The sequence below is a fragment of the Bufo gargarizans genome, chromosome 2, assembly GCF_014858855.1.
Source record: "Bufo gargarizans isolate SCDJY-AF-19 chromosome 2, ASM1485885v1, whole genome shotgun sequence".
Classification (NCBI taxonomy): domain Eukaryota; kingdom Metazoa; phylum Chordata; class Amphibia; order Anura; family Bufonidae; genus Bufo; species Bufo gargarizans.
In genome coordinates, this window is record NC_058081.1 from 353,990,144 (window position 1) to 354,278,501 (window position 288,358).

Consider the following 288,358-nt stretch of genomic DNA (forward strand, 5'->3'; position numbering starts at 1 on the left):
ATATTAGGGGCATGGGCCTGCTGGTGATCTCACCATCTAAAAAATTATGGTTGAGCGTCTGCTGGTGAGCTGTCTAAAACATTAGGAACGAGGGCCTGCTGCTGATCTGACCATCTAAAACATTAGGGGTGAGGATCTGCTGCTGATCTGACCATCTAAAATATTAGGGGCGAGGGCCTGCTGCTGATCTGACCATCTAAAACATTAGGAGTGAGGGTCTGCAGCTGATCTAACCATCTAAAACATTAGGGGCGAGGGCCTGCTGCTGATCTGACCATATAAAACATTACGGGCGAGAGACTGCTGGTGAGCCTCTAAAACATTAGCGGTGAGGGTGTGCTGCTGAGCTGACCCTCTAAAACATTATGAGCAAGGGCAGCCTAATAAGCATGTTGATATGATGGAGGAGGAGGAGAAGGACGAGAAAAGGAAGATTGAACCATATACCGTTTTTTGGAGTGTATTCAATATACCATATTGTATTCAATATACCATATATATACCATATACAATATACCATATACAATATACCAGTGTATTCAATATACCATAAAAGCCAGCCACATTTAAAGTGCCTTTATGTTCAGCCGCTTTCCTCTGGTGGAGTAGACAGGTCAGGGGCAATTCAGGCCTTGTTCATTTTTAGTTAACAGTCAGATGCGCTTATCAGTTATTATGCCCCCAGCAGCACTAAATACCCGCCCTGAAAAAATGCTGGCGACAGGGCAGGCCAGCACCTCCAAGGTGTAGAGCGCCAGTTCATGCCATGTGTCCAGCTTGGACACCCAATAGTTGTAAGGCACAGAGGGATCAATAAGGACACTGAAATGGTCTGCTACGTACTCCTTCACCATCTTCCAAAACGTTTCCCTCCTTGTGACACTAGGCTGCGCATCAGGGTGAGGGTGCTGGTGGGGTGTCATGAAACTGTCCCAGGCCTTGGAGAGTGTTGCCCTGCCTCTGTTGGAACTGCTGTGTGTTCCCCTTTGTCTCCCCTCCTCAATTGTCCAAGGAACTACGTACTCTGCCGCCAGTGTTGTCAGCTGGAAAATTTTGGAGCAATTTTTCCACAAAGACCTACTGGTATTGCACCATTTAGCTAGTCCTCTCCACCACAGGAATGAGAGATGAGACGTTCTCTTTGCGGGTCGAGAAGGGTGAACAACCAGTTATCAGTGTTAGCCGAAATACATATAATGCGAGGGTCACGGGAAAGGCAGCATAACATAAAGTCAGCCATGTGTGCCAGAGTCCCAACAGACAAAACTTTGCTGTCCTCATCAGGAGGATGACTCTCAATCTCCTCATCCTCTACGGCCCATCCACGCTGAACAGATGGAATAAACCTGCTATGGGTACTACCCTCTGTAGCGGAGACAACCGTCTCCTGCTCCTCCTCCTCCTCATCACCCAATTTGCGCTGAGAAGACGAACTGAGGGTGGTCTGGCTATCAGCCTGTGTACTGTCTTCCCCCAATTGCGCCTCTTCCACATGCAAAGCGTCCGCCTTCATTGTGAGTAGTGAGCGTTTCTGTAGATACAGAAGTGGGACGGTTACGCTGATAATAGCGGCATCACCGCTCACCATCTGTGTTGATTCCTCAAAGTTGTGTAAAACCTCACAGAGGTCAGACATCCATACCCACTTGTCGCTTGTGAAGAGCGGAAGCTGACTGGAAAGGCGAAGACCATGTTAATGCTGGTATTCCACTACTGCCCTCTGCTGCTCACAAACCCTGGCCAACATGTGGAACAAGGAGTTCCAGCCCATGCTCACATAAGACAAAGGTCTGTGAGCTGGAAATTGCAAGCGCTGCTGCAGCATTGCCAGACCGGCGGCAACTGTAGATTACTTTTAGGAATGGGCACACATGCAGTGCACCTTCACCAGTAGCTCAGGCAAATTGGGGTAGGTATTGAGAAACCGCTGAACCACTAAGTTGAACACGTGGGCTAGGCATGGTATGTGTGTGAGCTTGTCAAGCTCCAAATCCGCCACCAAGTTATGGCCATTATCATACACAACCATGCCTGGTACTAGGTTGAGTGGCGAGAAACACAGCTCAGTCTGGTCTCTTATACGCTGCCATAGCTCTGCGGCGGTGTGCTGTTTGTCACCTAAGTAAATAAGTTTCAGCACGGCCTGTTGCCGCTTCCCCACTGCAATGCTACACTGCTTTCAGCTACTGACTAATGGCTGAATGGTGATGCAAGATGAAAATTCAGAGGTGGAAGTGGAGGAGGAGAAGGGGGGTTGTAGCCACTAATGTACGTGGTGGCGGAAATCCCGATGGAAGTAGGGCCCACAAGCCTTGGCGTCGGTAGCACCTGTGCCATCCCAGGGTTACGACTCGCTCCTGGCCTCCATAACGTTTACTCAGTGTGCCGTCAGGGAAATGTAGCATCCCTGGCCACAAGCACTTGTCCATGTGTCAGTCGTTAAGTGGACCTTCCCAATAACTAGGTTGGTCAGGGCACGGGTGATGTTACGGAACACATGCTGGTGTAAGGCGGGGACAGCACATCGGGAAAAATAGTGGTGGCTGGGGACTGAGTAATGAGGGGCAGCCGCCATCAGGCTGCGGAAACCCTCAGTGTCCACAAGCCTAAATGGCAACATTTCCAGGGCCAGCCATTTGGAAAGGTGTGCATTTAGTGCTATGGCCTGTGGGTGGGTGGCTGGGTATTTGCGCTTTCGTTCAAAGGCCTGGGGTATGGACATCTGTACGCTGCGCTGGAACACAGAAGTGGATATGGCAGCTGATTGCTTGCGAAGGTCTAGGTGCAGGACGGGAGGCATCCAGGCCTGCGTCTTGGACAGGGGATTGTCCAGCACACAACACAGGGGAAGAGGAGGCAGGGGTGTGACCCGCAGACACTGATTGTGGACCCAGGCGTTCGGCCCACATATTAGGGTGTTTTGATGCCATGTGCCGGATCATGCTGGTGGTGGTGAAGTTGCTAGTGTTCAAGCCCCTGCTCATTTTGGTACGGTACAGGTTACAAATGATAATTCTTTTATCAAAAAAGCATCAGACTCCGGAACACCTACCCCTTCGCAAGGGAGATTGCCACAAGGGGGTGCCCCGGGGAACAGTTGCGGGCCTGTTGGTGTGGTCCCCCTTCTCCCTTTTGCCACCCCTCTGCCTCTTTCAGCCTGTTGCGGTGCTGCAGATCCCTCCCCCTCTGTACTGCTGTCCTCGCTCGACCTTCAGAGGTTGGGTCAGTGATTTTATCGTCCACCACCTCTTCTTCCACTTCCTCACTCTGGTCATCCTCCTGACTTCTTGACCTAACAAGAACCTCACTTATTGACAACCGTGTCTCATCCTCATCATCAACCTGTTGAGACACTAATTGCCATTGACTTATTGGAAACTGTGTCTAATCATCATCATTATCCACCTCGTGAAACACTAATTGCCGTTCCCCACCGTCATCTTCTTCTGACTGTGGATGCTCAAGAGTTTGGGAATTAGTGCACAAGATCTCCTCATGTCCCTCTTCAAGCAGGCTTGGCAAGAGGCCCAAATCAAGGAATAGCGCTGAAAAGAGCTCCTCGGAATATCCGAGTGTGGGATCACTTGTTTGCCCAGACTCCCCATGGTGGGTGGAAGGAGGATCAGGGTGAGGATTCTGTTGACCAGACTTTTGGTTACTGAGACTGGACTTTGTGGAAGACAGGGTGGTGCTTAAACGACTGGAATCATTATCTGCTGCAATCCAACCGACCACCTGGTCGCACTGGTGTGACTTCGAGAGTGGTGTCCTGCGCCGGCCTGCAAACTGGGACATGAAGACATAAAGCTAGGTATCGTGGATGAGTGTGTTTCTTGTGCTCTGGCAGCAGGCACAGTTTCACTGTGCCCAGGGCCACAGCCTCTGTGTGCACCATCAGCAGCACGCCCACTTCCCCATCCCTTACTGCTTACCTTGAGCATATTAAATGGTATATATGCTTGCAAGTATGTCACATGTACAGTAGCGCAGGTTTTGTAAGTGTATGTGCAAATAAATTACACTGAATGTCACTGATATTTAGGATGTGCAAACGTTATACAGGAGATGTAGCGCGGGTAATGTTGCTGTCATCAGCGGCTAAGAAAAAGTGACACTAAATGTCACAGATATTTAGGATGCGCAAAATTTATACATGAGATGTAGCGCAGGTCATGTCGCTGTCATCTGCGGCGAAAAAATGACACTGAATGTCACAGATATTTAGGATGTGCAAACGTTATACAGGAGATATTGCGCAGGTAATGTTGCTGTCAGCAGCAGCCAAACAATTGCGCTGAATGTCACAGATATTTAGGATGCGCAAATGTAACACAACAGATGTAGCAGAGGTTGAGTCACTGTCAGCAGCGGCCAAACAATTGCACGCAATTAAGCGCAGGTTGCACTAATAATATATATTGCAGTAAGATAAAACAATAGTCCTTAAAAGGACTTTTAGGTCTCTAACATCTTTCAACACTAAACCCTGGCTAAATTTTTTTTAATATTCCTGTCCAATCCCTTCTGCTGCAGCTCGCCCTAAGACTTAGCCGAACCACGTGTCATAGGGTGCTATATAGCACCTGATGACGCGTTCCAGCCATCCATTCAGTGTAATGCCAGTAACCGACATGGCTATGGCATTAAAGTGAGTGCCAGTACTTACCCACGTGTTTATTGGCTGGCACATTGCGGTGTTCGGCCAAAGTCAAAATGGTGTTTGGCAGAGGATGCTCGCCCAACACTAATATTTACTGCTACCTCCACCTAAGGCACAAGTTGAGGGCGAGTAAGTAAGGGGGAATGCAATGACCCAGAGTGCCATTACCACTTCTTTTGGCACCTTGCTACCATTTTCTATGTGCTAATATATAACATCTAATGTATTTTATATCATCGCCTGATAATGTGCATATTTATTCCTTAAACTGTTATGTTTAAGTGTAATTACCTGGTCCACCAGCAGATGGCAGCCACATTGGCAGTATTAGTTTCTCTGGAGAGGAACCTTCTGCTTCCTTCTAGCCCTCAGTAGCTAGAGGGAGGAGTTCTGTGTTAGGGAGAAGTAAGTGGCAGTTCAGCCTTCCCCCTCCTTGGGGACAGGTTGTGTAGTCTACCCTCCTTAGGGAAAGGTTGTGTGCTGGCTAGCAGAGCACTGCCGACTCTGCTAGGCCTGCATGCCCTGCGTGGCGATATCCACATGGTTGCTTTAGCCCTCCTGGGCTTGCATTGAATTCACTCAAGCTAAGCCAAAGCTTAAGGTACTCTAAAGGGGTGCTGACAGGCTTCGCCTAAGGGGTGCTGACAGGCTTGGCCGGGCAAAAGGAGTGTGGGAGACTGTGAGGCCTTTTTTCTCCAAGCTGCTCAGGGAAAAAAAATTTTTATTACACCTCAGGTCAGACCAGCAATCAATCCCCCAATGTTAATCAGACCTCAGCTGACAGCCCCAATAAGATCCCCAATGTTAATAAGACCCCAATAAGACCTCAGATAACACCACAGCTCAGACCCCAATATGAATGACCCCCAATCAGACCTCAGATTAGAGCCCATTGCCTCATAGCAGCCCCCAGTAGCCTCTCCATCAGCTCTCAGTGCCTCTCACCAGCCCCCAGTACCCTCTCCATCAGCCCCCAGTGCCTCTCACCAGCCCCCGGTACCATCTCCATCAGATGGAGTAACTGGCCATGGCAGACAGGACTTCAGTAGTGTCCTGGCTGCCATGGTTACCGATCGGAGCCCCAGCATTACACTGCTGTGACTCCGATCGGAACTGCCGCTGCCACCAATGAGGGGGGATATGGCTTTACTGTGGCTTTCCTGGCTTAGGGGCCCGGTCGCAATTGCGACCGCTGCGACCCCTATAGCTACGCCAGTGGTTGTAGCCCTACACTGTCATTAGTGATTGGCCAGGGTGAGAATGTGCAAAAAACACCCACAACCAGTAATACCCAGTTGGCAATTTCTTCATAAATTTCTAGAAGCAATAACACAGGAAAGGTATAATACAGAGTTACAAGAAAAGATGCTGCAGAATTGTTATTTCATGGGTAATATAATTACTTACTATACCAGACAAGTCTGGATTGATGAAGACCTTGGGTACTACAAAATGTTTATTTTTATGTGATATTGTTTGCTTCTGGCTATTACTACCAGCAAGGAAAAGATGTCAGAGATTTGCAGGAACAGGGTTAACCACCCTGTCTCACAGGAGACAGTTGACACACAGCCACTGAAGACCACAGCCAGAACGCACGACACCAGCAACTAGCATACTGTACATGGAAAGAGGACGTGTACTGCCACACCAAACAAATGGCCCTATCCACACAACTCTGCAGCCAGTACGCAATAGCACTGACAGCCAGCCTATATAGCAACACAGTATATCACAGTTGTTTTGTGTTGAGTGAAATTTGTGAATAACTGTAATGACCTTCAGTTTTTCAAGTACACAATGGAAACAATATAATGCTGGGTTGTACTAGTTTTAATATTTGCAAATATAACAGAAAGGAGACTCACTGAACTTATATGTTTTCCATGAACTGATCAGCTTGTAAGAATACTTACTATGCACAACAATCAGTGTTGAAGGTTGCTGAATCATGGTGTATAAGGTAAACGTGGAACCACCAAATATACCACCAAACAACTTAAAACTAGTACAAATGAAGACAACTATAATGCATATATGATTCAAAGTCCAAATGAACTGTACACATATTTGTAGATGGATCTAAATCTATGGCTATCATACATACATTATATCGACAAAAGTATTGGGACAGACCCAGGGCCGGACTGGGACTGAAATTCAGCCCTGGCATTTTAAAATAGGCAGGTCCACTTGTGTGGTGAATGTGAAATATGTTTATCTTTGATGGATGCATCTACCACCAGCTCAGGGGTGGGCAATCTGGATCCCCTGTGCTCCGACCTTTGCCAATTTGTTTCTGGGCTGGTGGGAATACACATATATTTTTTTCTGAAAACATGCAACATTAGCAAACATACATAGTTTTTTGGCTAAGATACGCTGATGATATTTTCATCCTCTGGAATGGTTCAAAAACAGAGTTTCACACATTTGTCCGAGAGATCAATGGCAATAAGATTGGACTAAAGTTTATGGCAGAAATCCATATGGATCAGTTGGCATTCCTTGATGTGTTGAAATGTGGTACAGGAGGCAATACTGAGACTGAAGTGTACCGCAAAAAAAGCTGCTACCAATAATCTCTTGAACTGGGAGAGTGCACACCCATATGCTCTCGAAAAAGGAAATCCAAAAGACCAATATCTATGTATACGTAGAAATTCAAGAATTTCAAGAGGTTTAAACAACAGACTGATGATTTAAGGCAACATTTTAGCAATTGAGGCTACCTAGATCATATTCTAAGAGGTACCTTCTCAGAGGCTCTTTGCTGAGATTAGATTGAACTTTTAATCTCCAATAGAGGGGAGGAGAAATCTTAAAAGAAAATCCATGTGATAGTCAATTATGATAGAGCACATGTAAAAAGAAAATATTCCTGAAACATTGAGATATCCTAAGTTCAAACAAAGACTTTTGGGGGAACAACCAGATATTACATAAAGAACGTTATGCAGTATTAAGGAACATTTAGTCAAGAGCCACTTTGCTCCTATACCCAAAATAAAAACATGGCTTGAAAGGAAACCATGTTGGACATTTTGATGTAGAGATTGCATGACATGTGATCAGATATGTCAAACTAAACACTTTCCCCACATTCTTCCCATAAGGGTAAAGAATACCAAATCAAGAATTTGATTAACTGTAAATCAAGTGGAGTAATTTATCTGGCACAATGCAGTTACCTCATGGACTATATTGGAAAAACTTAAATGTGAATTTCGGGGATGCATGAGGGAACATGTCAATGATATTCAGAATAAAAAAGATACTGTTATATCTATCATGCACATGCCATGCATCATGGAGACACGAATGTGATACAGTTCAGAATCCCCCCTAATGATAGATGAGTGGATTGGAATAGCAGACTGCACTTACAGCCAATGCATTTTAGTAGAGAAGTATAGTAATGCATTGTAAAGGGGATCAGACCTCCAAGAGTGTGACAAAAAAATTAAGTGAATAAAGAAGTGAAAAAAAGAAAGTTTTACAAAAACATTTAAAGTCTCAAGTAAAACAAAAGTGTCCTTTTGCCAAAATAAAGACAAAAATAGGGGGGGGGGAAGAAAAGTAGAGAATACAGTTGCAAGAATAAGTATGTGAACTATTTGGAATGATATGGATTTCTGCACAAATTGGTCATAAAATGTGATCTGATCTTCATCTAATTCACAACAATAAACAATCACAGTCTGCTTAAACTAATAACACACAAAGAATTAAATGTTACCATGTTTTTATTGAACACACCATGTAAACATTCACAGTGCAGGTGGAAAAAGTATGTGAACCCTTGGATTTAATAACTGGTCAAACCTCCTTTGGCAGCAATAATTTCAACCAAACGTTTCCTGTAGTTGCAGATCAGACGTGCACAACGCTCTGGAGTAATTCTTGACCATTCCTCTTTACAGAAAAGTTTCAGTTCAGCAATATTCTTGGGATGTCTGGTGTGAATCGCTTTCTTGAGGTCATGCCACAGCATCTCAATTGGGTTGAGGTCAGGACTTCTTCTGTTTAAGCCATTCTGTTGTTGATTTACTTCTATGCTTTGGGTCATTGTCCTGTTGCAACATCCATCTTCTGTTGAGCTTCAGCTGGTGGACAAATGGCCTTAAGTTCTCCTGCAAAATGTCTTGATAAACTTGGGAATTCATTTTTCCTTCGATGATAACAATCCGTCCAGGCCCTGACGCAGCAAAGCAGCCCCAAACCATAATGCCCCCACCACCATACTTCACAGTTGGGATGAGGTTTTGATATTGGTGTGCTGTGCCTATTTTTCTCCACACATAGCGTTGTGTGTTTCTTCCAAACAACTCAACTTTGGTTTCATCTGTCCACAGAATATTTTGCCAGTACTGCTGTGGAACATCCAGGTGCTCTTGTGCAAACTGTAAACGTGCAGCAATGTTTTCTTTGGACAGCAGTGGCTTCCTCTGTGGTATCCTCCCATGAAATCCATTCTTGTTTAGTGTTTTACGTATGTAGATTCCCTAACAGGGATGTTAGCATATGCCAGAGATTTTTGAAAGTCTTTAACTGACACTCTAGGATTCTTCTTAACCTCATTGAGCAGTCTGCGCTGTGCTCTTGCAGTCATCTTTACAGGACAGCCACTCCTAGGGAGAGCAGCAGCAGTGCTGAACTTTCTCCATTTATAGACAATTTGTCTTACCGTGGACTGATGAACAGCAAGGCTTTTGGAGATACTTTTATAACCCTTTCCAGCTTTATGCAAGTCAACAATTCTTAACCGTAGGTCTTCTGAGAGCTCTTTTGTGCAAGGCATCATTCACATGAGGCAATGCTTCTTGTGAAAAGCAAACCCAGAACTGGTGTGTGTTTTTTATAGGGCAGGGCAGCTGTAACCAACACCTCCAATCTCATCTCATTGATTGAACTCCAGTTGGCTGACACCTCACTCCAATTAGCTCTTGGAGATGTCATTAGTCTAGGGGTCCACATACTATTTCCACCTGCACTGTAAATGCTTACATGGTGTGTTCAATAAAAACATGGCAACATTTAATTCTTTGTGTGTTATTAGTTTAAGCAGACTGTGATTGTCTGTTGTTGTTACTTAGATGAAGATCAGATCACATTTTATGACCAATTTGTGCAGAAATCCATATCATTCCAAAGGGTTCATATACTTTTTCTTGCAACTGTATTAGGTATTGCCGCGTTCGTATCGACCGGCTCTATAAAAATATCACATGACCTAACATGAACTAAACTATGGGTCTCAGACTATGGAGACACTAAAATATGTTGGTTTTTTTTGTTTCAAAGATGCTGTTATTGTGTAAAATGTTAATAAAAAAAGTATACATATTGGGTATTGCCGAGTCCGTAAGAACCTGCTGTATAAAAACATCACATGACCTAACCCCTCAGGTGAACACCGTAAAATAATAAAATAAAAAGTGTGTCAAAAAACCTATTTTTGGTCACCTTATATCACAAAAAGTGTAATATCAAGCTATCAAAAAGTCATATGTACCCTAAAATAGTACAAAAAAACTGCTACCTTGTCCTGTAGTTTCCAAAATGGGGTAATTTTTTCGAGTTTCTACTCTAGGTTTCTACTCTAGGGGAGCATCAGGAGGTCTTCAAATGTGACATGGCAACTGTGAGGGATTGCAACTTAATTTTGTATCCTGGGTTCCATTTTACTTTTAGGTCAGAATTAAGAATTGCTGAGCCGTGTGTATTTGAGACAAACAAAGTTAATTGCTTATTAGTTCTCAGAAGTATGTGTGCCTGATGTTCTGGAAGTACAAGTGGTACTAGGTACTTTTCAAGGACGAATAACTGAGGGCTAAGATAAAGTTTTTTGTAATCAAATGTGCTTGACTTGCAAACATCAAAAAGAAGTTATTATTATTAATCATGTGATGCTTACGTAAAATGACGATATCTGTGTTTGGCTTCAGTTCTAGATAAAGGGTATAAATATTTTGTATCCGCCCAATAAAGATGAGAGAGATCATTCTGATACAACCTTGAGTCTGTGTCATTTATCTCTCCCGAGTATACTCATACTTTTATCTGATTTGGACCTCAGCAGATCATAGAAGTAGGGGTTTTGCCCTAATAATTCTTGGCACTATCAACATGGGGCTTGACCAGTGGACTCTTCCCAACAACTCCGACTGATTAAGGATAGGGACCAGGACGCACAGATGATCTAAAAACAGCGCTGTTAAGGTAAGAAGCTTATTCTTACAAATCTATCTGTGTCTCCTTTGCCTTTCTACCTGGGATCGGGACTGTGGGGAAGTATAAAAAGGTCTAGTTAAGGTCAAGCCAAGGTCAGAGGCAAGAACCCCAACCACGTCATTCCTATGATCGCTGGGTATGGATATCGTTTTTTTTGGAACACCTTTGGGTTTGCACTTGGTATTGTGATATATGTCTTAGTAGTCCTCTGGATTTTGTATAGAATCACAGTGAATGCAGCACAGGGCAATCAGGAGCCCTAGAACCCCATAAGGTGCTGCTTAAAGCAGGTAGGGGTTGGTATTCTGCTGTCCTACGTAGTGTACACTAGAGGAAGGAAGTCTAGTGGGGACGCACCACGAGGAAGGGACAAGCAGGGAATTAAAAATACAGACATCTGGAGATCATTAGTGCATTCAGTTAAGGGATTGGAATGTAAAATGAAAATCCCTGAGGGCTACAAACTGAGGAAGTGTTAGGAAAGGCTGGGAATTGCTTGGGATTGTTCTGGAAGCAACTGTCTACCTATTTGTAATTATTTATTGTGTGTGTAGAATCTGTCAGGAAGCTAGGGGAAGGGTCCAAAAGCCCAAAGAGGCTTTGGCTTTAACACAGTAGGTACACCTGGAAGGACAGGGTGGGGAAGCCGCTGTGGGAGAAAATAGACATTTGAGGTTCCCCCTAGTAAGCACAGATTCAGGAATAGACAATGGTAATCAGAACAGTGTTCCCGAAGATTATGAGACAGCTAAACAACTGTTAGAAAAGAGAGGTGGCAAAAATTGATTAAAGAAAGTTGACAAAGTGTTGGAAAAAGCAGGTAGGAAGCATGGAAACCTTGATTTAGAGGTTTGGGAAAGGTTCAAGCACACCCACAGTGGGTGGTTAAGGATCATGCATGTGAAGATGTAGTTAGCATCTGGATTAAGGTAGCAAGAAAGATAGAAACGGAAGCCACAAGTTTTTAGAGGACAAATAGTGAGAGAGAGAGTAGAAAAGAGACAGTAGAGATGTATGCAGCTGGACTGCGGACGATTACAGGATGTGATTCAAATGGAGAATTGAGTGTGGAAACTTGCTCGGTGTATGTCTTGCCTGTCCGTGTATCTGTGTGACCTGGTGAATATGTTGCAGAACCCGTAGGAACTCCATTTGCTGAGATAGAGAACATATGGAGACGGAAAGCTGAGTATGAGGGGAGAGACAGGGGGGCACAGCTGTAAGGGGGAGTGAGAAAATAACAAGGCAATGTATGTGAGGTACTTAGTGTGAGTGTATGGAGATCCAGAAAATGTTATTTGTTAATAAGTTCAAAGACTTGTATGTGTGTTAATGTATAAGAAATATTTATTTATGTCTGTGTGAGCGAAATCAGCTTTACTGATGGAATCATTACAAAAACACAGGGAGGTGTGTGCTCTGGTTTTAGGTAAAAAAAAGGAGTGAAATTATTCTATTATGGATAAAAAAAAAAAAAAACAATGATGAACAGACATAGGGAAACTTACTATGTCTCCAGTTACTGTGTACCTTAAGTCAGGATGTCAGCCCCCTAGAATAAAGCAGTACCCCCTCCGTACACCCCCTCCCCCTCAGTCATGCCCAGGAGAAAGCAGTGGCCAGTCAAATTTATGCTTTTCTCCAGCCCTGGGTATTCCAAAGTGTGATGAGGAATTTAACCTGTTCTGTTCAGAAATGCAGGGTCACAGTACTGCTGTGCTTACTTAGAAGCATGGTGAACGTCAACGCCCACTGGCATACTTATCAGCTAGATTAGATCCTGTTGCTCGAGCGCTCCCTCCTGCATCAGGGCAGTCATGGCAGTGCAACCAAAACATTTCTGTGGCTAGACAAATTAGACTCCAATGTGCCCTCCTCATGCCAGACAATATTTCTTTCAAAAGGTGTACTACTCTGAATCCTGCTACTTTGTTACCAATTACAGATTCAGAAATGGGGGGGGGGGGGTAGAACAGGTAGCCTTTTGTCTGATTTAGCTGAAAATGATCCTCATGATCGTATACAGTTGATGCAACAAGAAACGTCTGGATTTTTCATGTGAAGAAAAGCCTCTTGATAATCCTGATGTTGAGTGTTTTGTAGATGGAAGCAGGTTTATGGGAGAGGACGGCCGGTTCCATACTGGATATGCAGTGGTCACAAGGCATGAGGTAGCCGTTGCTGAACCACTCAGGAGGCAGAGTTGAAGGCACTCACTGAGGTGTATAAAATGGCCGAAGGTAAGAAGGTAAACATTTACATGGACTCCAGGTATGATTTTGGTATTTCACATGACTATGGACCCATATGGTGGGCTAGAGACTTTTTGACTTCTGCAGGTCAGCCCATTAAAAACAAAGGTGTTCCTGAAGTTATTGAGTCAGACAGAGGTTCCCACTTTACAGGTGAAGTGATGAGAGAGGTTATGCAAGCTTTAGGGGTGACCTAAGCCTTCCATACATCGTACCACCCACAAAGCAGCAGCCGTGTTGAATGCTTGAACAGGACAATAAAACTGAAAATTCAGAAAGCCATGCAGGAAACAGGTAGATCATGGACAGAGTGTTTGCCTCTAGCCTTGTACTCAACAAGAACCACACCAAACAAGAAGACAGGGTTGTCCCCCTTTGAGGAATTGTTTGGTAGTGCCCCAAGGCTAGGATTGTATTTCCCTCAACAGTTGCAAGCTGACAGTATGGTCAGTTACACGAAGGCCCTTGTTATGGATGTTATGTTGGTGTACAACTTCCTGTTTACTGTTTTCCGTTTGTGGCAGTTGCTCCTGTCTTTATGTTATGTTACCAACATGGCTCCTGTGCAGTAATCCTGCGTGCTGTGTTTATTTACATCACATGAAACAGGGTGTCAGAAGTATCTGGATCTGCGTTGCTTCTGCACATTTGCCATTGAGCCTGCCAGCCTTGCAGCGTGATCGTGTCTCCTGTCCGTGGATTTGAGCATTTGACGCAAGCAATAGCAGCATCATTGCGGCTAACAGCATTCCGCTGCCTGAGCCAATGAGGGTAGGCGGCAACGTTTGTGATAACTGGGACACCTTCAAAACTGAGTTTGATGACTACTGCCTCGCCACAGGGTTAATGTAGAAGCCTGCAGCAGTTCAGGCAGCCACTCTGAGGAGGGTGATGGGCAGTGAATGCCTCCATGTTTACAAGCATAATCTAAACCTTACAGAGGAGCAAAAGAATGACACCAAAGCCATCCTGGATGCATTAGAAACTTTTTTCAGGCCTTCTAAAAATGTCATATGTGAAAGATATATATTTGGCTGATGCAAGCAAGAAGACGGTGAATCGATAGACCATTTTGTCACACAGCTTAGAGACAAATCTGCAAGCTGTGAGTATGGCTCTTTGAGAGATGAACTTATATGTGATAAACTGGTTCTGGGTATCATGAATGAAAACACACGCCGCCACTTGTTGAGGAAATGAGATTTAGATTTGCAAACAGCGCTTGAGATATGTCACACCGCAGAACTTACTGACAAGCATATGAAAGCTATGGAGCAGGATAAAATGACTGACCATATCAATATAGCCGCTTCACAGCAGCACATGTTTCAACACAAGAGTCGCTCACACAACTCACCTGAGCAGAAGCCTGCATCATGCAAGTATTGTGGCAGTTTGCATTTACGTGTGAAAGAAAAGTGCCCTGCATATGGGAAATTCTGTACTGCATGTGGTGTGTCTCTCCCGTGACATGAAAGTAAGGAAGCTACACACAATTCAGCAATGCCTGATTCTGAGGATGCAGAACTGTTTAGCACTGATAAAACAAAAGGCAAGAAATGATTTGTAAACCTCAATTTAAATAATATAATCCAACCTTGTCAGCTGGATTCAGGTGCAACATGTGATGTAATGAGTTTAAAGGACAAAATGAAACTGGCGCCCAAAACACCCCTTCAGCCTAGCAGCACTATACTAATACTGTATTCCGGGGAAATAATGGAATCATTGGGACTTTTCCAAACAAAATGCAGCATACGAGATTGTGTGCACCAATTGCACTTTGAGATTGTGGAAGCTGATCAGAAACCGCTATTATCTGGTTCAACATGTGAGCGCCTGTGACTGCTACAGTTCACTATTCCTGCTGAACTGTACTATGTTGATAATCAGCCAGCGAAATCTCTGACGAGGCCGCTGACAAAACAGCAAATTCTCCATGCCTACAGTGATGTATTTGAGGGCCCGGTAGTATCTGTTCCAGGAGAGGTGCGCTTTGAACTTGACCCTGCTATTCAAACAGTTCAATGTGCCCCATGGAATGTACCAATAGCTATTAAGCCACAGGTCAAAGCACAACTGGAAGTATGAAGCTGAGGGACATCTAACCTCAGTATCAGAACCCATGGATTGGATAAGCAACATGGTGGTTATCAGAAAGCCTGAAAAGATCAGAATCTGTATCGATCCCAAGTTACTGAATATGGCACTGAAGCAGTCATACTACCTAATGCCTACACTCAATGACATTCTGTACAAACTTCCAAAAGCGAGTATTTTCACACTAGTTGATGCAAGAGATGCCTTTTTACAGTGCAAACTAGATGAAAAAAAGCTGTTACATGACCACTTTCTGGACTCCTTGGGGCAGAAAGAGATGGCTTAAACTTCCATTTGGGGTTTCTGTGGCACCAGAGGTCTACCAGCGTAAACAACATGAACTATTGAGTGGGCTTTGGGGAATTGAGCCAATAGCTGATTACATTCTTATAGTTGGTTGTGGTAACACTGATGAAGAAGCTGAGCGGGACCATGACGAAAAGTTAATAGCGCTACTAGATCGTTGCAGACAGGTGATGCTGAGGCTTAGCGTGAAGAAATTCCAGTTCAAGGTGTAAGAAGTCCATTTCCATAGGCATATCCTGTCTTCACAAGGCTTAAAAGCTGACCCAGACAAGATTAAAGCAATTGTGGACATGCCACAGCCTGCTGATGCCAAAGCAGTACAGAGATTTCTTGGCTTTGTTACATATCTAGCAAAATTCCTGCCACATTTATCTGAGGTGTGTGAGCCGTTAAGACGACTTGTGGACAGAGATGCGGTTTGGCACTGTCTTCCCAAAAATGACCAGGTAGTAGAGGATATCAAACGCTTGGTCACCTCTGCACCAGTGTTGAAAATATTATGATGTCACTAAGCCTGTTGCCATACAAAGTGACGCTAGCCAAAATGACCTGAGTTGTCTTTTGCAGGAAGGTCAACCGGTTGAATATGCATCCAGAGCTCTTTCACCAGCTGAGCGAAACTATGCTCAGATGCTGAGAAGGAATGTCTAAGTATTGTATTTGCATGCCAACGCTTCCATCATTATCTCTATGGGCGGGACTCCATTACAGCTGAGACTGACCACAAACCTCTGATAGCCATATTCAAGAAGCCCCTTTTATGTGCTCCCACGCGTTTTGCAGAGCATGATGCTTAAATTTTCTTTGCTGACATCAATCAAGCCGACTATCTTAATGTCACTGCTCAGCATCTGCAGCAACTCATACAACACACTGATGGTGACGCAACATTACAAGCTCTGAAATCTGTTGTCTTGAGTGGATGGCCAGATGATAAAGTAGCAATTCCTGCAACTCTACGGGAATATTGGTCCTTCAGAAATGAGATCAGCGTACAAAATGGTATCTTGTACAAAGGCCCAAGGATCATAGTGCCTAAATCGCTGAGAGCAGAGATGTTATCACGTATACACTCTAGCCACATTGTAGGTGAAGCATGCTAAAGACAAGCTTGTTATACTCTTTACTGGCCTAACATGAAAGGTGAAATCAAAGATTTTGTCAGTAATTGTAACATCTGCAATGAATATGCCCAATTACAGCAAAAAGAAACTATGATGTCGCATGAGATACCGACACGTCCATGACAGATCATCAGTATGGACTTATTCAACTACGCAGGCAAAGAATACCTGATATTAGTTGACCACTATTCGGACTTTTGGGAAATCAACCTTCTTCCTGATTTGACCACTGAAACCACAATTAAACGGTGCAAGGCTCAGTTTGCCTGTTATGGCCAACCAGATAAAGTGATCTCTGATAATGGCCCTCAGTTTTCAAGCTTGCAATTTAGAAGATTTGCAATGGAATGGGAGTTTGAGCACGTTACTTTCTCACCACGTCATCCACAGGCAAATGGCAAAGCTGAAGCAGCTGTAAAGACTGTTAAGAACTTATGCAAGAGAGCACACAGTTATGGTAAAGACTCGTGGAAGGCCATTTTGCATTGGAGAAACACTCCAACCCAAGGCATGGATAGTAGTCCGGCACAAAGACTGATGTCAAGGAGGCTGAAGACTTCCTTACCGGCAGCGAATAAGCTCTGGAACCTTGTGTGGTACAAGGTGTTACAGAAAAGTTAAAGTATAAGAGACAAATGTCAAAGGCTCAATATGATACATCGGCCAGAGATCTGCCAGAGTTGATTACTGGAGAACAAATCCGTATGAAACCCTTACCTGGGGATCGAACAGGTCGTTGGAGAATGGGTACTTGTTTGAAAAAAGTTCCACCACGCTCGTATCTAGTGGACGTTGATGGAACTCTCTTTCGTCCCAATCGTGTGAATTTACGAGTGGCAGAAAAACCTACGTCACAATATCTCATTGATAAGCCAGTCTCGCTTGGTATAACAGGGACACATGTGCCCATTGACTGTGAGGAATGCACAGAGGTGGGGCCACAGACCAATGGTACTGGCAATCCTGAGCAAGCTAGTACATCTACCAGCAGCCACGCGCAAGACATGCAAGTAGAAGGTGATAAGAGCCCAGTAACTACCGAGAGGGCTAATAGACTACAAGGACCAGTCGTCACCCGTAATGGCAGATGTTCAAAACCACCTATGAGACTTAACCTATAGAGTATCAAATGCATTATTGTTATCTCTCTTCAAAACTTACAATGTTCATTCATTAACACTAAAAAAGGGGAAGATGTTATGGATGTTATGTTGGTGCACGACTTCCTGTTTACTGTTTTTCCGTTTGTGGCAGTTGCTCCTGTCTTTATGTTATGTTACCAACATGGCTCCTGTGCAGTAATCCCGTGTGCTGTGTTTATTTACATCACATAAAACAGCCCTCACTGAAAGGTTAGATCACACTCATAAACAAGTGTTTGCTTCCATTCCAGATCCCGACTCAGTAGAAGGTATATACAGTCTTGAGCCTGGAGATTGGGTGGTGATAAAGAGGCACGTGAGGAAAACCAATGAGCCCAAATTTGATGGTCCCTTCCAAGTCTTGTTGAAAACTGCAATCTCTATAAAGGTGAAAGGAAAGCCTAACTGGATTCACGCCTCACATTGCAAGAAAGTGCCAAACCCTGAGGATGGAGATCCTTGCACTGCTACTCCTGGCTCTGAGCATCCAAGCTCTACATGTTAACCTAAAAGATGACTGGGACAATGCCCCTATTAGGCATCATCGGGTCATGTTAAAGAATATGACAGATGCAGACAGTTATAAAAACTGTTGGATCTGTACTCACAGTCCTGTGAGTTCAAAGACTATGCCTTATTCAGCGATCCCGGTACCGAGCTTACTAACATAAACTGTAAAAACTTTTTATCCATTCAAAGATCTGAGAATGAAAGTGTAACCATTACTGCAGTTGCTTATATACTCCTTTATGATGTAACCTATAATTATACTCTTCCTGGTGATCTATGTTTTGCTTGTGGAGTGGCAGCATATAAGTGGATTCCACCTGGAGCTTCCAGAACCTGTTCTCTTGTCCGACTGACTCCAGCCACATTTATACTGTCACATGATAAGCTAAATATAAATGCTGTGCCTAAACGTACATTATATAAAAGAGCTGCAGACAACAAACCCAGACCAAATGGGAGACCTCATGTAGTAGAGATGAGTATTGCAAATAAGTTCTTTAGTACTGTGTTTATTAACCCAATGATTATGCAGATGTGGGATAAGCTAGTAGTAGCAACAGATTATCTACATAACCAAATAAGGGATGTGTTAGGCCTAAATCAAACTAACGATGTACAATTACATGATTTTCCTAGTTTATGATGTAAAGTCATGATTTTATGAACGACACGGAGGCGAGTATTGCATTTCTCAATCTTTACTGAATCCATAGCAGCAAAGAGAAAAAATACACCAAATCCAGTAAACCATCCCACAAGGATAACCCCTCCCATAGTCCAGTCCATAAATAGAACCTCCCACCCGAAATCTTCCTCTTTCTTTGTCATGAAGAACTCCCAAACAGAATAACCGGACCGGAACAACCTTTAACTCTGGTCCAACAGGAAACTCAACCGAGCCGGGCAGGAACGAAACAGGATCCATCCGGAACACCGCCAGAATCGACAATCATCGGAGGCTGCAGAAAAAACCGCCACAGGAAAAACACTTGGCAACAGCAAGGCAGGACCTCAACCTAAAAGGGAGAAATATAAAGGCACATGGTAATCCTCCAGAAACCAAAAAGACACCGGTATCATAGAATGACTGTAACAAATAAATATACAATAAATGAGTGAACATAAATCAGAGCACGTAACAGAACCCAGAATAATGCTAAAACATAAAAACAACAAACAATAAAATGATAATAATAATAATAATAACCACCGAACACCATCAGGGGAGGAACAAACTTTATTAATGGAAGCAGTAATAAAAGTAAGCCAAATCGGGAGGGGCAATACTCGCCTCCGTGTCGTTCATAAAATCATGACTTTACGTCATAAACTAGGAAAATCATGTAATTTTATGTCACGACCCGGAGGCTCCTATTGCAAGTTTAACGTGTAGAGATAACAGACTCAAAAGCGTGAGGAGCTGGCCGAAAATAAAACTCCTGGAATGTGGAAGATCTAGACCAGTCCGCCAACCTCATGATATCCTCTAAGCGAACCCCCGCCACCGCCATAGAAGTAGCAGAGGCTCCTCGGACCGAATGGGCAGAGAACACAGCAGTGTCCACCCCGGATAAGGTAAGGATCCATTTCACCCAACGGGACAGGGTGACACTAGTTACCGGGCGGAACGGTTTACGAAAAGAAATGAATGAATTGCGGAGAAGAAGAAGAACGGAGGGACGAAGTGCGAGATAAGTATTCCTTCAGGCAACCCACCGGGCAAAGGGCCGGAGAATTGGGGAACTCCGGATAAGAAACCGACTTTATGTTAGTTTTAGTACGGCGGGAAATGTTGAAGGAAACTCCATGCGGGGAAAAAGAGAGAGCATTAAAGTCTAGTGCCCTGACGTCCGAAACTCTCTTGCAAGAAACAAGACAGAGTAACGACACTAGCTTGGCAGATAGCTGTCTGAGAGAAAGATCCGAATTGGTAGGCCACTGCGAAAAGAAATCCAGAACCAAGCGGACATCCCAAGAAGAGGAGAAACGGGGCTGAGGAGGATGAGAAAGGCAAGAGCCCTTGAGGAGACGACAAACCAGAGGATGCTGGCCAATTGGACAACCAGAAATACCCTGGTGACGGGAAGAGATCGCCGACCTGAAGACATTCATTGTCCTGTAAGCTTTACCCTCGTCAAAGAGAGAGGACAAGAACAGAAGAACCTCGGTCACAGGGGCCGAAACGGGATCCAAACTCTGTCCAGTGCACCAACGAGACCAGATGGCCCAACCTGATCGATATGCTCTCCTGGTACCGGGGGCCCAAGCACTCTCCAAGAGGAACTTAGCCGTTCCCGATACTCCAGCGACCTCCCATTGCATCCCGATACTCTGCATCCCAGGAGGCGGAGGGAGCCGTCCAACAGGAGAGGATGATGCTGGCCAGTCGGGCCGAGGAGAAGACTCAGAGAAAACGGGAGGAGGCGAGGATCCTCTGTCAGGAGTTCCAGGAGCTGAGGAAACCATACCTGAGCCCGCCAGAAGGGAACTATCAGGACCACCTCCGCTGACTGGCGACGAATCTGTGACAGCACCCGAGGGATCAGCATGAAAGGAGGAAAGGCATACGAAAGGCTCCCCGACCAGTCCTGAAATAGGGCGTCCACGGCCTCCGACAACGGGTCCGGAATCCAGCTGTAGAACCTGGGGAGCTGGGAATTCCAACGCGACGCGATGAGGTCTAGGGTAAACGGGCCCCAAAGAGAAACGATAGAGGCAAACACCGCCGGATCCGACCTCCAATCGCTGAAGTCCGAGGTGTACCGAGAACTCCAATCCGCGAAGGTATTGTGAAGACCTGGGATATATTCCGCGACCACCTTGAATCCATTGTCCAGGCAATACGGCCAGAACTCTTTTGCCAAATGAGTCAAAACCGCCGAGTGAGTACCTCCCATGGCGTTGACGTATCGGACCGCCGACACGTTGTCCATCCTGAGCTTGATGCAAGCCGAGATCTTGTTGCTGGCAAAGCTGCGAATGGCAAACGACCCTGCCAAGAGTACCAGAGCATTTATGTGAAGAAGGGACTCGTCCGCCGCCCACGGGCCCCCAGTGGAGACTCTCTCGCAATGGGCACCCCAGCCGAGAAGGCTGGCATCCGCTTCTATGATGAGATCCGGTTGAGGGCCCACGATGGCTCTGCCGTTCCATGCATCGAGGTTGGAAATCCACCACACCAGCTCGTCTCTCGTTTCCTGATCCAGGGTCACCAAGTCCGCATACGCCGCTCCTGACTGAAGGTGAGCGATCTTCAGCCGTTGAAGGGCCCGATAGTGCAACGGAGCCGGGAAAATCGCCTGGATGGAGGAAGACAAAAGGCCTATAACTCGAGCCAAATGACGGAGTGAGACCTGGGGAAGCCGCAGAGTATGACGTAACTCTTTGCGGATAGACCTGACTTTGGAACCCGGAAGACAAAGACTCTGAGTGGACGAATCCACCACAAACCCCAAAAATTCCATGGACCTGGAAGGCTGAAGGGATGACTTCTCGGTGTTGATGATAAACCCCAGGTCCGTGAGCAAGGATACTGACATCCGCAAGTGAGTCCGGAGGATGTCGGGGGATTGGGCCAGGATCAGGATGTCGTCCAAGTAAATTATCAGACGAATCCCCTGGAGGTGGAGCCAAGCCACCACCGGTTTCATCAGCTTGGTGAAGCACCAAGGGGCCGATGACAGACCAAAGGGAAGGCAGGCGAACCGCCAAACCTGACCGTCCCACAGGAATCGAAGGAGGTCCCTGGAAGCCGGAGCAATGGGGACCGTCAGGTACGTGTCCTTCAAGTCCAACTTTACCATCCAATCGTCCGGAAACAGAAGGTCCCTGAGCAGGTGGATACCCTCCATTTTGAAATGGCGGTATCGTACAAAGCGGTTGAGACGCTTCAGGTTTATGACCGGTCGAAACTGACCTCCTTTTTTCTGCACTAAGAAAGCGTCGCTGATGATTCCTCCATCTGGATGAGGGGCACGCTCTATCGCCCCCTTCAAATGGAGAGAAAACAACTCCGTGTTCAGACAACTTAGGGATTGACTTGAAAGTACCCTCGGATGCGGATAGGGGAGGAACAGAGGAGAAACAGTCAGTTCGATATGAAACCCTCGGATCGTGGATAGGATCCATGGGTCGGACGTGATGTGAGACCAAGCATCCAAAAAATGCTTGAGTCTGCCCCCTATGTAATGGTCGGAAAAAGAAATTAGATTCTGGTAACTTACCGAGGGGACGTCTTGATCCTGAGAATCCTCTGAAGGACCGGGATCTACCGGATGAACCTCTGGAAGGGAAAAAGGAGGATTGTGGCCTCTGGTCCTGGAACATCTGCCGCTGATTGAAGGAGCCTCGACCGCTACCACGGGTCTGGAAATGGGCACGGCCGGACAGACGGCCCCCAAAGCTGCCGGCCGTGGAAGAGACTCGTCCGTGAAAAACCTTCCGCATGGAGCTTTGGGCCTTATCCAATGCGGTGAAGGCCCCGACAAACTTGCCCAGATCTTTGATGAAAGGATCACCAAATAAGAGCCCCTGTGCCTCCTTGCCCGATTCCGTAAGAGCCATGTTAGACAACTTTGGCTCAATTTTGATGAGGATCGCTTTCCTCCGCTCCATGGAAAGTGAAGCATTCACATTTCCAACCATACAGATGGCGCGCTGAGCCCAGCGGCGCAGTTCATCTGGGTCAATGGGGGTGCCGTCGGATCTGGCAGATTCCGCCAACTCGAAAATTTTTGTTAACGGGCCTAAGCTATCCAGCAATTTATCTTGGCAGGCACGAAGTGCCGAGTCAAGCCCTCTGCGAGGATTAAAGCCAGTCTTGGCTAAGAATTGGATCATTTTCGGATCCACATTGGGGGTTTCACAAACCTTATTAGGGACTAAGGGGCACGGGCACTCGGCCTTTAGTTTACTGCGCGTCTCCCTAGAGACGGGTTTTCTAACTCTGTCCTCCAAATACTGGGCCACATGTAGTGAGGGCAACCACTCAGCTGACCGCGGATGATGTAAAGTATCCGGGTCGAACAAAGGTTCGCCTAGAGGGTCCGTAAGGGTTGTAGATGACCCTTGGACCTCAGGGGCCGAACTAGTCGATGGGCGCGACAAAGGAATTTCAGGATCAAAATCCTCATCCTCTACCAGTACCTCCTCCAGGTCTGGGTCAGAAGCACTATGGCCATCACTATAAGCCTCCTCCTCGGACTCCAACTCTGAGTCTGAACTAGGGACGGGCTGAGCCCGTGCTGACTTCCTGGGGCGCGCTTTTTCTGCCTGGCGCGTGCAGGCTCGTTTGCGTGAACCAAGCACGCGGTCTTGTGATAGAACTAGGCTATCCGATTCAATAATTCTGGAGGCATTAGCAGCAGAGGGATTAGGGGAGGGTTCTGAACCCTTAGCGCCTGGGCAATAGACTGTGAAATAACTGAGGACATAGAGCCCATAGCATTATTAATGGCCTCTGTAATAGACTGCTGTAAATTGGCCTGTGGCAAAGCAGGTGAGGGGCACGGTAGTGAAGCAGTAGGGGCAGGAGTAGGTAGTATGGAGGGGGTGGGGGCATCAGAAGCTGGCTGTGTAGGCAGGGACATGATGGGAGTTAGTCACTCCAGTAAGCAGCAAACCTGTAGAGCAGAAGAAGCTGACCGATGGCGCCGGCCAGAACAAGGAAACTCCGCCCCCAAAATCACGCGTGCGGCAGTAGAACACGCCCCCGATCCGGCCCCAAGTGAAGTCGGCCGGAGGGAGGCACAAGATGGCGCCCGAGAATCTCGGGGACGCCGGAACAAGTAACAGACGCCGAGATCTCATTATCGCGAGATCTCAGGAGAAAAAGCGCACAGCCCAGGAAATGGCGCCGGCGCGAACAAGGTATGAGAGAAAGGGGGGGGGAAAGGTGGGGGAGAGAGAAAGGGCGCAGCAGACCGCACAGACGTAGCGGCGCACAGCCCAGGCAACACCAGAGTCACTCCAGCACAAAAAGAAGGAGGACAGGCAGTGGAATCAGATACACGTAGGGAATAAAGAGGGGGAACCGCAAGAATTATCACAATAACCCCCCCAAACGGCAGTAGCCGAAAAGCAGTAACTAAATATATATATATATATATAACCCAGAATACCTCAGAAACCAGGAAAATAAAATACAAGGGGAGAAAATCCTAAAACATAAGCTATGAAAAACTAATAATATCAGTCACAAAAAATACACTTATCTTGCCATGGAAGCAGCAAAGAAAGAGGAAGATTTCCGGTGGGAGGTTCTATTTATGAACTGGACTATGGGAGGGGTTATCCTTGTGGGATGGTTTACTGGATTTGGTGTATTTTTTCTCTTTGCTGCTATGGATTCAGTAAAGATTGAGAAATGCAATAGGAGCCTCCGGGTTGTGACATAAAATCTCAGTTAATCATAGTCACTAACCAGCATACTTTAGTTCTGGATTATCTCACTGCCAGAGAAGAAGGAATGTGTCAAGTGATAGGACCAACCTGCTGTCATTATATAGATCCACAAGGTAACCTCCAGATAAGGGCAGGTATTGAAAAGATGAAGGAAATGAGAGATAAGTGGTTGGATGAACATAGTGCGGATAAAGATTCTTGGTGGTCAGACACTTTCTTTTTCTTGAACCCAGCAAATTGATTCAAAAATATTGGTGGATGGCTTGTGGATATAGTGCAGGGGATAATACAGATTCTGTTGATTATTGCATTATTTACATTGTGATTAATCTAGCATTAATGTGCTTGAGTAAAGTGTGTAACAAAACCAGTAGTAGGAGAGATTATTAGAATGTATTGAGATTATCTCTCATGCAGGTACGGATATGCAGAATCTGGGAAACCAGCGCAAAGTGAAATTTCCGGCTGAAGTATGTGTACCTGTTGCCTGCAATGAGTGAATATGTAAAAATGGGGGAATTGTGAGGGATTGCACCTTCATTTTGTATCCTGGGTTCCATTTTACTTTGGTTTATTTTAGGTCAGAAGTGAGAATTGCTGAGCCGTGTGTATTTGAGACAAAGTTAATTGCTTATTAGTTCTCAGAAGTATGTGTGCCTGATGTTCTGGGAGTACAAGTGGTACTAGGTACTTTTCAAGGACGAATAACTGACGGCTAAGATAAGCTTTTTTGTAATAAAATGTGCTTGACTTGCAAGCATCAAAAAGAAGTTATTATTAATCATGTGATGCTTATGTAAAATGACGATATCCGTGTTTGGCTTCAGTTCAAGAAAAAGGGTATAAATAATTTGTATCCGCCCAATAAATATGAGCGAGATCATTCTGATACAACCTTGAGCCTGTATCATTTATCTCTCCCAAGTATACTCTGATTTGGACCCCAGCAGATCATAGAAGTAGAGATTTTGCTCTAACACAACTTAAAATTATCCCAGTGAAATCTGCCCTCCAAAAACCATATGGCGTTCCTTTACTTCTGTCCCCTGCCGTATGCCCGCAAAGCAGTTTACGACTACATATGGGGGGTTTCTATAAACTACAGAATCAGGGTAATGAATATTGAGTTTTTGTTTGGCTTTTAACCCTTGCTTTGTTACTGGAAAAAAATGGATTAAAATGGAAAACCTGCAAAAAAAGTGAAACTCTGAAATTTCATCTACATTTTCCTTTAATTTTTGTGGAACACCTAAAAGGTTACCAAAGTTTGTAAAATTCGCTTTTAATACATTGAGGGGTGTATTTTCCAAAATGCGGTCGCTTGTTTGGAGTTTCTACTCGAGGGGTGCATCAGGGGGTCTTCAAATGTGACATGGCATATTAAAATTATCCCAGTGAAATCTGCTCTCCAAAAACCATATGGCGTTCCTTTCCTTCTGCCCCCTGCCATATGCCCGTACAGCAGTTTATGACCACATCTGGTATCGCCGAACTCAGAAGAAGTAGGGCAATGTGTTTTGGGGTGTGCTGGGTGAGAGAAATTTCTCTGTAAAAGTCAACTTTTCCAATTTTTTTATACAAAGTTGTGATTTTAGAGAGATATTTCTCTCACCCAGCATGGGTATATGTAAAAAGACACCCCAAAACACATTGCCCAACGTCTCCTGAGTATGGCGATACCACATGTGTGACACTTTTTTGCAGCCTAGGTGCGCAAAGGGGCCCAGATTCCTTTTAGGAGGGCATTTTTAGACATTTGGATTCCAGACTTCTTCTCACACTTTAGGGCCCCTAAAATGCCAGGGCAGTATAAATACCCCACATGTGTCCCCATTTTGGAAAGAAGACACCCCAAGGTATTTCGTGATGGGCATAGTGAGTTCATGGAAGTTTTTTTTTTTGTCACAAGTTAGTGGAATATGAGACTTTGTAAGAAAAAAAAAAACATCATTTTCCGCTAACTTGTGACAAAAAATAAAAACTTCTATGAACTCACTATGCCCATCAGCGAATACCTTAGGGTGTCTTCTTTCCAAAATGGGGTCATTTGTGGGGTGTTTGTACTGCCCTGGCATTTGAGGGTCTCCGCAATCATTACATGTATGGCCAGCATTAGGAGTTTCTGCCATTCTCCTTATATTGAGCATACAGGTAATTACATTTTTTTTTTCCGTTCAGCCTCTGGACTGAAAGAAAAAATGAACGGCACAGATTTCTTCATTCGCATCGATCAATGTGGATGAAAAAATCTCTGCCCCAAAAAAAAAAAAGAGGGGAAAGGCATCTGCCAGGACATAGGAGCGCCGCCCAACATCCAAACCCACTCAGCCCGTATGCCCAGGCAAACCCGATTTCTCCATTCACATCAATTGATGTGGATGAATAAATCATTCCCGTTTTTTTTTTGTTTGTTTTTTGGATACAAAGTGTTTGCCAAAGCATATGAACACCGCCCCTCAGCTCATAAGCCTCGGCAAACGTATCTTTTTTACTGCAGAGGAGAAATCTCGTCTTGCAGCGCCGCATACACCGACTTTTGCGTAATCTGACAGCAGCGCAATGCTTCTGTCAGAATGCACATCAGTGCTGCAGCTGGCTGATCGGTTGGTCCACCTAGAAGGTAAAAAAAATAAAATGAAAAAACCAGGCCGCAACGCAATAAATTTATTAACATGAACTTTATAATAACAATTGAACAGAACATTAACTTTTATAAACTTTATTGAACTTTTGGAACAGAACATTAACTTTTTTGCTTACCGGTGATTTTTTTTTTGTTTTGCTTTTTTTATCTTTTTATAGGACAAACCTCTCCTTCCCCATGGGACAATGTGCAAAGCGCAAATCGCCCAGAGATGTGGCGAAGTACATTATGCACTTTGTCCCAGGTGAAAGGAGAGGTTTGCAGCAGCTCTGTGTGAAAGGGCCCTAAGAGCCCTGTGTGCCTGTCCTGTGTGATGCAATCCCTATGCTAATAGTGTACCTGTGTGTGGTACTTCCGGAAACACTCCCCTAAGCATAGGGCAGGGTGGTCAGGGCAGTCAGGACAGAAATAGCGGGTGTCACACCTTATTCCACTCCTGCTACAGACACAACTTCTTTTTCGGGGTGGTGCTTGGGTTGAGGTACTAGAAACGACATTGGGGAAATGTCGCTCGTGTAGACGGCTCACTACACTGGTGGATGGGGTCACAGAACCTCCAGGATACAGGAGGTTCTCGATGATCTCTTCCTGAAATTTGAGGAAGGATCCTGTTCTTCCAGCCTTACTGTAGAGAACAAAACTATTATACAGAGCCAATTGAATTAAATATACAGACACCTTCTTATACCAGCGTCTGGTGCGGTGGGACACTAATTAAGGAGCCAACATCTGGTCATTGAAGTCCACCCCTCCCATGAGCAAATTATAGTCGTGAACCGAGAGGGGCTTTTCAATGACACTGGTTGCTCGTTCAATTTGTATTGTCATGTCTGCGTGAATGGAGGAGAGCATGTAAACGTCACGCTTGTCTCTCTATTTCACCGCGAGCAGTTCTTCGTTACACAAGGCAGCCCTCTCCCCCCTTGCAAGACTGGTGGTAACGAGCCGTTGGGGGAAGCCCCGGCAACTAGGTCGCGCGGTGCCACAGCAGCCAATCTGTTCTAAAAACAAATGCCTGAAGAGGGGCACACTTGTGTGAAAATTGTCCACATAAAGATGGTACCCCTTGCCAAATAAGGGTGACATCAAGTCCCAGACTGTCTTCCCACTGCTCCCTAGGTAGTCAGGGCAACCGACCGGCTCCAGGGTCTGATCTTTACCCTCATAGACACAAAATTTGTGCATATAGCCTGTGGCCCTTTCACAGAGCTTATACAATTTGACCCCATACCGGGCACGCTTGCTTGGGATGTATTGTTTGAAGCCTAGGCACCCGGTAAAATGTATAAGGGACTCGTCTATGCAGATGTTTTGCTCAGGGGTATACAAATCTGCAAATTTGGTGTTAAGGTGGTCTATGAGGGGCCAAATTTTGTGGAGCCAGTCAAAAGTTGGGTGGCCTCTGGGACGAGAGGTGCTGTTGTCACTAAAGTGCAGGAAACGCAGGATGGTCTCAAATCGTGTCCTGGACATGGCAGCAGAGAACATGGGCATGTGATGAATTGGGTTTGTGGACCAATATGACTGCAATTCATGCTTTTTTGTTAGGCCCATGTTGAGGAGAAGGCCCAGAAAAGTTTTAAATTCGGAAACTTGGACGGGTTTCCACCGGAAAGACCGGGCATAAAAGCGTCCCGAGTTGGCGGCTATAAATTGAGTGGCATACCAATATGTTTCTGCCACGACTAAGTCCAAGAGCTCCGCAGTCAAGAACAGCAAAAAAAAAACAGTGCCGATCCGATCTGTCTCAACCTGAACTCCAGACTGGGCGGTGAAAGGGGGAACTACTGGTGTGGCTGAAGTTGGGGGCTGCCAATCAGGGTTTGCCAGCACCTCAGGGGCTCTATGGGCCTGTCTGTGCGGTGGCTACGATGGGGGAACTACTGCACGTGCCACCGTACCAGCTTCAACTGCCCTTCTGGTGCTCGCCACTTCACCATGTTGTACGGCAGTGCTGGTACTAGGTCCAGGATGGGCTGCGCTGCTGGTGTATGCCTCACCACGTAATCCGACAGCGCCAGCCCCACTCTGCTGCCCTTGAAGCGGATCCTGCGCAACCTGTGGTCTAGCAACACAGGGCCAGGTACGCCTGGTGGTATCAGGGACCTCAACTTCATCGTCCAAAACTTTGGGTCAGACTGCCACTGCTTTCTACAGGTTCGTATTCTGACCCGCTGGATTTGTCAGATGAGGGTTCCCATTCCTCATCCGACTGGGTCAGAAGCCTGTAGGCCTCTTCAGAAGAATACCCCTTATTTGCCATTTGGTCAACTAAATTTAGGGGGTATTCCCTGAGACTAACAAAGAAAAAAGCAATCCTGTCTTACAAATGGGAGGCTAGCGAAGTACCAGAAGCCGCTGCGATTGATAAAAAATATAAAAACGGATTTTTTTTTATCGCCGCAGCGCTTGTAAAGTGATTGTGCAGTGATAAAAAGAAAAAATAATTTTTTGTCCCTGCGGCGGGGCGGGCGTGGGTGAACGCACGTGTGGGCGACCGATCAGGCCTGATCAGGCAAACACTGCGTTTTGGGTGGAGGGCGAGCTAAGGTGACACTATTACTATTATAGATCTGACTGTGATCCGTTCTGATCACTTACAGATACTATGAAAGTAGCAATGCTGATTAGCGATACGCTAATCAGCGAATCAGTGACTGCAGTGCGGTGGGCTGGGCGCTAACCGACGCTAACTATCTAACAAAGGGGCCTAAACTATCCTAAAACCTAACCGTCAATACTAGTGGAAAAAAAATGTGACAGTTTACACTGATCACTTTTTTCCCTTTCACTGGTGATTGACAGGGATGATCAAGGGGTTAATTGGGGTGATGGGGAGTGATCTGGGGTTAAGTGTGTGGTGTCTTGTGTACTCACAGTGATCTGTGCTCCTCTGCTGGGACCAACTGACAAAAAGGACCAGCAGAGGGGCACAGAAGCCATTTAACACCTTATATTTATAAATATAAAGTGTTAAATGGCTTTTGATTCGTTTTTTTGAAAATCACCAGCCTGCCAGCGATGATCATTGGCTGGCTGGCAGGCTGGTGACGAAATACTCCTTGAACATTTGCCGGCCCGCAATGCGCATGCGCGGTCCGGCTGTGTGCGTAATCTCGCGTCTTGCGATCCTGCGTTAGGCGGTCCGGAGGCGGTTAAAAAGTGGGTTTTGGAAATTTTCTGAAAAATTTCAAGATTTGCTTCTAAACTTCTAAGCCTTCTAACGTACCCAAAAAATAAAATGGCATTCACAAAATTATCCAAACATAAAGTAGACATATGGGAAATGTAAAGTAATAACTATTATATGAGGTATCACTGTTTTAAAAGCAGACAAAATGGAAATTTGGAAATTTACTAATTTTTCAACAATTTTTGTAAATTAGTTTTTTTTTTATAAATAAAAATGAAATATTTGGACTCAATTTTACCACTGTCGTGAAGTACAATATGTGACGAGAAAACAATCTCAGAATGGCTTAGATAAGTAAAAGCGTGGGATTTAAGGTGAAAAGTGGCTCGGTAGTGAAGGGGTTAATGGTTGCTCATGGCATTTATTTCAAACTGGTTTTGTAGCTCTTTTATTCTGTATCCGACATTTGGATAAAAGTAGGGGGTGATAGAAATACATATGCTCACTTTTTACATACTCTGTCTTCTGTCACAATACTTAGGCCTCCTTTACACAACCGTATGGCTTTTCCAGTAATTTGCGGATCCGTTTTTTGATTCAGTAGCGTTTCTGCTTCCGTTCCGTTTTTCCATTCCATTTTTCCTTTTGGTTTCTGTTTGTGATCCGTTTTTTGCGGATTGCAAACGGAAACGGAAGCATACAATAATGTTTTAACAGTAAGTACATAAAAAAATTGCACAGGGCATAACATTTTCAATAGATGGTTTCAAGAAAAGGGAACGGATATGGAAGACATACGGATGCATTCTGTTTTTTTACGGACCCATTGACTTGAATGGAGCCACAGATTGTTATTTGCGGGAAATAATATGACATTTTTTATGTTTGAACGGAAACGGAAGGCATACAGAGTACCTTTTTTTTTGCAGATCCATTGAAATTAATAGTTCCGTATACGGAACGCAAAAAATGGAACGGAAACGGGAAAAAAACATTCGTGTGCAGGAGGCCTTAGGGCTCATGCACACGAACGTATTTTCTTTCTATGTCCGTTTAGTTTTTTTGTGGACCGTATGCCGAACCATTCACTTCAATGGTTCGGCAAAAAAAAAAGGAAGTTACTCCATGTGCATTCAGTTTCCGTATGTCTGTATGTCCGCATTACGGACAAGGATAGTACTGTTCTATGAAGGGACAGCTGTTCCATTCCACAAAATACGGAATGCACACAGACGTCATCCGTACTTTTTGCGGATCCATTTTTTCCGGACCACAAAATACATACAGTCGTGTGAATGAGCCCTTAGGCCTCTTGCACACAACCATATGTATTTTGCAGTCCGCAGAAAATGGATCAGCAAAAAATACGGATGACATCCGTGTGCGTTCCGTATTCTGCGGAACGGAACAGCTGGCCCCTAATAGAACAGTACTATCCTTGCCTGTAATGCGGACAAAAATAGGACATGTTCTATCTTTTTGCGGAATGGAAATACAGAAACGGAATGAATGGTTCCGTATACGGTCTGCAAAAAAAACTGAATGGAAATGGAATGAAAATGCGTTTGTGTGCAAGAGGCCTTACTCAGTGATAATTAACTATCTAGACTACACAGGAACCTAGCTAGAGGAGATGCACAAAAGGTCTCCATAGTAACAAGCACTCCCACAACCGGAGGCTTGCCCCTCTTAATCCAATCAGAAAGCAGATGCTATGAGGGTTGGTGCTCCACTCCGATTGGTTGATGGGTGTGAGTAGCCACAGAAAGAGGTGGAGCTCTGCACATCTACCGCCTGTATACAGCGGTGATCCATGCCACAGCATTTACTCTCTGTCTGGAACGCCATGCTGTCAATGCCCCCTGATGAGCTAGTATAAGACTATATATATATATATATATATATATATAGTGACACAGTGAGGGGTTGTGTCTGGCAAGGCAGGTATTTTCCTCCCAGCATGTGCGGCTGGGCTGGTGAGGTCAAATATCGGATCAGAGTTTAAGTGCTGTTCCGGGTTTTGGCAGTACCTGGCTGTCATTAAATTGGTGGAGGATGCGGGCAAGAGCAGTGAGGCTGGCGTGAATGCTGATATTTTTGGTTTCTGCATTTTTTGGACACGGTTGTATGTCATACATTAAACCAGCTGTATTACAACCAGTGCCCCACGACAAAATGGAGGCTGTTGTGAGGGCCCTCATGGAGGCTAATCTCTGATGCATGAGAGGAGGCTGCCACAGTAATGATTGCTGACAGCCTCTCCTCTAAACAGATTCAGGAGGCTAGGAAGTTTGTTAGTCGGAACACGGATGTGTTCTCGGACCTCCCTGAATGCACTTCCATAATCCAGCATAACATTGTCACTGAGCCTCAGGCAAAAGTCTGATTAAAACCATATCGGGTACCTAAGGCTCGGCGACAAGCCATATCGGAGGAGGTGCAGCTAATGTTGCAGCTAGACATCATTGAGGAGTCAAAAAGTGAATGGGCCAGTCCTATAGTATTGATACCCAAGCCGGACGGATGCGGTTTTGTAATGACTTTCGAAAACTTAATGAGGTTTCCAAATTCGATGCGTATCCCATGCCACGGGTGGATGAGCTCATCGAGAGGTTAGGACAAGCCTGGTATTTTTCTGTTTTGGACCTCACAAAAGGGTACTGGCAGGTGCCCTTAACGGAGGCTGCCAAAGAGAAAACTGCCTTCATCACGCCTGAGGGGCTATATCAATATAAGGTCTTACCCTTTGGTCTGCATGGCGCCCCCGACACTTTTCAGCGACTAATGTACATTGTGCTTCGTCCACATCGTGGGTATGCTTCGGCTTACCTAGACGATATTGTCATCCACAGTACCTACTGGGAAAGTCTCCTACCCAAAGTGCAGGCTGTATTGGACTCCCTTCGGAAAGCTGTCCGGGTTTTGGCAGCACCTGGCTGTCCTTAAATAGGCAGCTGGCTCAGCAGAGATGTCTCTGTTTTTGGGATCTGAGGCTTTGCGCCGTGGTGGTGGGCTGAGAGCCGCACGCTGGGGAAACAGGCCCCCTAAAGCTTGCTGTGGACTACTGGAGGCAGAACTACCAGCAAGGTAACTTGTGTTATATTAACTTTCCATTGTGTGTGAATTAACACCAAGACTGCAAAGTTATGTGCTGTTTTGTGCAATTGCCTGACGTTTTGAAATATCTGTAAATAATAAATCAAGGCAACTGGACTTACTGTAGATTTCTTGAAAACGTTTCACTCGTTCTTCCAACGAGTTTTGTCAATTCTGAGTGACTGTACAAGAATTCTCTGGGAATAAATATGTAACTGAATCAACATCTGGTAATTATACCCAGCATGGGGTCAGAGGACATTATGCCCATCATGGGGTCAAAGGTGTTGATTCCATTATCCTAATTGGAGTCAGTAGGTGATAATGACCTCCCAGAAAAAGGTGTCAAGACAGCATTGTATGTGGCAGACAATAGATGTCTAACCCCCCTGCCTCTATTCAAGCTTGGCTTCTCCATTTTTTGTACCAATCGGCCTCCTTATCCAAAACACGTACTTGACTGTCTTCAAAGGTGTGACCTGTTTCTTTTAGATGTAAGTACATGGCTGAATCTTGACCAGAGGTTTTGGCTCTTCTATGCTGAGCCATACGCTGATGTAGTTGTTTTGTTTCGCCGATATACAGTTCTTAGCATTCCTCATTACACTGGACTGCATACACAATGTTGTCCATCTTGCGTTTAGGCGTTGGGTCTTTTGGGTGAACCAGTTGTTGCCTCAGTGTGTTGCTAGGTTTAAAGCAGACAAGATGTTTAATATCACATCCCTGTCTGCTTTAAACCCAGCAACACACTGAGGCAACAACTGGTTGACCCAAAATACCCAACGCCTAAACACAAGATGGACAACATTGTCTACACAGTAACCAAATGCACCTACATTTTCAAGAACGACCCCTGACAATAAAAATAATTTATTAGATGATTCTTCCTGTGGCAAATGGCATTTATAGACATACATATTCCTGCATGGTTGATTTCTAGTAAATAGGTTTTATTATCTTAACATTTAATAAAAGTTAAGGTTTAAAACATATGATTACACAATTCTCTCTCTGATATTCTATGCAGAGAGAGAGATATCATATACTGTTTAGGTGGGCCAGATATATGTCGCACGTCTCCACCTTTATTGAAGTTGGTTTCTTCATTTTAACATAGCCTCTTTAACACCTCTTTTGAATCAGTCCTCCTCTGTGTCTAACCTCATTGTCATGAAACACATCTTACCACATATCTGTAAAGAATAAATCAAGGCAACTGGACGTACTTTAGATTTCTTTAAAACATTTCACTCGTTCTTCCAATGAGCTTTCTCAATTCTGAGTGATTGTACAAAAATTCTGGGAATAAAAATGTAACTGAATCCACATCTGGTAATTATACCCAGCATTGGGTCAAAGGTGTTGATTCCATTATCCTTCAGTTACATATTTATTCCCAGAATTTTTTCTTTACAGATATATAACATGACCTGGATAAATGAGAACCTTCACAGACACATCTTACCACAGGTGTTGGGTTTTCTGTGCTGGGCCATATGTTGGTGTGGCTGCTGTTTTGTTTAATCAATGAACAAGTCTTGGCACTCTGCACTGCACTGAACTCCATATACAATGTTGCTCTTCTTGTGTTTCAGCATTCAGTGGGAATCAAATAGCAAGTACTGGTCCGTATGAGTAGGTTTACTGTACACTCCTCTTTCCAGCCTTCCTCCCTGGCTGCCTTAGCAAGCAGTCCAAGAAAGCCAATAATGATCACAAAAAACTGATTATGATGACTAAAGAATGAATCACCAGTATTTAATGCCAGAGATTCTTTGTATAAGTTATTCTAATTCACAAAGCCAATTTTCTGACTAGCAAATCCTCTTCAAGAAAAAATACAGTTGTTTTGACTGATTACTACTGATATACCATTACCTGGATGAATAAGAACCTTCACAAACAACTGTAAGTTGTAATTTTGCAAAATGGGAGCATTTAGGAAACACAGCAACTCAGTTACAAAGTGGCAGACCAAGTCAAGTCATAGAGTGGGGTGGAAGATTGCTGAAGCACCTAGTGCATAAAAGTGACTTGATAAATGCAGAGTTCAAAATGTTCTTTGGCATTAATATCAGCACAACAAACTGTGGTTCATAGCGTGGGTTTCCATGGCCATAAATCAAGTACAATGCCAAGTGTCAGATGGAGTGGTGTAAAGCAAGCTGCCATAGGACTATGAAGTAGTGGAAACATGATCTGTGGAGTGATGAATCACGCTTCTCTTTCTGACAGTCTGATGTCCAGGGCTGGGTTTGGTGAATTCTTGAATGTTTCCTGCCTGACTACAATGTGCAAACTGTAAAGCTTGGTGGAGGGGAATAATGCTATGAGGTTCTTTTTTTTCAGTGGTTTGCCTAAAGGCTTCACAGCAGTGGCGTACCAAGGAGGGGGCGGGGGGGGGGGGGGGGCGGCCCCCCCCGGGTGCCACTCACAAGGGGGGTGCCATGACGGAGTCACCCCTCCATCCACTGCTGCACCGCGACGCGAGTGGATCCCGTCCTCGTCCGCCATCTTTACACAGACCGGGAGGAGCTAAGCTAGCGGGAGTCACGGGCAGTATCCAGTCTCCGCCTTCAGCCCCTGGGGTGAGTGACGCTACAGACAGGGCCGGCAGCATGGGCGCCCCGCAAACTTTCTAGTTGTGAAGTGAAAGGGAGCCTGGAGCAGGTGTGTCCCCAGCAGGTAAGTGCGCAGCGTGCACCCCTCTGACTGCAATGAGTGGGAGCTGAAGCGGAGCTGAGTGGGAACGGAGTGAGTGCTGAAGTTGGGGTTCACCTTGCAGCCAGGCTGTTCTTATAGTCTGGAGGGTAGTCATGTGGAGATGGTGACTTGCTGAAGTGGGTGACCCCGACCCTCTGATAAAGTGGCAGTGATAGAGGGGCTTTGTGGGGATCTGCACCCTCTGATAGAGACTATTTGTGGGGACCCCTACCCCCTGATTGAGGGGCTTTGTGGGGACCTGCACCCCATGATAGAGGGGCATTGTGGGGACATGCACCCCATGATAGAGGGGCATTGTGGGGACCTGCACCTCATGATAGAGGGGCATTGTGGGGACCTGAGGGGGTGTAATTAAGGGGGGGTGTTATTAAGGGAGGGGGTGTAATTAAGGTGGGGAGGGAGGGGGTGTAATTTGTAATAAATATTATTGAAAACATTGAAAAAAGTTTGTGCATGTTTTCTTAACTTTCTTGGGCGGGCGGGCGGCGGTGCCATACAAAGGGTTCGCCCTGGGTGCCAAATGCTGTAGGTACGCCCCTGCTTCACAGAGCCTTGATCTCAAACCCAATGAATGGAATAAATTAGAACAATGATTGCATGATAAGTAGAGAAAGAGGAATTTTCTGACCAAAAGTAAGACTGTCCAAAGTAAGTGGATCCTTATTCTGATGACCCCCTGCCTATTACTTACATGTAAGTATGTGTAATAGTATTATAATTAGGCATATACAGAGAAGTTATATCATATAAAAGCATATAAAAGAAAGTCACTTAGCTGTGCCATATCTTGGTGAGATCTTGGCAACGCCCAAGATGGTGTGTGATATACAGGCAGAGTAGTGTGTTAAAAAGACATCTTGGTTAGAGCATATGCTCTGTGAAAAGTATTTATATCCTCATTTCCGCTGCTAGGATGAGCACAGAATACAAAACTTTAGGAATATGATATAGCTCAGATCTATGCCAGGTACCACTTTTGGTATCTGCTAGCTGTTGTGAATACTCTTAAAGTTGAAGAACCGCTAAATTAATTTTTCCATGCACACATAAGGGGGAATTTATTATGATAAGAAAAGTCAGTTTTGCTTCAGTCTGCGTTAGAGTACTTTATGCCACATTTTTCAAATGTCTCATGTTACTTGATAAATTTATCTTATCTTAGACCTAACACTTTTATCTAGAGAAGCTACTCCATTTTTCCTACTCAATCCTCCTCCTGGAGTGAGATTGCAACTTTTTTGTAACTTAAAGTATAACTGTCATATTTTTTTTTTTGGGAGTATTGGATTGTGATGATTAATATCTCCTTGGTGGCCCTATTTCAACTTTTCACTGTGTACTCAATTACCCCTTAATTCCACAGTTTTGTTCCCTGTACTTCCTACTTTTACCTGTGCTTAAAATAAGGTTGCTAGGCATGGTCTGTCTATGTGTTGAAGGACGGAGGACGCAGAATCACGCAGCGTGCAAGGTCAGATTACAGACAGACAGGGACTGTAAGTAAATGATTAAAGCCAGGTCCTCCCCAGGAGCTGATAACAGTGCCTGGGCTGTGTGCACTTTTTCCTGTCCCTGCACTTGGCAGACGCTCCCTCATTAAGCAGAGCTGGGACAATGCAGAGTCGAAGCAGCGCAGAGCAGGGAAGGGAGATCTGCCATCTGCTCAGTGTATAAATGAAAGCAACATGTGGTAAGAGAACCCCTGTGTGCTGCAGGAGATTAACCCTTTAGGGGGAGGGCTCTGGTTACTGAGACTTTTGGCGGGCTATTGTTACTGGCTAGTGAGGGCAGGCAGGATTAGCCTCAGGGTGAGGGCAGTGGCGGCCATCTTAACTGAATAGTGAGATTGCAGTATTATGCAGACTGGTTGCTAAGGGCTGAATCTTATTAAATATGGGGTAAGTCAGTCTAATAGTAACTGTTTCTGGAATATCATGTTATTAGTAACTACATATATGAAAATTGAAATTAGGGTCTAAGTGTGACAGTTATCCTTTAAAAAAAAGTCTCAATGATAAATCTGGAGTGGAACTCATAAACATAGCTAACCACAGCTACTTTTCCACTCACATTACATAACTGGAGTGAGTGCTGTAAAAATGCAAAAAGGCGCACATTTTTTCACAATTGATTAAATTTTGCACAAGCAAGTGCAAAAAGTCACAAAAGCTACATTTTTGCGATTTTTGGATGCCAGAATTATGAAGTAATATATCAGGGCCATCTTTTCCCAGATAAGGATCCTCCTGGACTGAAGAATGACCTGTGGAATTAATTGCGAGAAAGCACTTTCAAAATAAAATTGGCTGGCTCACATTAATTTATTTGCGACTTTTATTATATCCCCCCAATACCTACAAAAGTCTGATAAATAGTCTATAAATTCTAAAAATTTCTACACAAATATCACTATACAATTCAGATATTATTAAAACCTGTATGTATAAAATTCAATACATTCAATGATCCAAGTCCCTAAATGTGGAGCTTTCGCATTACTAGTAAAAAAAAAAGGAGCAAAAATATATTTTTTAAAATAAAAAAATAAAAATAAAACTACAGATGGCTGTGAAGTTAATGGAATATTCCTTGTGAACAGAGTTCTGCTTATATAATTCAAGTATATGCCTGTCACGGATGAAGTTTGCAGATAGCTGGACTTATAAATAAACAAGCGACTAGCTTGATCCCCTACTAACGAGCTTATAGGTGAGCCCTATAAAACCCTAAGAGCTCTCCCTGACTGCTATGCACATGCAAGAGTCTTGATGGTAGACGATTGCATGCCCACATACCTAAGTCTGTGTGACACCTGAAAACCCTATAATAGTGAGGCGACACGACCACCGGCTTCCTGCACTTAATACGGACGGAGTCAGGGTCACCTAGAATCAAACCAGCAAGGAAACACAATAAAGTAAAGGACTTATCTGACCAAACAGCAGAAGCAGCCTCAAGCAGTGAACACTTCATCCAGGAAGTAGTATAAACCGCAAAGTGAGGCAGTATGGGAGGGAATATAAAGGAAGACGATTAGTCTAAATAAGTGACACCTGGCAGAAGGAAAGGAGATGAGAAAGTGAAACCAAAACAAAGAACATCATACAAGAGGTAGAGAAGAAAGTCTGCCAGACCTTCTCACAGAACTGGCGGTGACAATGCCTTTTCAGATATGCTGGATAGAGTCCCGTTATTATAAGTGACTCAAAACTTGTATATTCAACACGGCTACACCTATGCCTCAGCGTGCTTTGTGCAGACTACAACATCTATCCACATATATTGAAATGGTAGATGCTAGGTTGGAAACACACTGGATTAGTGTTATTGACTGCCGTATTATTCTCTCAGCCACTGCTGTCCATGAGAGCGATATCTGACCGTCGTGCCTCCAGCAAAGTTCATGCACTTCTACAGATGTATTGTAATCAAGGTGTGGATGGTAGTTCGTCCACATATACTGAAGTATTAGTGCCAAATGCGATCCTTTTATTATTACTCACGGCCGGGCAGTATAGCTGGTAAGCATCCTCGAGTCCAATATTTTAGTAAGGCCTCATGCACACGACCGTGCCGTTTTTTGCAGTCCGAAAATTGCGGATCTGCAAAACACAGAGGCCGCTCGTGTGCCTTCCGCAATTTGCGGAACGGAACAGGCGGCCCATTGTAGACGGCCCATTGTAGAAATGCATATTCTTGACCGCAAAACGTTATTTTTGCGGGGCCACGGAACGGAGCAATGGATGCGGACAGCACACAGAGTGCTGTCCGCATCTTTTGCGGCCCTATTGAAGTGAATAGGTCCGCACCCGAGCCACAAAAACTGCGGCTCGGATGCGGACCAGAACATCGGTCGAGTGCATGAGGCCTAATTGTGAGAAAGCCCTATATGCTGACTCCACTTGCCAGATTCTAGTTGCCTTTGCATCTCCGTTTATCAGAGGCTGTCCACTTCACAGAACTCACAAGATGTATGAGGCTGCTGATTGGTTCCACCACTAGCCGCTGCTGCTGGCATCTAATAACACCCTGTGTAAAAAGGAACTGACCACGACTCTCTCCATCTACGACTGATCATACATGGGTGTCCTACTCAAAGGGTACAACATGAATGTACAATCCTTGAAAACTTCTTTAATATACTTACAACTTTACCTCCTTCCTGGACTGTGCCTTAATAGTATGTGATGGCAGGAAGGTAGTTCAATGTACTACAATTTTGCAGTGATGGTGCTAATGATGCGTGCACGTTCCATCATTTGAGGGTGCTCTTATACAGCTGGCACCCTGCTCTAATCCCAGCAGCTTAACCCCTAAGATTCCGCAGTTAATCCTGAGTAAAAAATGTATATGGAGGAAGGGAGAGGACTCTCACACCACTGGCCCCACATAACACGTCTGTGGGGTGCTGAGCGGTTGCCATGGACCTGGCTTGCAAGGTATATGCCTATTGTGGATCCCAAAATGTAGTTAAAAGTGTTGTCCTCTTCATTTCAAGTGTTAATATGTTAATAGAGATTATATGCCCCTTACAAATATACCTTCATTTCTGGGCCTGTTTTCTCAAAGCTCTGACACTTTCTGCTTGGCTAGTCTTCTGTCCTATTTGGATGGCACTCCTGTTCAAAAATAGCTGCAGATGGAGGGGTATTTGAACAAACACATCATCATGCCCAACATCTGCACATGCTCATGCCTGGATTTGAGCGCACCGCATTTCAATGGAGGATGCATGGTGACATTTCATATACAGTCAATTCATGGATAGGAGCTCCGTTTGAACAGGGCAGGCAGCTGGCTGAGAGGGAGTGTGTTTAGTGTGGTGTTAGTTGGTTTAATGACCCACGAAAAATAAAACAAAGATGAATTAGTAGGTGCCATAACATAACGTGGCCAACCCCTTTAAGACTTGCAAAAGAGAAACATAAGACACAAAGATTAAAGGATAACTGTCATATATATTTTTTTATTTGCTAGTTTATTAGAGCTAGGCATGTATACCTGAGTTAGTCTGTCAATGATTGCCAAAAGAACTGTAATTACCTTACAAAAACAGCTTTCATTAAAGGGGTTGTCCGAGTAATATCAATAAGGTGGCTTATAACAGTATTAAAAACACATTTGTAATTTACTCACAATATTTATTCTGCCAAGTTGCACCACGGCTGATGCGGGTCACGTGACCCCTGACATCATCCACCAGGCTCCGGCGGTGACGTCTCATGTACAGGCTTCTCCCTGCCTTAGAGAGTGGCCCATCTCTGTACACGAAACATCAGAGCCTTGTGTGCCCGCCCCCAATCTCTCCTCTGGCTGCCTCGGCTGCTGTGAGGGATAGCGCATGTGCGATCCTTACCAGTGCCGGCAGCCGTCCAGAAAGACTCAATGTTGTGCCGGCTCCCTCCCTGTGATCCACCAGTGTGCCCGTTCCCCTGCAATGGCTCACCTGTCTCTGGCTAGGAAGATAGAGGGGCGGTCCTTCACACTGCATGCCTGCATTAGGCTTCAGAGTGAGGAGGCGTGTCTCCCAGTAATCCAATCTGATTGGGTGGCAGGAAGCTGCTAGCTACAGCAAGTTTGTATGTGACCTGAGGGAATGCAGTTTTGGCCTCAGAGAACTGGCAGAGGAACCATCTTGAGAAGATCCTCATAATGTAGGATTCAAAACAGTCGTAACTAAGGTGAAAACGCAAATAAATGAATAAAGTGAATAAACTAAAGAATGCTTTATGCATAATGCTTCTGCAGCAGCAGTAACATATGCTAAAATATATATTTTTATAATGAAAATATGACAGCTATCCTTTAAATAACACAAGAAAACAAATGAAAGTATCTTGTAAGAATATGAATTTTATTATTTTCAAAGGCACCAGTGAAAGTAAAACAGACACCATCTACTATTGCTATATGTTTTCTATAAAGCATTTGTAAAGCAATCATTTCATGTAACAATTATTTTATAAAGTGCGTATCTTTATTATGCTTTTGGGAAAGATATACTGACCTTCTCATTTGCCATACTTTTGTATCTGATGTTCTGTACCTAAGGATACTTTCACACTAGCGTTTTTCTTTTCCGGCATAGAGTTCCGTCACAGGGGCTCTATGGATAAGAACTGATCAGTTTTATCCCCATGTATTCTGAATGGAGAGAAATCTGTTCAGGATGCATCAGGATGTCTTCAGTTCAGTCACTGAGCGGCGTTTTGGACGGAGGAAATACCACAGCATGCTGCGGTATTCTCTCTGTCCAAAATTCCGGATCAGTTGCCGAAAGCATTAATTTACATTGAAATGTATTAGTGCCGGATCCGGCATAAAAAATACGGAATTCCGGATCCGTCCTTCCGGTCTGCGCATGCGTAGACCTGTAAAAATGTGAGAAAAAAAAAAAAAGAAACTGATCCTTTTGTCCGTATGACAAACGGTGAGACGGATCCGTTCTTGCAACGGAACTGCTTGCCGGATCACTCTGCCGCAAGTGTGAAAGTAGCCTTATGTAACTACAAGCTTACAATACAAGCAACAAATCAGAAAATCAGCAGCGACTAGGAGGATAAGCATATGCACTGCTGCTCCCAAGTCCTAAGACATTACAAATAAACTGAGCACTCTCTCCCCCGAGTTTTAATGAGCAGCATGACACATGCCTGACCACCTTTGGTGGTGAGGAGGAATGGTGGACTGGGTACCTTCTTACTAATGACCTGTGAAGTTCCCAGTTGTTAAACTCCAATGACCTATATTTTTATCTTTTGAATACGTGATGTTCTTTAAAATTGCTAATGCCTGTGTATAAATATAATTTACATTTCATCTTTCATTGTAACTATAGCAAATAAAAAAAATAGTGCATTTCAATTAATTTATGTTATATAAATGTAATATCTATACATATATTAAAATATAGTATTTCTAGAATGTAAAGATTTAGAAGAATCTGTCAGTAGAAAACCCCACATAATATGTCATATGCATTAATTTTCTTTGTCATTCCTCTTGTATACTGTACATTTTTCCAGTTTTTTACCTATAAACAATGCGTTTATACAGTCTGTACTGTAATAGTATTCAAAAAAAGATGAACAAAACATAAGTTTAATTTTCACTTGCAGAATGCAAAATATATTAGACTCTGGCATGACTGAGTTAACCGTGCCTTGTACCAGGAATAGACTCCGGCTGGGACTACACATAAACTTTTTGTAGACTTTCAATTGATTTCAATTATAGAATGCCAGTTGTAGTGTACTTGATTGCATACAAGTCCATTTATTGCTTTGGACTTCAGTTGTAGCCCAATAATTAAACAATCAATCAAAGGGATGTAAATTAAAGTGAAATGGGCTGGTTTGCAGCAGTGACTCCTTGCATCGGACAGTGAAAGAAGACACCCCAATGACCCACATTTACATAAAGATATAATGTCGTGACTAACATTTAGCAGACTGACAGTCAGGAAGGAATTCACAATATCATAAATCATTCTTTTCAGATAAGCAGTATCCATAACAGGAAATACAGCTCCCACACTGAGCTTGTTTCCCGCAATGAACACACTCGTCTGAAAATGCCTTAGGATGGGATTACACCTACACTTTTTATAGCACTTTTAAATGATTTCAACTATTAATCTCCAACTGGATCCTAAAGCAATAAATAAATGACTTGTATGTAATTATGTGAACTGCAGCTGTCACTCAATAGTTAAAGGCTATGGACACCTTTAGGGGCATTTTTTTAATTGCATTATACTCATGTTTTTTTTTTTTTGACAGTTTTCCCCGTACAGCTTTCAGTTTCTATGTATTTGCAGACTGGAAGGCTGTCACTGCACAGAGAATCCCATCGGACAGCAGCAATTTTTTTCTAAAAACCAATTGAAAAATTACTTTTAGCCCAAAATTACTTGAATGTAATAATAAAAAATTGCTCCCCAAAGGTGTCTATATTAGCCTTTAAAATTAATCAAAAGTGCTACAAAATAACAATTGAATCAATAAAAGATGGCTGGTTCACAGTATCTACTAAAATTATATATGGTCACAGTCCCTTTAAAACATTTTACGTGCGGAGCTCACGCACGTAATAATGGAACAATAATCTTGCGAATCTATATCTCCTTCTTGGATGTTATTACACTCTTGTTCTATTATTACTGTTTAAGCCACTATATTTCTGTGGCCACCTCTTTGAATATATATATACTGATATTATAAAAATAGTAAAAGTTAGTTTGGGTAATATCTCCTGCTATCGGAGGCGCGCTGTTGGCATAGATATGCTGGTTGCCTTGGATATACCTGTTAGCTTAGATATATCGCTCACCACTCAGTAAGTCAATCTTACCAAATGCGTTGTTTAAATCACAGGACTATTCCTTCATATTGTAATGTTGTTACATAGTTAGATTCCTCTTACCGCGCTTCTGCTGATAGAGGTGGCCAGAGCCTGGAGATGATATTGTCTTACCACACTTCCACACTGTGTTCCGGCATTTGCAGCATTCGATGTACCGGCTGTGAATTCTTCGCACATGCGCTCTGTATAGTTGGCCACGCCGGACCTCCGAATAAGATAGCGCTTCACCCTTACTGTTAGGAGAATATCAAGAGTGTTTCTCAAGGATATAGAATTGCTGTGAATGTCCACGCCAGACGCGTTTGGGAAAACTTTCCTTCCTCAGTGGCATATAATATATTTTTTCATTTGGGACCTTCATTTTATTTATAACCTCTCGGGTCTCTAATAAAACATGGACCGGACCATTATACTCCTGGTATTTATATATGTATATATATATATATATATATATATTTTTTTTTTTTTTTTATTCTCACTGGATGCGTTTAACAAATTTTTAGTTTACCCCATATGAGACATTAATACTATAACATGTTACATTATAACATGAAGGAATACCCATGTGATTTAAACAACGCAATTGGGAAGATTGACTATACAAACTGAGTGGCGAGCGATATACAGTCAGGTCCATAAATATTGGGACATTGACACAATTCTAACATTTTTGGGCTCTATACACCACCACAATGGATTTGAAATAAAACAAACAAGATGTGCTTTAACTGCAGACTGTCATCTTTAATTTGAGGGTATTTACATCCAAATCAGGTGAACGGTGTAGGAATTACAACAGTTTGCATATGTGCCTCCCACTTGTTAAGGGACCAAAAGTTATGGGACGATTGGCTTCTCAGCTGTTCCATGGCCAGGTGTGTGTTATTACCTCATTATCCCAATTACAATGAGCAGATAAAAGGTCCAGAGTTTATTTCAAGTGTGCTATTTGCATTTGGAATTTGTTGCTGTCAATTCTCAAGATGAGATCCAAAGAGCTGTCACTATTAGTGAAGCAAGCCATCATTAGGCTGAAAAAAACAAAACAAACCCATCAGAGAGAAAAACATTAGGCATGGTCAAAACAACTGTTTGGAACATTCTTAAAAAGAAGGAACACATCGGTGAGCTCAGCAACACCAAAAGACCCAGTAGACCATGGAAAACAACTGTGGTGGATGACCGAAGAATTATTTCCCTGGTGAAGAAAACACCCTTCACAACAGTTGGCCAGATCAAGAACACTCTCCAGGAGGTAGATGTATGTGTGTCAAAGTCAACAATCAAGAGAAGACTTCACTAGAGTGAATACAGAGGGTTCACCACAAGATGTAAACCATTGGTGAGCCTCAAAAACAGGAAGGCCAGATTAGAGTTTGCCAAACGACAACTAAAAAAGCCTTCACAGTTCTGGAACAACATCCTATGGACAGATGAGACCAAGATCAACTTGTACCAGAGTGATGGGAAGAGAAGAGTATGGGGAAGGAAATGAACTTCTCATGATCCTAAGCATACCACCTTATCAGTGATGCATGGTGGTGGTAGTGTCATGGCGTGGGCATGTATGGCTGCCAATGGGACTGGTTCTCTTGTATTTATTGATGATTTGACTGCTGACAAAAGCAGCAGGATGAATTCTGAAGAGTTTCGGGCAATATTATCTGCTCATATTCACCCAAATGCTTCAGAACTCATTGGATGGCGCTTCACAGTGCAGATGGACAATGACCCGAAGCATACTGCAAAAGCAACCAAAGAGTTTTTTAAGGGAAAAAAGTGGAATATTATGCAATGGCCAAGTCAATCACCTGACCTGAATCTGATTAAGCATGCATTTTACTTGCTGAAGACAAAACTGAAAGGGAAATGCCCCAAGAACAAACAGGAACTGAAGACAGTTGCAGTAGAGGCCTGGCAGAGCATCACCAGGGATGAAACCCAGCGTCTGCAAAGGATTTGCAACCAAGTATTAAAAAGTGAAAGTTTGATTTATGATTATTATTCTGTCCCATTACTTTTGGTTCCTTAACAAGTGGGAGGCACATATGCAAACTGTTGTAATTCCTACACCGTTCACCTGATTTGGATGTAAAAACCCTCAAATTAAAAGCACATCTTGTTTGGTTCATTTCAAATCCATTGTGGTGGTGTATAGAGCCACAAATGTTACAATTGGGTCGATGTCCCAATATTTATGGACCTGACTGTATCTAAGCTAACTGGTATATCCAAGCCAACCAGCATATCTATGCCAACAGCGCTCCTCTGATAGCAGGAGATAATGGTGGTCACAGACATATAGTGGCATAAACAGTAATAATAGAACAAGAGTGTAATAACATCCAAGAAGGATATATAGATTCAAGAGATTATTGTTCCATTATTATGTGCATGAGCTCTGCACGTAAAATGTTTTAAAGGGACCGTGACCATATATAATTTTATGTATATGTGATTGTTTGTATTGCATTCATTTTCTGATAATTTTTATTGCATTTATTAAATAATAGTAGATACTGTAAATACTGTATTGATTACAATGTAAACCCTTCCTGAAACTATAAGATTGAGGCCACACCTAGACTTTTTGTAGCACTATTAATTTATTTTAAAGGGAGTCTGTTAGCAGTTCTGACCATGATCAACTGCTGCCAGCAATAGGTAGGGTTTGAGTAGAGCATTACAGGCATACTGGAGTAGTGTGTATATGAACTTTTATTCTGCCAAAATGTTGCTCTTCTTTGGAGAAAATGAAACTAGATAGCTAATTATATCAAAAGTGTTAAAAAAGGTAGGTATAGCCCCCACCTTACACAATGATGCACGGCTGATGAGGAATATAAAGGGTTGGTTCAGTTAAGATGAGGCTTGCTGTGACTTACAACTTGGCAACCGACTATAAACTGCAACACTGTCAAGATGTTGCAAGACTGAACATACGCTTTAAAATTCGTTCCACTGCCCTACTGTCATGTATGAGTAGAGATGTTAACTTTTATAAAATATCACAATTTTCATTTACACTCATTCATTTACACTCAATCAGAAAAGAAGCACAGCCAGGGAATGACACAATGGACATGTGTCACCCCTAGTTTCTCATAGATTATAAGCTCTTGCGATCAGCGCCCTCACTTCTCCAGTTTGAATTGTTAATGTCTTACTATGTAACATGTGAATTTGTTTGTACATGGTCCCTCTGAATTGTAAAGTGACGCATAATATTTTGGCGCCGCACAAATAAAGATTATTATTGTTTAGTGCAGTTATCTTAAAGTTGCTTCCAGTTTTCCCTCTAAACTGTGCACCCTCGAAAGGAAAGAATTAAAACACCATTCTAAACAGGTCAACTAGATAACTAATCGCTTAAGCTGACTGTAGGATTTGGAATTTTTAACTCTTTCATTTGTAGAGCACAAGGCTTAAGGCGGCAAAAAATTCTAATGTGTATGGGGAGCTCCAGACTCCCTCCTGACACATGATACGTTGGGAGAGACAAGGTTTGGGCAAAATGAATACTTTCGCCTGAACCTTTTGTTCTCCAGTGAAATAGGACGGCACCAGAAGTGTCTGGCAGTAGCTTTGTCCGCTCTCTCTCTCGAGCCGAACATGTATGTGTATAGGGAATGCGGGAGAGAATCAGGAGAGACAGCTATCGGACGAAAAGTCGGTCAGCCAACAGCCATTCCATGTGTATGGGCAGCTTTAGAGTAAACCGATTCCCATACCAACTAGTCACAAGTATTTTCTAAAATAAGAAAATAAATCAAGGACCCTGGTTGCAATAAGGGCAATAAGGCACTTTTGGGGTTATTTATTAAGACTGACATTTTAGGCGCTGATCTTAACACCCTTTGCACCGGCGTCTACATAACTAAGGTGCATCCACCGCCAGCATAAATCTACGCCAGCTCCTATGCTGAAGTAGATTTAGATCATTTTCTACGCCTACGCTACTTTGTTGCCCAGACCATGCTCCCGGTTTTTTTAAACCTGGCGTGAGCACGGACAAGTCGAAGATTCAGCCGCAAATCCCCTTTGCGACCGAATCTGCGACAGACATATGCCAAAAATGTGCTTATGAAAACCAAATAAAAATAAGCACAGTACCTTAAACAAATCTCAAGGAGTACCGAAGTTTATTTTCTTAATTGATTACTACGGGGTTAGGACCCAATAACTCAAGCAGCCAAACAGCAGGACATAATTGCCGCATCTCTCTAAGGCTGAATGCACACGGGCGTGTTCCGCGGCCGAGAGCGGTCCGTGGTATGCCGGGCTGGATTCCTGTTCAGAGCAGGAGCGCACGGCGTCATTGGTTGCTATGACGCCATGCGCTTCATGCCGCCGCGGCTGTACAGTAATACTCTATAGGAGTATATTACTGTACAGCACCAGCGGCATGAAGCGCACGGCGTCATAGCAACCAATAACGCCGTGTGCTCCTGCTCTGAACAGGAATCCAGCCCGGAATACCACGGACCGCTCTCGGTCGCGGAACACGGCCGCGTGCATTCGGCCTAAGAGTACTAAGTCTCTAGTGGTTCATATTTACTTAGACTGGTCTAGTTACTATGTGCATGAAAATGTGGCGAAAGTGAGCTGAAAATTGGCGCACATTTCCATGAAAATAGGCATAATGTGGTACAACTTGCCACTCAAAACATAGGCAAAAAGGTGTAACTGCCCTGGAATGGAGTAGAAATTAGACTAGATCATAAAACAGGCACACAAGTTTGAAAACTTCTGAATTAGTCTTAAAACTAAAAATAGGCGCAAATGCCTCCAGAACAAGAGCAAAATCAGAGACTTAAAAAATAAGACAGTCAGAAACAAGCTTTTTACTTGAAAAAACACTATAGTAAATGTGCCCCACAGTCTATTTTAGGTCTATTTTTATGCAAAAAACAACATCTTCAGATGTTTCATGGAAGCCTATGAGAATCATTAAACACATTACAAACAAGCATTTTTCATATCAGTGGCTTTTTTCAATCCCAGCATGTCCTGGGTGTTGCATTTTTTTTCCTCGTATATTGGTATTTTTGTTCAACAGACATCTATTGTTTTTTTTTTGCCCCAGCTAGTAAAAACACATGACAAAGTATGTCACATTTTTTTATGGCATTTTTTATCAATGCATTTTTGCTGTACAGAGGAAGCCTGGATGGTGAATATATTCCTACATAAATGACCCATAAAAATTTGCTGAAAAGCTGTTCCATGTCAAATCCCCACAAAAGACAAGGGAGTACTGCCTCCGTCAGGCGAAGAAAAAGTTCAGTCTCCAGAGGGAACAAAGCTTCTTCACTAGGGATGAGCCAACTTCTGTTTTCAAGTTCGGCATACAAGGTTTGGGTTATCTAAGAAAACCGTTATGGATTCTGCTAGCACGGGCCATAACTCATGGTCTGTGGTAGCGGAATCCATAACAGAATTCTTAGATAACCCGAACCCTGTACACCGAACTTGAAAATAGAAGTTGGCTCAGCCCTATCCTTCAGTATAAGTGCTGTGAATCTATGTAACATGCCAAAAACACCATTAAAAACGACCCACCCGGTGTGTTTACGTGTGTGTTTTTACAGCATTTTTTGTAAACTATGTGTTATTCTTCAGGAAGGTACGAAGCCCCCCTATAATGTCACTTTCTATGTAGAGCAATATAAAAAAGGCCATTTTTTTTATTGGAAAAAACACCATTTAAAAACTTCATAAAAATGCAACATTACATTGACACATTTTCTCAAGCTGCCCCCCCCCCCCCCAAAAAAAAAAAAAAAACTATGGATGCCTATAGGGAAAAAAATACCAGAAAACGAGAGCATCAGAGCATGCTGTGATTTAAAAAAGATGCCACTAACTAAAAATGCAATACAAGTGAAGAAAAGCACCACTTAAAAGTGCATATTTGTTCTGCATCTAACTATTGCCCCAGACTTCAAGCCAACATATGGAAGTGGCATTTATGACATAAAAAAATATGCAACTCCTAAGACTGTGTGAAATATTACCTAAGCAATTTTTTACACACTCTGGATTTGTAAGCCAAAGCCAGGAGTGGAACCTGCAGAGAAAAACTAAAATGGAATGCAATTTGTACTTCTGTATTCTTTACCCAATTCTATTTTTTGCGAAAGGGTCCTTTACACGGGCCGATTCTCAGTCAGCTGATCGGCAGGGGTGCTGGGTGTTAGACCCCCGCAAATCAGATATTGATGACCTATCCTGAGGATAGGTCATCAATACAAACTGACTGTAAAAAGTTATGCCATATGTGCATCATAATTTGCGACTTTTTAGGCTAAGTGGCAAGAAGAGGGAGGGGAGGCTTCACACAGCCCGCCGGATTTACTATAACTTTTTCCAGAAACTAGTGGAAGTTATAGCGGAAGTTACTAAGAAGTATCTGCCTCTTAATAAATTAGGTGCATCTCACGCCAGCACAGGAAGATCAAGACCGGTATATATATCTCCCCCACTGTATTACACTATGTATATGAGTAATAATAGTATGAGTAGTACATGTTAGGCTACTTTCACACTTGCGCTTTCCCTTTTCCGCTATTAGGATCCGTCATAGGATCAGAATGCCTTCTGTTCAGTTTGATTGAGTCCCCCAACACGGGAATGCGGGAAGCAGCGTTTTTCTGCCCGCGATGTGTGGAGCAAGACTGATCCGTCATGACTCACAATGTAAGTCAATGGGGACATATACGTTTTCTCAGACACAATAAAAATGGATCCGTCCCCAATTGACTTTCAATGGTATTCATGACGGATCCGTCATTCCTGTGTTAAAGATAATACAACCGCATCCGGATGCATTTTATCTGATCCATGATGGATCCAGCAACAAAGCTGGTGTGAAAGTAGCCTTACTAGATTCACTAACTGATAACAGCACAATGATATCTGGTTGAAAACCAATTCTATAGAGCATCTATATGAACTGTAAAATGAACCAATAGCATCATCTAGTGTCTACTTCTCCATGTGGCTACTTTTATTGCTCTTTTCATTTGGTGGCTGCACATGCTGTGACTTTAGGCCTCTTTCACACAAGCAAGATTTACATCCGGATGCGATGCGTGTAGTGAACACATAGCATCTGGACTCTGCATTCAGGTAAAATCGCAGCATGTCCTATTGTGCATTTTTAATGCAGCCCTGGCCCCATAGAAATAAATGGAGCTTGCGTGAAAACAGAAAGCATCCGGATGAAATGCATTTTTCACTGATGGTTGCTAGGAGATGCTGACTGTTAGGCCTCTTTCACACGAACCATACGGATTGGCTCAGGTGCGTTCAGTGAAACTCGCACCATTTTTGAAAAGTTCAGTCAGTTTTGCCTGCGATTGCGTTCAGTTTTTTCCGCGTGGGTGCAATGGATTATGATGCGTTTTTCACATTTAAAAAACATAAAGTTCACAAACAACAATCTCCTAGCAACCATCAGTGAAAAAACACATTGCATCTGCACTTGCTTGCGGATGCAATGCATTTTTCACTGAAGCCCCATTCACTTCTATGGGGCCAGGGCTGCATGAAAAACGCAGACTATAGAACATGCTGCATTTTTCACGCAACGCAGAAGTGATGCGTGAAAAAAACCGCTCATGTACACAGACACATTGAAATGAATGGGTCAGGATTCAGTACAGGTGCTATGCGTTCACGTCACGCATTGCACCCGCGCGGAAAACTTGCTCATGTGAAAGGGGCCTTAGGCCTCTTTCACACGAGCGTGTCCGGATATAGGTCCGGATGCGTTGCGGCAAACCCGTGTGAGTAGGTACCCAATTGCAGTCAGTTTTGACTGCGATTGCGTTCCATTGTTCAGTTTTTATCGCGCGGGTGCAATGCGTTTTGCAATCGCGTGATAAAAAACTGAATGTGGTACCCAGACCCGAACTTCTTCACAGAAGTTCAGGTTTGGATTCAAGGTTGTGTAGATTGTATTATTTCCCCTTATAACATGGTTATAAGGGAAAATAATAGCATTCTGAATACAGAATGCGTAGTACAATAGGGCTGGAGGGGTTACAAAATATACAGAATGCATAGTACAATAGGGCTGGAGGGGTTACAAAATAAATAAAAATAATTTAATATTTTTTAATAATTTTTGTCTCCTAGCAACAGTGCGTGAAAATCGCACCGCATCCGCACTTGCTTGCGGATGCTTGCGATTTTCACACAGTCCCATTCACTTCTATGGGGCCTGCACTGCGTGAAAAACACACAAAATAGAGCTTGCTGAGATTTTCACGCAACGCACAAGAGGCATGAAAATCACCGGATTCAGTGCGGGTGCAATGCGTTCACCTCACGCATTGCGCCCGCGTGGAAGGGGCCTTATACTTCACACTTTAAAGATGTAAAATTGCATTGGCATGGAAAAAGCAGAAACACAATACGATTGTGGACAAACCATCAGTTTTACCCTGAGCTCATTCCATAACGCCCATGTTACAATAAACCTTAATCTCTGCAATTCGTATTTGTAGGCATTGGTAGAACCCAGTACCACGTTCATGCCTTTTAATCTTTGTATTAAAATAATCTCCCAACAAATACAACATAATCTCCTACAAAAAAAATAGTCTATATGGAATATCTTGTAGAAAAATAGTCCCTCTATATCAAAATAGTAAGAGAAAGCTCTGCAATTCATATAACATTTGAATAAAAATAGTATTTTTTTGCAGAAATAATCTGATCATTTCTTGTCCTGAGTGATGAGCTACAGATATGACCATTTGCTACTATACAGAGGAAGAATTATGTCATAATAAAAATGTAAAAATAAAATGTTAAAATGTCCTCCTGTATTTGGTTATAGACAGGTAGTTATGTGATCTGGCAGTATGACATATTGCTTTATTGTATATTCTTCAGAAAATTAATATGTGCAATTCCAGATTGCACACTTCGGTAGTGCACACTTCGGTATTTAAGAATATGCCACCTATGGCATGGTAACGTTGGAGTATCTTTCGCCTCTACCTCTTTTAAACTGCTGACCCATTAACAAAAGCATCTTTTTGTTCCTGCTCATACAGTGCAAACTGCACAGCTTGATGAACGCTGTGAAATACCATAGTCCCTTCCTCCCTTTTTAAATAGTCCCCATTCCTAAGCGAATTTCTCACACAAATGCTGCACTGAGCCAGCAGAACACGAATACCAATGTCATCATAATCTTTCAAGACTTCTTTCAAAGTGTTTAACCCTGCTGTATCAATGAACTGGATGGCACTACAGTCAATGATTACAGAGTGAAGAGGCATCTGCTCCTGGTAGAGTCTCTGTACAACTTCCGTTGTAGTAAGACTGGAATCTGCGATGCCCTCTTTCTTCTGCCACTTCTCTTTCTTCTTTGCAGCTTTCTTCTCTGCTAATGCCACCAATACTGGATCTACACCAACATATTTATACAAGGTTGATTTAAAGCACTGCTTATTCACATAATAGAGTGGGGCTTCAAATCGAAAGACCTTAACTCCTTTTGTGGTGTTTAGGTCCTTATAGACAGTCATAGATTCATATACATCTGAGGCCTCCACTCTGCCTAGCAGTGTTACCCCAGGTTTCTGAGATCTTACAATGACACACAGCATTGAAAAGGCAATGCCAGTCAATAGTCCCAATTCTGTACTAACAAATGCTGATGAAAACATGGTGATCAACCAAATAGAGGTGTCCACTTTATTGACTTTCCACATCTTGGGAAGATCTAAACATTTTCTAAGGGCATCTCTTAAGTTCACTATGGTGATAACTCCAAGAACACATTTTTGGAGAGAGTAAAAAAGAGGAGCAATTACCAGTAGGACTAAGAGAAGGACTAAAGAGGTCATGAATCCTGAGACTTGAGTTTTGCAACCGGTGGACTCTTTAACTAGCGTTTTTGCAAGAGCAGCACTTGTGGTAAAGCAATGAAAAAATGAAGGAATGATGTTGCAAAATCCAATGGCATACATCTCCTGATTAGCCTTCACTTCATACCCATGTTTCTTTGCAAACATCTCTGAAAGAGAGACGGTGATTGCAAACCCTATAATTGCAATGGACAATGCCCCCAATGCTATATTGGGAATTAGGCCCCATTCTGGAGGCTTCGGCATTAGGAATCCTGTAGGAATTTCACCTGCTATACTGGAACTATATTTTTCTTTGAGATGACCAAAGTGAGAGGCAAGAGTAGCACCAACTACCAAAAAAAGTTCAATAGGGATGGGAGCTTTAAGCTTAGATTTGAAACATTCATTCAGTTCTTTGGCTGGAACCAGAACTAAGAGGCAGATAATGCTGGTAACAAGGTCACAAATGTTGGTCTTGTGAATATTCTGGAAGATATAAATCCATGTGTAAATGGAAGAGCCAATTCCATTAGCCTGTGGTATACTCAATCCTAAAAGGTATTTCACTTGAGATGTGAGGATTGTGAAAGAGGCACCTGTTGCAAATCCACTGAGAACTGCGCCAGAGAGGTACACAGAAACAAAGCCAACTTGTAGGACTCCCATTACTACCTGTAGAGTAAAAAGAAAGATAACGTTACCACAGACAACTACATTTAAACACATTTTTCTTTGCATCACAAAGGAATTGCATTTAGTTTATTCCCAAATTTGAAGTTATCCCATAATCACAAGATAGTGGATAAATATTAGATTGGAGGGGGTCCTACCACTGGAACCTCCTCCGATTACAAGAATGGGATCCCATACCCAGCAACTTTCCAACCCCCCTGCTCCGAAATGAACAGAGCAGTAGGTTGAGCATGCACACTGCCACACTATTCATCTCTATAGAACCTGCTAAAAATATGGTAGCTGAACGCTGTACTTGGCTATCTTATAGACAAAAATGTAGAGGTAGTGCGCATGCTCAACATGCTACTCTGTTCATAGTAAAGAACCTTGTGGCATTGATGGATTAAACAGATCTCATTTTTCATTTCACCTGAACCCTTATCATATCCACATACAATAGAGGTAGCCATAAGTGTTCATGGTCCTCTTAACAGGTCTACTGGAGTTACTTAGACAGTCAAGCAAGTGACTCCCTTAGATTCCAGTGGACAGAGCAACAAACGTGGCACCTATTCTTAAAGGGATTATCCAGGAATTTATATTGCTGACCTATCCTCTGGAGGTGTTGGACCCCTGCCGATCAGCTGTTGGAAGAGGCTTGCGCTCTGTGAGCCCTGTGGCCTCTTCCTAGGTCATGTGACATCATTGTACATCAGTCACATGGTCTAGTAGCAGCTCAGCCTCATTCAAGTCAATGGGGCTGAGCTACAATGCCAAGCACAGCCGCTATACAATGTATGGCACTGAGCTTGGAAAGCATCTCCTGCTCTATAACATGCTTTGATTGCAACAGATTTCACTTATTTCGTGATGACAGCTTCTATTTAAAAAGATCCATCGTAGTATGCTGCAAATATGAGCAAATAATTACAACACTGCTCATCATTCATAAAATTAGAAAAGTTGGCATCTCCTCCAAAAATGTATTTCAGGCTATGCTTATTAAGTGGATAATGTTATTGTTAATGTGATTAAGTGGAAATGGAAGATTTTGGATTTTGCCTTTCAGAAAGGTCAAAATACACAATATGTGAATCAGCATCTGTATTTTACTTAAAGTGTATATATTTTTTCTTCTAATGAGTAGGGACAGTGATAGGGAACATTTTTCTAATAACTAACCAGCCACCGGGAGATGCAGGGCAGATCATGCAGTCAGCTATTGACTATTCTGCTGTAGAGACAGGGAGTAGCTGATTTACAATATACAGGGACAGTATATACTATAAATCAAGAACTCCCTGTCTCTCTCTCCATAATAGCCAGTGCTGACTGCATGATCTGCCCTGCATCTCCCGGCAGCTGGTTAGTTACTCAGCGCACCAGGGATACAGAAGAATTATTCACTCTTAGCGCTGGCCATGCTGATGATCAGTGTCAATATAGCAGGAAGATAGAGCAAATACAGTATATATGTACCTTAATTTCTAGACATATATAGATGCCAGCAGGGAGAGAAAAAGAATTAACCCAAGCTGTCTTCACAGTGAACACTGCTCTGTACTGTGTAGATAAACATGGATAAACATACTTTAGCAATGCTCATTTAGAGAGCACTGCTAAGGGACATTTCAGGGTAAGTTTTCTCATATAAAAGTACAAGTTCTTTAAAAAAAGTGTATTAGAAAAATGTTCTCTATTACTGTCCCTACACATTAGAAGAAAAAAAAAATGTCAGTTATACTTTAATATGTCTAGAGTCCCCTGTACACAGGCTAAGGATTTGAGAACTGTCAGGGGTGAGTGTTCGTACAAATGTTCATTTTTTATAATTATCCCTGTAAATGTACCGACAATTGTCCAACAGAATATCAAATTTTTCACACACCTACTAAAATCACTGTTCATCAGAAGCACATTGTCCTGTGTGAACTTGAATTTTCTGCTGCCAGATGAGTAGACTGTATTGCATGAAGGCATGCCGAAATGCCGTTGGGATAGGCACCATCTTGGAGTGTGGGACTTAGTATGGGTAATGGATCTTTTTTTAACTGTATTTCATTGCAGATTAGGCTTGTGATTTTCTTTGCACTTTGCTCTTTATGATTAGCCTTTTATTTGCATAGTTGAATTTCTTGCTAACATACATGCACAAAGCTAATATTGACAGTCCTGTGCGTATTCCTCTTCCTCCAATAATGTCACATTTCTTGCAAGCTCTCTATTTAACTGTTTTTAACATATGAACTAATAAAGTATATGAACTATTGTTATTGCATGTGGTCTGGTAATTTTTATAGGTTTGTGTACTGAACTGTTACCCATGTAAATGCAGCTACCGAGTGAGAGATAATCTGGAGTAAACTACCTATGAACCTTCAATCATTGTCCGCTCTATTGGCTTAAGTCTTAGTTAATGTGAGTTTTTCATTTTTGACTAGATTAACCATTTAAACCCATTCATTCTCTTTAGATTAGAGGGAACTTTATTAATGGATTTATAATGAAGTGGCTCACTGTGTATTCGTACTGAATGTTCCTCCTACTAATTTGATCCATTACAAATCTATAAAACATTTATAATAGCAGTTCAACTATAAATTTCTGACTATAATTATTCTATTAAAAATAATTATCAGTAAATATGCTTTTCCCTACTTGCGAAGCATTGATAAGAATGAGCTTTTAATGAACACACTGAGAAAGTTAATTATCTTTGCATTCCTAAATGAATTATAAGCAAAGCATTTGCTGTTTTTTAAAGCATAATCTTCTTACTGTGGAGGTGTCTATCACTGTCCAGGTAATAGCAAAAGTCTATACAGAATTCCATCTATCGCTTTTGTCGGCTTCCTATTTAAATTGCTATTTCCACACAAAAGCAGTGGGATGTTTTTTAATTAAAATTTAATTGGAACAGCAATTTCCACGCAAAGAAATGAGAGAGTTCACAAGAAATCATTTCACTGTGCCCTGCGGCTTCAGCCAAGCACTCGACATACACACAAGGTATTCCACGGCTGTCGCCGGGAAGTGCGGTGTTGATTAACTGATTTGGATGCTATATATAGAAGACAAAAGCAACTTAGCCAGATTACTGTATTAGGAGGCACAGTTCTCTTGTTCTTTACCTTATCCTCCAATGAAGAACAGCTTTGTATAAAAGTTTTCCATGTACTGATAACGTATATCTTAAAAGCATTAAAGCAGAGCAGAAACTAATCCAATGTGGCCAAGTGGTCACCAACATGTCTAAAGCTGGTCCACATGCTTGGAAAACAGGTTTAATCCAAATTAAGTTATAAAATAGGGCCATAAATTAGCAAAATGTAATATTCTGACATCTTTATCCCAGCAATGACTCCTCTCTGCATAGTTTGAGAGCCATAAGTCTTTAGCTTCTCACTTTACCAACACATCTGCACCCTACACATTAACACAATATGTTCTTGGTGCCACATGCTGTGCCCTGAATATAATAGCAACATTATTAGTAGTTCCCCTGAATACAGTCATGTCACGTGCAATGCCCGCTAAAAATAAAACTCCCCAAAGCTCCCAATACTGTGCCTCATCTCTGTGCTCCACATACGGTGCCTCATCTCTGTGCCCCCTATACTATGCCTCACCTCTGTTCCCCATAGTGTGTCCCATCTATGTGCTCCAATTACTGTGCCTCATCTCTTTGCCGCTATACTATGCCTTACCTCTGTGTCACCCATACTGTAACTTGTATCTGTGTTCCCCATACTATGCCTCATCTCTCTGCCCCACATACTGTGCCTCATCTCTGTGCCCCCATGCTGTGCCCCATCTCTGTGCTCCCCATACGGTGCCCCATATTGTACTTCTTATCTGTATGCAGTGCATACACTGTGCAATATGTTCGTTTCCCTGGTACCAAGACATCATCCAGCTATGTAGTCCTAACCGGTTCTGGCCAGGCTTGCATCTGTGGAACATTGCAGGTGGTGCAATGAAGTCATTGCACAGCGTGCATCACAACAAATGGTTGAGTGGCATTGCAGAGAACCACAAGCACTGAGGCAAATGGCCAATTATATCTGCGTCCTCTGGATAGGTCATCAATATCAGCTGTTAGAAGAGGTCAGTGCTCTGTGAGCTCTGCGGCCTCTTCCTAGGCCATTGGACCACACTGTACATCGTTCACATGGCCTACTGTAGTTGCAGCTCATCCCCATTGACGTGAATGGGACTGAGCTGCAATACCAAGCACAGCTGCTATACAATGTATTGCGGGTGAGCCTGAAACAGCTGAGTGCCGGTACTCAGACCCCCGCCGATGTGATAATGATGACCTATCCTGAGGACTGGTCATCATTACCTTTAACTGGATTAACCCCTTTAAGATGCATTCTAGCTTGACCCATTTTTTATCTACACTAAAAAGCCATAACTTTTTTTAATCTTCCAGTTGATCTAGCCATATGAGGTTGTTTTTTTGTGCAATTAGTGTTTTTAATGGCTCTATTTTCAGTACATACAGTAGCTCACAAAAGTGAGTACACCCCTCACATTTTTGTAAATATTTTATTATATCTTTTCATGGGACAACACTGAAGATATTACACTTTGATACAATGTTTAAGTAGTCAGAGTACAGCTTGTATAACAGTGTATTTGGTGAGCCCTCAAATAACTCCATATCTTAGAGTACACTCCTAAATGGCCAAATTGTGACCAAACTATCAATATTTTGTGTGGCCACCATTATTTTCCAGCACTGACTTAACTCTTTTGGGCATGGAGTTCACTAGAGAGTCACAGGTTAACACTGTAATCCTCTTCCACTCCTCCATGAAGACATCATAGTGCTGATGGATGTTAGAGACCTTACGCTCCACCACCTTCCGTTTGAGGATGCCCCACAGATTATCAATAGAGTTTAGGTCTAGAGACATGCTTGTCCAGTCCAGCACCTTTACCCTTAGTTTCTTTAACAAGGCAGTGGTAGTATTGGAGGTGTGTTTGGGGTCGTTATCATGTTGGAATAATGCCCTGCGGCCCAGTTTCTGAAGGATGGGGAACATGCTCTGCGTCAGTATGTCACAATATATGTTGGCATTCATGGTTCCGTCAATGAACTGTAGCTGCCCACAGCCGGAAGCACTCATGCAGCCCCAAACCATGACACTACCACCACAATGCTTAAATGTAGCCAACACTTGTCTTTGCTTTCCTCACCTTGTCGCCGCCACATATGCTTGACACCATCCGAACAAAATAAGTTTATCTTGGTCTCATCAGACCACATGATGTGGTTCCAGTAATACAAGTCCTTAGGCTACTTTCACAGTTGCGGCAAAGGATTCCAGCAGGCAGGTCCGTCGCCGGAACTGCCTGCCGGATTCATCAAAACGTATGCAAACTGATGGCATATGTCAGACGGATCAGGATCCTGATCCGTCTGACAAATGCATTGAAGTACCAGATCCGTCTCTCCGGTGTCATCAGTAAAAAGGGATCCAGTATTTATTTTCACAGATATAAAGGTCTGTGCATGTGCGGACCGGAAGAACGGATCCGTCAATGCGGCAATTTTAATGTAAGAGGGACTGAACTGATGCAACGGAATTCAGAATGCATTAGGATAAAACTGATCAGTTTTTTTCAGGTATCGAGCCCCTAGGACGGAACTCAATACCGAAAAAGAAAAACGCTAGTGTGAAACTACCCTAAGTCTGCTTGTCTGCAGCAAACTGTATGCAGGCTTTCTTGTTCATCATCTTTAGAAGATGTTTCCTTCTGTTACGACAGCCATGCAGACCAATTGTCACAGATGTAGTATGGGAGAATACCAAAAGACAATCAAGAAGGAAGGGGAAAGACACTAGGCCTCACCGCTAGGGAAGGAAAGGGGTCACCACCTATAAAACCCTGCTCCTGGCCCTAACTCCTATCCATATGGGTACCTCTCAATGGTAGAGATACCCATACACAGGAACCTAGAAAACCCTGGACCCTCAGATGCCCTAAAGAGACAATGACAGGGCAGAGACCACCTGTTCCTTCCCTGGTGAAGGAACTAGTGTTTCACTGAGGCCTAGTAAACAACCAAGGGGGGGGGGGGATACAAAACACAACAAGCGGAACACTTAACTTCAGAGGATGATGGATGAACAGGGCTTCAACACGAACCACACTCCAGCTCTTCCAAGGCCAAATGAAGCTATCCCAAGCAAGGAGTGTTGGAAAAAGTCAGACTAAATAGGGTGAGGTAAAGGTCACATGATCCACACCTGAACTGGACAACAACACACAGACAAAGTTAAACCAAAAGAGGCTGTCAGATCACTAATGCGTAGATAATCTCTCAGACCTTCTGAGACCTGTCACAGATGTGAGAGTGCCCCCTATTCTACGGGTGACCTCCAGGCACCCAGGACCAACCTTATCAGGATGAGCTCTGTGGAATGCTCTCACCAGACGACTAGCATTAACATCGGTCGCTGGAACCCACATCCTCTCCTCTGGTCCGTACCCTCTCCAATGAACGAGATACTGGAGGGATCGCCGGAGAACTCGGGAGTCCACAATCCTGCTGATATGAAATTCTAAATTGCCGTCCACCATGACAGGAGCAGGAGGCAAGGAGGACGGCTCAACAGGTTCGACACATTTCTTTAGCAACGATTTATGAAATACGTTATGGATTTTCAATGCCTGAGGAAGTTCAAGACGGAAGGCTACAGGGTTAACACCTTCACGACTGCAATACGCTGCAAAGCGCTTGGATTAAAGCTTCTGCCCCTGCACTGCTGCTGTCACGAACAGCATACAGTGCAGTAATGATGGCAAGGGACCAATCAGAGTGGTCCCTTGCCGGCAATCAATCCAATTGGTTAGTCTGTGCAGGCTAACCAATCGGATCGCGGCATTGAAAAAATGCCGGTTTTAGGCTCTGATCTGCGCTCTGCAGATCAGAGCCTGAAATCAGATAGTGTCCTCGTGCCTCCCCACGATCTGTGCCCCTCCAAGTCCCCCTTGTGTCCGCTTGTCGCCTGCAGCTCATCTCCTGCTCTCCTGCTCCTGCGCTCATCTCCTGATGCGGTCCTCCGCCCCCTCCCCGCCCCATTCATTCTCTCCGCCCCTCCTGCCCCAGCCTCCCTCAATGTTGCCGGCCGTACATCCCCCGCCCCCCCTTTCCAGCGCTGCCTCCGGTCCCCCTGCTGTGTGTGATGGCGGCGGCTCCATTCCTGAGTTGCCGCCATCAGCAGAGTGTCAGCTCTATGTAAAGTTAAGTTAAAGGGGTGCATTCTGCGTTATTCAGTTATGTGTCGGATACAGCACCTCCATTATTTTCATTGTCCTTGTATGACAGAGAACAAATAGTAATGTGAAAGAGCCTTCACAAGGCCAAATTTGAAGCTTCTCTGATAGTTCCCAATTATTTAGTAGTGACCCTCTCTAGCTGAACTCTGAACAATGTATAGGATAGAGTGTTCACACTTCATGTGCTGACACTTTGTAACATAAATTAACAGCAGTACAACCCTTTTCAAAGGCTATGTATCAGAAGTTTGCTGTATACAATTGAATGATTTTCCTAAAATATGACGTAAAGTCATGATTTTATGAAAGACACGGAGGCGAGTATTGCTTAACCCTTTCTTTACTTCACAAAATAGCAGCAAAGAATTAGACAACAAAATCCACCAATGGGCACACAGCCCTCCCCCTAGCCCCAGTATAAAGGGACCACCCCTCAAGTCCTTCCTCCTCTTTCTTTGTCTTCAGAACGTCCTTAACGAATCAAACAGGAACAGCCGGAACCAGGAGAAACGCCACCCGGAAGACCAACATGGCTTGAACCACCGACTTGAAGAAACGGCAAACAGAAAATGCAGCAAATCCGTTCAACTCTCCACCGAACAGGATGAGATCAACCTTGAAAAGAGAGAGAAAAAACAACAGATAATCTCCAGCACTGCAATGCGGAATTCCTATAGAAGCGACTTAGCGGCATACAAGGCAAGAAAAACGCAATAACCGTTGACACAGCCTTAACAGTTGGAATACCAAAAATGACAAAATACATGCATACAATATAGAAACATAAATAACAGCACCTCTGGGAGGGATAAAACACGGGCGGGGCAATACTCGCCTCCGTGTCTTTCATAAAATCATGACTTTACGTCATATTTTAGGAAAATCATTCAATTTTATTTCAAGACACGGAGGCTCATATTGCTAGTTCAAAGTCTATCCACTATAGAAGCAAACACATGCGGATCCGGCCTAAAATAAAATTCCCGAAACGTGGAGACACGAGACCAGTCCGCCAACCTCATGACGTCTTCTAGGCGCGCACCGGAAAGAGCCAAGGAAGTCGCGGAAGCGCCGCGAACAGAATGTGCCGTAAAAATGGAAGTATCTATACCCGCGAGAGACAAGATCCACTTCACCCAACGCGACAGAGTAACCGCGGCAACCGGAGCAAAAGGTCTACGGAAAGAAATAAACAACTGAGCAGCAGAGGGTGACCGCAAGGATCGCGTTCTGGACTCGTACTCCTTCAGACACGCGACCGGACAGAGCGCCGCTGAAGAAGGAAACACAGGATAAGAGACCGAAGTGATACCAGTCTTGGTACACCGGGAAATGTTGAACGTAACACCCTCAGGAGTAAAGGACCGGGCGTCAAAATCTAATGCCCGGACGTCCGAGACCCTTTTGCAAGAAATCAAGCAAAAAAGCGTCACCAATTTAGCCGATAACTGGCGAAGGGACAAACCCTCGTTGGAATGCCAAGACGACAGGAAAGACAGCACGGACGAAACGTCCCAAGAACTAGAAAAACGAGGCCTGGGAGGGCGTGCAAAGCGAGACCCTTTAAGCAACCGGCATACCAACGGATGACGGCCGGCCGAACAGCCATCAAATCCCCTATGACCGGAGGAAATGGCTGATCGAAACACGTTTATAGTCCGATAGGCCTTACCCTCGTCATACAGAGTACTGAGGAACTGAACCACATCGCCTACAGAGGCTGTAGTGGGATCCAAGTTCCGAAGGCCGCACCAACCAGCCCAGGATCGCCAAGCTGACTTATAGGCTCTCCTGGTCCCTGGAGCCCATGCGTTCTCCAAAAGGAAGATAGCCGTCTCCGAAAGTCCCTCGGTCTGCCAGGATAACCCGACACCCTGCAGGCCAGAAGACGTAGGGATCCCTCCAGAATCAGCGGATGAGGATGGCTCAGCGGATCCAGCAGCAGCGATGTCCGGACAGGAAGTAACCTGGGAATCTCCACCAGAAGTTCCAACAGCTGTGGAAACCACGACTGCGCGCTCCAGAAGGGAAGTACCAGTACTAGTTCCGAGACCTGAAGACGAATCTTGGCCAAGGTCCGGGGAATCATCGAGAACGGTGGGAATGCATACATCACATCCGTCGACCAACTCTGGAGAAAAGCATCCACCGCCTCCGCGGACGGGTCCGGCCTCCAACTGAAGTACCTGGGCAGCTGGGCGTTCCAGCGGGACGCGAAAAGGTCTATCGAAAACGGGCCCCAAAGAGATCCGATGGTAGAAAATATCTCCCCGTCTAATCTCCAGTCGCTGGTGTCTGAGATGTAGCGAGAACTCCAATCGGCCAGGGTATTGTGCAATCCCGGAAGATATTCCGCCACAACCGAAACTCCATTGGACAGGCAATAATCCCAGAAGTCTTTGGCTAGGTGCGTCAACATCCTCGAACGGGTACCTCCCATGGAATTGATGTAACGGACGGCCGAGACATTGTCCATGCGAAGGCGAATGCAGGCCGTGGCCCTCCCACTGGTGAAGCTGCGGACAGCAAAGGAACCCGCCAGGAGTTCCAGAGCATTGATGTGTAAGTGAGACTCCACCGTGGACCACGGACCTCCCGTGGAGACACCCTCGCAATGCGCGCCCCAACCGTGAAGGCTGGCGTCCGACTCTATCACAACATCTGGGCGCGGGCCGAACAGAGCCCTGCCATTCCAGGCAGAGAGGTTGGCAATCCACCATGTCAACTCGTCCCTCGTCTCGTGATCCAAAGAGATAAGGTCCGCATAAGAGGCCCCGGCATGCAGGTGAGCGATTTTGAGGCGCTGCAGGGCCCGATAATGAAGGGGAGCCGGGAAGATAGCCTGAATGGAGGATGACAAGAGACCTATCACCCTGGCCAAATGACGAAGAGAAATCTGCGGAAGGATCAGAGTGCGACGCAACTCCTTGCGGATCGACCGCACCTTCGAGGGGGGAAGACTGAGAGTCAAGGACAGAGAATCCAACCGGAATCCGAGAAATTCCATGGACTGAGAAGGGATCAGACAGGACTTCTCCCGATTGACAATGAAGCCCAGAGCTGAGAGGAGATGAATAGACATCTTCAAGTGGGACAGCAGAGAGGGGCGGTCCTCCGCCATAATCAGGATATCGTCCAGATAGATTATGAGTCTCACCCCCCGATAGCGTAGCCATGCCACTACCGGACGCATCAGTTTGGTGAAACACCAGGGGGCGGACGAGAGACCGAAGGGGAGGCAAGAGAAACGCCAAACCGTTCCCTGCCAATGGAAGCACAGCAGATCCCTGGAAGAAGGAGCAATCGGAACCGTCAAGTAGGCATCCTTGAGGTCCAGTTTGACCATCCAGTCTCCCGGCAAGAGCATGTCCCTCAGGAGATGGATGCCCTCCATCTTGAAATGCCTGTATCTGACGAATACATTCAGTGCTTTGAGGTTGATAACGGGTCGGAACTGGCCTCCCTTTTTCTCCACCAAGAACATACCGCTCACAACCCTTTCGTGATCGAGCGGGGCCGGTTCTATAGCTCCCTTGAGATACAAGGCCCGTAGCTCTACATCTATGAGGCTCCGGGACTCCTGAGAACGGAACATGGGAGGAGGCGGGGCTGGAAGCCTCGGGGGGGCAATAAGCTCTATGCTGAACCCCCGAACCGTGGACAACACCCATGGGTCGTTGGTAATGAACGCCCAAGCATGAATAAAATGTTGGAGTCTGCCCCCTACACAGCTTTCCGAAAAATGGCGAAGGGGAGGTAGACTTACCAAATGGGCGTCTGAGGTTTGGGTTTCCTCTGTAAGGTCTCCCCCTTCCGGAAGCACCACGGGTAGGAAAGAATGACGGTTGGTGTCTTTGCTCGTGGGTAGGCGGGCGGTATGATGAATAGGAGCCTCGACCCGCACCGCGGGTCTGGCACGAAGCACGGCCGGACAGAACTGCCCCTTGAACTGCCGGCCCTGGTGGAAACCCTACCGCTAAAAACCCGACGCATCGACGTCTGGGCTTTATCCAATGCGGTAAAGGTCCCTACAAACTTCCCTAACTCCTTAATGAATGGATCCCCGAAGAGGAAACCTTGGGCATCCTTGCCGGCCTCTGACAGGGCCATGTTGGTCAATTTCGGTTCAATTTTTAACAAAATGGCTTTATGCCGTTCAATATTGAGGGAGGTATTTGCATTACCTGCCATGCAAATGGCTCTTTGGGCCCAACCACGGAGGTCAGCCGGGTCGACCATCCGGCCTTCAGCCTTGGCGGATTCTGCCAACTCAAAAATCTTAGTCAGGGGTCCCATAATATCAAGTAACTTGTCCTGACAAGCTTTCAGGGCCGAGTCTAGGCCTCTCTTGGGGCTAAACCCCGTTTTAGACAGGAATTGGACCATCTTCGGGTCCACGACCGGCGTTTCGCATACCTTATTAGGTACCACCGGGCGAGGGCATTCCGCCCGGAGTTTGTTCCGCGCCTCCTTGCTAAGGGGCTTACGGATCATGGACTCCAAGTAAGCAGCAATATGGGGAGCCGGAAGCCATTCCGCGGACCTGGGGTGATGTAAGGAGTCCGGGTCAAAGAGAGCCTCCCCGGCCGGGTCCAAAAGGGAAACGGATTGGGAGGGGTCCGCCGGGTCGACCTCTAACGGTCGCTGAGGCAACGATGAGAAGGAGACAGACGTCCCCTGGGCAGGTGACATATCCTCATCATCAAATTCCTCTGGATTCTCATAAGAATCAATCAACGCCTCCTCATCAGATTCACCATTAGAATCAGAAACTAGCTCGGGGTGGGACCGAGCAGATTTCCAATGCCGTGCCTTTTCTGCCTGGCGCGGACAGGCTCTTTTGCGCGACCGAGGCGCGCTGTCATTGGATGGAACAATGCCATCAATCATATCACTTCTGGAGGCAACAGGGGCTGGTAAAGGCATGGGATTAGGGGCCACCGTAGATGAAGTATTGGCAATCAAGACCTGGGATATGGAGTGCGTCAGTACTGAGGACATAGAGCCCATAGCCGAAATAATGGCCTCAGAGATAGATCTTTGCAGGGTCAGTGCCTGCGGATCTGCTGGTACAGAAGCAGGGCCCCTAGTAGCAGGGGTAATAACCACACTCTGTGGGGGACAAGGGGAGGCCCCAGGAGAGGGGGTCCCAAGTGCCGCCGGTGGAGCCTTCTGGGCAGACATAATTATGCACTGACAGAAATATATATATATAACCCACGATATGCCCCTGAATCCTACTAACTGATCCTAACTAAGGCTGGGCAGGAAGACAGCAGAGTTAGTCACTCTGAGTCTGCAGGAGGAGCCGCCGTACCGGACTGTGCAGGAGATCACACGCTGGATGCGCACAGCGATGCGCTCACATGCAGGAGACGTCCGAAATCCCGCCCACTATCGCGAGATTTCGGACTCAGCAGCCGGAACGGCGCGAACGAGCGCCGAGAGGAGGCGGAAAATGGCGGCCGAGATCTCGCGAGACGCGAGACCTCGGACGCGACGGAGCGGAGAAGAAAAAGGTAATCGCCGCTCCCCAGTACAAACAGGGAAAAAAACAAACCCCGATCCCAGCAAGGGGACGGAGGAGAGTCAAGGGGGAATTGAAAGAAGCATCAGTAAGGGAAAACAAAACGGCACCAAAACTCTATGGCACCCAAGTCCTATAAGGCAAACTGGTTACTCAACAACAGGGGGACAAGAAATAATCCACTTAAAATTGAATAAAACAGCCACAAATGATATAAAATATTAATACCACCACCCCTGCAAGCAGGAGGGTGGGATACTTAACTTGTGCAGCAGCAAAGAAAGAGGAGGAAGGACTTGAGGGGTGGTCCCTTTATACTGGGGCTAGGGGGAGGGCTGTGTGCCCATTGGTGGATTTTGTTGTCTAATTCTTTGCTGCTATTTTGTGAAGTAAAGAAAGGGTTAAGCAATATGAGCCTCCGTGTCTTGAAATAAAATTGTCAATTGCTGCCAATGCAAATTATTAGCTAACACTGCAAAAAAACTTTTTCATTATAACTAAAAAGTGGTAGCAGGGTTTTCAGCAACAATGGCTTAATGGAAATGTCCATCTTTGTACATTACCCTGATATTTTTTAAATAGGTCATTATTTCCAAATTCATTTCTCACTATACTTTTAGGGTGGAGCTATTTCTTGTTAGGCCTCCTTTCAACTTCTCCATATAGAAAAAAAATAAAAATATGAAAGCGCTTATTAATACACGGTAGGACCAGGAAGCAGTGGATATAGCACTCCGGGTTCTGGCCGTACTCACCACTCCCTGGTGCTCTGCTGTGTACACACTGTGCTGTGTCCTGACTGTGTACAATGTGAGGACCTAGCATACTATGACATGACGCATTACATAACAAAAAGTGCAACACCAAGTGATCAAAAAGGTGTATGTCCCACAAAATGGTACCAATAAAACCGTCACCTCATCCCGCAAGAAATGAGCCCCTACATAAGAAAATCGCTAAAAAAAATTAAAAAACTATAGCTCTCAGAACATGGAGACACTAAAACATTGTTTTATTTTTTTTGTTTAAAAAATGCTTTTAATGTGTTAAAGTGAAATAAATAAAAAAAAGGTATACATATTAGGCATCGCCACGTCCAGAACAACCACTCCTATAAAAATATTACATGACCTAACCCCTCGGGTGAACATCGTAAAAAAAATTATAATAATTGTCAAAAAAAGCAATTTTTGTCACCTTACATTACAAAAAGTGCAACACCAAGAGATCAAAAAGGCCTATGTCCCACAAAATGGTACCAATTAAACCGTCATCTCATCTCACAAAAAAATGAGCCCCTACATAAGAAAATCGCTCAAAAAATTTAAAAACTATAGCTCTCAGAACATGGACACAGAACATATTTTTTTGCTTCAAAAATGCTATTAAAATAAGACAAAGTATACATATTAGGTATCGCCACGTCTGTAACGTTCTGCTCTAAAAAAATGTCACTTGACCGAACCCCTCAGATTAATGCTGCAAAAATAAATAAATAAATAAAATAAAAACTGTGCTAAAACAACAAATTTTTTGGTCACCTTGCCCCATTAAGTGTTATAATGAATGATCAAAAAATCATATGTATCCAAAAATAGTGCCAATAAAACTGGCACCTTATCCCCTAGTTTCCAAAATGGGGTCACTTCTTGGGAGTTTCTACTGGAAGGGTGCATCAGGGGGGCTTCAAATAGGACATGGCATCTAAAAACCACGTGCCGCTCATTTTCTTCTGAACCCTGCCATGTGTGCTTATACAGCAGTTTAATAAAACATGTGGGGTGTTTCTGTAAACGGCAGAATCTGAGTAATAAATATTGAGTTTCGTTTGGCTGTTAACCATCGATGTGTTAAAGAAAAAAATTGAATAAAATGGAAAATCTGCCCAAAAAGTGAAATTTTTAAATTTGATCTCCATTTTCCTTTAATTCTAAAGCCTAAAGGGTTAAAAATGTTAGTTAAATCGGTTTTAAGTAACTTAAGGGGTGTACTTTCTACAGTAGGGTCATTTATGTGGTATCCACTATGTAGGCCCCACAAAGTGACTTCAGACCTGAACTGGTCCTTAAAAAGTGGGTTTTGGCAATTTTCTTAAAAATTTTAAGAATTGCTTCTAAACTTCTAAGCCTTCTAACGTCCCCAAAAAATAAAATTACATTTCCAAAATGATGCCAACATAAAGTAGACATATGGGGAATGTTAAGTAATACATATTTTATGAGGTATCACTTTCTGTTTTAAAGGCAGAGAAATTGAAATTTAGAAAATTGTGAATTTTTAGACATTTTTGGTCAATTTGGGATTTTTTCATAAATAAAGGTGAAATATATTGACTCAAATTTATGACTAGCATTAAGTACAATGTGTCACGAGAAAACAATCTCTGAATGACTTGGATAAGTAAAAGCCTTCCAAAGTTATTACCACATAAAGTGAGATATGTCAGATTTGCAAAATTAGGCCTGGTCGGGAAGGGGGAAAATGGTCCAGATGTGAAGTGGTTAAAGACTTTGTTATTGCCTCTATACTGCGTCCGCTAACCTGCCTACCAGAGCGAATCCCCACATAGGGTATCCGAAAATGCTAAATCTACACCAAAAATTCAAAAAAATAAAAATAAAAATTGAAGTTGAAGTCTATGGGAAAACCACTCTACAGAAAGTGTGAAATCGCACAAACAATTGACATCTGCACAACAGGTCAATTTCTGCACAGAAGAAAAAAATCAAGGCATACATACTGTAAGATTTGTCAAATCTCATTCACTTTGCTGGTAGTATATGACACTGCGGGGGACCCATGCAGTGGTTAGACTGAGCTGCAGTAAAAAGCTAAGGCCCTTAGTGAGGCGCATTGGTTGTTACAAAGGGGTTAAATAATCAAAATTAATGATAAAGAAAAAAATAAAACATCTGAGCAGAGCAGAGAACAGCCTAATGGAGCTCACCACACCCTAGAGCGGCCTTATACTATTCCGGCCTTATACTACCATTCATCGCCGGACCCTTTTGACTATAATGGGATCTGGCGGGGATCCGGCAGCGTTTCAGTGCCGTTTTTAGTCGGACTAAAACCGTTACATGCACTGTGTTTGTCTGGCCCAAAGCAGACGGATCCTATTACAGTCAATGGGTTCCGGCGGTGAATGGCAGTATCCGTCTAGACCGGGTCCAATAAGCTCTGGCAGGCTGATCTCTGCCGGAACAGACTGCTAGATCAGTTAAACAGAGGTGTGAACTTACCCTTATCCCCACTTGCAGTGTTTTCCAAGGAGATAGCTGACAGGGAGCTCTTTTATAAGAAGCTCATACAGTACTGTATATCAGCTGCCAACTCTACTGTTCATGTCTGAGGCCTTAAGCCCACAGGCAGCATTGTTTAAAGGGAATCTATCAGCGGTTTATGTAATGCAAAACTGCTTACAGCACTATGTAGGGATTGATGCAGTACAAACATACCTTCTGTGGAGCTTGTATTATTAGGAGCAGTGAGAATATGAACTTTTATTCTGTCAGATTCTGCTCCTTAAGTCCATTAGAGGTGGAGCTTCAATGTGAATTCTATTCTGCTCTTCGCATTTAAGGTGTTGTCCGAGTTAACAAAATATCTTAGACAGGCCCTTAGAATGGTCTAAAATAAGAAATAAGGGTATACTTATTTTTTTCCAGTGAGGTTCTCTGCATTGACAGTTCAGCCCTTCTGCCATTATACAGCATGTGACTTCTGCAGCCAATCACTGTCCTTGGTGGTCAACACTGCAATTTGTAAACAAGTAGCAGCAGGAGGACTGGATTGGCGGTGCACAGAATGGCACTGGAGACAGGGGGAAGCTATTTTTTTTAGACCATTCGGGAACTTGTCCTATATTTTTTATTATCTAGGACAATTCCTTTAAGGAGCTTCAACTCCGCATTCCTCTGCTCTGAGTGACAGCTCTGGATGACAGCTGTAATGTTCTACTGGTTAAATGCTACAGGTGACACTCCGAACAGTGTGGAGATGTGGTGAAGCAGCTTACTGCAGAGAGGAAAACTAATGACAGGTTCCCTTTAGCCATTAAATACCTCTGAAACCATAGGACAGGATTATCATGTCCTATCATGTTGCAAACTCAGTGCAATTCCTTGGCTACTGTCCTGTACATGCTTACTTTACGCTCTGTGCACACAGGGAACTTGGGGACCCCCATGCTCATCATCAGTGGGGTCATAGCAATCATACATGTATCCTGTATTCTTCATGAATGTGGTCAATCAGTACCTATGTATTATTTCTGAATATAATTATGTATTTTATTAGATGTCGGTACAGGGGAATAAGATTTACTCAGACATGTTATGTCTGTGGCATTTCCCTCCCTCGGAGTGTTAATGTAAGCAGCAGATAACATGTAGAAGCAGCAGCAACGCTCAGAGCTTGTGACGCAGCAGTGATTCCCTTCAGCCTCTATCCTTTACTATATATATACACTATATTTGTTCTCAGCGGATTATACAGATTAAAGTCTTGTTAGAATAAAAAAAGCAAAGGATTTATGTCTGCTTGTACGTAAGGGGATGCTGGGCTGGACCTGGGCAGCTTTCATTGGAAGGTCACTCTGGGGCTATACAGAGATTACAATATGATCAGGTGCTTCTATCATGTGCCACCCAGTATACAGTCTCATTACCATCCCTATTGCATCTACACAAAACACCCAACCAGCTCTGTCCGCAAATTTAGTCCCAGAAACCATAACAATCAAGTTTCCCAAACATCATTATTCAGTAATTGGTATTTAATACTGTCACGTCCTGCTTTCCTTAACTCTTGTACTTCATTATTACACATAACCAAAAGTCCAAATGAAGGAAGAAGCAAGAATAGGGAGGCTTATGGCAACCCCCCCCCCCCTTCCTTCCCCCACTTGGCTGCTCCTTCTTCTCCTGGCCTGCAATGCTCCACTAGGCTCTCTAAATGTCAACATCCGGCTTGACATTGCGGCAGCCAATCACTGACGGAGGTGGATACCAGATCCCCTTGCGTGATTTGACCGTTTATCATGAGGTAAGGGGACCTGGTCACCTCCACAGTGGCGATGTGAAGCCGGATGTTGACATTGAGGGAGCCCAATGGAGCATCACAGGCCTGGGCCTGGAGAAGAAGGAGCAGGGATCCAGTGGCGGGAAGCAGGTAAGTAAGCTTCCTCTTACAGGTCCAGCCCCGTGGGGGGGGGGGGGGGGGGGGGGATTTGCCAAAAAACTTCTTATTTTTATACAACCTCTTTAAGAGCCAGGATAGGAAGTACAATGCATAGAAATGATATTCTTCTGTTATTTTTTATTTTTTTTAAGTATAACATAATGACATACAGGTTGTGATAAAAAATGTAAGTTAGCAAAGCTAATGAGGACTCTTGACTTGAGCAAGGCTAAGGCTACACACTACTAAGCAAGAGGTGTATAGCTGGGTGGCAGTCTCTCCAGTTTTTTGTCATTTTTGGATATTTTTTATGTAGGCAGCAGCAGACTCAACCAAATGTCTTGTTCAACCTTTAGTTTAAAGATAAATTTCCATAAGAAAACTCAACTGAAACTCAATATTCATATAAAACGTTTCATCAGTATTATGCCATTGAAAATTATACACAAAATACAGGCCCTTCTGCAACGGTCAGCACAGAAAGATAAAACTATATATATAACAGGCAATATGCTTTCATTTTACTGCTGTTGTGAGGAGAACATGTCTGCAGGGTAATCTTCGTGATAATAGTAGGTGTAGAATTGGGAGATAGTAGTTTGACAAATCTATTATTCTCTTGATAGACCTAGATACAGATGGTGACAGAAAAGAACTGCACTTAGTAGTTAAATCTGTGAGTCTCTTATTGATCACTACAGGGGGCTCTCTGGCTGGAGTAATGGTCTGACTGAGAAAGTTAAAGAATCACTGTACTTTCACACAATTTAACTTCCTTTAATACACAATGTTGTAACTAACAAATTTTTAAGTCCCATCATTTAAAAAATATGCCTGCATCCACTTGAAAAAAGTCATGGCCACTGGAGGTCTCACTTCCACCTAACTTGCAGTCTACTGGCAGTTGTCAGGCAAGATCCATCCCTAGCAACAGAGACACAACAGATAACTCACAGGAAATGGGGGCGTGTCATAGGTAACGGAGATCCTGAGCCTGATAAAATAAATGCTTCTGCACAGCTTTTGAAGATTATAGAAGCCTCCTATGTGTCTGTAAATGTGATTTCCACCTACTTATCTGTTCTGTGAGCTCTGAAGCTGAAAACAAGCATGGTTGGAAGTAAGGGAAAGGATATCACAGCAGCACAATGCTGGCAGATTCCACAGAAAGGAGACACTCCCAGCTTCTGAGAGAAATGCATCTAGCTATGCAGCTGAAGATGTAAATAAAGGCATTCTGTCACATAGTTTGAGCCTATAGAGCTAAAGACATGTGCTACTAGATTGCCACTTGCATGTCCACAATATACATTTCCCATAGCTCTGAGTGCTTTTATTAAATAAAATAAAAACAATGTTATATATATGCAAATGAGACAAGTAAGGCGCCCAAGAGGCTGTTACCAACGTTTAATGAGCCCAGCCACGCCCACTAAAAGGAGCACAGCACGCCCCTGCATCCTTCGAATCTCCTCCTTGGTCCCCCGAAGTCACAGATTTGAAGCGCTGTAATCTTGTGCATGCACAAGTATGCTGCATGTGACTGCCGGCATGGTGTTCCTTCCCTGTGCTGGCATCAGCTTCAGGGTATGAACTGCGCATGCGCTAGCTGGCATGCGCGAGATTACGGCTCTTCAACTATGTGACATCAGGGGAGCAAGGAGGAGATTCGGAGGATGCGGGCGATGCTGGGCTCCTTCACAGTGGGCATGGCTGGGCTCCAGAAACGTTAGTAACGGCCCCTTGGGCTCCTTACAGGCCTAATTTGCATATATATATATATATATATATGTATATAAATAAAATAATTTTTTGTATTTAATAAAAGCACTTTAATTAGCTGACTAGAGTGTGACACTTTGAGCCTAGAATATTGAACCTTTCACAAAATTCTAATTTTAAGCTGCATTAATGCAATTCCTTTTAATTTGCATTACTGAAATAAATGGACTTTTGCACGATGTTCAAATTTTTCGAGTTTCAACTGTATATTGTGGATGTGCTAGTGGCGATCTAACAGCACATGTCCTCAGCTCTATAGGCTCAAACTAACTGACAGAATCCCTTTAAGCTAAAATGCTTGCTGTGCTAAAAGCGCAACAAAGAAGTTAAATATACAGGAAAAAAAGCAAACTTCAGAAAACGACATCCCAAAAAATAACCACACATTTTTTATAAAAAAACAAACAATTTTTTTTTTAATATTTACATTACATTTTGATGGGAGGGTCCCTTTAATGGTGCATGGCCTTCATCACTGTTAATATTAGATTTTATTTCAAGACACGGAGGCTCATATTGCTTAACCCTTTATTTACTGACACACAACAGCAGCAAAGAATCCAATAACAAAATCAACCAATGGGCACACAGCCCTCCCCTTAGCCCCAGTATAAAGGGACCACCCCTTCAGTTCCTCTTCCTCTTTCTTTGCTGCTGCACTCAAGTTAAGTATTCCACCCTCCTGCTTGCAGGGGTTGGTGGTTGTTATATTTGTATAAGATATTGTTTTTCTCGTTTGTTTTCTCTCCCCATATATTTAGGGGGTATTATAGATAGGTATTTTATTCCCTACTGGTCGTTTTGGCCGTTTCTTGCGGTCCTCACCTTTGTTATCTTCCCCCCTTTGTTTCCACCCCCCTTTTTGGCTCTGCTCTATTCCCCGTTCTTTGCCCGGTTCTGCTTGGGGCTGTTATTTGTTTGGCTGCGCTGCGCTCTTACCCTGAGGTCCCGCTTCTCTCCGCTCCTCCGTGCGTCCGAGATCTCGCGATTTTTCCCGGGATCTCGGGCGGCTTCGCTCCTGTTCCTGCCGCTGGCTCCCGCCGTCTCTGCTGGTGCGCCCGAGATCTCGCGAGATTTCGGGCGCCATCTTAATAAACCTTCTTCGTTTCCACTGGCAGGGGTCGATATGGCGCTTTACGTGTCTCCCCTTCGGACTATCGTCCGCCCCCTGGTGCTTCACCAAGCTGTTACGCCCGGTGGTGGCGTGGCTTCGTTCTCGGGGGGTGAGACTTATAATCTATCTGGACGATATCCTGATCATGGCCGTGGACCGGACCTCCCTCCTGTCCCACCTTCAGTTGGCGGTACGCCTTCTCTCCTCCCTGGGTTTCATAATCAACCAGGAGAAGTCTTGTCTGATTCCTGCTCAGACCATGGAGTTTCTCGGTTTCCAAGTGGACTCCCTCTCTTTGACTCTGAGTCTTCCTCCTTTGAAAGTGCGGTCGATCCGCAAGGAGTTGCGTCGCACCCTCTCTCTTCCGCAGGTCTCCCTGCGTCATTTGGCCAGGGTGATAGGTCTCTTATCATCGTCCATTCAGGCTATCTTTCCGGCTCCCCTTCATTATCGGGCCCTCCAGCGTCTCAAAATCGCACACCTACAGGCTGGTGCGTCTTATGCGGATCTAATCGCTTTGGATCCGGAGACGAGGGACGAATTGGAGTGGTGGATTGCCAACCTCTCTGCCTGGAATGGCAGGGCTCTGTTTGGTCCCCACCCGGATGTGGTGATCGAATCGGACGCAAGCCTTCACGGTTGGGGCGCCCATTGCGAGGGGGTTTCCACGGGAGGCCCTTGGTCCACAGAGGAGTCTCACTTACACATCAATGCCCTGGAACTTCTGGCGGGTTCCTTTGCCATTCGCAGCTTCACCTGCGGGAGGGCCAGGGCATGTATTCGCCTTCGCATGGACAACATCTCAGCTGTCCGTTACATCAATTCCATGGGAGGTACCCGATCGTCGGACGTCACTGCTGCTGGATCCTCTGAACCATCCTCATCCTCTAGTGCTGGTCTTGGCAGACCGAGGGACTTTCGGAGACAGCTGTTTTCCTATTGGAAAGTGCGTGGGCCCCGGGGACCAGAAGAGCCTATAGGGCAGCTTGGCGATCTTGGGCTGGTTGGTGCCTCCTTCGGAACGTGGATCCCTCTACGGCTGCTGTAGGTGAGTTGGTTCAATTCCTCAGTTCCCTTTATGATGACGGAAAGGCCTATCGCGCTATTAATGTGTTTCGGTCGGCTATTTCTTCCGGCCATAGGGGTTTCGATGGTTGTCCGGCTGGACGCCATCCGCTGGTGTGCCAGTTGCTCAAGGGCTCCCGGTTCGCGCGGCCCCCAGGCCTCGTTTTTCTAGTTCTTGGGATGTTTCTTCCGTTCTCTCTTTTCTTTCCTCCTGGCACGCCAATGAGGACTTATCCCTGCGCCAACTTTCGGCCAAGTTGGTTACCCTCTTTTGCCTCATTTCTTGCAAGAGGGTTTCGGATGTCCGGGCCTTGGATCATGACGCCCGGTCTTTCTCTCCGGAGGGCGTGACGTTTAACATTTCTCGGCGTACCAAGACTCATATCAGGTCGGTTTCTTACCCTGCTTTTCCTTCATTGGTGGCGCTTTGTCCGGTCACTTGTCTGAGGGAGTACGAGTCTAGGACTCGGTCTGTGCGGTCCTCTTCTGCTTCTCAGTTGTTCATATCTTTCCGGAGACCCTTTGCTCCGGTGACCACTGTGACTCTCTCGCGTTGGGTGAAATGGATATTGTCCCTGTCTGGCATTGACACTACCATTTTTACGGCGCATTCCGTTCGTGGTGCCTCAGCGACCTCCTTGACTCTCTCCGGGGCTCGTCTGGAAGATGTCATGAGGTTGGCGGATTGGTCCCGTGCCTCCACGTTTAGGGAGTTTTACTTTAGGCCGGATCCTCATCTTTTCACCCCTATTGTAGGAAGGCTTTAAACTAGCAATATGAGCCTCCGTGTCTTGAAATAAAATTGTATGATTTTCCTAAAATATGACGTAAAGTCATGATTTTATGAAAGACACGGAGGCGAGTATTGCCCCGTTGATACGTTTATGGGGTTTTCCGTTGTTGTTTACAGTTGCTATTTATGATTACCGAATGTTAATTTATTGCTGCTTTATTGCCGCGTCTGGTGTTCCGGTTATGTGTGTACGATATGCGCGTCTTCGACGCCCTTGCTGTCGTTATTATTATTATTCTTTATTTCTTTAAGGTTGATTCGTCGCTGCTGCGGACCTGCTGTGGATTTCTTCTGTGGTTTCTGTTGACACCGTGCCTCCAAGTCGTTCGTTCGAGGATGTGGTGATCATTTCGTTGGAGTTTCTCCTGGTTCCGGTTGTTCCAGTTTTTTCAGTTGGTGGACTTGTGGAGACAAAGAAAGAGGAAGAGGAACTGAAGGGGTGGTCCCTTTATACTGGGGCTAAGGGGAGGGCTGTGTGCCCATTGGTTGATTTTGTTATTGGATTCTTTGCTGCTGTTGTGTGTCAGTAAAGAAAGGGTTAAGCAATACTCGCCTCCGTGTCTTTCATAAAATCATGACTTTACGTCATATTTTAGGAAAATCATACAATTTCAATGCAATCACATTCTAATTATGCTGACACCAAACTAAAACTGTAGAAATGCATCCAGAAATTAGGTTTTGCAAAAAAAAATCTGCTAAAATGTATAATCTCTAGTAGTAACCTGACACATTGCCAGTTTTTTTTTTTTTTTTTTATGGTTCCAGTGTAATTTGCACTAATAATACGGGGATCATTTGCAAACAGATATACACTACTTTTTGTTGTATACCGGTCACAGATTGCGGTACAAAGGTTATATGCGCCACAATCTGCAACTTTTTCCCCTCACGCCAGGGCTAAAAAAAGGGGGCGTGACGTGGGTATGGCAAAGGGCGGGCCGGTAGACCCATCTCATTTGTCACTTTCTACTCCTGTTTTAGGAGTAGAAAATGGTCTAAATCTACGCCAGTAAGGGAGCTGCCGTAGATGTTGACAAGTGTACAGTCTGCCTAAGTTATCTAGAAGCCGGCGCCACTACATAAGGGTAATTTTACACTAGCGTTGTTTGAATCCGGCGGGCAATTCCGTCACCAAAACTGCCCGCCGGATCCAGAAAAACGTGTGAAAACGGATTACATTCGAATCCTGATCAGGATAACATGTAAAAGCCGGATCCGGTTTGACAAAACACACGGCACCGGATCCGGCATTAATGCAAGTCAATGGGAAAAATGCCGGATGCGTTTAGTCAAAGTGTTCTGGATTTTTGGTCGGAGGTAAAAATATAACATGCTATGGTTTTCTGAAAAGCCTGATCAGTAAAAAAGACTGAACTGGATGCATCCTGAACGGATTTCTCTCCATTCAGAATGCATGGGGATAAAACTGATCAGTTATTTTCTGGAATTGAGCCCCTAGGACGGAACTCAGCGCCGGAAAAGAAAAAACGCTAGTGTGAAAGTACCCTAACTTAGGGTCCATTCACACATCCGTGTGTGTTTTGCGGATCCACGGCTCTGCGGATCCACAAAACACGGACAGCGGCAATGTGCGTTCCGCACATTGCCGGCACTAATAGAATATGCCAATTCTTATCCACAATTGCAGACAAGAATAGGACATGTTCTATTTTTTTCGGGAACGGAATTGCGGACCCGGAAGTCCGGATCCGCAATTCCGGATCTGGGCAGCACATCATGCTGCCCCATAGAAATGAATGGGATGTGTGAATGGAGCCTTAGGCAGATAAACCGCCAGCACAGGAGGGACGAAGAACAGCGTCTAAATCGCCGGTCTTAATAAATGTCCCCCTATATATTAGGATGAGACTACATGGCGATATGTGTTGCATGACAGCAAGTCTCAGAAAAGGCCCGCAATTAAAAATATTTGTGTGAACTGTCTTCAATTAGTACTATTCACCTATTTTAGAGCTGTGATTTGACTGCAGAAAATTCACAGGCAAGCCACAGCATTGTTGGATTTATTGTTGTGTGCTGCATTGTAACCCCACTGATAATCATTAGATGACACATCACGTTGTGTAGCCCAGCCTAATAGTCAACATTATGAAAATATTAAGGCAATAAAATTCAGGATTTATATTGCATTAATGATTGTTATGAAAACTGATGAAGCTTCTGATGACTGACTTTTCCCTTGCTCACTGCTTTATTATTGCACTGCTACTGTGTATTTATCATTATCAGTGTAAGTTTGTATACTGTACATAACTGTGTTTCTATTCTTTTTTCTAGGCGCCATCTTGTGGTTTAAAAAAGTACTGAGCAGAAGTAACCTCATAAATAACTCATTGATTGCTCACATTCTAGTTGAAGCTTATACAGTAAGCTTATACAGTATGTTGCCTAATAGCTGCACTGGGGTGACCAATCCTTACAGGTCTGTTTTACTAACTACTTGCCTTTCCCATGCAATAAAAATTCTGGGGTATATTGTATAACTCTATGTTGTGCCATTCTTCTATTATTCCTACTAGAAGTTATGGATGAATTGCTAGCAGTCTGCATTAAGGCAAGGGCTATACGGTGACACTGGTCACGTGACACCTGTCGCGGCCAGGATCACTGAGCAGCGGTGATCTCATAGAAATTAATGGGATCACTGTGGCAGTCGCAATAAATCCAGCCGTGTTGGATCTCTTGCGACTGCCAAGGCAATCCCATTAATTTTATATGGGATGAGCGCTGCTCAGTGATCCTGGTCGCGACAGGTGTCACGTGACCAGTGTCACCGTGTAGCCCTTGCCTAAAGGTCAAACTGGGTGTTACCAGTTGGTGGAAGGGTTTGTCCCTGCACAGTCTGACAATGGCAGCACTGATGGATAGTGTCAGACTGTTCAGGGACACAGGAGGTCATTTATTAAACAGAAATACACTAAAATTAGGTGTATTTCTGGTGCAGATTGCGGCGCAAAGGTCCTTTGCGATACAATCCTCGACTTCTCCCTGTTCATGCCAGGTCTAAGAAAATGGGTATGGTGTGGGCAGGGACAGGCCGGCAGGCCCATCTCATTTACCATTTTCTACGCCTGTTATAGGAAGCTGTCTTCCATTTAGAACTCTGCCAAGTATAGGGGGTTATTAAGACCGGCGTCTAAAACGCTGGTCTTCATAAATGTGCCCCACAGTCTTTTATTGCCAACTGCTTTCAATACATTCATAACTTCTAATATAAATAATTGAGGAATAGCACAACATAGTGCTATCAGAATAAATGCTCCAGCATTGCTATCACGAAGAGTGATTCTTCTCATATGTTTGTGGATCCAGTACCATCTCTATGCTTATGACTTCATCCTGTGACATCACCCCTGCTGTACTATAGAACAGTGGCTTCTCAGTGTGTGGCACTACTATGACGATGTCTTGGAGTCATGTGACACTGATCTTTCCTTCAGCCCTATATTCATTCACTTGCCCGTTCATGCTGCCTGCACCAAAAAAACTAAAAATAAACATCTCTAGCATCTGACCCTTTCTTACTGTGGAAAAAACAAAAACCCTCATTGTTGCCCTGATCCATTCCCGTCTCAATTATTGTAACTCATCAATTGGTCTCTCCCCTCTTCAATCTATCCTGAACATAGTAGCCAGGGTCACCTATCTGTCTAACCGCTACTCTGATGCCTCCGCCCTGTGCCAGTCATTGCACTAGTTGCCCATCCAGTACAGGATTCAATTTAAAGTCCTAATTCTCACCCACAAAGCTTTACACAGTGCTGCCCCTCGCACATCTCCTCCCTCATCTCTGTCTACCATTCTCTCAGTTCAGCTAGTGACTTACGACAGACCTCTGCCATAATCCGAACCTCTTACTCCCATCTGAAAGACTTCTCCCGAGCTGCATCAGTTCTCTGGAATGCCCTACCCCAAGAAATTAGGTTAATTCCTAAACATACACAGTTGTAGGTGCTCTCTAAAAATACACCTTTTTAGGTCAGCCTATAACAGTGATGGCAAACCTATGGAACGGTTGGACCCCAGACACCCGATCCGGCTGCTACACCACAGTAAAAAAACTTTTTTTCCCCCCTAACTCTCCCTCACTATCCCTGCCTAATCGACCTCTACCTACCTCTCCCTCACTGTCCCTAACATGCTGTTTTGTTCCTGATCGCACAAAAACGTACTCTGCAGCCGGAGGCTCCTCTCTCTCCCCGCTCCACGGACGTGTATAAGCGGGGAGAGGAGCTCCGGCAATTCAAATCTGCTGCTCCGCCTGCCCACCTGCCCAGCCAGCAAATCAAAAGCGATCCTGAGAGATGGCGTGACCGCCACCTCTCAGGATCGCAGGACGATGATTGGTGGTGCATTTTCACACCACTGATCACCGTCCTATTCCGGGTTATCGGGTCACCAGAGACCCGAATAACCCGGAAATGCAGCAAACCACAGGTCTGAATTGACCTGCGGTTTGCTGCGATCGCCGACACGGAGGGGTCACAGGACCGCCCTAGGCATTGTACCAAGGTGCCTGCTGAATGATTTGAGCAGGCACTTTGTTCCGATTACCGCCCGCCGCACGGCGTGATCGGAACTACACAGGGCGTGATTTTTTTTCTCCCAAACATTGTCATCTCATCTCGTCAATCAAAATAGAGAGAGGGGCTGGCAGTGGAAGGCGCAGGAAAAAGACTGCACTGAGTGGCTAAGACCCACCTTCGGGTCTTAGCCTCATAAGATCATATTCGTGTGGGACAATAATCTTCAATCATTGTAATCTATGATACTGTCTGCTCCCGTGCACACAATCAATGCCGCTCCAGGACATATGGCCTGCTCACAGACTGTATGTATTGGAGGGCATACAGTCGTGTGCAAGGGACCTTAGTCTACATCTACGTCTTTTGGCCTTGTTGAAGTTGAGGGGAGCTAATAGCTCTCGCAGCGTTCCTGTGCTGAGAACCAGCTGTTCACTGCAAGAAAACTCAGATTCTGGCTGGTAACCCTTTAGTTGCTGAGGGCCATACCACATCATGATCATAGGGAACTTTCCCCCTGCGATCGAGTCACTTTCCCCAAGCCGATCGGAGACTAGAGGAGCCATCTGCAATCAGCCCTGAGGACCTATGAAGGACTGTTTTTTAACCCTACTGTTAGGGCATACTAGTGTTGCCCTAGAAGCAGGCTGCGTCATACTGGCACACAGCATAATGTATTAGCATATAGTAGTATATTAAGGCTACTTTCACACTAGCGTTTTTTGCGGATCCGTCATGGATCTGCAAAAATGCTTCTATTAAAATAATACAACCGCATGCATCCGTCATGAACGGATCCAGTTGTATAACGTCTTCTATAGCCATGATGGATCCCTCATAAATAGCATTGAAAGTCAATGGGGGACGGATGCGTTTTCTATTGTGCCAAATTGTGTCAGAGAAAATGCATCCATCCCCATTGACTTACATTGTGTGCCAGGACGGATCCGTGTGGGTCCGCTTCGTCAGGCGGACAGCAAAACGCAGCAGGCAGCATTTTGGTGTCCACCTCCAAAGCGGAATGGAGGCGGAACGTAGCCAAACTGATGCATTCTGGGCGGATCCTTTTTTATTCAGAATGCATTAGGGCAAAACTGATCTGTTTTGGACCACTTGTGAGAGCCCTGAACGGATCTCACAAACGGAAAGCCAAAACGCTAGTGAGAATGTTCTAAAATAGAAATCCCATAATGGGATTTTAATTTTTTTTTGTAAATGATATAAAATTAATAAAAATAAAATAAAAAATATTGACAATATTTAATATTTAATGTAAAATAAATTTTATTGTGCACACATACCACCATAACAGCCCGAAGAATGCTTTTATCATGTTATTTAGCATGAAACAAATGACGTTAAAAAACACCCAAACATTTTTTTTCTATATTTCCACACCCCAAAATAATTACGTATATCTTAAAAATACCCAAAAATAACTTTACCCCCCCCCAAAAAAAAAAAAAAAAGGCCTCAGACAGTCGCACCAATGAAAAAATAAAAAGTTATGGCTATTGAAATGCAGAGACGAAAAAACTAAAACATTTTGCAGGCCATTAAGGCCTTTCTCAGGCCTGGTTATTAAAGGGTTAACACTGAATTTCCTCCCTTTAAACCTGCACTAATCATTATCAGAACCGGTTTGGGTACTATTTCCTTGGAAACTGCTTCCTGTAATGAAACGTATAGTGTAATTTATGACTGGCTTGGTGACAGATCATTGAAAATTCATACATAAAAAATATCTTTCCCTTTCATATTTTAGCATTGCGTGATTCGAAACGCATTGTAGGATTGCTATATCTCATTGGGCTAGAATTGGGCCAAACCCGTGGACATTTCGTCTGTAGGAACTAATCACATTTCTTTTATATTCTTTCATATTCAAAAGAGTCAACCACTCCACTATAGGGTTGTCACAATACCAGAATTTCCATTCAATTTCGATACCATAAAAACCATTCAATACCACGCGATAAAAATAAAACACCAAAAAAGCCACGTGTATTACGCATTTTAACACCTTAACTCGTCCTCAAATGCCGGCACTTAGCGCTCGAGGACGAGCGCTCTCGTCCTGCAGTCGTTCCTCCCTCCGCGTGCGAGTTTCAAGTAAAAAAAAAAGTTTAAAAAAATAGTAAAAAAAAAATAGGGAAAAGACATATTAGGTATCGTTACGTCCGTAGCTCCGTATCGACCAGCTCTATAAACATATCACATGACCTAACCTCTCAGATGAACACCGTAAAAAAATATAAATAAACTGTGCTAAATAAACAATTTTTTTGTCACCTTACGTCACAAAAAGTACAACAGCAAGCGATCAAAAAGGCGTACCCAAAATAGTATCAATCTAACCGTCACCTCATCCCGCAAAAAATGAGCCCCTACTTGAGACAATCGCCCCAAAAATAAAAAAAACTATGGCTCAGAATATAAAGACACTAAAACATTATTTTTTTTGTTTTAAAAAAGCTGTGTAAAACTTACATAAATAAAAAAAGTATACATATTAGGTATCGCCGCGTCCGTATCGGCCGGCTCTATAAAAATATCACATGACCTAACCCCTCAGATGAACACTGTAAAAAATAAAAACTGTGCTAAATAAACCATTTTTGGTCACCTTGCATCACAAAAAGTGTAATAGCAAGCGATCAAAAAGTCATATGCACCCCAAAATAGTGCCAATAAAACCATCATCTCATCCCGCAAAAATCATACCCTACCCAAGATAATCACCAAAAACCTGAAAAAACTATGGCTCTTAGACTATGGAAACACTAAAACATGATTTTTTTTGTTTCAAAAATGATATTATTGTGTAAAACATAAATAAAAATAGTATACATATTAGGTATTGCCGCGTCCGTATCGACCAGCTCTATAAAAATATCACATGACCTAACCCCTCAGATGAACACCGTAAAAAATAAAAAACTGTGTAAAAAAAAGCCATTTTTTGTCACCTTGATTCACAAAAAGTGTAATAGCAAGCAATGAAAAAGTCATATGCACCCCACAATAGTGCCAGTCAAACCATCATCTCATCCCGCAAAAAATGAGCACCTACCTAAGATAATCGCCCAAAAACTGAAAAAACTATGGCTCTCAGACTATGGAGACACTAAAACATGATTTTTTTGTTTCAAAAATTGTATACATATTAGGTATCGCCGTGTCTGTGACAACCTGCTCTATAAAAATACCACATGATCTAACCTGTCAGATGAATGTTGTAAATAACAAACAAAATAAATGGTGCCAAAAAAGCTATTTCTTGTTACCTTGCCTCACAAAAAGTGTAATATAGAGCAACCAAAAATCCTATGTACCCTAAACTAGTACCAACAAAACTTCCACCCTATTCCATAGTTTCTAAAATAGGGTCACTTTTTGGAGTTTCTACTCTAGGGGTGCATAAGGGGGGCTTCAAATAGGACATGGTGTAAAAAAAAACAGTCTAGCAAAATCTGCCTTCCAAAAACCGTATGGCATTCCTTTCCTTCTGCGCCCTGCCGTGTGCCCGTACAGCAGTTTACGGCCACATATGGGGTGTTTCTGTAAACTACAGAATCAGGGCCATAAATATTGAGTTTTGTTTGGCTGTTAACCCTTGCTTTGTTACTGGACAAAATGGATTAAAATGGAAAATTTGCCCAAAAATTTAAATTCTGAAATGTCATCTCTATTTGCCAATAACTCTTGTGGAACACCTAAAGGGTTAACAACGTTTGTAAAATCAGTTTTGAACACCTTGAGGGGTGTAGTTTCTTAGATGGGGTCACTTTTATGGAGTTTCTACTCTAGGGGTGCATCAGGGGGGCTTCAAATGGGACATGGTGTAAAAAAAAACAGTCTAGCAAAATCTGCCTTTCAAAAACCGTATGGCATTTCTTTCCTTCTGCGCCCTGCCGTGTGCCCATACAGCAGTTTAGGACCACATATGGGGTGTTTCTGTAAACTACAGAATCAGGGCCATAAATATTGAGTTTTGTTTGGCTGGTAACCCTTGCTTTGTTACTGGAAAAAATGGATTAAAATGGGAAATTTTCCCCAGAAATTGAAATTCAGAAATTTCACTTATTTGCCAATAACTCTTGTGGAACACCTAAAGGGTTAACAATGTTTGTAAAATAGGTTTTGAATACCTTCAGCGGTGTAGTTTCTTAGATGGGGTCACTTTTATGGAGGTTCTACTCTAGGGGTGCATCAGGGGGGCTTCAAATGGGACATGGTGTCAAAAAAAAACAGTCTAGCAAAATCTGCCTTCCAAAAACCGTATGGCATTCCTTTCCTTCTGCGCCCTGCCGTGTGCCAGTACAGCAGTTTACAACCACATATGGGGTGTTTCTGTAAACTACAGAATCAGGGCCATAAATAATGAGTTTTGTTTGGCTGTTAACCCTTGCTTTTTAACTGGAAAAAAAATATTAAAATGGAAAATCTGCCAAAAATTTTAAATTTTAAAATTGTATCTCTATTTTCCATTAATTCTTGTGGAACACCTAAAGGGTTAACAACGTTTGTAAAAATCAGTTTTGAACACCTTGAGGGGTGTAGTTTCTTAGATGGGATCACTTTTATGAAGTTTCTACTCTAGGGGGGTCCATCAGGGGGGCTTCAAATAGGACATGGTGTCCAAAAAACCAGTCTAGCAAAATCTGCGCTCCAAAAACCGTATGGCATTTCTTTCCTTCTGCGCCCTGCCATGTGCCAGTACTGCAGTTTACAACCACATATGGGGTGTTTCTGTAAACTACAGAATCAGGGCCATAAATAATGAGTTTTGTTTGGCTGTTAATTCTTGTAGAACTACAGAATCAGGGCCATAAATAATGAGTTTTGTTTGGCTGTTAACCCTTGTATTTTAAATGGAAAAAACATATTAAAATGGCAAATATGCCAAAAAAGTGACATTTTTAAATTGTATCTCTATTTTCCATTAATTCTTGTGGAGCACCTAAAGGGTTAACAACATTTGTAAAAGTTTTGAATACCTTGAGGGTTGTAGTTTCTAGAATGGAGTCATTTTTGGGTGGTTTCTATCATGTAAGCTTCACAAAGTGACTTCAGACCTGAGCTGCTCCTTAAAAAGTTGGCTTTTGAAAATTTCTGAGAAATTTCAAGATTTACTTCTAAACTTCTAAGCCTTGTAACATCCGCAAAAAATAAAATATTATTCCCAAAATGATCCAAACATGAAGTAGACATATGGCAAATGTAAATTAATAACTAATTTTGGAGGTATTACTATTTAATTTAGAAGTAGAGAAATTGAAATTTAAAAATTTGCTAATTTTTCAAAATACTTGGTAAATTTGGTATTTGTTTATAAATAAAAATGATTTTTTTGTCCATTTTAACAGTGTCATGAAGTACAATATGTGACGAAAAAACTATCTCAGAATGGCCTGGATAAGTCAAAGCGTTTTAAAGTTATCAGCACTTAAAGTGACACTGGTCAGATTTGCAAAAAATTGCCTGGTCCTTAAGGTGAAAATGAGCCCGGTCCTTAAGGGGTTAATGGAACTTCCAGCCCATAATAGAACAGTCCTTTCCTAATTTTTTTTGGGGGGATAGCATGTTTTATTTTTATTCTGTAATGGCGTTCACTGCATAGGAGATATTTTTAAATATTTTAATAGTTCTGACTTTGGGGTGGCCATATGCAATTTTTTTTATTGTTTAGACATTTTATATGTAAAATTGGGAAAGGGGGTGATTTAAACTTAATATTTTGGTGTTTTTTTTAACCTTTTTTTAAACTTTTTTATTTAATAACTAATAGCATCTTTAGGGGGATAGAACCCATGTCCTATTCACCCTAATAGAGCTCTATTAGGATGAATAGGATTTCACACAGCAGCAGGGAGCTCACCATGGCAGCCATGGATGGCTTCAGTAGTGTCCTGGCTGCAATGGTAACCGATTTTACTGCTGGATCTCCGATGGGAAGCTGCCTCTGACACCAGTGAAGATACTGAGGAGGAGGGGAGGGGACCCTGTGGCCACTGCCACCAATGACTATAATACTGGGGGGGGGGACAGGCCACTGGCACCAATGAATAGAATACCGGGGAGGTGAGGAGGTGGAAGCACTGTGCCACCAATGATTATAATACAGGGGTGGAGGAGCGCACTGCACCACAAATGAATATATTAAACCTTTAATACAAATGAGGGCAAATGACAGGGATCCGGTCCAACCGTGTCAATTAATCTCTCAGGTGCTGCACCTGAGAGGCTAATTGACGGGATTCGCGGGATTGCTGTCCCCTGTCATTGAGGCCGGGTGTGATAAGGCCGGCACCCGACACCCGCATTTGTATTAATGGGTTAATTATATTCATTGGTGGCGCAGTGGCCACAGCCCCTCTCCTTCTCCTCAGTACCATCTTTTCATTGTTTCTCCTCTGTTCCAGCTGAAAACATGGTGAGTGGTGAGGGCGGTGCACACAATGTTCTGTAAGTGATACTGCGCAGCCTAGTATAGTAAAATAGCAAATCCCGGTATCGGATCGATCCGGGTACAAAAGTATTCATTGGGTTTTAAAAGTTCAATACCCAGTGCAACCCTACTCCATTATGCACTGCTTTTGATTAATCCTTTCCAATTTTTTGCATACTTTTTCACAACATACCTGATAAACTCCCACCATAAATGTAACGGTGGCTCCTACTGTAATTGCATAGCAGCTTCTATCACAAGTCATCCTTGAAGTCTGATTCGCATCAAGCGTTTCATTTGCCAGTAAGCCAGCCATTGATGACATCTGGCTTCTTTGGTCATCCAGTTTATTGTAACCTGCAGCTTGTAGTTCTCGGTTCACAATTTCACCAACCATCAAGCACAAGACCCCAAATATTCCAACATGGATATGTTTAGAGGTTCCCATTAAAAAATATATAATGCAGGCAAAAAATGAGGTGTAAAGGCCATAGATGGGTTCCTGCCCAGCCAAAAGAGAATAAGCAATTGACTGTGGAACTAGCAGAATAGCCACTATTAGGCCCGACATGGCATCACCCAGCAAGTATTCCTTCGGCTTGTATTTAGGGAGCCATTGCAGCACAGGCAGGAAGCTGAGTAGTGCCTCTTTGGCTTTTTTGGAGGAACAGCTACAGGTTTTCCTTATTTTTTCAGTTAAACGTGTGTGTAAGGGGATCGTTTTCTTTTCTTTTTCTTCCAAATATATAGTCCCCGGTGGCCGGGAGCTGCGGTGAATAGCTGTGATGTTGCCATTGTCCTCGGTTTTCATCTTGGTTTCTTTTTCATTTATCTAAAAAAAAGAGTTGAATAGAATCATGAGCTCCAAACAGATCAGATCTATTTTGTGCTTCATATCTGTAACACTGCATATTCAGAATAACTGCATCATATTACAGCTGTATGAATAGGGATGTATTCATTTTATGGGTAGCATAGAATAATGCAGAAACTCTACATTAACTTTAGTATGTTGTCTTTCATTTCTTTCCATTATTTCTTTTTAAATTCTTGCTGTTTTACTGCTTTGGCTTATCCTTAACCCCTTCCTGACCATATCAAATATATGGCAATTTGCAGAGAGCCAGTCTGCATAACTGCTGTATTTACTGCCCCCTTCCCCCAGTGATGAAGGGGTTCTTGCCGCAGGGAGAATACATATATATACTCCAGATACTAGGCACACATACCATTGGCTCTTATTAATCCCATCTGGACCCCAACATGTAAATTAATGGTTAACAGCATGTTACCTGTGCATGAAATAACCCGGCCCTGTCACAATAAACCCCTGAACACACCACTCATATTCTGCATTTAGGCAGCTACTAGGGAACCCTATAATGTCAGTGGTGACATCACAAGGGCCCTTGTGTACATAAGGCTGGAGGCATGCAGATAATTGATTTACATAACTGCAATCTGTATATGGCAACAGCATGGAACACATAGATAATATGTTGACTGCTTTCTTCTGCCGCCATAGCACAAAAAAATAAGTAATGCAGTAAGATGTAAAAAAAATAATAATAATAATAATATATATATATATTATTATTAAAAGTAGAAAGTAGAAAAAAAAAAAAGCCTCAATCCCAAAAAAGAATACATCTCCCCTTTGCCCAAAAAATTCTGTTGTGATGATAGATGGTACGAGTGGGCTATAGTTTTATTTTTACTACTATAAACATCAACATTTTCTTTGCATCGCCTATTTCTGACGGCCATAACTTTTTCATATTTCCTTCCACAGAGCTGCATGAGGGCTTGTTTTTGGCAGGACGAACTGTAGTTTTTATTTGTTCCATTTTTGGGGGGCATACAAATTTTTGATCACTGTTATAAAAAAATTGCAGGGATAAATATGATTCAACTGCGTGTTTTTATTTATTTTTCAATTGTGGTCTGTGGGAAAAGTATTTTTAGATTTTAATAATTGAGACATTTTCGGACGCAGCAATACCTGTTATGTCTATTATTATGTTTTTATATGTAAAATTAGGAAAATGGGGTGATTTAAACATTTAATATTTCATTTTTTGTTTTTTTAACAGCTGCACACTAATCGTGCAGCTGCCGAGCGGAGGGCCCTCTGTCAGTGACAGCAGGGCACCCCAGAGAGAAAGCAGGGACAGTTCCCAGGTGTCCATACCTTGTAGATCCCTGCATACACAGCACTCAACAAGCGCAGTGTATACAGATCAGGAAGCGGTTTGCCGGGAGAGTACAGGAGCTTTCAAAGACCACGATCAGCCCTGCACTGAGGCTGTACAGCGTTGTATTCGCTGTACAGCCTCTCTGGGGGGTGCATTTCCCCTGTAACTGGGGCTACTATGCCAGCCCCAGTTACAGGAGAAATTAATAGTGAAAAAAAAAGAAGTTAAATGTCCCTCAGAGGTCTTGTATGATCCTATGGGGCTGCAAAGTGTTTAAAAAAAAAAGTTTCAGGTGAACATATTTTTTTGCGCCGATTAAGTAATTAAAAAAACCTTACCCCTCAGATGAACACCATAAAAATAAATAAATAAAAACTATGTAAAAAAAGCAATTTTTGTCACCTTACATCACAAAAAGTGCAACTCCAAGTGATCAAAAAGGCTTATGTCCCACAAAATAGTACCAATAAAACCGTCACCTTATTCCGCAAAAAATAAAAGAACTATTGCTCTCAGAACATGGAGACAGTAAAACATACGGTAATTCATTTGTTTCAAAAATGCTATTATTGTGTTAAAGTGAAATAAATTTTAAAAAGTATACATATTAGGTATCGCCACGTCCGTAACAACCAGATCTATAAAAATATCACATGACCTAACCCCTCAGTTGAACACCGTAAAAAAAAAATATAAAATGTGCAAAAAAAAAAAAGCCTGTGAACGCTGTAAAAAAAAAAAAAACTGTGCTAAGACAACCAATGTTTTGGTCACCTTGCCCCATAAAGTGTAATAACGAATGATTAAAGGTACCAATGAAAAACGTCAACTCTTCCTGCAAAAAAACGAGCCTTTGCGCAAGACAATCGGCAGAAAAATAAAAAAATATGGCGTTTAGAAAATGGAGACACAAAAACATAATTTCTTTTTCAAAAATGCTTTATTACGTAAAACTGAAACAAAGAAAGTAGACATTTTATATCAATGCGTCCGTAACAAACCTGATCTACTAAAATAGCACATGATCTACCGTGTCAGATAAATGTTGTAAAAAGTAAAAAATAAAAAAGTGCCTCACAAAAAACTTAATATAGAGCAATTAAAAATCATATGTACCCCCAAATAGTACCAATAAAACTGGCCTCTTATCCTTTAGTTTCCAAAATAGGGTCACTTTTTGGGAGTTTCTACTGTAATGGTGCATCAGGGGGTCTTCAAATAGGACATGGCATCTAAAAATCAGTTTAGCAAAATCTGCATCCAAAAACCATATGGCTCTCCTTTTCTTCTGCGCCCTGCCGTGTGCCCTTACATCAGTTTATGACCACACGTGTAAACGAGAGAATCAGGGTAATAAATATTGAGTTTTGTTTGGCTGTTAACCCTCAATGTGTTAAAGAAAAAAAATGGATTAAAATGGAAAATCTGCCAAAAAAGTGAAATTTAGAAATGTAATCTCCATTTTCCTTTAATTCTTGTGGAACACCAAAAAGGGTTAACAAAGTTTGGAAAATCAGAGTAACTTGAGGGTTGCAGTTTCTACAATGGGGACATTTATGGGGGGTTTCGACTATGCAAGCTCCACAAAGTGACTTCAGACCTGAACTGGTCCTTAAAAAGTGGGTTTTGGAAATTTTCTTAAAAATTTTAAGAATTGCTTCTAAAATTCTAAGCATTCTACAGTCTTAAAAAAATAAAATTACATTTACAAAATCATGCCAACATACAGTAGACATATGGGGAATGTTAAGTACTAAATATTTTATGAGGTATCTCTTTCTGTTTTAAAAGCAGAGAAATGGAAATTTTGAAAATTGCTAATTTTTCTAAATTGTTGGTAAATTTTTGATTATTTTATAAATAAAGGTGAAGTATATTGACTCAAATTTACCACTGTCATGAAGTAAAATTTGTCAACAATCTCAGATTGGCTTGGATAAGTAAAAGCGTTCCAAAGTTTTTACCACATAAAATGACACATGTCAGATTTGCAAAATTAAGCCTGGTCAGGAAGGGGGTAAATGGCCCGGATGTGAAGTGGTTAAAAATTGAATTTTTAAAAACTTTTAAAAATATTTTTAACAGTTTCTGTCTAGCAACAAAGTGGAGAGGACGCAGAACCATCACTAATTTCCTGAAGTAAAGCCTTGAGAGGATAAAGACAGCAGAGTGAACCACTATATTTATCTTCTACAGACTCTGCTGGGAAGTGAGGGAATACAGCTGAAACACCCTTCACCAAACAACCACTAGGCCAGTCTCCTACTGAATTGCCACCAACAAACCTGCCTCAATATCCTTGCTGATTCCAGAGAAGATTTGCACTAAAGCCTGCTGCAACTGTATGTATTTCAAGTTCTTTGTTGCACTTTGTAAAAAGGACTTTGTTACGTTTATCTCTGGCCTGATTCTTGATTCCTATAACTTTTGCTGCAACACCCCAGGGAGCAACAGCCTGAGGTAGGACACCATGACACAACAACACTACATCAGGACCACTCGATGCACAAGGGGACCACAAAGCAAAGTTAAAGTCTTGGCCAACTAGATTTTTTCCCCCCTTTTTGTCTCACTGCATTCTATGAGCCATAACTTTTATTTAAATGCTTGCATGGCTGTTTAAGCCTTGGTTTTTGCAGGACACATTGTAGATTATTATAGGGATTATTTTGGAGTACATGCAAATGAATGTTAAATTATATGAATTAAACCGCCAACTGAAAATGGCAGAATGCTATTTCCACCACACTTTTCTTTTTATGATAAAAAAACATAAATAATAAGGTTATGAGGTTTTTATATCTCTATTTTATTTTTTATTGTAAACAGTATTTTTATTTATTGTTTTTTGTGTTACTAGGGGACTTTTAAACTTGTTTTTAACACTAATGTAATGTTACTGTATATTCCTATATCACACTCCATTATTGCCTCTGCATGTAAAATGGACACATATCTTTTGGGGCATACCAGGGGCTCATGGTACTAAACCATTACGGTGCTAACTAAGCAATAAATCACTATTTCTCATGTACAATGCAGTAAATCTGCAAAAAATATCAAATAAAATCTTAACTAGGCAGGATAATTCTGACCTGAACATACACAAAGCAATATGTTGTCCATATGTTAAAGCAAAGTATTAGTTAGTTAAAAAAACAAACCTGCCTTGTCCCTCTCAAAGCTAGTCAGAAGATTCAATAAATCAATAAAAATGTGAAGCTTCATGGCATAGTTTCAAAAATATTTTTTTTCTTTCCCACATTTCTGTAGGCAACCTCAGAATTTTTCAGCATTTAGTCTTTTAGTCTTCTCATTTCTATACTATTACTACTTTATGATATCATCAATATATAGTTTTATGTTCCTCCTGCATAACTTCCTACCCTTAGTTACTGAAGGGGAAATCCTCTCAAAGAAAACTTTGATAAACTAAGGATAGGATATAAAGGAAGTAAAAATATGTGGTCTAGTTCAGGAAGGGTCTTATACTGCAGTCTTATACTTTCCGTTAGCTTCATCTGTTGGATACTCGTTCAGTTTGCATTTTACGTTTGGAAAACCTAAGAGTTCTCAAATCTATTTGTGCACTGGTTTGTCCTCAATTCCATCTCTTCATGAGTTTTAATCTGAGGTCACTGCACAAGAGTTTTACATGAAATGAAACTCTGTTTCTCTGGCATATAAACAGTAAAGTCTTTTACTGACTGGGCAATGCTCAGTCATACAAATATACTTATGGTCATCCCAGGATAGAAGGAAGTTAGGAACATTAATATTCAAACATTGAAAAAGTAAATGTAGAAAATTCCTAAATGTGTTTTAGAATTCTCCATAATTTACTATATATTTTCTCTGTCAAACAACTTTGTAGAAAAAGTTTAAAACAAGTTTTTTGTGAAATATGCCATTCACAGTAACTTTCTACAGTTAAGTAATTTTATTTTACTCAAAGGTAGCCACATGTTATGTTATAGAGCAGGAGGAGCTAAGCAGATTGATATATAGCAGGGGTCAGCAACCTCCGGCACTCCAGGTGTTGTGAAACTATATCTCCCATCATTCCCCTTTTTTTTGGGCAGTTCTCTGAATTTCCACAGAAGGGAAAGGAGCATGCTGGGAGTTGTAGTTTCACAACAGCTGGAATGCTAAAGATTGCTGACCCGATATATAGTTTTATTAGAAAAAAATCAGTTTAACTTGTAATTTATACATTTAAACCTCAGATAATTTTATTATTGTTGGTCATGTGGGTGGTATCACTGATTGACAGTTAAGCACTAAGCCCACTTTTGTATTTTCCACCCTATGTTCCGATTACCATTCATATAACCATATGAGGGCTTATTTTTTGTTAAGTTGTATTTTTTTATGACACCATTTAATTTACCATGTCTTGTATTGAAAAATGGTAAAACATTTTATGGGGGGTTAAATTGAAAAATCACTGTGTGCTAATTTCTTTTTGCTATTTAAAAAAAAAATAACCTTTGAAAAAAAATATTTTCTTTGCATCGCCATTTTCTGACAGCCATAACTTTTTCCTTCCACAGAGCTGTATGAGGGTTTGCTTTTGCAGGATGAATTTAGTTTTTATTGGTACCATTTTTGGGGGGCATACAAATATTTGATCACTGTTATTAAATTTTTTGGGGGATAAGGTGATCAAAAATGGCAAATCATGTGTTTTTATTTCTTATTCCATTGCAGTGTACACTATGTGGGAAAAGTGTTTTTAAATTTTAATACAGCAATATCTGTTATGTCTATTTTTATTGTTTATATGTTTTTATATGTAAAATTGGAAAAAGGTGGTGATTTAAACTCTTTTGCATATTTTAGCCCCTAAGGGTGCTAGAACCCGCAATCTTTTGATCCCTTGTCCTATTAACCCTAATAGAGATTTATTAGGGTGAATGGGATTCTGACGCGCTCCCTGCTGAGCTGTGCCTTGTGCAGAACTTAGCAAGGAGGTTAATATGACAGCCCTGGGAAGTCTCAGCAGTCCACAGGCTGCCATAGTAACCAATCAGAACCCTTCAATTTTACTGCAGGAACACCGATCGGAAAGTAAATGGAGCAGCATCCCTCTGTCTTACCTCACAGATGCCGAAATCTAAGGTGTTAAATGACAGGGCTCGGTGTGATCGCCATTCTCTATCATTGCAGCGGGTGCCTGCTGTATTATACCGCCGGCAGCAGCTGTGGATGGAGCACAATCACTGCAGCAGCCCTGCGGCTAGGTCATCAACATAAACAGGCTGCCAACCCCTTTAAGGCATGTTTCACACTTGCGTTTACTCGTTTAATAGGTCATCAATAGTGATGGATGAACATCGTCCGGGACGGTTCGTGAACGCGATCAAATGTTCGTGAACCACAAGTTCGTGGTGGAACCCATTCACTTTAATGGCAGGCGAACCTGAAAAACCTTCAGCTCATATTTGCAGACACCAAATACTTAGTAGAAGTGCACAAATAGTCCCACAACATGGACAGTGACATACTAAAGGGGATCAATAACAAAAATTCGAACAAAAAATATGTGTCTTAATCGGGGACATTTTTATGCGTCTTAAAGGAAAATTCTCTGAAATGTGCCCTGTCTGAGTCTAGAAAAATTAAATTTTAGGCCACAGTAGTACGGGCCTTAAAAATTAGGCATTCACCTGACATAAAAGAAATTGTGATTATAAGGCTCGAGGTACAGTATGCAGTCAATGGATAAAAATTTTACTGTAGGTCACTGGACTACAGGCCCCAAACATTAGGCATTCACCGGACAGAAAAGATCAGGTGAGTATGTGGCTGGAGGTAGATTACACGGTCATTGGATATCAATTTTACTGCAGGCCAGTGGACTACAGGCCCCAAAAATTATGCATTCAGAGTACAGAAAAGAACAAGTATGTGGCTGGAGGTAGATAACACAGTCAATGAATATCAATTTTACTGAAGGCCAGTACAAATACAGGTCAAATACATATGTTTAAAAGAACTAAAAATATAAAATTGGATTAAAAACATGGCTAATGATATCCCCCCTCTTGAAAAAAAACTATAATGACAATAGTTGAAACACGTGGTCATCACAGGTGAAGTAGTCCACACTGTCGTGAGCTAGGTGAGTGTGATTATCAGTCACGATCCCCCCTGGTGCTCTGAACGTCCTTTCGGACAGGTTACTGAACGAGGTGCAAGCCAAGAGTTTCATGGCAAATTGTGCCAGCTCTGGCCACAGGTCAAGCCTGCACACCCAGTAGTCCAGGGGTTCCTCGCTTCTCAGAGTGTCCACATCGGCCGTTAACCCAATGTAGTCAGAAACCTGTCTGTCTAGGCGTTCCCTGAGGCTGGATATAGAGGGCGGCTGTCGATGGGTTGGCTGCAAGAATTATCTCATATCCAAAGTGACCAACACATCTTCAAACCGCCCTCTTCTTGCATGCGCTGTTGGATTGGTACCCGCAACTGTTTCTCTGTGAGTGGAAATTCCTCTGCCAGCACCCGCAAAAGCAGAATTCAGCATTTCTCGAAGCAAGGCCTGGAAGTGCTGCATTTTGACAGCCCTCTGTGATGCTGGTAACATGTCTGCCATTTTGTGTTTTTACCGGGGGTCTAAGTAAGTTGCCACCCAGTACTGGTCCTTGCCCTTTATGCTTTTTAGATGGGGGTCCCTCTTCAATCACTCGAGCATGAAGGCCCCGATTTGCACTAAACTGGAAGCGGTGGAGTGGCCTGGCATCGCCCAGGATAATGTCATCCTCGGTCTCCTCCCCCCAGCCATGGACAACAGCAGGGATCCCAGAAAAGTTAAAAGCATACTCTTCTTTTTCCTCCTCCGCTCTACCACCATCCTTTTCTGACTCCTCTTCAGACTCCTGTTGACTTGTCTCATATGGAGTAGCCCCCCCCAGGGAATTCATCCAGCATTGTAACTTCCTCATCTTCTTGCTCCTGCTCCTCAACGGCTTGATCAATGACACAACGCAATACGCGCGCCAGAAAGAAGGCCTAAGGTACGATGTCACTGATGGTGCCCTGAATGCGACTGACCAGTTTGGTGAGCTCATCAAATTGCCGCAGAAGTCTGCATGTGTTGCGCATGAGCAGCTACTGGCGCGGTGAAAAAAAACAAGCTCCCCAGAACCTGTCCTGCCGCAGAGTTCATACAGGTACTCATTAAATGCACGTTTCTGCTGGAGCAGCCTATCAAGCATATACAAGGTGGAGTTCCAGCGCGTCGGGCAGTCACAAATCAGACGTCTGACGGCAGGTGGTGTCGCCACTGAACATCAGCAAGGCGAGCCATGGCCGTTTAAGATCTTCTAAAATGCAGGGCTCCAGACAAAAAAAAAATATTAAGGACACATTGGCTCCTAACCTGAAAAATTTAGGAGCCAAATTTAATTTTTTTGTCGCCAAATTTAAAATACATATAATTACGGTCTAAAAAAAAAAAAACACACATGTCTTACCTAGGGTTGTCACTAGGCCTGCACAATATATCGCCAAAGCAATCGATCGCCATATCGCAATCGCCAATTGGCCGACCCAAAAATGCTGCAATTATATTACCATATTTTTTGCTTTATAAGACAAACTTTTTCCCCCCCAAAAGTGAGGGGAAAATGGCAGTGCACCTTATAAAGCGATGGTTGACTTTTTACGTGGTTGACACGGATGTATCGCCGGCCGCTATGCTGCACAGCGCGGCCGGCGATACATCAGTTACAGTATGGGGAGGGAGGCAAGTCGTTATTTTAATGAATAAATGTTATTTTATTTATTCTATTTTATTTATCTGTTCTGTGCAGTGCTATTAAGAAAATGGCAAGTTTTGTATTTTGTACTTTTGAAGTAATGCAAATATGTTATTTAATTTAGCAAAAGATGTTTTATTTTGAAAAACACTGTGCATTTCAGTTCTTGAGTTAAGCAAAACTACATTGCAGCATTATCAGTAATTTGTGTGTGCTTTTGCTTGAAAATCCAAGCAAATAGCACAATTCCCTTAAAATATCGCATACCGTTATCGCAATTTTTAGGGCCCTAATCGCAATCGCACAAAATTCCCATATTGTGCAGCCCTAGTTGTCACCATAAAAAGTATTGCAATACTCGATACCACGTGAAAAAAATAAAACACCAAAAAAGCGGCGTGCATTCCAGATTTTATGGAACGCCTGGCCCATAATAGAACAGTCCTAACCTAATTTTTGTCGGGACAAGGTGACAAAAAAATGGCAAATTGCATGTTTTATTTTATGTTACGTATTTCACTGCATAGGAGATATTTTTAAATATTTTAATAGTTCGCACTATTTCGAGTGTGGCGATATGTAATTTTTTTATTGTTTATATATTTTATATGTAAAATTGGGCAAGGGGGTGATTTAAACTTAATATTTTGGTGTTTGTTTGTTTTTTTACTTTTTTATTTATTTATTTTTACTTTTTATTTAATAACTATTCACCCCTTAGGGGCTAGAACCTGGGATCTTTCATCCCTTGTCCTATTTACCCTGATAGAGCTCTATCAGGGTGAATAGGACATCACACTCTCCCTGCTGCTCTGTGCTTTGTGCACGCAGCAGCAGGGATCCGACTATTGCAGCCAGGGATTCAGCAGCGTCCTGGCTTCCATGGTAACCGATTGGAGCCCCAGGCTTACCCCAGGCTCCGATCAGAACTGCCACCAATGATTATAATACTTGGGGGGGAGGGGTTTGGGGGCGCACTGCGCCACCAATGACTCTACTTTATAATACTTGGGGGGGAGCACTGCACCACCAATGAATATAGTTTATGCTTAATACAAACGGAGGCTGCAATGCGGGTGCCGGCCATATCCCATACCCTGCACCCAGCCTCTATGACTGTGAGCTGCGATATGCCACTATTAACCCCTCAGTTGCCACACCTGACGGGTTAATAGTGGCAGCTCGCAGTCTTCCGGCAGCCCAGAACAGCCTGCCGGAACGAGTGAACACCAGTGTGAAAATAGTCTAACTCGGCATGACTAAGCAGGAAAGGATATCAATAACATGTTGCCTGCACATTCCTCTGCATTTCCATGGTGACCTTTAAAAGTGCAATTTTAAGAGTTATGAATAATCTGGCAGACTGGATGTTGTTCATTCCCAAGTGGATGTTATAGCATAGTGATAACTGACACGTCATTCTAGTAAAACAAGCTGCTATTATTTGCTTAGTCACATTAGGGTCAGGACATCATTCAGGCTACCAAAAATAGAGGCAGGGCCTTCCACAAAATATACAGTGCCTATATACTCTTATATACAGTTCATGACCCTTTTTCACATTTTTCACGTTACACCCACAAATTGAAATGCATTTTATGTGATCACAAAGTAGCAAGTATGTGTGAAGTGAAAAGTAAATGATACATGGTTTTCAAAAAAATTTATTAATAAAAATATGAAAAGTGAGGTATGCATTTGTATTCAAATCTCTGTACTCTGATCCCCCTAAATAAAATCCAGTGTTACCAACTGCCTTCAGAAGTCACCTAATTAGTAAATACAATCCACCTGTGTGTAATTTATTCTCGGTATAACTACAGCTGTTCTGTGAAGGCCTCAGAGGTTTGTTAGTGAACATTAGTGACCAAATAGCATCGTGAATACCAAGGAACACACCAGATAGGTCAAGGATAAAGTTCTGGAGAAGTGTAAAGCAGGGTTAGGTTATACAAAAAAATTCCAAGCTCTGAACATCTCACGAAGCACTGTTTGATCCGTCATCCAAAAATGGAAGGGGTATAGCAAAACTGCAAATCTACCAAGACATGGCCATCCAGGCAAGCAGACCACTAATTAGAGAAGCAGCTAAGAGGCCCATGGTCACTCTGGAGGAGCTCCAGAGATCCATAGTCCAGGTGGGAGAATCTGTCCACACGACAACTATTAGTCGTGTAAGCCACAAATCTGGGCTTTATGGAAGAGTGGCAAGAAGAAAGCCGTTTTTTAAAGCAAGCCATGAGAAGTCACGTTTTCAGTTTGCCATAAGCCACGTAGGGGCCACAGTAAACATGTGGAAGACAGTGCTCTGGTCAGAGGAGACCAAAGTTGAACATTTTGGTAAAAATGCAAAACGTTACGCGTGGCGGAAAATTAACCCTGCACATCACCCTGGACACAACATCCCCACTGTGAAACATGGTGGTGGTAGCATCATGCCGTGAGGGTGCTCTTTTTCAGGAAGGACAAGAAATCTGGTCAAAGTTGATGGGAAGATGGATGTAGATAAATACAGGGAAATCTTGGAGGAAAAACTGTTGGCTGCAAAAGACTTAAGATTGGTAAGTAGGTTCATCTTCCAGCAGGACAATGTTAGAGACATACCCCAAAAGACTTTCAGCTGTAATTGCAGCAAAAGGTGGTACAAAGTATTAACTCAAGGGAGCTGAGTACCAATGTACGCCACACTTAAATTACACACAGGTGGAGTGTATTTACTAATAGGTGACTTCTGAAGTCAATTGGTCACACTGGCTTTTATTTTGGGGGATCAGAGTACAGAGGTCTGAATACAAATGCACGCCACACTTTTCATATTTTTATTTATTAAAAATTTTAAACAACATGTATCATTTTCTTTTCACTTCACACATACTTGCTACTTTGTGTTGGTATATTACATAAAATCATAATAAAATACATTTATGTTTGTGAAGGTAACATGAAAAAATGTGGAAAAGTTTAAGGGGTATGAATACTTTTTCAAGGCACTGTATCCATCTGCAACTTGGTTTTAATGACTTCACAGGGTATGTTACAAATGTGCCACTGCGGTTCTGTATTCCGCAGATCTGCAGTGTTTCAAAGTACCAGCAATGACGATCAGATTTTAAGAAATTTCACCCACACTGAAAAAAATCCAGTGTAAATTGACCTACAGTAGTGTGGATTTTAAATATGTAGCATTTCAATTATGCTAATGATTTCCTGCAACATTTAAGAGCTACAGGCCACAAAAGCTGGTGAGTGCTGCCCCTGCTTTGTTTAGGTTTTCAAATACACTTTTTCACCAAAGAGGAGTTGTTGGAATTGAGTGAAACGTTCTATATGTAAATGTAATAATGATATATGTAAATATAATGATGATATATGTAAGTGATTTCAATATTAGAGCAAAATGATTATTTGGGAAAATTATTCAACTGAAAGGAGGCTCTAGTACCCTATTGGGCCGCCTCTAGCCTGGATTCAATATGAGATACAGTTGGGTATGAAGCCTTAGGGTTCATTCACACGTTCCCAAATGGTTCCGCATCCGTTCCGCAATATCGGAAACGGGTGCGTACCAATTCATTCTCAATGGGGCAGGAATGGGTGAGGAGAGCACACTATGTTCTCTCCGCATCCTCATTTCCGGAGTGCAGCCCTGAACTTCCGGGCTTCAGCCCCGAACTTCCAGGCCGCGGCTCCGCAAAAAATGTCCTATTGTTGTCTGCAATTGAATAGGCAGTTCTATGGGGGTTGCCAGCCGGGTGTAGTGCAGATCTGCAATACACTACGGACGTGTGAATGGACCCTTAAGGTTACGTATGGTATCCTGCTGCACGTTTGCCCAAAGATGTTACAGCAGATCCTTAACACTTGTAGGCTGCTGAAGCTGGAGTCCAAGCGGGATCCATAAATATTTGATTGTTTAGTTGAAAGAAGAAAATCAGACCAAATTTCAAACGGCGCTGATGCAGAAGAAGGACTCTGTGTTGAGATGTTACCATAAAGGTAATCTTTTATTCAAAAAGTCTACGCGTTTCAGGGGCGGACTGCCCCCTTCATAAGGACAATAAAACTTTTTAGGATAAAACATGTGTTCTGGTGTACTTTCCTATATAAACTCTGTTTGTTTGGGCGCAATGTGCAGTGACATAGGGGGCGTGGGGGGGGGGGCGGGTTTGTGGTCGTGGAGGAGTCTGGTGTTGCTAAGCTACTATGACCTCCCTTCCAGCCGGTGTTCATATTCTAAAAGCATTAAGTAAGTGTGATTAGCATGAGGGACGGGGATAGGGCGGGTTCCAGAGCGGGAGGAGGATGCCTGGGGTGTCGGAGGACTGATCACTCACCGCTGGTTTTAGGCGGGGATGCATGTAAGCGAGATGGGCCGATAGGCGGGAGGTGCCGCTCAAAGGCACTATGGTCCCTCTTAGGATCCGCTGGCCAATCAGGCAGGACTTGGGAGGAGTTCCAGCTAGTGGCAGGGGAGGAGCCAGGTTGCCGGGTGTATGGTACGCTGGCTCTCGTTGCTATGCCTCTACATGACGTGTAAGGGGCGTAGTGGCCGAGAGTGACGTACAGGGGAGGCGGTGTTCATAGCCCCGATCACATGACGGTGTCGTTACATTCCGTTTGTGGCATTGATGACCAGTATGCTTAGCTACGGGGGTAGGGTATGCGGTATCATTGTCGCTGTTGAGGATAAAAATGGAGAGAGATATCTGTGTGCTTATAGAGTATTCGCCAGAAGACTGCGAGCTGCGATCTGCCACTATTAACCCGTCTGGTGTGGCAACTGAGGGGTTAATAGTGGCAGATCGCAGCTCACAGTCATAGAGGCTGGGTGCAGGGTATGGGATATGGCCGGCACCCGCATTACAGCCTCCGTTTGTATTAAGCATAAACTATATTCATTGGTGGTGCAGTGCCCCCCCCAAGTATTATAAAGTAGAGTCATTGGTGGCGCAGTGCGCCCCCAAACCCCTCCCCCCCAAGTATTATAATCATTGGTGGCAGTTCCGATCGGAGCCTGGGGTAAGACTGGGGTAAGCCTGGGGCTCCAATTGGAACTGCCAATCGGACTCCAATCGGAATTAAATAAATTAAAAATATATATACACATACATGTAGGAATAAAAGTATGGGTATATAAAAATGGACAAAGGTATATATACATATGCATAAATGATGGTCATGAATTTGCTGGTGCTGAGGGGCCCAATAGGGCACACACACACTATATAAGCAAATGTATGCATGTCCTTCCAGGTGATGGCGGTATATGCATGTGCAGGACATGCATAGGGGTGCAGGGCGACCGTCACGAGCATGTGTATCCATGGACACACATATGGAATGAATCCCCTCCACCCGCACCCGTTGGGGCTACCGGTCTTGCTTTAGTAGCACATATTAGAGTATTAAAATATAGTTTCGTTATTAGAGTACGGTTTCGCTCATTTCGTTTAATCCATATGGCCTCAAAGTATCTAGTTGATAGATCCAATAGACCTCTCTTCTTTGGAGGATACTGAATCTATTATATGGATTGGGTGGTATATGGTCAATAGGAGTGATTGTTAGTTTATGTCTATTTTCTTCCCGTGTGGTGGCGCAGTGTCGAGAAATGCCGTGTTTGATGCATAGTTTTTGGATGTTGTGTCTATGCTGGTTGACTCTACAGTGTAGTTCCTGTGTTGTGCGACCTACATACTGGAGGCCACATTCACATTCGATTAAGTATATGACGTAACTACTTTTGCAGGTTAGATGGTATTTTATTAGGAAGCTAGTGCCATTTTTTGTGGAACTGAAGGAGGTCTTATTGTGTGTGATCATGTCACAACACAGGCATCGTTTCGTGGCGCATTTGTAGCTACCCACACGTTCCTTTCTAGTTATATTTTTGATTTTTGTATGTTTTTTTCTGTTTGCTTGGGGCTAGGACACTTTTTATTGTAGGTGCTCTTCTGTAGGTGATCATGGGTATTTTGGGGAGATATTTTTCAAGGTAAGGATCCTGCCTCAAAACGTGTCAATGTTTGGACAGTATTGCGCGAATCGTTTTATTGGACGTGTTATATTGCGTGATTAGGTTTAGATGTTTTAAATTTTCTTCCATTTGATCTTTGGCTACACTCAGTAGACATTCTTTCTGCGTATTTTTTAGGCTCTTTTTGTATGCGTCTTTTAGTAATTGGCTTGGGTAGCCTTTATTTGTGAATCTTTTTTGTATAATTTTCGCTTGTTCCTTGAACACCTCATTTTCTGTGCAGTTACGTCTTATGCGTTTATACTGGCTATATGGTCATTATTCTCTGACTTTGTGAGTTCATGCGATGATAAGTTGAAAATTTTCACTGTTGGTATAGGGGTGATTTCAGTGGGCCCTTTTTCTTTTTTACTTATATTCTTTTTGTTCTTCTGGTGTTTGCCTCCCCTACATCCTCAGGTTCGTATTTTCTTTTTACTGGGGTGGGTTTGAAGAATTTTGTTATGTGCTGAGTGTTCATTTTTTGGGGCTCCTCCCTCCTCCCATTGCAAGCATGGTTACATGCTGGAGGTAACTGACCTGCTTTATCTCTGAGCGACGGAAAAAGGGCATAGACCAAGGCAGCAGATGCAGACCCATCCCCCGCAAACTGGACGGGAATATTTCCAGTAAGGCGAAACATAGGTGTTGTGACTCATCACAACCCCGCATGGTAAGCACAATCAGTGTATTTCTGTACTATTGTTTGTAGGCGCTGCCTCCTTTTGGTTTTTCTTTTCTATAAATATTTGATTGGTGATAGACCTGGCGACTGGGCTAAGAAGTTATTGTTGCAATCTGGCAGAGCCATTCCTGGGAAACCTTTTCTGTGGTGGGTGAGAATTATAGTAATGAAAAAAAAAAAGCCAGTTGAATGTCCTGCCATAGGAACCAACCCATGCACATATCCCTGAGCTCTTAGTGTCCTCTGTCTCACTACTAGGGGTGACCAACTTGTGTATGCAATGGCACCCCAGATCATCACACAAGAAGTTGGGGCAGTGTGATGCTACACAGCAAAGGCAGGCCAGTCCATAGTAGGCAAGGTTTCTCAATCGTGACACCACTACAAACGAATGTGATAGTGGCTGGTTGTCAATAGCAGGACACGTAATCGGTGGTCTGGCACCAAATTTCCTTCTGCTCAGTGCCTGGAAATAGTCCATGACGAGAAAGAGGTATGCAAAAAAGGTGCCACCTGTGGCTGGATGGTGGACAACTAAACTATGGGATCTGCTCATGCGTGTCGGCAGATCAAATGAACCTCTACTGATGCTCTGTTTTGGCCATTTGGAGCCTGTTCGCCATGTGTGTGCGCCCTCATGTAACCCCTGCTTCAAACATATCCTAAAACCTAATGTAGAACAGCCTAGATCAGTGATGGCTCACCTCTGGCACTCCAGCTGTGGTGAAACTACGACTCCCAGCATGCTCCATTCATTTCTATAGAGTTTTGAGAACAGCCAAGCAAGTGTACATCTTGGGAGTCGTAGTTTTACCACAGCTGGAGTGCCAGAGGTTAGCCATCACAGGCCTAGATGGTGGCAAATCGTCAAAATGACTATCTGGTTTCTCTCAATCCAATGATACACCTCTGTCAGCTAGGCAAAATGACTTAGAGTGTGTTATAGAGGCATGTCGTAGCAGTGAATGATCACTTTTATGCCCTCTTGTGACAAGACCCAGTGTATAATGAGACCACAACTGTAATCATTTACATATTTGCCTGAGACATAACTACAGGCCGAGTTTTGCAGCACTCTGACATTTCTATCTGGGTGTGTAACATCCTGAAGTAGGTCACTAAAACTACTGTCACCCAGCTACATGATGTTAAGTGTATATGTGTTATCATCCTGTGTAATCTTACATTGCATTTTCCATTATATGGATTTTTTATGGCTGTTTTATATAAATTGCTGTAATTCTCCATGTTCACCAGTAGGTGGCGGAAATGTGTAGGCAGTCTATAGACAGTTTAGTATATCTAGGCTTGAATAGTCTATTCCAGGCTAGCTTCCCCCTTTCTGAGGAGGAGTGGATTGTTCCCACTTCCTACCTCATGGGGAAGAAGGAAAGTTCTAGTCAGTGTACCAGCCACCCCCTGCCATGGTAGGTTGTGTTATTAGGAGCTCCCAGAACCAGGGATCCCAACCCTGGATCCCGCCTCGGCTGAGGCCAGGATACATCTTCCCAGCTTGAGCTATCCGCCTCAGCTGGTCGACAAGAGAAGCAGCCATCTCCAGCCTCCAGGAAGAAGCATACCCTGTGGGCCAAGCTGTGAGCACATTTCCTAAGTCCAGGAGAAGCCAAATTCCTCCTCAGCTAGTCAGATCCATTATAAAGACTACAGACAGAGCAGAAGACAGATACCTGCCAGATCTACTAGGCATATGATAAGAAGCAGAATGCATACAAATTCTTGCCACATATTGCCAATACCTGCTGGGACCTAAAGACTAAAGCTGTAACTTGTACGGATTCCAAGCTGCCATTAAGTAAAGACGAGTTGGCCTATATCTCCTGTCTGGATCTCAATTATTCCATCAAAACTCCTATTAACCACACTCAATTTTATTGCAAGTGAGACAGGATTCAGGAGTCCAGCCGTACCAAGGTCGGAGACACCGTTGACACTACACAGAGACATTGTCCCCCTCTGGCATTCCTCACCTGGTATATGTGCTATTACATCTTAAAGGGCCCTGCTACAGTACCTGCGCAAGCTGCAATTGGCGTCACAAACTTATACACATATAAATTGACCCACTGCATAGCAACCCCACTGACCCAGTGTACTGCTCATTGCAGGTGCGTTATGTTTTTGTCAATGAGTGTAATGTACATTGTTAGTTCAGATGCAGATGAACCCACCATATTGCTGCCTGTATAGTATATATCACAGTCTTGCTTTCTTGGCCCAGTTTGTTCTTTGATGGTTTGATTGGGGGAAGTCGCCATTTTACACTCAACCTAAGGTATGTTACAGATAGTAAGGTCCACTTGTAGTCTAACTATATGATAGCATATCTTTATCATCCATTGTAGACTAAGAAAAGACGGATAACGATTCAGGGGATAGTTTAGAGGTGGTATTGAACTGCCTAGGATGTGTTACGCTAACCCCATAAATTATCACTGGTAGCAATCAACTAAAAAGAGGTAGTCGGCCATATGTACCTTACTTCAATTAGATAGATCATAAGATTACTGGTACCTTTATACTATCAAGTAGTTATGGTTCTGTGATGAAATATGTACGATGACGCTATATGTTTGAATCCCTACTTTAATTATGAAATGGTAACTTTTAATCATCTAATATATAAAGCTGAGTGTATGTGTGTGTAGGTATGTACAGTATGTCCGCTAAAGGAATCCGCACTGTCTCATTTACAATCACGAAATTTGGCAAACAGGTAAATCAGGCGTCCGGGAAGGTTTTAGACCGGGCCTCGGCTCTCCAGGAAGTAAAAAATGCAAATATGGCATATCACATGACCTACATTAGCCAATAGAAGCCTGCAGGTCTTTCTCTTCATATCCCAACTTCATATCCCAATTGCCATACACACGGTCACATCTTCAGCCAATAGAAGCTCGTAGGTCCTTAGTCTCCACATACACTAAGTTTTACACCAGGTTTCCATAACAACCCAGCAATTTTTCTTCACTGCTGCAGGCCAGCTTTAAAGGGGAAGGGCGCTGTGGATAACACTGTTAAGGGAGCGGAGTGCTGTGGAGGTCACAGTTCAGGGAGAAGGTAGGGTGCCCATTCAGGCCATCCTCAAAAGACGGACTTAAAAACCCCGCCCCCAGGCCCTGATAAGCCACTCCCCCTATCCGGTTAGGCCACTCCCACTTCAACTCCTCAGTCAACAAGGATTGAAAAAATATAGGTAAAAATCAACTTCTGTTAGCTGCAGGGGTGGGAGGGACGGTGACTTTCTCTCTGCTGCTCACACTCAGACAGCACAGTGCTGCTGTCTGAGAGTGGGCTGTTCAAAAGGACATCCCTGTGCGAGATATTAAAAAAAAAATGCATTAGCGAATAGAACCCTGGTCACATGACCCTTATCAGCCAATACAAGTTTGCAGGCCCTTAGTCTCCACATACACACAGTTTTACACCAGGTTTCCATAACAACCCAGCCATTTTTCTTTACTGCTGTAGGTCATCTTTAAAGAAGCACGGCGCTGTGGATGACATTGTTAATGGAGCGAAGTGCTGTGGAGGTCACAGATCAAAAGACGGACTTAAAAACCCTGCCCCCTGCCCCCAGCCGCCGCTAAGCCATGGCCCCTCCCACTTTGCAGCTGACGGGGATTGAAAAAATGAAGGTAAAAATCAACTTCTGTCAGCTGCAGGGTTGGAAGGGAAGGTGACTTTCTCCCTGCAGGTCTTGCTCAGACAGCATAGTGCTGCTGTCTGAGAGTGATCTGTTCAAAAGGACATCTCTGTGTCCGTCCAGGCCCTGCGCTGGAAGGAGGACAGGGAGTCTGAAAGCCGGACTGTCCGGCCTAAAACCGGACCTCTGACCACCCAAGATGGATTTTTCTGCAACTGTTGCGTCGCAGTCGCAGCATGTCGCAGTGCAACACCATAGACTATCATTATAAAAATTGTCGCAGTGTAGTTGTGGCCTATGTGTAGTTAGACTTATTGTCGCGCGACACATGTCGTCGTGTAGCCCTAGCCTAAAGCTGACTTGCAGAAGAAAAATGGCTGGGTTGTTATGGAAACCTGGAGTAAAACTGTGTGCATGTGGAGACTAAGGGCCTGCAAGCTTCTATTGGCTGATAAGGGACATGTGACCGTGTGTATCGCAGTTGGGATATGAAGAGAAAGACTTGCAGGCTTGTATTGGCTAATGCAGGTAATTTTTTGGAAATATCTTAGGAACGGTACGTCCTAGAGAGCTGTGACCTCCACAAGATTTCTTTCTAGGTAGCAAGGGATGTGTATACCAAGTTTAGTTGAAATCGATGGTTGCCTTTTCGAGTGATCGCGGAACATACATACATACATCCTTCTTTATATACAGTATATAGATTGGTATGAGCATCATGATGAGAAAATCATCCAACAATTGTAGATCATGCAGCTCATCTTATCTGGAGAACTATATTTAAAAGGGACAGTTATCTTTGCAAAAGATAAGGAAGATGTTTATGGTGTTTTCTAAAAGAAACTGCTAAGTCACCATTGTGTCATGAACTGTATGCACCAACATTAATGTTGTGGAACACTTTAAGGTTGTCAACCAAGGTATAGTTCAGGATATGTGTTTTCTATTGAAACACTGCCTAATGTTATCACAATACGAGGAACCCATTGTGCTGGAACGCTTGGAATGTCATCTGACACCATTACAGTGTACACTAAAGGAATTAATACTGGTCTGTAGTTACTTCTAGGCACTGACCTTTCCCTCAGTTTTGTTTTAGGATACTTTCACACTACCGTTGCTAGAATCCAGCAGGCAGTTCCGTTTTCAGAACTGCCTGCCGGATCTGGAAATCCGTATGCAAAAGGATATCTTTTTTTTCCAGATCCAGTAGACTTATTCATTGAAATACCGGATCCGTCTTTCCAGTATCATACAGAATAACAGATCCAGTATTAAATTTTTTCACATCTAGAAAGAACTGTGCATACACGGACTGGAAAACCGGGTCCGGCGATGCGGCAATTTCCAGAGCACTTGGTACCGGATTTGGCATTAATACATTTCAATGGAAATTAATGCAAGTGCCGTAATGTTCCAGGAATTTGTCCAGAAAAAATATTGCAGCATGCTGCGGTATTTTGTCCGGTCAATTACCGTACAAGGGACGGAACGGTAGACATTCTGATGCATACTGAACGGATTGCTTTCCATTCAGAATGCATTGGGACAAAACTGATGCGTTTTTTTCCGGTATTGAGACCCTTTACCGGATTTCAATACCGGAAAAGAATAACGCTAGTGTGAAAGTACACTTACACTAGCAGAGGAAATAACCCTATCTTTTGTAGAAAACACATACAATGATCAGCCATAACATTAAAGGGCTTGTCTGAGATAATTAGAAATCTTAGACAACCCCTCCAATGACTTTGAATGAGAAAATATTATATACTTAGCTGCTCTCCAGAGGTGTACTCTGCAGCGCATGCCACCTCTGCTGTTTGTAAACAAACAGTGGCAGGAGTACCGGACCAGCGTTGCAGAGAACAGTGCTGGAAAAACAGGTGAATATATAGGGGGAAATTGATCAAACTGGGGTAAAGTACATCTGGATTAGTTGCCCATAGCATATTAGATTCCACCTTAAATTTTTCACAGCTCCTTTGGAAAATGAAAGGTGGAATCTGATTGGTTACTATGGGCAACTAAGCCAGTTCTACTTTACACCAGTTTGATAAATCTCCCCCATAATGATTTTTTATTTTAAAACATTGTAGGGGTCGTCAGAGATTTTCTGTTATCTTAAACAATCCCTCTAAAACCTTGTGAATTTTCAGTCCTTGGAAGTTGGTCTGTGCAATTTTGACAATTAGTAAATTTTGATGGCTATATATCCAATTCAGAGCATCTCTAAAAAGGATAGTTCAGGGCTTTTGGTAGTACCTAATAAAAGTGGTCCAAGGAATGACATCTGGTGAAGAAAGGAATACAGACGCAAGTGAGGAGCGAAACCATCTTGTCTGATGGCACTTAAGAGCCACTGAAACACATATTTTGAAAAAAGTTAAATAGAACCTGTCAGCTACCCTATGCTGCCCTCACCATAGGCAGCATATTTTGTAGTGACAGAACCGTGTTGTCTGTTACTCAGTACTTTTAGAATAATGTCCTACCAAAGCTTGCAGCAAGCGGCAGCGCGGGGAGAGAGATTAGTCTGATGCCGAAAGCTGTCCCTTGTCTTCACATCTGATTAAAAAAACGTCCTCCTCTGAACAACAGAAATGAAAACTGTCAATCATCATCCGAAGGTGGGAGCAGTAGGGAACAGGATGTGGCATTGGAATCATATCCCTCTCAGAGCTGCGAGCTTTGACAGATCAGTACTGAATGCCACCACATGAGTGACAGACCTGTGAAATCAGTGGGTCAGTGACTACACTATACTGCTCTTAGTGAGATGTACAGTGCCTTGCAAAAGTTTTCGCCCCCCTTGACTTTTTTCGCATTTTGTTACATTATAGCCTTAAGTTCAATGTTTTGTTAATCTGAATTTTAAGTGATGGATCAGAACACAATAGTCTAAGTTGGTGAAGTGAAATGAGAAAAATATATAAATAAAACTATTGTTTAGAAATAGAAAACAGAAAATTGGTATGTGTGTATGCATTCACCCCCTTTGTTAAGAAGCCCATAAAAAGCTCTGGTGCAACCAATTACCTTCAGAAGTCACATAATTAGTGAAATGATGTCCACCCGTGTGCAATCTAAGGGTCACATGATGTCATTATATATACACACACCTTTTTTAAAAGGCCCCAGAGGCTGCAACACCTAAGCAAGAGGCATCACTAACCAAACACTGCCATGAAGACCAAGGAACTCTCCAAACAAGTAAGGGACCATGTTGTTTAGAAGTACAAGTCAGGGTTAGGTTATAAAAAATATCCAAATCTTTGAGGATCCCCAGGAGGACCATCAAATCTATCATAACCAAATGGAAAGAACATGGCACAAAGGCAAACCTGCCAAGAGACGGACGTCCACCAAAACTCACGGACCAGGCAAGTAGGGCATTAATCAGAGAGACAGCACAGAGACCTAAGGTAACCCTGGAGAAGCTGCAGAGTTCCACAGCAGAGACTGAAGTATCTGTACATAGGACGACAATAAGCTGTACGCTCTATAGAGTTGGGCTTTATGTCAGAGTGGCCAGAAGAAAGCCATTACTTTCAGCTAAAAACAAAAAGGCACATTGTGAGTTTGCGAAAAGGCATGTGGGAGACTCCCAAAATGTATGGAGGAAGGTGCTCTGGTCTGATGAGACTAAAATTAAACTTTTCGGCCAGCAAAGAAAATGCTATGTCTGGCGCAAACCCAACACATCACATCACCCAAAGAACACCATCCCCACAGTGAAACATTGTGGTGGCAACATCATGCTATGGGGATGTTTTTCATCAGCCGGGACTGGGAAACCGGTCAGAGTTGAGGAAAAGATGGATGGTGCTAAATACAGGGATATTCTTGAGCAAAACCTGTACCACTCTGAGCGTGATTTGAGGCTAGGACGGAGACTCACCTTCCAGCAGGACAATGACCCCAAACACACTGCTAAAGCAGCATTTTAGTGGTCTAAGGGGAAACATGTAAATGTGTTGGAATGGCCTAGTCAAAGCCCAGATCTCAATGCAATAGAAAATTTATGGTCAGACTTAAAGATTGCTGTTCATAAGCGCCTCTGAAATGATGATCTTTCATCAGGAAGCAAACTCTTGCCCTCTCAACTTCTGACTGCCTAAAGGTGGCTATAGAGAAACCAAAAAATGTCCAGATTATCAAGAATGACTGCCCCATTGAACGCTTCTTCCCAATTAACTAGCAATCTAAATGTGCTGCCAATCCTGACGTTTAAGCATGCACCAAAACAGTGATCTGCTGCCCAAAACAATGATTTTATATGGGGACCAGGGATCTCTATAGTGATCCCTCGTCCTCTACTGTAAAGGAAATCGCTGAATATCAATGCATCATTCTCCTTCACTGAGTGAGCAGCCAACTGCCGGGAAAGAATTCTAGGTGAATTGTTTACTAATGACGATAAATGCTATTGTTGTGGAAATTTTATTAGGATGTGTATTTAATATATTGTGTATTGTCATCATGTCTCTCAGTGTCAGGGTAAACGATTGGAGTGGATATCTTCCTGTGTATGTCCTGTAAAGGAACGTGCGTTTGTTGTCTCTAGTGCGCCTGATCAGCCGCTGGAGATAATGACGCTGTACTGTAAATAAACCTGCATGTGGATCATAGTAACTTTATCTGGCATTGATCACTGAGCAAGGCTGGATAAAGTTCGCTCCAGTGGTAATGTTAGATTATTGTATACATGTGTTTGTTAGCTGGCTATGTTATTCTAAATGCTTGTCTTCCTATGTCATCACTTCCTGTATGTCATCACTTCCTGTATCCTTGTCTTGGGCCAGCCCCTTTTACACCTTTTGTTTAGTCAATAAAGGACGGAGACTGGGCAAGGAGGAGGAAGGAGTTGCTCAGGATTTCAATCAAGATGGTAGCACCTGGGTCTTTCTCTAACTGCGGCTGATGGAAGATGGATTTACCTTTTTCCTTACACAAACTTTGATGCGAGCTGATTACAACTATTAATATTTTACCACAACAGATGGCGAGCTCAGGAAGGAAATAATTTTTTTTCCCGGTTATCAGCAGAACTTAAAGGAGACACACAGTTTAATTTTCAAAAAGCAAAAAAGGCCGGCATAAGGTAATATTATTTTCCCTTACTCTCATTTTTTAGAAGGTTTTGCTCTTTGTGAACTGAAATCTGTGTACTCCAATCTGCTGGTATCAGAGAAAAAAAATCTATTCAAAGAACCTATGTAGTTGTTGTCTGCTGCATCAAGGGGTGTGGGGATAAGGTAAACATTTTTCCGTTGTGTTGATTGTACAGAGATTGTATGATGAGCAGTACAGGGAATTGTGTTTTTATTTTAACTTCTTAACTTTTATGTTACTGTGATTTTGTAAGAGGCGATTTTATAGAGGTTTATAGAGGCAGCAATTGTTTTTCGTGTTTGTACATTAGAGACAGCATTTAGAGAATATTTTTTATATTGTTAGCCTGTAAATCACCCACAGAGTGGAGGTTTTGCTCTGGTTTCAGGGGGTAGGGAACATAGGGAAATATAAAAAACAGTTTTTTATTGCTGGATATTGTAGTGTATGTATGACCATGTGCTTGTCGTCCATCTTTACCATGCTTGTCGGCCATATTTACCATGCTTGTTGGCCATCTTTAAGTTTGTCGGCCATCTTAGTTAGTTTGCTATGGAGTCGATTTGATTGTTTTTGCCTGAAATGTGAGTTTTGTCAAATAGTTATCTTGTCTTTTTGTAACCTTTCTATGTACAGTTTGTTTTGTTTTGATAAGTTTTGTGATATCAGTGGAGTGTTCGGTTATGGTATAGCGCAGTGTCCAGTCTGATACAGGAATCATTGTGTGAACATTAGTGGCAGTTTAGTGGTGAAATTGTCCTATGATTCTGCTTAATGTTTGTACAGGTCCTTCTAAAAAAATTAGCATATTGTGATAAAGTTCATTATTTTCTGTAATGTACTGATAAACATTAGACTTTCATATATTTTAGATTCATTACACACCAACTGAAGTAGTTCAAGCCTTTTATTGTTTTAATATTGATGATTTTGGCATACAGCTCATGAAAACCCAAATTTCCTATCTCAAAAAATTAGCATATTTCATCCGACCAATAAAAGAAAAGTGTTTTTAATACAAAAAGTCAACCTTCAAATAATTATGTTCAGTTATGCACTCAATACTTGGTCGGGAATCCTTTTGCAGAAATGACTGCTTTAATGCGGCGTGGCATGGAGGCAATCAGCCTGTGGCACTGCTGAGGTGTTATGGAGGCCCAGGATGCTTCGATAGCGGCCTTAAGCTCATCCAGAGTGTTGGTCTTGCGTCTCTCAACTTTCTCTTCCCAATATCCCACAGATTCTCTATGGGGTTCAGGTCAGGAGAGTTGGCAGGCCAATTGAGCACAGTAATACCATGGTCAGTAAACCATTTACCAGTGTTTTTGGCACTGTGAGCAGGTGCCAGGTCGTGCTGAAAAATGAAATCTTCATCTCCATAAAGCTTTTCAGCAGATGGAAGCATGAAGTGCTCCAAAATCTCCTGATAGCTAGCTGCAGTGACCCTGCCCTTGATAAAACACAGTGGACCAACACCAGCAGCTGACATGGCACCCCAGACCATCACTGACTGTGGGTACTTGACACTGGACTTCAGGCATTTTGGCATTTCCCTCACCCCAGTCTTCCTCCAGACTCTGGCACCTTGATTTCCGAACGACATGCAAAATTTGCTTTCATCCGAAAAAAGTACTTTGGACCACTGAGCAACAGTCCAGTGCTGCTTCTCTGTAGCCCAGGTCAGGCGCTTCTGCCGCTGTTTCTGGTTCAAAAGTGGCTTGACCTGGGGAATGCGGCACCTGTAGCCCATTTCCTGCACACACCTGTACACGGTGGCTCTGGATGTTTCTACTCCAGACTCAGTCCACTGCTTCCGCAGGTCCCCCAAGGTCTGGAATCGGTCCTTCGCCACAATCTTCCTCAGGGTCCGGCCACCTCTTCTCGTTGTGCAGCGTTTTCTGCCACACTTTTTCCTTCCCACAGACTTCCCACTGAGGTGCCTTGATACAGCACTCTGGGAACAGCCTATTCGTTCAGAAATTTCTTTCTGTGTCTTACCCTCTTGCTTGAGGGTGTCAATGATGGCCTTCTGGACAGCATTTAGGTCGGCAGTCTTACCCATGATTGCGGTTTTGAGTAATGAACGAGGCTGGGAGTTTTTGAAAGCCTCAGGAATCTTTTGCAGGTGTTTAGAGTGAATTAGTTGATTCAGATGATTAGGTTAATAGCTCGTTTAGAGAACCTTTTCATGATATGCTAATTTTTTTAGATAGGAATTCTGGGTTTTCATGAGCTGTATGCCAAAATCATCAATATTAAAACAATAAAAGGCTTGAACTACTTCAGTTGGTGTGTAATGAATCTAAAATATATGAAAGTCTAATGTTTATCAGTACATTACAGAAAATAATGAACTTTATCACAATATGCAAATTTTTTTAGAAGGACCTGTATATCTGTGGCTGTTACACTGAATTGTAGACTTGTTTGGCATAATTAATACGGGTACTACAGTATAGAAAGTTTCTGTGCCAAAAGTATTGGGACAACTCCTAGAAATTGGTACTAGTGTTTTGTTTTTGTAGCAACCATTGTGGTGTTTGTTTTCTGGTACAATGGAAAGTATTTTTAAAGAAGTAGCAAAGTTGAAGGACACGGCAGCCATTCTTCAGGCTATGCAGGGATCTACTGATCCATGGCTGCAGGCCCAGAATTGTGTAGCAAACCTGATCAGTACCAAAAAATGGCGCAAAAGGAAAGGCAAGTATGCTCTGATTTTTGCTGCTGGGTGGATAGCGGATAAATATCAGGAGTCTTGTAGGCTGAAGCTGAGTTTGGAAGGAGAAGTGGAAGATTTAAAAGTGGAAATTGTTAAATTGAGAACTCTTGTCCAGCAGGCAGCTGAAGCTAGCGCTAATTATGAATGTACTGTGAGGTGTAATACTGAGCTATGCAAGGAGAATGAAAGTTTATCTGAAAGCCTGATGAAGCAACCGTTGGAGAGTAATGTGTCTGGGATTAGAGGCAATGTATGGGCTGAAAGCATGGAGAAGTCTCTGGACTGTGGGTCGCATGGTGGATCTGACTCAGGGATGGAGATGGACAATGTGTCTGACCCTGGAGTTGGACGCATTAACACAAGGCCAGAAGATTCCTCAGATGAGTCTGTGGTAAGTGGACTCAATACAGATGTAGTGTGAGATCTACTCATGCTAGGATGGTTAATGTTGTGCGCCAAGTCAAATTGCCTTGTGCAGGGAGGCGAGCTATTCTTTGTTTCGCATGCAGGGAATACGGCCACATTGCACAATATTGTGACGTTGCTAATGGCAACAGACACAAGTTTGTTAAGTACCCCAGAACCACACCTAGAAGTGAAGTGGTTTATTCAGCAAGGTGGGGTAATGGTCCCAGACATGCTTCTTTGCAAAGGCAGAGAACCCAGGGACAGCCAAGGTCTTGGATCAATGAAGCGGATTTTAAATCACAATATGAACGGTTAAAATGTGAAAGAAACCTTGTGATGTTAAATCCTGCTTCTCTAGTCAAATGAATCTGAAGCTGTTTGGGGCTGGGCAAATTAACATTTCAATTACTGGGTGGGTCGAATTTCTCTTGTACGGTTTCAGGGGAACCCTCCAGGACATTGATTTGTTAATTCAGTCCTATACAATTGTATGTGTTCCTAAGGTTTTAGATTTGTATGCGTTTTGGGTTAAGGTAAAATTAACTTTTTACTGATCGCTCAATGTATGTAATCAAGTGTTTTTTTCCTTTTTTATTTTCAGTTATATTTGTCTATTTTTGTTTGGGTATTTCTTTGATTAATTTATATTTACATTTTTCTTCTTTTACTCATTTTATTTTTTAGGTTTTTATTGCATATTTGGTGCTTTTCTCTCTCTCCCTCTCTTTTCTCTGTAGATTTGGTTAGGAGTACTTGGGGTCTCATGATATTGTGTGGGAACTACTGTCTGAATTCAAGGGCTGCTGCTGAGTGAGAGGTTTTTGATCAGTCACTGCAAAAAGGGCTTTGTGTGCTGTTCTGCTTGACTATATAGAATCATATTGGCAAAGTAAAGTGAGTTGATGAGCATTTTTTTTAAGGAGACAAGGTGATATATATCACCTGGGCATACCAATAGCTGTGTGAGTAACCCCATTCCCCACAGGAGTACTGTGTGTTTGTTTCCTGTGCACCCCTCGTCCCCACAGAAGGTACTGTGTGTTCTCTGTGCATCCCCCGTCCCCACAGAAGGTACTATGTGTTCTCTGTGCACCCCTTTTTCCACTCCAGGTCAATTGGAAGCCCTATCCTGTTCAGGTCACTATTCAGAGCCAAAACCGAGGCTGGTATATCTCATTAGGAGACTGAGAGGGCAGCCGTGTGTCGGATAGAGCCCTTTTCCTCACACTGATTAATCTTTTTTCTGAGGTCTAACTAGGGTGAACGGAGTCCGTGTGTCGGTGCCAGAAACCCTAGGGCAACTCAGAGGCGAACGAAGGGGATTAACAGCCGTCCGACGTAGGTCGCGGGACAATTCCTTGCGTAGGTCGCAGGAAAATTCCTTGCGTAGGTCGCGGGAAAATTTATGCTCGAGCATGGGTTTAGGGAAAATTAGGGATCAGAAGGGTACCACTTCTGACTATAGGACAGGCAAGCAGTACATGAAATCCATCTATGGAGGAGGAGTTGTTAAGCCCCTCAAAGATTGGCACCAAGGGACTATAGGTTCAGAGTGGTCCATCCCCAAAGAAGGGACCTTTGAGGTCTGGATTGGGAAAAAGTTTGACTATAAATTCCCCACTAGACTTTAAAGCCATGGTTCCCTCCAGAAAGCAGAACTGTGGCTGCACAAATCCATCGATCTCCAGCAACAGGACATTCAAAAGTCCCAGACAGTGCGAACTAAGGCTACTTTCACACTAGCGTTCGATCGGATCCGTTCTGAACGGATCCGCTCATATTAATGCAGACGGTGGCTCCGTTCAGAACGGATCCGTTTGCATTACCATGAACAAAAAAAAAAAATATATTTTTTTTTATTTTTTTTTGTTCATGATAGTGCAAACGGATCCGTTTTGACTTTACATTGAAAGTCAATGGGGGACGGATCCGTTTGAAAATTTAGCCATACTGTGTCAACTTCAAACGGATCCGTCCCCATTGACTTACATTGTAAGTCTGGACGGATCCGTTTGCCTCCGCACGGCCAGGCGGACACCCGAATGCTGCAAGCAGCGTTCAGGTGTCCGCCTGCTGAGCGGAGCGGAGGACAAACGGTGCCAGACTGATGCATTCTGAGCGGATCCGTATCCACTCAGAATGCATTAGGGCTGGACGGATCAGTTCGGGGACGCTTGCGAGAGCCTTCAAACGGAACTCACAAGCGGAGCCCCGAACGCAAGTGTGAAAGTAGCCTTACACTGTCATGTACTCCCATCCCGCTAAGACTGCAGAGTCCAAGAGAAGCACTTTTATTTTTCTCTTTCTCTATCTCTCTCTCTCATCCCTCCGTCATCTCTCCATCTAACCTTGAGACGATGCACCATGTTTAATCCAGCTTCTCTTCGTCCTGGTTTTAAGGACGATGAGAAGGGGGGAAAGTGATGCAGAAAACAATGATCTTCAAACTTTCTAACCTCTCAAATGTCAATCAATCACAACTGCCTTTTCTTTGCTGGTACTTGGGTCAGATTTTTTCAAAGAAGGTAAAAATCACGGCCGATCCATGGCCTGAATGTTCTGCTGTAACCCTTTTATTCCATCAGGTATGCCTCCAGGCAGCCCCACGGGTTATCTTGGGCCATTCCAGGTGCTGCTGATGATGCCAACCTCTCAGAAGTTCAAGGGACGAGACAACTGGATCCACACCGGTCACTGCAAGAAGCTGCTCAACTAAGACAAAGAATGCAGAGTATCACTTTTCTTTATTTGTTACAAGGAGGCATTTGTTGATAGACGATATTAATATTAGCTCTGGCTCCTGCTCCTCGCTTGTTAATCCTGTATGGGTGTCCGGGCAGCTAGGCGACCCGTAGATGTGGGATCCTCCAGTTGTGAGGAAGGTATATTGTTATGCCAGGCTAGCAGACACCATTGACAAGGGTCAGGCCCATACTGACAGGAGCAGGGCAGGGGCGGAGCTATGACTAGTGAGAGTCAGAATCCTTTTTAAAGCTTTGGGAGGTCTTGGGGCTCACTGGTTTTCCATTGGATCCGGCGAAAGGAAGGACATATACTTATGTTTTTTTGTTTCCATTCCTTCTATACGCCGGAGTGAGATGTTCCTGATGTCTAATCGACTGATATACCGAAGCCCGAACAGACAAGACGCCCTGAAGACCAGACCATGGACCAGATGCAGAGGATTCCAAACCAGCCGGCGACCAGCGCGAAACACCACCTCCTGAGTCAGCTCTCGAAGAAAAGAATCTCCGAGTCAAGATTTGTTCTACGTGTCAAGATTGACTTTCTGTTTTCCATCATCCGTTTTGTTTTACTTTTCGTAGACAAGACAGTTTTTTTTCAAAGAAGGAGATCGAGATTCGTCAAGGGACACTGGGGAGCATATGACAAAGAGGAGGGACTGTTGTGGAAATTTTATTAGGATGTGTATTTAATATATTGTGTATTGTCATCATGTCTCTCAGTGTCAGGGTAAATCATTGGAGTGGATATCTTCCCGTGTATGTCCTGTAAAGAAACGTGCGCTGGAGATAATGACTCTGTACTGTAAATAAACCTGCATGTGGATCATAGTAACTTTATCTGGCATTGATCACTGAGCAAGGCTGGATAAAGTTCGCTCCAGTGGTAATGTTAGATTATTGTATACATGTGTTTGTTAGCTGGCTATGTTATTCTAAATGCTTGTCTTTCTATGTCATCACTTCCTGTATGTCATCACCTCCTGTATCCTTGTCTTGGGCCAGCCCCTTTTACACCTTTTGCTTAGTCAATAAAGGACGGAGACTGGGCAAGGAGGAGGAAGGAGTTGCTCAGGATTTCAATCAAGATGGTAGCACCTGGGTCTTTCTCTAACTGCGGCTGATGGAAGATGGATTTACCTTTTTCCTTACACAAACTTTGATGCAAGCTGATTACAACTATTAAGATTTGTCTACAACACTATGTTTCATGCTTGCCTATTGCTTGCATTACCTTTACTAATCTTTACTTAGAGAACACCTGTCATACAAACTTGATTAATTTTAAACATGGGGTCTCTAGACCTGCCATTTCTGTGGTGATGTGTATCGCAAAGTAGGTTCCTGAACTGGGTGAGATAGCTGAAATCCTGAAAGATGCATTTGTTTCAGAAGATCATAGTCTGTTTGTATGGGCTGGATTTCTTTGGACTGGGAGATAGGATCCTTTCCATCACAGATTTTCCTCTAGCCCGAGGTGATCTCAGGTGAGGCCGTGATCATCACTGGGGAATAAATCAGATCTCAGAACGTTAGTCTGGGGGAGAAGGAAGCCTGAGAGGCTTTGTGTGGTCACAGCCGGAAGGACTGTTGAACCATGATCTCCCAATGTGTCATGTTGGTCATAGCCAGGTGGCTGCAGGGCAGTATGGCTGTGTGAAGCCAGATCTCTCCTGGCATTATCAGGACTCTATAGGTGAGACAGAAATCGCTTGTGTATCAGGTAGAGCCCAGACGGGCAGGGCAGATATTTATTTTTTATTTATGTTATGCTGGTGCTGTAATTTCACCTCACCAAGAGATGCTATAACTTGGATGCTAATCTGTTATGCTGAAGTGACCAAATAAAGCACGGTTTGGACTTTGAAACCAGCTGTCTACATCAAAATCTGTCATTGCTAACCCCACCGCGAGTACAGATCCTAACAATTGGTGGAGGATGAGGGTAGCAAGTTGCTAGGGGCAACACGATGACAAAGGAGCATGTGCTGCTGCTACTCTGGTCACTTTTGCTGTGTTGCAAGGAAATCTTGTGGTGATTTAAAGGGCCAGAAGCCTAAGTGAAATATATATTTTTTGAGGGTCACTATGAAATCCTATGTGGGAGTTGCTGCGTCTTGATGGAGCCCAAAGTATTGCTGGGAATGTTGCCAGCTGGAGGACTGTGCAATGAATGATCGTTTAATCAGCAGATCATATAAAGTAAGTGAAAGATCATGCAAGTTGTTGATAGGGGGAATCCCGCTGGGGGTTGCTGTAGATGCTTACCAACAAGTATTTTGGGTTATGCCAGATGTACTGACTTCCTGGAGACGGGGTCAGAGATGGATAACACGGTGTGTCTGAGCTTTGTAATAGATTATGGCTCTGCACAGCGGGAGCTCTTGAAATGTGAGACCCTGGAGGAAGAATTTGTGCTCGGCAGAGACTTCCCATTTTTTTGGGCCAATTATGGAACGGAGAAAGTGCTTCAAAATGTGCGGATGGAGAATCTGAGGAAAAGTCTACAGCAGAGTGTGTTACTCATCGGCCTAAGAAAGAAGACTGGATTCAAGGCCAAGGTGTTTCCCATGGCAACTACTGCACTGAGGAGTCTGTATGTGATCGCGTGACCAGTAACCAAGGGCTGGAGGTGCCTAAGATCCAAGAGAAGGATGATGACTAGGGATGAGCGAACTTGTGTTTTTCAAGTTCGGGTTCAGCGTTCGGGTATTAGTGCAATTCCGTTATGGATTCCAGTATCACTGAATATGATGGGATGCTATGACGGAATGCACCAAGGAAGCCTTTAAGAGGCATTCCGTTTTGCATTCCATCATAACGGAATCCATAACGGAATTGCACTAATAGCCGAATGCCGAACCCAAACTTCAAAAACGTAAGTTCGCTCATCCCTAATCAGATGTTCCTATAGCACCCTCATCTCCTGGGAGTGCCGAATCCATGAAGTCTGTGGGTAAAAGCGTTCCTGTTTTTGCATCTGTTGCAGAAAACTTGATAGAAAGCAAGGTTCTGGAGGTTGGGCATGTTGCTGAACAGTGCCTCAGAAGCCATGAACTGTGGTGTAAGCTGGCAGCAGTCGCTATGTGCTAAGGCGGGAGGTGTGGAGATACCGGGACTAGAGACTGCATAAACGTGCAAAATTGTGGTGAATGGCAATCCAGGCAATGCAATGTTGAATGCAGGGAGCCAGGTGAGCCTGGTACATGTCAGCTTGGTAGCTGGGGAATATGTGTTGGACAAAAAACTGAGTGCGATGGACATTCATAGGGATAGCAAGGTCTATCCTGTGGCTCTCACTAAGGGCTCAATTCAGACGGCCGTATGTTTTGTTCCACAACCGTACCACATTTTTGTGGAACGGGTGCGAACCAATTCATTTCAATGGGGCCGCAAAAGATGCGTACAGCACACCGTGTGCTGTCCGTGTCCGTTGTTCTGTTTCGCGGCCCGCAAAAACTATAGATCATGTCCTATTCTTGTCTGCAATTGAACCAGATCGAGTACTGGAAGGACCGGGAATCATTGGTGGCCGCACATACTGAGATTGAGAATGCGTTGCAACCAATTCCGACTGTGAAAGTGGAAACGGCTGTTCAGGGCCTGAAGTCTGTTCTGGGTAAACAGCCAGTGAGGAACCTGAACAGAAGGCTGACACAGTGATGGAGCAATTATGTTTGGAAATTGAGTAGGCTGTGAAATCCTCCAATACTGCTTGTGGGGTACAAAACTGATTTTGCTGGCCTGGGTGTTGCAGAACCAAGGGAAAAGTGTAACACTGGCCATATCTTCCAGTGTTCCAGGGCCTGGACGGACGAAGGCATGTTCCTTTTAACAGTTCACGCTCAGAAAGCAGCACTGTGCAGTCTGAGCATGAGCAGCAGGGAGAAAGTTACCCACCCAGATCAGGACGTGGCTTAGCGGAGACGGGGTTGTAGTGTCTGGCTTTTGAAGTTGGTCTGATTGGCCACCCTACTTCTAGAGGACATGGTGTGATGTGGGAAAAATGGAGAGGGGGAGGGGGGTGATGTGTATGTTAAAGTAGCGGAGGGAGTTTATATCTCAACCAGGTTGAGGGGATGGTGGCTACAGTTCAAGACCACCAATTCCACACATTAAGAAAATTCATTGCTGTTTTAGAAAACAGCAAAAGCTGTGCTCCGGGGAAGACAAATTGCCAATACGCTAACTGCAGGAAAGCCTTATGAGTTTCCTATCTGGATTATCAAATCAATCCTACTGACAAGAACTTAATGGAAAGAAAAACATGTAGTTTTGACATGCGGTTAGAAAGCAGGAACACTATGGGGCACATTTTAGATGTAGGTCTTAATAAACCCCTAAGCTGCCAGAGGCACCGGCCTCTTCATAGCCTCAGCGGATCCTCTGCCAATTTTAAATGTCAGACCGCTTCCGAGCTGTCTTACATTTAGACCATTTTCTATGCCTAAACCAGGCGTAGAAAATGGTAAATGAGACGGGCTGGTCCCCTTTTCTAGCCAACTTGGGCGAGTGGTCCCAGGTGCACCTTGCCCATTACCAGGCTTAGGGTACTTTCACACTTGCGGCAGGATGGATCTGACAGGCTGTTCACCCTGTCGGATCCGTCCTTCCGCTGTTTCGCAGTGCCGCCGTTACGTCCCCATTGACTATAATGGGGACGGGGGCGGCGCTCCAGCGCAGTACGGCAGTTCGCAGTCAGAGGCCGCCGGACTAAAAAGTCGGACATGCGAGACTTTCAGTCCGGCGGCCTTTCGCCGTGCACTGCCGTACTGCGCCGGAGCGCCGCCCCCATTATAGTCAATGGGGACGGAGCGGCGGCCAGGATGGATCCGACAGGGTGAACAGCTTGTCAGATCCGTCCTGCCGCAAGTGTGAAAGTAGCCTTAAGAATCAGAAAGAAGGGATTAATTCTGAACCCTCTCAGATACTTAATATATTTTGACAATATTACTCTGGTTTATATAGCGACACATGCTCCTTTGACACCTTATTAGAGGTCCAATATCTCCACTCTATCTCTCTATCTGTGTTCAATAAGGAGCAGCTTGGACATGCAGACAAGGGGAACTCACAAAAGCGATTAAGAAAAAAAAAGAAAAAAAATCACAAGGCCTCAAGACTGGATCTACATCCGGCAGAATTCTACAAGTTGCTGAGACCGCAGATCATTCCTCCTCTCTTGTCATATTATAACTCTATTTTGCATGGTCAACATATATCTGACGCAACAAACGTCACTAATATTGGAGTCCTTCCCAAGTCACACAAAGACCCACTCTTAGGCCTCTTGCACACGGCCGTTGCGGCCGTGGCCCGTATTGCGGCCCGAAAACAGCAGGTCCGCAATATGAGGACACTGGCCATGTGCTCCCTACATCACAGATGCGGACCCATTGACGTAAACGTGTTCTATTTTCTTACGGTGCGGACAGATCACAGACCCATTCATGTTGAATGGTTCTGGATCCGTTGCGGCTGCCGCACGGATGGGGCCTGTGCATTGGGGACCGCATACTGAGGTCCCCAAAGCACGGAACAGCCGCAAAACGGGCGTGTGCATGAGGCCTTACTAGAATTTTACTGCTCAATATCACTCAACAATCAAGATCTAAACCGTATTGCCAAAATCTTAGAGACTACTCGGCGAACTTCCTTCCTAATATACTGGGAAGTACTCTTCTATACATATGAGACTATTAGGCATAAATGCAGCTCAATCCAGCTGCAACTTCCCTTAGCTACGTATACTAAGACACTCTGCATCTCTGAAATGACTCTTCATGCTTTAGAGGGCTGGCTACTTGTGCATAAGCATATCAGAGCCCTGTTGCGAGAGTTCGACTTGGCTCCCTTTCCTCAGTGCTTTGTGGCCAGGGGCAGGAAAGCACATTGCATGCGTGTTGCTTGAGGCAAAAATTGAAACGGCACCTCTCATGCTAACGAATCCCCTTCCCTCCAGCCAGAGGTGTAACTTAACCAGCATGCACTTTCTATCATTCTGGTGTCTTCTTATGCGGCACAAGGGACTTTGGGCCCCTCAGGCTCCTGGTCCGATAGCGACTGCCTCTGCACTCCCTATAGCCTCACCCACTTCAAAATGATGCGTTCTGCAATCTATAGGTTCAATGTGCCCCTTCCCCAACTTTACCCAATAGGAAATCTGCCTGCTCAAACTGCGGCCAGCCAAACCAAAGCCATGGCTTATGACTATGCCCTTCTACTCAGGTTTATTGGAAGGAAGTCATTGTCTTTATAGGTAAGATGTGGAGGTAACTTCTTAAGATGGCCCCCATACCACTAATATTTCACTCGGTAAATCTCGTGGAGCAAGGCAGTTGTATGGGACACAGGTTTCCGTCTCTGGTTTATACAGTTGCAAGAAAAAGTATGTGAACCCTTTGGAATGATATGGATTTCTGCACAAATTGGTCATAAAATGTGATCTGATCTTTTTAGACAATCACAGTCTGCTTAAACTAATAACACACAGATAATGAAATGTCACCATGCTTTTATTGAACACACCATGTAAACATTCACAGTGCAGGTGGAAAAAGTATGTGAACCCCTAGACTAATGACATCTCCAAGAGCTAATTGGAGTGAGGTGTCAGCCAACTGGAGTCCAATCAATGAGATGAGATTGGAGGTGTTGGTTACAGCTGCCCTGCCCTTTAAAAAACACACACCAGTTCTGGGTTTGCTTTTCACAAGAAGCATTGCGTGAATGTGAATGATGCCTCATGCAAAAGAGCTCTCAGAAGACCTACGATTAGGAATTGTTGACTTGCATAAAGCTGTAAAGGGTTATAAAAGTATCTCCAAAAGCCTTGCTGTTCATCATTCCACAGTAAGACAAATTGTCTATAAATGGAGAAAGTTCAGCACTGCTGCTACTCTCCCTAGGAGTGGCCGTCCTGTAAAGATAACTGCAAGAGCACAGCACAGACTACTCAATGAGGTGAAGAAGAATCCTAGAGTGTCAGCTAAAGTCTCTGGCATATGCTAACTTCCCTATTAGCGAATCTACGATATGTAAAACACTAAAAAAAAGTACATTTCATGAGAGGATACCACAGAGGAAGCCACTGCTGTCAAAAAAAAACATTGCTGCACGTTTACAGTTTGCACAAGAGCACCTGGATGTTCCACAGCAGTACTGGCAAAATATTCTGTGGACAGATGAAACCAAAGTTGAGTTGTTTGGAAGAAACACACAACACTATGGGGGGGATTTATCAAACTGCTGTAAAGTAGAACTGGCTTAGTTGCCCATAGCAACCAATCAGATTCCACCTTTCATTTTCCAAAGGAGCTGTGAAAAATGAAAGGTGGAATCTGATTGGTTGACATGCGCAACTAAGCCAGTTCTACTTTACACCAGTTTGATAAATCTCCCCCTATGTGTGGAGAAAAAGAGGCACAGCACACCAACATGAAAACCTCATCCCAACTGTGAAGTATGTTGGTGGGGGCATCATGGTTTGGGGCTGCTTTTCTGCGTCAGGGCCTGGACGGATTTCTATCATCGAAGGAAAAATGAATTCCCAAGTTTATCAAGACATTTTGCAGGAGAATTTAAGGCCATCTGTCCACCAGCTGAAGCTCAACAGAAGATGGGTGTTGCAACAGGACAATGGCCCAAAGCATAGAAGTAAATCAACAACAGAATGGCTTAAACAGAAGAAAATACGCCTTCTGGAGTGGTCCAGTCAGAGTCCTGACCTCAACCTGATTGAGATGCTGTGGCATGACCTCAAGAAAGCGATTTACACCAGACATCCCAAGAATATTGCTGAATTGAAACAGTTCTGTAAAGAGGAATGGTCAAGAATTACTCCTGACCGTTGTGTATGTCTGATCTGCAACTACAGGAAATGTTTGGTTGAAGTTATTGGTGCAAAAGGAGGTTCAACCAGTTATTAAATCCAAGGGTTCACATACTTTTTCCACCTGCATTGTGAATGTTTACATGGTGTGTTCAATAAAAAACATGGTAACATTTAATTCTTTTAGTTTAAGCAGACTTTGATTGTCTATTGTTGTGACTTAGATGAAGATCAGATCACATTTTATGACCAATTTGTGCAGAAATCCATATCATTCCAAAGGGTTCACATACTTTTTCGTGCAACTGTATTACCTTGTTAGTAGACCATCGATGTTTCTTAAAGAATTGGTTCCTACTTTATATGCTATCCATATCTGATGTCACCCATCATTTACAAAACTGTTGGAGAGAATTATCAAAACTGGTGGAAAGAAAAAGTGGCTTAGTTGCCCCTAGTAACCAATCAGATTGATCCTTTCATTTTCCAAAGGAGCTCTGAAAAATTAATGGTTGACTCCGATTCGCTGCTATGGACAACGGCGGCAGTTTTTCTTTGCACCAGTTTTGATAAATCTCCCCCTATATGTTTGTTGATAAATTAGACGTTGAGATAATTAAAGCTTCTTTAAAAATTGGAAACCATTTATTGTCTATTTTCTCACTGGACTGAGATGACGCTGTGAAAGACGCCATAATGAGCCGCATAGTTATTTTCTCTTACAGGGGGGACCTGCACCTTTATGACATTAATGGCAAACCATTTATTGACATTAATGACATTAATGTTATTAAGACCGGCGTCTAAAACACCGGTCTTAATAAATGTGCCCCATAGTGTCCTTTTTATAGCCTCTCTATTTGAATACTGTCTTCACATGGTATTCTTGTACAAATATTGCAGCCTATTTATGTTAATATATGCTTGACTTATATTAGCCGAATTTGTCTACAGTAGCCTATGCCTAGCGTTTGTTGTATTTTACATATTTTCAATCTCCCTATTAGTACCACGGTCAAAGTGGTTGGCTGCTGGGATAGATCAGACCAGTGGAAACTTATAATGAAATGTTGCTTCAGTGTGTACTGTTATGATGATAATCATCTCACCTAATTCTGGGTTACAATTGTTTGTTGTGTTATCATTTATTGCCCTTATGTGATGCTTTAGTTTCTTTCTTAATACAATGCAAAATCATGATGGATGTTAAAGAAGTTATCCAATATTATATTTGATGTCACAGAGTGGTCGACCTGCAGTGGTGATCATACATACCTGGTCCCCGCTGATGGGTAACTGACAGCTACCCTTGTGTGCAAACTAAAGCTACTTTCACACTCGTGTTTGGTGCGGATCTGTCATGGATCTGCACAAACGCATCCGTTCAGATATTACAACCGTCTGCATCCGTTCAGAATGGATCCGTTTGTATTTCCTTAACATAGCCAAGACGGATCTGTCTTGAACACCATTGAAAATCAATGGAGGAGTTACATTGTGTGTCAGAACGGATCGGTTTGGCTCAGTTTGCAAGCAGCGTTTTGGTGTCCGCCTCCAGAGCGGAATGGAGACGGAACTGAGGCAAACTGATTCATTCTGAGCAGATCCTTTTCCATTCAGAATGCATTAAGGGTAACACTGATCTGTTTTAGACCTCTTGTGATAGCCCTGAACGGATCTCACAAACGGAAAGCCAAAATGCCAGTGTGAAAGTAGCCTAATACACACACAGCGGTAAATCGCTGATAACACCTCCCTCCTGTACCGATAGTTGTTCACAGGAAGTGAAAAAAGCAAATATATAAATGTATAAATTATAGGTTTTACTGAATCTTTTCCCACAAAACTATATATCAATCTTCTTAGCTCCTCCTGCCCTATAACATGGTGCTTTCAGATTGCATTGCATTTTGTAGTCACAGGTCTTCTTTAATTCTATCCAACTCCACCTCGTACAGATGAAGACAAAATAACCCTTCTCCAGCCTTTCATACAAATTGAGTTATCTAAAGTCCTCACCTCAATACCAAGCGGTAAAAGTCCTGGCCATGATGGTTTGCTTTGTAGTTATTCCTAGCAGAAGGACCCGGCTTCACATGGGTATATTTTATCTGTTTAATTTAAAGTTTGTGTGTGTGTCTTTCAAAGATATCAACAGTTTTCCCCATAACAGTGACCTCTACAGCACCCCGACCCCTTAACACTAACCCCCCCACAGTGCCTTGCCTCCTTAAAATGTTGACCACCACAGCAGCCCACCCCCTTAACTTTGACCTTCACAGCAGCACGCTCCTTTAACAGTGACCTTCACAACAACCCACCCGCCCCCTAACAAAGACCTCCACAGCGGGGCATTATTGTCTTTAATTGATAGTATATAAAGCCACACAGAATTAGTAGACACTTAAGGTCATGTGAGTTACATCAGTCTCTACAACAACGTTGGCTAAGTGTCGCAATCAAAATCATATTACCTCACACATAAGCTGTCTTATACTAAGAATGTCCTTTGTTGCCTAAAGCAACCAATCAGAGCTAATATTAATGACCTGTAGCAAAATAGAAGCTGAGCTGTGATTGGTTGCTATACACAACCTGATGAATAATATCCAGGCTAACTGCCACAACAGCCAACAGACAATGGTTACTGTAGTTCAGTAGTTAGGTTACTAAGCATATTTTTGGGCAAATAATTGGAAAGCGCGGGGTGAAAATTTCCACTCAGAACATAGTCTATGATGTTCCCCGAGTCACAGGAGGCAGCTGTGCAAAATTCTGTGATTGAAAATGTGACGGTGCTGATTCCTTTATCAGACATACACACACACACACATACACTCAGATCTTCTTTTACCTCACTTTCTTCAAATTTGCAACAACCATTTTAAGGGTGCCCAACTACTCCCACAAGCATTAGATTTATATATATCTCTAATACCTAAAAAAGGGAAGGACACTACATGCTGAGGCAATTATCGTCCAATCTTTCTCTTGAACACTGACATCAAATGGTGCGGAAAACTTTTAAAAATTATGATCCAACCTTTATTATTTCAATCTCCCCAGAACAAGTTTGATTCGTACTCTCGAGAGAAAGCAAGCACAACACTAAGCTCATTAAACTGATCCACCCAGCCTCTAGCAGTAACATCCATTAGTTTTATAAGGAACGCATGCAGAAAAAGCTTTTGACAGAGTTGGGTGGTTTATGCACATAGTCTTACTATCATTCGGCTTCTCAGAGTCCCCTTCATAAATAGGACATGCGGATCGGACATGGTAGCATTTGATGCATTTGTGTGCATCAAGTCTCATACAGAAATGAATCCAAACTGATGCTCTTCAATGACTAGTTATGGGCAAATAACCATAACATGGCAGTGTTTGCAAACAACCTTCTATTATTACAAATCCAACACAAGTCTTTCCTCACATACTACAGATGTTTCAATTGTCTGCATGGATCTCAACTTTAAAATTAACTACACAAAATCAAAAGTCCTAAAAATCTCTGCTCGTGCTAGTGATGTGTGTGAACTTTAAAGAGGTTATCCCATGATTTTTGCAAAAAAATTAAAAATCAAATATCATAGTACATGACAACCTTTCTAACAAAGCTAGAACCAGCCGTGGACCTCACATGGGTCCAGAGATCTCCACATTCATTGCTCTGCTAGATTTATACGAAGCTGGCAGCTCAGAAGGAGTGTCTTTTCTGCTGCCGCTCAGAAAGCACGTCTTTTCTGCTGCCGCTCAGGAGGCGCGTCTTTTCTGCTGCCGCTCAGGAGGCGCGTCTTTTCTGCTGCCGCTCAGGAGGCGCGTCTTTTCTGCTGCCGCTCAGGAGGCGCGTCTTTTCTGCTGCCGCTCAGGAGGCGCGTCTTTTCTGCTGCCGCTCAGGAGGCGCGTCTTTTCTGCTGCCGCTCAGGAGGCGTCTTTTCTGCTGGCGCTCAGGAGGCGCGTCTTTTCTGCTGCCGCTCAGGAGGCGCGTCTTTTCTGCTGCCGCTCAGGAGGCGTCTTTTCTGCTGGCGCTCAGGAGGCGTGTCTTTTCTGCTGCCGCTCAGGAGGAGCGCCTTTTCTGCTGCCGCTCAGGAGGCGCGCCTTTTCTGCTGCAGCTCAGGAAGCACGTCTTTTCTGCTGCAGCTCAGGAAGCATGTCTTTTCTGCTGCAACTCAGGAGGCGCGTCTTTTCTGCTGCAGCTCAGGAGGCGCGTCTTTTCTGCTGCAGCTCAGGAGGCGCGTCTTTTCTGCTGCAGCTCAGGAGGCGCGTCTTTTCTGCTGCAGCTCAGGAGGCGCGTCTTTTCTGCTGCAGCTCAGGAAGCACGTCTTTTCTGCTGCAGCTCAGGAAGCACGTCTTTTCTGCTGCAGCGCAGGAAGCACGTCTTTTCTGCTGCAGCTCAGGAGGCTCTTCTTTTTTGCTGCAGCTCAGGAAGCGCGTCTTTTCTGCTGAAGCTCAGGAAGCGCGTATTTTCTGCTGCAGCTCAGGAAGCGCGCCTTTTCTGCTGCAGCTCAGGAAGCGCGTCTTTTCTGCTGCAGCTCAGGAAGCGCGTCTTTTCTGCTGCAGCTCAGGAAGCGCGTCTTTTCTGCTGCAGCTCAGGAAGCGCGTCTTTTCTGCTGCAGCTCAGGAAGCACGCCTTTTCTGATGCAGCTCAGGAAGCGCGTCTTTTCTGCTGCAAACCAGGACTGGAGCCTCCACAGACATAAGGTATATGGGAAAGATCTGCACCTGTTCTGTGTTTAGAGCTGCACCTGGATTTGGCTCAAAATCACTGATGAAAAACACTGACCTAACACTGACGTGTGATTGAGGCATAACCTATATATGAGTTGCCGGGAGGAGGATATGATTTATAGTCACTCTAACCCATTTAGGGCTCAAATTTATTGGTATGGAAGTTACACCGACGACATCACAAGCCGATGAATTTGTGACAAACATCAATAAAAATGGGGGTTAGGGTTGGACGATATCAATAATATTCCCATGATAACGATATTAAGAAATTTATCGCGATAATGATATATATTGCGATAAATGCCCATTTAGAAGAAAAAAATCACTTGGGACCACAAGGAGACATTACACTGTATGGGGGCAGCCACAAGGAGACGTTACACTGTACGGGGGCAGCCACAAGGAGACGTTATACTGTATGGGGACAGCCAGTCAGCCACAAGGAGACATTATACTGTATAGGGACAGCCAGGTAGCCACAAGGAGACGTTAATGGTTATACTTTTATATGTCATTTTTCACCATTTCGGGTATCTGTAACTAGTCGATTGACAAAAACATTACAGGGTTAATTCTGTACCAGAACTAGTGGTTTATAGTAATCTTGTGTATCATCTTCTACTAGAAGGTGTATTGCAGGCTGTAAGCAGAAGTGTTGGTGGCGCTCCTGTCCTGCGCTGCGCAGCCTCGCCTGTCATCTCATTCAGACGTCAGTGGGCGTAGACTGCATTATGGGAGCCTGCATGAAGGAGCTGGGGTAGCCGCTACGGGTAGCAATTGGTATGGAATCATGCTGGGGCGGGCGGACGCAGATTTTGAAGCGGTCAGCGCACATGACCGCTTCTATGACGTCACAAAATACAGCGGTAATTAGGAAACAGCTATATCGTTTCCTAATACCGCGGTATACCGCCAACACCGGTATATGGCCCAACCCTAGTAGGGGTATGGAGTTTAGTGCTTTCTTGGATCTGGAATTAATGGGGAATTGTGACACAGAACGACGACTGGAGACAAGAATTTTTTGAAAACCTATATTTGGTAACTCCCCACTACATGCTAATAGTTGCCATTCTGGACCGGTTATGAAAAACCTTCCGTCTTGAGAATAGCTCCAAACGTAGCTGCAGCAGAAGACATCCAGATTATATTCAGATTATATTCAGGAATGGGATGTCATCACCAAGAAGCTATTCCCTACATGCCATCGGCTAGACAAGAACAAAGGTGGATTTAAAATCCAGATCATATTACTTAGAACCGAGGAAAAGAAAATGAATACATAAACAGGAGGGTATAGTTTTTACAACTAAATATAGCATACTATCGAGTTATAGCTATTATTAAAAAATACCTCCCTATATTGGATAAAGATGAGATACACTTTGTAGAGAGAAAAGCAGCCAAATTAGGGAACCAATTGTCACCAAACACATACTATTATAAAGAAATGAACAAGGACACATTGCTCCATGTCAAAAGGATTGCGTAACTGTGGGAATTCAGGGTCTTCACTGTGTAAAAATATGAAAAAGTCCAAACAGGCAGAGTCTCTCAGAACAGGTGACATTTTTAGAATTCTTATATTAATTGTGGGCATCCAATGTGATGTATTGTATTAACTGCACATTATGTAGGTTACAATACGTGGTATGCACCACGAGACAATTGCATACTACAGGTATTAACATATTTGGGATATTCAAAACCAAGGTACTAGAAATATGTTCTCTGCCTCTCAACATTTCATGAAATGTCACAATGGTAGTGTGAATACTCTCCAAGTTGTGGGAATTGAAAGTTTAGTGATTGGGGCACATAGTTATGAATCGGGAAGCCTGATGGATCGTAAAAGAAAACTGGACTGTAACCATCCCAATGGCTTAAATGCATGCACTGATACTGTATATTTTTATTTATATATGGACATAGGTCTATTGTTGAAATATATAACAGGTAATACTATGTAATCTTTCTGATTGCTTTATATATCTGCAGTTGATTAGTGGTAGTGTTTGATTTGCTGCAGCAGGGGGGTTGTGCCCACCTGCTGACTTAACCTGCAAATTTTTATACTATATATGCCATGAGAAAGGATTATTGGCTTAGCTCTCTCTGCAAAGGGCCATACCTGCTGCACTTTGACTGATAGGGCCAGGTGTGATCATGTTTTCACTTCCTGGCCCTGTCAATAAAAGTGGAGAAGGCAAGCAGCAGTTTTAGAGAGCAGTGCCTCTAAGTGTTAAAGCAACGCCACTGTTGGTCCCAGAGGCTCATTTGCATATATCTAATCATCATTTTTCTCAGCAATGTGGACACACATAAACATAGGACCAACACAGATGCCAAGTGCATATGCAACAAGTCAGCCAGTTTCATAGGAACAGATGCCCTTTATAGAGAGAGCAACCCACCTCAGCAGATACATGTAGGTGATTCTTAATAGGATGATGGACTCTTTGTCACACCTTCAAGCTGAGCGAGGCCTTTTTCCACCTGACCATGCATCTACCCTCTGGCGCTTGACTGTTGAACACTCAAACCTCTCTCAGCTAAGCCCTATTTTTAAATAAACTAGGTTTTTTATACTTATTTAACTTCTGTATCCCCCCACCCTCTGACAAACAATATCTGTGCTAACAACGCTAAAACTACTTTCCTACTTTATAGGTTTGATGTTTAACTTGGCTAATAATATCTTTATGGGTCAAACTGACCAACCATCCAATGATCTACATTTGTAAATATAAGAACATACCAGATCTTCAATCTATCCTAGACAATCATGACTCTTGTCACCTCTCCTTCTTACATACTACCTATTTCCACCATTCCACAATGCTTGTAATTAATTTTTGAAGGACTACCCTGCCCTGGCTGTACCATCCTGGCTAGAAAAATATTTGCTATTGCGGATTCTTCTGACGAGTTTACTTTCCAAAATCTACTGAGGCCTTTTACACAGCAAAACACCATCTAAGCTTAGCTTCATTGTACCCTGGGAAAAAAAAACTTAACACAACCTTCTTTAAAGAAGAGACTGTCATGGAACCATGAACCAGACGTACAACAAGAGATAAGTGGAAATAAGAAGGCTTTATTGAAAATCAAGCTGTGAGGCAAAAGTCCAAACGGATGGCTAAACCGAAGCAGGGTCTTGCGAAGCCAGAGGTCAGGAACCAGAAGGGTAGTCAGACGAAGCCTGGATCAGGAACCAGCAGGGTAGTCAGACGAAGCCTGGATCAGGAACCAGCAGGGTAGTCAGACGAAGCCTGGATCAGGAACCAGCAGGGTAGTCAGACGAAGCCAGGATCAGGAACCAGAAGCAGCAGCAGTCTTAGAAGCATGTGAACACAGGAGGACCAAGCAAGGAACTGAAGCCACAGACCTCCTATATATATGAGCTAGGCATCCAGCTCCTCCCAGTGGGAAGGAGAAGCCGCAGGGTGGGAGGCTACAAGAAACCCAGAAACCAAGATGGCCGCCAGCACATGTCAAACGAAGGAGAACAGCAAGAAGGTAAGACCATGACAGTACCTCCCCCTCAAGGGCCCCTCCTCCGCGGAGTAAAGAACGGTTTCTGAGGGAAGCGTGCGTGGAAGGCTCGGAGCAAGGCAGGAGCATGGACATCTGCGGAGGGAACCCAGGAACGCTCCTCTGGACCATAACCACGCCAATGGACCAAAAACTGCACCCGACCGCGGACCAGGCGTGAGTCCAGGATATTGCTCACCTCATACTCCTCACGATTGCCCACTTGGACCGGACGAGGCCGAGGAACCGAGGAAGTGAAACGATTACACACCAGTGGCTTCAACAGGGAGACATGAAACACGTTGGAGATCCGCATGCCAGGAGGAAGTGCAAGGGCATAGGCTACCGGGTTTACCCTGCGAAGCACTCGGAAGGGACCAACAAAGCGAGGCGCCAGCTTGGGAGTGGGCACTCGAAGGTTGAGGTTGCGGGTGGACAACCATACGCGGTCTCCGACCTGGTAGGAAGGAGCGGGCGCTCGTCTGCGATCAGCCTGGAGTCTCTGGCGCTGCGCAGAGACCTCAAGGGACCTCTGGATCTGTACCCAAGAAGCACGTAGGACGGAAAGGTGATCCTCCACAGCCGGAATATCCTGGGGAGAGAATAGCTCCGGTAACACGGCAGGTTGGAACCCATAATTGGCCATGAAGGGAGACGTCCCAGAGGAAGAGTTCACCGCCGTGTTCCTGGCAAACTCAGCCCAAGGCAGGAGGTCAACCCAATTGTCTTGGTGATCGGAGACATAGCAACAAAGGAATTGCTCCAAGGCCTGATTGGATCGTTCTGCGGCCCCATTGGACTGAGGGTGGTAGGCCGAGGAGAAAGAGAGATGAATCCCCAACTGGGAGCAAAAGGAGCGCCAGAACCTGGACACAAACTGACTCCCCCGATCCGACACAATCTCCTTGGGCAAACCGTGCAACCGGAAGACCTCCCTGGCAAAAATCGTGGCCAACTCTCGTGCAGAGGGTAACTTCTTGAGAGGAACACAGTGGCACATTTTGGAAAACCGATCCACAATCATGAGAATGACCGTATGGCCTCGGGATGCAGGGAGGTCCACAATGAAATCCATCCCCAGGTGTGACCATGGACGCTCCCCGGTGGCTATGGGTTGCAAAAGGCCCAACAGACGGTGCCGAGGGGATTTACTCTGGGCACAAACGGAGCATGCCGCTACATATGCGGCGATGTCGGAACGTAGAGAAGGCCACCAGAACAGACGTGAAACAGCCCAGGACAGCTGATTCTTTCCAGGATGCCCCGCGGCCTTGGAGTTATGGTAGGTTCGCAACAACCGAGTGCGCAACTCCTCAGGCACAAAACATCTGCCGTTGGGTCTCCCAGAGGGAGCACCAGATTGAGCCGCCAAAATCTGCTCACCCAGGGGAGAGGTCAGGCTGGTGCGAATGGCGGCCAGGATCTGATTCGGAGGTATGACCGAAGTCGGAATCAACTCCTCCCCGGACAGCTCGGAGTACTGCCGTGATAAGGCATCCGCTCTGATGTTCTTGGAACCGGGTAGGTAGGAGACCACGTAATTAAAACGTGACAAGAACAGAGCCCATCTGGCCTGACGTGGTGTCAATCTCTTGGCCTCAGAGAGGTAGGTCAGATTCTTGTGGTCCGTCAGGATGAGAACCGGAACCACCGAGCCCTCGAGCAAGTGCCTCCATTCTTTAAGGGCCTGCACGATGGCCAATAACTCCCTGTCACAAATCTGATAGTTGCACTCCGCGGAAGACAGTTTCCGGGAGTAAAACCCACAAGGAAGCAGAGGACCCTCTGGTGTTCTACGCTGAGACAGAAGGGCGCCTACTCCCGTCTCAGACGCGTCCACCTCGAGGACAAAAGGCAACCCAGGGTTGGGATGCGACAGAATCGGAGCCGACACAAAGGCGGACTTTAGAGCCTCAAAAGCTCGGATGGCCTCGAGCGGCCAGACCTGGGGATTACTGCCCTTCCTGGTCAGATCCGTGAGAGGCTTGGCTAGCATGGAAAAGTCCCTGATGAACTTCCGATAATAATTGGCGAAGCCCAAAAAGCGCTGCAGGGCACGAAGACCACTGGGCTGGGGCCACTGTAAGACAGCCGAAACCTTCTCAGGATCCATGGAGAACCCCTCAGCGGAAATGATGTAACCTAAGAAGGTTACCTGGGATCGGTGAAATTCGCATTTCTCAAGCTTACCGAACAGCTTGTTCTCTCGTAACCGTTGCAACACTCGTCTGACATCCAGAATGTGGGCCTCCATGGATTCAGAATATACCAAGATGTCATCCAAATAGACCACCACACACTGCTGCAACAGGTCACAGAAAACATCGTTGATGAATTCCTGGAAGACTGCGGGCGCATTGCACAACCCAAAGGGCATAACCAAGGATTCATAATGACCGGTCCTGGTGTTAAACGCGGTCTACCACTCATCGCCCGCCTTGATCCTTACCAGGTTATATGCCGCCCTCAGGTCGAGTTTGGTAAAGACCGTGGCCCCTTTGAGGCGATCGAACAGCTCGGAAATCAAGGGTATCGGGTAAGCGTTCTTGATCGTGATGCGATTGAGACCCCTGTAATCGATGCAAGGCCTCAACTCACCGCCCTTCTTTTTCACAAAGAAAAATCCAGCCCCTGCCGGGGACGAGGATTTGCGAATGTGTCCGTGTGAAAGCGCCTCCCTCACGTACTCCTCCATGGCCTCATTCTCCGCTACCGACAGTGGATAGACTTTGCCACGAGGAGGAACGGCACCAGATTGTAACTCTATGGCACAATCGTATGGGCGGTGCGGAGGTAGGGCAACCGCACGCACCTTATCGAATACATCCCGGTACTCCTCGTATTCAGGAGGCAACAGAGAGTCCGAGGAAGTACACAGCAACTTGACAGACCCTTGGATGCAACTAGCCCCACACTGCGGTGACCACGAGAGGATCTCGGCCGATCTCCAATCGAAAGTCGGATTATGCTTCTGGAGCCAGGGGTACCCCAAGACCACCGAGTAGTGTGGAGACGAAATAACCTGGAGACAGACCGACTCTCTGTGAACGGCACCAATGGCCATCCCCACTGGAAGGGTCTCATGAGTCACGTGTGGCGGCAGAAGGGGTCTGCCGTCTATCGCCTCAAGAGCCAGTTGGGAACCTCGAGGCTGCAGAGGAATGGAATTGGCGGCAGCGAACACACTATCAATGAACAAACCACCAGCACCAGAGTCTACCAACGCCTGGGTCGTCACCGAGCCCCCGACCCAGGAGAGGACAACAGTAATCAGTGGTTTGGTGCGAGCGTTTCCCGGACAGTTCGGGCATGCCAACCGAAAATGCCCACCGAGACCACAGTACATGCATCGGCCCTCGCGTCTCCGGAGTGCCCTCTCCCCCTCGGACAGGCGAGCAAACCCCAGCTGCATGGGTTCACCCCCAGACAAGTCATCCCCAGGAGGCGTGGGAGGAGAGGGAGGCACGGGTGGGACAGCAAACGTAGGCGCCAATCTGTTAGAAGACCTCCGCAGGCTCTCCTTAAAGGAAGGTCTCTCCCTGAGTCTGGTGTCAATCAAAATCAGGAAAGAAATAAGAGACTCGAGCTCCACTGGTAGGTCCTTAGCTGCAACCTCATCCTTCAAGGCATCCGAGAGACCATGAGAGAAAGCAGCGACCAGAGCCTCATTATTCCAGCCCACCTCTGCTGCCAGGGTACGAAACTCAATGGCGTATTCAGCTACGGATCGTGAACCCTGTCTGATGGACATAAGGAGCTTCGCAGCAGAGGCAGCACGAGCCGGCACATCGAATACCTTCCGAAGAGAAGCAACAAAACCGGAAAACTCGGCAACCACCGGAATGTTGTTCTCCCATAAAGGGCTGGCCCAGGCCAAGGCCTTGTCCGAGAGCAGCGAGATCAAGAAGCCCACCTTTGATCTCTCAGTAGGAAAGGCATGTGGCAGCAACTCGAAATAAATGCCCACCTGGTTAAGGAAACCTCGGCACTGAGTTGGCTCTCCCCCAAAGCGCTGTGGAAGGGGGGCAGAACCGGTCATACCTCGAAACACCGCAGGCGCAGCAACAGGTGTCGGGGTAGACTCTGGCGCAACAACCGGAGCGGCAGTAGGAGCGGGCCCAGGAGCGACAACCGACCCATCGGCAACGGAAGCTAAATGAGCCGTGCGTTCAAGCAGGGTTTGCAACGCCACAGCGAACCGACCCAACAGGTGATCCTGCTGATCAAGTCTGGCAACCAGCGTAGGTAGCGAGGATGGCCCTGTACCGTCAGAATTCATGGCTTGGTCCTAATGTCATGGAACCATGAACCAGACGTACAACAAGAGATAAGTGGAAATAAGAAGGCTTTATTGAAAATCAAGCTGTGAGGCAAAAGTCCAAACGGATGGCTAAACCGAAGCAGGGTCTTGCGAAGCCAGAGGTCAGGAACCAGAAGGGTAGTCAGACGAAGCCTGGATCAGGAACCAGCAGGGTAGTCAGACGAAGCCTGGATCAGGAACCAGCAGGGTAGTCAGACGAAGCCAGGATCAGGAACCAGAAGCAGCAGCAGTCTTAGAAGCATGTGAACACAGGAGGACCAAGCAAGGAACTGAAGCCACAGACCTCCTATATATATGAGCTAGGCATCCAGCTCCTCCCAGTGGGAAGGAGAAGCCGCAGGGTGGGAGGCTACAAGAAACCCAGAAACCAAGATGGCCGCCAGCACATGTCAAACTAAGGAGAACAGCAAGAAGGTAAGACCATGACAGAGACATCATGCATTTTGAGACTCTGGTGATGAGCCAAAGTTAAAGGAATCTCATATAAGACGCTGACTAAGTGGTATAGAACCCTGGACTTTCTGTGTCATACTTACTCAACTTCCCCAGATACCTGTTGGCGTTGCAATATGCACCTAGGAACTATGTCCTACACATGGTGGTTTTGCCCACTTATTCAACCTTACTGGAAAACAGTCAAGTCCACCTGACGTGACAGAAAATTACATGCCATCCCTTTACATTTACCCCCACACTTATTTAGCGTTGGTTGCCTTTATAAACCTTCCAGCCAAAACATTATAATTTACTTAAACAGTTCATCACTGCAGCCAAACTCCTCATCCTCCTCCACTGGAAATCTCAGCACAAAGAATGTCCAAAGTAGAATGAAAGAAATGGACAATCGTAGCTAACCCTAAAAACCCTGGTGCCAATGGCTGACCTTTCGGTCCCAAAACCCTCTTATTCAGGCTAGTCCACCTTTCTCTGCTTTGTGCGCCGCTCCCCTCCCCCCACCACCACCACCAAGTTACCACTTGAAGAATTTGAGTATAGAGATCTTCACTTTGCTCTGCATTGAATTTACACATACCTCAAGCATAAACCTCACCAGGACCCCCTTTTCACCTTTCTATTTCTCAAGATGACCTACAACTAAGCATATTTGGGATAAGCATTGTATATTCTGTCTACACACATTTGGGAATTATGTACAGGCGCATCTAAAAAAAAATGAGTATCGTTGAAAACGTAATTTATTTCAGTAATTAATTATTCTCATTTACTGAGATGCACCTGTACATATAATGTTTTCGGTTTATCTCTATGTATTTTTTTATGTACTCTTTCAGATAAACATTCCAGGTTCAGTGTTTTACTAGTATTATGTTACCTATCATTTATGTAATGGAAAATGGATCTCTGGTTTTAGATACCTTATTTCAATTAGGGTCCATTCACACGTCCGTTGTTTCTTTCCTGATCTGTTCCGTTTTTTGCGGAACAGATCTGGACCAGATCTGTACCCATTCATTTTCAATGGGTCCTGAAAAAAAATCTGACATTGTGCTGTCTGATTTTTTTCAGGACCCATTGAAAATGAATGGGTCCAGATCTGGTCCAGATCTGTTCCGCAAGAAACGGAACAGATCAGGAAAGAAACAACAGACGTGTGAATGGACCCTAAAAGGAAATTTGCAACAAAAAAAAAAGCACTATAGACATCACTTAGTAGGTTATGTGTTTTATTTATTTATCAGGGTTAAGTGTTCCTTTAAAGCATATAATTTATCTGAAATTTTTCCTATAGAGAAGCCTATGAGAAACACTGGAAAAATTAGATCATGCTGAAGTTTGAAAAAAACAACAAAAATGCTTTGCATGTAGGGTGTTTCATAATGCAACGCAGAGTTTTAAAGACACTAATGAAAAATGTGTTAGAAATTCTTTGAAAAACTATGCCAAAATAGTATTTTCAGTTTTTTGGAGCCTTGATGACCAAGCAATTTATTTAATTTTTTCAGTCACATTTTAAGAGCAATTTTTCAGTTGATATAGCTGTATGAGGGTGCTGCAGCCTCTTCAAACAGCTGATTAGCGATGGGTGCTGGGAGTCAGACCCTCATCGATCACAAACTGATCACCTATCTTGAGGATGTCACTCACCGGTATTCGGACAACCACTTTAAATCAGCTCAAGAGGCTAAACATGCCCGCTTTCCCCACTGAAAACCCTGTTTGGAACTTTTTGAAGTCAGAATTGTTAAATGCTGGGCTACAGACATATACCTACAGTATATACAATATAGATCCCTATCACTCTCCAATAGTCTTATTGGCCTGTATACATGAACACAGTACTCTGCAGCATTCTGGACACAGATTAATCAGAGAGGAAATGCGGCCTGGGTTTGCCTTGGTGGTGCCCATAACAACCAGTCACTGCACAGCTTGGGTCATTTTTTCTGTCTAGAGGTCTGTGTTCTAAAGATCTACAAAGAGATTTGTTCTTTTAGTTTTCATAATTTTTCCCCATGTCTTCTTTTTTGTAGCATTTGGATGTTTTTTTTAATTTTTTGGGACAAACGCCGCATATTCTAGATTCTACTTTTCCTGGTGATTTTCAAATAGGCTTCTCAATAGATTTTTCCAAAAATAATGTGTGTTATAAAATGTAAGGCCCCTTTCACACGGGTGAGTATTCCGCGCGGGTGCAATGCGTGATGCGAACGCATTGCGCCCGCACTGAATCCTGACTTATTCATTTCAATGGGTCTGTGTACATGAGCGTTGGTTTTCACACATCACTTGTGCGTTGCGTGAAAATTGCAGCATGTTCTATATTCTGCGACTTTCAGGCAACGCTGGCCCCATAGAAGTGAATGGAGCTGCGTGAAAATCGCATTTCATCCACAAGTAAGTGCTTGGTCAGCAGCAGAGAGGAAGACTTGGGTGGCCCCCAGGGGCATAAGCCCACCAGTAAATTTTCCTGTAGTGTCTATGGCTAATCCGGCCATCATGTTTGCCACCTCACAGAATCAGTGTACACAGCTTGGCTGTACAAATGCATAAATACATACATTTGTGTGTGGGGAAGATGGGGGTGTGTTTCACACCATGTTTTATGGAGTGCCGTTTTTGGGGTGCCACATTCCACAACCCATACTTTTAATTTTTCTGCCACTGTACTCATGAGAACTTGTGGGGTACATATATTTTATTTAAATTTTTATCAGTTTTGGAAGGAACTTGGAATAGGGGGAAGAGGCAAATTTGCGGTTTCTTTTAATTTTATTTACATGCACTGTGAAGCATACAGGGCATACGGGAAAGATAAAGCGGAAACAGAATGTTCGAAATCTTTGCTAATTTACTGAAGAGGAAACAAAATATTGCATTGACATAAGTATTCAGACCCTTTACTCGGTGCCGAAATGAAGCACCTTTGGCAGCGATTACAGCCTCCAAGCTTTTTGAGTATGGTGCCACAAGCTTTACACACCTGGATTTGGGGATGTTCTGCCATTCTTCTCTGAAGATCCACTCAAGCTCTGTCAGGTTGGGTTGGGACGCTGGTGGACAGCCATTTTCAGGTCTTTCCAGCAATGTTTAATTGGGTTTAAGTCAGGGCTGTGGCTAGATCACTCAATGACATTTACAGGTGGTCCCTAAGCCACTAAGAACTCTGGAAAAGGTTTTCATTAAGGCTACTTTCACACTAGCGTTCGATCGGATCCGTTCTGAACGGATCCGATCATATTAATGCAGACGGTGGCTCCGTTCAGAACGGATCCGTCTGCATTATATTGGCAAAAAATAGCTAAGTGTGAAATTAGCCTGAGCGGATCCGTCCAGACTTTTACATTGAAAATCAATGGGGGACGGATCCGTTTGAAGATTGAGCCATATTGTGGCATCTTCAAACGGATCCGTCCCCATTGACTTACATTGTAAGTCTGGACGGATCCGCACGCCTCCGCACGGCCAGGCAGACACCTGAACGCTGCAAGCAGCGTTCAGGTGTCCGCCTGCTGAGGGGAGCGGAGGCTGAACGCCGCCAGACTGATGCAGTCTGAGCGGATCCGCATCCATTCAGACTGCATCAGGGCTGGACGGAAGCGTGCGGGTCCGCTTGTGAGCCCCTTCAAATGGAGCTCACGAGCGGACAGCCGAACGCTAGTGTGAAACTAGCCTTAGAATATCTCTGTACTTTTCTCTATTCAGCTTTCCCTTAACTCTGATCAGTCTCCCTGCTCCAGCCTCTGAAAAACACCCCTATAGAATCATGCTGACACCACAACGTTTCACTGTAGGAATGGTAATATGGACAGGTGAGAATCTAGGCCAAAAGTTCAATCTTGGTTTCATCAGACCAGAGAATCTTGTTTCTCAGAATCTAAGAGTCCTTTAGTTGCTTTTTTGAAAACTCCAGGTGGGCTTTTATGTGTCCTTGCTGAGGAGAGACTTCTTTTTGGCCACTCAGCTACAAAGCTCAGATTGGTGGAGTGGTGCAGTGAAGTTTCTACCATGTGAATACAGGATCATTGGAGCTAAGCCAGAGTGACCATTGGGTTCTTGGTCACTTCTCTTACCAAGTTTCTTCTTCCCTAATTACTTAGTTTGGGAGGGAGAGGGGGACTCCCAGCTCTATGCAGAGACCTGGTTGTTCCAAACTTCTTTCATTTTAAAATTATGGAGGCCACTGTGCATGAGGGAACTTTCAGCAAAGCAGGGGTCTTTTTGTACCCTTTTCCAAATTTGTGCCACCACACAATCCTGCTCCACAGGCAGTTGTTTCCATCTGATGCCATGGTTTTTGGTCAGCTTTGAGACTAGGGCTACAGCTAATGATTATTTGAACAATCACCGGGGGGAAAAACACCAAATAAAAAAAAGGATTTATATGATTTTACGTGAAAAATTATGTTCAAAGGCTATATTAAAACAAATTGTGGATGGTACTGTTATGGGGGGGGGGGGATCTGTGGATGACACACTGTTATGGGTGGGGGATCTGTGGATGACACACTGTTATGGGGGGGGGGAGTCTATGGATCTTGCTATATGTGTCATCCATAGATCCCCTCCCCATAACAGCCCCAGCCCCGCCGCTCACAGCAGTAGACTATTCCTTAACTGGCAGTAACTTTTACTTCAAATTTAACTCAGCGCATCTTTATTACCTTACAATGAAGCTCCACTAACAGGCAGAGCAGGCGGCGGCGTAACGTCACTCACCCACGTGACGCGCCTGCTCCGCCCACTTTATGAATGAAGCAGGCGCGTCACATGAATAATAGTAGGGATGTAGGTCCCGAATGCGATAGGGGAATTTAGGTCCTGAATGCGATTTTTCTGGTTTTATGGTAGAAGGTTTGTAAATCCTGAATACGGTTTATTGGTTTGTCCTCAACATTTCTTATATCCTATTTTTATTTTTCTTTATTTATATTCTTATATCTATTTTTGTAATGTTATTTTTAATATTTTCTTGGCTGACATCTATCTGTGTATAGATGAGGATAGTCTGTATATTATAAAAGAAATTGATGTTCTTTTAAGAGTCCGTAATGACGCTCACTAGGGGAGGTTCCCCTGACCATTTATCTTCAGCTGTATCCACTTAGTAACATACGCCCCAGACGAAGCATTATGGCGAAACCCGGGTCGGGCATTTGAGACTGTTTTTTAACTTGCTCCTATACTTGTAATTTTGTGAGTATATTAAATATTTCTTATCCGAGATTTTGTAACGTACTTCATTTATTGGTGTCACCTCCTTTCTTTGAGACCTTGAGGAGTGGGGAGCCTGGTGTTATCCTGGGACAAGCAGTTTTCCATCTTCTGGATCGTGGATACTTGCAGGTTTTCTGTCCGAGCGGTGAAGCCTTCCATCCGTGCGGTTCTCTTTTGGAGGTGGAAGTTAAGAGAGACGGTACATCTGCATATTACGGCACTGCAAGCTACGGTTCTGACTTGCAATTGTCCAACCCGCTACTCCGGATCCACTTCCATCGCAACCTGTGAAGTCTTTGGGTGGATGGTATCGCTGAATCTCCCTTCCAGGCACGATATCTTTGGAGTCTTGTGAGTATAATTTATTCACAAGGGAACACCTCCTTTGAAAATCTACTACACCATAGTGCGGTTTCTATTTTATTTCAGGTTTCTACACCATAGTTGGGATTGATGTGCATATATGGACCTTTTTGACGGAAGATTTCCTCAGATAAAAGAATATTAATTGACTTAAATACAATAAGACTCTCTCCTGCAGCGCAATCCCTTCTCTACTATTATATTGTACGGACCATTTTTACTCACTTTGTCCTGGGATTTGCAGCGCTAGAGGGAAGAATACCTGAACAGGGATTTTATCTTATTACTTTGAAGCGTCACGTGAATAAGTTACGCTGCGCCCGCTCTGCCTGTTACTGGAACTTTATTGTAAGGTAATAAAGATGCGCTGATTTAAAGTTGAAGTAAAAGTGACTGCCGGTTAAGAACTCGCAGGCACAGCGCCTGTCCGCTCCGCACCCGCCCGCATAGCAACGAATCGGCCGATTATTCAATAACGGAATTCGTTGACAACGAATCCTGTTATCGAATATTATCAGAACTTCGATTAATTGTTGCAGCCCTATTTGAGACCTTATATGGATGGGGTGTACCTTTCTGAACTATGTCTAATCAACTGAATTTACCACAGGTGGACTCTAATCAAGGTGCAGAAACACCTCTATTAAATTCTGTTTTCACTTACTCATTATGGGGCACAGGGTGCAAATTGATGGGGAGAACTTGTTGCAAGGTGGAAGCATAACAAAATGTGAAAAAGTGAAAGGGTCTGAAGACTTTCCAAATGCATTGTAAATAATATTCTAACTTTATTTTTATGTTTGCTGTGTGTTTTCTTTACATTTTACTACTCTAAACAGTGATTTTTTTATTTATTTTTTATACATAAGGCTACTTTCACACTTGCGGCAGGACGGATCCGACAGGCTGCTCACCATGTCGGATCCGTCCTGCGGCTATTTCGCCGTGCCGCCGGACCGCCGCTTCGTCCCCATTGACTATAATGGGGACGGGGGCGGAGCTCCGGCGCAGCACGGCGAGAGGCCACCGGACTAAAATTACTGCATATCAGGCTTTTCAGTCCGGCGGCTTTCGTGCTGCGTCGGAGCTCCGCCCCCGTCCCCATTATAGTCAATGGGGACGGAGCGGCGGCACAGCGAAATAGCCGCAGGACGGATCCGACAGGGTGAACAGCCTGTCGTATCCGTCCTGCCGCAAGTGTGAAAGTAGCCTAACTAGATCTATTTGTTTATAATTCCACTAGGGGACATTAAGCAGCAATAACTTGATCACATACATTAATTTTTGGAACACTTAGTAATTAGTATTCCATAGCAATATGATCTGTCAATGTAATACTTACATACAATTAGGCCACGTCTTTGGCATGACCTAACGGGCTGATACCTGATAGCTGCTACCAGCTGACATACAGGTACAGGAGCAGAAACTGTACATCATAGAACGTTAATGTTTGGCAGTTCATGATGTACAGATACGTCATGATGTCTTTAAGAGCTACAGAATAATTTACATAAAATATTAGGTATTTTTATGAAAAGCAGTTTTCTATTGTACTGTCCTAAAGTAACTGCTCCAGCAAGCAGTGTGGGAAATTCCAATGTACTGTACACAGGTTAGCCTACTTTCTCATAAACAAAAAATCAAATGCGTTATTATGTAAAAACATTAATACAAGTCCAGTGGTAGAATTGAAAAAATAATGAAAAGCATGAAAACAAAGAAATACTGAAAACACAAGCCAAACACAATATCTTCCCACTAAATAAAGTTTATTACACATTGATCACAAAACACCAAATAGTATACACATATTTCAAATATAGCACCACAGAAAAGTACAGCTAGTTCTGTAAAGCTCAATGGCCAGTATAATGTTAAAAGGCAAAAGCTAAGAAAAACTAGCCTAGTTAAACAGCAAAAAATAAAACTAAATGGCCATGTGCTGTATACTGTATGATAAAAAATGTGTAAATCAATTTCTGTCTACTTTGTGACTTGTGTGAAAGCATTGCATATAGGTGAGGTTATACCAGTGACAACATTCGACAACAGAAGGTCAAAATCAAATGCTGTTTAAAATCACTAATCTATGGGTAGCCTGCACAGGGCCGGTGCAAGGATTTTTGCCGCCCTAGGCAAAGATCCATTTTGCCGCCCCCTCATGTCACTCACTCACTGACAGACACACACACTGACAGACAGACACACACTCAGACACTCACTGAATGACGTACACAGAAACTCACTGACAGGCATACTCACTGACAGACACACATACACTCACTGACAGACACACACTCACTCACTGACAGACATACACCTACCCACTGAAACACACACACACACAGAAACTCACTGACAGACACTCACTGGCAGACAAACACACACATATACTCACCGACAAACATACACATACTCACTGACAAACACACAGACACTTACTGACCGACAGACATCCACACTCACTGACATACACTCACTCACTGACATACACACACAAACACTCAATGACAGACACACATACATTTACTGACAGAAAGACAGACATACATACACAGGCAGACACTAGCTCAGTCAAACACTTAAACACTCACCTCCCTGGGGTCCAGTGTGGTGCAGCTCCTCAGTCTTCCAGCGAGCCGTTTCGTATGCCGGGGCCGGAATGACGTCATATTCCGGCCTCACAGAGTGCACACGAGGGAGGAGTGGGGAGCTGCTAGAATAGCATCCCTTGCCGACCGCCTCCTCTCCTCCGGTAATTTACTGGCAGAGCAGGCACCTGCCATCAGGGTAAGCAGATGCCTGCTCTGTCATATTTAAGAAGGACCTCCACCTCCTGGCCCCCCTGTAACGTTGCTGGGGGCGGCTCAAGAGCCGCTCGCCCCGGGCTGCAGCCCTAGTCAGGGGGAGCCCACCAGGGCGCCCCCAGCAGGCCGGTGCCCTGGGCGAACGCCTAGTTCACCTATATGGTTGCACCGGCCCTGAGCCTGCAATAAAGAACGTATTATTACTAACTAAGCAGATCCAGCGCTGGTGCTTCAATTCTCCCAGTCAGGCTCTGTTCACCTGGTTGCAGCAGTGACTTCAAGATGGCAACATGTGACTGCTGTAGCTAAACACTGGCCTCTTTGGTGCACCAAAGATTCCAATAATTGACTGCAGCGGTCATGTGTTGTTGCTGCGATAATCATTGCTGCAGTCAGCTAAACAGTCTGGCATGGAGAACCGGAGCGCCAGCAATGGTCGGTTAGATAAAGTTATTTATTGTAGTCTGATCCCCAGGGTTATCCAGTTCCTCCAACAACCCCCTTTAATTAAAGAGCCCTTTGTTCCTTCTACAATACTTAAAATGTATATTACTGTGGACATGTAATGTAAATTTAGCTGGCAGAGTGGTCTAAGTAACCTCTAAGATGCAAAGTTAGGAATAATCTCTGAAGTTGGTCTAGTAAATTGTCGGAATGCAGAGAGAGCCCGTCACAGGTTGATACTCAAGCAGTAGGTCATGGCAAAGATGGAAGTTGTTTTTTTTTTTTTATATGCAGCTTATATAACGTGGCCACAGACCAGAGACCAAAATTCATTAAAGACATAAAATTAATTAGACCACAGACCAGACCAGACTCCTATATTGATATCAGGCCACAGAACAGACACCTTAATGATATTCAGACTCATTACATTAAAGATACCAAACCAGAATCCTAAGTTAATTCAGACCCCCAAATGAAGAAAAAACACATTCAGACTCCAGACTAGACTATATATAGTATTTATGCTTGTTTAGCTCCATATGCCACTGCCACCTTACATCCATTGCAGCCGAACAAGGGCCAGGAGTGTGGATGGGTGGTATAATGGATTAATCCAATGGTTAATGGCCAAATTATTTATTTTTACATTTAGTACTGGTCATGCTGCATACCCTCAATGTTTTGCAGACTGGCTCAAAACTATGCATCATTCAGCAGCAAAGTGAAGAAGTTAAAATGTTGGTGACTCCTAGTAAAATCGGGTGAACTAACAGGTTTGCAAATATGTGTGGTAGGAGCAGGTACTTCTACATCGCAGAAGGCATTTATCAAATAAAATAGTCCAACCATGACACAATCACTTCCAAATACACTTATATTTAGAAGATATAACAAAACAGGCGGCTCTCCACTGGTTTTCTGGAAATAGGTGCTTTTGCCCAAAATGACTCACCCTTGTCAGTTGTGTACGGTTAATATTAAAATAAAATAATAGCGGGCAGGCACTCCAATAATGGGTTCATGAGAATAAGTGGGAATATTTTATTCAATTAAAAATACAGTTCATATAACATTAATAACAATAATATCAATAGCAATAAAATAAATATCAATAGCAATAAAATATAGCAGCAATTGATGGCAGTATGAAATATAATACGGTATATAAATGGCAGTACGTTATAGCAGAAGATAGTCCCATAATAGCAGCATAAACACCGCAATAGTCGTCCAGTTTTTAACTTAGCAATAGTTCATCATAGAAGACAATGCCAATGTCTCAATAGATTATGTCAATATTCAACAGCGGCAGAGTTAAAGTGCAATGTGCTAATAACAATGTTGCAACACCGTTGATTCTGTTGGTTAAGATAACAGCAACAACGATGTTGATAGCAATGGCTGTAAATGATAATGGCTTGATGTTTCCAAATATAATGTCAATCGGACTTCATTTCTTATATAGTGCAGATGATCGCACCTTTTAATATAGTCAAACCTTTTCAGTGCAAGCGATTCCTCCATTACATGTAGTAAGAGGTAGATGTCTTTACTCACGGTTCGGCTGTCTCTTAGTGCGGCGTCCCACACAGTTTCTGAGAGCAGGCTGACCTTAATCCCATTCTTTTAGGAAACCCTGATCGCAGCTTTCTTCCAGATTCGGCATCCCTCATGTTATGGAGGAGTCTCTGTGTAGTTCAGGTTCGCCCCTCAGGTGTTTGGTTCGGACCACTGAGAAAGGAGCAAGTTTACGCTCCGAAAGATGTTTGGGTGAACAAGCATACTAACACAGCAATCAACATTGCTGGAGCGCTCCAAAAAGAAGAAAAGTAAAGATTCATGGTAAACTGACCTATTCCCATACAAGTGGATCACCGGCAGCTAAATAAAAAGGCGAACCAAACACCTGAGGGGCGAACCTGAACTACACAGAGACGCCTCTATGACACGAGGAACGGCGAATCTGAAAGAAAGCTGCGATCGGAGTTTCCTAAAAGAATGGGATGAGCCTGCTCTCAGAAACTGTGTGGGACGCCGCACTAAGAGACAGCCGAACCGTGAGTAAAGACATCTACCTCTTACTACATGTAACGGAGGAATCGCTTGCACTGAAAAGGTGTAACTATATTAAAAGGTGCGATCATCTGCACTATATAAGAAGTGAAGTCCGATTGACATTATATTTGGAAACATCAAGCCATTATCATTTACAGCCATTGCTATCAACATCGTTGTTGCTGTTATTTTAACCAACAGAATCAACGTTGGTTCAACATTGTTATTAGCACATTGCACTTTAACTCTGCCGCTGCTGAATATGGACATAATCTATTGAGACATTGGCATTGTCTTCTATGATGAACTATTGCTAAGTTAAAAACTGGCAAACTAATGGGGTGTTTATGCTGCTATTACGGGACTATCTTCTGCTATAACGTACTGCTATTTATATATTATATTTCATACTGCCATCAATTGCTGTTATATTTTATTGCTTTTGATATTTATTTTATTGCTATTGATATTATTGTTATTAATGTTATATGAACTGTATTTTTAATTGAATAAAATATTCCCACTTATTCTCATGAACCCATAATTGGAGTGCCTGCCCGCTATTATTTTATTTTAACACTTCTATTTAGGCCGTGCTCGTGTGTTGTGGCTGTGTCTTTGGCCACATGTGTTTTTTACCGTGGTTTTTGGAAAACCAAAGCAAAAAACTCACCGTGCCCAAAAATCTCATGTGCAAACACAGCTATCCAAATACAAATTTGGCCTCATGCACACTAAAGTATTTTTCATTGTGCATAGCACTCAGATGCATTCATTTCTAGGGTCCATGCACACGTCTATACAGATCCATGAGGTCATCATGTCTATTGAGAGCGAGAAAAATGTGGAATACACACAAAAGCTATTCATATTTTTTACAGATCCGTGGTTGCGGACAGAAATGCAGTTACAGTTGTGTGAACGAGGCTTTACTTGCAGCTGCTTGATTTAAACATTCTCTCTTTTCCCATCCTCCACCAATGGAAAGAAACATAAAACATACTATTGAGCAAGTCTAACATTCTGTCACACGTCACACTAAAAGTTCCTGTTTGAACAGATATATCAATTGTCTTTCAGAACAAAGTGCTACCTACAGTATGGATTAGGGATTTGGGACTATACACGTATGACATGAACTACAACCTGAGAAAAGTATGTGGTATCTGTCTGAGAAGTTGAGCACTAGTTTTCTATGTAAACTACATTATATTCTACTTAAATAGCACCTCCCATGTTCTCTTTAGAATAGAATCATCGCTTTTGTTAAGATATTTCCTAAAAAAGGACTCAAGTTCCCAGTATACAGTACTGTATTCCATCCATAATTGTCTGGTATTCCAACATCAAAGGCACCATCAGTTTTTTCTGGTTTCATATATGAATACCTTTAACAGCTACATCAACGGAATACAATTCCACTACTGATTGCTGGATCTTTCTCGAGAAAATGGCATAGGTATTTTATTATTTATATACTGTATTTATGACATATAAAGCCACCACATTGTGTTCTATAAAAGGTTAGGTGAAAAATTAGCGAAGAACGGAACACTACAGAAGCACTAGTATGCTTCCGTGGGGTTCTGTTCCGTACTTCCGTTCTGCAAAAAGATAGAACTTGCTCTATCGTTTTGCGGAACGGACGAATGCAGACCCATTCAAGTTGAATAGGCCTGGATTCATCCCGGCGGCCGTACTAGGTTGCCCGTGAATTGGAGACTGCAAGCTCACCTACGCCCGTGTGAATGAGCCCCAACACTGATAGCCTATCCTCAGGATAGGTTGTCAGTTTCAGATCGGGTTGGCTGATTGAAAGGGATGCAGGAATCACGTGAGCGGTGCGGCCTCCTCACAAAATTCCCAAGCACAGCAATGTACATTGTACAGTCATGGCCAAAAGTTTTGAGAATTACATAAATATTGGAAATTGGAAAAGTTGCTGCTTAAGTTTTTATAATAGCAATTTGCATATACTCCAGAATGTTATGAAGAGTGATCAGATGAATTGCATAGTTCTTCTTTGCCATGAAAATTAACTTAATCCCCCCAAAAACTTTCCACTGCATTTCATTGCTGTCATTAAAGAACCTGCTGAGATCATTTCAGTAATCGTCTTGTTAACTCAGGTGAGAATGTTGACGAGCACAAGGCTGGAGATCATTATGTTAGGCTGATTGGGTTAAAATGGCAGACTTGACCAGTTAAAAGGAGGGTGATGCTTGAAATCATTGTTCTTCCATTGTTAACCATGGTGACCTGCAAAGAAACGCGTGCAGCCATCATTGTGTTGCATAAAAATGGCTTCACAGGCAAGGATATTGTGGCTACTAAGATTGCAACTCAAGCAACAATTTATAGGATCATCAAGAACTTCAAGGAAAGAGGTTCAATTCTTGTTAAGAAGGCTTCAGGGCCTCCAAGAAAGTCCAGCAAGTGCCAGGATCGTCTCCTAAAGAGGATTCAGCTGCGGGATTGGAGTGCCACCAGTGCAGAGCTTGCTCAGGAATGGCAGCAGGCAGGTGTGAGACTTTTGGAAGATGGCCTGGTGCAAGAAGGGCAGCAAAGAAGCCACTTCTCTCCAAAAAAAACATCAGGGACAGATTGACCTTCTGCAGAAAATATGGTGAATGGACTGCTGAGGACTGGGGCAAAGTCATATTCTCCGATGAAGCCTCTTTCTGATTGTTTGGGGCATCAGGAAAAAGGCTTGTCCGGAGAAGAAAAGGTGAGCGCTACCATTAGTCCTGTGTCATGCCAACAGTAAAGCATCCTGAGACCATTCATGTGTGGGGTTGCTTCTCATCCAAGGGAGTGGGCTCACTCACAATTTTCCCCAAAAAAGAATGGTACCATGAATAAAGAATGGTACCAAAACACCCTCCAACAGCAACTTCTTCCAACAATCCAACAACAGTTTGGTGAAGAACAATGCATTTTCCAGCACGATGGAGCACCGTGCCATAAGGCAAAAGTGATAACTAAGTGGCTCGGGGACCAAAACCTTGACATTTTGGGTCCATGTCCTGGAAACTCCCCAGATCTTAATCCCATTGAGAACTTGTGGTCAATCCTCAAGAGGCGGGTGGACAAACAAAACCCACTAATTCTGACAAACTCCAAGAAGTGATTATCAAAGAATGGGTTGCTATCAGTCAGGAATTGGCCCAGAAGTTGATTGAGAGCATGCACAGTCGAATTGCAGAGGTCCTGAAAAAGAAGGGCCAACACTGCAAATACTGACTCTTTGCATAAATGTCATGTAATCGTCGATAAAAGCCTTTGAAACGTATGAAGTGCGTGTAATTATATTTCACTACATCACAGAAACAACTGAAACAAAGTTCTAAAAGCAGTTTAGCAGCAAACTTTGTGAAAACTAATATTTATGTCATTCTCAAAACTTTTGGCCACGACTGTATAGCAGCTGTGCTTAGTATTGCAGCCTAGTTCCATTCATTTGAATAGTACTGAGCTGCATATAGGCCAAATGACTGTTGAACGTGACGTCACTGGCCTAGGAGGAGGCCGCAGGGCTCACCGAAGCACTGTGGCCTCTGCAAAGAGGAGACTGGCGGAGGCACTGGGAGTCAGACTCCCACCGATCAGACATGGATGACCTCTCCTGAGGAGAGGTCATTACCATTTTATTGCCAGAAAACACATTTAACCCTTAGCTTCCCAGCGCCATACATGTACATCGCTGGGAGGATCTTTAAACATGGAGCCCGCTTACGCGTGCCGCAGGCGCCAAAGCCAGTGGGTCTCTGCTGCTTCAAACAGCAGAGGTCCATGGCTCATGTCTGCGACCAGCAATAATGCTGATCACAGGCGTTTAAACTTTTAGATAACGTGATCAAGCGTGACCGCAGCATCTAAATGGTGAAAAACCCGGAAGTGCACAGTTCTGGGTTAAGACCAGCTCCCCCATGCAGCAATCAGGGGTTGCCAGTCATTAATTCTAATACTTTGAGTCTTTCTGAAGAGCTTATACGTAGTTCTTTGGGAATACAGTATAAAAAAATTACAAAATACTAAATTAAAAATTAAAATATATATAAAAAATAAAAAGTACAAAAAATAAACAATAAAAAATATAAACATCATGGGCATTGCTGTGTCTGAAAAAGCCTGTATTATTAAAATATAAAAAGATTTATCCCATACTGCGAATTGTGTAATGGAAAGAAAATATCAAAATGTCCATTTTTTTCCCTTCTCTTACCCCGAAAATGTAATAAAATATAATCTGAAAGTCACACACTCTCTGGGGGTCAGAATATGGGAATGGGTAAAAAAAAATATATATTTTAAGTTTTTATTATTTTTGCAGTATTAAAACACAATAAAACCTACACATGTGTGGCATAATTGTAATCATACTGACTCAGAAAATGAGACACAGGTCAGTTTTTCCACATATAGAAAACCCATGAAACTGTGGCTTAAAGAGGACCTTTCATTATGATAAAAAATCTAAACTAAGACATGGAGAGCGGCAACCAGGGATCTCCCTGCACTTACTATTATCCCTGGGCGCTGCTCCGTTCTCCCGGTATAGGCTCCGGTATCTTCAGATTTTCGGCTCAACCGGGAGGAGCCTGCTCTTGTTCTCCTGGGCGTCTCCTTCTCCCAGGCTGTATCGCTGGCCAATCGCAGCGCTCAGCTCATAGCCTGAGAGTTTTTTTTCTCCCTGGGAGAAGGAGACGCCCAGGAGAACAAGAGCAGGCTCCTCCCAGTTGAGCCGAAAATCTGAAGATACCGGAAAGACGGATCTGGCATTTCAATGCATTTTTTTGATTGATCAGGCATTTTTAAGACTGATAAGGATCCTGATCAGTCTTACTAATGCTATCAGTTGGCATATGTTTTGCCTGATCCGGCAGGCAGTTCCGGCGATGGAACTGCTTGCTGGATCTCTCTGCCGCAAGTACCCTTAGTTTAAAATTTTTATTGTAACGAAAGGTCCTCTTTAATTGTGTTTTTTTCCAATTCCACTCCATTTGGAATTTTTTCCCGCTTCCCAGTAAATTGCATGCTATATTAAATGGTGGCATTAGAAAGTACAACTTTTCCCACAAAAAAAAAAGCCCTCGCATGGCTATGTGAATAGAAAAATAGAAAAGTTATGACACCGAGAAAAAACGCAAAAATTTTAAAGCCTCTGGTATCCAAGGGGTTAGAGGGCTTCTGTCACCCCCCATTTTTCATTTTTTGGGCTAATTAAAATCCTTATAGTGCGATTATTCAATAGTGCTCTTAAATTTTTCTGTGGTTTAGTTTCTTTAAAAACAACACTTTTATAACATGTTAATTACCTGGCTACCAGTGCAACACGCCAGACCTGCAGGGTATAGCGAAGTGAGGTCACGGTTATGGGCAATCGAGGGTTGCTCACTGTATTGGAGAACCCTGGGCAGGCATGTGGCAGTGAAGGAGAGGTAGACACAGTTCCTCTGGGGCACACTCTGTATGTAGGGACCAGGCCTGATGGTGGATGAGGTGCCCTGGATGTTATGGGTATTTTGAATGCCTGGGGCAAGGTCCCTTTAAGGTTTGTGACGCCAGTGCCTTTGACGGTGGCACAACGGTTGATAGTTGGAATAAGTGAGGTACACAGGTGGTATAGTGAACCAAACGTTGCTTTACTAAACAGTCCAACTTTGTACATGCAGATGTTGACACAGTCTCTTAGTTCACAGATTACAAGCAGGCTTATTTCACAAGATGGCAGGTATTGGTTATGCAAGATGCTCAGAGGGTAAATCCACAATGCACTCAGAATCAGGTTGTACCTTTCCTCAGAAATAGCGTACACTGTTCTTTCTAGAACTCCTGTCTGGCTTTCTATCCCAAGGCCCGGATGCCTAAATGGTGGCTTAAATCCTTGGTAAATATCTCTTCCTCTGGTATTAAATCCTTGATTTACTTTCTAATACATCTGCCCATCAGGGTACTTATCTTTGACTGTGATATCCTTTCTTGGCTGGTGAAGGACTGTGGGTTTCTCCCAGGAGGTTCTGTCCTGCAACTGGGGTGACTCAACTGAGCTAATCCTAGCCTCAGGAGCTTCAGGCTGATGAGGTAACTCCTCTAATCCCCTGGAATGAACTAACTCTCCCCTGTCTGGGCCTTCCTATATATAACTAGGGCTCTCCAGCTCCCTCTAGCGTCCGGGAGGCTAAACTACACCCTGACAGGCCTGACACCCAGATAATACAGGGAAAAACATGCACATGACATTCAATGCAATGAAACACATTAACCTGTGCAGTGCCCACCTTTACCTAGCGGGACACTACACCAGCAAGTAGGGCGGTTACTTGCTGGTAGCCGCCGCATCCTCCTTTAAAAAAACGCCCCCTCCTCCTGTTGATTGACAGGGCCAGCGAGCGTTCTGCTCCTTCGGCTGGCCCTGTCTGCGTTCCAAATCTCGCACCTGCGCTGTATCGGTCTTCAGTCGGCACAGGCGCACTGAGAGGGGGACGCTCGTTCAGCCGCTCCTTCCTCAGTGCGCCTGGTGTAGATGCGACGTCATCGGTGCAGGCGCACTGAGGAAAGAGCGGCCGAGTGAGGTCCTCCTGTCAGTGCACCTGTGCTGACTGAAGACCGGTACGGCGCAGGTGCGAGATTTGGAACGCAGACAGGGCCAGCCGAAGGAGCAGAGCGTTCGCTGGCCCTGTCAATCAACAGGAGGAGGGGGCGTTTTTTTAAAGGAGGATGCGGCGGCTACCATCAAGCAACCGCCCTACTTGCTGGCAGAGAGGTAATTTACAGGGCCGGCTCCAGGTTCATGTGGGCCCTTGGGCGATAAAGCCTCAGTGGGCCCCCCTGTGCTAAGGCCCCTTGCAGATGAGCATTTCTCCAGCAGCGAGTCCGCATCGCAGCACTCGGCCTGACCTCCCAGCACTGATGGGATTCACATAGCATTATATTGATTTATGATGCTATTGAATAGCAGCATTATGCCAGTGTTATCCAATACATTCCAGAACTTTAAGGGTTAGATCAATCAATATAATGCTATGTGACCCCCGGCAGCGCTGGGAGGTCAGGCCGGGTGCTGCGATGTGGACTCGCTGCGGGAGGAACGCTAGTCTACAAGGGGCCTAAGGGCTCTTTCATACGAGCGGATGCTGTGCGGGTAATCCGCTGCGTGAATGAGTGCCAAGCCCCATCCCGGACAGCAGAGACACGGAGCATTAAAGGGATTCTGTCACCTCCCCTAACCCAAAATCCGATTTGAAAGCCGCCATGCAGCACAGCTTACCTTGATTAGGCTGTGCTCTTCTATCTTGTAATCCGTCCAGTAGTTTCTGTAAAAAACGAACGAACTGAATGAGAGAGAAGAGCGAGCATCGGACATCACTGGGCTCGGCGCATGCCCAGTGACGAGGATGAAGCTCCTGCCCTCAGTCTCCTGCAGATCGCACAGGCGCAGCCCTCAGTGGGTACTGCGCCTGTGCGAGAGTTCGTTCGGCCGTGAGGGAGGGGGAGGAGAGGCTGTGGCAGGCTGGGGGTGGTTAGACAGTCGCAAGGAAGGCGGGCTGGGCACTGTAAGAGGGGCGGTACTGGGTTCACTAAGGGGAACAAAACGCCCCTCTGGGCACATTCAGGGCTCATTTGCATAACCATAAAAGTCGTTTTTTACAGAAACTACTGGACGGATTACAAGATAGAAGAGCACAGCCTAATCAAGGTAAGCTGTGCTGCATGGCTGCTTTAAAATCGGATTTTGGGTTAGGGGAGGTGACAGAATCCCTTTAACATAAATGATAATGCTCTTTGCCTCTCTGTGATCATTTTACTACAAAATCATGGTGACAACTGTATCTCACTGTGATTACCCGCACGGCATCCGTTCTTATGAAAGAGCCCTTAGGCCTCATGAACACGGCCGTTGTGCATCCGTTGCGGTCCACAATGCATGGGCAACGTCCGTGCAGCGGCCGGGACGGATCCGGACCCATTCAACTTGAATTGGTCTATTAACCGTCCGCCCCCCGCAAAAAAATTTAATAAGTTCTATTTTATTGGGGTGCGGAGGCACGGCCAGAAACACCACGGAAGCACTCCATAGTGCTTCCATGGGGTTCTGATCCATGCGTTCGTTCTGCATCTCTGTGATTGGGTCCGCATCTGTGATGCGGAGTGCACATGGGCCTGTGTCCGTGTATTGCGTTGCGGACCGCAATACAGCCATGGGCACACAACGGCCATGTGCATGAGGCCTAAAACATAAACTCCTATAAGAAAATGATAATCAATAATACACTTTATTGGCAAAAATCCATATGAGGAAAATTTCCTCTTATGAATTTTTGCCAATAAACTGTATAATTGATTTCATGCGTTCTGGTATTTTCTTATAGGAGTTTATATTGTGTTTTAGGCCGAATGCACACGGCCGTGTTCCATGGCCATGAGCGGTCAGTGGTATCCCGGCCTGGCATCCTGCTGAGAGCAGGAGTGCACGGCGTCATTGGCTGCTATGACGCCGTGCGCTTCATGCCGCCGCTGCACTACAGTAATACACTTGTATAGATCATACCAGTGTATTACTGTAGTGCAGCGGCGGCATGAAGCGCACGGCGTCATAGCAACCAATGACGCCATGCGCTCCTGCTCTCATTTGGCCTAAAACACAATATAAACTCCTATAAGAAAATACCAGAACGCATGAAATCTATTATACAGTTTATTGGCAAAAATTCATGAACTGGTCTTGGTATGTGACTGTTACTAGTTCACCTGAATTCTAAATTTAAAACGAGTCCAGCAGCAGCAGCAGCATTCAGCTTCAGGTTTCCTCTGGGCTGGCCTGCCTGGGCGCCAGGTTTCCTCTGGGCTCGGCTATGCGTCCTGTCTTCTGAATCTTCTGTAGCTGCGCCGAGACGAGTCCTGCTGCTGGCTGAGGGCGGGCTTACAGTAAGTCAGACTCAGATCTGTGCCTGTGCGGCGTGCGCTGCTGTGGAAACTAGTACTCGTGCCGCACGGCACACAGACGATCATGTGAGAGAGGGGCCGGGCGCTGCGCAGCATGAATGAAGTTGTATGTTTAAGTTTTAAAAGGGCCGCCGCCGCGCCGTGGAAATGAGTGGGCCCCCAAACTTACAGTGGGCCCCGGCACTTGCCCGGGTATGCCGGGTTCTGACGCCGGCCCTGGTAATTTACATATTATAAAAGTGCAGTTTTTAAAGAAACTAAACCAAAGAAAAATGTAAGAGCACTATATATTAAATAATCGCACTATAAGGATTTTAATTAGCCCAAAAATGAAAAATGACTTTTGGGGAGTGACAGAAGCCCTCTAGGTATCTTTTTGCATATATCTGTGGTGTTTATGTATTTGGAGAGTATTTGGAGAGTTTTTATGACATTGTGGTGCAGTTTTTTCCGCCATTTCTCTCTGTACAGGAGTTTGGGCTTTTCTTTTACTTTCACAATCCTGTTGTTTTTTTGTATCTATAAAGACTCTATAAAAATACCACAAACCAAGCTTTTGGCAAGTCTGCAAAAGTGTGAAATGGCCATAAGACTACGAGTATAATGACCTGAATTGACAGTAAGGCCTCATGCACACGACCATTCCTTTTTTGCGGTCCGCAAACCACAGATCCGCAAAAAAACAGAAGCCCGTTGTAGAAATGGTAGAAATGCAAAACGGACAAGAACAGGGCATGTTCTATTTTTTTTTGCGGGGCCACGGAATGGAGCAACAGATGCGGACAGCACACGGAGTGCTGTCCGCATCTTTTGCATCCCCATTGAAGTGCATGAGTCCGCATCCAAGCCGCAAAAACGGCGGCTTGGATGCGGACCCAAACAACAGTCGTGTGCATGAGGCCTAAACGTGATGAAATTGACCACAGGATATATTCTTACATGGCAGATTGGCTTCTGCAGCATGTGCATTTTTACAAACTCCATTCAGAAATTCCTGCAATACATTTGCAGCTATGGTATGTTACAAGCAGATTTTGATGCAAATTTGCCATACATTTTACCCTCTGCACCACAAAGTATAAAATCAGGAAAAAACTAGCAAAATCCAGCAGCATGTCCTAAAATCAACAGGATTTTTCCAATACACAAGGACGGGATATTGTAAAAAACCAATTTTCTTGCAATGTACTGTTTTTTTTTTTTTTGTGTGAAAGTTGGTTCTCATAAAATTAGTTGACAAATAAGCCACATCTAAACATGGCATAATGTCGGTTTTTGTTGGACCCAGTACAACTGCATCTTAGTACACTGCTGAGCACGAGACTGTAGACAAACTCAATAGAAAGCTGAGCGCTAACCCCTCATTGTAGTGATCGGTGGGGGTCTCAGAGCTGGGACCCTGCCGATCAACACTTCTGATATGTCCCTATGACATCTCAAAAATGGAAAAAAGTGTAGTTTCTCTTTAAGCCATTGGCCAGAAAGTGGTGGCAAACTGTATAAAAAAAATGCAGTCTGCTTCACTCTCCAATGCAATAAATAGGTTTTGCAAAGATGTTACACTCCAATGGAGGCCAAAATGACATACTTTGACTCCATCTGGAAAGCCTATGGTTATGTTTGGAGTATGTGCCAGAAGCTTCAGCGGTAAATGTATTAATCTGAACGCAATGTGGATGCATTTTTTAATTTCTAAGGCCCCTTTCACACGGATGAGAGATCAGTGCGGGCGCAATGCGTGAGATGAACGCATTGCACCCACACTGAATCCGGACCCATTCACTTCAATGGGGCTGTGCAGATGAGCTGTGATTTTCACTCATCACTTGTGTGTTGCGTGAAAATCACAGCATGTTCTATATTCAGCAATTTTTCCGAAACGCTGGCCCCACAGAAGTAAATAGGGCTGCATGAAAATCGCATCCGAAGCGTTTTTCACTGATGGTTGCTAAGACATGTTGTTTGTAAACATTCAGTTTTTTTTATCATGCACGTGCAAAACGCATTAAAAAACTCACGATAACAACTGAACGCGATCGCAGACAAAAGTGAATGAACTTGCTTGCGAAATCGCACAGTTTTTACTTAACGCATCCACAACGCATCCGGACCTAATGCGCTCACGCTCATATGCAAGGGGCCTTAGTGTCACAGAATGTCATCAGCAGGTTGCAAGAGAGATACAGAGACTGAAAGAGCCACAGAAAGGCATAGAAGTGGCTGTCCTATGGCACCATCCTACACCGATGACAACTTAATTGTGAACCTGCCCTGTCGACCTGGATGATGAATGCCACACAACTGCAGGCAGAGTCCTGCTGTAGGCTCTGTACGAGTGGTCTAAGTCAGGCTGGCTGAGGGGCCACAGGGCTAGGTGCTAGCCGAGACGTTGGGGGGACGCCGTGACGCCTGGGAACAAGGGTCACAAGGCCAGAGTTGGGAGGACTACTGAGCCACAATCCCCCAAAAAGGTGTTGAAGGATCACCTGGACTGTATGGCTGGAGCCACATTTATGTTCCACGTGTGAACAGCGCTTGATCTAGGTGAGTCAGGGCTTGTGTTTTTGGATTAGGCTAGTTTCACATTTGCGGCAGAGCGGATAAGAGCACTAAATATAATCGCCAGATGGCGCTTGAGTCACTTATGATTGTCCGCACTAGATCCCCCGTTCAGGCGTCTGCATGCATTAAGAATCACTGGTGTAAACTCATCAAATAAGCCCATAGGGCAGAGTACTTTACCCCTCTTCTGTTCCTGTGGACTCATCCAGCAGCAGCCGCTTAAACTCACCCAGCGTCCCGAGCGGTTAGCAGGTCGTGAACTGTACGCGTTTCGGGGATCAAGCCCCTTCCTCAGCGGCAATGACAGCTACTAGAATCACTTATCCTTGAATACCCTTGTAGCAAACGCGTATGGTTCATGACAGCACAGGACTCCACTATGGAATATTGAGGTGCCAACAGCATCAGGCATCCCACCCCTCGGACCCCCTGTGAACGACATCTGATATAAAGATCAATATACGGTCCGGATTCTAGGACCCAGCACATCACCAGCTTTTCACAGAGCAGCGCATCACCGGCCTTTCACAAGAGCAGTGTGTATTACGTAAGACACAGCTAGGTCACGTGGGACGCCGCGTTTGAGACCGGCTAACCGCTCGGGACGCCAGGTGAGTTTAAGCGGCTGCTGCTGGATGGGTCCTCAGGAACAGAAGAGGGGTAAAATACTCTGCCCTATGGGGCTTATTTGATGAGTTTACACCAGTGATTCTTAATGCATGCAGACGCCTGAACGGGTGATCTAGTGCGGACAATCATAAGTGACTCAAGCGCCATCTGGCGATAATATTTAGTGTGGACATTTACGATTGACGCCGACCTGTCGATGATATATGGTCACAGGGCTGACTGAGTATTACATGGACATATGTTCTACATTATTTTTATATTATATGTATGTAGATTTTATGAGTTTTATGCCAATGCATTAGTTTTATGCAAATAAATTAGGATTATTGATATCCTGCCTTGAATGTGGTCAGATATTTGAGTGCCCTCCAATTACTTTATTCATTTTCTTTCTTCTTAACGGATTTGGGTGAATCCGCATAGTGAGCACCAGGTCCTTGGCGGCTGCGGACAAGAATAGGCATTTCTATAGGGGGTGCCAGCCGGATGTGTTACGGATCTGCAATTTGTGGGTCCGCAACACACCACGGACGTGTGAATGGACCCTAATACTGTATATAAGTCAATACTGCTTACAAGATAAAGGAATTTGCAGTTAGCAATGCTTCTAAGGAGACAGGGTCCTTCACAAAAACACCATGCACTGGCACATGCAGTGCCACCAAACCCACCGGCCCACAGTGACTCTGCATTCCACCAAACAGGTTTGTACACAATGCATTGTTGTGTAATTGCGGTCTGTATTGCATTCTGGTGAAAGAAGGTTTCTGAATTTAGCTTTACACCGGAATGGAGACTGAATATGAATAAGCAATGTGCCGCATAGACCTGTGAGTTACAAGAAGGAGCGCCAGGCTGCCACAGCGCATGTAAGTATAATGCTGTTGAGTAACTGACCATGGTAACAGATCGAAGCCCCAGCATTACACTGCTGGGACTCCAATCGGAACTGCCGCTGCCACCAATGATAGGGGGGGCGCACTACCCACCAATGATTTTAATACCGGGGAGGGCACACTGCCCACCAATGCAAACATTGTAGAAACATTCCCGGCACCCGACCTCTGACAGGGAGCTGCCGTCCGCGCAATTAACCCCTCAGGTGCCGCGGATGGCAGCGCCATGTCAGAGGTGCGTCCCCATCACCGTTCCGCCTCGGGTTTAGAATATACCATTGGATCGGCGTTTTCTCCAATCCAATGGTATATTTTAACTTCAAGCGTCCCTATAACCATGGGAACGCCTCTGTGTTAGAATATATCATCGGATCTGAGTTTTCACGATCGTAAAAACTCAGATCTGAAAAAGCTAATAGTATTATTTTCCATTATAATGGAAAATAATAAAAGTGAAGTTTGGGTCCCCATTGACTTTAATGGGGTTTGGGGTCAAGTTCAGGTCAAGTTCGGGTCCCGAACCCGAACTTTGACCTGAAGTTCGGCCGAACCCTGCGAATCCGAACTTAACCAGGTTCACTCAACACTAGCGGTAACCAAGCAGTGGGCGTAGAGCAGTGATGCAGCCGCGGTGACAGAGCTGGAAAGGCTTGGTGTAGTGACAGCGTGAGGAAGAAGAAATTACGAAGCTGGAGGGTTGGAGCAATGAAAGGTTATGTTACGTCTCCGGCTCGGGGGGAGGAGCAGTGACAGAGCCGTTACAGAGCCAAGGGCATTGATAGAACTCTCAACTCTGCCAGCATCCCTCAGAGCAGACTTGGACTGGCCTACAGCGAAAAAGGTGAATCTCCCGGTGGGCCCCTGAACATGGTGGGCCTCTAGACCACATACCTTGCACAAGTGGCACATGGCACAATAGATTGACTGCACTACATATGCTGTAGATATGCAACGTACAGCATCCCAAACTGTGTAGATTATGTAACGAATTACCCAGTTTATTATTATAGATGTATCAGTTGAGATGACTTCTAGGTATAGAGGCAGGCCAGCCAGTATTCTTTCATCAGGGACCTGCCTTCTTGAAGTCATTGTGAGGACCCCCATAAGCATCTTCTAGTGCCTTGCTGCTGTCTACCACATTGCTAACTGACAGTATTTGGATGTTGTTATACAGTGGGCTCCCAAATGAATTTTACTGGTGGGCCCTAGGCACCCCAGTTCGACACTGCCTCAGAGGACCCACTTTCTGCAGGTGTTGTCAAACTGGGAAGGTGAGGGGACTCCTTCCCATGCCACATCAGCAGCAAATTTGCCTAACCCACCTAAAAGTATGGGTAGTAATGTGCTAAGAGCAAGAGTGTGCACTAAACTAATTGCTGTGATCACATTAAGGACTCGTTCACACCAGGCAGTGCGTTCCGGACTGATTCTGTCCAGAATGCACTGCATTGTGGCCAGCTAACTCTATTGTGGAGCAGGAGGGGGCGTAGTGGTCTGTTGAAGTGATTGGCACCATAACCATGCCCAACGGCTGCATTGTGAGCGGCTGCACAGGATCGCAAGGCACATTATGCCTGCGGTCCAGTCCCAAAAAATGCTGAAAGCAGCATTTTGACCGGACATCAGGCATAATTGTGCCTTGCAATCCCGTGCATCCGATCGCCTGCGGCTATGGCTACGGTGCCATTCACTTCAATGGATCGTCACGCCGCCTTCTGCCCCACAACATAGTGAGCTGGCCGCGATGTAGTGCATTCTGTACAGAATCATCTGGTGTGAACGAGGACTAAACTTTGAGTCATTTCACACCACAAAGAATGGAACGCAATCCAGCCACCTCCCTGCATAAGGAAGCGTGGCGGTGCATTGAAATATGGTTTTTATTTAAAATTATTTTTTGTATCAGGTCAAGTAGATTGTCATGAGGGACAAGTAGATCGAGCCCCCACTTTAGTCCTTCGGCAAGTATTATTTTTTTTTATTTCCACACCCCTGTACTTTGCTAGGAAAATGTAAAAAAATTAATAAATATTTATATTCTTATCAAATTCACAATAGTTTTTAGCAAAGTTTATGTAAGAGTTTATGATATTAATACTATTAAACTGACTGCCTGGTGTGCTATTTGCTCCTGATACTTCACAATTCTTTGCATTTTGTGAACTGCCTTGTAGACATAATCTGAAATTCTCAACAGTTATATGTGGCGGGGACTCAGCAACCTATTGGAATCCTGGTCAAAATTCAAGGTCTGTTTGAGTCAGATGACATTTTTCTGCTCAGCTGCCTAGTTCAACATCAGGTTTTACCTTAATAATTGGAGTTAACTAAAGGGTATATTAGAGTGCCAGAATTTCTGGCAGATAATCGCTAACGATCGTTCCTATGAACGTTCATTAGTGATCATCTGGCAGTCTAATGCTGCCTCCAAATGCGCTTGTTCATCGGGCAATTGTAATTTTTAAGCATGCTTAAAAATCACAATTGTGCCCGCGCCAGATCGTGCTGTGTGATAGTGATCTGCCGCCAGAACACTGCTACCCTGCATGGGGGAAAGCGATGGCATAGCCATCGCTCCTCCCCATGCCACGGAGGACATCACTGCATGTAATAGCAGCGTTATCCTCTGCTAGCTATCTAACAATTGCCCGGAGGGAATGCTTCCCTCCCAACAATCGTCTGGTGCATTAGGGTGTCTAATACACCCTTAAAGTCCGCTTTTAGACAATCAGGCCTCGTCCACATTTCTGTTTTTCACTGACGTGTGATTTAAGCATTTTCCACGGACAGCACACATACCCATTGATTTAAATGTGTCTGTTCATATTTCAGTATTTTTTTTATTGACCTTAGGTCAGTAAAAAGACACGGAGACATGCACTACTTTGTATGTGGACCAAGCACGCCCATACAAGTCTTTAGGCCCGTGAAAATCACGGACACACCACGGATGGCATTCGTGGTGCGTAAGTTTTTCACTGAAGACTGATAGGAGATTCTTTGGAAATCAATTTTCAGCTTAGGAACGTCAGTGAATTACGGATGACACACGGATGGTAAAAACAGACACATAGACCAACCACTGATCCTTCACGGACATCTTCACGGATGAAACAAATGTGCTTTTTTTCACGGACGTGTCACTGACACTGCAATGTGAACGAGGCCGCAGTGTTTGATAAGAGAATTCCATTAGTGATTGTGAGCCAAAACTAGGTGCAGGTCAAAAACACAGAAGGTGCAAAACTTTCCATAAGGGCTCATGAACACGACTGTGTTTTTTGTCTGCATCCAATCTGTATTTTTTGAGGATCGGATGCAGACCCATTCACTTCAATAGGGCTGCAACACATGCGGACAGCACACCGTGTTCTGTCCGTATCCGTATGTCCATTCCAAGACATACAGACAAGGATAGGACAGTTCTACAGAGGCCAGGAGGTTCCATTCCACAAAATGCGGAACACACGTGGACAGTATCTGTGTTTTGCGGATACAGTCATGTGCATGAGCCCTTAGGGATTATCTCTGTGTAGCATCCACTCCTAGTTTAGCTCACAATCACAGATGGAAATCACTGATCAAACACTGACCAAACACTAAGGCTGGTTTCACACGGGAGTTGCGGGACAAGATGCTGGTGCTTTGCGGGAACATGCGCGATTTTTCCCCGCGAGTGCAAAGACTTTTAATGCGTTTTGCACACGCGTGAGAAAAATTGGCATGTTTGGTACCCAGACCCGGACTTCTTCACAGAAGTTCGAGTTTGGGTTCAGTATTCTGTAAATTTGATTATTTTCCCTTATAACATGGTTATAAGGGAAAATAATAGCATTCTTTAATACAGAATGCTTAGTAGAAGGTCAATTGAGAGTTAAAAAAATAATAATTAAGTCACCTCCTCCAATTGATTGCGTAGCTGCCGGTCTCCTGTTCTTTCTTAAGGACCTGTGGTGACGTCACTGAGTTCATCACATGGTCCAATCACCGCTCATGTGCACAGCCCCATAGAAATGAATGGGTTTGTATTCAGTGCGGGTGCAATGCGTTCACCTCACGCATTGCACCCGCACGGAAAACTCGCTCGTGTGAAAGGGGCCTAAAGCCAGGTTCATACTTTTGCTCAGTGTTTGGTCAGTGATTTCCATCAATGACTGTGAGCCAAAACCAGGCGCAGGTCAAAAGCACAGAGGCAAATCTTTCCATTATACCTTATCTCTGTGTAGCCTTCAATCTTGGTTTTGACTTACAATCACTGATGGAAGTCAATAATCAAATGCTGACCCAACACTAAGGCCTCGTCGACACTTCCGTGTCAGTGTCACGTCCGTGAAGGATCCGTGATGGGTCCTTGTGTTTTCTTTTTCCCTCTGTGTGTCATCTGTAATTCACGGACGTTGCTCAGCTGAAAATTCATTTCAAGAGCATAGAACTGTCTTCCGTGAAAAACATAGACCCTGTCTTCCGTGAAAAACACAGACCCATATCTGGCTGCACCATAATGGCCTTGAACTTATATGGCCCGATAAACCTTGGAACCAACTTCCAGGAAAGTACCTTCAACTTAATGTTTTTTGTGGACAGCCACACAGAATCACCCACACTTAGCTCTGGACCATTCATACGTTTCCTGTCAGCCACAAGTTTATATTTGTTGCCCATATTTTTCACATTATTCAGAATTTTTTGCCATATCGATGACAATGATGACGAAAAACGTTCTTCCTTGAGGGATACCAGAAGTATTAGAACCAGAAAATGTGCCAAACAGGGTGAAACACATAAGCCCAAAAAAACTGCGACTCACCAGTGAACTCCTGACTACGATTGTTTATGGCAAACTCTGCCAAAGACAAAAAGGAAGACCACTCCTCCTGGTTCTCAGATACAAAACATCTCAAGTAAGTCTCCAGACTCTGATTAGTGTGCTCCGTCTGTCCGTTCGACAGTTGAGTTCCCAGACGAGTACAGAACGCCTTCCAGAGCCTGGAAACAAACTGAGTGCCGCGATCAGAGACCACGTCAGTGGGAATGCCATGGAGTTTCACAATGTTGTCAACAAATACCTGTGCAAGGGTTTTAGCATTAGGTAGGCCTGGTAATGCAATAAAATGTACTATTTTACTAAAGCGATCAACAACCACCAGAATAACTGTCTTTTCTGAAGAATTAGGTAGATTAGTGATAAAGTCCATGGTCTGAACGGAATGGGTAACGGAATAAAGATCCAGAAGGTCGAGTATGTGTCACCTTGACACGTGCACAGGCTGACACATAGTCTTTCACACACTTACGCCACCCCGGCCACCAGAATCTACAAGATATGAGGTTGGCAATGGACCTACTCCCAGGATGTCCTGTAAGAACCGTACAATGATGTTCCTCCAACACCTTGTGATACGGTGGCACAAATATTTTCCCATAGGGACACGAGTCCGGTGCGTCTCCCTGAGCCTCTAACACCTTCACCTCAAGGTCAGGGTATAGGGCGGTTATCACCACCCCTTTAGACAGTATGGGACTTAGGGTCTCAAAATCACAACCTGCAGGGAAACTACACGACAAGGCGTCCACCTTGACATTCTTAATTCCAGGACGATAGGTGATAGTGAAATCGAATCTGGTGAAAAACAGGGTCCATCTGGCTTGTCTTGGGTTCAGTCGTTTCGCAGACTCCAGATAAGCCAGATTTTTGTGATCAGTGAATACTAAATTACTCCATTCCTCAAAAGCCAATTTAATGGCCAGCAACTCTCTGTTACCCACATCATAATTTTTCGCAGTGGGGGATAGGTTTTTTTTCGAGAAAAATGAACATGGTCGCCATTTACCAGGTGATGGGCCCTGTGACAAAACTGCTTCTACCCACACTTTGGATGTGTCGACTTCTACAATAAACAGTTGTGACATATCTGGCTGTACCAATATGGGAGCAGAAGAGAAGCATTCCTTATATCACAGAAAAGGCTTGCAACGCCAAATCAGACCATACAGACCTCGTGTACCGCAAAAACACATTTCTCTAATTTTGAAAACAATTTCCGTTTGTGATTTCCGTTCAGGGCTCTCACAAGCGGTCCAAAATGGATCAGTTTTGCCCTAATGCATTATGAATGGAAAAGGATCTGCTCAGAATGCATCAGTTTGCCTCCGTTCTGTCTCCATTCTGCTTTGGAGGCGGACACCAAAACGCTGCTTGCAGTGTTTTGGTGTCTGTCTGACGAAACTGAGCCAAACGGATCAGTTTTCACTGACACACAATGTAAGTCAATGGGGACGGATCTGTTTTCACTGACACAATAGAAAACGGATCCGTCCTCCATTGACTTTCAATGGTGTTCAAGACGGAGCCGTCTTGGCTATGTTAAAGATAATACAAACGGATCCGTTCTAAACGGATGCAGACGGTTGTTTTATCTGAACGGATCCATCTGTGCAGATCCATGACGGATCCGTACCAAATGCGAGTGTGAAAGTAGCCTTAGTAGTAACCACAGAAAAGCATGTATTGAGACAATTATCTATGCAATAGTCCCCCCAATCCAGAATCTGCCTAGCTTGTCAATCAATAGTTGGATTATGCTTGGCAAGCCGCAGTAAACCCAGAACCATAGGTGCAGGTAAACCTTTCAAGACAAAACACAAGATAACTTCTTGATGAATGTCACCCACTCTTAATCTGATATAATGCAAAACTTGTGACAAGCACCTCTGAGTAAGAGGGGCAGAATTAATAGAAAATACAGAAATGTCTTTTTTCAATGTACTTGGTGATAACCCGTGCAGGCGGACAAACTGAGCATCAATCAGATTCACACCGGCCCCACTGTCGATAATAAATACTTCAATTCCTACAGATTTTGACTCTAGAGCCACCTCGGCAGTCAGGAGAAACCGAGTACTACCAGCAAAGGACAAATGCACATTCTCTGACTCCCCACTCACACCTCCAATAGTCACCCTTTTTTGTTTCTATTTTGCCGCTGAATGCTTAGACAAATAGACAAATATTGATAAAATGTCCCCTTTGACAGCAGAAAAAAAAAAAAAAAAACATACTCCCTGCTTGCGACTCCTACTTTTGCAAGCAGATTCCGGAGTCACTCCCCCTAATTGCATGGGTTCCTCTCCAGGTATAAGCTCAGGAGTTTCTTCATCCAAAGAGTTAAAGGAATACGGTACGTTATGTAATAGAACGTCCTGAGAGAGCGGGTCCTTTGATCTTTCTCTTAAGCGTCTATCAATACGTACAGCCAAAGACATAGCGGCTTCCAAAGACTCAGGATTCTCATGAAAGGCCAAAGCGTCCTTCAGCCTCTCAGATAATCCCTGACAAAACTGGCTACAGAGAGCTGGATCGTTCCACTCAATATCCGCAGCCCACCTCCGAAATTCGGAACAATAATCTAAGTGCATTTACTATTATTACTGGGTGCCTTTCCGTTCGCCTGCTGTGGTCCCCGGTATTTTCAACATTCAGAGCAAGGAGGAGGAGACGCCAGTGTCTCTCATTCTCCCTGACAGCAGCGCTGTCCAATCGCAGTGCAGAGCTCAGAGCCAGTGTGAGAAAAAAACCTCCCTGGCTCTAAGCTGCGATTGGACAGCGCTGCTGTCAGGGAGAAGGAGAGACACTGGCGTCTCCTCCTCCTTGCTCTGAATGTTGAAAATACCGGGGACCACAGCAGGCGAACGGAAAGGCACCCAGTAATAATAGTAAGTACACTTAGATCCCTGGGTGCTGCTCTATGTAGCCTGCTACTTAATTCATATTCTTTGGACCCATGAAAGGTCCTCTTTAATTACATTAATTGGTGGCGCAGTGCACCCCCTCTCCTTAGTATTAGTATCATTGGTGGTGCAGTGCGCCCTCCCGCCACCCCCCCATTATTAGTATCATTGGTGGCGCAGTGGCCACAGCCCCCCCCCCCCCATTGTTATATGGTGGCCACAGGGTCCCCTCCCCTCCATTGGTGGCAGATTACAGTGCTGGGGCTCGATCAGTTACCATGGTAGCCAGGACGCTACTGAAGCCCTGGCTGTCATGGTAATCTCCCTGCTGCTGTGTCTACTATGCACAGGACAGCAGGGAGAGTGTGAAGTTCTAGTCACCCTAATACAGCTCTATTGGGGTAAATAGGGCAATGGATGAAAAGATCCAGGTTATAGCCCCTAAGGGGGGAAATGGTTATTAAATAAAAAGAAAAAAAAAAGGAAAATACAAAAAGTTTAAATCGCTCCCTTTCCCAATTTTACATATAAAATGTACAAACAATAAAAAATAAACATAATATATATCGCCACATCCGAAAAAGTGTGAGCTATTAAAATATTTAAAAATATTTCCACTCTGGTGAAGGCCGTAACAGAAAAAAAAAAAAAAAAAGAGCAATTCGCCATTTTTTGTCACCTTGTCCCCTAAAAGATGTCACTGGATGTGAGAGGTATGTGGTGCTGTATTCTCCTATATGTAGAGCTGGCTCACTACTGTGGCCTGCGTCTCATCTTCTCCGTCAAGTCCTTTTTTTTAATTATATGCATTTTAAATTTGGCGACTACATTTTTTAGTTTAGGAACCAATGGCTCCTGGTTATTTTTTATTTTTTTGTCTGGCGCACTGATTCTGCAGCAGTTGTGTGCAGTTCTGCTGCAATACTGCAGCCACACAGAGTGCCAAACGCTATTGGAACAAATAATTTATACTGGTTTGATTTACCAGTTGCCCCCCCAAAAAACTGATTGAGGGAGGGTTATATACCAGTAATATACTTTTTATATAGTGAATTTAGGTAGTCCAGCATTTGTCTGCGGTTTTGCTGCGTTACCGGATCTACACAAAGTGAAAAACACTATAATTTATACTGGTGTGATTAACCAGTTGCCCCCCAAAAAAACTGAGTGCGATATACGTTCTTCCACAAATACTGCTCTTCTAAAGGGACTTTGTCACAGGATCATTTTGAAAATGACAGGCAGAGGAAGAGGCAGGCCATTTCGCAGGGGGGGTAGGGGGTTGGGAAGGAGCACCAGGCCGCAGCCTAGATGGGAAGTTGCAGAAGGTGCGTGCGATTATGTCAAAGGACGCAGCAGACTTGGTTGAGTGGCTCACTCTTGCCTTCCGCTTCTGCACTCTCCTCATCCTCTCTATCTGCACTCTCTTCACTCTCTGCTGTGTGCACCCCCAAAGACGCCACCACCACCATATCCCCTCCGCTCGAGTCAGAGGAATTAGTTTCCCATCCATTACAAGACCTTACCGATGCGCAGCCATTATTGGCATCGGATCAGGAAGAAGAGGTATCAATGGTCACCCCCCAAGCAGTCTGACGACAATACCCAGATCAGCCCAAGGAGGGTGGTCCCCACTGTTGTGGCCTACTCCGAGATCTCTGTCAGTGTGTCACAACCAGACAGCTGAGAAGCTCTGACAGAGGCCTTTCAGAACCTCCTCCTTGAGTTTCTGTGTTGTGGTATTCAGTTCCTCCTCTCGTTAGTCTCTCTCAGCTGTCATGTGTTGGACTAATTGCTTCCCTTTAAATTCCTCCCCAGAATGCTTTTCTGGGCGGCTTATACTTCTTCCTGGAGTGTGTGTGCATGCTGACCTTGTTCTCCTGTCTGCTACAAATCTAAGTGTTGTACCTTTATCTGTTATTTTCTGTTTGCTGGATCCCAGGTGACCCTGACTCCCTCCGTATCTTGTGTAGGGAGCCGGTGGTCGTGTCCCCTCACTATTGTAGGGTGCTCAGGGCTTTATAGTCAAGGTTCGTGGATATGCAAACCTCCACCATTAGGATCTTTGCATAGGCTGAGCAGCCAGGGAAAGTGCCAGGTCTTCTGCAGGGGTCTCCCTTGGTTCCTTAGCTTTTGGATCCAGCGAGTCATTTATACATGTTGCTTTGCCTTGTTTCCTGTACACCGTCCGTGACATTATAAGCCGCCATAACCGTCTCAAGCATGGATCCGGTTTCACTTTTGGCTGAACGCTTCCAGGGTCTTTCATTGGAGGTAGCTGATCTCCGTAAGACTTTTTCTCTGCTTCAAGTGACCGGTTCAGCTTGCGTTCATGGAGTTTGTTCTGAGCCTAAGATCTCGCTCCCGGATACGTTCTCCGGGGGTAGTGAGAATTTTGTGCATTTTAGAGAGGCTTGCAAACTCCATTTTCGCCTTCTTCCCCACTCCTCTGGTGATGAGGAACGGAGGGTGGGGATCATTATATCGCTGCTCAGAGGTAACGCTCAGTCCTGGGCCTTTTCGCTGCCGGAGGGGGCACGGCCTCTCCGTTCAGTGGATGAATTCTTTTTAGCCCTGGGTCAGATATATGATGATCCGGATCGTATTGCTCTGGCTGAGTCTAAACTACGTCTATTATGCCAGGGTAAACAATCCGCAGAAATATACTGCTCAGAATTTCGGAGATGGGCAGTTGATACTGGTTGGAATGATGCTGCACTCCGAAGTCAATTTTGCCATGGTCTTTCAGAGGGATTGAAGGATGCATTTGCCTTTCATGAGAGGCCTATTTCTTTGGACTCTGCTATGTCTCAGGCCGTTCGTATTGACAGGCGTCTTAGAGAGAGAGGAGAGATCACTCCTTCCTGTCATACTCAGTCCCAGGACAGTGCAGCGGTCTCATTCTGTGCGCAGGGGTCTCAGTCGCCGTCAGCCCCTTCTGAGCAGGAGCCCATGCAGCTGGGGTTGATTGCTTCTGACAATAGAAGATTCAGCTCGCATGGGAGGGTTTGTTTTTGTTGTGGAGGTATAAATCATTTGGCAAATATTTGTCCCTCTAGGAGATTCAGGCAGTTTTCTGGGAGTAATAAAGAAACAAACAGGAAAAAATCTTTTAAAAATGTTCCGTCTGTTACTATTGGCAGGGTTGAGGCGGAAATTAAAGGTTTTCCATTTGCTTGCAGTTCCCGTTTTGTCCTGCCGACTAGGGTGGCGCTAGAGAGCAAGAACATTTTTTGTGAGATTTTTGTGGATAGTGGAGCAGCGGTCAATCTCATTGATAATCAATTTGCGATAACTCATGGTTTCCAGGTGCGCACTTTGGGAAAGGATATTCCTGTTTTTGCTATCGATTCCGCTCCACTTTCTCAAAAATCATTAAAGGGCATAGTTCACAATATCCGTTTAATTGTGAGTGATGCTCATGTTGAGGATGTGTCATGTTTCGTCCTTAGTGGTTTACCTACCCCTCTGGTGTTGGGGCTGCCCTGGCTCACTAAGCATAACCCCACCATTGATTGGCAAGCGAGGCAAATAAATGGTTGGAGTGACTTTTGCAGAGAGAATTGCCTCATGACATCTGTTTCTGAGGTTGCTACTAAGACTGTACAATCTTTTCTCTCTGAATTTTCGGATGTCTTCTCTGAGAGTGGAGTTCAGGATTTGCCCCTGCACAGGGAGTACGATTGCCCTATTAATCTCATCCCAGACGCCAAGCTGCCTAAATCTCGTTTATACAATCTTTCCCAACCTGAGAGGATCGCTATGCGTGCTTATATCTCTGAGAGTCTGAGAAAGGGACACATACGACCCTCGAAGTCACCTGTTGCCGCTGGTTTTTTCTTTGTTAAGAAAAAAGATGGTTCTTTAAGACCTTGTCTGGATTTCAGGGAGCTGAACAATATCACAATTCGTGACCCGTATCCGCTTCCTCTGATCCCGGACCTGTTTAACCAGGTTGTTGGGGCTAAAGTCTTTTCCAAATTAGATCTAAGAGGGGCATACAACCTGGTCAGGGTCAGAGAAGGGGACGAATGGAAGACGGCCTTCAATACCCCTGAGGGCCATTTTGAAAATTTGGTTATGCCTTTTGGTTTGATGAATGCCCCAGCCATTTTTCAGCATTTCGTGAACAGCATTTTTTATCATTTGATGGGAAAATTTGTATTGGTGTATTTGGATGACATTTTGATTTTTTCTCCCGATTTCAAAACTCATAAGGAACATTTACGTCAGGTCTTGCTCATCCTGCGGGAGAATAAACTATATTCGAAACTGGAAAAATGTGTGTTTGCGGTTCCAGAAATTCAATTTCTGGGGTTTCTTCTCTCCGCTTCTGGTTTTCGCATGGACCCCGAGAAGGTCCGCGCTGTGCTTGAGTGGGAGCTTCCTGAGAATCAGAAGGCGCTGATGCGTTTTTTGGGCTTTGCCAATTATTACAGGAAGTTCATTTTGAATTATTCTTCTATTGTTAAACCACTCACTGATATGACCAGAAAGGGGGTAGATTTTTCTTCTTGGTCAGTAGAGGCGCGTAAGGCTTTTTCTGATATCAAGGAGAGTTTTGCTTCCGCTCCCATCTTGGTGCAACCTGATGTTTCTTTACCCTTCATAGTTGAGGTTGATGCTTCTGAGGTGGGTGTGGGGGCGGTCTTGTCTCAGGGTTCCTCTCCTGCCAATTGGCGACCGTGTGCCTTTTTCTCAAGAAAACTCTCCTCCGCAGAGAGAAATTACGATGTGGGAGATAGGGAATTGTTGGCCATCAAGTTGGCTTTTGAGGAATGGCGCCATTGGCTAGAGGGAGCCAGACACCCTATTACCGTATTTACTGACCATAAAAATCTGGCCTACTTGGAGTCAGCCAAGCGTCTGAACCCGAGACAGGCCAGATGGTCTTTGTTCTTTTCTAGGTTTAATTTTGTTGTCACGTTCCGCCCTGGAGTTAAGAATGTGAAGGCAGATGCCCTGTCACGTTGTTTTCCGGGAGGCGGGAATTTTGAAGACCCGGGTCCCATTTTGGCTGAAGGTGTGGTGGTCTCTGCTCTTTTTCCTTAATTGGAGGCAGAGGTGCAGGCAGCCCAGTCAGAGGCTCCTGATCTTTGTCCTCCTGGGAGGTTGTTTGTGCCTCTCGCTTTGAGACACAAGATTTTTAAAGAACACCACGATACGGTCCTTGCTGGGCACCCGGGGGTAAGAGCCACACTGGATCTCATCGCTTGGAGATTCTGGTGGCCTGCGCTTCGTAAGTCGGTTGAGGGTTTTGGGGCAGCCTGCGAGACGTGCGCTCGTGCCAAAGTCCCTCATTCACGGCCATCAGGTCCTCTCCTTCCCTTACCCATTCCTTCCCGTCCTTGGACACATCTGTCCATGGACTTCATAACGGACCTGCCTCGTTCCTCGGGGAAGACTGTGATTCTGGTGGTGGTGGACCGTTTTAGCAAAATAGTGCATTTCATCCCTTTTCCGGGCTTGCCCAATGCTAAGACGCTGGCGCAGGCATTTATTGATCACATTGTCAAATTGCACGGTATTCCTTCAGACATAGTCTCTGATAGGGGCACGCAGTTTGTTTCCAGATTCTGGAAGGCTTTCTGTTCTCGCTTGGGGGTTCGGTTGTCATTCTCTTCTGCTTTCCACCCGCAGTCGAATGGCCAGACAGAGCGCGTCAATCAGAATCTGGAGACATATCTGCGCTGTTTTGTGGCGGAGAATCAAGAGGATTGGTGTTCTTTTTTGTCCCTTGCTGAGTTTGCTTTAAATAACCGTCATCAGGAGTCCTCTGATAAGTCACCATTTTTTGGTGCATATGGGTTTCATCCGCAGTTTGGGACTTTCTCGGGAGAGGGGTCTTCTGGTTTACCTGATGATGACAGATTCTCCTCGTCTTTGTCATCTATTTGGCAAAAGATTCAGGATAATCTAAAGAGCATGAGTGAGAGATATAAGCGTGTGGCAGATAAGAGACGTGTGCTTGGTCCGGACCTGAATGTTGGTGATCTGGTGTGGTTGTCTACCAAGAATATCAAATTGAAGGTTCCCTCCTGGAAGTTGGGTCCTAGGTTTATTGGGCCTTACAAAATCCTGTCTGTCATCAATCCTGTTGCATACCGTCTTGATCTTCCTCAGACTTGGAAGATCCATAATGTTTTTCATAAGTCCTTATTGAAACCTTATGTTCAACCCATTGTACCCTCGCCTTTGCCTCCTCCTCCGATTATGGTTGATGGGAATCTTGAATTTCAGGTCTCTAGGATTGTGGATTCTCGTCTTGTCCGCGGTTCTCTTCAGTACCTTGTTCATTGGGAGGGGTATGGTCCTGAGGAGAGGATGTGGGTCCCAGTGACGGACATTAAGGCCTCTTGTCTCATCAGGGCTTTCCATAGGTCCCATCCTGAGAAGGTGGGTTCTGAGTGTCCGGAGTCCACTTGTAGAGGGAGGGGTACTGTCACAACCAGACAGCTGAGAAGCTCTGACAGAGGCCTTTCAGAACCTCCTCCTTGAGTTTCTGTGTTGTGGTATTCAGTTCCTCCTCTCGTTAGTCTCTCTCAGCTGTCATGTGTTGGACTAATTGCTTCCCTTTAAATTCCTCCCCAGAATGCTTTTCTGGGCGGCTTATACTTCTTCCTGGAGTGTGTGTGCATGCTGACCTTGTTCTCCTGTCTGCTACAAAGCTAAGTGTTGTACCTTTATCTGTTATTTTCTGTTTGCTGGATCCCAGGTGACCCTGACTCCCTCCGTATCTTGTGTAGGGAGCCGGTGGTCGTGTCCCCTCACTATTGTAGGGTGCTCAGGGCTTTATAGTCAAGGTTCGTGGATATGCAAACCTCCACCATTAGGATCTTTGCATAGGCTGAGCAGCCAGGGAAAGTGCCAGGTCTTCTGCAGGGGTCTCCCTTGGTTCCTTAGCTTTTGGATCCAGCGAGTCATTTATACATGTTGCTTTGCCTTGTTTCCTGTACACCGTCCGTGACACAGTGGTGGTGAAGGTGACGAATCCGATGATAACGAGTCGATGAACGTCATGTGGTTACCCACAAGAGAGGAAGAGGAGGGGAGTTCAGAGGGAGAGACAGAGCAGAAGATAGGGAGGAGAAGGAGGAGAAGCAGGCAGAACTTACGGTGCACAGGAGGCAAAAAGCAGACTGCTAATGTATCTGGAACAAGCTATACACCATGCACGGTCACATCTGGCGCTCCCAGGATGCCGGCACATGGCTCTGAAGTGTGGTCTTTTTTTAACGTGTCCTCTGCTGACAATAGTGTTGCCATCTGCAGCCTGTGCTGTCAACGCATAAGTCACGGTAAGCCCAATACTCACCTAGGGACGACCGCCTTAGGGCACGTGGCCTCCCATCACCGAGCCCTGTAGGAGCAACACCATCAGAACCCACAAAGCCACACTCCTGGCGCTCCCCGTCCTGCCTCTTCTCCTCTCTCCTCCCAGTTGTGCTCCACTCCACCTTCCACTGTGCCGTTGTCGCATTCATGTGGCAAAAAGCAGGTCTCCTTGCCCCAAATGTTGGAGCGAAAAAAAGATGACGCCGGATAACCCTCTTGCCCAGCGGCTGACCGCTGGTTTGTCAGAACTGCTATCCTGCCAACTACTGCCATATAAACTGGTGGTCTTGGAGGCCTTTAGAAAATGTGTGGCCATAGGAACACCACAATAGAAGGTCCCCAGGAGGAAATATTTCTCCCAGAAGGGCATCCCAAAGCTATATGGCCACTATACTGGCAAGTGAATGTATTTCTGGAACACAGTGTCGGTGCCAAGATACAGCTGACCAGAGACACGTGGTCTAGCAAACAGGCGATACCACCTGCCCGTCAAATGTCTGATTTGTGACTGCCCGACACGATGGAGCTCCACCTTGTATATGCTTGATAGGCTGCTCCAGCAGAAACGTGCAGTTAACGACTACCTATACGAACTCTGCAGCAGGACAGGTGGCTGCTCATGCGCAACGCATGCAGACTTGATGAGATCACCAAACTGGTCAGCCGCAGCCAGGGCGCAATCAGTGACATCGTACCTTACACCTTCTTTCTGGAGCATGCATTGCGTCATGTCATTGATCAAACCGTCAAGGAGCAGGAAGATGAGGAAGTCGCAATGCTGGATGAATTCCCGGGGTTGGGGGGCTACTCCATCTGAGACAAGTCAACAACAGGAGTCTGACGAGGAGTCAGAGGAGGATGGTGCAGGGGTGGAGGAGGAGAAAGAAGAGCATGCTTTAATCGTTTCTGGGATCCCTGGTGTTGTCCGTGGCTGGGGGGAGGAGAATGAGGACGACATTATCGTGGATGATGAGCAGGAGCCAGGCCACTCAACCACTTCCAGTTTAGTGCAAATGGGGGCCTTCATGCTCCAGTGTTTGAAGAGGGACCCCAGTATAAAAAGCAAAAAGGGCAAGGACCAGTACTGGGTGGCAACGTACTTAGACCCCCAGTACAAACACAAAATTGCGGAAATGTTACCACCATCACAGAAGGCTGTCAGAATGCAAACCCCAAGACTGACAGGTGTCTGACTACATCGGGTTAACAGCCGATGTGGACGCTCTGAGAAGCGATGAACCCCTGGACTACTGGGTGTGCAGGTTTGACCTGTGGCCAGAGCTGGCAAAATTTGCCATGGAACTGGATTTCCCCTCGTCCAGTGTCCTGTCCGAAAGGACATATCTGTAAAGAATAAATCAAGGCAACCGGTCTTACTGTAGATTTCTTGAAAACGTTTCACTCGTAAGTCTACAGTAAGTCCAGTTGCCTTGATTTATTCTTTACAGATATACCATGACCTGGATAAATGCGAACCTTCACAGACATGTCCGAAAGGACGATCAGCGCAGCGGGGGGGGTGTAATCGTGACCGATAAGCGCACTCGCCTAGCTCACGACAGTGTGGACTACCTCACATTTTTTAAAATGAATGAGACATGGTTCTCGGAGGAATTCAACACATGTGACGAGTCAACCACGTTTGATTGAAATTCCTCATGACAGCCCACAAATATCTGCCACCACCCAGAACAAATCATGGTCCCTGTCTTAGGTAAATACAGCGTCATAAAAGGCCTTTTATGTCCGTTGAATGCCAAATTTTTGTGGCCTGTACTGGCCGACAATTACATATTTATCCTGTGACCGCCTAATGTGCCTTCAGCCACAGAATCCAAAGTTCTTTGCTGTCAGGTGAATGCCTATTGGCTAATTTTTGGGGCCTGTACTGGCCGGCAGTTACATATTTATCCTGTAACCGCCTAATGTGCCTTCAGCCACAGAATCCAAAGTTCTTTGCTGTCAGGTGAATGCCTATTGGCTAATTTTTGGGGCCTGTACTGGCCGACAGTTACATTTTTTTATCTCTAGCCACATAATCACACCCCTGTCTCACTCCTCTGCTTCTTATTATGGTGGCGTATGAACCGCATTCACCATAAGGACCTTCTAATATCACAGGGTTATGTGACTGTGCCCCCCACCCTGTACTGTGTCCCCTTATACCATGCATTGTGCCCTCTTACTACACCCTGTGCAGTGCATTTTCTAGCAGTATGTTTGGAGGGTAGCTCCTTCCTTTAGATTGAGCAACCCCCGCCCATCTGCTCAGGGCTTCTGAGTATAAATATAGCTGGTTCCTATACCTCCCTGAACATTGTAGGTTTAGGTTAGACCCAAGAGAGGCAGTTCTGTTAGTGTTAGGTACCCATCTGCAAAAGCCACCAGGATGTTGGTAGATGGGCTCGACACACATTTGATGAAAAATGTGTGCAAAGGGCTTCCATTTTATAGTAAGTACAGTACCACTTTAATCTAGAATAATCCCTAATCCCTAGTTCTATTGTTTGCATGGTGTGCTGCCATACCTTTTTTATTTGCTATAGACATAAAAATAGTCTGTTAGCCATTTCTGATTCCATCTGTTTATTATGAGTAGGGATGAGCAAATCGATTCGCATAAAACATTGTTTGAATACTGTACGGAGCGAGTATTCTAATACTCCATACAGTATTAGAATGTATTGGCTCAGAAGAACCGAAATTCAGAAAGTCTAGCTCCGTACAGTATTTAAATGAAGTTTTATGTTTCATCCGAAGTCGATTCACTCATCCCTAATTATGAGGTATGACGCATTTTTTTCCTAGTCTTGCAGCAGATGTTAAGGGCAGCTTTGGAGATATATAACAAGATCCCCTTAAATTAAAAAAAAAAAAAATCCGGAGAGTGGCAGGTGGCGGCATCCCACAGTACATCACCATGCTAATCTCTAACCCTGTCAATCAAAGGGAGTGTTAAGTGTGCAGAGCACAGGGGTGTTACAAACGCTGTACTCCTTTTGGATTCAGCCCCGACCCCTGGTGCTGTCCAACATACTGAAAGAAAGGTATGGTTTTAGTCAGCATGATCAACCCTACCAGGAAGTATGCTTGGTTTAATAGGGTGGACATACAGACAGAGGCTCTTTAAACTGTGTCTTTAAGCATGTGCAACCAATGTCAATCCACTCCCAATCCCTGCCAGTGTGGGTCACTGCACAGGCAAAACTGAGAAGGGGATGCAGCACTAAAATGTCAAAACTGTGGCATATTTTATCAGTCCGCATACGTTCGGAGATAGTCAGCATTGCCTTTACAGGAGAATATTTCCATACATGTCTGACATAGTTTTTAAGTCAATATGACAGGAGTCCTGATCATCATGTAATAATAATAATTATATGCATTATTATATAAAGGGGTTGTCCAGCTTTTAGTACATGATGGCCTAACTTCAGATTGGCAGGAGTCTAACACCCCAAACCCCTACGGATCAGCTGTTCAGATATAGATCTGTCACCAGCAGTCAGTCCCGTCAATTGTGCAGTGGACTGAGCTTGTTACTGCAGCACTGCTCCCACCGACTTCAATGGGGGCAGCACAGTACTGTAGTAACCAGCAACCACCACTAGAGCTGTCATGATACTGGAATTTTTTGTAAGATTTTGATACCAAGAAAAGTATTGTGAAACTCAATACTAATTCAACACATTGCCGTGCAACAAGGGGTTAATGCATGAGTATTTTTTTATTTGGCATTATGTGAAGAGGTACTGAGGCTACTTTCACACTTGCGTTCAGAGCGGATCCGTTCTGAACGGATCCGCTCATATAATGCAGACGGTGGCTCCGTTCAGAACGGATCCGTCTGCATTATATTGTATAAAATTTTCAAAGTGTGAAAGTAGCCTGAGCGGATCCGTCCAGACTTTTACATTGAAAGTCAATGGTGGACGGATCCGTTTGAAGATTGAGCCATAGTGTGTCATCTTCAAGCGGATCCGTCCCCATTGACTTACATTGTAAGTCTGGACGGATCCGCACGCCTCCGCAAGCAGCGTTCAGGTGTCCGCCTGCTGAACGCCGCCAGACTGATGCATTCTGAGCGGATCCGCGTCCACTCAGAATGCATTAGGGCTGGACGGAAGCGTGCGGGTCCGCTTGTGAGAGCCTTCAAATGGAGCTCACAAGCGGACAGCCGAACGCTAGTGTGAAAGTAGGCTGACTATTAATGTGAGGCACATAGTTTCATCAATTTGGTTTGATAACTCCAATGTTGTTGGTGAGATAACTGATGGGGTCACATATTATTTATGTGAGGCACGTGGCGTTATTAATTTAGTACCTCCATGTTCCTCATGTTCATAGTAATTAACCCCATAATGTACCTCATGTTAACCCCATGTTGACCATTAAGTGAGGAGGTACTTGATGGGGTTATTTACTATTAATGTGAGTTACAAGGAGGTACTAATTTAATAACCCCATGTGCATCACATAAATAAGTCACCCCCGTCAGTTATCTCACATAATAGTAACATTGGGGTTAGTGAGTCACAATAATCCCAATGTTCCTCTATGATGGTGACTGGCTGCTGTGCAGGTCATCAAAATCAGGCAGACCCTTCTGCTTGCACATCGCACCACTCTGCTCTCTCCCTGATAATCACCCCTCACTGGTGGCAGTGGCCGGCCTCGTTTCCGTGGCATATTCACCTGTGGTGGGGGGTGGTCTACTGTCAGTGGGGGAGGATTCACCTAAAGTAGGGGGTGGTCTCCTGTCAGTAGGAGTGATTCATCTGCAGTGTGAGGTGGTCTCCTGTCAGTGGGGTGGCATAACTCTTCAGGGGTGGTCTCCTGTGGGAGAAGATCTGAAGTCTCCTCTCCTGGGGGTGTTTGGAGTTGAGGTAGGGGTTGGTCACTTGTCAGTAGAGGAGGAGCATACCTATTCTGGGGAGATCTCCTGTTGCTCTGTAGCCACATGGTTACCCAAGATGATCTACCATAGGCTGCTGATGCCGGGAGGTGAGGTAACAGCTGTTCACTTGACTGCTAATAGTTGAAGTGGGAGAAACAACCTGCTCATTAGCATAATCAGGCAAGCACGACCTAAGCGTGTGATGAAGCAGTGGAAAAGGAAAAACTGTTCTTCCCTCAACTGCTGAATATTCAAAGCATTTGCTAGCATAAGGGTCCATTCACACGTCCGCAATTCCATTCCGCATTTTGTGGAACGAATTGCGGACCCATTCATTTATATGGGGCAGTGGATCCGTGGATCCGCACAACACACACGGACGTATAAATGGACCCTAAGGCTGAGGCCTCACCCAACTCCTGACATATGCAGATAGCCAGTTACCATAGCCCTGCCCTGTCACTGAATATGTAAACCCCTTGACGGCCATTTGTATGGCTACGCAAGTATTCCTGCTTGGGCATGGTTGGCTGGAAGTATAGCTTGGTGCAGGACAAGTACCAGCTGGAGGTGGTGGGAGGAGTTGGAGTGGGCAAGTCTGCGCGTACCATCCAGCTCATCCAAGTAGGCACTGGGATTCACTGTACAGGACTGGGGGGACAGATGAGCAGTAGGAGCTTAAGGGCAAGTCAGCCAGCTTTCATTTTCATATTCCCACCTCAGCCCGCTCTCATTTTCATTGGTGGCCGGCCACGGCACCGGGGAAAGGAATGCTGATGAGAACATGGCATGTGCCGCGCTGTGTGTGTGCCATGTTTTCTACAAGGCTGCACTATTATCAAAAAAACTGACAATCCCGTTTATGTTGAGTATATGTCCGTATCTTGGTATGTAACATGCATCAGTCTTATTTCTTGATGGATCCCTGCGTGGATCATGATAATGGTATTGCCATTCATTTGTATGTTACAGATGTGATTGTAACTTAGATACAATAATAAAAAATGTAATTATAAAAAAAAACTGATAATCCGGTATGGGTATCAAAGTATTGAGAAAGAATTGAGACTTTGATACTTGCTGCAACCCTACTGTCCACTGTACAGTGGATTGAGATGTGTAGGAGCTACACCCAAACAGCTGACTGGAGGGGGTGCATGGTGTTGGATTCCTGCCAATCAACTAGTGATGTCCTACTCTGTGGATAGGCCATCGCTTAGTAAAAGCTGAATAACCCCTTTAATAACATGGTGACATATATAAATCTGAACAGTACAGCTTACGTCGGACCTTTTGTAGAGGTCTTCAGCGGGCCAGGGGAGCTAATACTCTGCCTCCCCCTGAACTGGGAGATCTGAGGCGCAAGCTGCAGTAACCTACTTTCTATATTGTGGAGGTTGCAGCTCTGACCTTCCTGTACAGGGGGATGCCCTGCTGCTCCTCTCTATTAGTCAGTGTGGTTCTTGTGGTTTGATGTCTGCAGTTAGCCCACTCCTGAGTACCCTGATAGCTTCTGCCGCGCTCTCTCTCTGTCTGCTCTTGTGAAATAACAGGAAAAAAGCAGTGGTCTTGTTCCATACTCTCACATGTGCAGGCAGATACACACAAGCACCACCCTGCTTTCTTCAGACAATATAGCAACTTTCTCAATTTCCGAATAATTCAGTCATACACTTACCAAATAATATCTCCATATAACCACATATAACTACCTAAGAGATCAATGCAACAATATCCCCAGTGACTATTACAGTCACATACCAGGCCTACGACAACATTCTCCAGAATATAATCATGCTGTAAGTACAATACAATGAACACAGTACTTACAGGTATGACATAGTCTCTGATTGAGTTGTTCAATTTTCTTTCACATTTCCCTTTAGCCTCCATCTGACCCAGCTCACCATGATGATTTCTCCTGGCCATGTCTTATCTTCTCTTGCTTTTCTAGCACCCTTCCCATTCTCTATACCAGGCATCCTTAAACTGCGGCCCTCCAGCTGTTGCAAAACTACAACTCCCAGCATGTCCGAACAGCCTACAGGTATCAGCCTACAGCAAGGCATTGTGGGAGTTGTAGTTTCACAACAGCTGGGGGGCCGCAGTTTGAGGATGCCTGCTCTATACAAAGTTCCCATCCTGCTGCCCCTTTAAGAGTGTTCTATTGCAACAAATCCGTGCCAGACAGTAACCACTTACTGGACAGCACAGTAAAAGCGCTCACATTGTGGCCCACGTGGCATTAATATGTACCACTGTGCCACACACTGTAATGGTGTTCCTATACAGTAATTGTGCCTTGCTTAGTACCCTGCACAGCATAAGTGTCCCTACACTGTGATAATGACCACTACACATTGATAGCCCACCCACATATAAATAGTGCCCCCCTTACAGTAATGATACGCCCATAGTACTTTCTTCACAGTAACAATGCCTCCTTATACCCCCTCTCAGAAATAGTATCTCTTAAAATAGTAGCATTAGTCCCATCACTGTGACAAAAGGTGCCTATTCTGGCATGTGCAATCAGTGGCTGATTTTCTTTCCATACATCTTGTTAGCTACAAGTCAATTTAGGCCTGCATCTTAGAAGACTTCTAAACAGGACCCCAGTGCACATCAGCGAGATACAGTCATGCCATTATACCTGACTGCTCCGAGCCTGAATGCAGAGGTCACAGAGTGGACACAGAAGGACATGCGGAAAACTTCCCAGGACAGTCCTGCTGAATCCATTACAGCTGGTATATATACTCTAGGCTGAATTTTCAGTATAAAAGTCAACTGAGTAGAATGTACCTGCAGTCCTATGTAAAACCACAGATATATTGTGATATCACAAATTGTGCATTATAAAACTGAAGTCTTACTAATCTTTAAACATTTCTAAACCACTGATCACTCCAGAAACTTTTCTGAGTATTAGGCTACATGCATACGTCTGTGCCATGTTCTACAGTCCGCAAATTGCAGATCCGCAGAACACGGATGCGTTCCGCAATTTGTGGAACAGAACGGGCTGCCTATTAGAGAAATGCCTATTTTTGTCCGCATGTTCACATCTTTTGCGGCCCCAATGAAGTGAACAAACAACGTTCATGTGCATGAGGCCTTGGATGGACATTTACAGCATTATAACTACTCTACATTCAAGGGTCAATTTCAAGCACAATTTCCACAGTACTAGTAATTCAGAGCTCAAACTGAAAAGAATGGCGTGGTATTAGCAGGAGATGATCAAACCCACATGCAGTCGTGCATATATACAAACCGGATTCCCCAAAAGTTGGGACACTAAACAAATTGTGAATAAAAACTGAATGCAATGATGTGGAGATGGCAAATGTCAATATTTTATTTGTAAGAGAACGTAGATGACAGATCAAACGTTTAATCCGAGTAAGTGTATCATTTTAAAGGAAAAATATGTTGATTCAAATTTTCACGGTGTCAACACATCCCAAAAAAGTTGGGACAAGTAGCAATAAGGCTAGGTCTACACGATAACATTTGTCGCGCGACATTTTGTTGCACCAATGTCGCGCGACAATTTTTATAATTGCAGTCTATGGTGTCGCACTGCAACATGCGACATGCTGCGACTGCGACGCGACAGTCGCAGAAAATCCATTCAAGATGGATTTTTCTGCGACTGTCGCGTCGCAGTCGCAACATGTCGCATGTTGCAGTGCGACACCATAGACTGCCATTATAAAAATTGTCGCGCGACATTAGTGCAACAAAATGTTGCGCGACAACTGTTGCGCCCTATCTGTCGCGCGACTTTTTGTCGCGCGACAAATGTCGTCGTGTAGACCTAGCCTAAGAGGCTGGAAAAAGTAAATTTGAGCATAACGAAGAGCTGGAAGACCAATTAACACTAATTAGGTCAATTGGCAACATGATTGGGTATAAAAAGAGCTTCTCAGAGTGGCAGTGTCTCTCAGAAGCCAAGATGGGTAGAGGATCACCAATTCCCACAATGTTGCGCAGAAAGATAGTGGAGCAATATCAGAAAGGTGTTACCCAGCGAAAAATTGCAAAGACTTTGCATCTATCATCATCAACTGTGCATAACATCATCCGAAGATTCAGAGAATCTGGAACAATCTCTGTGCGTAAGGGTCAAGGCCGTAAAACCATACTGGATGCCCGTGATCTCCGGGCCCTTAAACGACACTGCACCACAAACAGGAATGCTACTGTAAAGGAAATCACAGAATGGGCTCAGGAATACTTCCAGAAACCATTGTCAGTGAACACAATCCACCGTGCCATCCGCCGTTGCCAGCTGAAACTCTACAGTGCAAAGAAGAAGACATTTCTAACCAAGATCCACAAGCTCAGGCGTTTTCACTGGGCCAGGGATCATTTAAAATGGAGTGTGGCAAAATGGAAGACTGTTCTGTGGTCAGACGAGTCACGATTCAAAGTTCTTTTTGGAAATATGGGATACCATGTCATCCGGACCAAAGAGGACAAGGACAACCCAAGTTGTTATCAACGCTCAGTTCAGAAGCCTGTATCTCTGATGGTATGGGGTTGCATGAGTGCGTGTGGCATGGGCAGCTTGCATGTCTGGAAAGGCACCATCAATGCAGAAAAATATATTCAGGTTCTAGAACAACATATGCTCCCATCCAGACGTCATCTCTTTCAGGGAAGACCCTGCATTTTTCAACAAGATAATGCCAGACCACATTCTGCATCAATCACAACATCATGGCTGCGTAGGAGAAGGATCCGGGTACTGAAATGGCCAGTCTGCAGTCCAGATCTTTCACCTATAGAGAACATTTGGCGCATCATAAAGAGGAAGGTGCAACAAAGAAGGCCCAAGATGATTGAACAGTTAGAGGCCTGTATTAGACAAGAATGGGAGAGCATTCCTATTTCTAAACTTGAGAAACTGGTCTCCTCGGTCCCCAGACGTCTGTTGAGTGTTGTAAGAAGAAGGGGAAATGCTACACAGTGGTGAAAATGGCCTTGTCCCAACTTTTTGGGGATTTGTTGACACCATGAAATTCTGATTCAACATATTTTTGCCTTAAAATGGTACATTTTCTCAGTTTAAACTTTTGTTCCGTGATTTATGTTCTATTCTGAATAAAATAATAGAAGTTGGCACCTCCACATCATTGCATTCAGTTTTTATTCACGATTTGTATAGTGTCTAGAGATGAGCGAACTTCTGTTTTAAGTTCGGCGTCTAAAGTTCGGCTTCCGGTTAGCGGAGAATCCCGATCTGGAACCGGATATGGATTCCGACTTCCGTTGTGGTCCGTGGTAGCGGAATCAATAATGGCCGATTATTGATTCCGCTACCACGGACCACAACGGAAGTCGGAATCCATATCCGGTTCCAGATCGGGATTCTCCGCTAACCGGAAGCCGAACTTTAGACGCCGAACTTAAAACAGAAGTTCGCTCATCTCTAATAGTGTCCCAACTTTTTTGGAATCCGGTTTGTATATAGGGGAGCAAATCCTGCACTTGTGGCCCGTTGCTAATGGCGATCCCCAGCAAAAATGCATACGGTGGAGGATGCCCACAGCGAACCACAAGTACCACAATAGACATCGTACACAAGGTAGCAATTATGTGGATGTGATAATCAATATAACAATATAACAAAATAATAGCAAAGACAGGTGCACTCTGCGGTCTTACTAAACTCTCAAACTGATTTTAAAATGGAGAGATTAGTCAACATGTCCTACGGTTTAGGACATGTCTAAGCCCGGGCAGAGCTCAATAGGAAAATTCAGGGGACAACCAATTACACTACGTGCAGTCATACCTTTTATGAATTTGGTTCCGTTGGAGTTTCTGTCATTTTGATGGCAACAATAGTGCAGCATGCTATGCTATCCTTGCTGTCAAAAGTGATGGAACTACTGGCACTGTCCCTAATGAAACCCTGAATGGTGTGAACATAGCCTTAAAGGAGTCTGATTCATTTATTTTCAAACTAAGGAAACCTATCAGAAAAATAATCCCCCTCACGGTGCAATGACCGCTGGCCTCGGTGGTATTTGGCAGGAGACTGCTGAAGCCAGTCATTAGTTGCGACACTAATATGTGGTATATATCAAGGGGAGAAAAACAGAACTGGATCGTACATCCTCAATGCTATGCTTAGATCTAATTAAACTCACTTCTCAGCGCCATATTAAAGTGTACAGCGCCCTATACTACACGCTGTACAAGAGGCATTAGTGTACATTTTGATGAAAGGGCATAAGCCCACTCACCATGCCAAGGTTACCTCTTAGAGTGGGACCTACTGACAAAAAGGCGCAGCACAATGAGGTGACAAAGTGGCACTGCCCTAGTAGGCGGCAGGACCCAGGAGTCAAACAGCAACCCTGCCGTCGGACAATGCCACCCATGGCACTGGGTCCCACTAACCCACCAGCACAGCGCCACAAAAACAAAGGCCACCACGCAGTACTGCACCATGTGAACAGTTGTCTGACACAACATGTCCATTTCTATCAGGAGCTACAGATCAATGACCACTTATATGCAGACTACTACTGAATTAAAACCACCTGTGCCGAATTGCAGGAGTGCTGATACCAGTAGTGAAGAAGAAAGATTCAACATGCATATATCAGGGGGAGAAAAACAGAACTGTTCACATGGTGTAGTAGGGTTGTCTCGATACCAAAATTTTGATTCGGTTTCGATACCATAAAAAAGTATTGCGATACTCGATACCATTCGATACCACGCAAAAAAAAAGCAGCAGGAATTCCGCATTTTATGGAAGGTCCAGCCCATAATAGAACAGTCCTGTCCTATTTTTAGGGGGACAAGGTGACTAAAAAAAGGAGGGGGGTTTATACTATTTTGGTGTATTTTTTTTTACTTTTTTTTTAGCCTCAAGGGTAGAACCTGGGATCTTTTCATCCCTTGTCCTATTCACCCTGATAGAGCTCTATTAGGGTGGATAGGACTTCACACTCTCCCTGCTGTCCTGTACATAGTGTACACAGCAGCAGGGAGCTTACCATGGCAGCCAGGGCTTCAGTAGCATCCTGGCTGCCATGGTAACCGATCGGAGCCCCAGGATTACACTGCTGGGGCTCCGATCACAACTGCCACTGCCACCAATGAGAGGAGGTGAGAGGACTCTGGGGTCACTGCCACCAATGATTTTAATACCGTGGCGAGGGGGTTAATTGTCGCAGATCGCAGCACCATGTCAGAGGTCGGGTGTCGGCAATGTGTTTCTGACACTTGTATTTGTAATGTATTAAACGTTAGTTCTCTTGGTGGCACAGTGCGCCCCCCACCGCCATAGTATTAAAATCGTTGGTGGCAGTGACAGCTCCTCCCCTCCGCCCCTCTGTGCTCTCATTGATAGCAGCAGCAGCACAGGGGGAGGGAGAGACTGCTTCCTTCTCCCCATGCTGCTGAGGAAACACGGAGAGCGCTGAGAGCAGCGTGCTCATGTTCTCTGATACTGCACCTAGTATCGATAAAAGGCAAATCCCGATATCGTATCGATACAGGGACAAAAGTATCGACTGGGTATCGAAAGTTTGATACCCTAAACAACCCTATGGTGCAGTACCTTTGTTTTTGTGGCGCTGTGCTGGTGGGTTGGTGGGACCCAGTGCCATGGGTGACATTGTCAGACGGCAGGGTTGCTGTTTGACTCCTGCCGCCTACTAGGGCAGTGCTGCTTTGTCACCTTATTGTGCTGCGCCTTTTTGTCAGAGTAAGTCCCACTCTAAGAGGTAACCTTGGCGTGGTGAGTGGGCTTATGCCCTTTGATCAAAATGTACACTAATGCCTCTTGTACAGCATGCAGTATGGGGGGCTGTACACTTCAATATGGCGCTGAGAAGTGAGTTTAATTAGATCTGAGTATCACATTGAGGATGTGCGATCAAGTTCAGTTTTTTCCCCTTGATATACTAATGTGTGGTATACGAGCACACTACTGAAGCCAGTAAAACAAAGGCCGGTGGGATGGACTGCGGCGCTGGAACGGAATTGGTCCAGGTCAGCATGATTACGGCGATACCGCGTTTGTATAGTTTTTTTGTGTCTTGAGTTCTTAAAAAAAATGCTGGTTATAAAACTTGCATCGTCATACTCTGACCCCCATAACTTTCTTACAGTTATGTCTACAGAGCTGTCTGGGGGCTCATTTTTTGCAGGATGGTCTGCAGTTTTCAATGATACCATTTTGCAGTGTGTTTGCCTTCTTGATCACTTATTATTTATTTTTTGGGAAGAACGTGAAGTGTCAAAAAACACGGAAACTACCATTTAGATTTTTTGTCCATTACAGCATTTCACTGTATATGATAAATACATTTGTATTTTACTAGTTTGAACATTTTGGAACGCGACAGGGCTAATGCTGTTTATTTTTTTATTGTTATGGGGAAACAGGGGTGATTAGAATTATTTATATATATATATATATATATATATATTATATACTTTTTAAAACTTTCATTTTGACCACAGTATCTGAGGGGTCTGCTGATTGCAGACATTAGCCCGAGTGTCTGCTGTGCGACACAGAAAAAATCGGTTATCTTTAAAGTGCGGACATCTGCCGTACAGTGGATGTCCTCAAGGGTTAACGACAAATGTATGTGCTTACAGCGGGCAACTATTATTACTATAGTTTCAACTGAACCAATAATAGTTATTTACATATATAATAATCTTTATATAGCACCAACATATTCCGTAGCGCTTTACAAATATATTGCACATACAGTATATATGTATCTAGCTATATATACACATAGTATATGGGTGTGTAATATACATACAGTAATAATAATCTCAATGTAAAATCAAATTAATTTACCTCGGAGCTAATTGGCATAAAACCTCCATAGAGTTTAAAACCTAATTAAAAATACGCATTAAATATATATATATAAAACCGAGCAATATAATAAATAGTTTTATAAAGACAGACAGCTCCCCACCCTGTGACCAGAACCAGGCTCCCTGCAGCTGTATGACTACACAGTATATACCGATGTACAATCACTATAGCAGCATGCCCCATGCCTCCAGGGTGGCAGTGCCCATATTCAGAGGTGCTGAGCCACGCCCCCTGTGTGCCAGCCCCCTGTCAGGATAAGATAGCCCACCTTCTATACAATATGGCACGTATATCCAGCAGGCACAGGCTGCAAGACGTGTCATGTCACTACTTCCACAACTCTCCAAACTTCTTGCAGAAGCCACAGCCCGTGCCCAGCATGGAGCGGCTCTGCCTGCCATAGCCCGGCTGTCATGTGTCCGTCACATTGCCCCTCTCATGTATTATGCGGATGTGCTGGTACTCACCAGGCTCCCTGCTCTGTGCACAGTGACATGAGCGGCTGCTATGGCCCTGGTAAGGAGGCAGCAGCTGTCATGGGGCCGTCCTGCACACAGTGGGCGGGAAACTTCCTCAACAAGTGAGCTGTAACTACTCCCACATGAGGCGGAGATGGCACACCGTGTGGTCCGAGGCAGCCCTGTATGCAGAGCGCAGGACAGGGGCTCTCTGTCCTCCCAGACAATGGAGCCAATTCAGCCCTGACTGGTCCTGGGCACCACAAGTGGTGGCACAAGGACCTGCTATTAGGAATGGCTGCTATAAGGAGCCCAAATCAGCTAAATACAGTGAAAAGGCAATGAATATACCAGCCTTCATCCAGTAGAGACTAGTCATGTGCAATGACTGATTTGTAGGAAATATGGGCACAAAATGTAACACAGGGAAAATAAATTATGTGAGGAAATCCTAATAGCCCCTATGTATATATGAGACCCAATAAAAGACACACACACACCCCCAAGTCTCCCTCTTTTTGAACCAAGTCCCTCTTTGCTCCATAAATGTTCCTCCTTTTGATCTGAGGTATAGATTTCCATTATTACATTCACAGTATTGACCCAGACAGTGTTTGGTTTCATTATTTGATGTAGTTGGGATTTTAGAAATTTCCAGTTTCAGATTATTTTTGCGCTGTTTCATAAGAAAAAACTATTGAAGTGCATACATATGCAGGAAAAATGGATCTTTCACACAATGAACCATAAATGTCCTTCTTTGACCGTCCAAAATGTTGGGAGGTATACTCCTGCACATAATCGAATAGCCATCATCTTATACCTCACCTCTGTACGCCTCTGATTTAACAGGGAGGCACCCAGGAGTGTAACTAGAAAAAGCTGGGCCTGTTGCAAATGTAGTCATGTCCTCTTGCTGCTCCTTCACAGTAGAATGCCACCTTAATGCTCCCACACAGTAGTTGTCCCCCCTTAGTCCACCTTCACAGTTGTGCTCATCCTTAATAACACCACAGAGTAGTTTGGCCCCTTAGTCCACCCTCACAGTTGTGCTCACCCTTAATAACACCACAGAGTAGTTTGGCCCCTTAGTCCACCCTCACAGTTGTGCTCACCCTTAATAACACCACAGAGTAGTTTGGCCCCTTAGTCCACCTTCACAGTTGTGCTCATCCTTAATAACACCACAGAGTAGTTTGGCCCCTTAGTCCACCCTCACAGTTGTGCTCACCCTTAATAACACCACAGAGTAGTTTGGCCCCTTAGTCCACCCTCACAGTTGTGCTCACCCTTAATAACACCACAGAGTAGTTTGGCCCCTTAGTCCACCCACACCACAGAGTAGTTTGGCCCCTTAGTCCACCTTCACAGTTGTGCTCACCCTTAATAACACCACAGAGTAGTTTGGCCCCTTAGTCCACCCTCACATTTGTGCCCACCCTTAATAACACCACAGAGTAGTTTGGCCCCTTAGTCCACCCTCACAGTTGTGCTCACCCTTAATAACACCACAGAGTAGTTTGGCCCCTTAGTCCACCTTCACAGTTGTGCTCACCCTTAATAACACCACAGAGTAGTTTGGCCCCTTAGTCCACCTTCACAGTTGTGCTCATCCTTAATAACACCACAGAGTAGTTTGGCCCCTTAGTCCACCCTCACAGTTGTGCTCACCCTTAATAACACCACAGAGTAGTTTGGCCCCTTAGTCCACCCTCACAGTTGTGCTCACCCTTAATAACACCACAGAGTAGTTTGGCCCCTTAGTCCACCCACACCACAGAGTAGTTTGGCCCCTTAGTCCACCTTCACAGTTGTGCTCACCCTTAATAACACCACAGAGTAGTTTGGCCCCTTAGTCCACCCTCACATTTGTGCCCACCCTTAATAACACCACAGAGTAGTTTGGCCCCTTAGTCCACCCTCACAGTTGTGCTCACCCTTAATAACACCACAGAGTAGTTTGGCCCCTTAGTCCACCTTCACAGTTGTGCTCACCCTTAATAACACCACAGAGTAGTTTGGCCCCTTAGTCCACCCTCACATTTGTGCCCACCCTTAATAACACCACAGAGTAGTTTGGCCCCTTAGTCCACCCTCACAGTTGTGCTCACCCTTAATAACACCACAGAGTAGTTTGGCCCCTTAGTCCACCCTCACAGTTGTGCTCACCCTTAATAACACCACAGAGTAGTTTGGCCCCTTAGTTCACCCTCACATTTGTGCCCACCCTTAATAACACCACAGAGTAGTTTGGCCCCTTAGTCCACCCTCACAGTTGTGCTCACCCTTAATAACACCACAGAGTAGTTTGGCCCCTTAGTCCACCCTCACATTTGTGCCCACCCTTAATAACACCACAGAGTAGTTTGGCCCCTTAGTCCACCTTCACAGTTGTGCTCACCCTTAATAACACCACAGAGTAGTTTGGCCCCTTAGTCCACCCTCACAGTTGTGCTCACCCTTAATAACACCACAGAGTAGTTTGGCCCCTTAGTTCACCCTCACAGTTGTGCTCACCCTTAATAACACCACAGAGTAGTTTGGCCCCTTAGTCCACCCTCACAGTTGTGCTCACCCTTAATAACACCACAGAGTAGTTTGGCCCCTTAGTCCACCCTCACAGTTGTGCTCACCCTTAATAACACCACAGAGTAGTTTGGCCCCTTAGTCCACCCTCACAGTTGTGCTCACCCTTAATAACACCACAGAGTAGTTTGGCCCCTTAGTCCACCCTCACAGTTGTGCTCACCCTTAATAACACCACAGAGTAGTTTGGCCCCTTAGTCCACCCTCACAGTTGTGCTCACCCTTAATAACACCACAGAGTAGTTTGGCCCCTTAGTCCACCCTCACAGTTGTGCTCACCCTTAATAACACCACAGAGTAGTTTGGCCCCTTAGTCCACCTTCACAGTTGTGCTCACCCTTAACCACTTAAGGACCACAGGTTTATACCCCCCTAGTGACCAGGCCCTTTTTTACAAATCGGCACTCCACAACTTTAGCGGTTTATTGCTCGGTCATGCAACTTACCACCCAAATGAATTTTACCTCCTTTTCTTCTCACTAATGGAGCTTTCATTTGGTGGTATTTTATTGCCGCTGACATTTTTACTTTTTTTGTTATTAATCGAAATTTAACGATTTTTTTGCAAAAAAATGACATTTTTCACTTTCAGCTGTAAAATTTTGCAAAAAAAACGACATCCATATATACATTTTTCGCCAAATTTATTGTTCTACATGTCTTTGATAAAAAAAAAATGTTTGGGCAAAAAAAAAATGGTTTGGGTAAAAGTTATAGCATTTGCAAACTATGGTACAAAAATGTGAATTTCCGCTTTTTGAAACAGCTCTGACTTTCTGAGCACCTGTCATGTTTCCTGAGGTTCTACAATGCCCAAACAGTAGAAAACCCCCACAAATGACCCCATTTCGGAAAGTAGACACCCTAAGGTATTCGCTGATGGGCATAGTGAGTTCATAGAACTTTTTATTTTTTGTCACAAGTTAGCGGAAAATGATGATGATTTTTTATTATTTTTTTTTTCTTACAAAGTCTCATATTCCACTAACTTGCGACAAAAAATAAAAAATTCTAAAAACTTGCCATGCCCCTCACGGAATACCTTGGGGTGTCTTCTTTCCAAAATGGGGTCACTTGTGGGGTAGTTATACTGCCCTGGCAATTTAGGGGCCCAAATGTGTGAGAAGAACTTTGCAATCAAAATGTGTAAAAAATGACCGGTGAAATCCAAAAGGTGCACTTTGGAATATGTGCCCCTTTGCCCACCTTGGCTGCAAAAAAGTGTCACACATCTGGTATCGCCGTACTCAGGAGAAGTTGGGGAATGTGTTTTGGGGTGTCATTTTACATATACCCATGCTGGGTGAGAAAAATATCTTGGTCAAATGCCAACTTTGTATAAAAAAATGGGAAAAGTTGTCTTTTGCCAAGATATTTCTCTCACCCAGCATGGGTATATGTAAAATGACACCCCAAAACACATTCCCCAACTTCTCCTGAGTACGGCGATACCACATGTGTGACACTTTTTTGCTGCCAAGGTGGGCAAAGGGGCACATATTCCAAAGTGCACCTTTCAGATTTTGCGGCCATTTTTTACACATTTTGATTGCAAGGTACTTCTCACACATTTGGGCCCCTAAATTGCCAGGGCAGTATAACTACGCCACAAATATTTTTCTAACTACGCCACAAGTGACCCCATTTTGGAAAGAAGACACCCCAAGGTATTCCGTGAGGGGCATGGCGAGTTCCTAGAATTTTTTATTTTTTGTCACAAGTTAGCGGAAAATTATGATTTTTTATTTTTTATCTTTTTTCCTTACAAAGTCTCATATTCCACTAACTTGCGACAAAAAATAAAAAATTCTAGGAACTCGCCGCATGGGTATATGTAAAATGACACCCCAAAACACATTCCCCAACTTCTCCTGAGTACGGCGATACCAGATGTGTCACACTTTTTTGCTGCCAAGGTGGGCAAAGGGGCACATATTCCAAAGTGCACCTTTCGGATTTTGCAGGGCATTTTTTACACATTTTGATTGCAAAGTTCTTCTCACACATTTGGGCCCCTAAATTGCCAGGGCAGTATAACTACGCCACAAGTGACCCCATTTTGGAAAGAAGACACCCCAAGGTATTCCGTGAGGGGCATGGCGAGTTCCTAGAATTTTTTATTTTTTGTCGCAAGTTAGTGGAATATGAGACTTTGTAAGGAAAAAAGAAAAAAAAAAGAAAAATCATCATTTTCCGCTAACTTGTGACAAAAAATAAAAAATTCTAGGAACTCGCCGTGCCCCTCACGGAATACCTTGGGGTGTCTTCTTTCCAAAATGGGGTCACTTGTGGCGTAGTTATACTGCCCTGGCAATTTAGGGGCCCAAATGTGTAAGAAGTACCTTGCAATCAAAATCTGTAAAAAATGGCCGGTGAAATCCGAAAGGTGCACTTTGCAATATGTGCCCCTTTGCCCACCTTGGCAGCAAAAAAGTGTCACACATGTGGTATCGCCGTACTCAGGAGAAGTTGGGGAATGTGTTTTGGGGTGTCATTTTACATATACCCATGCTGGGTGAGAGAAATATCTTGGCAAAAGACAACTTTTCCCATTTTTTTATACAAAGTTGGCATTTGACCAAGATATTTTTCTCACCCAGCATGGGTATATGTAAAATGACACCCCAAAACACATTCCCCAACTTCTCCTGAGTACGGCGATACCACATGTGTGACACTTTTTTGCAGCCTAGATGCGCAAAGGGGCCCAAATTCCTTTTAGGAGGGCATTTTTAGACATTTGGATCCCAGACTTCTTCTCACACTTTCGGGCCCCTAAAAAGCCAGGGCAGTATAAATACCCCACATGTGACCCCACTTTGGAAAGAAGACACCCCAAGGTATTCAATGAGGGGCCTGGCGAGTTCCTAGAATTTTTTTTTTTTTTGCATAAGTTAGCGGATATTGATTTTTTTTTTGTTTTTTTCCTCACAAAGTCTCACTTTCCGCTAACTTAGGACAAAAATTTCAATCTTTCATGGACTCAATATGCCCCTCACGGAATACCTTGGGGTGTCTTCTTTCCGAAATGGGGTCACATGTGGGGTATTTATACTGCCCTGGCTTTTTAGGGGCCCTAAAGCGTGAGAAGAAGTCTGGAATATAATTGTCTAAAAATGTTTACGCATATGGATTCCGTGAGGGGTATGGTGCGTCCATGTGAGATTTTATTTTTTGACACAAGTTAGTGGAATATGAGACTTTGTAAGAAAAAACAAAAACAAACAAAAAATTTCCGCTAACTTGTGCCAAAAAAAATGTCTGAATGGAGCCTTACCAGGGGGGGGGGGGGGGGGTGATCAATGACAGGGGGGTGATCAATGACAGGGGGGTGATCACCCATATAGACTCCCTGATCACCCCCCTGTCACTGATCACCCCCCCTGTAAGGCTCCATTCAGACATCCGCATGATTTTTTACGGATCCATGGATACATGTATCGGATCCACAGAACGCATGCGGACGTCTGAATGGAGCCTTACAGGGGGGTTATCAATGACAGGGGGTGATCAGGGTAATCAGGGTGATCACCCCCCTGTCACTGATCACCCCCCCTGTAAAGCTCCATTCAGACATCCGCATGATTTTTTACGGATCCATGGATACATGTATCGGATCCACAGAACGCATGCGGACGTCTGAATGGAGCCTTACAGGGGGGTTATCAATGACAGGGGGTGATCAGGGTGATCACCCCCCTGTCACTGATCACCCCCCCTGTAAGGCTCCATTCAGACATCCGCATGATTTTTTACGGATCCATGGATACATGTATCGGATCCACAAAACGCATGCGGACGTCTGAATGGAGCCTTACAGGGGGGTTATCAATGACAGGGGGTGATCAGGGTGATCACCCCCCTGTCACTGATCACCCCCCCTGTAAAGCTCCATTCAGACATCCGCATGATTTTTTACGGATCCATGGATACATGTATCGGATCCACAGAACGCATGCGGACGTCTGAATGGAGCCTTACAGGGGGGTTATCAATGACAGGGGGTGATCAGGGTAATCAGGGTGATCACCCCCCTGTCACTGATCACCCCCCCTGTAAGGCTCCATTCAGACATCCGCATGATTTTTTACGGATCCATGGATACATGTATCGGATCCACAAAACGCATGCGGACGTCTGAATGGAGCCTTACAGGGGGGTTATCAATGACAGGGGGTGATCAGGGTAATCAGGGTGATCACCCCCCTGTCACTGATCACCCCCCCTGTAAAGCTCCATTCAGACATCTGCATGATTTTTTACGGATCCATGGATACATGTATCGGATCCACAGAACGCATGCGGACGTCTGAATGGAGCCTTACAGGGGGGTTATCAATGACAGGGGGTGATCAGGGTAATCAGGGTGATCACCCCCCTGTCACTGATCACCCCCCCTGTAAGGCTCCATTCAGACATCCGCATGATTTTTTACGGATCCATGGATACATGTATCGGATCCACAGAACGCATGCGGACGTCTGAATGGAGCCTTACAGGGGGGTTATCAATGACAGGGGGTGATCAGGGTAATCAGGGTGATCACCCCCCTGTCACTGATCACCCCCCCTGTAAGGCTCCATTCAGACATCCGCATGTGTTTTGTGGATCCGATCCATGTATCCATGGATCCGTAAAAAATCATGCGGATGTCTGAATGGAGCCTTACAGGGGGGGTGATCAATGACAGGGGGTGATCAGGGAGTGTATATGGGTGATCACCCGCCTGTCATTGATCACCCCCCTGTCATTGATCACCCCCCTGTAAGGCTCCATTCAGACATCCGCATGATTTTTTACGGATCCATGGATACATGGATCGGATCCACAAAACGCATGCTGACGTCTGAATGGAGCCTTACAGGGGGGTTATCAATGACAGGGGGTGATCAGGGTAATCAGGGTGATCACCCCCCTGTCACTGATCACCCCCCCTGTAAGGCTCCATTCAGACATCCGCATGATTTTTTACGGATCCATGGATCGGATCCACAAAAAGCATGCGGACGTCTGAATGGAGCCTTACAGGGGGGTTATCAATGACAGGGGGGTGATCAGGGAGTGTATATGGGTGATCACCCGCCTGTCATTGATCACCCCCTGTAAGGCTCCATTCAGACGTCCGCATGTGTTTTGCGGATCCGATCCATGTATCCATGGATCCGTAAAAATCATGCGGACGTCTGAATGGAGCCTTACAGGGAAGTGATCAATGACAGGGGGTGATCAGGGAGTGTATATGGGTGATCACCCGCCTGTCATTGATCACCCCCCTGTAAGGCTCCATTCAGACGTCCGTATGCTTTTTGCGGATCCGATCCATGTATCCGTGGATCCGTAAAAATCATACGGACGTCTGAACGGAGCCTGACAGGGGGGGTGATCAATGACAGGGCGGTGATCAATGACAGGGGGGTGATCAGGGAGTTTATATGGGGTGATCAGGGGTTTATAAGGGGTTAATAAGTGACGGGGGGGGGGGGTGTAGTGTAGTGTTTGGTGCGACTGTACTGACCTACCTGAGTCCTCTGGTGGTCGATCCTAACAAAAGGGACCACCAGAGGACCAGGTAGGAGGTATATTAGACGCTGTTATGAAAACAGCGTCTAATATACCTGTTAGGGGTTAAAAAATTCGGATCTCCAGCCTGCCAGCGAGCGATCGCCGCTGGCAGGCTGGAGATCCACTCGCTTACCTTCCGTTCCTGTGAGCGCGCGCGCCTGTGTGCGCGCGTTCACAGGAAATCTCGGCTCACGCGAGATGACGCCAATCGGCGTTAGTGTGACCTGGCAGCGCCGCAGCATTGACGCCTTTCGGCGTTAGCGAGACGGGAGGAGGTTAATAACACCACAGAGTAGTTTGGCCCCTTAGTCCACCCTCACAGTTGTGCTCACCCTTAATAACACCACAGAGTAGTTTGGCCCCTTAGTCCACCCTCACAGTTGTGCTCACCCTTAATAACACCACAGAGTAGTTTGGCCCCTTAGTCCACCTTCACAGTTGTGCTCACCCTTAATAACACCACAGAGTAGTTTGGCCCCTTTGCCCACCCTCACAGTTGTGCTCACCCTTAATAACACCACAGAGTAGTTTGGCCCCTTAGTCCACCCTCACAGTTGTGCTCACCCTTAATAACACCACAGAGTAGTTTGGCCCCTTAGTCCACCCTCACAGTTGTGCTCACCCTTAATAACACCACACATTACTCATGCCCCTTAGTGCCCCTGCACAGTAGTTATACCCCATTAGGGCTCCCTTCACAGTAGTGTTACTAGGGTGGCCAGATGTCCGGTTTTAGGCCAGACAGTGCCATTTTCTGTCCTCCGTCCAGTGCAGGGCCTGGATGGACACAAGGATGTCCGCCTTTCTTAGTATCTCACACTTAGATGGCAGCATTGCGCCATCTGAGCGTGAGCTGCAACTATATGGTGTCATAAACTCCACATTAACAAATCTGTTAACCTCATTTAAATAAATGCGACACTCAAAATATCATTAATCATCTTTATTGATTGGTTGGATAAAGTTGGCCACGGTGTTACCTAAATATAATAATGGATTTAACATGAAACAATCAAATTAATAACCTTCAATAAATAACTCCACATAGTCCACTCGAAGAGTGACTATTTCCCCACACCGCCAAATAGCGAAGCTAGATGGCTAACCAACACCGCAGCCTTTCTCCACTAGGTTTTGCAAGCCGACATTGAATAAGGCCCAGAGCAGATAATGAATTTTACTCAACATTGTATAAGCCCTCAGTGAACCCGTAATTCAACATGCCTATAAGACAGCTTATTATGCATACCCATAAACTTTTCTATATTCCTATTGACTCAAATTCTTATTTTCTCCATAAATGACAATTGTGAAGCCTTCAATTCCTATTTAGGGATATTTTCAGAGAACGCAAGTTGCGACAATGGGAATAGTACTTGAATTTTACAAAACGTGTCCTGCATATCTTTTAACAATAAATGGGTACTTATTCTGCCCAAATTATCTGAACCTACATGAAGAATAATCAAGCCAGGAATAGGCCAAGCTACCGAGAAAGAACAACACAAGGGATAAATGTCCTTAAAGAGGACCTTTCACTAAAATAAAACTTCTAAACTAACTATACAGACATGGAGAGCAGCGCCCAGGGACCCCCTGCACTTACTGTTATACTTGGGCGCCGCTCCGTTCTCCCGGTGTAGCCTCTGGTATCTTCATAGTTAGGCTCCACCCAGGGGAACCTGCCGGCATCTCATTCTCCCATGCTGTAGCGCTGGCCAATCGCAGCGCTCAGCTCATAGCCTGAGAGAAAAAAAAGCCTCTCAGGCTATGAGCTGAGTGCTGTGATTGGCCAGCGATACAGCCTGGGAGAAGGAGGCGCCGGCAGGTTCCCCTGGGTGGAGCCTAACTATGAAGATACCGGAGGCTATACCGGGAGAACGGAGCGGCGCCCAGGTATAACAGTAAGTGCAGGGAGATCCCTGGGCGCCGCTTTCCGTGTCTGTATAGTTAGTTTAGATGTTTTATTCTAGTGAAAGGTCCTCTTTAAGTCTAATACCCGGAATACCTCTCCAGAACATAACCACTCTATTACTGAAACCTAAATTATCAGATTTAAACCTCATAGTTGAACGATCACATGCCAAAGATATGAGTTGGTTTCCTAGGATCCAAACGATCTTTATATCTGAAAAAGATTAAGATAATAATTCAGGTCTAATATATACAAAACCTATTGGATTTCCACCTGCCAATTATTTTTATCACATTGTCCTTAAGTCTTAAGGAGCAAGCATAAGTGGCCGCCCCTATACGGAACGAATGAGCAGAGATTTTTTCCTGCTCCAAGTTAAAGTGTGCCTTACATTTTGATAAGACGAAATAAAATTGACATTTTGTCAAGGGAGTGTTGTCAGCATGGAGGAATAAGGGGCCGTGAATTACGCCTCTAGTTAGTAACCATGCCTTCATAGCTAGGACAGGGCATAATTCAGAAGAGGGATATTTATTTAGGGTGCACCAAGTACCTTTACCAAGCTGATCCGTTTTCGATCTTTTGATGAATATTTTTATTCTATCCTCATGTAGGAGTAAATCCTTAAGCAGCAACAGGGCCTCCGACGCTCTATTCACAGCCACTATCTCGCTAATACGGAAAGCACCGAAAAAAGCTAACAAGAAGACAGCTTTGAATAAAGAATTTTCATAGGAAGAGGAACAAATGGCCGGTAAATATAATATAAAATTTTTCTAATTAATCAAAGATAGGGGTTTAGTTCTAACGGTACAACTTTTCACTCTTTTTGCTCCTTTTATAACTTGTTTAGCTAAGAAACTATTCGAAAAAGGGGTAATATCAAGGGCTTTTTGGAAGAAGGAAATGCCATAAATCAGTTTGTGGATATAATCCCCTTTCTTTCCTTCCCTAAGTAAGTGTTAAAGAAAAATCATCAAGTGCACAGAATTATTATCAGTCTCCTCAAAACTATTGGCCAAGCAATATTGCCGCCAATTAATCCACGTGGCTGAATATGCAGCACATGTAGTACTAGCTAAAGAGTTTTGTAGGAGCCTGCTTATAAATTCGATATCAAGTCCCATAGGAGAGCCGGCCACCCTATTCCTTCCTTGTCCGCATCCGGGATGAGTTCTCTGAATACGGTCATGTTCTGTCGGGGCCAAAGCATCAGCTATTGGATTATTTCTCCCTTCAATATACCTTGCCTTAAGCCAAATATTGTTTTGAAGACGTGTTAAAACAATTAATCTCAGTAACCCAATAACAAAAGTAGACTGGGCTGATAAGCAGTTGATAGCAAATACTACACCATTGTTATTAGAAAATAATATTTTTTAGTTTTTAAAATATTCTTGCCATATGGTCAAAGCAACCAAAACCGGGAAAAGCTCCAAAAAATTTATATTCCTCATAAATAGCTTTTCACGCCATTCAATCGGCCGAATATCGGCAGACCAGTGTGTACCAAAACTAGCCCCATAACCCACTGACACAGCCGCGTCAGTGAATAAACGGAGAGAATCAGAGTCAACGAACTCCTCCTGCCAAACCGGTCGACCAGTTGGGAGGATAATCTGATGTGATCATTTGCATTTCTCAATCCAGCCATGGCGGCATATAATCTTTTTGAAAAATTTCTGCCCATAGGTATCACTCTGGATATAAAATTCAAATAACCCAAAACAGATTGCAAACGTTTGAGGGATGTTTTCTTACATAGTAGCAAATTAAGTAGCGGAGTCCTTGTAGCGGTTAATTTATCCTCTGGAATTTTGAATTCCATATTTGCAGAATCGATAAAAATTCCAAGGAATTTAATATTTCTAGTTGGGTATACCGTTTTTTTCCACGGCTAACGGGATATTAAAATACTCAGATATACCATTAAAAGTGTTCAGTAAATTAATACAATCTTTAGTACCTTCCTTATGTACAGTATGAATAAGAAATCATCAAGATAATGAATTGTGTACCCAGAGTTATAATGTGTTTCTACCATCCATTGCAGGAAGGTAGTAATGACAGGAAAGAGAAAATGCCATTGAGAGGGCTTTATCAAAATAAAATTTACCCTCAAAATGGAAACCTAAAGAATTATAACCATCGGGGTTAATAGGGAGCAACCTGAAAGCGGACTTAATATCTGCTTTAGCCATCAACGCGTTTCTGCCTGCTCTACGTAAGAGAGATAACGCCATATCGAAAGAAGTGTAATGCACTGTAGACATATCTTTGTCAATCATGTCATTCAGAGATCCGTCTTTTGGGAAAGACAGATTGTGAATCAAACGATAGGAGTTATTCTCTTTTTTCAGGACCAGGCCAAGTGGAGATATTCTGAAATTACGGAAAGGGGAGAAAGAAAAAGGACCCGCAATTCTATTTCCGAAATTCCTTTATCAATTTTTTCCTCCTAGACAATATGTTTATTAATATTAACAGATTTAGCGTTCTTTACAACACAACAACCAGAACCTAAGAAAGTGGGTACATGAAACCCCTTAGAAAAACCTTCAGTTAGAAGTCGGGCCTTCTGTTTGTCTGGGTAATGCCTTAAATAAAGCAAGAGCTTTGGCAGAATCAAGGGTGTCACCTGTTCTATTTGTGTCTTTGCTGATACCTGGTAGGCCGTGTTTCTTGAAACACTTGGTTGCAGAGTGATTACAGGTACAGCAAGCTTGTACTTGCAATTATTCTGCCAGCGACAGACGGACTCATTAAATGCGAAACATAATCCTTTCTTAATAGGTTAGTGACGAAAAATAAAATTTCTCTGTGGCAACATTAAATTGAGCCATAAGCCCACGTCTTTTGTCCCCCAACTTAAATTAGGGTACACAGCCAGTTTTTGCCTATAAGACTCATCGTATTTATTCCAGGCCAAAAAATTTCTGAAGGCCTCTAAGATGCTATCCAGATAATAAAACAAATCACTGAAGTGCATGGGCTGTTTTTCTCCCAAGACAGCCGCATATATACAGAACGCCTGCACCCAATTTAGAAAGGATTTTTGTATACTACGTTTCCTTTCTTCTTCTTCCTTCTTATCATTTTTAGCAACATCTTTAGATGAAGGAAGTAAAGAGAATAAATCAACATATTCTCTTCTCCATATTTTCTCCTTAATTTGCAGGTATAAATGGGAACCCAAGGGAGACATTTGGCATGGCATAAAATCCTTCAGGCAAGTCTCCTTTATACCTGCGCTATTCTCAAGTGAGGGAATTATCTGGAGCCCCAACCTATCCTCGGCCGACGCTATGTTGTCAGTGTTTGAGACCACATTAGGCATCTCAACAACAAAGTCATTGTCAGGTAAGAACCAGACAGACTCCGCTTTGTGATGCGAGTCAGAGTTTGATAGGAAAGAAACAAAGTCTTTAAATAACTGTATCTTTTCCCTATCAAACATGACATCAGATATGGGAATATTGGCGTGATCTTGATTAGTGCCCTGCAGAAAGCAGTCACTATTGAGTGTTTGTGAGTGAGGAGTCTCACCAGCTGTAGCATGCCACGTAGAGCTCACCGGCTTGACCGTTGAAGATCTGCCGAAGGACTTGGCCGTTGACTGTAGAGATGGTTGAAGACGCTTGCGCTGCTTATCGGAAGCTCTCAAGCCTAGTTGCGCAGCAGAAAAAATATTCCTGCGTTTTGGAGAGTGAGGAGATGGGGAGTAAATGGCCTTCTCCTTCCTCTGTCTTTTGGCTGGGACAGGGGAAGGCGGAGCTTCGTCGTCATGTAGTCGCAAAGGGATGACGTCAAGAGCTGCCCGCTCTGCGCTCCTAATGGGAAAGGCAACGCAGACCAAATCAGAAGAATGCCGATCCGGCTGATTACTTGTGCAGACTGCTTCATCCTGTAAGCATCGACATAACCATTCTACTCGCCCTGAAGACTCTGCTTTAGCGATTATTTGTTTAAGCAAATTTTCCATGCTAGAGACTTCTTCTTCTAGGTCCTGGTTTCCTCTCTGCCGCTCACCAACTGCGCAGTAACCGTTAAACCTTTTCTTTTATAGGTACTCACGTGCATACAGTTGATCCATTCTCCAATCAAGATGAAGAAGATCTTCCCTTGAAGCCCAGATCGCACAAGGCATCTGTTACCAGGTAAGAAACATTAAACCGTAAATGCTTGCACATGCAATTAAAGGTGTCATGACACCATGTCACCCCCTAATTGCATACGCAACTAGGTCTGCCCAAACTGACTGAATGAGGCTTCTCTAACCCCCAGTCAGGCATTAGTGCCCGCAGACATGGCTCTCTGCTGCTGACTGAGGAGGAGAGAAGCACCCCAGGCTGCCCCAGCTCACCTTCCCATCTTCCAGTTCTTTTTTTTTTATCTTTTGCCAGCTCGGGGCATGGTTTAGCGGAGTCGGGGCATGGTTTAGTGGTCCTGGGAAGTGGTCTGTGATGTCCAGCTTTATGGGGTTTAGCCAGTGGCCACCCAGTGTTGCCCCTGTGGTGTAAATAAAATAAAGAACATTCACATATTCAATGTGGATGGAGATAGAAAAGCTGTGGTTAGCACTAATACATCCATATTCCCTTTTATGGTCCGCAAACACTGCAATGGTTCAAGTGCAACTCTTAGGCCAAATGTCATTTACATGTAACATATAGTGCATTTGCAGACAGCGTTTTTCTTTAGTATCTCTTAAATCATTAGGGGCGTGGGTGGGTCCGAACTCAGAAGAGGCCCAACCAGGAGGAGAGCTGAAAGATTTTATTATAAAATTACATTATACACAGAGACATTGTTTATCTCCTTATTTCCGGAAGGTTTACTTCCCTCTTTTTTCAAACCATCGTTCACTAACAGGAGTAAATATCAACATATAAAGATTCAACATTTCCTTACTATTTTACTTGAATCTTCCCAGGTTTCCACCCCAACCCATTTTAAAAGGTTATGTAAATTGTCAGATTTGACTAAAGGACTTATCTCTGACATGTTATCCCCCCCAACTTCCGCTCCTGTCCAGCATCCTTATATGACCAAATGGTAAACTATCCTGGATCGAGCAGACTCTCCGGAGGAATGGAAACAGATTTGGAGAAGGGCGGCCATGACCTCTACCTGCACCTCACATAGAGAGCACTTTTATAAAATACTGATGTTCTGGTATGATAGCCCACAACTGTTGCAGCACCTTAATCCTAATATCTCTGATAGGTTCTGGAGGTACAGAATAGGAGTGGGATCTCTAATATATATATATTTTGGAGCTGTCCTCTGATACAACCTTTTTGGCAGACAACCCAAGATGTCTTTCACGGACGTACCAAGACATATGAACGTCAGGTGGCAGGTGATCTGTGAGATTGTCAACACGTGGTTTTCCTTTTGGATCAAATTACATCTGTGTTGTTTCTGGTGCTTACCACACCTTCTTTCCCCAGGTGTGGCTATTGGGGTAATTTAACCTTCTCTATTTATAGTTGTTTCTCCCACTATGCTATGCAGTTTATAGCTTCTGTTGGACTTTTGGTTAGCTTGAGTCCCTTTTGTTACCAAAGCTACATTGAAGATAAGTGTTTCCTTTCCCTTTTGTATTTTGTTTATATATATATATATATATATATATATATATATATATATATATATGTTGCCTTTCCCTGTTGTTTGTCATTAGGCTTGAGGGAGACTCCTTCCTTTTGGAGGAACAGGTAGATTCAGTCCTGACATTAGTTCCAGGGTCTTATGGGTGAGATAGGATTCTAGGTATCCGGTGTATGAACTTGTCTACCTTTGGGGCCTGTTCATACTGGTAGTCTGTCAGGACTGGAGTTAGGGTTTTCTGTCCATCTTCCTTCCCTAGTTTTCAGGCCTTATTCCGGTATTCCTTTCTCTCCTATGCTTGGTGCACAAGCGTGACAATGTTGTTTGCCAACTCTTTGGGATGAAATTTCCTTTAGACCCCTTTTTATATTTACTGAATGTGCAACGTGTTCCCCTGATAAAGCATTTTCTATATCTAGCCCTTCATGTCTTAATAGCAGCTAGATGCCTTATTGCCAGCTTTTGGAAAAAGACAAATGTCCCCTCTCGTCATGACCTGTTTACAAGGATCACAGAAGTTAGGAGAATTTAACACCGAACAGCCATTATGATAGATAGGATAGATCCCTTTGAGCGCATCAATAGGTATTACTGTTTACCCCCACGTCTTCTGTTTTGTGTCTTGTCTTTGTCTTTTTGTTTTGATAGTGATTTCTTGCATATTGTTGTATTACATTGCCTGTATTGTATACCTTGTAGGGATACGTTATTTTCTCTTGGTTTTGTTTGTGGCATTATTGCCTGTAAGTGTCCCTGAAATGTTAATTTATTGTATATTGCTTTGATCTTTTGATCTGGGTGGATATACTGCACTGTACTTGTGTGTTGAATATGTGCAGAAGCGTCTGTATCTTTGTATTGTATTTTATTGAAAACTCTTTAATACAAATACAGTTATAAAAAACTAAATAAAGAACATTGAAGCTCACCTATCCTCTTTCCCCCGATGAACAGAGCACATGCCGCTCTCTCCAGTAGGTGTGGTGCAGTGACATAATTGCACCTGTTCAGTAGAGGACCGCACAGACTAGGGGAAGATCCTTGGGCCATGTGCTCTTCTACTCAGGCCAGCAGGCTTGATGATGTCACTGCATCACCCTGCTGGGGAAACAGGCCTGGGCTGTAATGGATGACAGATATCCATTATGATCTGGACCCCAATGCCACTGTGGGCCCCATAGCAGCCACTACAGCTGCTATGTTGGTACTTCCGCCTCTGATGGCACCTGAAGGTTCTCTTGCGGCATGAGTAGCACACATAACACTGATACCACATGGGCCCATCTACAAATATAGTGCCATATGCTACATGACATTGGTGGTCATTTATTAAAATTGTTGTGCTGCGATTAAAATTGCTGACATATTCTCAGGATAGGTTATCAATATCTGGCACCCAGCACTCCCACCAATCAGCTGTTTGATGAGGAGGCGGGTCTCCATGCGAGTGCCGCTTCCTGGTCTTTACACTATGTGTCATTTCCTGGGGAGCAGCGGCATAGTGTAATTTCAAGCACTTGCTCTACTCAAGTGAATGGAGCGAGTCCTTGCCATTACACTGCACTTCTGAGATGAAGTACAGTGCAATGAACAGGAAGTGGCACTTTAAATTGCAGCATGTCAATTGCTTGTCCGATTCCACACCTTCAATAGAGTGGTCCTCCCTATAGACTTCAGTGGGGATAGTAACATAAACAGAAAATCCACTTCAACATCCACAATAAAAAAAATCGCTCAAAAAAATGCACCAAAATCACAATAAATGGTGCTGATTTATGTGCATTTTTGTGCGGTTTTGATGTAGATTTCTTGCGGATTGCAGATGAATCTGCACTGTGTGTGAGGGTGCCTATACACGTTGGGGAGTATGTGCGTTTTTACGAGCGGATTTTCATGCAGAAAAAATGCAGCATAATACGGTACCAGCAAAGTGAATTAGATTTGACAAATCTCATGCACACTTTCCTTTTTTCTTCGCAGCATGTCAATTGTTTGTGTGTGTGATTCCGCATCTTCTGTAGAGAGATTTTCTCCACAGACTGCAAGGGATTTGGTAACATAAACAAAAACTCTGCCCCAAAAGCTGCATAAAAACTGCACAAAAATGCACCAAAATAGCGATACATAGTGCAGTATGGTTTTGGTGCAGATTTCTGGTGGGTTGTCTGCATACAAATCTGCACATTGCCCTTCGGTGAACTCCAGTAGCACATTACAGTTCAATAAACATGAGATGAACATCAGTGTGAAGGTCAAGCAAAGGTATCAATGTGAGCAAACTGAATGACTCAGTCAGCCTGCACATACAAATGTAAAATATTGTGGACACGTATAGGTCAAACTTTTCAAAAAATAAGTAAGACATGACACTTATGCTTTTTTTTGTTTTTGTTTTAGTTTTTTCCTTTTATTAGTAAATTCATAATACATTCTTTACAATAAAAATATAATACATCTCGATTAACCCTTAAATATCCTTAACCCAACCAACCCACCCTTATTTGTGATGTGTCTCTAAAAGAAAAGAGGGATAAGAGGAGGAGGGAATAAAGAAGCGTCAGGGAGGTTTCTTAATAGTATAAGTTCCTACTGTTACCTAGAACCTCCAAGCTAACCATATCCTCTTCCACTTTTCCTCAATGTTCTTTTGCTTAAAGAGGACCTTTCACTAGACATGGAGAGCGGCACCCAGGGATCTCCCTGCACTTACTATTATCCCTGGGCGCCACTCCGTTCTCCCGGTATAGGTTCCGGTATCTTCATATTTTTGGCTCAACTGGGAGGAGCCTGCCGGCGTCTCCTTCTCCCAGGCTGGAGTGCTGGCCAATCGCAGCGCTCAGCTCATAGCCTGAGAGTTTTTTTTTTCTCTCAGGCTATGAGCTGAGCTCTGCGATTGGCCAGCCTGGGAGAAGGAGACGCTGGCAGGCTCCACCCAGTTTAGCCGAAAATCTGAAGATACCGGAGCCTATACCGGGAGAACGGAGCGGCGCCCAGGGATAATAGTAAGTGCAGGGAGATCCCTGGGCGCCGGTCTCCATGTCTGTATGCTTAGTTTAGATTTTTTATTCTAGTGAAAGGTCCTCTTTAAATAGAATATTTTCATATCTTTTAACTTTATTCACTACATTCACCCACATCTTTACATTGGGGGAGTTCCTAGAGAACCACAGTCTTGTGATCAATAATCGAGCCAAAAAAGTTATTCTAATAAGGAGTATCTTGGTGTCCTGAGTACAGTTCACCTCAGAAATATCACTCAATAACTAACATTGTGGGGTCAATGGGATCAATACCCTTAAATTGTGCTTTATAAATTCAGAAACCGAACTCCAATAATTGTTTATCTCACAACAGAATCAAAACATATGTAAAAAATCAGCATCAGGTGAATCAAATCTTGGACAGTTAGACGTTTCCCTACACCCACATTTATTAAACCAAATCGGGGTAATATATATTCTGTGCAAAATATTAAACTGAACTACAACGTGATTAAAATTATGTGATACAAATCTTAAATTTTTTAATATATTTTCCTAATCTACCGTGCTGGTATTAAGACAGTCCACCCCCCATGACTTTTGGCCTCCCTCCATGACTTATTAAACAGTGACTTAACTAATATCTTATACAGTCATGGCCGTAAATGTTGGCACCCCTGAAATTTTTCAAGAAAATGAAGTATTCCTCACAGAAAAGTATTGCAGTAACACATGTTTTGCTATACACATGTTTATTCCCTTTGTGTGTATTGAAACAAAACCAAAAAAGGGAGGAAAATAAGCAAATTGGACATAATGTCACACCAAACTCCAAAAATTGTCTGGACAAAATTATTGGCACCCATAGCTTAATATTTGGTTGCACACCCTTTGGAAAAAATAACTGAAATCTGTTGCTTCCTATAACCATCGATAAGCTTCTGACACCTCTCATCCGAAATTTTGGGCCACTCTTCCTTAGCAAACTGCTCCAGGTCTCTCTTATTAGAAGGGCGCCTTTTCCCAACAGCAATTTTAAGATCTCTCCACAGGTGTACAATGGGATTTAGATCTGGACTCATTGCTAGCCACTTTAGAACTCTCCAGCGCTTTGTTGCCATCCATTTATGGGTGCTTTTTGACGTATGTTTGGGGTCATTGTCCTGCTGGAAGACCCAAGATCTCGGACGCAAACCCAGCTTTCTGACACTGGGCTCTACAGTGCGACCAAATGCAAAGACGAAGTGAACTTCTCGCCTTTTTATCTGCTTTCATGTGTGATTTTTATATTGCCCACACCTGTTACCTGCCCCAGGTGAGTTTAAAGGAGCATCACATGCTTGAAACAATCTTATCCACAATTTTGAAAGGGTGCCAATCATTTTGTCCAGCCCATTTTTGGAGTTTGGTGTGACATTATGTCCAATTAGCTTTTTTCCCTCCCTTTTTGGGTTTTGTTTCAGTACACACAAAGGGAATAAACATGTGTATAGCAAAACATGTGTTACTGCAATACTTTTCTGTGAGAAATACTTCATTTTCTTGAAAAATTTCAGGGGTGCCAACATTTACAGCCATGACTGTATAGTTGTGAAATCTTCGTCTTACAATTCGGATTCCCCACCATATCTTCAAACATTGAATATGATTCAGTTATTAAATGTGATTTTTCCTTAACATTGACTAGTGCTGACCGCAACTGAAAATATCTGAACCAGCTTATAGTACTTAAATTACCTCTTTGTGCCAGCTGAGATAAAGGAAGAATCTCCCCCTTGTCCACCACCTGTGTAACATATATAATATTATTATATTTCCAAAAAGGATCACCCGATATTTCCAGAAGGTTCTTTAAATAAACATTATGCCAAAGAGGGGTACAAAAAACGAATCCCTTAATCCCTAACCAATTTCTAATAGTGGTCCAGGATTTGGAAAAAAAAGCAATCTTCTCATCTTATACCCCTGTTTCCCTGTGGTTAGTTGTCCTGATTCTAACAAAGTGAATATATTATCATATGGAGAATCCTCTACCAGGGACTTACAAAGGGAGCTTTTTTCCCACCCACTCCACAACCATAATTGTGCAGCAATAAAATACCCCTTGAAGTATGGAAGATTTAAACCCCAACCTTCTAAGGGCTTGTACATATATTCCAGTTTAGGCTTACTCTCTTCCTTCCACAAATTAGATCATTAACAAGTCTCTCCATTAATTTGAAGAACTTAATCGATCCAGATAGGTGAGTTTCTTTAACATATAGCAATTGAGGTAAAACTACCATTTTAATGAGAGAGATTCTATCCGCTCTAGATAAAGGGAGCCTATTCCAAGTTATAATCTTAGATCTTACTTTGGAAATTACCGGAAAAATATTAAGCTGTATATAGTCTTCAACTTTAGGAGAAATTTTCACACCCAGGTACTCAAATAGCTCTGAGACATTGGGTGAACTCCAGTAGCACATTACAGTTCAATAAACTTGAGATGAACATCAGTGTGAAGGTCAAGCAAAGGTATCAATGTGAGCAAACTGAATTGATTTAGTCAGCCTGCACATACAGATGTAAAATATTGTGGACACGTATAGGTCAAACATTTCCAAAGATACAGTAAGACATGCCACTTATGCTTGAATATAAGATTGCCTAAAAGAGCAATACTATAGGCTTGGCAGTTTTAGATGAGACTTAAAGAGGTTGTCTCACTTCAGCTAGTGGCGTTTAACATGTAGAGAAAGTTAACACAAGGCACTTACTAATGTATTGGTATTGTCCAAATTGCTTCCTTTGCTGGCTGCATTAATTTTTTCATCACATTATACACTGCTTGTTTCCATGGTTATGACCATCCTGTAATCCAGCAGCAGTGGTCGTGCTGGCACACTATAGTAAAAAGCACTAGCCTATGTGTGCTCCTTTGGTCTTGGCCACCAGAGAGGCTGGCGCTATTTCCTATAGTGTGTAAGCACGACCACCACTAATGGATTACAGGGTGGTCGTAACTATGGAAAAGACCTTTGTATAATGTGATGAAAAAATGAATCAAGCCAGCAAAGGAAGCAATATGGACAATCACAATACATTAGTAAGTGGCTTGTATCAACTTTTTCTACGTAATACATGCCCCTTGCTGAAGTGACACAACCCCTTTAAGCCTCATTGACACAGTTATGTTTTGGTCAGTGATTTTCATCAGTGATTTTGAGCCCAAACCAAATGCGGCTCTAAATACAGAACAGGGGCAGATCTTTCCCTTATGTTTTATGTCTGTGGAGGCTCCAATCCTGGTTTTGGCTCACAATCACTGATGGAAATCACTGACCAAAACACTGATGTGTGAATGAGGCTTTAGGGTACGGCCACACAATCAAGTCTCTAGATAAAAGTTTTTGAAACCAAAATCAGGATGACCTGCATATCCTAAGGAAAGGTCATCAATATCAGATTCATAGGAGTCCCCCACTAATCAGCAGGATTGCCAAACAGAATTTTTCTTTTTTATGAACAGCTTATCCCAAAATCACGGCATCCAACATTTTTTACAGATACATTGGAAAACCATAATGGATGATAAAGATTAGAAGTATTCCATGTCTATAGCTCAATATACTGATAACACCTCATCACCAGCATTTACCGTGAGCTATAAAATTATCATAGTTACCACCATAATAATCTAGTCAAGTAACACTGCCTCAAAGAAGTCACGGGCACGTCTCTTTTTTCACAGACACAGGAAAAAGGTCACCTATTTTTACGGACTGACCAGAAATTTCTGGACAGTTGGCAACCCTGCTAATCAGCTGTTTGAAGGGACCTCAGCGCTTGTGCAAGCAGTGCTTCCTCTTCAGTGTTTACCTGCATGCTCTCTCCCTTGGAGCAGCAGTGTGGAATAATTACAACTTCCTCTCCCATTTAAGTGAAAAGGATGAACAGTTGTAATTACACTGCACCTCTGCTATTATTTAGATGGCACGATGGCATGCAGGTAAATAAAAAGGACACAGCACTTGCATGAGCGGCACCCTTTTTGACCTCTTCCTGACATGGCCGTTTTTGCGCTTCCATTTTTTACTCCCTGCCTTCCCAGAGCCATAATTTTATTTTTCTGTTAACTGGATTTTGTGGGACAAGCTGTAGTTTCTAATGCCACCATTTAAAAAAAAAAAATCACAGTTTTATGGGTTTTGCTTTTGCATTCATTATACAGTAAAACTGACCTGTTCACCTGTAATCTTTGGGTCAGTACGATTACGGCGATACCATATTTGTATACTTTTTCTTTTCTGTTAATGCTGAACTAAAAAATTAAAACGTTGGAAAAAATAAACTTTTTATTTTTATTGCCATATTCTGACCCATAACTTTTTTATATTTATCTCTACGGAGCTAACTGTAGTTTTTATTGATACTATTTTGGTGTGTATGGCTTTTTGATCTATTTTTATTCCATTTTTGGGGAGGTGAAGTATTGAAAAAACAGCAAATTGGTCATTTTGATATTTCTTTTTCCCATTCATGCTATGGGATGATTATTTTTTTTTTTTTTAATAGTGGGGACATGGCAATGCCTATAATATCATTTTTTTATTGTTTATTTTTATTATTTTAATTTTGGTGAAAGGAGTAATTTTAATTTCTATTTTTTTTTATATTTTTTAAAACATTTTTTTAAGCACCTAAGTGAACACCAACATGCAATCATTAGATTGCAATTTGTATAAAGTAATGGGATTTTTTCCATTACCTTATACAAATATATTACAAATCAGTGCTGCCACTTGCAGGCCTGAATTGTAATATGCAAGTATTTGTAATAGATCATACCAGTGTATTACTGTATTGTGGCGGCAGCAGGGAGCGCACGGCGTCATAGCAACCAGTGACGCCGTGCGCTCCTGCTCTCAGGAGGGAGGCCGTGTGCATGGGGCCTAAGGCTTCACACTTGCGTTCAGAGTGGATCCGTCTGGGGTCTGCCCAGATGGATCCGCTCATATAATGCAGACAATGGGATCCGTTCAGAACGGATCCGTCTGCATTATATTGTAGAAAAAATTGTAAGTGTGAAAGTTGCTGCAGACGGATCCGTCCAGACTTTACATTGAAAGTCAATGGGGGACGGATTCGTTTGAAAATTGAGCCATATAGTGTCAAATTCAAACGGATCCATCCCCATTGACTTACACTGTAACTCTGGACGGATCCGTTTGCCTCCGCACGGCCAGGCGGACACCCGAACGCTGCAAGCAGTTCAGGTGTCTGCCTGCTGAGCGGAGGCCAAACGCTGCCAGACTGATGCATTCTGAGCGGATCCGCATCCACTCAGAATGCATTAGGGCTGGACGGATGCGTTCGGGTCCGCTTGTGAGAGCCTTCAAACGGAACTCTAAAGCAGAGCCCCGAACTCTAATGTGAAAGTAGCCTAATAAGGCTAGAAGCCTAGTACAGGCTCTGGCTTATTACTTCAGTGGAATGCGTTTCCAAATCTCAGCCCGGGGACGGCGTTCCTGCCCGGCAAGCGTGTGCTTCCAGGATTTCGGGCTCTCAGGTGTCGTAGTCGCATTTGGCCATGGCATCTGAGGGGATAAATTCCCACGATCGGCATTACCACCAATCTCAGATTTGTAGAGAACCTCCTCCAGTTCTCAATGCATACGTGGACAAATTTTCTGGTTTTATTAGTTCATATCATACAACAACAATACGGAGGGAGAGCCCCATAAGGGGATTGGCCACTATATATGACTAGCTGCTCATGTGCTGGGTACATGCATGCAGCTAGTAATAAACATTATTAAACAATCAGCACTGATGTTTAAATGCAGATCTGCTCTGCTTGCCAGCACTGTGCTTTGGAAAGAGCCACTGATGGAGGGTTCTGTCCATCAGCGACTTCTATATGACTGTATCCATTGTGTGGATCTGCAAAATATCGATGTGTGCTGCATTTATTTATTTTTTTACTTCAATGGGCTTATGGCCTGCATTTTACGGACAAATTCTATCTTTTTGCTTAACGGACATACGGATGCGAAAGCACACTGATAATCCGTGTGCTTTCCACATCCATGTATCCATGCCACAAAAAAACATGTCCTATACTTGGCCACAAAAAGCGGACTATATATATATATATATATATATATATATATATATTCATAATAGTATATAATATTACAAGCTGCGTGGCCGTTCCCAGGACATGTGCATCTAGTAATAAACTGTTTAGTGGCCAACCCCTTTAAACACAGGAATGTAATTAAAAGATTATTCATGCAGAATAAATACAGCTCAGATGTAGACTTTAAAATTCTTATATCATTTATAATATTAATTGGTAGCACTGTGAGTGGTGGTATTAAAATGTAACCTCATAATCTTGTATAATGTCACTTCATGGCTTTGCTAGCTTGATCTGCATGAATTTGCTGTAGAACAGTCCTTGTTTGACACTGCTGCTATCTGATACGGTAGTTGTAATGTGGCCCAGTTTTACTGTCAGAAATGCAGGGAGTGGTAGCTTAGTCGGTATAATTATTTGGGTGTGAAAAGAATAGGTTAATCATTTATACAGACGTGGACAAAATTGTTGGTACCCTTTGGTCAATGAAAGAAAAAGTCACAATGGTCACAGAAATAACTTTAATCTGACAAAAGTAATAATAAATTAAAATTCTATAAATGTTAACCAATGAAAGTCAGACATTGTTTTTCAACCATGCTTCAACAGAATTATGTAAAAAAATAAACTCATGAAACAGGCATGGACAAAAATGATGGTACCCCTAACTTAATATTTTGTTGCGCAACCTTTTGAGGCAATCACTGCAATCAAACGCTTCCTGTAACTGTCAATGAGACATCTGCACCTCTCAGCAGGTATTTTGGCCCACTCCTCATGAGCAAACTGCTCCAGTTGTGTCCGGTTTGAAGGGTGCCTTTTCCAGACTGCATGTTTCAGCTCCTTCCAAAGATGCTCAATAGGATTGAGGTCAGGGCTCATAGAAGGCCACTTTAGAATAGTCCAATTTTTTCCTCTTAGCCATTCTTGGGTGTTTTTAGCGGTGTGTTTTGGGTCATTGTCCTGTTGCAAGACCCATGACCTGCGACTGAGACCAAGCTTTCTGACACTGGCTAGTACATTTCTCTCTAGAATTCCTTGATAGTCTTGAGATTTCATTGTACCCTGCACAGATTCAAGACACCCTGTGCCAGACGCAGCAAAGCAGCCCCAGAACATAACAGAGCCTCCTCCATGTTTCACAGTAGGGACAGTGTTCTTTTCTTGATATGCTTCATTTTTTCGTCTGTGAACATACAGCTGATGTGCCTTGGCAAAAACTTCAATTTTTGTCTCATCTGTCCACAGGACATTCTCCCAGAAGCTTTGTGGCTTGTCAACATGTAGTTTGGCATATTCCAGTCTTGCTTTTTTATGATTCGTTTTCAACAATGGTGTCCTCCTTGGTCGTCTCCCATGTAGTCCACTTTGGCTCAAACAACGACGGATGGTGCGATCTGACACTGATGTTCCTTGAGCATGAAGTTCACCTTGAATCTCTTTAGAAGTCTTTCTAGGCTCTTTTGTTACCATTCGGATTATCCGTCTCTTAGATTTGTCATCAATTTTCCTCCTGCGGCCACGTCCAGGGAGGTTGGCTACAGTCCCATGGATCTTAAACTTATGAATAATATGTGCAACTGTACTCACAGGAACATCTAGTTGCTTGGAGATGGTCTTATAGCCTTTACCTTTAACATGCTTGTCTATAATTTTCTTTCTGATCTCTTGAGACAGCTCTTTCCTTTGCTTCCTCTGGTCCATGTCGAGTGTGGTACACACCATATCACCAAACAACACAGTGATTACCTGGAGCCATATATATAGGCCCAATGGCTGATTACAAGGTTGTAGACACCTGTGATGCTAATTAGTGGACACACCTTGAATTAACATGTCCCTTTGGTCACATTATGTTCTGTGTTTTCTAGGGGTACCATCATTTTTGTCCATGCCTGTTTCATGAGTTTATTTTTTTACATAATTCTGTTGAAGCATGGTTGAAAAACAATGTCTGACTTTCATTGGTTAACATTTATAGAATTTTAATTTATTATTACTTTTGTCAGATTAAAGTTATTTCTGTGACCATTGTGACTTTTTCTTTCATTGACCAAAGGGTACCAACAATTTTGTCCACGTCTGTAGGTATTGTATTACAATGCATACATTAGCCTTTTTGTGCTCCATTAATGACCAATTTAATTGCTTTGCTTTGATTAAAAATGCTACATGATTTTTTTGTGTTTTGTATATTTCTTGCCAATATTCTTTTTATTGAGCAATATAAAGAAATGTGTACAGGAATAATCCCATTATAGTACAGTATATGTAAAGGCATTAGTAATGTATACAAAAATAACATACTGTAGTACATTGCATGTAGTAACATTAGAATAAGATACACAAACCATAAGGATATTGGTCCATAAAGGACCACATTACTTAGTTGAAGACACTTGATGTGAAGTGCATCTGAATTTAATGTTAACAGGGATTTGAAGGAAGGGAGGGGAGGGGATTAGGGGTATGTGAGGTACAGAAAAGTAGGAGGAAGGTTAGAGGCCTTAGGGAAAAAGGCCCTCCCAGACACATATATCTATTCCAGTTTGCTAGAATATTTGTTAACTCCCAATGTAAGTGGTCTGAAGGATTAGGGCCTACCCGCTAGTCCAGTCAATAGGAGCACTTTAGCTGTCATCTAGGAAACAAATGTCTGTGCGTGACTTCTTCAGTAGGCGGGTAACCTGCGATCGTTTCTGTGGGGTGTTAAAACCCATTACATTAAAGGAGGTACATTTAATTAAATCATATTATCCATAATGTGTCCCTGAAACGCATGTTATCATAGATGTGTATGAGTGACCGGGGAAACAGGGTGTAACCATGAACATCACTAAGATTAGAACTGTAAAACACATTATTAGTAGAAAAAACTGGTATCTCATGCTGGGCATGCCACTGCCACCAAGCAAAACACCGCAAGAACCGCATGAGGGAACCTGAGATATAGCGCTTGCACCAGGTCTGTGGAAATGTACCCCTGGTAAGTGTCTGGGGGGGAGACAGATATATGGCTATCGATGAGTAAAAGCCAACTTCCCCTGCAAAGTATGGTGGTCTATAGTAAACGATAAGGTGATATTGATATTAACCTAGCCAGAAGATGAATAACCTTTTAGGACAGAGGTTCACAAAAAGGGTAGAATCTCTGGTCCAAAAGGTAACTAAAGAAAGCAGTAGAATTAGAACAGAATCGTCTCAATGCAACATATACTTGCGTAGTGGGATTAGGGTGAGGCGTTAATGACGGTTCAGAGAAACCGCTTCTGCACACCCTATGTTGTTGCTGTCCACAAGAAAGGTTGTTCCCTGAGATTGTGCTCTAATGTCTCAAGGTCTAGGAGTGGTCTTCTTTTTCATTAAGGCCTTAACCCATCTCTGTTCTTCTGGGAGGTCCGGTAACGGGACCCCAAATCCTGCTGAGGATAGCCAAGACGGGATGTCAAGTGGAGTGGTTTGTAGAAGCTCCCATGCTGCAGGTAGATCAGCGGGCAACCGAATCGTGCACCTCTTGCCTCCAGATGAAAAGGTGAGGCCAAAAGGGAATAGCCATTTGTAGGGCATTTTAGTAGCCCTCAGGTGGTCTGTGAGCGGCCGCAAGGCTCTCCATTTGCTTAATGTGGAGGGTCTTGAAACATGAGTATCTTAGCTCCTTCATATAAGAGATCTTTATGCTCTCTGGCTGCTTTAAGTAGAGCTGCTGTATCCACATATCGCAGCAGGCTGCACACCACATCTCTCGGCTGTTCACTGTCTTTCGGTTTTGGTCTGAGCGACCTGTGAATGCGTTCTATACCGATCTTGACTGCCCTATTAGCTCCTAATAGACTGGAGAAAATGGCATTTGCTGCTTCAGGTAGTGCTTCGTGGGGCACATGTTCTGGGAGGCCATGCAGATGAACATTTTTCCGCCTGCTGCGGTTCTCCTGGTCTTCTATGAGGGCATAGGCATGGTTCAGAGATTCCACATAAGCAGCGCTGTTGTCCCCCAGTGTGCGGGTGTAGGTGAGGATGGCCGCTTGTGTGTTTTCCAGCTTTTCCACGCAATGCCCTATGTGCTTGATGTCACTTTTAATTTCAGTGAGGTCTTGTAGCACTTGAGCTAGAGCTGTCGACAAGGCTTGTTGCAAAAACTGGCGTGAAATGGGCGCTAGGTTGTTCGAATGTGCTCCAATGTCCTGGTCTGAGGAGGCACCGTCAGCTCCTTCAGTGCTGTGCATCCAGTCCTCGTGATCATACGGTGCCATCTTGTTAGAACTTGCAGCCGGGGGTCTCTTATTTAGATATTTCTCCATGTCCAGTGCTCCTCGCTGTACTTTAGGAGGTTCTGGTTTGTCTCTGGGAATACACCTGCCTTTTCCCATTCTTTGACTGGCTAGGTTGCGGAATTGACCAGTTTGCAGGGTCACAAGGAGAGGAGCTCTCTCACATGCGTCCGACTCAGTAGACAGTCAGGGTTCCCCCCGTGTTTTGTATATTTCTATACAATGCATCAGATTACTGTGTCAGCAAAAATTGCTACTAAAATAACTGCAGGATGGACATGACAAAAGGAGAACATTAGCTTGGGAATGATGACACAGTACTACTCGGGTTCATCAGTCTCAATTTGTGAACACAGCCCATTTAAAAATATATATATAATTTAGATTTTTAGTTTACTAATGAAAAAATGTTTTCGAATCTGTTACTGTTTTCTAAATGCATTTTATTATCCTAGTTTCTGGATATGACAATGACAAACATTTGTAATGCGGTTTTCTCGCGGGGACTCAAAGCACAAGCATAGTTGTGTGGCTTGGATGAAGTCATATGGCTGCCCTACGACCAACTCCAACACCCAGGGAACACTAGGATCAATTTTGGCATAGTTTCTACAGTTGAAATGGACCATGTGTATGCATCAAATTTTTTGTTGCTTTTTATAATTTTATTATATTGCCAGAAAACTGTATTGTGTTGCACCATGAGCAATTAGTAACTTAGTCTATTAGGAATGAAGTGGCGATATCTACTCCCGCAAAACCAATAAAGTAGACAAAGTTTCAGATTTTCACAGCTGTAATGGAAGGGCAGTGACAGACATTGAGAAGGATGACTACCTTATGTTACATTGCTATATGGAATAAACCAACTTTATAGAACTGACCAAGTTACAAGACATTTCATTTTGACCTCCAAGGGATATAAAATATCTGATACAAGTATATAAAGATAGTTTATTTTAATAATACTTTGCACTCCATCAAAAATCTGTTATGCAAGCAGGTGAGGACCCTCTACCTGGTCTTCACTAGAGCCTATGATGGTGAGAATAGGCTTTGTCTGTTAGGGTAGTCACCAGGTACCACTCCAGAGTGGGTCAGAGATACTGGTGCAAAGCACCAAGGGGAAAGATGTGGTCAGGAAGTCTGGAGTCAAGGCAGGCAGCGACCTAGAAAAGTCCGTAATCTAAGTCCAAGGTCAGGGCAGGTGGCAATCAAGCAAAGTCTGTTTAATTGAGAAGCATGGTCCGGTACACAGTAAGGCTACATTCAAACGAATGTATTTTGTTTCCGTGTCCATTCAGTTTTTTTGCAGATAGGATGCAGACTCATTCTTTTCAATGGGTCCCCAAAAAATGCAGATAGCACACTGTGTGCTATCCGCATCCGTATGTCCATTCCATAGCCCTGCAAAAAAGATAGAACTTGTCCTATTCTTGTCTGTTTTGCTGACAAGGATAGGCATTGTTACAATGGATCCGCAAAAAAAAACTGATGTCATACGGAACTTCATCAGTTTTTTTTTTTGCAGATCCGCAATTTGCCGACCGCAAAACACATACGGTTGTGTGAATGTAGCCTAAAGCAGAAACTTGCAAACACCTCCACATAATAAACTAGACTGGCTAGTGACCAAGATTGCTCAGACGCCTTCCTGGGGCAGGAAGTGTCTTTAAATACATCCTGCAACCCAGCCATAGGCTGGGGAAATAGAGGGCTTTCCCATGCTGCCTCAAAAATGGAGGAGAGACACGCCCACACACACCATAACAAACAGTGGAGGACTCTAAGCAGGAAGGAAGGAAGCTCTGGCACAGATACAACAGTTTAAGGTACCTTCTGCCTGCGGCATGGGGGAAGTGAGGGAGCTCGGTGCATGTAGGGCAGCGCAGGCATGGAGTGCTGGGATAACAATCTATATAGATATCTCCAGCTTCAGAGTGTCTGTTCTAAGCAATTGGGCAGCATTAATGTGTCCTTAGATTGCAGATCCTTTGTTGGGATCACATTCTGGGACAAAAATAGGGCCCCAATAAGTCACCAAAGGGCATGCTCATTTGCAGAAAAATTTGGAGCCAACACTCGCTCTGAGAGCTGATTTGCTTATAGGCTCTTAACGTATTGATGATATGTCCTGTATTTAGAGTGACAACAAAGATCTTGTTCAAATTGGGGCAATGTTCTACAAAGATGGGGTATGTCCTCAGGATCATATGCACAAGTCAGGCCCAAGAAAACTCAGTTGAAAATTGCCCCTTTTGCGGAGTAGAAATGAACACATTCAAACCAAATGACTCCACAATGTCTATATAACCCTAATATAAGTGATGCAAGTGAGAATTACTTCATTAGAGAATAACTTAGAAGGGGAAGGTTGGTTTTATTCACATGTATCCACAAACATTTCCCATTTATTTATACCTTCTTGTACTGTACTAGTCCATTGATTTACTAAAACTAAATTAGGAATCCTGAGGGATGTGAATACTCTTTTGTTTTATGGTAGAACTTATTACACTGGAAACTTCTGAGGCTTCCAAGTCTACATTGGGATGTCAGTCAACATCTTACACTCATGTCACGCTATGAATCTATTCTCATATATGAGTCAGATGCAGAGGTCCATGTGAGCACTACAGATTTCAGCTGAGTGTACAAAATTGTTTCCTTTTGGCGGAGTCACAGAAAATTAAATAGCCGATTGGTGAATTAAACCTGAAGAGAATGTGACTGTGGGCTGCTAAATTGATTTTTTTTTTCATGTGATGTAGTGTAATTACATTTGTGATGCTCTGTTATGTTGCTTTGACATTTTAGCCATAACCCTTACAGTAGAATAGGAGAATGCACATCTCAACTGTGAATAATGGCAGAAAAAACTCATTATACTTTTTCGTATAACATATTCTTCATTATTAGGCCTCTTGCACACAACCATAGTTTGGTTCCGCATCTGAGCTGCATTTTTTTTGCGGCTTGGGTGCCGGCCCATTCACTTCAATGGGGCTGCAAAAGATCGGACGGCACTCCGTGTGCTGTCCGCATCCATTGCTCCGTTCCGTGGCCTCGCAAAAATTATAGATCGTGTCTATTCTTAGTCTCGTTTTGTGGACAAGAATAGGCATTTCTATAATAGCCCTTCTGTACTGCAAATTGAGGAAGGCACATGGGCGGCATCTGTGTTTTGCAGATCGTTCGTGTGCAAGAGGCCTTAGAGTTTCAGCATATAAAACATACAATGGTACATATGGTATACATTGTTTATGTGATCCAACAAATGTTTTCTCATTGTGACTAGTGTTAAGTGAATCAAAGTATCAGAAGTAGACTTCAATCCGAATTTCAAGGAAAATTTGATTCGCTGCAAAGCTGAATTTTCTGATGTTTTGTGGTAACGAATCAATTTTCCCTGAAATGGTGGTAAGTATAAAAAAATCATACCCATCAATTTGAGCGTGAAGAGGCCGGGCAAAATCTCATGCTTGGTGACGTACAGCATGATGTCACCACACTGGCCAACGTGATAACATCATCATGCACCGTTCGAGATTTCGTGCTGGGTCTTTAAGCAAGATGCCCTTGGCGGCCTCTTTTCGCTCAGATGGATAAGGTAAGTACAATTTAATATTTTTTAACTGATCTACCCCAGATAGTATCTGTTCAGTCTGATATTACATTAATACAGTTATTGAAAAGGTTAAAGATTTACAGGTGTTCTCAACCGATATTTAAAAAGAGATGGATTTCACAACCAAGAGAATAGATGTATCAGATTTGGAGAGGAAATTATTACAGGAAAAACTTGTTGAGTTAGAAGACAGATCCAGAAGATCTAATCTTAATATATTAGATTTTCCTGAGGTGACAGAATCTGATGAGACTGCATGTTCTGTCCAAAAATGGTTACTGGCAGTATTTGGTGACGAATATCTCTCTCCTCTTTTTGCTGTAGAAAGGGCTCACCGGATTCCAGGAAGAAAACCTCCCACTGGCAGCACCCCAAGGGCTATTCTGGTTAGGATGTTGTCCCAGAAGGACAGAGATATGATTATGAAGAGGAAAAGAGATATTTGAGATTTACAATACAATGGTAATAGAATAGAGATTTATCCTATGAGTATTTTGAGAGGTTAAGAAAAGACTTATAAGTGTCAAGATTAAATATTCTATGATATACCCTGCCAAAATGATTTATCAAGAGAGAGTCCTGTTTTTTACTAAATCAGATGAGTTGGTGAAATGGCTTGATGAGCAGGGAATAGGTGTCTGATATAACTGTATTATTTATTGTCATACAAAGGGGGAAAGCGGGGGGAAAGGGCAGATAGTAAGAGGTTTAATTAACATACATCTTCCTGCAATAGTAGGACTGATAGAAACACACTTAACACTGGAGAAATTGGGATGTATGAGAAACAAATGGTCACAGTATGAGTATCATTCCTGTTTATCATCTTTTTCTTAGCGGTGTAAGTGTTTACATACTTAGAGGGATGGAGTATGAGCCTATTGGACAAAAATTTGATAGGGAAGGAAGGTTTGTCTTTCTTCATTGTCGTTGGAATGGAGCTGTATGTATATTGGCTTTTGTGTTCATGCCTCCCCCTTTTTCCTATACCTTCAGAGGAAGATGGGGGTTTATCTCTTCCCTATCCCCAAGGATATTATTTTGCTGCCCAGATTCAGTGGTATACGGGCAACACAGATAACATATAAATTCTCCTTACCAGAGAATTTGCAGGTCATCAACGAGACATATTTACTATTCTGGAATCAGGTTGTCACGAGAGGGGGATAGGAAAGGTGCAAACTGACTCCACCCACACCTCTGTCCCTGCTTTTTTGCACTTACCCTTCCTAGGTAACGGAGCGCAACTGGGAGGCGATCCCTAACCTGAGTAAGTGCAGAGAGACAAACAAACGGACAAACAAAGAGAGGTTGAACTAGCAAGGTCAAAACCAGGAGGTCAAGGCGGTACCAGGCAGCAAGCAGAAGCAGAGTCAATAAACAAACCGAGAGTCAATACCAGGAGAAGCAAGTAGGACAAAAGGAGCAAGCGAGAGACGAAGTCAAATAACAAGCCAAAATACAAATACTTAGTCAAAATGTCAAAGGTGAAATACACATGGTATAGGACCCTAATCACAGGCAACCTGTGGCCAGCAGGCTGCCTGTTAAATAGGGGAGAGAAGGAGTCATGTGACATGACCAGCATCACATGACTCATCCCCCTGCTTACTGCTGAGCGCCGAGTGCCCAGTTTTGCATTTCGCTGAAACTATGGGAGCGGAGGACGCTAACCATGCTAAGGAGGCGTCTGCGCGGCCGGGTCCTCTCCGCCCCCCCCCATTGCCCTGGAGATAAGGACGCAGCGCACGTCCTTGATCTGAAGTTATCTGACACAGGTTATATGGGAATACAAGGTAAAAATTGTACCATCAGCAGAGCATTTCATATAGTTTGGAAAAAAGTTAAATTGATATTAAGGATTACATATACTTTGACCTTCTCACCCCTCTGGCATAACGTCAATGTTAGAGAATGTATGTTAATTGAAGATTATAGGTATTGGGAAAATTTGGGTATCACAGGGGTTTCACAAATAGTTTCCTTTGGAGACATAAGAAGGATGGGGTATCTTTGCAGTGAAAATACACACGGGTCACCTGTTTCTGTGCAGGAATTGTTGTGCTTTTATTTCAGGTTCCACTCTTCGTAGGTTTGGATGCTGTCTGATCTGTAGACAGCTCTCCATAATGCAGCAGTAAATGGATTTTTGAAATCTGAGATTTGTAAATTAACTGTTAAACAAACTCAGGCTGGGAACGTTGCAATGCCACTGCCACAGAGGCCCCCTAGAAATGGAAGATGGGTTACTGCAGGCTCTGGTAGACTTAGAGTTGTGGATAAAAGACATGTCCCACAGTCTGTGGCTCTCCATAATTCATTTGCAGCACTTTCAGAGCGCAATAGCAACATGAAGGATGGCTCAGGCACAGTGGGTGAGAAACAATCATCTCCTATGCCTAAAGTATGCAAGACTGCAGCCAAAGACAAAAAGGATAAGGTGAGGACTGATAGTAAGCAGCTCTTGGTGGGCGATTCTATCATAAGAGGTGTAAAGTTTGAGGGAAATGGTTTTGTGAGATGTCTCCCTGGTGCTACCACTTAATCCTTAATATTGTTAGGCAAGCAAAGCAGGATAGGGAGGTGGATGTTATTGTCCATCTTGGGACAAATGATCTGGCTTGCAATGAGGTTTCAAAGCTGAAGGAAGATTTTCACACACTTGGTAATGATATACGGGAGGTTGCATCGACTGTTTCATTCTCTGCAGTTTTGCCTGTGCATAACCTTCAGCATGACAGGCAGATGTGCATTAAGGAATTCAATGTATGGCTTGGTGAATGGTGTCTGAATCAAGGGTTTGACTTTGTGTCTCATGTTAGCTCTCGTTGGAATGGAAAAGAACTGTACAAGAAAGTTGGTTTGCATCTTTCTCTCAAGAGAACGAATGTCCTCAGTGAACGGTTCAAAGTATTTGCTAAGGAGCATTTAAACTAGGAAAGGGGGGCAAAAGAGTGATAATCCAGCAGTCCGACTGCCCCCCACAACAATGCCAGAAGATGCCAGTAGCACATAGGTTAAGAAATGACAAGCTCAGAGTCTTGTCTACAAAGGCTCGCAGTTTAGGGAATAAGATCAATGAACTTGAGTCTATAATGGCATCTGAAAATATAGATTTAGTGGCTGTTACTGAGACATGGTTCAATAGGCGTAATGACTGGGATATAACAATACCAGGGTTCTCTCTATATAGGAAAGACAGGGAAGACAAGAAAGGGGGAGGGGTGGCCCTGTATTTGAAAGATAGCATAAAATCTAATTTAATACAAGTTAGCGAGACTAATTTAGAGTCAGTTTGGGTTACGTTGCAGCTTGATAATCATAAGGTAACTTGTGTAGGTGTGATATATAGACCACCTGGCCAAGTCAAATAATTAGATGATCTACTAGTTGAGGAAATAGCTAAAATGACATTGAAATGGGAAGTTATCATTATGGGAGACTTCAATCTTCCTGATGTAAACTGGAAAACCAAAATAGCTCGTTTTGCCAGGAGTACAGATATTCTAAATTCCCTACTGGGATTATCTCTACAGCAAGTAGTTGAGGAGCCAACCCATAAGGAGGCCATTTTAGATTTAGTATTAGCAAATTAGAATTTGGTATATGATATTACTGTAGGGGATAGCTTGGGATCTAGTGATCACCAGTCAGCGTGGTTTACTATAAGTACAGTGACTTAGTCACACCATACAAAAACAAGAGTTTAAGATTTTAGAAAAACTGACTTTTCTAAAATTTGATTAGAGGTATACAAGTCCCTATCAGATTGGAACAGTTTCAATGGAGTCCATGATAAATAAGACTACTTAAAAGTGGCACTATTGAAGGCAACAGATAATTGCAATAGGCTTGTCAGTAAAAGCAAAAAAAGGAAGAGACCACTGTGGTACTCAGCAGAAGTGGGCAAAATCTTTAAAAACAAAAAGATAGCATTTAGTAATTATAAAAATAAAAAAACGAGGATGACAGGGACATTTATAAGATTAGGCAGAGAGAGGCCAAACAAGTTATAAGAGCTTCTAAAGCACAGGCAAAAGAGAAATTAGCTCAGTCAGTGAAAAAATTTGATAAGTCCTTCTTCATCTACATAAATGAAAAAAGGAAACTAAAACAAGGAATTACCAAATTAAAAATAAAAGAAGGAGGGTATATGGAAGAAGATAAAGAACTAGCTGACTGCCTTAATTAATACTTCTGTTCAGTTTTTACAAAGGAAAATGAAGGAAAAGAACCTCAGTTAGGGAGGAAGACTAATGAATCTTTTGATACATGTGTCTTTACAGAGGAAGAGGTTCGAAGTCTAAAATTAATACAAATAAGTCACAGGGGCCTGATGGGATACACCCAAAGCTATTAACAGAGCTTAACGGTGAACTAGCAAAACCATTAACATATTTATTTAACCAATCACTGGTAACAGGAGTTGTCCCAAAAGATTGGAAATTAGCAAATGTTGTGCCCATTCACAAGAAAGGTAGTAGGGAGGAATCGGGCAACTATAGGCCAGTAAGCCTGACATCATGGATTGAAAAATGAAAAACAGCATGGGTTTACTTCAGGGAGATCATGTCAAACTAATCTTATTGATTTTTTTGATTGGGTGACTAAAATAATAGATCCTGGAGGTGCAGTAGACATTGCTTATCTAGACTTTAGTAAGGTTTTTGATACTGTCCCACATAGAAGTGCAATGCGCAGGACCGTGGTACGGTTACGCGGATGCCAAATTATGCAGTGGGTCCGGATATGGATATAGAAGTCTATAGTTTTTGTTTGTGACGCCAATTGCAGCGTGCGCAGGGTACAGTCACAGGGCCCTTTAAGGTGTTGCAACTCACGTACCAGATTAGGAATGCCAGAGTGATGTAATATCTCTGTATGGTAGTGGGTATAGTGTCAACTGTGTCTCCTACCTGGGTACAGCTGGACTCCTGGATCCTGGCTCACTTGCAATAAAATGAGTGTTGCTAGTAGGAGTAATTGAGGGATTTTCAGCAATAAATGAGATCCAGACTTGGAATATAATTCAAACTGGTCTTTACTTGATGCAGCAGTAATCCATGCGAGATACAGCAAAAGTCCCAGCAGGTATTGGCAATGTATGGCAGGAATCTATATTCTGCTTCTATCATGTGCCTGGAGCTCTCTTGCAGGGTAAGTCGTCTGCTTCTGCTCTATCTATCTTTTGCTGTATTGGGGACTGATTAGCTGAGGAGGAATTTGGCTTCTCCTGGTCTCTGGACGGTACTCACAGTTGTGCTTACAGGGTATGTTTCTTCCTGGAGTTCTGGAAGTGGCTGCTTGCTTTCCACCAGCTGAGACTGAAAGGCTCAGACTGGGAATGATGATCTTTTGTCTCAGCCAAGACAAGATCCTGGCTTGGATCCCTAGAACTGTGAGCTCCTACTTGCACAACCTTCCCCTAGCCAGGGTGGCTGGCACACTAACTCTAACTTCCTTCTCCACCCATGAGGCAGGATGTGGGAACATTCCACACCTCCTCACAGAGGGGGAGCTAAACTGGAATGAACTATTTCAGTCTAGAAACACTAAACTGATAATAAGTCCCTGCTAACACATTGCTGCCACCTGCTGGTGTACATGGAAAATTACAGCAATATATACACGGATTTGAATGCACATTTTTGAGAATATTAGATAAAATCACACTAGATGACCATACAAATACACTTAAGAGATTGTAGCGGGGAAAAAAAGTTTTGTAACATAACTCTGGGATGTTACAGAACGCTTATCAATAAATTGCAGTCTTTGAGCTTGGACTCCCATATTGTTGAATGGATTAGGCAGTGGCTGAGGGACAGACAACAGAGGGTTGTAGTCAATGGAGTATATTCAGACCATGGTCTTGTTACCAGTGGGGTACTTCAGGGATCTGTTCTGGGACCCATATTGTTTAATATCTTTATCAGCGAAATTGCAGAAGGCCTCAATGGTAAGGTGTGTCTTTTTGCTGATGACACAAAGATTTGTAACAGGGTTGATGTTCCTGGAGGAATACACCAAATGGAAAAGGACTTAGGAAAACTAGAGGAATGGTCAAAAATCTGGTAACTAAAATTTAATGTTGATAAGTGCAAGATAATCCACCTGGTGCGTAAAAACCCAAAAGCAGAATATAAAATTAGTGATACAGTCCTAACCTCAGTATCTGAGAAAAGGGATTTAGGTGTCATTATTTCAGAAGACTTAAAGGTAGGCAGACAATGTCATAGAGCAGCAGGAAATGCTAGAAGATTTCTTGGGTGTATATGGAGAGGCATTACCAGTAGAAAGAGGGAGGTGCTCATGCCGCTCTACAGAAGGATATTAATACTTTGGAGAGAGTTCAGGATTGCACACTAGTACATGGACTGCAGGATAAAACTTACCAGGAAAAATTTAAGGACCTTAACATGTAACATTAAATTAGAGGGGCAAAGGTTTAAAAGTAGAAGTGGTAGCTGCAAATACAGTGAAGGAGTTTAAGCATGCATGGGATAGGCATAAAGCCATCCTTCATATAAGATAGGGCCAGGGGCTATTCATAGTATTCAGTATATTGGGCAGACTAGATGGGTCAAATGGTTCTTATCTGCTGACACATTTTATGTTTCTATGTTTCTGTCCCGAAAATATAAAAACTCAGATTATAGGTGCTGAAAGTGTAAAAAGGAACAAGCAGATTTTCTCCCTATGATTTGGTCATGCCCACTGATACAGTCCTTCTGGGGTAGAGTCTTTAAGGAGTTAAATCAAATGGTAGTCAGACGCACAGGATTGTTTAACCACCGACCGGGGTGCCCACAGTCGAGTAGTATCACCCCACTACTCAAAAAAGTGTAAAAGCAGTATATAGAAGACTGGGCACACCTCAAAATATTGGGCCACCTACATTTATTAATTACAATATTAAAACAAATTCAAAATAATTCCTCTTAGGATAGCAATCACGAATCAACGACTTTAAAATAAAATAAATAATGAATTAATGTAGCGGTGATCCGGTTCACTGCCTGAGGATAGCACGTGGCTTGGAAGCCTCTTGAGACATCCTCCACATCTAAGCTCAAAGTAGCATCGCTGGTAGACACTCTCCAAAAGGTAGTGCACTACATAAAGGATCAGGACCGGTGCCGAACATTTGTTTAAAGGTCCGCGTGGAAGGCATCACTACATAGGGTCCGAAGCCAAACTGGCGGACTCACGTGAGCAGATCCACAACGCGGCAAACAAATATCCTGCTGAAGCTAAAGGAAAACTCCATTGAATATTGCAGGACGGCCGGGGTCGCACTGAGCGGGTAAGACCGTTCAGACATTGAGGTCGGTGTGACTAAGTCTATACAGGGAGTGCAGAATTATTAGGCAAATGAGTATTTTGACCACATCATCCTCTTTATGCATGTTGTCTTACTCCAAGCTGTATAGGCTCGAAAGCCTACTACCAATTAAGCATATTAGGTGATGTGCATCTCTTTAATGAGAAGGGGTTTGGTCTAATGACATCAACACCCTATATCAGGTGTGCATAATTATTAGGCAACTTCCTTTCCTTTGGCAAAATGGGTCAAAAGAAGGACTTGACAGGCTCAGAAAAGTCAAAAATAGTGAGATATCTTGCAGAGGGATGCAGCACTCTTAAAATTGCAAAGCTTCTGAAGCGTGATCATCGAACAATCAAGCGTTTCATTCAAAATAGTCAACAGGGTTGCAAGAGGCGTGTGGAAAAACCAAGGCGCAAAATAACTGCCCATGAACTGAGAAAAGTCAAGCGTGCAGCTGCCAAGATGCCACTTGCCACCAGTTTGGCCATATTTCAGAGCTGCAACATCACTGGAGTGCCCAAAAGCACAAGGTGTGCAATACTCAGAGACATGGCAAAGGTAAGAAAGGCTGAAAGACGACCACCACTGAACAAGACACACAAGCTGAAACGTCAAGACTGGGCCAAGAAATATCTCAAGACTGATTTTTCTAAGGTTTTATGGACTGATGAAATGAGAGTGAGTCTTGATGGGCCAGATGGATGGGCCCGTGGCTGGATTGGTAAAGGGCAGAGAGCTCCAGTCCGACTCAGACGCCAGCAAGGTGGAGGTGGAGTACTGGTTTGGGCTGGTATCATCAAAGATGAGCTTGTGGGGCCTTTTCGGGTTGAGGATGGAGTCAAGCTCAACTCCCAGTCCTACTGCCAGTTTCTGGAAGACACCTTCTTCAAGCAGTGGTACAGGAAGAAGTCTGCATCCTTCAAGAAAAACATGATTTTCATGCAGGACAATGCTCCATCACACGCGTCCAAGTACTCCACAGCATGGCTGGCAAGAAAGGGTATAAAAGAAGAAAATCTAATGACATGGCCTCCTTGTTCACCTGATCTGAACCCCATTGAGAACCTGTGGTCCATCATCAAATGTGAGATTTACAAGGAGGGAAAACAGTACACCTCTCTGAACAGTGTCTGGGAGGCTGTGGTTGCTGCTGCACGCAATGTTGATGGTGAACAGATCAAAACACTGACAGAATCCATGGATGGCAGGCTTTTGAGTGTCCTTGCAAAGAAAGGTGGCTATATTGGTCACTGATTTGTTTTTGTTTTGTTTTTGAATGTCAGAAATGTATATTTGTGAATGTTGAGATGTTATATTGGTTTCACTGGTAAAAATAAATAATTGAAATGGGTATATATTTGTTTTTTGTTAAGTTGCCTAATAATTATGCACAGTAATAGTCACCTGCACACACACAGATATCCCCCTAAAATAGCTAAAACTAAAAACAAACTAAAAACTACTTCCAAAAATATTCAGCTTTGATATTAATGAGTTTTTTGGGTTCATTGAGAACATGGTTGTTGTTCAATAATAAAATTAATCCTCAAAAATACAACTTGCCTAATAATTCTGCACTCCCTGTACTACACAGTTACTGCTTGCGGGACGCCGCTGAGATATACATACAGCGGGACGCCGCTGTACATCAGCTTGTCTGTTTCCAAACCAAACAGTATCACTGTGTGCCGCTATACAGGTGGTACAAAATCGCCTTGTCAGCTGTTGGAAACTGTGCTACGAAGTTACAGCTACTTTGTTGCTTTCTGCTTTGCTGCTAGGATTCACACTAGTGCTGCTATTCCTAAAGAACATTGTTTCTAATACGGCTACTATCTGCGGTTGTTACTTTCTGTTATTGGGATCGAGCTATCCAAATCCATTTGCTCTGCTGCGCTTATATGATCCAGTTTGTGATTGACTATATTGCTGCTATTCATGATTACTATTGTTTTTAGAGTGAATGCACCGCTACATTAATTCATTATTTATTTTATTTTAACCGCCTCCGGACCGACTAACGCAGATCTGCGGTCCGGAGGCGGCAGCTCTGCGCAGAGTGACGCATATACGCGTCATCTCGCGAGAGCCGTGACACACAGGCGCGTGCGTTCACAGGAGCGGAAGGTAAGAGACATGATCTCCAGCCTGCCAGCGGCGATCGTTCGCTGGCAGGCTGGAGATGCAATTTTTTTAACCCCTAACAAGTATATTAGACGCTGTAGCATCTAATATACCTGCTACCTGGTCCACAAAACACCACTACACTACACTACACCCCCCCTGTCACTTATTAACTACTTATGAACCCCTGATCACCCCATATAGACTCCCTGATCACCCCCCTGTCATTGATCACCCCCCTGTCAGGCTTCGTTCAGACGTCCGTATGATTTTTACGGATCCGCGGATACATGGATCGGATCCGCAAAACACATACGGACGTCTGAATGGAGCCTTACAGGGGGGTGATCAATGACAGGCGGGTGATCACCCATATAGATTCCCTGATCACCCCCCTGTCATTGATCACCCCCCTGTAAGGCTCCATTCAGACATCCGTATGATTTTTACAGATCCACGGATACATGGATCGGATCCGCAAAACACATACGGACGTCTGAATGGAGCCTTACAGGGGGTTGATCACCTCATATACACTCCCTGATCACCCCCTGTCATTGATCACCCCCCTGTCATTGATCACCCCCCTGTAAGGCTCCATTCAGACGTTCGTATGATTTTTACGGATCCGCGGATACATGGATCGGATCCGCAAAACACATATGGACGTCTGAATGGAGCCTTACAGGGGTGTGATCAATGACAGACGGGTGATCACCCATATAGATTCCCTGATCACCCCCCTGTCATTGATCATCCCCCTGTAAGGCTCCATTCAGACGTCCGTATGATTTTTACGGATCCACGGATACATGGATCGGATCCGCAAAACACATACGGATGTCTGAATGGAGCCTTACAAGGGGGTGATCAATGACAGGGGGGTGATCACCTCATAAACACTCCCTGATCACCCCCTGTCATTGATCACCCCCCTGTCATTGATCACCCCCCTGTCAGGCTCCGTTCAGACGTCCGTATGATTTTTACGGATACATGGATCGGATCCGCAAAACACATACGGACGTCTGAATGGAGCCTTACAGGGGGGTGATCAATGACAGGGGGGTGATCACCCCATACAGACTCCCTGATCACCCCCCTGTCATTGATCACCCCCTGTAAGGCTCCATTTAGACATTTTTTTTGGCACAAGTTAGCAGAAATAGATATTTTATTTTTATTTTATTTTTCTTACAAAGTCTCATATTCCACTAACTTGTGTCAAAAAATAAAATCTCACATGAACTCACCATACCCCTCACGGAATCCAAATGCATAAATCTTTTTAGACATTTATATTCCAGACTTCTTCTCACGCTTTCAGGCCCCTAAAATGCCAGGGCAGTATAAATACCCCATATGTGACCCCATTTCGGAAAGAAGACACCCCAAGGTATTCCGCGAGGGGCATATTGAGTCCATGAAAGATTGAAATTTTTGTCCCAAGTTAGCGGAAAGGGAGACTTTGTGAGAAAATAAAAATAAAAACAATTTCCGCTAACTTGTGCCCAAAAAAATACAATTCTATGAACTCGCCATGCCCCTCATGGAATACCTTGGGGTGTCTTCTTTCCAAAATGGTGTCATTGAATACCTTGGGGTGTCTTCTTTCCAAAATGGGGTCACATGTGGGGTATTTATACTGCCCTGGCATTTTAGGGGCCCGAAAGCGTGAGAAGAAGTCTGGGATCCAAATGTCTAAAAATGCCCTCCTAAAAGGAATTTGGGCCGCTTTGCGCATCTAGGTTGCAAAAAAGTTTAACACATCTGGTATTGCCGTACTCAGGAGAAGTTGGGCAATGTGTTTTGGGGTGTCATTTTACATATACCCATGCTGGGTGAGATAAATATGTTGGTCAAATGCCAACTTTGTATAAAAAAATGGGAAAAGTTGTGTTTTGCCAAGATATTTTTTATTTTTTGTCACAAGTTAGCGGAAAATGAAGATTTTTTTTATTTTTATTTTCTTACAAAGTCTCATATTCCACTAACTTGTGACAAAAAATAAAAAATTCTAGGAACTCGCCATGCCCCTCACGGAATACCCTGGGGTGTCTTCTTTCCAAAATGGTGTCACTTGTGGGGTAGTTATACTGCCCTGGCAATTTAGGGGCCCATATGCGTGAGAAGTAGTTTGAAATCAAAATCTGTAAAAAATGGCCGGTGAAATCCTAAAGGTGCTCTTTGGAATGTGGGCCCCTTTGCCCACCTAGGCTGCAAAAAAGTGTGACACATCTGGTATCGCCGTACTCAGGAGAAGTTGGGCAATGTGTTTTGGGGTGTCATTTTACATATACCCATGCTGGGTGAGATAAATATCTTGGTCAAATGCCAACTTTGTATAAAAAAATGGGAATAGTTGTGTTTTGCCAAGATATTTCTCTCACCCAGCATGGGTATATGTAAAATGACACCCCAAAACACATTCTCCAACTTCTCCTGAGTACAGCGATACTAGATGTGTGACACTTTTTTGCCGCCTAGGTGGGCAAAGGGGCACACATTCCAAAGAGCACCTTTAGGATTTCACAGGTCATTTTTTACACATTTTGATTACAAACTACTTACCACACATTAGGGCCCCTAGAATGCCAGGGCAGTATAACTACCCCACAAATGACCCCATTTTGGAAAGAAGACACCCCAAGGTATTCCGTGAGGGGCATGGCGAGTTCCTAGAATTTTTTATTTTTTGTCACAAGTTAGCGGAAAATGATGATTTTTTTTTGATTTTTTTTTCTTACAAAAGTCTCATATTCCACTAACTTGTGACAAAAAATAAAAAATTCTAGGAACTCGCCATGCCCCTCACGGAATACCTTGGGGTGTCTTCTTTCCAAAATGGTGTCACTTGTGGGGTAGTTATACTGCCCTGGCAATTTAGGGGCCCATATGCGTGAGAAGTAGTTTGAAATCAAAATCTGTAAAAAATGGCCGGTGAAATCCTAAAGGTGCTCTTTGGAATGTGGGCCCTTTTGCCCACCTAGGCTGCAAAAAAGTGTGACACATCTGGTATCGCCGTACTCAGGAGAAGTTGGGGAATGTGTTTTGGGGTGTCATTTTACATATACCCATGCTGGGTGAGAGAAATATCTTGGCAAAAGACAACATTTCCCATTTTTTTATACAAAGTTGGCATTTGACCAAGATATTTATCTCACCCAGCAGGGGTAAATGTAAAATTACACCCCAAAACACATTCCACAACTTCTCCTGAGTACGGCGATACCAGATGTGTGACACTTTTTTGCAGCCTAGGTGGGCAAAGGGGCACACATTCCAAAGAGCACCTTTCGGATTTCACCGGTCATTTTTTAGCTCCGGATCGATGGGCGCGGCTGGGCTCCAACATATCGTGGGACAACCCCTTGGGCTCCTGACAGAGGTAATTTACATATCAATAAGATCGATTTTTATAAGAATCTAACACACAAAGAGCATAAACAGTGGGATCATTTTAAACACTGCATGGAGACTAATGGGCACATATAAATATCGCTATAGCGTTAATCCTGGTGACAGAAACCCTTTAACCCGTACTTGGTCGTCTTTTAGCCCTGTATAATATTCCTAACTGGGGATACATAATTTAGAGCATATATAGCTGTTCGGTTAAGGGGGATTGTTTCGGCTCCATAGCCACCGAGACAATAAGATGGTGGGGAGGAGGGGGGATTCAGTTTTTTCTTGTTATAAGAAATATGGACAGAGATTAAGCATTTCTAAGCCCTCTGCTGTCATTGTTGCATATGTTGGGGCAAAAACCCCAATGCCGGATGGGCGGTGGATTCCAAATTAGAAGTTTATGTGAGTACTCAGAGAAAACTGATAACAGGTGCAGTGCTGTGTATCAAGTGTTCCAACTTTATTGAAATTAAGCTGAGATTATATACCGTTTTTCTGGATCATTTCCAAAATGGGAGACATAATTAAGCTTTTACATCATAACTCATTAAATCACAAATAAGAATTTCTTGGCTATACATCTGAAGCGTCTCCTTAATCTTAAATGTGGGTGTTTGTCACAGACTCGTCCTGCTAATATTTGTACAAATTCCTCAAAGGGACAAAGTTGGAGGGGCTAGGAGCGACCTTGAAGTCACAGTAATCTTACACAGAGAAATTCACAGTTTATATTATAGATTCTACACACCAAGGTTTAAGGCTTATAACATAAAATGGCTGTACAAGGCACAACATGGAGTCTCAACCCTCACATACACTCACCTAAAGAATTATTAGGAACACCTGTTCTATTTCTCATTAATGCAATTATCTAGTCAACCAATCACATGGCAGTTGCTTCAATGCATGTAGGGTTGTGGTCCTGGTCAAGACAATCTCCTGAACTCCAAACTGAATGTCAGAATGGGAAAGAAAGGTGATATAAGCAATTTTGAGCGTGGCATGGTTGTTGGTGCCAGACGGGCCGGTCTGAGTATTTCACAATCTGCTCAGTTACTGGGATTTTCACGCACAACCATTTCTAGGGTTTACAAAGAATGGTGTGAAAAGGGAAAAACATCCAGTATGCGGCAGTCTTGTGGGCGAAAATGCCTTGTTGATGCTAGAGGTCAGAGGAGAATGGGCCGACTGATTCAAGCTGATAGAAGAGCAACGTTGACTGAAATAACCACTCGTTACAACCGAGGTATGCAGCAAAGCATTTGTGAAGCCACAACACGCACAACCTTGAGGCGGATGGGCTACAACAGCAGAAGACCCCACCGGGTACCACTCATCTCCACTACAAATAGGAAAAAGAGGCTACAATTTGCACGAGCTCACCAAAATTGGACTGTTGAAGATTGGAAAAATGTTGCCTGGTCTGATGAGTCTCGATTTCTGTTGAGACATTCAAATGGTAGAGTCTGAATTTGGCGTAAACAGAATGAGAACATGTATCCATCATGCCTTGTTACCACTGTGCAGGCTGGTGGTGGTGGTGAAATGGTGTGGGGGATGTTTTCTGGGCATACTTTAGGCCCCTTAGTGCCAATTGGCCATTGTTTAAATGCCACGGGCTACCTGAGCATTGTTTCTGACCATGTCCATCCCTTCATGACCACCATGTACCCATCCTCTGATGGCTACTTCCAGCAGGATAATGCACCATGTCACAAATCATTTCAAATTGGTTTCTTGAACATGACAATGAGTTCACTGTACTAAAATGGCCCCCACAGTCACCAGATCTCAACCCAATAGAGCATCTTTGGGATGTGGTGGAACGGGAGCTTCGTGTCCTGGATGTGCATCCCTCAAATCTCCATCAACTGCAAGATGCTATCCTATCAATATGGGCCAACATTTCTAAAGAATGCTATCAGCACCTTGTTGAATCAATGCCACGTAGAATTAAAGCAGTTCTGAAGGCAAAAGGGGGTCCAACACCGTATTAGTATGGTGTTCCTAATAATTCTTTAGGTGAGTGTATATCACATATGTTTAATTGCATAGGTTGTCTATTGTAATTATGTCAACTATGACTTTGCTGTCCAAACTTTCTTATAGTATTTTTATAAGAATATAAATAAAAAAACGTAAAAAAAAAACTGATCTACCCGTGAAAGATCGCAATATTCATCTCAGATGCTGCGATCAGCGATGAAGAATGCATCTGAGGGGTGCAATGATGAGCGTTACAATCACCGTTCCCTATCATTGTGCCCACTACTTAGAAAGAAATGTGCTTCGTGACAAAGTAATTCATCATAAAGCGAAATATTTTCGTAAAATTCGGCAGAGCAGCTGAATTGAATTTTTAAGAACTTCGCTCATCTCTAATTGTGACATCACAACTTTTTTCCATTGATAGTAATCATTGCAAATCTGTGTAATCAATGAAGCCATATTGTAGTGAGCCTTTCATAGTTCTCAACTTATGGATCAATGGCTTAGCTATGCGATCACAGCAGAGGGACCATCAAAATGTTTTTAGGGAAAGGTTTATCCTGCTTATCCCATTATTGACAACAAACATAGATCAATATGCTCATCTTAACAAAGCCAAATGGGATCTCCCTGGTCCAGGGCCCGAAGAGTATGTATTTTGTAGCAACAGTCACTGATATTGTATTGTATTGTATACATATGTGTGCTATAAATGTACTAAAATTCATTGTAAATAAATTAATCAGAGACAGTAAAAAACTAAAATGCACTACTTTACCATTAATATATTCATTTATTTTTACAATAATCTCATATCCAAAATAAAATAATGTTTACATATCTAATATCTCCTTACATGTTACATTGTGACAAGGGATGAGCGAACTCGAACTGAATAGTTCGGGTTCGTACCGAATTTTGGGGTGTCCGTGACACGGACCCGAACCCGGACATTTTCGTAAAAGTCCGGGTTCGGAGTTCGTCGCTTTCTTGGCGCTTTTGTGACGCTTTCTTGGCGCTTTTTGAAAGGCTGCAAAGCAGCCAATCAACAAGCGTCATACTACTTGCCCCAAGAGGCCGTCACAGCCATGCCTACTATTGGCATGGCTGTGATTGGCCAGAGCACCATGTGACCCAGCCTCTATTTAAGCTGGAGTCACATAGCGCCGCCCGTCACTCTGCTCTGATCAGCATAGGGAGAGGTTGCGGCTGCGACAGTAGGGCGAGATTAGGCAGATTAACTCCTCCAAAGGACTTGATTAATTGATCGATCTGCAGCTGTGGATCATTGAGCTGCTGATACTCAATTGCTCACTGTTTTTAGGCTGCCCAGACCGTTTGTCAGTCACTTTTTTCTGGGGTGATCGGCGGCCATCTTGTGTCTTGTGGTGCGCCAGCACAAGCTGCGACCAAGTGCATTTAACCCTCAATGGTGTGGTTGTTTTTTGGCTAAAGCCTACATCAGGGTGAAGCTGTCACACCAAGTGCATTTAACCAGCAATAGTCTGTTTATTTTTTGGCCATATACTACATCAGGGGCAAGCTGCGCCTGTCACCAAGTGCATTTAACCCTCAATGGTGTGGTTGTTTTTTGGCTAAAGCCTACGTCAGGGTGAAGCTGTCACACCAAGTGCATTTAACCAGCAATAGTCTGTTTATTTTTTGGCTATATACTACATCAGGGGCAAGCTGCGCCCGTCACCAAGTGCATTTAACCCTCAGTAGTGTGGTTGGTCAAGCTGTCACACCAAGTGCATTTAACCAGCCATAGTCTGTTCATTTTTTGGCCATATACTACATCAGGGGCAAGCTGCGCCCGTCACCAAGTGCATTTAACCCTCAGTAGTGTGGTTGGTCAAGCTGTCACACCAAGTGCATTTAACCAGCAATAGTCTGTTCATTTTTTGGCCATATACTACATCAGGGGCAAGCTGCGCCTGTCACCAAGTGCATTTAACCCTCAGTAGTGTGGTTGGTCAAGCTGTCACACCAAGTGCATTTAACCAGCAATAGTCTGTTTATTTTTTGGCCATATACTACATCAGGGGCAAGCTGCGCCTGTCACCAAGTGCATTTAACCCTCAATGGTGTGGTTGTTTTTTGGCTAAAGCCTACATCAGGGTGAAGCTGTCACACCAAGTGCATTTAACCAGCAATAGTCTGTTTATTTTTTGGCCATATACTACATCAGGGGCAAGCTGCGCCCGTCACCAAGTGCATTTAACCCTCAGTAGTGTGGTTGGTCAAGCTGTCACACCAAGTGCATTTAACCAGCAATAGTCTGTTCATTTTTTGGCCATATACTACATCAGGGGCAAGCTGCGCCTGTCACCAAGTGCATTTAACCCTCAGTAGTGTGGTTGGTCAAGCTGTCACACCAAGTGCATTTAACCAGCAATAGTGTGGTTATTTTTTGGCCATATCCCAGTCTAATTCTGTCAGTAAATCCATACCGGTCACCCAGCGCCTAAATACTAGGCCTCAAATTTATATCCCGCTAAATTTGAATACAATACATTGGGCCAAATAATATTTTTGTTGTTGTGGTGAACGATAACAATGAGGAAAACATCTAGTAAGGGACGCGGACGTGGACATGGTCGTGGTGGTGTTAGTGGACCCTCTGGTGCTGGGAGAGGACGTGGCTGTTCTGCCACATCCACACGTCCTAGTGTACCAACTACCTCAGGTCCCAGTAGCCGCCAGAATTTACAGCGATATATGGTGGGGCCCAATGCCGTTCTAAGGATGGTAAGGCCTGAGCAGGTACAGGCATTAGTCAATTGGGTGGCCGACAGTGGATCCAGCACGTTCACATTATCTCCCACCCAGTCTTCTGCAGAAAGCGCACAGATGGCGCCTGAAAACCAACCCCATCAGTCTGTCACATCACCCCCATGCATACCAGGGAAACTGTCTGAGCCTCAAGTTATGCAGCAGTCTCTTATGCTGTTTGAAGACTCCGCTGGCAGGGTTTCCCAAGGGCATCCACCTAGCCCTTCCCCAGCGGTGAAAGACATAGAATGCACTGACGCACAACCACTTATGTTTCCTGATGATGAGGACATGGGAATACCACCTCAGCATGTCTCTGATGATGACGAAACACAGGTGCCAACTGCTGCGTCTTTCTGCAGTGTGCAGACTGAACAGGAGGTCAGGGATCAAGACTGGGTGGAAGACGATGCAGGGGACGATGAGGTCCTAGACCCCACATGGAATGAAGGTCGTGCCACTGACTTTCACAGTTCGGAGGAAGAGGCAGTGGTGAGACCGAGCCAACAGCGTAGCAAAAGAGGGAGCAGTGGGCAAAAGCAGAACACCCGCCGCCAAGAGACTCCGCCTGCTACTGACCGCCGCCATCTGGGACCGAGCACCCCAAAGGCAGCTTCAAGGAGTTCCCTGGCATGGCACTTCTTCAAACAATGTGCTGACGACAAGACCCGAGTGGTTTGCCTGCTGTGCCATCAGAGCCTGAAGCGAGGCATTAACGTTCTGAACCTGAGCACAACCTGCATGACCAGGCACCTGCATGCAAAGCATGAACTGCAGTGGAGTAAACACCTTAAAACCAAGGAAGTCACTCAGGCTCCCCCTGCTACGTCTTCTGCTGCTGCCGCCTCGGCCTCTTCCTCTGCCTCTGGAGGAACGTTGGCACCTGCCGCCCACCAAACAGGGGATGTACCACCAACACCACCACCACCTCCGTCACCAAGCATCTCAACCATGTCACACGGCAGCGTTCAGCTCTCCATCTCACAAACATTTGAGAGAAAGCGTAAATTCCCACCTAGCCACCCTCGATCCCTGGCCCTGAATGCCAGCATTTCTAAACTACTGGCCTATGAAATGCTGTCATTTAGGCTGGTGGACACAGACAGCTTCAAACAGCTCATGTCGCTTGCTGTCCCACAGTATGTTGTTCCCAGCCGGCACTACTTCTCCAAGAGAGCCGTGCCTTCCCTGCACAGCCAAGTATCCGATAAAATCAAGTGTGCACTGCGCAACGCCATCTGTAGCAAGGTCCACCTAACCACAGATACGTGGACCAGTAAGCACGGCCAGGGACGCTATATCTCCCTAACTGCACACTGGGTAAATGTAGTGGCAGCTGGGCCCCAGGCGGAGAGCTGTTTGGCGCACGTCCTTCCGCCGCCAAGGATCGCAGGGCAACATTCTTTGCCTCCTGTTGCCACCTCCTCCTACTCGACTTCCTCCTCCTCTTCTTCCACCTGCTCATCTAGTCAGCCACACACCTTCACCACCAACTTCAGCACAGCCCGGGGTAAACGTCAGCAGGCCATTCTGAAACTCATATGTTTGGGGGACAGGCCCCACACCGCACAGGAGTTGTGGCAGGGTATAGAACAGCAGACCGACGAGTGGTTGCTGCCGGTGAGCCTCAAGCCCGGCCTGGTGGTGTGTGATAATGGGCGAAATCTCGTTGCAGCTCTGGGACTAGCCAGTTTGACGCACATCCCTTGCTTGGCGCATGTGCTGAATTTGGTGGTGCAGAAGTTCATTCACAACTACCCCGACATTTCAGAGCTGCTGCATAAAGTGCGGGCCGTCTGTTCGCGCTTCCGGCGTTCACATCCTGCTGCTGCTCGCCTGTCTGCGCTACAGCGTAACTTCGGCCTTCCCGCTCACCGCCTCATATGCGACGTGCCCACCAGGTGGAACTCCACTTTGCACATGCTGGACAGACTGTGCGAGCAGCAGCAGGCCATAGTGGAGTTTCAGCTGCAGCACGCACGGGTCAGTCGCACTACAGAACAGCACCACTTTGCCACCAATGACTGGGCCTCCATGCGAGACCTGTGTGCCCTGTTGCGCTGTTTCGAGTACTCCACCAACATGGCCAGTGGCGATGACGCCGTTATCAGCGTTACAATACCACTTCTATGTCTCCTTGAGAAAACACTTAGGGCGATGATGGAAGAGGAGGTGGCCCAGGAGGAGGAGGAGGAGGAGGAGGAGGAAGAGGGGTCATTTTTAGCACTTTCAGGCCAGTCTCTTCGAAGTGACTCAGAGGGAGGTTTTTGGCAACAGCAGAGGCCAGGTACAAATGTGGCCAGCCAGGGCCCACTACTGGAGGACGAGGAGGACGAGGATGAGGAGGAGGTGGAGGAGGATGAGGATGAGGATGAAGCATGGTCACAGTGGGGTGGCACCCAACGCAGCTCGGGTCCATCACTGGTGCGTGGCTGGGGGGAAAGGCAGGACGATGACGATACACCTCCCACAGAGGACAGCTTGTCCTTACCCCTGGGCAGCCTGGCACACATGAGCGACTACATGCTGCAGTGCCTGCGCAACGACAGCAGAGTTGCCCACATTTTAACGTGTGCGGACTAGTGGGTTGCCACCCTGCTGGATCCACGCTACAAAGACAATGTGCCCACCTTACTTCCTGCACTGGAGCGTGATAGGAAGATGCGCGAGTACAAGCGCACGTTGGTAGACGCGCTACTGAGAGAATCCCCAAATGTCACAGGGGAACAAGTGGAAGCCCAAGGCCAAGGCAGAGGAGGAGCAAGAGGTCGCCAAGGCAGCTGTGTCACGGCCAGCTCCTCTGAGGGCAGGGTTAGCATGGCAGAGATGTGGAAAACTTTTGTCAACACGCCACAGCTAACTGCACCACCACCTTTTACGCAACGTGTTAGCAGGAGGCAACATTTCACTAACATGGTGGGACAGTACGTGTGCACACCCCTCCACGTACTGACTGATGGTTCGGCCCCATTCAACTACTGGGTCTCTAAATTGTCCACGTGGCCAGAGCTAGCCTTTTATGCCTTGGAGGTGCTGGCCTGCCCGGCGGCCAGCGTTTTGTCTGAACGTGTATTCAGCACGGCAGGGGGTGTCATTACAGACAAACGCAGCCGCTTGTCTACAGCCAATGTGGACAAGCTGACGTTCATAAAAATGAACCAGGCATGGATCCCACAGGACCTGTCCGTCCCTTGTCCAGATTAGACACTAACTACCTCCCCTTAACCATATATTATTGTACTCCAGGGCACTTCCTCATTCAATCCTATTTTTATTTTCATTTTACCATTATATTGCGAGGCTACCCAAATTTGAATGAACCTCTCCTCTGTCTGGGTGCCGGGGCCTAAATATATGCCAATGGACTGTTCCAATGTTGGGTGACGTGAAGCCTGATTCTCTGCTATGACATGCAGACTAATTCTCTGCTGACATGAAGCCAGATTCTCTGTTACGGGACCTCTCTCCTCTGCCTGGGTGCTGGGCCTAAATATATGCCAATGGACTGTTGCACTGGTGGCTGACGTGAAGCCTGATTGTCTGTTACGGGACCTCTCTCCTCTGCCTGGGTGCTGGGCCTAAATTTATGAAAATGGACTGTTACAGTGGTGGGTGACGTGAAGCCTGATTCTCTGCTATGACATGCAGACTAATTCTCTGCTGACATGAAGCCAGATTCTCTGTTACGGGACCTCTCTCCTCTGCCTGGGTGCTGGGCCTAAATATATGCCAATGGACTGTTGCACTGGTGGCTGACGTGAAGCCTGATTGTCTGTTACGGGACCTCTCTCCTCTGCCTGGGTGCTGGGCCTAAATTTATGAAAATGGACTCTTACAGTGGTGGGTGACGTGAAGCCTGATTCTCTGCTATGATATGAAGACCGATTCTCTGCTGACATGAAGCCAGATTGTCTGTTACGGGACCTCTCTCCTCTGCCTGGGTGCTGGGCCTAAATTTATGAAAATGGACTCTTACAGTGGTGGGTGACGTGAAGCCTGATTCTCTGCTATGACATGAAGACTGATTCTCTGCTGACATGAAGCCAGATTGTCTGTTACGGGACCTCTCTCCTCTGCCTGGGTGCTGGGCCTAAATTTATGAAAATGGACTGTTGCAGTGGTGGCTGACGTGAAGCCTGATTCTCTGCTATGACATGAAGACTGATTCTCTGCTGACATGAAGCCAGATTGTCTGTTACGGGACCTCTCTCCTCTGCCTGGGTGCTGGGCCTAAATTTATGAAAATGGACTCTTACAGTGGTGGGTGACGTGAAGCCTGATTCTCTGCTATGATATGAAGACTGATTCTCTGCTGACATGAAGCCAGATTGTCTGTTACGGGACCTCTCTCCTTTGCCTGGGTGCTTGGCCTAAATTTATGACAATGGACTGTTGCAGTGGTGGCTGACGTGAAGCCTGATTCTCTGCTATGACATGCAGACTGATTCTCTGCTGACATGAAGACAGATTCTCTGTTACGGGACCTGTCTCCTCTGCCTGGGTGCCGGGGCCTAAATATCTGAGAATGGACTGTTCCAGTGGTGGGCGACGTGAAGCCAGATTCTCTGCTATGGGACCTCTCTCCAATTGATTTTGGTTAATTTTTATTTATTTAATTTTTATTTTAATTCATTTCCCTATCCACATTTGTTTGCAGGGGATTTACCTACATGTTGCTGCCTTTTGCAGCCCTCTAGCCCTTTCCTGGGCTGTTTTACAGCCTTTTTAGTACCGAAAAGTTCGGGTCCCCATTGACTTCAATGGGGTTCGGGTTCGGGACGAAGTTCGGATTGGGTTCGGATCCCGAACCCGAACATTTCCGGGAAGTTTGGCTGAACTTCTCGAACCCGAACATCCAGGTGTTCGCTCAACTCTAATTGTGACCTGTCATTTTAGCTATGTTTCATTTTCTGGGTGAATTTTGGAAAAAAATGCTGATTTAATGCCACTAAAACTGACATCAACCCAAAACTAAATATCATAATACTATTTTTACACAACATTTATTTTTCATCAAGGCAGTGTAAGGGTTAATATTACATATACCAGGAAGCTGCCTGAAGGACCCCTATTAAAAAGGAAGCTGCGTCTTGTCATACAGTTCAGTGCAGGTGAAATATTACATAAGCACCTATACAAATAAATGAGCGACCATGTAATGCTGAGTCCACCAGAGCCACAGTTGGTGTTTCTTAAAGGGAACCTGTCACCAGTTTTATGGTGTCCTAACTAAGGGCAACATAAATAAGTGACTGATTCTTTTAGCAAAATGCTGGGTCACTTTCTTTAATTGACCCAGTCAATCTGCCAACATCTTGTATTGAAAAGCTCCAGCTGATAATGATGAGTCCTGAATATTCATGAGCTCCTGACTCTCCCCGCCCACCTGCTGCTGAATGACAGTTTGGGCAGGGGGGCAGGGGAGTGGCTATATCTCTGAATTAAATATACGCTGGACTCAATGACATCACGCTGGACTCAAATGAGCTCATTAGCATGTGGCATGTGGCATCTTTGTGTGTATATTATGAGGTAACCATCTGTCACACCAGTAAGTGAATACATCTAAGGTACTTTTTAGTAGTTAATGATTGTATATAATTAGTTAGATTATAATCAAATATCCACATGACAGGTTCCCTTTAAGCTGGCCAGACACATGACATAGCTGTAGATCAAACGCTCTATTGTGTGAAAACTCTCCTGATCCTTACATACACAGCATGTGCAGCGAGCCCCTGAGGAGGCGGTGCAGAGGATGGGAGTGGTAGTGGCCCTGATGGGATGTTGTGTCACAGTGTATTCCCTCAGGCTGTTGCCACAGTGTATTCCTTCCAGGCTGTTGAAGAATCAGGCCAGAAGTAGAAGAATATATTTTTCAAAATAGAAGTTGTAGTAAGTAAATCCTCCAGTAGTTTGTACAAAGTGCAATTTCTGTCCCCAAATGATGAAGTATGGTGGCTGGATAACGGGCAATTATTGCACCTCAGATATGCTATCCTGTTGATAACGCTATCTTGCTTATCTGGCTAACAGCTATAAGCTTTGAGTTGGTTTGGCCTGGATGTAACCTGGGTGATGGTTTTCCAAACTCTATTCCCTCACCTGCAGCAGGGTCTGTAAAGCTGTGGCTTGCTGGGCACTCTGCTGTCTATATCACGCTGTAGCTTTTTGGAAAGCTGGTGGTCTTGTAGTCTCTCTTGAGTAGCTGGTCTATAAGACCCCAGGAGTAGGAGCAGATGGCTTTGCCTCCTTTCTCCTCACTGTCCTAGCTAGAACTCCCTAGCAGGAAGCAGGACCAGTCCACTCCTACCAAGAGGGGAGGAAAAGGGTTATTAACCCTATCCCTGCCAATCATACCTATTCATTGCTGGTGTACATGCATAACAATACATAACATGATATAACATTAACATAGCAAAAGAAAATGCAGATTCACCCCAGTGTGGGGTATTGCACATGCATCTGAAGTGAATGCAGAGAAGGAAAAAAGCCAATGCCAGCCACATTTGGCAGCAGCTTATCTCCCCAAGAACAAAACAATTGAACAGTGAAAATACAGACTGCTTGATCCTGGTTTCCTCAACATCTGCGGAGGGATGAGAGTCAAGAGGCCCCATAAGCTTTATAAAGTCAGCCAAAACCAGTCTACTGGTGGATATAATGTTTATGAAAATATACGGTAAGTGATCAGTTTAAAACTTAACATTTAATACACATAATATAGAAAATTTGGTCCCATGATGATTGGATACAATTGTAGAAAATAAAAGGAGCAGCGCGGTGGTACACCTACGGAGAACAGGTGCAATCAACCAGAACCCAAAAACAGACAATGGTGCTCGGCGGCACTCAAATTAAACCCGGTGGTCCTACCGCTTAGATGAAAAGCTCCTTGGATTCACGACCGCCCGTCCAGTGCTGATAGATATACACACCGTTTGGTGACGGCAGACGTGTGCATCAGGGTGTAGGAATGCTAGGATTGCTGGCCCTAATATCACCCTCGGGCCCTACAATGGCCTAAATGGCGTGACCACGGTATTCCGTGATCAGCCAATGCAGGAACCTACCCCTGGAATTGGTGCGCCCTAATAAGCCCTCAGCTGCCTAGTCCCTACACGCATGTTTCGCAAACATAGAAGAGTGAATGACTCATCAGGGGAAACACGGAGCCTGGGCTGAGACTGTGCAAGGAGCGCTGACAGATGTCATCAGCGGACACTGCACAGAGGCAAAGTTCAGACCACAGTCCAGATAAAAGGAAAATGTGGCCAAACCTAATAACCAGTGAGAAGGACAAACTGATACTCGTCCTAGCCACTGCTAAACACTAATGGCGCATGGGCTGATGTTTATGGCCAGCTTTAGCAGGTCTCCAACAGAGGGGTGTCCGGAGCGGAGGTCTTATTCTATGACATCATATGGCCAAATAGTGAACATGGACAAGGTCTTATGACCCTATGGCATATCATTACTAAAGTTAAATACATTAACTACTGTAGCATAACAGACATATAGACATGATTTTCAATGACATATGTACTGATAATATATTGCAAGTGGGTTTCATAATAGTGAAACTAAACAGGTCTATGCCTGTTTGAACCTTAATGGGACTGTGCCAATTTTTACATTTATTGCATGGCAACAGGGTAGGTAATCAGTTTTTGATCAGTGAGGGGACAATGACTGGGAGATTTTGAGAACAGGGTATATGTGTCTCCACATACGGATGTAGCAGGGTTAACACACAAACTCTTAACTCAAATTTCTTAACTCTTTGCGTTATCTTGAAAGAAATGCCATTGAAAGGCAATTGAAGGTGTTTGCGTAACGCATTTAGTTTAGATAACACGTCTCATAAAGCATGTGTGTTAACTCTACATCTGTATAAATGGAGCCAAGGCCGGCATCAGCCCCAGGCAAACTTGGGCAAGTTCTGGGCCTCTGCTCCTAGGGGAGCCCATTCCACCAGCTGCCTGTAATTTAGACTGGGCTTTAATCAAAACTATGAAGGGTCAGAGAACTATTGGCTCTCTGCCCCACCATTTATACATCTTGTAGGTCAAAGGCTAGTTTAGTCCTGGCCTATGAGACACCAGACACATGCTGACGACATCATCAGCAGAGCGCAGGAAGCAAAATGCAGTGCAATGTCTTTGTCAGGCTGCTGACATTAAGGAAGAAATACCAACTTGTTGTGGGAACAGGGCTAGGTTTTGTTGAAGAACTTTTATTTGGTGAGAGCATAAAGGGGATCCTAATACTGAAACTGGAATAAAAGGGGCACTATTACTGTGAGGGTCTAAAGGACAGTGGGTGTGGACCCACTTTGCCGGATAACCGGTTTGACTCTGGGCTAAACCTAAGGGCATTGTTCTGGTGGTTCCCTGGTATTCACCCTGTAACCCCTATACAAAGGGTTTGGACTTCACCGCAGGGAACCAACTAGGCCGCTACCTCCTGGAGTAGTCCTGGTATAGTTGGCTGCTGACCCATGGAGGTCAGAGACACAAGTGCAAAGCACCAAGGACTCCGGCAAACAGTGTAGTTTGAACACAGTACAAAGTCAGGGAAGGCTGAGAACTTGCGTATTTCAAATAACACTTCTATGGTCGGGGCAGGCAGAGTATTTGTGTAGTCCAGGTCACAATTCCCCAGCAGAATCTGTAGATAGACAAGGTTTGGTACAAGGGTATTCAAACAAGAGATCGCCTTTGCTGGTTACTAGCAAACTAGAAAACCTCAAAGCTTAGGCAAGGAGGTGGATCCACAGGCCAGGTAAATGGGGAGGCTGATCAGTAACTTAACCAGCAAGTGGACACAAGGGCAGGAGGAAAGGATTAACTCTTGCAGTGCTAAAGGAACGTTCACTGAACATTAGTCCCAATTCACACAGAGAGAGTTGTGCGACGTAAGTGCCTACCCAGAACAGCAAGACAGCAGTGGACATGGACAGTCGGCTTGACAGAGGGACATAAAGGGAGCACTATCACCGAATGCAGACATTAAGAAAGCCTTATTAATCAAGAGGGTGCATAAAGGAGACATTATTACTGAGTGGAGCATAAAAGGGGCCATGTTACAATCAGAGGCATAAAGGAGGCTCTGTTAATCAGTGGGGGCATGAAAGGGGGCATTATTACTGAAAGAAGCATAAAGGGGGGTCTATTACTGAGTGGTGGCATAAAAGGAGACATTTTTACTGAGAGAGGTGTAATGAGGACATACAGTGTAATGAGGGCATACAGTGGGCCCTATTAATAAGTGGGGGCATACAATAGGTCAGTTTACTGAGAGGGGCATAAAGAACAGCCTATTAAAGAATGGGGCATAAAAGGGGCAGCATTATTGACAGCGGCACAAAGGGGAGACCTATTACTTAGTAGGGGGAATAAAATGAGGCATTACTACTGAGAGAGACATAAAGGAGACCCTACTACTGAAAGGGGCCTCAAGAGGCCACTTTTACTGAGTGGGGTCATAAATGGGGCATTATTACTGAGGGGGACATAAAGGAGGTCCTATTAATGAGTGGAGGCATAAAAGTGGTCATTATTACTGGAATGAGCTCAAAGGGGACCCTATTACAGAATGAAGTGTAAGGAGAGCACTTTTTCTGAGAGGGGGCATAAGAGGGAGCATTATTACTGAGAGGGTTATAAAGCTGAACTATTATGCCTTATTCACACATCAGTGTTTTTAGTCTGTGATTTCCGTCAGTGATTATGAGCCAAAATCAGGACCGGAGCCTCCACAGACATAAGGAATAATGGGAAGATCCGCACCTGTTCTTTGTTTAGACCTGCAGCTAGTTTTGGCTTAAAATCACTGATAGAAATCACTGATCGAACACTGACTGTGTGAATGAGGCATTACTGACTTAGGGCAAAAGGTGGCACCAGTCCTGAGTGTGGGCATAAAGGAGGCTTCAATACTAAGTGAGACTTGAAAAGTGAAATTATTACTGAACTGGGACATTTCTGGTAGGTTCAAAGAGGGTAATAGTACACGTTTGGGCACTAAGTACTATTAAGAGGTGGGGTCTAAATAGGGCACTATTACTTGACGGGGGTATTGGTTACACCCCGCTCGCTCCCTTTTTCACCCGCTACCCTGCCAAGCCACTTCCCACCCCACCCCGGCCCAGCCCTTACCCCGGGCCCGGCCCGCACCCAAATAAAATACTGACACTTGGCTTGGATTAAATTGGCCACAGCAGCCATTTTATTACATACATACATATAATAAATAACCATTTAATTCCAACCTGTAACATATTCCTGAATCCCAACGGGGGAGGTCCTGGAAGCCCCAAACAGCCGAAGTTTATTACCGGGTTGAGCCGCCTTGCCACCAGCCGTTAAAACACCAGCTCGGAGGCACCCCTGACGGCCCAGCCCCCAAAATTATCCACAACTGACCACCAACTATGGGAGTCCAGCCCCAACCGTGGAGCCCTCCCATCCTCATCCTTTAGAATCTCACCAACTTCAAGGACCTCCCACCGCCACAGCCGCCGTGACAATTGTACCCCCCCCCCACCCCCGCCGTCCCCCACCGCTCCTTCCAACTCCATACCCGGCCTCGGATCCACCTAAAGGACAAAAAGAAGGGCGGGCGGGCGGGAGTTCAGTTTGCCCCCAAAATGGCCACCGTTCACCTCCAGCCCTGGCTACTTAACCCCTCCAGCTCCACCCCCCAGCTTAAACTAGCCAACCCCAATCCCCCAGGGGCTCGCTGAACCAAACCCCCGTCATGGTAGCCTCCCCCCAGGCTACGCCCCCAGTCCGGCTATTTCTTGACGGGGGTATTGGTTACACCCCGCTCGCTCCCTTTTTCACCCGCTACCCTGCCAAGCCACTTCCCACCCCACCCCGGCCCAGCCCTTACCCCGGGCCCGGCCCGCACCCAAATAAAATACTGACACTTGGCTTGGATTAAATTGGCCACAGCAGCCATTTTATTACATACATACATATAATAAATAACCATTTAATTCCAACCTGTAACATATTCCTGAATCCCAACGGGGGAGGTCCTGGAAGCCCCAAACAGCCGAAGTTTATTACCGGGTTGAGCCGCCTTGCCACCAGCCGTTAAAACACCAGCTCGGAGGCACCCCTGACGGCCCAGCCCCCAAAATTATCCACAACTGACCACCAACTATGGGAGTCCAGCCCCAACCGTGGAGCCCTCCCATCCTCATCCTTTAGAATCTCACCAACTTCAAGGACCTCCCACCGCCACAAACGCACGGGCTTGACTCCTTAAGCCCCGGGCGTCCCTCCACATCCGCAGCGCCGTTTCAATCCCCTCCTGCAAGGCCAAGCACCACATATCCAACCCTACCGCGTTTAAATGTACCCCATCTGCTCGCCAAAACCCCCCAACACCCCGCTCCAGGTCCACATGCCTCACAGCCACTGCCCCATTCCTTGCCATGAACCGGCCTACGGCCCGGTTAACCTTCACTCTCGCCTTGTTCACTCCCTCTACCGAACGCGCACCCCTCCACACCTTCCGGGGAACTATGTCCGACCACACCGTCACAAGGTTCGGAAACAGCGACCACAACCTAAGGAGATCGAACTTGATGTCCTTTACCAACTCTCTCAACGGCCGCGCCCCTAAATCATTGCCCCCCACGTGCAGGACCAATACATCCGGGGCCCTATCCAATTTCACAAACCTGTGCACCTCTGCCATCACGCCTCCCCACATCATCCCCCGCCGACCCAACCATCTTACCACAGCTGTAGACCGTCCAAACCCCAACTGTTGACCATCCGGCCGAACCGCTGCCCGGATGGCTCCCCAAAAAACGTATGAATGGCCTAAGATCCACACTAAGGCCGGCTCAGAACCTGCAACGACAGAAACGAAAACAATAGCAAAAACACATTCCGCCTGCAAAGGTAACGCCCTCCATGCTACAATCTTTCTGGACGGATATATGAACGAAACCGGACCGATTCCCACCTCCCTATGCGCTTAATCACCTCCTGCCCCAAACCCCATCGAGCTGCCTCCGTCGCTGCCCCAATTCTGAACGAATGACTCGAGTACCCCTCCACCCCTCTGCCCAACTGACCTAGGCACCTCCTAAAAACCGCTGAAAACTGAAAGCGCGAAAGGAAAGACCCATCCGCGTGCACCAGAAGAGGGGACACTGATCCTCGCCCTACCGCCCCATACTCCCGCATACACCGAACCGGGCACATCAAACAACCCAAGACCTCGAATAGAACCACCCTGCAACCCCTGCCTTCCACATCTGTTTTCGATCTCCTAATGACGAACTCTACCCTATCCTCATAAAGGTCTACATCCTCCCCCAGCAACCCCCCTCCCCTACTAACCGACGGACTCACCAGCTCCCCCAACCTCAAAGCCCCAAAGAACGCCAGCGCAAAAGCCAACCTGAACAACCGCAATTCCCATACGGAAACACAAACCGTTTCCAGTTGCTCCCCCAACTGCAGGAGCAAGGAAAACGACACCGGCCTACGACTGTCCTCAACCGACCTCAAACGCCGCCAACCCTTGAGTGCCCTCACTACCAGGAAGGACTTAGTGACGTCCGGCAACTTCCGAAGCTTGAAACCAAAAGCTAGCCCGGCCATGCAACCATTCAGCTTTGAAACCGACCACCCGTCCTCCCTGCACTGCCCTATAAATAACAGCAACGATATTTCCGCTTCCTCATCTCCCATCCCCAATCTAACCTTCCAATCCTCCCAACTCTGCCATGCCCTGTGATATGTCACCCACGTACCGGGAGCTAAAGAAGCCTGGATAAGCCCCATTACGTTCTCTCCAGGAGTTCCCAAAGGCAGCTCGGGCAAACCAGCCCGTCCTCCTCCGCTTCCGGAGCCAGTTGACGAAAACGCTCCCACTGAAAACGAGAAAGAGCATCAGCAATACAGTTGTCAACCCCCGGGACATGCACAGCCACCACCCACGCATTGATGGTCAAACACTCCAAAACCAATCTCTGTAACAACCGCACCACCCGAGGTGACGAGGCTGACAACCCGTTAATTGCCTGCACCACTCCCAAGTTATCACAGTGGAAACGGACCTTCTTGTTCCTAAACTTTTCCTTCCACAGTAGGACCGCTGCCACTATAGGGAAAAGTTCCAGCAGCGCCAAATCCCTTACCCAGCCTCTACTCACCCAAGCGTCAGGCCACACCCCCGCACACCACTGCCCCGCACAATACGCCCCATAGCCACACCCCCCAGCCGCGTCGGAAAAAAGGTCAAAGTCAAATGCCTCCACTACATCCCCCATAAACATATCCCGGCCGTTATACTGACTCAGAAAAGACGCCCACACCCCTAGATCCTCCCTCAACTCCCTCCCCAACCTTATGTAATGAAGCGGTGACGTTACCCCCGCAGTCGCCGCCGCCAATCGCCTGCTAAAAATCCTCCCCATGGGCATTATACGGCAAGCAAAATTGAGCTTACCCAGGAGCGACTGCAGCTCCCTCAGCTGAAGTTTCGCCCGTCGCTGCGCTCTCCCCACCTCCCGCTCCAAATCCTCAAGCTTGTCCCGGGGCAGTCTACACTCCATGCGCTCCGAATCGATCACTATCCCCAGGAAGCTCAACTCCGTCGCGGGACCCACCGTTTTTTCCACCGCCAGGGGAACACCCAACGCAGCGAACAACACCTCCAGTGAATGCAACAATAACGAACACACCCCTGAGCCCGCGGGGCCAATACACAGAAAGTCGTCTAAATAGTGAATGATAGATTCACATCCCGCCGAGTCCTTAACTGCCCACTCTAAAAACGAGCTAAACTGTTCAAAGTACGCACACGATAGCGAACAACCCATTGGTAAACAACGATCAACAAAGAACCCCCCATCCCAAAAACACCCCAACAAATGTAGGCTATCCGGATGAACCGGCAATAACCTGAATGCGGCCTCGATGTCCGCCTTCGCCATCAAAGCCCCCCTTCCAAACCGTTTCACCCACTGCACTGCCGCGTCAAACGAGGTATATACCACCGAACATAACGCTGGATCAATACCATCGTTGACCGACGATCCCTGAGGGAAGGATAAATGATGAATGAGGCGAAATTTATTCGCCTCCTTCTTCGGAACCACCCCCAGAGGCGACAGGCGCAAATTCTCCAACGGAGGCTCCGAAAAAGGCCCATCCATCCTACCCAATCTCACCTCCTTCTCCAGCTTCTCAGACACTACTCCTGGGTGCTCCCTAGCTGACCGCAAATTTTTCTTAATCAACACCGGACCCGCCGGAACAAAAGGGATACGAAACCCCCAAAGGAAACCCTCCCGCAACAGGTCCGCGGCCTTTTTGTCCGGGTACCTAGCGAGGAACGGTTCCATCCTTTCCAGACGAACCGGCGTCACCCCCTTTGCTAGTACCCTCGCCTCCCCTCTGCCTAACCCCCCTGAAGCACCGCGTGGCTCCATGGGACCCCCCACAGCTGGAGCACTCGTGCTTGAACTTGCACTTTGCCCCGAACTTGCACCCCCCTTCATTAAATAGGAAACACAGTCCCTTAGCTGACGCCGCTGCAAAGGCCGACTGCCCTCCTGCTCCCGACTCCCCCCGAAACGACTGAGCTCCTGACTCCCCCCGAAAGGACTGGGTCGACCGAACCGGCGCCGTCACCTTCAACCACAAAGCTATATCTTTGTGGTCCCATCTAATACTCGGGCGCACTGCCTTACGCTGCCTAAATTGCTCATCGTAGCGCAGCCACGTCTGCCCCCCATAAACCCGATACGCTTCCCCGATGGAGTCCAGATAGCAAAATAGCGCAGAGCAGCACTCTGGCGCCTTTTCCCCTACCACGCTGGCGAATATCGCAAAAGCCTGTAACCAATTAGGGAACGTGCGCGGTATCAACCGGTACCGCCGCTTCTCCTCTTCCTCCTTTTTACCCTCATCCTTCCTAGCCCTATCCAGGTTAAATTTCTCCAAGGGGAGCAAGGAAAAAATCTCCACATACTCCCCTCGCCAAATTTTTTCCCTAACCTCCTGCTTCAAATGGGCCCCCAACGGCCCCTCAAAGCAGACGTATACCTCCCCCCTCGCCTTATCATCCAGCCGCACCCTATCCTCCTGCTCTGAACCACCCGCCTGCGTCTGCACAGACGCCGTGGCACTTTGCGGACTGAACCCGGGCTGGCCTATCCCGCCCAACCCCCCAAAACTGCCCCCCACGCCCCAGGCTGGCAACGGGGACGAACCACCCGCCCCCCACCCAGCCAGCAACCCGGCCAAACCCCCCAGCAACTGCCCTAACCCCCTACCCAACTCCCCTTGGGGCCCCCCTGCCGCCCCCCCCAGAATAACTAGCAATAGACTGCACCAAAGGTCCCCAGATCGCCTCACCTGGCTGCCTGGGAGCTGTGATCCCATCAGCCGAAGATCCTGGCTCCAGACGTTCCTCCCTCAGCGATGAGACAGATGACAGCCGATCCCCAGACGGTCCCCTGGCCCAGCCGGGGCCAGAGACGTGACATCCACGGTCTTCACTCGACGCCCCGGAGAAGGCGGAGCCTGGAAGATCCTGCAGCACCCTCGCCGAGAGCCGGCTGCCCTGGTCCGCAGCCGCCCCGTGGTCCCCAGACACTTGCTCCCGCCGAGGGGCCTCATCCACAATCGCCTCCTGGACAGGGCCCGCCGTACCTGGTCCTGAACACTGGGGGGCGCTGGTACACTGCAGGACAGACCTTCCCAGGCCTGCTCGAGGGCTCCGCCTGCTTTTCGGATTCCTCCCACGCCGCGGCCCACAAGCAGATGCTTTACCTGCGGCCTGCCGGCGTGGAGGGTCCTTCTCAGGGCTCCGTCTGCGGCGCTGAGCCCGAGGGGAGGATAACTGCGGACTGAGGCGCTCCGGCGGCCGGGCCCGCCGAGGCCGTGACACTACAGGCTGAGGCGAAACAGGTTCCTCAGCCACCCCTCTCAGCAGCTGCTGGACCTGCTCCTGAAGCCAGCCCGGTCCTCTACTTGCCGCCGCCGTCCTGAGCTCCGCGATCATAGCGTCCACCTCCATCTCGGTGCACGCGTCAGGTCAGTTCAGTTTGCCCCCAAAATGGCCACCGTTCACCTCCAGCCCTGGCTACTTAACCCCTCCAGCTCCACCCCCCAGCTTAAACTAGCCAACCCCAATCCCCCAGGGGCTCGCTGAACCAAACCCCCGTCATGGTAGCCTCCCCCCAGGCTACGCCCCCAGTCCGGCTATTTCTTTTCACATGGCACAAAGAGGATCGTATAAATAGTGATGTGCGGCAGGGACAATATTCTAATTTGCGTTATTTCACAAATATTTGGGCGAATATTCGTCATATATTCGCAAATTCGAGATTATTTTCTTGATCGTGAAAAATCGGCAATGTAATATTCGCGTAATGTGCGTGAAATACGGGCATGGGTCACTTTTGCTACATTTTCCAAGCTGCTAGAAGTTTCCTGAGACTGGAGAAAATGGTGGACACGGCAGAACATTAAAAATGGCTTTATATGCAGTTAGAGTGCTCCAATATATTTGCGATTGCGCAAATCGGCACTAACAATACAAATATTTTGGCGCAATACATGAAACTTAACATTTTAGCAGGTCTGCGTGTTTTATGGACACACTACCTAACACCCTGCACTGCAACGGCTACACTATATCAGGATATAACCTACACTGGCTATCTGTATTATATATATAAGCTATCTAAATATCTACTATCTACTTTAAAAAACTGTAGAAAATGGCTGCTGGGGAGGTTCTTATATAGTAATATAGTAAGGGGTAGGCAACTTTCCTATTGGTTGCTAAGGATGTTGCTAAGCTCTGACAAAGACATTGCAGCCTTCTCATTGGCCCACAAGCAAGAAGGGAGGGTAGAATATACAGTATATCACTATATTCTAAATATTCTCGAATTGCCGATATTTACGATTAATATTCGTGATTCGAATATTCGTGATCAACACTACCTATAAAGTGCAGCCTATGAATGGCACAAAAGGGGAAATAAGGGTGGCATTATTACCTTTGGGGCATTAAAGGGACACTGACAGGGCCAATAAGCATTTTGAGGTCTATATATGTCACTACAGGTCTTATAATGGGTATTACAATCATATAAGTATCCCCCCTGTCCACATTATACAAACAGTAAACTTTAAGTTTTATAACCTGCTCCAACGGTCTGCAATCTGCCCAAGGGGCGGCGTTTCACTTCTCTTGCGCCCAGCCAGCCTCCCCAACTGCCGATTTGAAGCGCCGCCCAGCTCATGAATATTCAGTTTGCTGGGCGGCTTCTGCGGTCCCCGCTCTGAAGCGCTTCGCTTAACAGTGCCCGGCGCATGTGCCCGGATCTTGTGAAGTCCGGTACAGTAAGCGCCGCCCAGCTCATCAATATTCACTTCGCTGGGCGGCGCTTACTGTCCCCGACTTCACAAGATCCGGCGCATGCGCAGGGCACTGTTCAGCGCAGCGCTTCAGAGCGGGGACCGCAGAAGCCGCCCAGCAAACTGAATATTCATGAGCTGGGCAGCGCTTCAAATCGGCAGTTGGGGAGGCTGGCTGGGCGCAAGAGAAGTGAAACGCCGCCCCTTGGGCAGATTGCAGACCGTTGGAGCAGGTTATAAAACTTAAAGTTTACTGTTTGTATAATGTGGACAGGGGGGATACTTATATGATTGTAATACCCATTATAAGACCTGTAGTGACATATATAGACCTCAAAATGCTTATTGGCCCTGTCAGTGTCCCTTTAAGGATAAGGGAGTGTTCAGAGAACAGCAACCGTAAGTCACTAGATGTAACTGTACTATCATTTCTTATACACTCTGCAGAGCTCTGTGTGTCATTATATGGTCACTTTAGGCTAGTAATATTGGTCTTTGTATAGTGTGTTTCATTAAGAGTGTGGTGGCGTTCAGTCACCATATGGTGGAAATATGTATTCATGATCTGGCAGTACATCTCAACCGCAAAAAAACAAACCCTCATACATTACTGTTGATGGAAGAACAAAACAGTTATGTGTTTAAAATGTGCAGACAAAAAAGCAAAAAAAAAATGGACATATCCTTAGGTACAAAATTAGGCTGCATCCTTGCCAGATTAAAAAATAAAAAGTCTTTTGTCACCAATTAAGCCCACAAGATGATAATAATGTACATGATTCCTCGGTAATGACACCCTGCAGGCTACATTAAGGGTTTCAACATAGTAAGGACGCTGATCGGCGTGAAGACTATTGTGGGATCTGAGCCAGTTAGAAATTGCATGCAATGTTGATTCTGAAAAACTAAGAGGAATAGTTATTTAAATTGCGCAAACATTAGGACAAGTTGTTCTGATCAATAGAGAAAAGATGCTGCTTGGCAACCAGCACCTTTCCTCTTCACACAGATTAGTATCAAGAGCTCTAGGTATGGCATTTTAAAACACATTCAATTTTAAGTGTTTTTTGCAAGTGATTAAAATGCTTAAAAAAGTGTGTGAAGAGACCTTCAGGTTGAGATGTAATAATAAACACATTACAGCAATTCTTTAATAGAGCCATCTGATCTTTGCTTTTCACATGCATGTTTAATGGGGAGATTTAGTAATAACCATTACACATGGTATGCATGTGTACGTTTCTAATCAGGGGTGGACTGGCTGTAGAGCTTACAGGGAAATGTCCCGGTGGGCTAATGCCCAGGGGCACCATATGCCCTCCTCTCTACCACTGGCCGGATACATAATAAGCTCTCAGCAGTAACTAATGCTGTGAGAATGAGGTACTCTTGTACCTGTAGTACCCCAGTGCGGGCACTACCATTCATACAACCTGCAACTGTCTTAAATGCCTAACCAATGTGTCACACCACCATGCCTTCTGTTTCCAGGTCTGTTCATTAGGTGCTATGTAACTGTTATGTATTATATTTAATGCACTATGTCTGGTTTACCAGCAGGAGGCAGTGTATCTGGCAGAGAGTACCTTTAGATAGAATGAAACATTCCGTTCCATTTCCCCCCTTTTGTGCAGTAGTGGACTAGTCCCACTTCACACCAAGGGAAGGGTTACATGAAGCTGTAAAGAGAGTTGGCGAGAGAGAGTGAAGCAGCACAGCGCGGTGAGGGATCATTTTAACCTCACTGCTGCAGAAGTTTTGGGAAAGTAGCTCAGAAAGCAGCCCATTTCTGACATATAAAAGGACATAGTACTTCTGAGAGGGAAAACGGTGCCAAAGACACCCTACTCAGCAAAACCGGTCACAGGATACCTAACTCTCATAAGAAACAGTAACTGAAGCTGATAGGAATCAGACTAAAGCCAGAGAATAGCACAGCAGAGAGAGAGAGAGAAAGTAAAGTATTCAAGATTACCTGCTAGTTTACCCTTAGCCTGCTGGAGCCAAGAGAAAGATCAAGTATTGTCTGGATGACACATTATACTTTACCAAGTCTGGACGCTACTTACTCCACCAACTACAACTCCTTTGTTGCTACAGAGCCTAACCCCGGCTAGTAACAGTACCCAGGTAGAAGCACCGTGAGACAAACTGTTAAGGCCACATCACGACTCGGCATTCCTAAACACTGGGACCCAATTGCGTTCTGGGGGGCAGCCTGCTGCATACCCAGCCAGCGGATATGACCTGCATCTCGCCTCCTAAGCCCCCTGCTCCATATCTTAATTAGAGACAACTGGAGGAGGAGTATGAAAAATGCAGCTATTGATGGAGACCACAGCTTTTGGGGCAGTATATTTTTGCTGTACTGTGGTATATGGTTCTGCTGGCACTGTATTTTGCTCTATGATATTGCTGACCCTGCCTACTTGTGTGGTCCCACTTTCTGTCAGTTTTGACCCACCTATAACATAAGGCCACTTTTATTTTTATTTTTTCCAGGGCCACTTTACGTTCAACAGTATTTCACATTTTTCGAAACATTTTATTATATATTTTCATGGGACAACACTGAAGATATGACACTTTGATACAATATAAAGTAGTCAGTGTACAGCTTGTATAACAGTGTAAATTTGTTGTGCCCTCAACACACAACCATTAATGTCTAAACAAAAGTGAGTACTAAGAGAAATTTGTGCCCAAAGTGTCAACATTTTGTGTGGTCACCATTATTTCTTGGGCATGGAGTTCACTAGAGCTTCACAGGTTGCCACTGGAATCCTCTTCTACTCCTCCATGACAACATCACAAAGCTGGTGGATGTTAGAGACTTTGCGCTATTTCACCTTCCATTTGAGGGTGCTCCACAGATGCTCAATAGGGTTTAGGTCTGGAGAGATGTTTGGTCAGTCTCCAGCACCTTTACCCTCAGTTTCTTTAGCAAATGAGGTGTATTTGGTTCGTTATCATGTTGGAATACTGCCCTGCGGCACAGTTTCTGAAGGGAGGGGTCATGCTCTGCTTCAGTATGTCACATTACATGTTGGCATTCATGGTTCCCTCAATGAACTGTAGCTCCCCACAACCGGCAGCACTCATGCAGCCTCAAACCATGACACTCCCACCACCATGCTTGACTGTAGGCAAGTTACACTTGTCTTTGTACTCCTCACCTGGTTGCCACCACACATGCTTGACACCATCTGAACCAAATAAGTTTATCTTTGTCTCATCACACCACAGGACATGGTTCCAGTAATTCATTTAATTTCCTTAGTTTGCTTGTCTTCAGCAAACTGGCTTTCTTGTCCATCATCTTTAGAAAAGGCTTCCTTCTGGGACAACAGCCATGCAGACCAATTTGATGCAGTGTAAAGCGTATGGTCTTAGCACTGACAGGCTGACTCCCCACCCGTTAACCTCTGCAGCAATGCTGGCAGCACTCATACGTCTATTTTGAAAAGACAACCTCTGGATATGACACTGAGCATGTTTCTTTGGTCGACCATGGCGAGGCCTGTTCTGAGTGGAACCTGTCTTGTTAAACAGCTCTATGGTCTTGGCTACCATGCTGCAGCTCAGTTTCAGGGTATTGGTAATCTTCTTATAGCCTAGGCCTGTGATGGCAAACCTCCCGCACTCCAGCTGTGGTACAACTACGACTCCCAAGATGTAAACTTGCTGTTCTCAGAACTCCATATAAATGAATGGAGCATGCTGGGAGTCGCAGTTTCACCACAGCTGGAGCGCCGAAGGTTAGACATCACTGGCCTAGGCCATCTTATTTATTTATTTTAATTGTTTTTATTGAAGTTTTTAGTGGCAATACAAGTTAGTCGTGCACTTGTAGCAATAGTATCAAAAGAGAAAGGAAACATGTATCAATCATACAGATACATCAGAAATCCAGGGAAAAAAACTAAATAAAATTGCGACTCTTTAAATCTTCACATTTGTGTGTTTTCTTATCATATATTATGTCATAAGATGTCTGACAATTAAACATATAACTAACAAATTAACTATTGGTTGCCAATTATCTCTTTATTTTGCTGATATGACAGGATGTGATGTCCAGCAGGCAACGGGATAGGACAGGAATTTAAGTCTCAGTTTACATGTCACCTTGGCAGTTTCTATACAGGTGGTCTCTCAGCCTCATGTCATCTAAGTGTTGGGATAGGATATTTCCCCAATACAGCTCTCTTCAGATCCAATGTAGTAGGCAGGGGTGCACCACCAATGAAGTGAGGTGAGGCGATTGTCTCAGGCAGCACCAGGTAGGGGCAAGGAGTGGGTAGCAGAAGGGGGATTATCTGTTTCTGCAGTATAGTATAAGGAAGCACAGTAGGCAGTGTTTTTTCTAAATGACTGTGTGAACTATGTTTTTTTTTCTGATGTTTTTTCACCTATAGAGAAGAAGATATCAAAATGCCAGAAATAAAACGTCAAAAGATTTGACATGCTGCATTAAAAAAAATATAACTCCAGAAACCCCAAAATACCACCTAATTAACAAAAATGCCAGTAGCAATAAAAAGTTAGTGTTTTCTGCATATATCCAGTAGACCTTCAGCTAACATCTGCAGCTTTTTCCTTACTTTTTTGACCCATAGTCAGAAGTGGATGCAGCAGGAAGAAGTATAAGACCTTCTTTTATAGTTGTCATTTCCTTCCAACACACTCTTGGCTTTGAACTTTACTGATAGAAATGGTGCTCTGTCTTTGCACTACCTATCCTCACTCAAGGCTTGACCTTAACTTAAACTGAGTGTGCTTTATCAAAAATAAAAAATAACTTTTATTCTAATTTGCTTAAAATATAATGTGGTGATGCTAAAATGTAGCTGGATAAGGGTTAAGTAGCCAGGTCTCCCTTTTTCACTTGAGGCGTGGGTCAGTGTGGCAAGCTGCTCCCTTAAATTAGTACGGTCTAAAATCTCTTTCCCTTACAATCCCTAGTCTCAGGTTGGGGAAGACTGTCATGGCTGTATGTCGGAGCACTCGCCCTGAAAAGAGTGACCCCCAGCCTCAGGATACCTCGGGCCTGGTCTTAATCATACTCTTCCTATTTTAAGATCTGCTGAGTTGCTTCTACTAGATAGCATCAACGCGTTTCGCCTCAAATGACGGGCTCCTTAGGAAGCAGTATCTCTAGTCTCAGCGTTTTCAGAATGATGGTAGTGGCAACAAAGTGGCTACATTAACCTCCTTTTAAATGCATAGGACCTCCCCTTCCTATATGCATCACCATGGCTGGGCGGGCAGGGGCGGATCAGGCAATACCTCATCATGACCTCGCTCCCTGCTCCTGCCTCTGGGCGGACGTGACACACGAAAGGGGGGGTCTGTTACCATGAGGACCTTCCAACGCGCCCCTGTCCGGCGCGCCCCCTCTCCCTGTCAGATTCGTTGCTGCAATGATCAGCTGCGCGATCTGACACTTGCTGAGCACAGAGGGGCATTTCTTTTATCACTACTGCACTCATCTGCAGAGCGATCTGGCATTAAGGGGGTATAGGGAGAAATATTTATAGTGGCTACTGAATTGATCAGCAGAGCGTTGTTGTATTCAATGGATGTAAGGAGACATTTTATTGTCAGTCACAGCATTATAGCCCATCACTTTAACGATCGCTTCTATACTAATCAGTAGAGCGATCTGATGCTCTGTGGGCACAACTGGACATTTCTCATATTAGTCCCATACACCAAACTATCGCTTGTATAGAATTGTGTGATCTATATGAGGTACACAATCATCTTGATCGCTATCTTGATGTTCATATTTAGGCAGTATTGACATTCACATTATGGGTACTATAGTTACTCACTGGTAATCTCATGTGTAAACAAATCTTACACATGGGGTACTATATCCAGCCTAGTTCATACTTATAGTATTGGGGTATATTCTCCAGTATTAGTTTAATTCACATTAACTATGTTCCAGGGTCCTCGGGATTGCCATTTAAGCGTGTATATACACTCTTAGATTAAATTATAGAAATGGCTTAACAGAAAAGGGTCTCATTTAATCCATTAGGTGTGATTGATTGCATTTTAAAGATCCATCTTGCTTCCTTTCTCAGGATCTTATTATCTCAGTCCCCTCCTCTCTGCATTTGCGGAATTTGCTCAATTCCAATAAACTCAATGCTGTTCGTATTTCCTCCATGTACTGCATTCATATGTCTTTGTAGTGATCCTGAATACACCGTCTCAGTTCCCTTTTCGTTTTTCTACATTGTGCTAGATAGATCACACCTGTTGTCTGACAATTAATAAAATCCTTTATTTTATATACCGTGCCTATTTTTGAACATGTGAATTCTTTTATTACTCTCACTTGGCTACATGCCACACATTTTCGGCACCTGAATATGCCCACTGGGCGTCGTGTAAGCCAACCTCCTTCTTTTACTGGATCCTGATAATGGCAATGAACCAGTCTGTCCCTCAGACTGCGCCCCCGTCTGTACGTAATCTGCGGACGGGGTCCAATCACATCCCGGAGATCTGGGTCGTCAAATAGTATGTCCCAGTGTTTTGTTATTATCTGTCTAACACGTTCATGTGCATTGTCAAACATTCCGATAATTCTTATTGCTTGTTTTTGTGTGTTCTTGAGTTTTTTTGGGACTTTTAGATGCACATGCTGATTCGAAGGCAGTTCTGAGGATCCTATCTGGGTATCCCCTTTCTATGAACCTTGCCCTCAAGTCATTCGCTTGTTTTTTTAAATTAGTTATGTTTGAACAATTGCTTTGTATTCTCATGTATTGTCCCTTCGGTATCCCTTTGCGTAGTGGGTAGGGGTGTGCACTCTCCCATTTTAACAGACTATTTGTTGCTGTTGTTTTGCGGAATATAGTAGTACTAATTGTAGTCAAGTGAAAATAAGAGACCTGGCTAAAAGTTATTTTTTATTTTTGAAAAGGCACACTCAGTTTAAGTTCAATAAAAAACTGTGTGACATCACCCTAAGGCTACTTTCACACTAGCGTTCATGGGTCCGTTCGTGAGCTCCGTTTGAAGGAGCTCACGAGCGGACCCAAACGCCTCCGTCCAGCCCTGATTCAGTCTGAATGGAGCGGATCCGCTCAGACTGCATCAGTCTGGCGGCGTTCAACCTCCGCTCCGCTCGCCTCCGCACGGACAGGCGGACAGCTGAACGCTGCTTGCAGCGTTCAGCTGTCCGCCTGGCCGTGCGGAGGCGAGCGGATCCGTTCAGACTTACAATGTAAGTCAATGGGAACGGATCCGCTTGAAGATGTCACCATATGGCTCAATCTTCAAGCGGATCCGTCCCCCATTGACTTTACATTGAAAGTCTGAACGGATCCGCTCAGGCTGCTTTCACACTTAGAATTTTTTCTAAGTTATTAATGCAGACGGAGCCGTACTGAACGGAGCCTCCGTCTGCATTAATATGAACGGATCCGTTCAAAACGGATCAGATCAAGCGCTAGTGTGAAAGTAGCCTAATATGTACATACAGTTATGTAGATTCTGTATGCCACCATACAGGCTGTGTACATGAGGCTTTGACATGACATGATGATTGTGAATTGACTAATGCATGTATTCCTAGGTACTAATGTCCTTTTCCTGTTTCCTGAAATTGTTGTATTCACGTTCCTTTTGGAAAACTGACACTTCTATTATGTTAAAGAGAGTCTGTCACATGTTTTTCACTATTATAATCAACAATAGCCATCAGAACGATGTATAAACATTGTAAACATACCTTTCGTCTTTTGTGTGTTATCTGAAATCCAGGAAAAGCACATTTAGGGCTCATGCCCTAACCCACCAGCTTTCCCCACTTATAAATGTAAGTTGTCTTACATTTAGAATCGGCAGTGGATATGCTGAACTTATGTAGAGGCCTGCACCTCTACATAACTTTGGCGATCCACCACCAGCTATAGGGCTTATTAAGGCCGATGTCTAAAACATATATCAGTGATGCTACCGTAGGTTTGGAACAAGCCCTAATACAACTATGTCTGTTAGGTTGGATTTTTTTTTACCATTGCCGCCTAAGGGTACTTTCACACTAGCGTTATTCTTTTGCAGCATTGAGTTCAATACAGGGGCTCAATACCAGAAAAGAACTGATCAGTTTTATCCCCATGCATTCTGAATGGAGAGAAATCAATTCAGGATGCATCAGGATGTCATCAGTTCAGTCACTGAACGGCGTTTTGGACGGAGGAAATACGGCAGCATGCTGCGGTATTATCTCCGTCCAAAATTCCGGATCAGATGCCGGATCAGATTCGTTTCTGGATCTAGCATTAAAAATACCACAATGCGGATCCGTCCTTCCAGTCTGCGCATGCGCAGACCGGTAAAAATGTGAAAAATATATATAACGGATCCATTTCTCCGGATGAAATCCGGAGAGACTGATCCGTTCTTGCAATGCATTTGTAAGACTTGCTGTCTGTTTGCATGCAGATTGCCTGATCCGGCAGGCAGTTCCGGCGACAGAACTGCTTGCCGGATCTCTCTGCTGCAAGTTTGAAAGTAGCCTAAAACTAAAGGTTTGCCACTTTGCGCAAGCCCACTTTTTTTTTTTTATCTATCTGGTCTAATGGTCTATCTGGTTTTAATTGTCTAATGGTCTGCACTCTGGCTGATGTGTATGGTGAGTTTAAAGTGTAGCTGTTGTTTCAGTTTCAGTTTAATTTAATTTAAATTAATTTAATTTTAATTTCTGTTTCAGTTTAATTTAAATAAACAGAAGTTTAAGGAGAGGGATGCTAAACATTTTTGTAGTAAACGTTATTAGGGAAAGATGTTCCTTTTTCCTAACTGAGCATTGCTAAGGAGAGTCTGGAATGTTACATACAGATGTCTTTAGCGCTCAGTGGAACTGAAGACAGACTTTTCTTAGTAACGCTCAGTTAGAGCTTTGCTAATAAGTCTCTTACACCCTGTTTTTTAGTACAAAGAAGCATGTTTTTCTAATAAAGTATATTGCAAAAATGTTTAAAATCCTTGTCCCTACTCTATATTAAGAATAAACTGAAATAACATTTGCACTTTAAAGGTACATTTCTATACAGTGCATTTGGAAAGTCTTCAGACTCTCACTTTTTTTTTTTTTTACATTTTATTATGTTGCAGCCTTGTGACAGAATTTCTGAAATCTTTGTAAATTTATTGATTAGGGAAAAGTAAATATTGCATTGACATATGTATTCAAATCCTTTACTCAAGACTTAAGTCTCATTTACACGTTTTGGTCAGTGATGTCCATCAGTGATTGTGAGCCAAAACCAGGATTGGAGCCTCCACAGACATAAAGTATAAGGGAAAGATCTGTACCTGTTCTGTGTTTAGAGCCGCACCTGGTTTTGTCTCACAATCAGTGATGGAAATTACTGACCAAAACACTGACGTGTGAATGAGGCATTGGTTGAAGCACCTTTGGCAGTGATTAAATCCTCCAGTCTTCTTGGGTATGATGACACAAGGTTTGCACACTGGATTTGGGGATTATTTGCCATTCTTCTCTGCAGAGCTTCTCAAGCTTTGTCAGGTTGGATGGAGACATCAGTGGACAGCCATTTTCAGGTCTCTCTAGAGATGTTCGATTGGGTTCAAGTCAGGGTTCTGGCTGGGCCACTCAAGGATATTCACAGAGTTGTCCCTAAGCCACTCCTGTGTTGTCTTGGCTGTGGCATTAGGGTCACTGTCTTATTGGAAGGTAAATCTTTGGCGGTGCAGAGTACTCTGGATCATGTTTCCATTAAAGGGGGTTTTCAGGCTTTTAATATTGCTGACCTATCCTCGGGATAGGTCAGCAATATTGGATCGGCGGGTGTCCAAAACCAGTGCGTGCATGCCATTTCCTGTCTATCTTCCTGCTCGCTGTCGATATAGCAGCGGCAAGCAGGAAGAGAGACAGGAGACGGCAGCTCCATTCAGATTTTCCCTCAACTGACCAGTCTCCTTGTCCCATCCACTGAAAAACACCCCCACAGCATGATGCTGCCACCACCAGTCTTCACTGTAGGGATGGTATTGGGAAGTGCCTGATTTCCTCCAAATATCATGATTAGCATTGAGGCCAAAAAGTTCAATCTTAGTTTTGTCAATCAGAGAACATTGTTTCTCACAGTCTGAGAGTCCTTTAGGTGCTTTTTCTTGTAAACTTTAATTTGTCTTTTACTGAGGAGAGGCTTCTTTCTGGCCACTCTATGATAAAGCCCAGATTAGTGGGGTGCTACAGTGATAGTTGACCTTCAGGAAGTTTATCCCATCTGTACACAGGATCTTCAGAGCTCAGCCAGAGTGACCATTGGTGGGGTGGCCAAGTCTAGGAAGAGTCCGGCTTGTTCCATACTTCTAATATTTAAGAATTACCATATGGTCCCCACTGTGCTCTTGGGAACTTTCAGTGCAGCATAATTTTTTGTACCCTTCTCCAGATTTCTGCGTCAATTGAATTTACCACAACACCCCCCAACCTAGAGCAAGCAGTGTGTAGTGTAAGCGGTGCTCAGTCTGATTATCTAATTTTTTTCTTCACACTCACTTGCATTCCAACACTGTGCTCCCACAAACCAACAGTAAAATGCATTGAGAGTTGTCCTCTTTAAGTCGTCTCTATTATGGGTGTGACACAGGAGTCTTCTCAATGAATTTTACTGCTGGTAAAAATAGTATACCCGAACTCAGGTTCACTTACACTATACCCTGCTTACTCTAATTCACTGGGTGTTTTGGAGCTGACACATTCCCTTTAAGGGGGATTGAGTGCAGATTGATGGAGGATTATTTTTCTTTTTGGACAAGGCTGCAGCATAATACAATGAGAAAAAAGTGAAAGGGTCTGAAGACTTTCTGAATGCACTGTATGCTGGTTTTAGCCACTGTGGCTCTTACCTAATAATGACAATAGGGGAAAAAAAAGGTTAGAAAACTATATATCTATACTGTATAAGTACAAATTAGGTTAGGCAAGGAACTTACTTCATAATCTGCTTTGTGCATGCACAAATAATCAGTATTGATCAACATGTTCCAGGATCTTAGGATGGGTCATCAATATTAGATTGTCAGTAAAAACAGATGATCAAGGGGGTATGGGGAGTTGGACGCACACTGATCTGATATTGATGACTTATCCTAAATATAGGCCATTAGTGTTGATGGCGAATATTTTAATCACAAATTTATATTGCGAATATCGGCACTTTGAGGATTCGCGAAGATCAGTACCCTCACTGCTTCTTGCTTGTGGGCCAATGCGGAGGCTGCAATATCTTTGCCTGAGCTTAGCAACATCCCTATCAACCAATAGGAAAGTTACCTACCCCTTACTATATGGGAAACTCACCAGCAGCCATTTTCTGCTGTTTTTTAATGAGAGCAGTGTCATTGATGTGCTCTGTGCTTTGCTAAGTCATCTGGATCCTTATTCAATTACATTAGATAGTTAGTTAGCTCATATATATAATATAGATAGTTAGTGGGAGATAGTCAGTGCAGGTTAGATAGTAATATAGTGTAGCTGATAGATTCCAGTGCAGGGTGTTATGTAGTGTGATAGGAATTACTGTACTGTGATAGGGATTAGTGTCTTTGTCTCTCGTCTTTGGAAGAAAGGGATTTGGAAGAAAGGGATTACTGTGCTGTGATAGGGTTTAGGGGGTGTGTCATAGAAATGACTGTGCTGGGATAAGGATAAATGTCTTTGTCTCTCGTATTTGAAAAAAAAAAGTAATTTGCTGTCTGTTTTTATGAATCCCTATTTGATTTGATTTTTGCCCCATTGTCCCAAAACCCAATAAAGTCATCCCAAAGTCCCTCCTCTGTACTGTTATAAGATCAGATTGTATTGTGATTGTATGTGTGTGGGGTCTGAGCAATCCGATATTGGCAAGCTGAGCTGAGATGTATCTGTCTAGTGAAGTGACTGTACAGTGTGGGGTGTAAAGCTGGTTTGCCTCCCCATGGTGCACCCTGGGTAATGCAAAATCAACCAGCAAATACTGGCGGTCAGACAAAGAAAGCTTTTGTGTGTGGTATATAGTGTGCGGCAGGAAAATGGATGTGCAATGTGCATGTGAGAGATATTTCTCTACTGTCCATACATACATACTACAGACATAGTGCTGTGATGTCACAACAATACTTAGTGTACCAATCAGTAATATCTACTCAGACCTGATAAAATGTGAAGTTGCATGTAGTGCGCCAAAAAATATGCGTATCATTAGCGCCGATTTGCACAATTGCGAATATATTTGAGCACTATAGCTGCATATTTCCTATGCTGCTCATCACTAGGCCATCAGTAAGTCTTGAAAACCCCTTCAACTAGAGATACAGCATTTTTCTGCAATAACTAATATTTTGCCCCAAAAATGTCTGACTCTTTGTGTACTCATATGGAAAGCTCACAAAAGGTAAAATAAGCAAAGCAGCAGAGCTTAAGGTTAGGTTTATTGTTACTCACTCTGATTACTCAGAGACGGATCTGTTTAAATCCAATGCAAATTATTGTATTGCTCTACATGTTTCTTGAGTATAAAATAGATCATTGTTTCAAATTACAATTTATATCTCCCATGGGTGTTCACAGTCATCAAATTTTATTACTACAAAACAGTCATCCATATATTATTACAATTATTATTATTGATTTAAAAAGTAAAAACACATGCACGTGGTCTAAGTTTTAAAACCTCTTGTGGCCATCTTAAAATTACTCTAGACCATCTTAAAGAGTTATTCCATCTCAGCCTTTCATGGCTGAGTTTTGGTGGCCGGAGATGCAGAATCAGTGACGTATGCTATGCTACACTGTTTGTGTAGCTCCCTTTCACTTCTATGGGCGTTAAAGCAACAGTGAAGTACAGCCCACTTGGCTGTGTCTGTAACTCTGCATTCCTCAATTGCTGCTTAACAGTGTTATTCCAATCTCAGCCATGAGAGGCTGGGAACAGCGCATTAACATTTGACATTGATCCTTTAGATGCTTTCTCGTGGCTTTAGTGTGTTTTGTATGGTGATATAAGTTCATGTGCAGTTGAATCTCTCCACACGGGGAGCTAATCCCTTCACTGATCTAGACCACCAATGATGTTTTAATTAAAGGGGTTATCTGGCCTTGGAGTCGACAATCCCTGAGGTCCTCCCGCTGCTCCATTCCTAGTCACTCCTGTTCCTGGAGGAGCGGGAAACCACTTACGGTAATCCATGAACACTGCAGCCATTCGCAGGATTTAGCATTCACAGTGGCTTGAATACTACGTCCCATTAACCTATTTGCTGCCCTAACCCATAAAAGATTTTACCATCTTTTCACTATTATCTTTTCACTGCTCTAGACCACCAGGGATGATGTTATTATTAATTTTATTACAGCCCTAGCCAAACATTTCATAATTCCTACCAATTTTACTTCAGTTGAAGATGCATAAAAAACAGCCCTGATGATGCCCTGGAGAAAGCCAGTAAGATACTGAGAGAAAGCATTGTAATTGCAACAATAACAGAAGAAGATTAACAACTACCAGGTCACTTTCTCATGTTTAGTGCTAAGTAACTTCTTACATACTGTTTGGGGCTAGAACACTATAGAACACCCTTTTATGTGACCCGTTTCCGATATATAAATCTAAAACTGAGTAGGACTGTCTGCAGTATATTGTAGTTTGTTGTAATTGTGTATAACCGTACAAAGTCTATTTAACCAAATAATGGTGGATTGCACTATACTTCCAGACTAAATAGTGCTGTTTATTAATATTAGTGCTCCCTCTTTACATGCAGCTCAGATTGGCTATACCACTGATCATTCATAACTTAACAAAGAGGTTTTCTGTCTCCCGAGCTTCCTTCTCATTATTACTTCCATGACAACCTATCATTTCCACACAAGCATGCTACTACCTCTTTTTGTCTGAGTCCTGGGAACATAGCTTCCTGTGAGACAAATTTTCCAATTGTCTATTACAAATGTCAATAGAATTAGTGAAAACTTAAGCTTTTTGGGGATTTGACCCTTGACTCTTGTACTTGTTCTTTTAATGTTTTTTTTTTTTTTGTCAAAAGTCTGAAGAGGATGCTAAATGGAGGGGAAGTATAAAGGAAAGATTTTATTTACTCAAGTCTCATATTGGGCCTTTAAAAAACACCCAAATGGCTCAGAGTTAACAATGTCCAATAAAAGAGTACATAGTGCAAATAATGTCTACTGGTTCTTATGGGCAAAGATATTGGGTAATTACGGTAAATATACTTTGTTGTGCCGTACGTGGTGTCGTAGTTGCAGTGCACAAACAATACAACGTTTCTTAACATTTATTAATTAAATAAAATACCATGATGCAAAATTTGCATAAAATAATGGCCGCAGTACTTTATTAAAAAGTTAACTATACAACCAAATGTAACTGAAGTATATTAATTAGTTGTAAAAAAAATACCAAATGTAATAAATAACATAAAAACACAAATGCAATCGCACTCTGCAACCAGCACTCTGCCCTGCCTCTATGCTTGATGTTGAATGAGGCATTGGTGTACATTTTGGCCAAAGCGTAATAAGCCACTCACCACGTCAAGGTCGCCTCCATGAGTGGTCCTTAACACTAGTTCCTACCTGTTATGGGCCATGACAGCCACACAAAGTCCAGGGAGCGCAGGTACAGCATGCACGCCAAGCACACTCTGCTTTTAACCCCGTCCGGTGCCATTACAGCTTTCATCGGATCCAGGTATGCAAGTACCAACATGCATGCTGAGCCCACTATATACTTCTCCTGGAGCCAAATGGCTACTGGTAGGTGCTATATAAGTATATATTGGAGGTGTGGCGATCTCCATGGAGTCATGCACACCTGACCAGTTGGTCTGCCCTGGAGGCTGGTTTTAAAGTCAGTATAAAACTGAGTCTGCTTATATAGCACCTACCAGTAGCCATTTGGCTCCAGGAGAAGTATATAGTGGGCTCAGCATGCATGTTGGTACTTGCATCCCTGGATTTGATGAAAGCTGTAATGGCACCGGACGGGGTTAAAAGCAGAGTGTGCTTGGCGTGCATGCTGTACCTGCGCTCCCTGGACTTTGTGTGGCTGTCATGGCCCATAACAGGTAGGAACTAGTGTTAGGGACCACTCATGGAGGCGACCTTGACATGGTGAGTGGCTTATTATGCTTTGGCCAAAATGTACACCAATGCCTCATTCAACATCCAGCATAGAGGCAGGGCAGAGTGCTGGTTGCAGAGTGCGATTGCATTTGTGTTTTTGCGTTTTTGTATCTGTATTTCGCCATAGCAATGTGCACCTACATAGGGTTGTGCTGACTGAACCCCCCACATTTTTTTCTTTGTAGTATATATTGGAGGCGTGGCGATCTCCATGCAGTCATGCACACCTGACCAGTTAGTCTGCCCTGGAGGCTGGTTTTAAAGTCAGTATAAAACTGAGTCTGCTTATATAGCACCTACCAGTAGCCATTTGGCTCCAGGAGAAGTATATAGTGGGCTCAGCATGCATGTTGGTACTTGCATCCCTTGCATCCCTTGCATCCCCCCACATTTTTTTCTTTGTAATAAATAACATACCCCTCAGCAAAGCTTGAAATCTAAACCCCCACTAACAATAAACTTGTCGGAGAGTCGCCGGGGTGAGGTCTTCTTCTTTGGTGGTTTTCTGCAATAAACAAGCTCCAGACCGCAAAGCCACTACTTTTATTGGTAAATGTCCTGCAGAAGCCAACTCCTGGATCAATCCAATGCTGAGGCAGAATAACAGGTATCACAGCAACAGTTAGGCAACCTGCATACTTTAATCAGAGCTCCTGACAACGAATTGACCCCACAAGGGCTAAACTAAAATGTAGAATTGAAACACACAGAAGGGAATAAAGAAAACAAGCTGAAACATGCTCAACAACACCATGGTGGGCTTCTGCCATTCAGCTACATGTCCCAATTCTTTCTTCCAAGGTGACATGGCATACTGGTCTATTCGTAGGTATCTATATGACTCCCACAGTTTTGTAACTTGTTTCACCTGTAATTGTGAAAAAAAAATACATACAGGTAGTTTGCCCTATTTTTTTGTCCATGTGGCACAATATCAGTGCCTGGCTGCAAGTTACAGAAAACTATAAAACCACAACTAGCAGGGCATTATGCAGTTTAAATTGTGCTCCAGTTGGGCAGCATGGTGGCTCCGCGGTTAGCACTGTTGCCTTGCGGTGCTGGGGTCCTAGTTTCAAATCTGACCAAGGACAACATCTGCATGGAGTTTGTACAATATGTTCTCCCTGTGTTTGTGTAGGTTTCTTGGTTCCACACTCCAAAGACATACCAATAAGGAACTTAGATTGTGAGCCCTATTGGGGACAGCCCAATGCTAATGTCCGTAAAGCACTGTGGAATATAGTAACTCTATATAAGTGCATAAAATAAACAATTGGCCTGTTTCTTTTATTTACTCACAAAAGGTGTAAAAGGGGCTGGCCCAAGACAAGGATACAGGAAGTGATAACATACAGGAAGAGATGACATGTCAAAGGACAGGGAATGGCAATCAATGTGGCTGGACAAACAATGCACACACCCCATCCCTGTATAAGGAAGGATGAGTCATGTCCATTATCTGACCAGCCAGGTGGCCGCCCACCCCCCATCACTGTCAGCATGGACCTCATTCAATACTGCTCAAAATTGACCAGTATCTAATGAAGATCATTCTACTGGTTCTTATAGGTTTGAGATTATCTGCGAGACATTGCTACGGCTATTGTCAGTATACGGTACGAGTATACCGACAAGGCAGATATGCATGTCTTAAAAGCAGATATGTATCCAGAAAGGGATAGCGAAGCCGCAGCAGAGGTATAATATGTATCTCTCGTTATGCAGACTTCACTTCTCTAATGTGTATAGACATTTGAAGGGAAGAAGCCCAGTGCATTGCACTTAGTGCTCACAAACCGGCAAACGCCCCCCTACACACTGAGAACACGTCTCCAGGCCCATGAGAAGGTTTTCATACTGACGGTTTTACCACTGGTCTCGATTCAACCCAAGTACCCTCTGCTAGAGCATTCTTTGGCTAAATCCGACACAGGGAGACATGACAATCTATAAAAACACACACACATCCTAAGATAAAATGTCTGCATAGTAAAATTTCCACAACATTTGTAATGTGGGCAGTCTACTGTACCATGTGCCACTTGTGCAGGGGAGTGGAGGACTGGGGGGCCACCCTGTTCCCCTGTAGGCCCATCCGAGCTTGTTAAGGGTTAACTTGCATTGACTTATACTATGTAATACTGTGTAACTGCATTTTATATGTTTGTTGTCATACATATCCTGTTCATTTGCACTACATTTGCACAGCACTGTGGAAAGGGACTAAAGAAGAGTATGTTTTGGAGGGAAAAAGCAAGACCTGTTTAACAACAAATCCAAACAGGCTGACCCTTTGGATGTCAAGTTTAGCTATGTTATTATTAGTGTTGAGCGAATCAAGTTAAGCAAATTAACTTTGATCTGAATTTCAGGAAAAACTGATTTGCCACTAATCCAGATTTTCTCGCGCTTTGTGATAACGAATGTTTTTTCCCCCTAACATGGTGGCTACAAAGTGAAAGTGCGAAGTTTGGGAACACAATATGACCAGGGGTGGATTGGCCATAGACCCTACAGGGAAATCCTAGGAAGGCCACCCAAGACCTCCTCACGGCCGCAAGCTGGGTGCATAATGATCTGATTCTCTCCTACTCACCTGGCCAGCAGCTCTCTTGAATTCAACTTTATCGACATCCTCAGGACATTTATACAGTTGAATACTGTGGCACAGGTGGCAGTATTTTGTGCTGCACTGTGGTATTTGGTTCAGCTGGGGAGGTATAATTATCTTCCCTATGGTATTGCTGGCCCTCCTACTTTTGTTGTCCCTTTCTAATTATGTTGCCTTTTTTCAGTATGGACCCGCTTGAAACATGGGGCCACTTTTCAGTTTTTTTCCAGGGCTACTTTTAGTTCCCAGTCGACTCCTGAATATGACCCATAATGCCATGCAGCCAGCCGATCTACAGATAGCCAACCACTGTGATGTCACAGCCCTATAAAAGCCTCATCCCACATGGTCACTGCCATTTCACTGTGAACTGAGTATAGGGAGAGACGTAGCATGTGCTAGGCACAGTGTTTAAGAAAGCTTTTAATTGTAGAATATTGAATGCAGGGACAGTGTAGCGAGATCATAGGAAGAGTTTTAGACACTGTAGGGAGAGCATCGGGAGACTGCAGGGAGAGTGTAGGCTCAGTGTAATCACCCAGTTCATCTTAGTCACCTGCTGCACCATTCATTCTTAATCTGTTCTGTTATACTGTACATAGACTTACAGTTCCTAGGACTCATTGCCAACAGTCAGTCTAATACTAATATATAGGTGTGTTTATGTAGTAGATTTACTGTGCCATTAATACTTCATCTGTTCTGTTATACATAGACTTACCATGCGTCAGACTCAGTGTCAATAGGCTGTTTTTTATATATCGGCACGTTTATCTAGTTCATGTGCTGTACCATTTATACTTAATCTGTTCTGTTATACATAGACTTACTGTGCATCAGACTTAGAGCTCGTTCACATGACCATTGCCCCTCCTTTGCCGTACTGCGGCCCGCATTTGCAAATCCGCAATACACAGGCACCGTTCCGTGTGCATTTCACGTCAGGGATGCGGACCCATTCACTTCAATGGGTCCGAAAATCCGGAGATGCGGATTAGTGCTGAACGGAATCACGGAACAGAACACTACGGAAGCACTGTTCTGCAAAAAGATAGAATTTGCTCTATATTTTTGCGGAACGGATGAATGCAGACTCATTCAAGTTGAATGGGTCTGTATTCATCCCGGTGGCCGAACGGAGGTTGCCGGTGCATTGGGGACCGCAAATTGCGGTTCCCAATGTACAGAACTGCCCACCTACGGCCATGTTGAATATATAGGGGTGTTTAGTTCACCTGCTGCGCCATTCTTACTTAGTTACATAGTTATATTACTGATTCACTTACTGTACACTATGTCCAGCAGACCCTCGAAAGGAATGGGCAGTGGCAAAAATATTGCTGTAGCCGGCACAAGTAGCAGTAGAAGAAGGGGCGGTGGTAGCAGCAACTGCAGCAACAGGTCAGAGCTGCCGCTGTCATCCAGCAGTCGTGTTTTGACCAACAATCCAGCTGTACTTCATGCTGTTGCCACCCTCACCACTGTGTTCTGGGGCCATACTGTTGCCACCCTCACTACTATGTTCCGGGGTCACATGGTCAGAGCTTTGAATCAGGATTTAATCATGATTGGGAAGCCAAAGGCAGGAGTGGATCCAAAACACAGTATGCATGCAAATATTTCCATCATATTTTATCTCTTTTTTGGACCCACTGCTGTTTTTGCCTTACCAATATTGATCAAATACTGATGAAAAAAACTGAACAAATACTGACCGTGTGATAGAGGCCATTAAAGTTCTGCATGCAAGACAACTTTTCCATCCAAATAAAATCTATTTCAGACACAAATGGCCAAAACTCATGCAAAATAAACATGAGGCCTCTATCACACAGTCAGTATTTAGCATCAGGATTTGATTATGTTTGACCCGCATCTGCTTTGGGCTGATGATAACTGAGAATAATTGACCAAGTAAGTGAAGTGTGAACTAAGCCTAATAGTGACGCACAGTCATTCTACAGTTAACAGAAGGGATTCAAAAGCATGTTTTTGCACTAACACAGCATGGATTAAAAGACCTTTTTTTTTTCCACAACTTTATTGGCGCTGCCTCCATGTCCTTATTTTGTTCCACTAAAAATGTAACTCGACTTTTTACAAAATTCATGTCAAATCGTAATAGTTTATAATCAATTTACTCATCTCTAGCTATAAGATAAATTAATACAATGGCAAAAGCCAAACAATAATATTGATGGAAGTGATCAATTAAAGGGGTTTTCCGCCCATATATATTGATTACCTGTGGTCAAGATAGGTCATCAAAATCTGATCGGTGGGAGTTAGTGTTGGTCGAGCACCAAAGTGCTTGTGTGCTCTGGTGCTTGAGTAGAACACTTCCCGATGTCCAGGTGCTTTACAGAGCACCCGAGCACAATGGAAGTCAATTGGAGAACCCGAGCATTAAACTAGGCACCCCTGCTCTGAAGAAGGTGGGGGGGGGGGTGTCAGGACTCTAGTTCAGCTTAGGATTCCCTGCTCTGACTCCATATATAGCTATGTCCATGTATGGAGTCAGTGCTTGGGGACACCCAGTGTATTTAAATCTGATTTAGCTTCTATCTCTGAAAAATGTCTGTGAAGGTTCTCATTTATCCAGGTTATGGTATATCTGTAAAGAATAAATCAAGGCAACTGGACTTGAATAGAGGTGGGGGGTTAGACAGCTATTGTCTGCCACATACAATGCTGTCTAGACACCTTTTTATGGGTAGTCTTTATCACCTACTGACTCCAATTAGGATGATGGAATTAACACCTTTGACCCCATGCTGGGTATAATTACCAGTTGTTGATTCAGTTACATATTTATTCCCAGAATTCTTGTACAGTCACTCAGAATTGAGAAAGCTTGTTGGAAGAACAAGTGAAACGTTTTCAAGAAATCTACAGTACGTCCAGTTGCCTTGATTTATTCTTTACAGATATTTCTGAAAAGTTTCTGGCAGGATTCAAACTCAGAACCTTCCACATTACAGCCAATAATCTTAACCACTACACTATACAGCTGCATGGCCAGTTACATAAATAAATAAATATGAGACTTCTGCTGTTACTAGTAGTAAGTATTCCTATACAGCAGAAGTCATATATATATATATATATATATATATATATATACGGTATATATATATATATATATATATATATATATATATATAATTTATATTTTTAAAGTAACTAGCCATGCAGCTGTTTAGTGTAGTGGTTAACATTCTGAGCTGTAATGTAGAAGGTTGTGAGTTGAAATCCTGTCAGAAACTTTTCAGAAATAGAGGCTAAATTTAATTGAAATATATATATAAAGTTTTTAGCCATAATATATTTTCACAACCTTCTACATTACAGTCCAGAATGTTAACCACTACATTATACTATACTATAGAGCTGAATGGACAGTTACAAAAAAAAAAAAAAAAAAATGAGACTTCTGCTGTATAGGAATACTGACTACTAACAGCAGAAGTCTTGTATTTTTATTTTTTTAAAGTAACGAGCCATGCAGCTGTTTAGTGTAGTGGTTAACATTCTGAGCTGTAATGTAGAAGGTTGTGATTTTGAATCCCGCCAGAAACTTTCCAGAAATAGAGGCTAAATTATATTTAAAGGGACTCTGTCACCAGTTTCTAACCCCCCCTTTTAAAACTATTGTTCTCTCCATGCCGCCCTTGTGATTACAAAGGTGTTGTTATAACATAAATTCGCCGTCTCGTTTTGATAAAAATACCTTTTATGTAACCTGTCAATCTCTTTGGATAAGGTGCCCAGGGCGTTTCTGAAGGTCTGAAGCTGCCGCCGCCGCCGTTGGTGCCCAGCTCCTCCCCTGATCCTTTCAGCGCCGCCTGAATGTAAAGAAATCCGCCTCCGGCTCTCGCTCAGTCAGTGCCCCCTCCTCCTTTTCAAAGATCGCGCGCGTGCGCACAGGCCTGTGCCTGATGCACCGGTGCGGACATTTAGAATCAGCCTCAGCATCAGGTGGATTTCTTTACATTCAGGCGGCGCTGAAAGGATCAGGGGAGGAGCTGGGCACCAACGGCGGCGGCGGCGGGCGGCAGCTTCAGACCCTCAGAAACGCCCTGGGCACCTTATCCAAAGAGATTGACAGGTTACATAAAAGGTATTTTTATCAAAACGAGACGGCGAATTTATGTTATAACAACACCTTTGTAATCACAAGGGCGGCATGGAGAGAACAATAGTTTTAAAAGGGGGGGTTAGAAAGTGGTGACAGAGTCCCTTTAAATACACTGACTCGAGCACACGTGAAATTTGGCCAAACACCGAGATATGCCGAGCATAGCGATGCTCGAGCCGAACTGGTGTTCAGCCGAGCAGGGTTGCCCAACACTAGTGGGGGTCTAATACCTGGCACACCAGGCGATCAGCCATGTGAAGAGGAGGTGGTGCTCCATGCGAGCGCCGGGTCCTGTTCATTACCCTGCATTTTGTCTCTGAAGTGCAGTGTAATACAAGTACCGGCTCCATTTAAGTGAATGGAGAAAGTACTTGTAATTACTCTACATTGCAGCTCCACAGGAGACAATGCATACTGTAAAGACGAGGAAGCAGCGCTTCGGCGGGGGTCCCAGGTGTCAGACCTCTGCCGATCAGATATTAATGACCTATCCTGAGAATAGGTCATCAATATAAATTGCGGCACAACCCTTTTAATAGTTTCTATCCTCAAAGGGGTTGTCCAGGTTCAGAGCTGAACCCGGACATATCCCCAATTTCACCTAGGCAGGCCCCTGACTTGAGTATCGGAGCAGTTCATGCTCCGATGCTCTCCTTTGCCCTGCGCTGATTCGCCAGGGCAAAGGCATTTTCTGGAGTTCTGTTGACGAACCAAGCTCTCCTTAGGGCTGCCAGGCGGAGGCTTCCACCCAGCAGTGAGCCCGGTGACTTCCCCGGCAATGATGGGCAGGCTTTAGTGCTGCCCTAACCTGTAAAACCGCAGTGCTAAAGCCGGCCCATCAGAGCTGGTGACGTCACCAAACACACTGCTGGGCAGAAGCAGTGTGTTATTGTAAATCAAAAATGCTCCGATGCTCTTGTCAGGGGGGCTGCCTGGGTGAAATTATGGGTATGTCCGAGTTCAGCTCTGAACCCAGACAACCCCTTTAAAGAATAACAGCATCACCTAGTGTCTGAAAAAGAACGACATCTGAATGGCTGAATTTGCAGACAAAGGACGCTAATGCTATTTTTACTAATTGTACCTTTCCATGGAGAGTGCCAATAAACTTCAAATTAGTATGGCCCAAGTTTAATAGTTCATGAAATGTCAAAGAAACAAAACAATCATGTACAGCTTCTTAATAGGCAATATTCATGAAAATTACAAAGAGGAGCATACTAATTATAGAGAGAATACAAAGCAGCTTACATGAGTCACCTAATCTATGGATCATCGTCTTAGAAGTATTATCATCCAGTAGGATGTATGAATGTACCTATAAAATGCAGGTCCCATTTAATACAACAATGTAAACTGTTAGGTGCTATTAGAAATACTTGAGAGCTAACTACTCCCCAGAGCACACACTTGACAGCTGGAATGGTTTGTGACTATCTGATTTCAGTTTATTTTCCTAAATGAACTTAGTCTTTATCAAGGTCATAATCAGTTTTTAAGTTCTTTTTGTTCCATCTGTTGTGCAATAAATTGACTATGCTTTTCATTTTTCTACTGAGGTCAATGAACAACTAGAAAGCAAACAATTCCAAACACCATCCAAACATGCAAAGCATCTTTCAGATTCTGCACTATTCATTGTGCCACAGAATGATGTTTCTCAAAAGCATTGCATTCACCCTTTCTTCACAAAGTTGCTTTATTTTTATTTTTTTTTGGGGGGGGGGGGGGGGCTTATACAACGCTGTGAACATTGTTGGCAACAGAATTCTGGGTACTTAACCCCTTCTACCCCAGGCCTCTTTTCCACCAATTTTCTGCAAATCTGACGTGTCAATTCATGTGGTAATAATTTTGGAACGCTTTTACTTATTCAGGCCATTCTGAATTTGTCTTCTTGTGACACATTGTACTTCATGACAGTGGTAAGTTTGAGTCAATATAGTTCACCTAGTTATCTATAAAAAAAAATCCCAAACTTATCAAAATTTGGAAAAATTCAGTTTTCTAAATGTGAAATTCTCTACTTTTAACACAGATAGTAATACCTCATGAAATAGTTATCAATCAACATTCCCCGTATCTCTAGTTTATGTTGGCATCATTTTGTATATGTCATTTTATTTTTTTAGGACGTTAGAAGACTTTGAATTTTAGAAGCAACTTTTAAAAATTTCAAGAACATTTTATGACCATTTTTTAAGCACCAGTTCAGTGCACTAGTTCATAAAGTGATTTTGAGGGGCATATGTAATAGAAACCACCCATAAATAACCCCATTTTAGAAACTACACCCCTCAAATTATTCAAAACTGATGTTACAAACTCTGTTAACCCTTGAGGTGTTCCTCAAGAATTAAATGAAAATGGAGGGGAAATAAAAAAAGATTTTTTAAGTAAATACATTTTTTCTTGCAACACAGCAAGGGTTAATCGTCAATATGCATTACTCTGATTCTGCAGTTTGCAAAAATACCACATATGTGGTGGTAAACTGCTGTAGGGGCACATGGCAGTGGTCAGAAGGAAAGAAGTGCCATGTGGCTTTTGGAGGACACATTTTACTGGAATGGTTTTTGGGCATCATTTGTATTTGAAGACACCCTGATGTACCTTTACAGTGGAAACCCTCAAAAAGTGACCCCATTTTTGAAACTACACACCTTAACCTGCTCAGGACCGCCGTACGCAGGATTGTGTCTTTGCGGCGGTCCTGTTTCTCTGGGTGGACGCGAGATTTCGGGCAAAGCTGGCCCGCGCATGCGCATCGCGGGCCGGCAAAATTTAAAAGACAAGTTCGTCATCAACCTGCCAGCCAATGATCGTGGCTGGCAGGTTGATGATTTTCAAAAAAACGAATCAGAAGCCAGCTAACACATCATATTTAGTAAATATAATGTGTTAAATGGCTGCTGTGCTCCTCTGCTCTTTCTTTTGGTCGGTTGGTTCCAGCAGAGGAGCACACATCACTGTGAGTACCCACCAACACCACACTTAGCCCCCAGATCGCCCTCCATCACCCCAATTAACCCCTTGATCACCCCTTCTTGCCCCTGTCAATCACTAGTGAAAAGGAAAAAAGTGATCAGTGTAAACTGTCACTTTTTTTTTTTCACTGGTATTGACTGATAGGTTTTAGTATAGTTTAGGTCCCTTGGTTAGGTAGTTTAGCGATCGGTTAGCGCCCAGCCCACCGCACCGCAGTCACTTATTCGCTGATTAGCGTATCGCTAATCAGCTTTTGTACTTTTATAGTATCTGTAAGTGATCAAAACTGATCACAGTCAGATCTATAATAGTATTAGTGTCACCTTAGTTCGCCCTCCACCCAAAACGCAGTGTTTGCCCGATCAGGCCTGATCGGTCGCCCACACGTGCGTTCACCCTCGCCCGCCCCACCGCAGTGACAAAAATAGATTTTTTTTTTGATCACTGCACATTCACTTTACACGCGCTGTGGCGATAAAAAAAAAATCAGTTTTGATATTTTTTATCAACCGCAGCGGCCTCCGGTACTTCGCTAGCCTCCCATTTGTAAGACAGGCTTGCTTTTTTTCTTGGGTAGTCTCAGGGAATACCTCTAAATTTAGTTGCCCAAATGTCAAACAGGGGGTATTCTTCTGAAGAGGCCTACAGGCTTCTGACCCAGTCGGATGATGAATGGGAACCCTCATCTGATGAATCTAGCGGGTCAGAATATGAACCTGTAGAAAGCAGTGGCAGTCTGACCCAAAGTTCAGACGAGGAGGTTGAGGTCCCTGATAGCACCAGGCGTACCCGGCCCCGTGTCGCTAGACCACAGGTTGCGCAGGATCCGTTTCAAGGGCAGCAGAGTGGGGCTGGCGTTGTCGGATTATGTGGTGAGGCATACACCAGCAGCGCATCCCATCCTGGACCTAGTACCATCACTGCCGTACAACATGGTGAAGTGGCGAGCACCAGAAGGGCAGTTGAAGCTGGTACGGTGGCACGTGCAATAGTTACCCCGTCGCAGCCACCGCAAAGACGGGCCCGTAGACCCCCTAGAATCCCTGAGGTGCTGGCAAACCCTGATTGGCAGTCCCCAACTTCAGCCGCACCTGTAGTTCCCCCTTTCACCGCCCAGTCTGGAGTTCGGGTTGAGACAGCTCAGATCGGTTCGGCGCTGGGATTTTTTGAGCTGTTCTTGACTGCGGAGCTCTTGGACTTAGTTGTGGCAGAAACAAATCGGTATGCCACTCAATTTATATCCGCCAACCCGGGAAGCTCTTATGCCCAGTCTTTCCGGTGGAAACCAGTCCAAGTTTCCGAATTTAACATTTTTCTGGGCCTTCTCCTGAACATGG

General features: G+C 44.1%; 1 protein-coding gene and 1 long non-coding RNA gene across 3 annotated transcripts; one reads left to right on the plus strand and one right to left on the minus strand.

Annotated features, from left to right (window-relative positions):
• Positions 1-52,940: 52,940 nt before the first annotated feature.
• On the minus strand, positions 52,941-194,470 carry SLC26A2 (solute carrier family 26 member 2). 2 transcript variants are annotated; one of them, XM_044280704.1, is made up of 3 exons: positions 194,402-194,470; positions 89,185-89,823; positions 52,941-55,235 (listed from the first exon to the last, which is right to left on the minus strand). In XM_044280704.1, the coding sequence occupies exons 2-3, from the start codon at positions 89,800-89,802 to the stop codon at positions 53,712-53,714; spliced, it is 2,142 nt and encodes a 713-aa protein (XP_044136639.1). In that variant the 5' UTR covers positions 89,803-89,823; positions 194,402-194,470; the 3' UTR covers positions 52,941-53,711. The 2 variants fall into 2 exon arrangements, with proteins under 2 accessions (XP_044136639.1, XP_044136640.1); XM_044280705.1 differs by lacking the exon at positions 194,402-194,470 and adding an exon at positions 194,203-194,348.
• On the plus strand, positions 193,060-209,797 carry LOC122928148. Its single transcript, XR_006387852.1, has 5 exons — positions 193,060-193,084; positions 205,070-205,209; positions 207,634-207,815; positions 208,522-208,612; positions 209,682-209,797. It is a non-coding gene; the product is annotated as an uncharacterized LOC122928148 (long non-coding RNA).
• The last annotated feature ends 78,561 nt before the right edge of the window (positions 209,798-288,358 follow it).

Excerpts from the sequence above, each read along its gene's own strand:
- SLC26A2 (XM_044280704.1), bottom strand. The coding sequence starts at position 89,802 with ATGAAAACCGAGGACAATGGCAACATCACAGCTATTCACCGCAGCTCC. Across the intron at positions 55,236-89,184 it reads TTATGGTGGGAGTTTATCAG|GTAGTAATGGGAGTCCTACA; the intron begins GTATGTTGTGAA and ends TTTACTCTACAG.